Raw genomic sequence first — 288,358 nt, 5'->3', positions numbered from 1 at the left:
CACTGCAGACAAACATGTCTCCCAGCACACAGCTGACTGTCAACTCTCTGAGATTGGATATGATTCATTTAGATTATATCTGTAAGGTGAAGTTTATCTCGGTGTTTATTTGTTCCTGAGGAAGTCAGCTCGGCTCAGATTAAACTTTAATAACTGAACAATTTCAATGAACCTTAACGCCTCCCTGGAGCATATATGGAACTGAATCAGTCACTTTTCTTTATTTCCTGATGTTCATATGTGACATACATGTTTTAACCATTAATTTGGAATTAAACTGACATTTAATATATTTTAAGGAGGAAAGAGAAATTTCACCAGAGGATGTTGATGCTGTTCATGGAGACTGAAGACAGAATGATTTATCTGTCTTAATATTTCTGCTGCTCTTTCCTCAGGTGCAAAAATATTTTAACTGTTGGTTTTAATTCAAAATCAATGGTTAAAATGTTAAAATACCAACAAACTTGTGGCGTTAGTGTTGATATTCTGTGAGTTACTTAAAGAGATCACACAGGTACAGGACATATTTTATGTTCAGGTTTATGCATGTTTGTGGTGTGATGTGCATGTAGTGGGCTGTTATGTTGCAAACTGTGTGGATGTGTTTGGGAACAGAAAGATTATTTTACTGCATAAAACAGCGCTGATCAGCTGTTTCTGCCGCTGATACACTCGGCCGGTGAACCACCTGACTCACACAGGCTCTCCTCCTCCACAGTCCTCGTTTATGAAGAGCTTTACAAACACAACATCACGGCTAACAGCTGGATTCTCCCGTTTCAGTGCCAAACAGCCACTTCCTGCTACAGACAGTAAAGTGGACAGTTTGGTGCTAAACATGTTTTTAAAACTTTAAGCTCTTATTTGTTAAAGCCAGCTTCACAGACAGATCTGTGTCAGTGTTTTAGAGCAGGGCTCAGTGGTGTAAACCAGCCTTTATATGTGTTTCATCTCCATTTTTACATTAAACTGAACCAAAACACTGAAATCTGGGACTCTCCACTTTTTGGTTTTAGAAGTGAAGAAGCTGAATGTTCAGATTAAACATCTTCAAGACACTTAAAGCAGTGCACTCGCTTTACTTTCTAAGCGGCCTTTCTTAGATCACCTGATATAACCTGAGTAAATTATGTCGAGTGTCAGCGGGGTTTGAAAACTCTGCAGCATGACCCGGGTGTTGCTGGTGGCATCATGAGCTTAGACCCCTCAGTCAGCTCAGTCTAAAGTCATCGTCAGCACTAACAGGCACAAATAGGCTCTAACGTGACAAACTGACCCGACATTTAAAGAGTGCCCACTACAGTCTCAGCTAAAACATATTAAAATGTGCAACGCCAAGGACTGTACACTGGACTCCATTTCAGTGCAAAATAATAAAACAAAGTAAATCCATCCAATCTCCTCTGCCTGTCCTTATCATCAATAAAAACAATTAATAAAACAGAAAATCATAGAAACAGTCATCTTTGTTATTGCATCATCACACATCAGTTCCCAGTAACTAGTCAGAATGAGACGTTGTTTTCATCTTTCTCACACTCATCTCACTCCCCGGTCACAACAGGTGGTGACTTTAACAGGTGTTACAACCTGGCTCAAAGCTGCAAAAGAGGGCGGAGACTGAAAACAGAGACTGGTTTCATTTTGAAGTTCTTAATAACCTCGGCTAAAGATGAAAACAGACAGCGTGACAGGGTCTGACAACGAGTGGTGGCGTCGTCCTAGCCGACCTCGGCAGTTATTCACACGCCATGACCAAAAACTCCTGCAGTGTCACAGCAGATAGAGGAGGAGTCACAGAGGAGCGTAACAGCTGTGACAGATGCAACAGGAGGACGAGCTCCACCAGTAAACACACTGTGAAGACAGGAAAGCAGTCACGAGTGATGTTGGTCCTGTTTTTATCTCCACTAAAACCTCTCTAACGTCACATGTAACAGAACACAGACACGTCTGATTATCAGGGACCACGACCCACATCTTTGCCTCACTATGTTTATAAGAAGAGACTGAAAATAATGATTCTCCCAACACATCACCAACACTTTTATGGCAAACAGATAATAGTGAGTGACAAGAGGTGAACTGTTTCATATGCAGTTATCAGGGTAAATACATTTAAACCAAAGACACTGGAAGAGTAAAGGAAAGGAACTGAAGGTGACAATTCAAGAAGCTCAACAGAAGTCAAATGTAACAGGATCAAGATTCCCTGTTAAAAACAGATATGTATAGTATAATAGTAGACTATACTAATAATAGTGTATAGTATAGTAGTATACTATATGAAGTCTACACCGCCACGTCCTTAAAATTCAGCGAAATTAAGGACGCATTTGAGGGCCGCATTTCGAGCAGCGACCTTCGTCCCGTCGCTGTGATGTAATCGGCCTTAAAATGCGTCCTTTAAGGCTGCAGACCCTGAATTGGGATACAGCCAGAGTCTGGTCTCTGTTTTCACAGAGGATGTGGTTCTGTTGGCTTCATCAGGTGATGGCCTGCAGCTCACAGTGGAGCTGTTCTCAGCAGAGTGTGAAGCCGTGTGAATGAGGATCAGCATCTGAGGCCATGGTCCTCAGCTGGGAAAGGGTGGAGTGCCCACTCTGGGTCAGAGACGTTCCTGCCCCAGGTGGAGGAGTCTGAGTATCTCAGGGTCGTGTAAAGAAGGGGGAGGGCAGCAGGAATCAACAGACAGACCGTTGCTGCGGTAACAGTGAGGTGGACACTGTACCGGTCTGTCGTGGTGAAGAGAGAGAGCTGAGCCTGACAGCGAAGCTCTCAATTTACCGGTCGATCTACATCCCTGCCCTCACCTATGGTCACGAGCTGTGGGCAGTGACTGGAAGAACCAGATCGTGGTTACAAGTGGGGCAAATACATTTTCTCTGAAGGGTAGCTGGTGTCTCCCTTGGAGACGGGGTGAGGAGAATCCCCTTCACAAAAACTAATCAAGTGAACAAGACTCTCCAGGAGGTCAACATTTAAATATCCAAGTCTACCATAAAGAGAAAACTGCATGAAGGTAAACACAGATGGTGCATTACAATTCACTGCATGTGTTTTACATGAAGAATGGAGGATATACCGTCCACTTTCACTCTGTCTTTAGCAGCAAGTGGCTCTTTGTTGTTTGGCTAGCTGCACTGAAACAGGAGAATCCAGCTGTTAGCCGTAATGTTGGTGTTTGTAAAGCACTTTATAACCAAGGACTGTGTTTTTAATTTAAAGATTAAACTATTAACCGACACTGATCAATGATGTAATGATCACATCTGGACTCACTGAGCCTTTCTGCAGTTCCTCACAGCTGGAATCAGTCTCAGTCGTCCCTCCTTTGAAGCTTTGTACTTCTGCAGGTCTAACTCATCCAGAACCTCCTCTGACATCTGCAGCATGAAGGCCAGAGCTGAGCAGTGGATCTCAGAGAGTTCCTTTGATTTGTTCTCTGACTTCAGGAACTCTTGGATCTCCTGATGTACTGAGAGGTCGTTCATCTCCATCAGACAGTGGAAGATGTTGATGCTTCTGTCAGGAGAGGATTTAAACTTCTTGTTATTCTTCAGGTTCTTGATGACTCTCTGGATGGTTTCTGGACTGTTCTCTGTCTGACCCAGCAGACCTCCTAAGAGTCTCTGGTTGGACTCCAGACAGAGGCCATGAAGGAAGCGGACAAACAGGTCCAGGTGGCCATTTTTACTCTGGAGGGAGTTCTCCATGGCTCGTTTAAGGAAATCATCCAGAGATGACTCTTTGTATTTTTTTCCCAGGAAGTCCTTCAGCACCTCTGACTTCCTGTTGGTGAAACAGTGGAACATGTAGACTGCAGCCAGAAACTCCTGGATGCTCAGATGAACAAAGCAGTAGACTGGTTTCTGGAAGATCACACACTCTCTTTTGAAGATCTCTGTACAAACTCCTGAGTACACCGAGGCCTCTGTCACATCCAGACCACACTGCTCCAGGTCTTCTTGGTAGAACATGATGTTTCCTTTCTCCAGGTGTTCAAACGCCAGCCTCCCCAGCTTCAGAAGAACTTCCCTGTCAGCCTCCGTCAGCTCCTGTGGACTCGTCTCATGTCCCTCGTGGTACTTGTTCTTCTTCCTCTTTGTCTGAACCAGCAGGAAGTGTGAGTACATGTCAGTCAGGGTCTTGGGCAGCTCTCCTCTCTGCTCTGTAGTCAACATGTGCTCCAGAACTGTAGCAGTGATCCAGCAGAAGACTGGGATTCTACACATGATGTGGAGGCTCCTGGATGTCTTCATGTGGGAGATGATTCTGCTGGACAGCTCTTCATCACTGAATCTCCTCCTGAAGTACTCCTCCTTCTGGGCGTCAGTGAAGCCTCGTACTTCTGTTAGCCTGTCAACACATGTAGGAGGGATCTGATTGGCCGCTGCAGGTCGGGAAGTTATCCAGACGAGAGCCGAGGGAAGCAGATTCCCCTGGATGAGGTTTGTCAGCAGCTGGCTGACTGATGACTTCTGTGTGACATCAGACAGCAGCTTCCTGTTGGTGAAATCCAATGAAAGTCTGCTTTCATCCAGGCCGTCAAAGATGAACAAAAGCTGAGAGACAGCCAGCTTCTCTGCTGTGACCTTCTGTAATGTTGGATGGAAAACATGGAGCAGCTCCAGAAGACTGTACTGCTCATCTCTGATCAGGTTCAGCTCCCTGAATGAAAGCAGAACCACCACACTGACATGTTGGTTCTCCAAGCCCTCTGCCCAGTCCAGAGTGAACTTCTGCACTGAGAAGGTTTTTCCAACACCAGCCACGCCGTTGGTCAGAACCACTCTGATGGGTCTCTGTTGGTCAGGTAAGGCTTTAAAGATGTCCTGGCACCTGATTGGAGTGTCATGGAGGGCGTCCATCTTGGAAGCTGTCTCCAGCTGCCTCACCTCATGTTGGCTATGAACCTCTTCACTCTGTCCCTCTGTGATGTAGAGCTCAGTGTAGATCCTGTTGAGGAGGGTTCTACTTCCTGTTTCATCACTTCCTTCAGTCACACGTTCACATCTCCTCCTCAGACTGATCTTATGTTCATCTAAAACCTCCTGCAGACCAACATCTGCTGAAAGAAAAACAGAAAGAAAACTCTTCAATGTCTGAACAACAACAAGAAGTCCAGTTTTCAGAAATGAGTCCATCAGCAGACAGATGTTCAGTCTTACTTTGTACACAGCTGCTCTGACTGGCTGTCTGCAGTCCAGCTCTGCTTCTGGATCTTTCTCCACACTGGGGACAGGACCAGTCTCCTGATGAAGCAGACTGGTCCCAGTATGAGGAGATGCACTGTCTGCAGAACCAGTGTCCACAGCTGGTAGAGACTGGATCCTTCAGGACGTCCTGACACAAAGCACAGCAGGACAGCTGCTCCTCCTCACAGACACCACTCCTCTTCCTCTTCCTCCCTCTGTGAACACATTTCTTTATCACTAAAATCATTGACTGTCAGTGACAAACATCCAGATTTGATGACACTGTGCAGAAGCTCTGATGGTCACAGAGAAAAGTCAAAGTGGAGAAACTTGTGTTTGAGTTCAGAATCCAAGTTTCCTTTGCTGTTCCTGCCTGTCTTATTAAACACAGAGTGATCAGCCTACAAACTCCACAGTAAAAGCCTTCATCACAGAGCCAATCAGGCAGAAGCTTCTGCACCATCAGGACACAAACAGAGAGGAGCTTCTATCCTCAGACCATCCAAGTCCTAAATCAGAACATGCTCCCCTCATAGCATCACCATCAGGGTTTAAACAGGACCTTACATCATGTTCTTGTCTCACTGTCATATTTCAGATCATACCTGATTCATTATGACGTCACACGCTGCTACACTGATCCTGCTGCTTCATTACTGCTGATATTACTCTGCTCACTCTGTTCAGTTACTCTGTTTACATCACTTTGCTCATTTGCTTTGTTCTGCTTGCACTGCTCTGTCAGTACATGCTATGCTAATGTGGCACAAAGCACTTTAACATTACATCTGCACAATGTTTCATTATTTCATTTAATGATTGTTTCTAATGTTTTGTCCAGTCACAGGAGCAGCTCAGCACATTTCACTGTGTTGTACGTGTATGACGATGCCTGTGACAAATAAACAGCCTCGGACTCTTCAATCTTCTGCATTTCTTTGGAGATCAGCTCAGTGGCCTGTTGAGACCATCTTTCTATTTCTGATGACTCAGTTCAGATTATTATCCTGATACTTTCTTTTAAAATGTGATGAAATCATTTATCTGATGTTCTGACACAAATACACCAAAACGATCCCAAACAGCACAAACCACCACGTTACACACAGTGTAATAAAAATACAGGCAACTACAAATAAAAACACTTTAAAATATAAACTAAAATTACAAAGTGGTCACAGAATTTCAAACACCTGTAAATGAGTCAGCAGCTCTCTTACATGGTCAGCTGAGCTCCATGATTGAAGAACATTGTTGCTGCAGGTTCATGACTGAAGACTGGAGGTGTGTTTTTGGACCAGTCACTCCTCACAGACACACAGCTGGATGCTGGAGACTGTGACCTCTGACCTCTGCAAACACAACCACATTGCATTCATTTCACATCAATTAGTACACCACAAAAGGCATGCAAGAAACACAGTATGAAGGCAAACTTCTGGCTTCAATAACATTCAACAGGTCAGGTGGAAACTTTTCTCAGATTTGATTCATGTTTTTATAGAACGATCCAGCTAAAAAAAATATACCATTAGGTCAGGGGTCAGCAACCTTCAGGACCCAAAGAGCCATTTGGAGCCAGTTTCCACGCAAAAGAAAACACTGGGAGCCACAAATACTTTTTGACATCTAGAATGAAGATAACACTGTATATACTGTTTTTTACCTTTATGCTTTGTGTGAACAACTAAGGTGTGTTGCTTATGAAATCCATGAAGTGCTACAGAGAAAATTACATGTTATTTATGTAATGAACACATTTGAACTCTTAAAGAAATATAACCAAAGGAAAGACACCCAGCTGAACTAAAATGATGTAGCAAACAAAAACTGCTGTGAGCCGCCACCCTTATATCTCCTTTGGGCTTTTGGAGCCTTGACCTGACTTTTAAAAAATAATTGGAAAAAAAGCTCTATGCTGCTGAAAGATGAAAAATAGATATTTGCAAAATTCTGCCTAAATATGTATTTTACCTGGTTAATGTGTGTGGCGGGGCGTGGTCAGCAGCGGCGAGGCGGACGCACCTGAGCGGCACCCGCAATCACGCCTCGCCGCCTTAACGTCTGTGCTGTTGTGTTGGTGTGTGTCGGGCTGTGAGCTGCAAAGCTACAGCCGGCTGTGTGCGTACAGCAACAGTGTGTGAAAAGTGGTCAATAAAGAGAAGCTGAAAAGCGTGTTCATGCAAACATCGTCGGGTCTGCCGTGATATGTTTACAACGGGACTTCTGCTCCTGAACCTCTGCGCACAGCGTCTGCAGGTCGGGGCTGTACGAAGTCACTTTCATCTTTACAGGACTGTAAGCTGTCGTCTGTGAGGCGTGAGCGGTGTTTGTTTTTAACATAGTTCACGGTGGAGAACAGCTGCTGACATAATGTGGATCCGAAGATCCATAATTGGCCTACCTGGGGCTGAAAGTCTCGATAAATGCACGGCGTCTCGGCGGGTACACCGGCTTCCACGAGTGTGACGCTTATTTGAACGATCAAAAAATAATAAAATATAATTTTCTTTTTATATTTCAATATCACAATAATCTTCCAATTTAGAACTACAAGTTAAAAAAGAACATAAATAAAATACACTTCAGCTAAATACTTCTAATTTATTTTCCCAAACCACGAGGAGCCGCACTGTAAGGACTAAAGAGCCGCAGGTTGCCGACCCCTGCATTAGTGTTAGTCAATGTTGCAACTGAACTGAAAAACAAAAGATTTTGGTCCAAAGAAACAAAGTCACTATTAATACAACACAACCCCCCCAAAAAGAGCCATGTAGACCCCGGGCTCTATGGGTCTTGTGCTCGGAGCTTGTTCCTGTGCTGCCATGATTAGTGCCTCTGTGCTGTCTTTCAGTCCAGCTTTGTTCAGCCACTGGTAGGATTTCTGGATGTCAGCCACTTCCTCTGCCTGCTGGTGGTGCAAACTGTGTTGTTCTGAGTTTCATTGGACGTCTTTGTCCAAAGCACCAGACAAAGGGCAAAGTAGATGCATTTGCATCAGCAGGAAAATACACCCCAAACTAGCATCATCATTATACAACTTTAACAACTGCCACTAAATGATACTTCATACACAGACCAGTGTTAGGTTAAGTTATGATGTCACTGGCAGAACATTTATAGAAACAACCTTTGAACTCTGAGTCAGCAGCTCTCTTACATGGTCAGCTGAGCTCCATGATTGAAGAACATTGTTGGTGCAGGTTCATTACTGAAGTTTGGAGGAAGTATTCCTTTGGACGAGTCACTCCTCACAGACACACAGCTGGATACTGGAGACTGTGACCTCTGACCTCTGCAAACACAAACATCAATAACTGATCAGTTCTCTCTGACAGCCATATGATCAGCTGATCCCTCTGTGATATTGTGTCTGCCTCATAACGCTGACAGGTCAGCCAATCATCAGCCAGTTTTTCTGTCTCTGAATGAACTCAGTTTGTTCTCAGCTCTTCTCTCTGATTCTGCTGCACTGACTTCACTTAAACTTACAGAGTTCAGATCTTAGCAAGAAAACAAGTCAATAAAAATCAAACTCAGATCAAACAGTTTGAACCAATCACAGATCAATGATTCTGTCATGGTTATGTTGAAATGACTAATAAAGTTAGTAGTGTTCTTACATTATTGCTGCAGGTCCATGACTGTAAGGTGGAGGTGTTTGTGTAACCCCGTCACTCCTCACAGACACACAGCTGGATGCTGCTCCGTCCTCTTCCTCCATCTTCTTGATGTCAGGGTGGAGTTAGTCTGAGAGGTAAACACACACACTCAGAGGTGCTGTTGTACTGGAAGCATCACACTGACGGCTTTCTAATGTTGGAGCTTTGGCCCTAAAGTCCAAACCAGTTATTTTAGAGGCTCAAAGTCTTTAAAAAACACCAAAACCATCACATTATTTAATAAGTACATGATCAGGTGGATGAAGGAACTCAGTGTGTTTGGGATCATCATCATGGTGAGGAGCCCACATGTTACGGCTCCTTTGGAGAGAAGCTGAGGATCACTGCAGGAAGTGAGCTCATGAAACCAAACTGCTGTTTGTGAGCAGCATGACTCTGTTATTGGACCTGCTCTGTGTTCTACATGTGATCAATACTTCAAATATCTGTAAACATCTCATCTTATATTTGTTGCACTTGGTCACATCTGTCTTTAAAAATAGATTTTTAATGTCACTGAGAGTTCTTTTCTACCTTTATTGATTTATTTTGGAATAAATTAAATATAAAGGTGCCAAAAACTGCCTGCAGCTTCTGCTCTGTGACAGGAAACTACTGTCAGGCTCAAAATGACTTCAGATTATTCATCACAGAGTGTTTATGGATCACAGGACACGTTACAGTTTTACAGCCTCACGGACATAAAACTCTTAAAGTTTGTTTCTGAAGGGATTTTCAGATCAGACCTGATGTTTCTGCCTACAGCCTGTTTACCGATATAATCAATATCAGATATCAGAGCAACAGAAACCTCGGTGATCAGGACGCCGGGACTGAGAACAGGAAGTGGCTCAAACGTCGCACTTTCATAAAGTCAGCCTGAACTCCACTCACAGAGTTTCTGTCGCCATTTTAGTTTTAAAAGACGTCGTGATAAGGGCGGGTCTTACTGTGAACCTGCGCGCTCATTGGCTAATAACTTGAGATTGACAAGTCGTTATCCAATGAGCGCGCGGCTTCTCCCAACATAAAGTAGTTTCCTTTGAAAAACCAAAGTCTGATTATTTTTGCCTCCACTGACGGAGCCTGTTGTTCCCGCCACAGAGACACAGTAATGTCAGAGCGGTGTTAACACTCACCTGCCTCAGCACAGCTCTCACTCTCCTCCTGCTCTCTCAGCTAAACTCACTTCCTCTCTACTTACAGGAAACCAGCGCTCAGAGGAGCCGACCGGCCTCACGTTTCACCCACAGACACGAACAGCGTGGAATTATTTTATGTCATAAGAAGAAACATATTCATGTTAACACTCACCTGCCTCAGCTCCACCTTCCTCCTGCTGCTCTGAACGGAGAATCAACACTTTCACTTTCACTGCTCCTCCCTAAACACAGAGGATGCTGGGACTTGTAGTTTTTACCTTGTGTGATATTTATGGCTGTGACACTAAATCACAGCATGAAAACTTCCTGCAAACATGTCACAGGCGATAAAAGTTTCACATTAAAGGTGAAGTTATTTTTCTGTCTCATGTTCAATAAACAGTGAGCTGGGAAAACTGAAGAACAGACTTCAGACGTTCCCTGCAGAGTTTCTGCTGCTCGGTCGTCTGCATGTTGCTGAGACTGAGCTGATGATGAAGCTGTGATGGGTTTATGGCACGTTTGGTTCTGGAGAAGAGTTTTACTGCCGGTGCAGGTGAAATGATCAGAGGTTACAGCCTCTGGTTAAAGTGGAGGCAGCGATCAGGACGGCTGAGCAGCAGAGGTCTCGAGGGTCCTAAAGTGTAAAAGCATCAGTGTTAGTAACACAAAGATGACAGAATGGGATCATCCACACAACACTAACATCTAAATCCACGGCAGGAACTCTTCCAGTGTCCTGAAAAATCTGTGTGCACGATGCTGAGATTAAAATCTGTCTGCTCATCTTAATGCAATATTGTGAAGTTACAATTCTTTTCTGTAAAAAGAATTTTCATTTTTGTATATAAATAAATGTTGATGTTGTGCTTTGGGATCGTGTGCTTCAATTTTACTTATAATGTGCCAAATGACTGCAACAGGCGGCTTAAGGCGATGCCATCCAGAGTAAGGATCGTGTTAGCCACAGTGTTTCTAAGATTTTTACGCCCCGTTACAATAACCTCAGTTTTATCTGAACTTAGAAGCAGAAAATTAAAGCTCATTATGTGTCTAAGACATCCCGGCAGTTTAACCAATAAAAGCGGGTATCATATGCATAGCAGTGAAAATGTATGCTATGTCTTCTAAAGCACGTATAATGTAAACAGAACTGGTCTTTGCACAGAAGCCTGTGGAGCTTCATAATTAACCTCAGTGTGTGAAGAGGACTCTCCATTTAATAATAGCTGTAATAAAATGTTCTGGCCAACGGTGTTAAACGCTGCACTTGGGTCTAGCAGGGAAGATTTCAACTTTTCAATATGAATGAAGGCTGAAAACTGATTAGATTAATGTCTGATGATCTTTTCTGTGCTTCTTCAAGTTTGTAACACCGAACATATTAAAGGATGATATAAGGTTCACAGGAAGAGTTTAATTAGACACATTTACTATTTTTCTTTATACTCTTTCTTTCTTGACATGTTTAATATGCTTACTATCAGAGGAGAAAATGAACCTTGTGTAGTTTAAAAACTTTTTATTTAATCAAACTGTAATGTTGTTGAACTCTGACGGACGTGTCTTTTAATCTTGTCAACAAATCCTTAATCACCTAAATCTGCCATTTATCATCTTGTAAAATGTTCCCTCTGCTTCTGTTGCACATCTCCCCCGACACTCTCTGCTTCACCAGCCCTGTGCAGCTGGTCCAATCGCTGCGTCCTTAAACTGGTGTGTTTAAATCTCTTTACCTCTGTTGTGAACTTCACACAAAGTTTGTGGTAACAAAATCAAACTGAGGAGGATCTGGTTTGAAAAACACACACTCGCGAGACAAAATAAAAACAGACTGCTCAAAGCAAAAGCAGAGCCCTCACAGCTGGTAGCACAAAACACAGTGACAACGTGCGTATCAGATACCCTCAGTGCCAAAAGCATAAATGTGAAAACATGGGATCACCAAGAATATCCTAAAAATGGCATTGAGGGGGTGTTACAGTGAAATAAAATGAAACATTTTCATCTGAAAATGTTTCATTTTAGTAAAAACAATTCTCTGTAGTTTGATACTGTCGTTACAGACAAAGCGGATGTTTAAAGCCTTTGGACGCACATTTGAAATGCACTCATTCTCCTTATCAGCTGGAAACATTAAAGCCGTAAAATGACACACCCGCGTGTAACAAACCATCTGTTGGGGGTTGTGGATTTGACACCTCAGCATTGTGAAAGTGGGGAAACATGTTTCTGGCTGAGCATAAGATTTCTGCTTACAACTTAGAATCTCAGCTCTAAATGTAATTCAGATGTTTTTTTAAGTAGGGCTAATGTATTATTTGACTTCTAAGGCACACACACACACGCACACGCACACGCACACGCACACACACACACACACACACACACACGAACAACAACAACACAGAGGGTTGTTTTACTACACATCATAAAAACGCAATCATTCATCTTCCAACTGTATCTTTCTGTTCTGGATTTAGAATCATTGGTTGTTTACTGATCTGTACTTTGGGAGTCACACTGTTGTGATACTGGGGAGAAAAGGGTAAGGTTTGATAGACTAAACCATTACACACAAAAGTTGAAAAACCTAAAGAGTGTGTGAGACTGCCAGCTGTGTCGTTCAGCAATAAACTCATCTATAAATGTGTTAGTAAAGAGTGACGTGTACTTCTGTCCCATTAAGCAACGGTTTAACAAATTTCACTGCAAACTATAAAAGTCATCTGGATTTAAATAGAACATAGTAGTGCAGGAAACATTAGTATAAGGTGTCTATGGAACAAATCTCCTTCAGCGTTCAAAATGACCAAAGTGAGGCCTACAGGCGTTTCTCTCAGTTGGTTGTGTTCAGGGAAAAAGCAGCTAAATACACTGAGACTGCTCCACATTGTTAGTGAGTTAACTCTGGATATCTGTAGGTTTGTCAAACTTGGAGTGAACAAAAGCAGAAAACAGTAAAAGATGCAGACAGTGAAAGTCTGGTTTATTTCATGAACACAATGAAACATTGTCGGCAAAGTAGCATACATGATAAATAGATACACATAACACGGACAGTGAGAAGTAAAACTCGTCGTCTTACCACATGTTATATTCTGTAAACTTAAAATAAACCACAGAAATTAGTGTTTTAAAGTCATTATTAAAAACATGAGTCAACATTACTGAAGTGACACTTTAACGATGCTTCACATCACCGTGTTTATGATGATAAAACATGTTCTCTCGTTAGTAGATGTCTGCGCTGACACTTGTCATGAAAATGTCCAGAGCCAGGGTTCCTCTTCAATTATCACTGATCATTAATAGGGTCACAAAAGATTTGTCACATTATCCCCATAAACAAAATGCTTTTATAGAAATCATTGTGACACAAATATTTAGATTCTTGTTTCACAATGTGCATGAACTCAAAATCTTTAGAGGTTCATATTTATAAAGTATCACAAAGAATACATTTATACCGTTGTATGAGCCACACTTCTTGTAAAAAACTGATTGGAAATGCGTTCGAGAAAAGCTCCTGCTGTGACCTTCCTTCTGTGAGGGCACACACACACACACACACACACACACACACACACACACACACACACGTGTCTATATACACACATACACAAAGCTGTGTAAAGCAACTATTGGCGACTGTCAAGCCTTTGAGTCGCCGAGCAGCTGAATAGGCGAATAATGTTGACGCGCCCGCTGTTTAAAACGTAAGTCAAAGTTCCAGGTTAAAACTCCTTTATTTGTTATCAAATCCTTAAAATCCGTAGAAAAACAGTGATCAAAACATTCCAAGCTTGAGCGGTCAGCAAAAGTCGACTTCCCCCATCACCCACTCATTCACAAAAATTCCCTCAGGACGTGAACAGATGATATAGCAATCACTATTACCGACACCACGTGACCCAAAGCTACGCCTTATCCACAACAGCAACTATAAATAACGAATCTAAACGTATATACATAAAATACAGAAATGAATGAGGTGGAATGAATACTACAAATGTACATAAGGTGCAGCTGCAGTCTGGCAGTGGGAGCAGTGTGACAGGTCAAGTGTTAAGAAGGGAGATGGCGAGGGGAAAGAAACTGTTCCTGTGTCGGGTGGTCCTGGTCTGCAGGCTTCTGTACCGTCTGCCAGAGGGCAGCAGATCAAAAAGTCTGTGTGCAGGGTGTGAGGGGTCTGTGATGATTTTCCCTGCCCGTTTCCTGGTTCTTGAGCGGCACCCCCCTGCCCTCCTGGATGGCAGGGGGGATTCGATTCTGAGAACTCACGGCAGTGTGCCTCCCCGAGATGTCATCCAATTTGCGCCCAGAGATGTTATTCTGAGCGAGCCCTTCCGAGATGTATCCAGTCTGCAGTCAGAGATCTTATTCTGAGTATCCACAGCAGCCGTAGCCTCTCCAAGATCTTATCCGTGCTGACTCAATGAGCCCATTTTGAGAAACTCACGCCTCTCCCATCGTTCCAATCCCAGCGGGCAGCCTTGTGGGGGTTTGAACAGCCGGTTCCGCTTTCTCAAGCCAGCTCCGATCAGCCAGAACCCTGTTACCATGGTTCCAAATAGGTAGATATCTTCAGCACGCAGACTCACCCGAGCCCAAACTTCTCGTTGAGAAATTGCATTTAGGGACCAGTTTTCAACAGGACAATGACCCCAAACACACCTCCAGGCTGTGTACTAGAAGAAGTATACTAGATGGCGTCGCGCACAGACGCAGCGGCTCTATGCTCTCCACTTGGGTGCCTTTCTTTTTTGTTTCTCCACTTTTTCTTCTTCTTTTGTTTTCCTTATTGTGAAGCCAAATTTTCCTACAACCATCTGGAATTATGCAAGATCGGATATAACAGCCAGATCCCCATTACCAGTGATTATCAGAGGGTGCACAACATCCCCCCGGAGATAGCGAGAACATCGGGTGCTCCGTGGATTGTTATCGGCTCTGCCAAGAAACGCAGGCGGCAGAAGGAACGCAAACAAAAGCGGGGATGCCTGTCGGGCCTGCTGGCCAGGCTAAAGAAGCAGCCTTTCAAACCACCGCTCCCGAGCATCTTTCTGACCAGCGCACGGTCGGTCGTCAACAAAATAGATGAACTGAACCTACTTCTCGCCGCACAGCCAATCGTCCGTGACTGCTGTGTCCTGGTCGTCACGGAGACATGGCTCACTCCGCGAGGCTCCTGCCTACGACAGCCGTAACGCTCCGACAATCCATCAAGCGGTGGTAGCTTAGCAAAGTCGTACTGAAACATCTGACAGATTTTCGAGCGCCGTGCACATAAAATCGTTTCGAGGTCAGTAAACACAACCAGAGTTCATACATAAGGCACACGGGGTTATAAGGGGCTCTGTCGACTTTCAGAAAAATCAAAGGATTGATTTTAAGTGCGCCGTATTTTCCAAACAACACGGTAATAACGACGGCCCGCTAGCATGCTCTACCAAAAATAGTGCTTTGTTGTGTATCTGACGGACGAAAGCTAAACCAGTTCCACACCACTGAAGCTGCAGCATTTTTACAAACCAGTTCTGGTTCATCCGTTTCATTTAGCGATCCACTTTCGCTCTTCTCATTCTGCGTCATCATCCAATTCCACCTGTGATCTTGTGTCACCATTGCTCTCTGAGCTTTGTGTTGCTTCTTCTGTCACCTGACAAATAGGACATACATGACAATAAGAATAAAATGTGGAGCTGCTTCAGTGTGTCTGTCACTTTGTGCAGATCTTGACTGATCAGTAATGTTTGTAGGCTGAGTGCATTTTTAAAACAAGTTGTGCAAACTGCACTGCAAGGTGGAATATTTGCAAAATCATAACTATGACCTATGAATACGTCAGTGCCATTAAGATGAAATTCTTGTGTCACCAACATTTTAACGTTAGGCATATAATTCTAACAGCCTCTGTAAACTAATATCCTGGCTGCTCGAGGCTGCTGTTTTCTCTGACAGCTTCACTTAGATTAGAATTAGAAACGCTGCTCTGAGACTGAGAGAACTAACAGTGCTGCATGTTGTGCTGTTAGTTTCCAAAACACGTTATTCATGGTTACATACAGTTTTAGACTGATGTGGGCCAAAGCCTAGCATAGCCTGCAACGTTATTGTGACGGACACATTTTATGTGTCAGACCCAGGACCCTGAGCAGTTATGGACTAATATTATAATGTATGTATTTTGTATTGCTGTCCCTCGTTCTCCCTGCTTGTAGACGTGTGTGTGTGTGTGTGTGTGTGTGTGTGTGTGTGTGTGTGTGTGTGTGTGTGGCCCTGGCAGGTGATTGGCCACACCTGCAGTTGATCAGGCCTGTCGGAGGAGCTATTTGAGAGTGTGGTGGAGCTCTCTCCGACGCTGGATCATTGCGTGGCTTCACGTCAGTCTCTCGACCAGTTCCTAGTTTGAGTCTGCTGCATTATTGTGTGTCTGACGGCTTCCTCTCTCTTATGTCCCCAGGAGTTACGGGGAGACGAGAGGACAGCGAGCACGGGGTGCTCATCACGGAGAAGCGGAGACAGGAGCACTAGCACTGGGAAGAGGACACGTCACGGGAGTCGGGAGAGCACGGGATTTATTGTCATGTCTGTCCATCGCTGTAAATAAACGCACTGCTTGTACATAGAGCACCGCGCCTGTGTCCTCCTTCCCTACACCCCCACGGTCTGCCAGCCAGACCGTGACATTATGAGTGAACTTGGCTTTAAGTGACTTACAGGTTTCTCTGAAAAATACTTTCTTATATCCAGGTTCTTCCTCTTTGCTGCCGTCCTCCTCTCCTCCTGGGAGCGCAGGCTTGCCGCTGCTAAAACTCAACGGAGCTCCCTGAAAGGTTCAGCCAATCACATTGGCCATATTTGTCACATGAGGTAGGACTCCAGTACAGGATGTAATTTAACTCTTTCGGCACCGCTGGGTGAATGAGACGTTGACAGATTTTTTTTTCTTCTTTCTATCAGGTTTGCTTTTCTTTACTCGAAGAGAACAAATTATTGGTGAGGACAATTCAATAATCGCTGGATATTGGTGGGGACATGTCCCCTCCGTCCATGCCAAATCGACGCCCTTGCCCGAATCGATTCAATCCATGATTCGATTTGATTCGATTTGGGGAAATTTTGCCTCAGACAGTCAGCAATATTATAATTTAGATCATACCCCCCCCCCCCCCCCCCCCACACACACACACACAGCCTTATGGGTACAGTAGTCTCCCGCTACACCTCCTTTTAGCTAAAGACATACTTCACAATGACTCACTCAGCTCACAAGAACAGGAATGCAGAGCATTATCAAACGTTAAAATGATACACATCTCTCACTTGTTCACTTACATTTAAACGAAACACATAATTGTAAACATCTCTAACAGCCTAAGCCAGCTTTGAATAGGGCCTGAATGGATAACTTCAGAGAATTACACATCCAATCTTACACGAGGTCTCACCGCTCGACCAGATCTGGTAACAGTCCCTGTTGGTGTGAGGTGGCTCCTATTTCTCCTTAGAAAACCTGTCTGTCTCTACCACATAAGATCTGGGAGCACTGGCAGGTCCAACTACTGCTCCAGTGGTTCCTTCAGTAGTAATCTACACCTTCTGTCCTGACTCTATGTCTGCGGTTGTAGTGTTTTGCCTGCTCACGCCTCCCCTCCTCATCCTTCTCGCGAAAAGCCTGTAGGTCGGGCCACTTTGGCACCAGCTTCGCAGCAGCTTGTGGCAGAGAGGTACGCAGGTGTCTCCCCATGAGCAACTGTGCCGGTGAGAGCCCATGTTCCAGTGGGGTGGCCCTGCACGCAGGGCCGGCCCGTGGCATAGGCCGTATAGGCAAATGCTAAGGGCGCCGTCCATCAGGGGGCGCCACGCCAGTGCCATAAATGTTGAAAAAAAAAAAAAAAAGTTGGTACTATTATTTCTAAATACAAAAAATAATCCCACGTTAATTAAAATGCAAAGTAAAGCTTATTTAATAGAAACATTATTTGTTACAACATTACGCTAGAAACATTATTTGTTACAACATTATGCCCCCCCTCCCCGCACGGTGCGCCCCCTCCCTTCCCGTATCATGGTTCCTTTTGGACGTCACCACATCAAAAAATCAACACAAGATGTCAAAAAGGCCAAAACTGTCAGGTGCCCAGGGAAGAAAAAAGAGAGAAGAAGAGGAGGAGAAACGAGAAAAAGACAGAGGTAGGTAACGTTAGCCTACATGAAATTATTTGTCTGAATGTGAAAGTAACCTAAATTTTTAGGATTAAGCTAATGTTACATGATTCGCTAATTGCTAATCAATAAATAGCTAGTTAACTGTTTTAACGTCAGTTAATATTGTGGAGGGGGCTAAATTGTTATGGAAAATAATAATGTAACGTTAGGTAATTACAGTACTCCCACCATTCCTCATTTGTATTCATCTTTTAAGCAGGTGTTTTTTGTTTACATTGTTATTGCCTTCTGGTTAGCTAATGTTTACCCTGCAGGTAATAGTCACTTTTCCACCCCTGTATATATTATAGTTGTAAGCCTAGTTGTTAAAGTGCACATCATTAATGTTAATTAAGCAATATCACATGAGAGGGAATGCTGTTTTTTAATATGAGCACTGCTGTGATTCAGTCAAAGATAATCATAACATAACATTCTCATATGATTTTATACTTTTACTTTGCATTCTGCCATTCAGCATTTCACTGTAATGATGACAATAAATTGAATCTAATCTAATTTGCATAAGAGTTAACATCATACATATATCTCTTTGGTTTTTCATTTATATTATATCATTTCATTTTATTCCTGGAATCATATGTTTTTATTATTAGACTTTAATACTCAGTGGTGTCACATACTCCTCTCTTCAGATGCACTGTTGAAGTTTCTAAATCCCACCCCTGGGCCATCTACCACATCTACCGCTGCTGCCTCCACTTCAGCAGCACAACCCACCAGTGATGCAGCATCAGCAGCACAACCCAGCCATGATGCAGCAGCATCAAGCGGTCTTCCTGTTGCCTTATTTATATTGTATTTTTAATTTATTTTATCCAACTTGTTGACACGTTTTATTGTGTTTATGTATGTAAAATTTATTGTATTTCATATATTCATTTTTTATTTTTTGTATTCATTTATTTATTCATATCTTTTTTTATCTTGTTAATTATTCTGATTGTGAATTTGCTTTCTTTAAGTAAAAAAAAAAAAAGGTCAAAGACAAAGCTATTCGGTTTCTTGTGAGTACATACACTACACTGCCGATGTAGGGGGGCGCCACCTAAAATCTTGCCTAGGGCGCCAGATTGGTTAGGGCCGGGCCTGCCTGCACGCTAGCAGTGCTCTGCTGTAGTCACAGTCCTCTCAAGTCTTTAATGGTACGATCAGCGCGTTCTGCCTCCCCGTTGGCTTGGGGGTACCTGGGGCTGCTCGTTTCATGTGTGAACTGGTACTCTTTAGCAAAGTGCTTGAACTGTTCTGATGAAACTTGCGGCCTGTTGTCCGATACCACAGTCTCGGCAACTGCATGTCTTGCAAAGGCCTCTTTTATAGCATTAATAGTGACCTCTGCTGTTGTGTCTCTCAGTTCAGCAAGTACCAACGACCAGATTTGGTGTGTGGTAGTAACAGGCAAATGAACTTTTGTTTTTTTAATGATTTGAATATATATGAATGCTTGTGCATAAATACACAAACAATACACATATGCTTTCATGCTTTCAATTGTGTAATTTACGTGATCTAGGTCAGCGGTCTCCAACCTTTTTTGCACCACCGACCGGTTTATGCCCGACAATATTTTCACGGACCGGCCTTTAAGGTGTCACGGATAAATACAACAAAATAAAACTAGTACCGGTACCGAAAAAAGAAGATTTATTCATAACACACGTGAAAAGACCCAGGAAAACCGAGTTAATGATAAAAACGATAACAAAATAACGCTGAAAAGCGATAAAAACCCTGAAAACCAGACATTTCACACCTGAGCCTCAACTCTCGCGGCCCGGTACCAAACGACTCACGGACCGGTACCAGTCCGAGGCCCGGGGGTTGGGGACCGCTGTTCTAGGTAGCTCTGTTTTTGAAGTTCAGTTCAAGCTAGAAATGTGCTTTGGAGTTTGTACGTGTTTTGTCTCTAGGGGCCACCACATATACAGTGGGGCAAAAAAGTATTTAGTCAGCCACCGATTGTGCAAGTTCCCCCACACTCCGCCATGGCCAAGACCAAAGAGCTTTCGAAGGACACCAGGAAAAGTATTGTAGACCTGCACCAGACTGGGAAGAGTGAATCTACAATAGGCAAGCAGCTTGGTGTGAAGAAATCAACTGTGGGAGCAATCATCAGAAAATGGAAGACATACAAGACCACTGATAATCTCCCTCGATCTGGGGCTCCACGCAAGATCTCATCCCGTGGGGTCAAAATGATCATGAGAACGGTGAGCAAAGATCCCAGAACCACACGGGGGGACCTGGTGAATGACCTGCAGAGAGCTGGGACCAAAGTAACAAAGGTCACCATCAGTAACACACTACAACGGCAGGGAATCAAATCCCGCAGTGCCAGACGTGTTCCGCTGCTGAAGCCAGTGCATGTCCAGGCCCGTCTGAAGTTTGCCACAGAGCACATGGATGATACAGCAGAGGATTGGGAGAATGTCATGTGGTCAGATGAAACCAAAGTAGAACTTTTTGGTATAAACTCAACTCGTCGTGTTTGGAGGAAGAAGAATACTGAGTCTCATCCCAAGAACACCATACCTACTGTGAAGCATGGGGGTGGAAACATCATGCTATGGGGCTGTTTTTCTGCCAAGGGGACAGGACGACTGATCCGTGTTAACGACAGAATGAATGGGGCCATGTATCGTGAGATTTTGAGCCAAAACCTCCTTCCATCAGTGAGAACTTTGAAGATGAAACGAGGCTGGGTCTTCCAACATGACAATGATCCAAAACACACCGCCCGGGCAACAAAGGAGTGGCTCCGTAAGAAGCATTTGAAAGTCCTGGAGTGGCCTAGCCAGTCTCCAGACCTCAACCCCATAGAAAATCTGTGGCGGGAGTTGAAAGTCCGTGTTGCTCGGCGACAGCCCCAAAACATCACTGCTCTCGAGAAGATCTGCATGGAGGAATGGGCCAAAATACCAGCTACTGTGTGTGCAAACCTGGTAAAGACCTATAGTAAACGTTTGACCTCTGTTATTGCCAACAAAGGTTATGTTACAAAGTATTGAGTTGTATTTTTGTTATTGACCAAATACTTATTTTCCACCCTGATTTACCAATAAATTCTTTATAAATCCTACCATGTGGATTCATGGATTTTTTTTCACATTCTGTCTCTCACAGTTGAAGTGTACCTCTGGTGCAGATTACTGACCTCTGTCATCATTTTAGGTGGGGGAACTTGCACAATCGGTGGCTGACTAAATACTTTTTTGCCCCACTGTATTTCTATTTACATTCAGGTGACAGCAATCCATGGATGGTTTCGACATGCAAGAGGATATTTTCCCCGGTGCCCAGCGGGAGAAGACACTGCTTGCGATGTCGATGAGGTCCTGTGGCCAGACCCCAACAGACGGCGGGATCCATGAGCCCACGTATGCACAATTGTCATGATTTTTTGTGTGTACAGTATAGTGTTTTTTCTATTACTGTATTATGTTTGTGTTTTGCTTTATCTGAATTGATGGTGCTGCAGTGGACAATATTGAGTAGGCCTATTTGCTTTTTTTGGTTGTTTGTGTCTCCTGAAAATGTGCCTTCAGAATAAACAATGACAATGAAAGACTGCAGTGTTTTATATGAAGTAGACTAGTGTGTCCCCCTGATCTGATCTGCATGTGATGCAAGTATGTGTCATTTTGTCAACAGAGTTACATCTTGACAGAGGAATGTTAGGTTTTGACAGCAGAGTTTCAGTTTGGCACAGATGTGAATGGTATATTTTGATGTGTCATGTTTACTTGTGTTTAGAGTTTTGGCACAATGAGCGACGTTTTGCAAAATGTGTTCAAGCAACGGGCAAAAACTGTAACATGTTTTTCACCAAAGATTTCAGCAATTATAAAAATTCAACTCAAGCTATTCAGCTATTAGCATTCACACTGCATTTTCTACAGGAAGTACATTTTATATACCAGTTTCAGTTCAAAGTGCATTAAAAATAATAAATAATTATTAAAAATAATACCATCAATATGTTACTGCACTACACTTACTGGACTTGTGGAAGTATTTTGAGAACCATAAGAGATTCTTACAAATGTTTGAAAGAAAAAAAATCTTTAACATAGCTGGAGACTCGTGTAGAAATATGAATGAGTTTATAAAGTTTCTGTCATGGTGTGCTGTGACAGGCAGGTAGTAGGACCCAAACACAGGACTCTTACGTGGAATGAAACTTGAATCGGCAGCTTTTATTGCTGGAAACTCAGGTGGACTCAAGAAACTACAAACTAAGAAACAAGAACTAGGAAAACAAATCAGGAACTATGAACAAGAATCAAGTAAAGAACACGGAGGAGAAAAAACACCCAGCCCACTGAAAACTAAAGAAACCCCCAAAAACATGAAGAACAATCATTAAGGAACATATTTACATATTTAGAGTTACTGCAACACCAACACTGGGTCACAGCTTCAGTGTCAGTCGGTGACTTTTGGTCTGCAACAGCAGCAGAACAGACTTCTCAGTCTTTTGAAGAAGCCCTTTTTCTTCTTCTTGATCTGACGGTCTTCGGACTTCATGCTGGCTTCAGGTTCTGGAAAAGGTTCCTCAAAGGGAACATCAGGAACCGGCCCAATTTCAGAACAAGATCCGTTGATCATATGATCTTCACCTTCAACACAGGATTTGGACTCGCCATAGGGTTCCTCACAGGGAGCGTCGGGCTCTGCAACACTTTCTGACAGAGCTCCTTCGATCGTAAGGTCTCGAGTACTCAGACTGGATGCCCTTTCAGAAAGAAGTTCCTCACAGGGAACGTCGGGCTCTGCAACACTTTCTGACAGAGCTTCTTCGGCTGGTGGAACATTTGCCACTGAAAGGCCGTCAGAGGAGCGCTCACCATTTGTGCTCTTCACATCAGGACTTGAAGGGGGCTCAAAGATTTCACATATCCGGATCCTTGCTACATCAGCAATGGTCTTCAGCAACAGGGGTGCAAAGTTTGCAACTTGGATAGACAGAATTTCTTCAGGAAATTTCTGTCTAATCTCCGTCAGGATGCTGTCGACCAGATCGTCTCGGATAGAGCGGGTGAAGACGGCCTGTGTTTCCATCGCCGTGAGGCTCTTGGAGACACGATCTAAAGTGGCCTTGGTGACACTGGTGGAGAGGATACTTAGACTCTGGGAGGCCATGTTTAGGAGGGGACGAGGAGGAAGCTCCCAGAAGCCCTGGAGAACGCGGGGAACTACCTCGACCACTACCTCCTGCGCGGTGAGCAGTTTGCTGTTAGGCTGTTCCTGCTGCTTCTTTTTCAGGATTTCAACGTAATCCTTCACCGCGCTGAGGAATTTAGGTGCTCTGTAGAAAAACATGATAAGAGTTATCTGTTAAACATATTCAAAGCATCATTTAAATATTGAAACACTGTAGCTGGACTGTTAACCCTGTAACCACCTTTGTAGCATACATGAGTTTCTGAGACCTCGATCTCATCAACATGATCAATACTTGCTATAATTTCTAAATGTTGTGGACAAAACTCTTTTTTAGTCTAAAGTTAACATTGTCGTTAACAAAAAGTTGCCAAAAACACCCAGTGTATCAAATGTGATACAAAAAATAAATACACAATAAAAGTAAATCATACACAACATGACATAGCAAAGAACTCATGTGTGGCTTTTGTTTAAAGGGTTGATAAACATCTCAGTTCCAAAGAATCTGAATTTTCTGGCTGTTTTTTGATGGGTTGGGTCTTACAGGGTTAATAACTGTATGTTACATGTGACTCACTGAAATTTAGGAGGTACGGCCTCTGGGAACTGAAGAAGCAACCTGGCTTCAAATTCAACGTCCCTCATTTTATTGCTGACGTTCACCGCCCACACCTGAAACAGAAAACACATTTACAGTGCGCTTATGTGTAAAGGTTATGTGCACGTAATGAAAAAAAAGTCTTGTGGGTTTTCTCGTCTTACCAGCCTTAGAAGAGGTTTGGCTTCCTCTTCGTCAAAATCCTCTAACTCAAACTCCCACAGCCTTCAAAAGAAAGCAAAGCAGAGGTTTTCTCTCAGCACTTACACGTCATCACAAACAGACTTTCAGGTGTGACAGTAACTCACTGCTCTCTGAGCGTCTCCCTGCTCTTCTCCACCAAAAGATCTCTCAGATCTTCAGCAGTGAGGTTCGGTGGAATTAGATCTTCCTGCTGAAGTCTGAGAAACTCCGTCATTATCGCAACCTAAAAGTAAAGGAGACATTTAATCACCACCACTCTCAGGTCCTCAGAAATGACCTGATATTTTCTGTCAGCTTTGGTTTGCATGAATCTGGGTCTAACCTGAGCCTTGTAGCCCGGAAGATACCAGCAGATCTTTACAGCTGTTTCATAAATCGGTGTGTTGAACAACACCTGTCAAAGAAATAGCAATTTAGTCATTGTTACTTAAAATGATTCTCAGTTTGTCAACTTTTAAAACGACATCAAATTCTTCAAATTACTGAAATGCAGTAAAAGCAAAAGCGTCACATACCCTGATAGGCTTATAGATTCCTTGACTCTTTTCCATTTAAACGTGTTCAAATCAAAGTCAGGAAGAAAAACGTCAACTGCTCTCCAACGATGGCGTACGGGGGATCTGGACCTGAAAATGCTCTCAGCTCGGTGGTCTCGCACAGATGAGCTCTTTTGACAGTCTGATGTTTATTTATGAATGCAGAATTTCTTGAGCAGTCACCATGGAAACTTGATGCAGCTTCATGTTGTTAAATTAAAAGTAAACACTGTGTATTTTGCACTACACTCCACTAAACTTATCATATAAGTAAATAAAGTGTGGGTTAGGTCCCTCCTGTGGAAAGAGCCACACAAACCGATGGATCAGAAAAGACAAAGTCAGCTACAGCATGCCTTTTCATATTATGTGCCTGCTTATCTCCATTTCTTTACAGTAGATGGGAACTTTTGCAGTAAAGCAATGGCTTACAAACAGTGGACTGTGGACTAATGCAGACATCTGAAGCCTGACAGCAGCTGGTATATACACAGCTTTGGACAAACTGGCCCTTTAAACAGCCCAGAGGAAGAAGAGACCTCTGCGTTATCAGTGCAGCCTAAAGCACAATAATAATAATACTATTAATATGATTTTTAGAGCAATAATGCCCCAAATACTGAAGTCATTAATTACACATCCGTCATGCTTCACAGGAGGTCAGGAGTGACCGATGAACGTGATGCTACATTAGAGTCTGTCCTATGAGTTCAGCAGGAGGAGGTGAACCCACAGCTGGGACCAGTTCTCTAGTGGGTCCAGTATCATACTTGTGTTCATCCTGGTCTGAACCTGGTCAGAAGAACTGACTTCACTTTTGAAAATTCAATACTTATAAAAGGTAACCCCAAACAGTCTACAACGGCTGTTTTCTGTCCACCGAAGCAAATTTGATTGACGAGGTTTTTGTACCTTCACTTCTCCAAAAAGCAAATAAAGAGATTAAACAAAGATTTACTGAACGACCGTCAGAATTCCCAGAGCTAACGTAGATCGCTTTATGCTCTTGAGTCAGGAGGGATAAGAAAAGTGACTGCAAACATTGTGGAACGATTCATAGCGTTTGATTGCTTGTGTGAATGTATTAAACAGGAAACCAGGAGCTGCAGAAACCCAGTAATGCTGAAGACGCATGCGTGTGCGTTTATTACAGGTTTTTCTGAATGCTTAAACCCTAACTGTGATTCTTACAGCACAATTCCTAAAACTATTGATACTTATAGCAAAACCACTCACTGAGTGTGCAAAACTAAAAGCACAAACACTGCTTTGCACTCAGTTTGCCATTTTGTAACACACACTTTGCAAACCTGTAGCTACAATCCACTGCACAGCACTCTTTTTGCAGAACTGTAAACACAACTCACTGCTTTGCACTCAATTTCCAAATGATCAACGCACTCCTAGCAAAACTATACACATTTATGGCCATTATTTACACTATTTTGTCAACTGTCTGGCACACTGCCACATGTGAAAGCTTTTTTAGATAATTAGTTCACTTTGCAATCAGCCTAAGCACTATGATACAGGTAAGCTCTGTGTGTGGAGTACAATGGAGGGAGCAGGAAGAGTGAGAGGAGGCCGAGGAAGAGGACGTGGAGGTGAAGAAGTAGGATGAAGAGGACGACAAGGACAAGGAGGAGCAAGAGGAGGACGAGGAGGGGGGAGAGGACGGGTAAGAAGAGTAAGAAATAGAATTGCTGATGACATCAGAGCTACAATAGTGGACCATGTCATCAACCGTGGAGTGACCCTGAGGGAAGCTGACCAACGGTTTTTTTGGTTTTTCTCAAACTTAAGTAACTGAAACCTTTCATTGAACTACAGCAGAAACAGATTGGAAATGCCAAGTTATTCTAACACTAGTGGACTTGTTAAACAAAACATTTGTTTCACTTCTTTCTCAACATGCAGCACCATTAAGAACAGTGGACCAGCATAGTTGGTCTGCATGAGCACACTTACTGCAACAGTTGTACATGCTGAAACTGGTTGCTGGCAGCTGATGTGAAGAAATGTCTGGACACATCAAAAGTTTTCTTTTTCATTTTCTTCCTCCCTTGGATAACATACACATGGCAAATAAAAACATGTAACTAGGGTGACGTGAAGTGTGTATCATCAGATTTAACTAAAATATAATGAGGCTGTCCATCTGTGAAGTAATTGTTCCTTCAAAAACCACTGTGACAACAGATTTTATTTCATTCATTTGATGGTTTTCTATTCTGTATACTGGAACTTTTTAATAGCCCCCCTGTCCACACATCCTTGACATGAGACTTTCTGCAGAGTTGCACATGATGAATGCACACAAAACTTAAAGTGTTGCTGTCATATTTTTTTGGATGTGGTTTGTTGTCATAATCAAGAACGTGTCTTATTTTTTATTTGTGTTGTTGCTGATCGGCCATTGGACTGCTGAGCCTGCAGTGAACAGCCAGTCACTGACTCTTGATGCTAGAGCAAGGACAACTGAGCTCTCTCTCTCTCTCTCTCTCTCTCTCTCTCTCTCTCTCTCTCTCTCTCTCTTTTAAATAAATAATACGTTCGAGCTGTTTATGTTTTTGACTTGTTATGGACTCTGACTGGCAATGGGAGGGCTGGCGGACTCATATTATGGAGGTGGAGGGTAGACACATTTTGTGTGCAAGAGACCACATACTACAGTGGTGATTGACACAGACTTCAATGGACATTTAGGTGAAGGGAACAGAGGTTATGAGGTGTTGGGTAGGTGTGGTGTTTAGGAGAGAAATCTAGAAAGACAGATGTGGGGCAGATTTTCCAAGTGGAAATGGCCGTGGTGCACACATACTTCAAGAACAGGGAGGAACTTGTAGAAATATATGAAAGTGGAGGAAGCTGCACACAGGGCAACTAAATATTATGCAGAAGGTGAAATCAAAAAGACAGGAGACAAGGAGGTGTCAGGGAGAATGCAGCTATGCAGCATCAAATGGTAGTTTGAAGGATGAGTTTGGACATCAAGAAGAGGAAGTGAGTGAAGGCAGAGACATGCAGGAGTATAAACAGGCTCTGGGTAGTAGGGAAGACTTACCAGATGGCTGGGATAGTACAGCTTTATTGAGATAAACTGCCAAGAAGGGGTTTGACGTCTTCTCTGCACAGAAGTGATTTTGAAAGTATTTGAAGGAAGAGATTTACAAAGAAAAAGAAGTGTAGTTAGCGAAATGAAGAAAATAGACCAAGAAACTGGGAGGCTAGGCATGTAGCAGAAAGAGGTGACAAAGGAAAAGGCTCAGTGCCACGTATGTGAAGCTGGACCCCAAGGAAATGAGGGAATGAGACTTGCTAGGCAGAGAGTGAGTTTGAATGGATGTTCAAACCCAAAAAAAAAGATATATTCACATAACATAGATTGAAAGAAGCTGCAGGTGGCACAGCAGCTTTAATGTCTTCCAGACAGGAAGTTTTGGAAAGAAATATCATCATTTCCCAGATTTTACTATCTTAGTGTTCTGTAACAAAATCACTGTTGTGCGCATGGTGTTAGAGATGATGATGATTACAAACAAACTTAATGTGCTAGTCGTGCTTTTCTTGAGGGATTTGTCCTTCCACCAGTTTTCATGTCATTGGAATCATTTGTATTCACTGATTCTGGCACTTATTTCATCAAACCAAACTCCAAGTAAATACTTTCGGGTTTTTGGTTTTGTCAAACGAACTAATGTAAAGAATGCCTGGCTGTGCACTACACCACGCAGTGGGAATTTGTCTTCTCCAGTTAAATTCAGGATTAACTTGCTTTATAACACAGACCTCAAAAGTAACCGTTATAACCCCAAACACAAGAAAATGTGATCTACAGCACAGTGAGAACTGGCAACGCTTATCTGGAGGGGTCAGAGTGAATGAACTGGACACCTGTAGAAGCAGGATTTGATTTCCACTGATTTCCTTTCCGATCCGATACCAAGTAAAATTCAGGGTGGTATCGACGATACTGATCTGATACGATACTCTGTACAAAAACTTATTTTTTTTACTCTATCTTTTATTTTATCTCAAATTATAGCGTCGTAATGATCACAGGACATCAGATTACTTGTTCTTATCACTTAATGATGCAGAATTATCATATAGAAATGAAAAACCTGAAGTTGTGGCTATTTGTTGCCTGCCTGCAGCATTAAAGGACTCCGTGAGAGACGTCTGTCTCGCCCTGGCAGCACCTCTCCCTCTCCTCCTCTTCAGTTCACTCAACATACGCTCGTCATATTCTGTGATATGATTCACTCTGAGGTGTTTGACCAGGTCAGCGGTGTTACCACAACACCTCACATTCTTGCCACATGTATGGCAAACCACGTCTCAGCTGTTCGTGGAGGTAAAATACGTCTGCACATGACTCTGTTTACGCTCAGCCATTGTTGTGAGTGTGCACGCCAAGGGGCCGGACACAATGACGGGTATCGGAGGAATCGATATTTCAGTATTGATCCGCACATCACTAGTTGAGATACGTTTTAAACTGGTCCAAAAAACAAATGCATATTTTCCCGAACCACTGTTCCTTGACTAAGGTGGATAACGTGATGAGGTCAAGGAAGGGTGTGACGGAGATTTGATTGAAAAACTTTGTCGTCCGTTAAAGTTTCACGTTGGCTTTTTCATCTTGAAAGCCCTCTCTGCTCGTGTCCAACCCGCGTGAACAATTATAGATGTGAGAAATGTAAACAAACCGTCGGCAGAACGCTGATCAGGTTATTTTAAGCGCAAGAAAACAAAAACGTTGCGCTCACCGTCGGCGTCACGGACGAGGCCTGGGGGTCCGGGCCCGTCCACAAAGGTCATTGTAACACAAATCATACGATTGCTAATGAAAATGCTATAAAGCTACATCGCAGATAAGTCTCTGGAGTAACAATCAAGGCCATGTTAGTTATTTGATGAATAGTATCTGTGCCACTCATGGCGCATGACTGAGGAGGACGTTGACCTCTGCAAGTCAGGAAAGTCTGCTGCTCATTGTATAAATATGAGATTTTTCTCAAAAACCAGCCAGCCATCATCTCGGGAGGCTGACTCCAAAGTACCATCTCACTTCAAACTTGCAAAACAAGTCGAGTCGATGCGAGCGCACTGCTTGTTTCTAGTTAGTCTTTAAGGATGACAGCATTAGTCTGCTCCTTTGTATGAAATAAAGTGAGTCGAGTCCATGTGGTCTGGCACCCACCCACATTTCTCTGCTAGTGATCCATGAGGACTCCACCTTGTTGCCAGTTCTCTTGTGTGGAAGCTTCAGGAAATGACAGCTTCACTCTGACGTGTGTGAGCTGTGTGAGGTCTGTGGTTAGAAGTTTACAGTGTTTGCTCTTTGTGTCGTCTGTAATATGCTCTATGGCTTTAAAAAAATGGCCACATGTTTCTGTAGCTGAATTTGTCCATCTCTGACCTTCTGAGACTGGATTTTCAAACAGGGACGTTCTGACTTTTCTTCACCTTGTACTTCATTCTGCAAATGTTTTATACTCTATTAGAGTTATTACATTATTCTGTTATGCTATAAAATCAACCCCCATATAAGATCGTACTTAAGAAATACATTTAAAAAACCTTCCTGTGCAAATAACCCAAGTTATCTAGAAGAAATAAAAACTGCACCGCAAACCAAACTCAGGTGTTCGACCTGTTGAGCTCGGGAAACTAACTGGTGTTTCATTTTAGTGAGTGCTTTGTTAGATTCCTTCATTTGAACCAAATGAAGTTGATTAAAGTTGATGCACTGATGTGTTTGAAGTGTTTTGTTAGTTGCGATGGATCTCCTGCTGTCTTTTTTCCTCATTATTAAAAGAGGATTTCTTTGAATTTCAAACATCCATTTCCTGTTTATCTGGTCCCGGGTCACAGGTGCAGCAGTCTAAGCAGAGAATCCCAGACCTCCCTAAACAACCACTTCCTCCAGCATATCCAGGACAATACTGAGGCATTCCCAGGCCTGCTGAGAGATATAACCTCTCTAGTGTGTCCTGGGTCTGCCCTGGAGACTCCTCCTCATGGGACAGGCCCCAAACACCTCACCCAGGATATTTTTAATGAAAACATCACAAATAAGTCGTCAGGTCTGATGGTCACATTTGTGAGATTCAACCACCATAAAGCAGAGATCACACAGGACACACTGTGTAACCCTCAGCTCAGGTGTGTTCAGGACATTTGCTTGGAAGAAGCCGTCTGTGGATAAATCCTGCTCTCCACCTCAGCTGTCAGGTTTATCCAGAGAACGGCCGTCCTGACTTCCAGCAGCCCCACAGTCCTCGTTTCTAATAAACTGGCATCACTGAAATGAACTGTCTGCCTCGCTGTTCAATAATCTGCTCTTTGCCAATTTCCCAGCAGAAGCTTCCACTCATATCAGCATTTTTCTGTGATTCTCACATGAACTAAACATAAAAAGCTGAAGCCAACCTCAGAGTTCCCCGTAGTGAGGAAGAGTTTCCTCTGAGCCACAGCTGAGTTTGATGCGTCCACAAAGGAAGACTGACGGGAGGACAGACTCTGGGAGAAAGGCAGATATTAAAAGATATGAATACAAAGTACGCTGCAACAAACAGGACAGCAGATTATGAAGAGCGGTTAGACCTTCATGTGTCAGTCATTGAAATGTGATCAAAGTTACCTGTTTGACATCCTGATAGAAGAAAATCAGCTTCTTGGATCCGTTTGCAGCAAAGAATTCATGGATCAGACTGAACTGGAAGAATCAGACATTAATGACTCAAAGGTTCAACTCTGAGGAAGGATCACGTCTCTGAACTTACTCTGTCATCAGAGACGATGGCGTCTTCCACCGCCGCCTCCTCCAGGCTGCCGGCGTCTGCCAGCCTGCTCATCAGGTATTTATGTCGGGCATCCAGAGCTGCCCGCCGTTCCTCCTTCACGGCTCTCGCCTGTTTGGCTACTTCTCTCCTCGCCTCATTGGACAGCAGCATCGTCCTTTTACCAGACACCTGCATAAAATCCTCAGCAGGCTGGGTAAGCTTGCGTGAGCTCTCTGTGGAGGCTGTTGCAGCTGAGATGGCTCACCCGAGCGGTGCAAACTTAGTTACCTTCAAGGCTCCAGAGTCAGCTGAGGTCAGCAGCTCAGCCTCTGGGGAGGCTACAATCCCTGGAACAGCCAGGTCTCTACAACCAGAAACAGTCTTTGCATGTGCAGCTTCAGAACCAGACTTGAAGTTCCAGTTAGTGTCCGATGTCCCAGAAACACTCAGGTGCTCACTGAGCAAGCTCTTGAGGCCAACACTCAGAAAATCAAACAGTCTTTGAGCCTTTGTGGGAACATTTATCGTCTCTGCTGGAAAGGTGGAAACATCTGGGAGATGCAGCCTTAACACACTGGGCTTCACAAGTCCTTGGAGGCAGCTCACTAAACTCAGGGATGCAGACAAAATCAGCACTTGCAGGAACACAATGTGCCCTCTCACAATGAGCTTGGAAGCATAAATTGAGTTTTCCTCACTGACTGTTTCAGACAGGATTGTGGGAGCAACACAAAAAGCAGCTTCAGCTGGAAACACACAGTTTAGTGTCTTTGCTGCTCGCTTTAAGTCACAATAAACAGGAAACTCATTGTGTCTCATGTCAGAATCCCTCATATACAGGACAGGAAGAGGCGGAGCTTATTTCCTGCAGGGAGCGGTTAGCAGTCTGTGTCTTTCTCATTTCTGACTCCTAAAGAGCTGAAAAACACAGGCTGTTATTGGCTGGCTGACACTGGGATTAATGTCCTTGAAGCCAGCAGTCTTTAATGTCCAGCTTCAGAACGGGCAGGTGAAAAACAGTCCTTTATGTCCTCTGATGTTCAATAAACTGTCCTGATTACTGAGGGAGCAGAGAAAGTGTCTCCATCACTCACCACAGCTGGATGCTCTGAAATCCTGGAATCCAGCTGTGGAGAGGAGCGCCGGCGGCGTGGACGCAGTTTAGTAATCAGGGAACGGGAGACAGGAGGGAAACACAGCTGGGACCAATTACACACACGAGACAGGAAACAGTAACACGGGACTGTCAAAGTAAAACAGGAAATATAACACAGAGTCCAAAGTAAGGAGACGTGGGACACAGTGAAGACACAGAAACAGAAACCAGAACTATAATCACAAAACAAACTCAGAAACATAAAGAGTGAATCAGCTGATTCAGTGTTTGTGACAAAAACATGGATCCTGGTTAATAACTTTTATTTGTTTGTTTCTGTATTATTTTGTGTATCGTTCTTACGAGCTGTTGTTTTTTCAGTGAAATATTATTTCATTGTTTTAAGCGTTTTGTTGACTTTGAAGTGCTTAAGTTGATATTTTTGAACATTTAATTTGTTCGATTATTGTCGAGTCGATAAAACTGTCAAACGCACAGCTGCTTCCAGCACGGCCGGAGGAGAGGTGGCCGAGCAGACGCACAACACACACAGCTCACAGGTTTGCATTTCTAGATATTGCAGATGTTGCAGAAATTGAGAGTAAAGAACTCAGAGATCCAGCGCTGTCTCCTGCCCCTTATTTATACACCACAACACAACGACAGGCGTAACTCACACAAACGGGTAACATGAGGCTCAGATGCTTTGGACGTGTTCACATATACTGGACACAGAATGATGAAGATGGAGCTGCAGGAAGGAGGAAAAGAGGAAAAACACAGAAAAGATTCACAGATGTGGTGAAAAAGGACACGACAGCTTCTGTTTGTTAGTTTGGTTTTTCTTTATTTGGTAAAGATTCAGAAATAAAGAGAAGATCACATGTTTGAATATTATATTAACGTTCTGTAATTACAACAAGTTGTAAAATCTTTCCAGAGTGAGACAGAGACTGTGCAGAGACTGTAGAAGGACAGAGCAGCAGCAGAGCAGTCCAGATACACTGATGATCCTCTGTCAGATCCAGAGGGACACACAGGGCTGATGCTGGACTCTACATTGTGTCTGACAGTGGAGCTGTTCTCAGAGCAGTTCACTCTGCAGCACTGACAGTCATCTGCACTTCATTCCTCTGTCAGTCACTGCTGGATGAAGCTCTCCTCTCCACCTCCCAGTAACATGGCCCAGTCAGAGCGTCTCTACACACAAGCTGCTGCTGCTTCAACCTCTCTGGATCATCAGGACACAGCTGCTCCTCTCTCAGCACACACACCGTCCTGTTTACCATCATCCCCTCCTGCAGAGAGAAGGAGGAAGAGCAGAGGAGATAAACGAGTGTTTCCAGAGACTCTTCATCAGCTGTCAGTCAGTGATGCAGCACATCCAGTATAAAGAGCAGCAGGGACGTCAGTGCTGGGACTGTACTAGGACTCATTGTTGCTTCACTTTTTCTAATCTTTGGATTTTTATTGAAGTTGCTGAAAATGTTTTTCCCTCCTAGTTTGAGTTTGGACTTTCATTCATTAGAAGAACCTTGGTGTGTCCACTCTGAGCTCTGTAGGAACCCCAACAACAAGCCCAACAATCCAGATGGACGGTTCCAGCTGTTAACTGGAGGAATTCCATCCAAACATCTGCTCTCACTAAATTCTTCCTCACCTACAGACTGTGTTCTTCACTGCTTTAAACTTGGAAATCAATGCAGTCATTGGTCTGCGTGCTGCTTTGTTCAGAGAGCTGATTGGCTGTTGACAGTGTTTGATCAGAGCGTGTCAGCCGTTACTATGGTGACCATAAAGGTGAGAAACAGGAAGTGTTTGTGTCCAATCCTGAAGCCTGTCACCGTTCTCCTTTCACAGCTTCACTGAGAAGCTGCAGCTTTACAGGAAACACTGGATCTTTGTTTCATACTGACTGTGTTTAGTACAATACTGCTGACAGCACCACCCACTCACTCCATCACTCTACTTACACCAGAGTCTCCAGTCTGTAGTCTGGACTCTGCTGAAGATCAGACAGCTGCTTCACATCTGGATCCTGCAGGTTGTTGAAGTACAGGTACAGCTCTCTCAGATGGGAGGGGTTGGACTTCAGTGCTGCTGCCAGATAATCACAGCTGATCTTTGACAAACCACAGCTCACCAATCTGTATAAAGAATGAAAGATGTAAGTTTATTAGACAAAGTGCTTGAAATCATTCAGTGTTTCATCATCTGTTCAGAGCTGAAGAAGGTTCAGAATGTAGAAGTTTAGAAAATGGAAACTCCAAACAGCTGAAGCCAACAGGAAGCAGCTTCAAACAGGAAACTGTGCAGAGTTTCAGACTATATGTCCTGATGCAGCCAGTTGGATTTTGGAGATTTGAATCTCTGTTCTGTGACTAAGTCCTTGAATCATTTCTTCCAGTTGGTCCAACAAGACAGACTAAGTATTGGACATGTGTTGTGGCTCCATCAGGGGAGCTTCTAAATGTGATGTGATGGCCCCTCTGGGTCTGTCAGGTCACAGCACTGAAGAGAGCTCAAACTGGGCACACAGTTGTTCCAGTCTGGACCAAAGACTCTATACTGGGACTGAGGGACTGCTTTGACTGCACCCACTGGGACTTTTTAAAGGCTCATGTTCTCACTTAGATCATCGATTTCTACTGACATTTCTTTCTGGGAAAAATGGGGATTACTTTGGAAACAGGAAGTATTTTCCCCAATAAGCAGCCCTGGATTAGTAAATCACTCCAACATGTTCTCAGGCAGAAGAAGCTGTCTTGTTATGAGGGAGAGAAGAAAAAGATTGAGGCACAGAAACCTGTTGAAAGAGAGATAAAGCAGCTAAAATCAGGTGTAAAAGTAAAGCAGAGGATGAGCTGAATAAAGGACACTCAAGGCTGGCTTGGAAAGGAATGAAGTCCATGGTGGGGATGCAGGACAAGGAGCAAAGATGAATGTGATGCTGAATCAGCAGAAGACTTGGACTCATTTGATTCCAGCTTTGATATCATTGATTTCAATGAAGAGCTTTGTGATTGTAGCAAAGGGCTGGTAGCTCTGAGAGTCCCACTGATGAGGTGTTTGTGTGGAATTCTCTTAGTGGGACCAAAGAGAGAAAAAGCCCTGGTCCTGATGCTGTGGGAGGGAAATGATTGAAGTGTGCTGTGAGGAACTGACTGGGAGATTTTCACACATTTTCCAGTCCTCCTTGGAACAACAGGAAGTTCCCAGCATATGGAAACAAAGGTTAAGTGTCCTATGGCACTCAGTGATGATGGTGCTGTGGCCCCACCACCTCCACCTCTTTGTAAAGGAACTAACTGTAATCTGAAGCTTCAAATGGAACTAAGACTTCCTCCACTAGGTGGCAGTGTCTGATGAGAAAGTGTTAGTGGAGCTGGCCTGGAGTCAGAAACAGGAAGATGCAGGATTTGGGCTGAAATGGGGAAAAGTGGTTAGCACTAGTGCCTTAGAGCAAGAAGGTTGTAGGTTGAAGCTTGTTGGTCAGCTGGGCCTTCCTGTGGAGGTTGGATGTTCTCCCACAGTCCAATGAAATGCTGCTTAGGTTCATTGGTGCTTCTACATTGGCTGTAGGTGTGGATGTGAGGGAGTGCTTCTCTGTCTCTCTCTGTTGGCCCTGTGATGGACTGCTCACCTGTGCAGGTGGACCACGCCTCTTGCCCTATGACAGCTAGGGCACAGGCTGCAGCCCTGTGAGCATAAGCTGAATAAACAGTTAGCAAAAATGATCCATAGATGGCCTGAAATCCCCCAGTTAGCAGTTTGGTAGATAGCTATGACATGCTAATCCCATCCAGCAGCTGTATTCTACCTGTAAGCTGATCCCTGCTGAGCCAAAGCACTTTTTCATATACAAATTACAACCTTTAATAGAAACCTATTGGTCAGCATCTTATTAGCCTGCTGTTAGCTTCATTCCACAGAAAACTGAGAGAAACTAACAGAGTTGATAAAGAATAAAGAGAAATGTGCTGATTTAAAGCCTTTGAAGTGCTTCAGATGATCTCTGTCCACTTCTGTCCACTCATTCATTCATGTAAGCTTTCTAATGCAGCTTTGATCTTCACAGTCTGCTTGATGAAACTCATTCTAACCCTGAATGTCAGAGTGTTCCTCCTTCTCTTTCCCATCATTCATGCTGGCAGTGGAGGAGATTTGGATGTTGGACTGTGTTTTGGATGATGTGTGTATGTTTGTGTTGGGCTGCTGTCTGTAAAGCAAACGCACATTTTGCTTTGGATTTCAGTGTCACACAGACTTTAAGGTGCAATGAAGAGTTTGAGAGTTTCACAGTGAATTTTCCAGTGGAGGATTTTTCTTCTTCTTTGAAGGTTTGAAATGTGAACATTGTTCTGCTGCAGTCAATGGACTAAACCAGAGAAGAAGAAAACAGACTTTACCATGAAGATCCTCAGTGTGGATCAGTACAATATCAGCCTGATGTCTGCAGTTTAGTGTCAGCACAACTTTTACATCTTATTCATCTCAGCACAACTAAAACATGCTGACTGACCTCAGAGTTTCAAGTTTACATCCTGGACTCTCCAGGAAACCACACAGATGCTTCACTCCTGGATCCTGCAGCTTGTTGTTGAAGCTCAGGTCCAGCTGTCTCAGATGGGAGGGGTTGGACTTCAGTGCTGCTGCCAGATAATCACAGCTGATCTTTGACAAACCACAGCCCATCAATCTGTATAAAGAATGAAAGATGTAAGTTTATTAGACAAAGTGCTTGAAATCATTCAGTGTTTCATCATCTGTTCAGAGCTGAAGAAGGTTCAGAATGTAGAAGTTTAGAAAATGGAAACTCCAAACAGCTGAAGCCAACAGGAAGCAGCTTCAAACAGGAAACTGTGCAGAGTTTCAGACTATATGTCCTGATGCAGCCAGTTGGATTTTGGAGATTTGAATCTCTGTTCTGTGACTAAGTCCTTGAATCATTTCTTCCAGTTGGTCCAACAAGACAGACTAAGTATTGGACATGTGTTGTGGCTCCATCAGGGGAGCTTCTAAATGTGATGTGATGGCCCCTCTGGGTCTGTCAGGTCACAGCACTGAAGAGAGCTCAAACTGGGCACACAGCTGTTCCAGTCTGGACCAAAGACTCTATACTGGGACTGAGGGACTGCTTTGACTGCACCCACTGGGACTTTTGAAAGGCTCATGTTCTCACTTAGATCATCGATTTCTACTGACATTTCTTTCTGGGAAAAATGGGGATTACTTTGGAAACAGGAAGTATTTTCCCCAATAAGCAGCCCTGGATTAGTAAATCACTCCAACATGTTCTCAGGCAGAAGAAGCTGTCTTGTTATGAGGGAGAGAAGAAAAAGATTGAGGCACAGAAACCTGTTGAAAGAGAGATAAAGCAGCTAAAATCAGGTGTAAAAGTAAAGCAGAGGATGAGCTGAATAAAGGACACTCAAGGCTGGCTTGGAAAGGAATGAAGTCCATGGTGGGGATGCAGAACAAGGAGCAAAGATGAATGTGATGCTGAATCAGCAGAAGACTTGGACTCATTTGATTCCAGCTTTGATATCATTGATTTCAATGAAGAGCTTTGTGATTGTAGCAAAGGGCTGGTAGCTCTGAGAGTCCCACTGATGAGGTGTTTGTGTGGAATTCTCTTAGTGGGACCAAAGAGAGAAAAAGCCCTGGTCCTGATGCTGTGGGAGGGAAATGATTGAAGTGTGCTGTGAGGAACTGACTGGGAGATTTTCACACATTTTCCAGTCCTCCTTGGAACAACAGGAAGTTCCCAGCATATGGAAACAAAGGTTAAGTGTCCTATGGCACTCAGTGATGATGGTGCTGTGGCCCCACCACCTCCACCTCTTTGTAAAGGAACTAACTGTAATCTGAAGCTTCAAATGGAACTAAGACTTCCTCCACTAGGTGGCAGTGTCTGATGAGAAAGTGTTAGTGGAGCTGGCCTGGAGTCAGAAACAGGAAGATGCAGGATTTGGGCTGAAATGGGCAAAAGTGGTTAGCACTAGTGCCTTAGAGCAAGAAGGTTGTAGGTTGAAGCTTGTTGGTCAGCTGGGCCTTTCTGTGGAGGTTGGATGTTCTCCCACAGTCCAATGAAATGCTGCTTAGGTTCATTGGTGCTTCTACATTGGCTGTAGGTGTGGATGTGAGGGAGTGCTTCTCTGTTGCTCTCTGTTGGCCCTGTGATGGACTGCTCACCTGTGCAGGTGGACCACGCCTCTTGCCCTATGACAGCTAGGGCACAGGCTGCAGCCCTGTGAGCCTAAGCTGAATAAACAGTTAGCAAAAATGATCCATAGATGGCCTGAAATCCCCCAGTTAGCAGTTTGGTAGATAGCTATGACATGCTAATCCCATCCAGCAGCTGTATTCTACCTGTAAGCTGATCCCTGCTGAGCCAAAGCACTTTTTCATATACAAATTACAACCTTTAATAGAAACCTATTGGTCAGCATCTTATTAGCCTGCTGTTAGCTTCATTCCACAGAAAACTGAGAGAAACTAACAGAGTTGATAAAGAATAAAGAGAAATGTGCTGATTTAAAGCCTTTGAAGTGCTTCAGATGATCTCTGTCCACTTCTGTCCACTCATTCATTCATGTAAGCTTTCTAATGCAGCTTTGATCTTCACAGTCTGCTTGATGAAACTCATTCTAAGCCTGAATGTCAGAGTGTTCCTCCTTCTCTTTCCCATCATTCATGCTGGCAGTGGAGGAGATTTGGATGTTGGACTGTGTTTTGGATGATGTGTGTATGTTTGTGTTGGACTGCTGTCTGTAAAGCAAACGCACATTTTGCTTTGGATTTCAGTGTCACACAGACTTTAAGGTGCAATGAAGAGTTTGAGAGTTTCACAGTGAATTTTCCAGTGGAGGATTTTTCTTCTTCTTTGAAGGTTTGAAATGTGAACATTGTTCTGCTGCAGTCAATGGACTAAACCAGAGAAGAAGAAAACAGACTTTACCATGAAGATCCTCAGTGTGGATCAGTATAATATCAGCCTGATGTCTGCAGTTTAGTGTCAGCACAACTTTCACATCATATTCATCTCAGCACAACTAAAACATGCTGACTGACCCCAGAGTTTCAAGTTTACATCCTGGACTCTCCAGGAAACCACACAGATGCTTCACTCCTGGATCCTTCAGATTGTTTCCCCACAGCTCCAGCTCTCTCAGATGGGAGGGGTTGGACTTCAGTGCTGCTGCCAGATAATCACAGCTGATCTTTGACAAACCACAGTTCACCAATCTGTATAAAGAATGAAAGATGTAAGTTTATTAGACAAAGTGCTTGAAATCATTCAGTGTTTCATCATCTGTTCAGAGCTGAAGAAGGTTCAGAATGTAGAAGTTTAGAAAATGGAAACTCCAAACAGCTGAAGCCAACAGGAAGCAGCTTCAAACAGGAAACTGTGCAGAGTTTCAGACTATATGTCCTGATGCAGCCAGTTGGATTTTGGAGATTTGAATCTCTGTTCTGTGACTAAGTCCTTGAATCATTTCTTCCAGTTGGTCCAACAAGACAGACTAAGTATTGGACATGTGTTGTGGCTCCATCAGGGGAGCTTCTAAATGTGATGTGATGGCCCCTCTGGGTCTGTCAGGTCACAGCACTGAAGAGAGCTCAAACTGGGCACACAGCTGTTCCAGTCTGGACCAAAGACTCTATACTGGGACTGAGGGACTGCTTTGACTGCACCCACTGGGACTTTTTAAAGGCTCATGTTCTCACTTAGATCATCGATTTCTACTGACATTTCTTTCTGGGAAAAATGGGGATTACTTTGGAAACAGGAAGTATTTTCCCCAATAAGCAGCCCTGGATTAGTAAATCACTCCAACATGTTCTCAGGCAGAAGAAGCTGTCTTGTTATGAGGGAGAGAAGAAAAAGATTGAGGCACAGAAACCTGTTGAAAGAGAGATAAAGCAGCTAAAATCAGGTGTAAAAGTAAAGCAGAGGATGAGCTGAATAAAGGACACTCAAGGCTGGCTTGGAAAGGAATGAAGTCCATGGTGGGGATGCAGAACAAGGAGCAAAGATGAATGTGATGCTGAATCAGCAGAAGACTTGGACTCATTTGATTCCAGCTTTGATATCATTGATTTCAATGAAGAGCTTTGTGATAGTAGCAAAGGGCTGGTAGCTCTGAGAGTCCCACTGATGAGGTGTTTGTGTGGAAATCTCTTAGTGGGACCAAAGAGAGAAAAAGCCCTGGTCCTGATGCTGTGGGAGGGAAATGATTGAAGTGTGCTGTGAGGAACTGACTGGGAGGTTTTCACACATTTTCCAGTCCTCCTTGGAACAACAGGAAGTTCCCAGCATATGGAAACAAAGGTTAAGTGTCCTATGGCACTCAGTGATGATGGTGCTGTGGCCCCACCACCTCCACCTCTTTGTAAAGGAACTAACTGTAATCTGAAGCTTCAAATGGAACTAAGACTTCCTCCACTAGGTGGCAGTGTCTGATGAGAAAGTGTTAGTGGAGCTGGCCTGGAGTCAGAAACAGGAAGATGCAGGATTTGGGCTGAAATGGGGAAAAGTGGTTAGCACTAGTGCCTTAGAGCAAGAAGGTTGTAGGTTGAAGCTTGTTGGTCAGCTGGGCCTTCCTGTGGAGGTTGGATGTTCTCCCACAGTCCAATGAAATGCTGCTTAGGTTCATTGGTGCTTCTACATTGGCTGTAGGTGTGGATGTGAGGGAGTGCTTCTCTGTCGCTCTCTGTTGGCCCTGTGATGGACTGCTCACCTGTGCAGGTGGACCACGCCTCTTGCCCTATGACAGCTAGGGCACAGGCTGCAGCCCTGTGAGCCTAAGCTGAATAAACAGTTAGCAAAAATGATCCATAGATGGCCTGAAATCCCCCAGTTAGCAGTTTGGTAGATAGCTATGACATGCTAATCCCATCCAGCAGCTGTATTCTACCTGTAAGCTGATCCCTGCTGAGCCAAAGCACTTTTTCATATACAAATTACAACCTTTAATAGAAACCTATTGGTCAGCATCTTATTAGCCTGCTGTTAGCTTCATTCCACAGAAAACTGAGAGAAACTAACAGAGTTGATAAAGAATAAAGAGAAATGTGCTGATTTAAAGCCTTTGAAGTGCTTCAGATGATCTCTGTCCACTTCTGTCCACTCATTCATTCATGTAAGCTTTCTAATGCAGCTTTGATCTTCACAGTCTGCTTGATGAAACTCATTCTAACCCTGAATGTCAGAGTGTTCCTCCTTCTCTTTCCCATCATTCATGCTGGCAGTGGAGGAGATTTGGATGTTGGACTGTGTTTTGGATGATGTGTGTATGTTTGTGTTGGACTGCTGTCTGTAAAGCAAACGCACATTTTGCTTTGGATTTCAGTGTCACACAGACTTTAAGGTGCAATGAAGAGTTTGAGAGTTTCACAGTGAATTTTCCAGTGGAGGATTTTTCTTCTTCTGTGAAGGTTTGAAATGTGAACATTGTTCTGCTGCAGTCAATGGACTAAACCAGAGAAGAAGAAAACAGACTTTACCATGAAGATCCTCAGTGTGGATCAGTATAATATCAGCCTGATGTCTGCAGGTTAGTGTCAGCACAACTTTCACATCATATTCATCTCAGCACAACTAAAACATGTTGACTGACCTCAGAGTTTCAAGTTTACATCCTGGACTCTCCAGGAAACCACACAGATGCTTCACTCCTGGATCCTGCAGCTTGTTGTTGGAGCTCAGGTCCAGCTCTCTCAGATGGGAGGGGTTGGACTTCAGTGCTGCTGCCAGATAATCACAGCTGATCTCTGACAAACCACAGTCCTTCAATCTGTATAAAGAATGAAAGATGTAAGTTTATTAGACAAAGAGCTTGAAATCATTCAGTGTTTCATCATCTGTTCAGAGCTGAAGAAGCTTCAGAATGTAGAAGTTTAGAAAATGGAAACTCCAAACAGCTGAAGCCAACAGGAAGCAGCTTCAAACAAACACAACAAGAGAAAAAACTCTGAATGTTTCACATTAAAGTCGTACATTTCTCATAAAAACAGGACAAAGACTTGAAAAAGTCGTGTTTTTCCTTCCAGGAACCACATGGCTTCACTTTTAAAGGTGAAGTGTGACAGAAATGGACATATTTGAAGTCCAACACCTTTTTCCAGTCACATTATTAAAGCAGACAAACTACAAGCTCATTTTCATTCCAACAAGTCATCTTCTGACCTGGACTAACAACACTGGTCTCTATGTGCAGCTGGCTGTGAGACCAGTGCTCAGGGAGCGTCTACAAAGTGCAACACTGAAAGAACATCACACACTCATTTGCTTCCAGCACTTTCACACAAACATCTACTGTCATTATTGTCACCAAACTCTGTGGATCCTTTATTGCAAATTCAAATGGGATCAAATGGTCAGACAAAAGAGGGTTATGAGGAAATATGATGAAATGTTGTGTATTAGCAGCAAGTTATTGAATCATTTTCCTCAGAAACCAAACAAAATGATTGACAAACATGTTTTTACAAACTCAGTGTTGGACTTGGATCAGCAGGATAAGCTGATGTTTAAAGGCATTTGAGTCTCGCTGTATGAGAGTCCAGTTATTACTCAATATTTATGGATGATGTTCTTTCAGTGTTGCACTTTGTAGACGCTCCCTGAGCCTCACAGCCAGCTGCACATGGACCAGCTGACATTACCCAGCATTAGAGGCAGCTGTAAAAAATTCATGTTCCCATTTAAATGGTTTTAATTCAAATAAAACGATGTTGATTCATTCAATCCTGAATCGATGTTTAATATAAATGTATTTTGCCAGAATCTCAGGTTAAAGCTCACAAACTATTTCAACAAGCAGCAAACAGCTAAAACAGTAAATGAGAGCAGCTAAACACACAAAGATGGAAACACAGAGCGTGGATCGTTCACTCGACGGCACGTACACGGACACGCCGTCGGGGCTGAAAGTGGACAGCTCACAGATCCTGAAGCTGCAGGTTTCATCTGTCTCCAACCAAAACTGAGTGAAGCAGCAGCAAAAGAAGATCCAAACTCTGCTTCACGTTTGATCAATATGCTCATGAATTCTCTCTGACTTTGGCTGTTCCTGCCTGCACAGCTCTCTCTCTCTCAGTGTACTCCAAGAACAGCTTCAAACATCTGTTTCTGCATCATTCACTGTTTATTAGCCACCAGTCTGCTGTTGTGTTCAGTGCTGTCGGCCTCTGACAGTAAAGCCTCATTTCTGCTGTTCCATGGAAACTTTTTAAAATGATGACAGATTACAAACTCTCAGCTGTGTCTGTAATCAAACCTCTGTAAATTTGCTTCACTTCAGCAGCATCAGCTCATGTTCACATGTTGCTTCATGGTTTGCTTCAGTTTTTGATCGACTGCAGAATATTTTGAAGGTTATCTGCTATAAAAAGCCAGAAGAGGAAAATCTGCTTCATGTGTTTCTGTTTGATCCTCAGTGACTTTGACACAAAGGCCTCTGCTGTGATGATCACACCTCTGATCAAGTCTCACAGTGTCACAACTGATAAATGATCAGAGTTAGAATATTTCTGACTGTCTGCTGTGTGCCGTGACCTTTGACCTGCTAAAGACAGTCAGCTGTGGATTATTCATTGCTGTGTCTGATACTTAGAACTGTGAGGAAGAAGCTACACAGTTAATCAGGGTCCCCTCTCTCTGAATCAGGAAAGGTGGGCAGGCCGCGTGTGGGCCGCGGGCCATACGTTGAGTATCACTGTTTGAAATGTGAACATTGTTCTGCTGCAGTCAATGGACTAAACCAGAGAAGAAGAAAACAGACTTTACCATGAAGATCCTCAGTGTGGATCAGTATAATATCAGCCTGATGTCTGCAGTTTAGTGTCAGCACAACTTTCACATCATATTCATCTCAGCACAACTAAAACATGCTGACTGACCTCAGAGTTTCAAGTTTACATCCTGGACTCTCCAGGAAACCACACAGATGCTTCACTCCTGGATCCTGCAGGTTGTTGTTGGAGCTCAGGTCCAGCTCTCTCAGATGGGAGGGGTTGGACTTCAGTGCTGCTGCCAGATAATCACAGCTGATCTCTGACAAACCACAGCCCATCAATCTGTATAAAGAATGAAAGATGTAAGTTTATTAGACAAAGTGCTTGAAATCATTCAGTGTTTCATCATCTGTTCAGAGCTGAAGAAGGTTCAGAATGTAGAAGTTTAGAAAATGGAAACTCCAAACAGCTGAAGCCAACAGGAAGCAGCTTCAAACAAACACAACAAGAGAAAAAACTCTGAATGTTTCACATTAAAGTCGTACATTTCTCATAAAAACAGGACAAAGACTTGAAAAAGTCGTGTTTTTCCTTCCAGGAACCACATGGCTTCACTTTTAAAGGTGAAGTGTGACAGAAATGGACATATTTGAAGTCCAACACCTTTTTCCAGTCACATTATTAAAGCAGACAAACTACAAGCTCATTTTCATTCCAACAAGTCATCTTCTGACCTGGACTAGCAACACTGGTCTCTATGTGCAGCTGGCTGTGAGACCAGTGCTCAGGGAGCGTCTACAAAGTGCAACACTGAAAGAACATCACACACTCATTTGCTTCCAGCACTTTCACACAAACATCTACTGTCATTATTGTCACCAAACTCTGTGGATCCTTTATTGCAAATTCAAATGGGATCAAATGGTCAGACAAAAGAGGGTTATGAGGAAATATGATGAAATGTTGTGTATTAGCAGCAACTTATTGAATCATTTTCCTCAGAAACCAAACAAAATGATTGACAAACATGTTTTTACAAACTCAGTGTTGGACTTGGATCAGCAGGATAAGCTGATGTTTAAAGGCATTTGAGTCTCGCTGTATGAGAGTCCAGTTATTACTCAATATTTATGGATGATGTTCTTTCAGTGTTGCACTTTGTAGACGCTCCCTGAGCCTCACAGCCAGCTGCACATGGACCAGCTGACATTACCCAGCATTAGAGGCGGCTGTAAAAAATTCATGTTCCCATTTAAATGGTTTTAATTTGAATAAAACGATGTTGATTCATTCAATCCTGAATCGATGTTTAATATAAATGTATTTTGCCAGAATCTCAGGTTAAAGCTCACAAACTATTTCAACAAGCAGCAAACAGCTAAAACAGTAAATGAGAGCAGCTAAACACACAAAGATGGAAACACAGAGCGTGGATCGTTCACTCGACGGCACGTACACGGACACGCCGTCGGGGCTGAAAGTGGACAGCTCACAGATCCTGAAGCTGCAGGTTTCATCTGTCTCCAACCAAAACTGAGTGAAGCAGCAGCAAAAGAAGATCCAAACTCTGCTTCACGTTTGATCAATATGCTCATGAATTCTCTCTGACTTTGGCTGTTCCTGCCTGCACAGCTCTCTCTCTCTCAGTGTACTCCAAGAACAGCTTCAAACATCTGTTTCTGCATCATTCACTGTTTATTAGCCACCAGTCTGCTGTTGTGTTCAGTGCTGTCGGCCTCTGACAGTAAAGCCTCATTTCTGCTGTTCCATGGAAACTTTTTAAAATGATGACAGATTACAAACTCTCAGCTGTGTCTGTAATCAAACCTCTGTAACTTTGCTTCACTTCAGCAGCATCAGCTCATGTTCACATGTTGCTTCATGGTTTGCTTCAGTTTTTGATCGACTGCAGAATATTTTGAAGGTTATCTGCTATAAAAAGCCAGAAGAGGAAAATCTGCTTCATGTGTTTCTGTTTGATCCTCAGTGACTTTGACACAAAGGCCTCTGCTGTGATGATCACACCTCTGATCAAGTCTCAGTGTCACAACTGATAAATGATCAGAGTTAGAATATTTCTGACTGTCTGCTGTGTGCCGTGACCTTTGACCTGCTAAAGACAGTCAGCTGTGGATTATTCATTGTTGTGTCTGATACTTAGAACTGTGAGGAAGAAGCTACACAGTTAATCAGGGTCCCCTCTCTCTGAATCAGGAAAGGTGGGCAGGCCGCGTGTGGGCCGCGGGCCATACGTTGAGTATCACTGTTTGAAATGTGAACATTGTTCTGCTGCAGTCAATGGACTAAACCAGAGAAGAAGAAAACAGACTTTACCATGAAGATCCTCAGTGTGGATCAGTATAATATCAGCCTGATGTCTGCAGTTTAGTGTCAGCACAACTTTCACATCATATTCATCTCAGCACAACTAAAACATGCTGACTGACCTCAGAGTTTCAAGTTTACATCCTGGACTCTCCAGGAAACCACACAGATGCTTCACTCCTGGATCCTGAAGGTTGTTGTTGATGCTCAGGTCCAGCACTCTCAGATGGGAGGGGTTGGACTTCAGTGCTGCTGCCAGATAATCACAGCTGATCTCTGACAAACCACAGCCCACCAATCTGTATAAAGAATGAAAGATGTAAGTTTATTAGACAAAGTGCTTGAAATCATTCAGTGTTTCATCATCTGTTCAGAGCTGAAGAAGCTTCAGAATGTAGAAGTTTAGAAAATGGAAACTCCAAACAGCTGAAGCCAACAGGAAGCAGCTTCAAACAAACACAACAAGAGAAAAAACTCTGAATGTTTCACATTAAAGTCGTACATTTCTCATAAAAACAGGACAAAGACTTGAAAAAGTCGTGTTTTTCCTTCCAGGAACCACATGGCTTCACTTTTAAAGGTGAAGTGTGACAGAAATGGACATATTTGAAGTCCAACACCTTTTTCCAGTCACATTATTAAAGCAGACAAACTACAAGCTCATTTTCATTCCAACAAGTCATCTTCTGACCTGGACTAACAACACTGGTCTCTATGTGCAGCTGGCTGTGAGACCAGTGCTCAGGGAGCGTCTACAAAGTGCAACACTGAAAGAACATCACACACTCATTTGCTTCCAGCACTTTCACACAAACATCTACTGTCATTATTGTCACCAAACTCTGTGGATCCTTTATTGCAAATTCAAATGGGATCAAATGGTCAGACAAAAGAGGGTTATGAGGAAATATGATGAAATGTTGTGTATTAGCAGCAACTTATTGAATCATTTTCCTCAGAAACCAAACAAAATGATTGACAAACATGTTTTTACAAACTCAGTGTTGGACTTGGATCAGCAGGATAAGCTGATGTTTAAAGGCATTTGAGTCTCGCTGTATGAGAGTCCAGTTCTTACTCAATATTTATGGATGATGTTCTTTCAGTGTTGCACTTTGTTTGGCACAAAATGAAATTATTTGGCCTCTCAGATGCTTTTAGAGATTCCCAAATGACTGATGATGACATCTCTGGGGTCTGATTGATAGAAAAAAAATGTCTTTGAGACCTTTTGTAACTGACAAACTCTTCATCTGCTAACAACACTGAGTTGAATCTCCATGGCTGATAGTTGGAGCAGGCATCAGGAATACACATTGAAAAAACAAGAGGAGAAATCACCAGAGTCTTATAATCACATTCTGTAACTAAAGGGAGACGTTTTTCTATACAAATATATGTTTTATGGACATTAGAAAAAAAGAGTATTGACGTGAAGCAGGATTATGAAATCTCCATACATCAGCCAGCCCATAATGATCAAGAAAGCTCTGAATGACGCATGCTGACTTTGGACTAAGTGTACTTTTGTGTGAACTGTGGTCCATAGCAGATAATGAGCAGTTTAGGTCTCCCTCAAAGATGATATTGTGTGATGACATATTGGGGAGCCGCGCAAAGACATTAGTGAAAAATCTGTGATCGTCCCAATTAGAGGCGTAGATATTTGCTAAGATCAAAGGAAAACCATAAACTATATTTTCTGCACTTAAAATCCTGTAATTTTCTCATAAATCGACAGTGCGCCTTATGGATGAATTCTGGTTGTGCTTACTGACCTCGAACCGATTTTATGTGCTACACGGCGCTCAGAAACCTTTCAACAGATGTTTTGGTACGACTTTGCTCAGCTACGAGGCCGCACCGCTTGATGGATTGTTGGAGCATTACAGCTACGAGGAGCCTCGCGGAGTGATACGTACTCTGCTTCAACATAATATTACTGTATTGAGTGTGTATAAGGACCATAAATGGCACCTGTAAGAGACACGGTTACAAAGAGGGTTTCAAACTCCAGGCTGTCAGTCACGCAGTAGAACCTGGGAACAGAGCAGCTGCTTGTTATTATGCTCAGCGTCTGTTTACATTTTGACTGCACGATTGTGAGCTTTTTGTTATGCACAAAAACAACATTGTTTTCTTTTATTTATGGAGCATTATTATTTAATAAATGCTGATCATTTATTTCTGAGTAATTGTTTCATGTACATCTACGCTGTATGTTAATAAATGTGCCTGTGTGAGATTTGGGACACAGCTTTGACTAAGAACTCTCTTTTTGTTCGAACTTTCTGGCTTCAAAAATATCGAGATATATATCGTATATCGCCATCCAGCTAAAGAATATCGAGATATGAACTTTGGGTCATATCGCCCAGTCGTAATATTGCAATAGGTTGTCCATTAAACTCAAGCGGGGCTTGGGCCCTGGCACGGCGTAGCCACACAATCCTGGTAGTAGTGACGCTCGGCTATGACGGCGTGCGGGTTACCAGCTGGCTTTCTCAGGATAGGGCTCCTGTGTGAGCGGTCGACAATAACGTCTTTATCCATACCCAGCACTTCACGTAGTAGCACGGATACGGCCGTGGAGGAGCTCGAGTCCAGGCCCTCTGGGATCCCTATGATGTGGATGTTAGCTCTTCGCTTCCTGCCTTCATCACATTTATCCTTCAGGTCAGACAGCTCCTCCTTCATACTCTCTACTGTAGACTGCAGGGTGGTCACCTCATCGCTCCACATTGACAGCCCATCCTCAGCTTCTTTCACTGTAACCTTTACTCCATCAACTTTGCCGCACGTCGCCGCCATGCTGTTAGCGATCTCATTTCTCAGTCCTTGCACGTCAGCCCTTATATTGTCAAAATCTTCTTTCAATGCATTTCTGACTTCTTCTTTTAACAGCGTACTAATGTCCTCTTTAATGGATTGAAGAAGCTCCAGTTTTAGAGCAGTAGGATCCACATCACGCGCGTCTGTTGAGTCTGCTCTTCAGCCGCCGTAGAGCTGGATGCTGCCCTTTGGCCATCATCGATACTCTCGCCCGAGATCGCACCGGGGCTAAAATATTCACCTGCTCAGCTGTTTTTGATCAGTTTGAGCCTGTGTGGTTTGATCAGGTGGAGGAACGATGTGATGCTATAAAGACATCATCTTGTCCAAATGAAGTTGTTCCAACACGTGTTTAAAAAGATTTTAAAGGTTGTTGGTTCCGACATCTTAGCGATTTTTAACAGCAGTCTTAGTTCAGGTGTTGTACAGCCTGTTTTAAACATGCTGTTGTACAGCCTGTACTAAAAACCTGATCTGGATCCTCTGTCCGCTCAAACTTCAGGCCTATTTCAAAGCTTCCCTTCCTGTCGAAGATTTTGTAAAAGATTATATTTGTTCAGCTGCAATCTGTTGTAAAGGTTTCAGTCTGGTTTTAAAGCTCTTCACAGCACTGAAACTGCACTTTGAAAAGTTCTTAATGATCTTTTATCAGCCACTGATCAGGAGACTCCGCTGTGCTTTTGGATCTGACCGCTGCCTTGACCACAGCATCTTGACCTCACCATTGGAGCATGGTGGCATCAAGGGCGCTCTATTAGACTGGTTCAGCTCTTTTATTAAATCGCATTATTACATTTGGGGCTTATATTTGACGGCAATTTGAAAAACAGCTGAGCTCAGTTGTACAGCGGTCTTTCTTCAAACTGAGGCTTTTATCTAAGGTGAGATCATTTCTATCTTTTAAAAACCTTGAACGGGCGATCCACGTTTTCATGACGTCCCAGCTGGATTATTGTAACTCCTTATATGTTGGAGTTAGTGGGACCTGCCTGGCAAGACTGCAGCTGGTCCAGAAAGCTGCAGCTCGTCTTCTGACACAAGCTCAAAGACATTTATCGTCCCAACAACCACATATACGCTGGTCCCTCGCTGTAACACAGTTCACCTTTGGCGGCCTCGCTGTTTCGCTGATCTTTTTTGTGCAATTTTGCATGTTTTTGTTTTGTACAGCGCATTGTGTTCTGCGTCCTGATTGGCTGTAGACCATTGTCAGCCAATCTCGTGCCGTGTCTCCTGTACAGTACAGAATGTGTTCAAATTTACAGCAGTGTGACTCTGCAGTGCTGCACTGTATGTTTGTACGTTTTGTCCCAACAAACAACAATGATGACGAGACGTTTTGAAAGCTTTATCTGGAAAACACAAACACATAAGCAGGAAACAAAGAGCGTGATATGAAACGATAGACGTTTTCATATGGTCATCATATATACATCGTTCTATCGAACAGCCCCAGCTCCTGCTGTCAGTCTCTGTAAATCTGCTCTGAAAACACATTTGTATTCACTGGCTTTTAATACAGCATGAGAGTTATTTGATATTTGATGTGTGATATTAATATTAGGAGTTATTTTAATCGTTATCTTGGATTCTTGTACAGCACTGTGGTCAACGCTGCTGCTGTAATTAATGTGCTATAAACACATAAACAATCTGCAGTTAAACATCCAAAACTAAAGATGTGATCGCTGCCTTTAGAAAATGTGCTGATGCACAAGATATCAGCTCCATTAAGGTGGAATGTGGCCGTGTTAGAAACATGTTGGAAGAAGTTTGAAGCTGAAACTGTGAAGCTGAGAGTGAAAGAGCTCCAGCGTCTGTCACAGGAAACTTTCTTATTTCCACACTGATGAAAGCATCAAGCTTTGATTTCCTGCTGCTTTTATTGAGTCACACTGTGAAACTGAGCCACAGCTGAACCAGCATCCCTGTACAGCAGACACTTACAGCGCTTGGCTGCTTCCATTGGACCCTCTGCACAGAGCTTCAGTTTCCTCTTCTGGTCCCAAAGTGCAGAACAACAAGGTTTCAAACAGCTTCGTTCCAGCAGCATCAGCCACAGACATGCAGAGAGAATCCTTTGGTTGTGTTGTGCGTTTGCATATCTGCTGTCTGTGTTGCTTTGTGAGGATGGATCATCTCCTGCAGCTCCAGATAAACAAGCTGGACCTGAACCTGGTAGCTTCACTTAGAAGACACTTGTGACGGGAACGTGTGAGAAGTTTTGTGCAGACAAGTTTGGATTTAGAGTGTGGGACGAGCTCTCCACAGTCTTTGTGGAGATCCACATTCTGCATACTGCCTGTGAGAAGCTGCAGACATTTGTCCTCCAAATCCACTGAGCAGCTGCTTGTGGTGGTATTAGCTTCATGTGTGCGTGTTAGCATGAAGCCTCGGTCACACTCTGCTGTGGACACGGTCACGGACAGCTGGACGCCTGATGGACGAGTCGTCCGTCCTGTTAAACTTCTTTGAGCATGAGAATAGCATAAGAAGCTCAGTGGACACTGTTCAGTGTTTTAACTCTCGCTTTCTGATGGGTTTAGATTTTATTATTGTCATTTGTATTAGGAAATATTTAACCATATATTCTTAGAGGTGTATAATCAATTGTGTAGTGATAGGATGTGTGATCTTTAGCAGGCTGCAGGGGCTTGGTGTGTATTCCACACTAGAATGCACACCCACATCCTGGGAGCACGAGAGAGGTCGTACCTTCTCTTATTGTTTTATGGCAGGATTAACGTAGCTACGTCTGTTCTAGTCTAAGTGCTTTTTGTTTAGATGAACTGCTGGACTTCCTCACCATGTTATCTAGGGTGAACCATCTAGGGTGAAGGGGGGTCTACCCTCTTCCTGACCAAGGATGTTATATGACCCTTTGATCAGCAGTACCACACACACACACACACACACACACACACACACAATTCTTTGTTCACATGTATACCTATGTGAGATGCTATATGTTAATGACCCTATGCATATTCATGTAACCACAATAAAAGGAGTGCTATGGGGAGCCTGGCTGAGAGTCTGATGGTGGTCAAGTGGTGGAACGACGCTTGGCTCCAGCCAGGTCTCCCTCATGCATGAGTAAACCAGAGAACTTTGGTGCCTTGTGTCTTGCTTTTTGCTGCGTAGCAGATTGTCCTTAACGTTCCAGTGGATAGGTTCAAACTACAAACCTATCATTAATTGGTCCTTCGAGAGCCGGATCCCTGGAGTCGACATTCACCGAGGGGAAAAGAGACACGCCGACAGACTGACGTCAGCCAGGACTTATAGAGGTCCTGCAGCAAAGTCCCGAGGCGTGAGAATTCGTCATCGAGCCGGTGGATTAGCCGTCTGTTTTTTCTCCTCGATGGATGACGATTGACGGGATTTGGGACTGATGCTACTCGCAATAAGCAACACCAAGTAGGTATGTGAAAAATCTAAGCCACTGTGTGAGGCTGAGTTGTAAAGTCTTTATCACTGTGTGCGATAAAGCGTGTAGTCACTGTGTGCGACTATTCTTTGCCGCTGTGTGCAGCAAAGCGCGCATCCACTGTGTGAGGTTGCGTTGAAAGTCTTTATCACTGTGTGCGATAAAGCGCGTGATCACTGCTATGTAAGTCTTTGCCACTGTGTGCGACAAAGCACGCAGTCACTGTGTGAGACTGCGTTGAGACAATAGGCCTTTTTGTTGTTTGTGTGTGAGGATATTTTTTGTTGTTGTTGTTGTTGTGTGAGTGTGTGCGGAGCAGAACACGTGGTCTGTGACGTCGGCAGCTGTTGTTGTTATTATGGGTTCCCAAGCAACCAAGAGTGTGTCAGAGGGTGACGAGAAGTTTATGGTGAAATTCGCTCCCGGTAGCGCAAAGTATTTAGGACATTGGCGCAAGAAATATGATTTTGAAGGTAAATTGGTTGTAGGACAATGTCAAATGTTAGTAGACCAGTTGACAGTGAAAGCAGCTTGTGCGACAGGGAAATTGAAACAGGAGAGAGAGTTACAAGTGGCGTCCGCTAAATTGTGGTTAGAACAGGCGCAGAAGAGACAGGAGGCAGTGACTATATATACTGACAGTCAGTATGCATATGCTACACTTCATTTCTTTGCCGCTCAGTGGTCAAGACGAGGCATGACAACATCAACAGGTAAACCTGTGGAGCATGCGACATTGTTGCAGGCCCTGTTGAAAGCAGTCTTACTGCCTAGTAAAGTTGCGGTTTGTAAATGTGCAGCACACACACGTGGCACTGACCCCATTGTACTAGGCAACGCCTTTGCAGATAAAATTGCAAAGGAAGCGGCCCTTGGAACACATGGGGTTCATGTTCTGGCGTCACAGGAGCAAACTACGCCCATCACACATGATGTGTTAGCAGACATGCAGTCACACTCACCTCCAGCTGAGAAGCAGCTGTGGCTCACTAAAGGAGCAAGCCTGCGAGGTGATGTCTACTATCTTTGTGATAAACCTATATTGCCTAAGAACCTATATAGGACTGCTGCAAGTTTGAGCCACGGGCTCTGCCATGTCTCGACAGCTGGGATGGTGGCAGCAGTCGAACGGCAGTTTTTCACACTGGGATTCAATGCTTATTCAAAACATTTTTGTAAAGCATGTTTAATATGTTGTAAACATAATGCTCAGGGAAACCTCAGACCTAGGAGAGGAAAGTTTCCCAGACCCAGCTACCCATTTGAAGTAATCCATATGGATTTCATTGAGTTGTCTAACTGTAACACCTACAGGTACTGCCTGGTGATTGTGTGCCCGTTCTCAAAGTGGGTAGAAGTTGTCCCCACTAAGAAAGCAGATGCTATTTCAGTGGCTAAAGTGATATGCAAAAATGTGATCCCAGAGCATGGGATCCCCCAGACTATTTACAGTGACAATGGTCCTCATTTTGTGAATGAAGTAATTGAGAAAATGTCACAACATCTGGGGATAACGCTGAAAAACCATTGCTCATATCACCCACAAAGTGCAGGGCTGGTTGAAAGGACTAATGGCACAGTAAAGCTGAGACTCAGGAAAACAATGGAGGAAACAGGCAGAACATGGGTAGACTGCATTGAGCTAGTGAAAATGTATATGAGAATCACGCCAACTGATAATGGCCTAACGCCTTTTGAAATAATATATGGCAGGCCATTTAGAGTTCCAGTGTTTTGTAATGATAATGATAAAGCAGAAGAAGAAAACACACTAGCAGACTGGATGATTAAAATGCTGAAAAGCAAAGAAGTCATGAGTGCAAATAATCTGCCAGATGATTCTGTTTCTGTACAGGAAGAACGTCTGAAGCCAGGGGACTGGGTACTGATAAAGGTCATAAAGAGGAAGTGCTGGTCGAAGCCACGGTGAGACGGACCATACCAGGCTCTGCTGACAACACCAACTGCTGTGAAGATTGCAGAACGACCCACCTGGATACACCAAAGCCACTGCAAAAAGGTGACACACATCCAGGCCAGCTCGGAGTAAGTGGCAGGAAGACCGGGTACAAAGGGGGGGAAAGCCTCTAGGGCCCTTCGTCTCAATCCGGTGAAGAAACCAACTGAGCCACAGGTACTCATCAGAATGGCTGGTAAAGTGTTGTCTACCCTGCTGGGTGTAATGGCTTTGATGTCATCATGGTCAGCTGTGGAGACCCTGTATGTCCAAGGAAACCACACCCAATACCCTCATGGCTATTCTACAAACTTTTGGTGGCAGTTTATGAATACAACTGCTCACTTGAACAATAGGACGGACTGCTATGTGTGTGCTCATATGCCGTTATCCGCATATACATCTGGACTGTGGCCGTACAGCATACCAGAGGACAGGAGTTGGTGTCTGTTGGGCTTAGCAACTCATCCTGGCAACAGAGTCCTCTGGTCCCAGGCCAACTATAGTACACCTCTGAACATCACCTGGAGTAAGTCGCCACTTATAGATGTGAATTGTTCTGAGCAAACTGACTTATTGGCCTGGCCTCAAGTGTCAGACCCACTGCCAGACATAATATTGCTGAACAAACTGAATACAGCTCAACTGCCGTTGTGTGTGATGAACAATGGATCACTGTCAGTGGGGGAGCTGCCGCTTCGTTTATGTGGATACATATACACCTACTGCCCTCCAGAGAATGAGAGCAGGTGTATGAAATGCTTGACCAGTGCAAAGTGAGCTGAGAACTTGACATTAAGGAGGACTGAATGCAAGTCCAACCGGGCTTACAGGATACCAGTAAAAGCAAAGAGTCAGAAGTGGACAGGATGTGCAAGGATGGTGCCGAGCAGTAAAGGAACAAGAGTTTTGGCTGATTGGTATTTCTTGTGTGGACATAAAGCCTATCTATCACTCCCTGAGGGATGGGGAGGATTGTGTGCCATGGTGAAGTTATCGGATCATGTCTTCTTCATGGACAGAGTTGAACATCACCCTAGCAACCGACGGAAGCGTGAGGTGCATATAGCCTCACCTAACTCTTTTGGAGTGACAGTAGACACTGGAGTGCCACGAGAATTCCGCATTTGGAGTGGAGGAGCTAAATTCTTCCAAAGTTTGATCCCAAACATCGGAGTTGCAGAGGTGCGGGATCATGTGGAGATCAACCGATATGCCTTACTGCGACACATTAATCTCACTAAGACTCTGGGAACAGCCTTAGCGGAGGAGCAAAAGGCCATCAGAACGATGGTACTGCAGAACAGGCTGACCCTAGACTTGATAACAGCATCACAAGGAGGAGTGTGTAAGCTGATTGGAGAGACATGTTGTACGTTTATTCCGGATGGATATACGACTGGAGGAGACATCTATGAGGCACTGCAGAACTTAACTGCTCTGCAGAAATATGTGGCGGACCACACATCAGGAGGAGACACGTCACAAGGCTGGATAGCCTGGTTGACATCTGGACCATGGTGGAATATGTTTCTAAAGTTTTTGACTCCCATTCTTACATTATTGGCTTTGCTTTGCTTGTTTACAGGTTGCATCTTGCCATGTGTAAGATCGATGGTGAATAAAATGATTGCTAACACCTTTACCAATTTCATACTGTTGCAGCAGAGTGACATGGATGCTAAGGCTAATATGTGTGTATGAAATGAAGCCTGCACTGAAAATGTTGACAAGTGGTGTAGAGCTGAAGATATATATACGCCGTATAGCCTTAAAAAATGACAATACAGGGTGGTGATGATGGGTTTAGATTTTATTATTGTCATTTGTATTAGGAAATATTTAACCATATATTCTTAGAGGTGTATAATCAATTGTGTAGTGATAGGATGTGTGATCTTTAGCAGGCTGCAGGGGCTTGGTGTGTATTCCACACTAGAATGCACACCCACATCCTGGGAGCACGAGAGAGGTCGTACCTTCTCTTATTGTTTTATGGCAGGATTAACGTAGCTACGTCTGTTCTAGTCTAAGTGCTTTTTGTTTAGATGAACTGCTGGACTTCCTCACCATGTTATCTAGGGTGAACCATCTAGGGTGAAGGGGGGTCTACCCTCTTCCTGACCAAAGATGTTATATGACCCTTTGATCAGCAGTAACACACACACACACACACACACACACACACACACACACACACACACACACACACACACACACAGTATTCTTTGTTCACATGTATACCTATGTGAGATGCTATATGTTAATGACCCTATGCATATTCATGTAACCACAATAAAAGGAGTGCTATGGGGAGCCTGGCTGAGAGTCTGATGGTGGTCAAGTGGTGGAACGACGCTTGGCTCCAGCCAGGTCTCCCTCATGCATGAGTAAACCAGAGAACTTTGGTGCCTTGTGTCTTGCTTTTTGCTGCGTAGCAGATTGTCCTTAACGTTCCAGTGGATAGGTTCAAACTACAAACCTATCACTTTCACTTCAGCTTCACCAACAACAGCACAAGCAGAGCAGCCCACTGCCTGCATGGCTGGGACAGCGCCCCCTGGTGACTGTAAACCACTACAACATGTAGACGGCCGTCTGCAGGCTGGATGTAGCACCACCGCAGAGACGTGCTGCAGCTCTGTTTAGTTACCCAGCTGACAGCAGAGGCTGTAGTTTACTGTTACCAACATGGAAAACTGAAGCTTCACCAGCTGGAGCTACAGAGCTGGAGAACAAAGGAGACTGAGAGGCCAGAATGATGTGGGAGGAAACATCAAGAGCCTGTTTGAAAGGAGACACATGTGGATGCTGTGCCAGTCTGTGGTCTGTCAGAAGTCAGCTGAGTCACACTGCAAGAAGCTGCAGAATCTCAGAGGAGGAGATTTGGAAGTGTTTGTGGGACAAACTGGACTCAAAGAAAGAAGATGTTTGTGAAGTCTTTGGTGGAGGTGAGCAGTGTGAAGCAGAACACATGCAGATGAATCAGGAGGTCAGCATCAGTGTCTCCTTGTGGTGGACGGTAAAAGAATCAGAGCCAACGCTCCCGTCCACCCTCGGCATGAAGCAGTGCTGTTTCTGAAACAGGAGGACAAGTCCAGAGAAGACAGAGGAAGCAAAGATGAGGGTGGGACAGGACAGCAGGACTTCCTTCACACCTGCAGCTCCATCACACTGCTGTAGCTCCTCTTCATCACACATGTACCTGCAACCTGTCTTCGAGTCCAGGAGTCACCTCCACACAGTGTAGAAGCCTCCTGTGCAGACCATAGAGTCCAGCCTCTGTCAGGGAAGTCGGCACTAAAGCCTGAAAGACTTCAATCTGTCTCTGCTCCACCCGAGAAAGACCAGCACCGTACTTGTTGTGCATTCAAGGAGGGAACATCAGCACTGCATCGTGGGAACAACACCGCAGGAACAAAGACACAGCACGGCCGATGAAGGACGAGGACAAAGGAAAGGTGAGTGAGAAGACCCCGGTGGTGTGGACGGACCTGCAGGGGCTCCAAGACTGAGGAGCAGAGACGTCCATGTACCAGCTGAGGATGCTGCAGTGATCCAGGGAGCTCGGTCCAATCTGAGGCCGTGTGAACTACGTGGACCACAGTTTCTTCACAGACTTCAGCCACGTGAACATCTGGAGATCCAACAGTGTACGAGCTGTGAGCCATCAGCTGTTTCTCTCATCAGCTGCTGTAATGAGAGCTGCTGGAATCATCTCGAGCAGCAGGAAATCACTGATGTTGTTTCTAACCAAAGATATGGGACTGAGCTCCGCTGAGTTCCTTCTACTTTCATCCAGATAGAAACTGCTACAGTCTGCTGATTATTGCTTTGCCTCCATCACACGAGCTCTTTATCCTGTTCTTCACTCTCATTGGTTCTTTGTCTGCTTGTTTTTACAACAGTAGTCTTCTGATTGGTCAAAGGAGACAATCAGCTGTGACTAAATGTAGCTCCTACAGCAGTGATGGGAATAACTACTGAAGCTAATCCAGTATCAAAGCTCAGGAATCAGCAGCTCCCACCTCGTTTTCTTTCAACAACTATTTTTAGCTGCTGTGTTTTTGTGTTTCTGCAGACCTCAGACATCCTGCTGCTCTGGACAACTTTTTCATTCTTTTTTATCATTATTTTGCTTTTCTTTTATTATTATGTTATATGTATTAATATGTGAAACACTTATTCTTTGTGTTTTTGCTTTGCTCCTGTCAAACTGCTTTAATAAAATCTGCTGCAGTCTAAACTGTGGACGTTCCCTTTTTAACCCTTTGTGAAACAATAAAGGTTTAAATCTGAGTATTCATCTATGTTAGTGTTTAATGGGTCTAATAGGTTGCTTTGGCCTTTCCCAGTAATATCTTCCCTTGCAGTCTGTGGTCCAGGCTTCTAAAACCATCCCAGGTTAACAAGAACTACAATCTAGAGGAGAGCTGCCATAACAGGTGTGACTGATGAGATCTGACCTGCAAGGTTACTCAGGTTTGTTTGTATCAGGACAAGCAGGGAAGCCGCCTGGACGTCAAAGTAGTTAGAGCTGGGCGAGTGTCCTCACCCACATCGGCTTCACAACTCTGCATCATCTACTGAGTAAGACTCAGAGGATCAGAGATTAGAAGGTCTACAAAGAGCTGAACCAGACTTCCTGTATAAAGGTTTTAGTTCCACAGATCAACAGTGTCAGCACAACTAAAACGTGGAGACTGACCTCAGAGTTTCAATTTGATGTTGTGGATTCTCCAGAAGAACACACAGCTGCTTCACTCCTGAATCCTGAAGCTTGTGGTCTCTCAGGTCCACCTCTCTGGGATACGAAGGGTTGAGCTTCAGCACTGCTTCCAGATAATCACAGCTGATCTCTGACAAATCACAGCTCACCAATCTGTATAGAGAATGAAAGATGTAAGTTTATTAGACAAAGAGCTTGAAATCATTCAGTGTTTCATCATCTGTTCAGAGCTGAAGAAGGTTCAGAATGTAGAAGTTTAGAAAATGGAAACTCCAAACAGCTGAAGCCAACAGGAAGCAGCTTCAAACAAACACAACAAGAGAAAAAACTCTGAATGTTTCACATTAAAGTCGTACATTTCTAACAAGAGTGTTTTAAAGACAGAGTCACTGATGATCATCTTCTGCCCAGTAAAACTTTGGTTTTCCACATGTGAGTGTTAATGATGCACAAAGACTGTGAGTGCAAAGAGGGAGCGAGGAGGATGACAGAGAGATGGTACAGGAGCATCAAGAACCCGGCGAGGAAATGAGCAGAAGGACTTTGGAGCCTGTTGGATTGAAGCTTTCACAGAGACGTGTTTGACTGGACACCACCAGGACAGACTTTTAATCCCAGGATTTGGATGAGCTTTCTGTCTTTATGGTCACAAATGATGCTGTAACTCTGTGAATGTCCTGGAACTGTCAGCAGTGTGGTTACGTCCTTTTGACCTGAGTTTCCACAGCTCTTATAACAGCAGTGTACATTCAGACTGAGACACGCTTCAGTCTGTATGGACCTGTTTCTGTAGCTGCCACCATCATTCTACGGTCGTGTCCAAATTCATGGGCTGCATCCTCCCGAGGACCCGGCCTTTGCGGTCTACGTGGGCTGGGTCCTCAGAAGGTCGGGTAGGCTGGAAATAAACGGCTGGGGAAATTGGACGGTCTAGCCTTCTGATTAGCGTCACCGCTGTCTCGGTGGAGTTTAATAAACTCAGCCGTCTGCTCCTTGCTATCTAAAATATAACAGGACACTGGCGTAAATTCTCGACCGTCTCATACTTCTGTTTAATCAGTTTTCTGTTTGACGTTTAGTCAGCTCTGTAAAGACCAAGGAGGAACCCACCTGGGGGATTAATAAAGTTTTATTTTATCTAATCTAATCTAATAACTTTAATCTCAGCCAAACCGATTTACTCACGAACAAACAAAACACTGAAAAAAGCCAAACAATAACATTTTGAGGTTGTCTAAGTGACTTATATATCACGTTTAACCTGAGTAGCGAAAGTCCGCGGTGATCTGAAAATGATGTGCCGGGAGTTGTGCCGTTCTCGGCGGCTTCAGTGACCCTCGAGCTCCCGGCGAGCTATCGAGCTGGTGGGTAGCAGACGTCTCCGAAAACGTCGAAGCACTTTTGCAAATATGCGGTATCTTGATAAACCGAGCAGATATTTGATGTTTACACAGCTACTTTCTCGCCTGAAAATATGTTAAAAGTTTATTTTGTGACCGAAAAAGATTAGTATGAGTAATTTTAAAACTTAGTAGCGGCCGCCATTGTTGGAAACTGGAGTTTGGCTGGGCCGCGCTATGAATTCTGGGATATGGTAGGCCACGAAGGACACACCCGACCCATCCTTCAAATTCGGGGAAAAGGAGGACGCATTTGTTGGCTGCATTCGGAGGAGTCTACGAATTTGGACAGCCTTCGACGCGTCGCTGTGACGTATTAGGTCTACAAATGCGGCCTCAGGAGGATGCAGCCCATGAATTTGGACACGACCTACATGTTTGTACATCAGCTTATCAAATACTGTCTGCTGTCTTCATTTATTACTCTTCACCTGCTTCACTGTCACTGTGTGGGCGGAGCTGTCTGAGCCCTGCCCACACAGACACAGCTCCTCTCTGGAGCAAAACTTCTGCTTCATCTCCGCCTCTTTTCTTCATCCTCCACCTCTCTTTTCTCTTCTTCGGTGTTCTGCAGCCACAGAGCCTCACAGCCATTAGCACGCCCATACCTGAGCAGCTAGCATTACCCAGCATGCCGTGCAGCAGTGTCAGTTTGTAAATGTGCAAGAATTCCTGCTCCAAACTGTTTCACAGAGTGCTGTGTGCCGTGACCTTTGACCTGCTAAAGACAGTCAGCTGTGGATTATTCATTGTTGTGTCTGATACTTAGAACTGTGAGGAAGAAGCTACACAGTTAATCAGGGTCCCCTCTCTCTGAATCAGGAAAGGTGGGCAGGCCGCGTGTGGGCCGCGGGCCATACGTTGAGTATCACTGTTTGAAATGTGAACATTGTTCTGCTGCAGTCAATGGACTAAACCAGAGAAGAAGAAAACAGACTTTACCATGAAGATCCTCAGTGTGGATCAGTATAATATCAGCCTGATGTCTGCAGTTTAGTGTCAGCACAACTTTCACATCATATTCATCTCAGCACAACTAAAACATGCTGACTGACCTCAGAGTTTCAAATCGACATCGTGGATTCTCCCGAAAATCACACAGATGCTTCACTCCTGAACCCTTCAGGTTGCTGTAGGTTCCACTCAGGTCCACCTCTGTGGGATACGAGGGGTTGGACTTCAGTGCTGCTGCCAGATAATCAAGGCCAATATCTGACAAATCACAGCTCTTCAATCTGTATAAAGAATGAAAGATGTAAGTTTATTAGACAAAGTGCTTGAAATCATTCAGTGTTTCATCATCTGTTCAGAGCTGAAGAAGGTTCAGAATGTAGAAGTTTAGAAAATGGAAACTCCAAACAGCTGAAGCCAACAGGAAGCAGCTTCAAACAAACACAACAAGAGAAAAAACTCTGAATGTTTCACATTAAAGTCGTACATTTCTCATAAAAACAGGACAAAGACTTGAAAAAGTCGTGTTTTTCCTTCCAGGAACCACATGGCTTCACTTTTAAAGGTGAAGTGTGACAGAAATGGACATATTTGAAGTCCAACACCTTTTTCCAGTCACATTATTAAAGCAGACAAACTACAAGCTCATTTTCATTCCAACAAGTCATCTTCTGACCTGGACTAACAACACTGGTCTCTATGTGCAGCTGGCTGTGAGACCAGTGCTCAGGGAGCGTCTACAAAGTGCAACACTGAAAGAACATCACACACTCATTTGCTTCCAGCACTTTCACACAAACATCTACTGTCATTATTGTCACCAAACTCTGTGGATCCTTTATTGCAAATTCAAATGGGATCAAATGGTCAGACAAAAGAGGGTTATGAGGAAATATGATGAAATGTTGTGTATTAGCAGCAACTTATTGAATCATTTTCCTCAGAAACCAAACAAAATGATTGACAAACATGTTTTTACAAACTCAGTGTTGGACTTGGATCAGCAGGATAAGCTGATGTTTAAAGGCATTTGAGTCTCGCTGTATGAGAGTCCAGTTATTACTCAATATTTATGGATGATGTTCTTTCAGTGTTGCACTTTGTAGACGCTCCCTGAGCCTCACAGCCAGCTGCACATGGACCAGCTGACATTACCCAGCATTAGAGGCGGCTGTAAAAAATTCATGTTCCCATTTAAATGGTTTTAATTTGAATAAAACGATGTTGATTCATTCAATCCTGAATCGATGTTTAATATAAATGTATTTTGCCAGAATCTCAGGTTAAAGCTCACAAACTATTTCAACAAGCAGCAAACAGCTAAAACAGTAAATGAGAGCAGCTAAACACACAAAGATGGAAACACAGAGCGTGGATCGTTCACTCCACGGCACGTACACGGACACGCCGTCGGGGCTGAAAGTGGACAGCTCACAGATCCTGAAGCTGCAGGTTTCATCTGTCTCCAACCAAAACTGAGTAAAGCAGCAGCAAAAGAAGATCCAAACTCTGCTTCACGTTTGATCAATATGCTCATGAATTCTCTCTGACTTTGGCTGTTCCTGCCTGCACAGCTCTCTCTCTCTCAGTGTACTCCAAGAACAGCTTCAAACATCTGTTTCTGCATCATTCACTGTTTATTAGCCACCAGTCTGCTGTTGTGTTCAGTGCTGTCGGCCTCTGACAGTAAAGCCTCATTTCTGCTGTTCCATGGAAACTTTTTAAAATGATGACAGATTACAAACTCTCAGCTGTGTCTGTAATCAAACCTCTGTAACTTTGCTTCACTTCAGCAGCATCAGCTCATGTTCACATGTTGCTTCATGGTTTGCTTCAGTTTTTGATCGACTGCAGAATATTTTGAAGGTTATCTGCTATAAAAAGCCAGAAGAGGAAAATCTGCTTCATGTGTTTCTGTTTGATCCTCAGTGACTTTGACACAAAGGCCTCTGCTGTGATGATCACACCTCTGATCAAGTCTCACAGTGTCACAACTGATAAATGATCAGAGTTAGAATATTTCTGACTGTCTGCTGTGTGCCGTGACCTTTGACCTGCTAAAGACAGTCAGCTGTGGATTATTCATTGTTGTGTCTGATACTTAGAACTGTGAGGAAGAAGCTACACAGTTAATCAGGGTCCCCTCTCTCTGAATCAGGAAAGGTGGGCAGGCCGCGTGTGGGCCGCGGGCCATACGTTGAGTATCACTGTTTGAAATGTGAACATTGTTCTGCTGCAGTCAATGGACTAAACCAGAGAAGAAGAAAACAGACTTTACCATGAAGATCCTCAGTGTGGATCAGTATAATATCAGCCTGATGTCTGCAGTTTAGTGTCAGCACAACTTTCACATCATATTCATCTCAGCACAACTAAAACATGCTGACTGACCTCAGAGTTTCAAGTTTACATCCTGGACTCTCCAGGAAACCACACAGATGCTTCACTCCTGGATCCTGCAGCTTGTAGTTGTTGGTCGAAAACCAGTCATTACTCAGGTCCAGCTCTCTCAGATGGGAGGGGTTGGACTTCAGTGCTGCTGCCAGATAATCACAGCTGATCTCTGACAAACCACAGCTCTTCAATCTGTATAAAGAATGAAAGATGTAAGTTTATTAGACAAAGTGCTTGAAATCATTCAGTGTTTCATCATCTGTTCAGAGCTGAAGAAGGTTCAGAATGTAGAAGTTTAGAAAATGGAAACTCCAAACAGCTGAAGCCAACAGGAAGCAGCTTCAAACAAACACAACAAGAGAAAAAACTCTGAATGTTTCACATTAAAGTCGTACATTTCTCATAAAAACAGGACAAAGACTTGAAAAAGTCGTGTTTTTCCTTCCAGGAACCACATGGCTTCACTTTTAAAGGTGAAGTGTGACAGAAATGGACATATTTGAAGTCCAAGACTTTTTTCCAGTCACATTATTAAAGCAGACAAACTACAAGCTCATTTTCATTCCAACAAGTCATCTTCTGACCTGGACTAACAACACTGGTCTCTATGTGCAGCTGGCTGTGAGACCAGTGCTCAGGGAGCGTCTACAAAGTGCAACACTGAAAGAACATCACACACTCATTTGCTTCCAGCACTTTCACACAAACATCTACTGTCATTATTGTCACCAAACTCTGTGGATCCTTTATTGCAAATTCAAATGGGATCAAATGGTCAGACAAAAGAGGGTTATGAGGAAATATGATGAAATGTTGTGTATTAGCAGCAACTTATTGAATCTTTTTCCTCAGAAACCAAACAAAATGATTGACAAACATGTTTTTACAAACTCAGTGTTGGACTTGGATCAGCAGGATAAGCTGATGTTTAAAGGCATTTGAGTCTCGCTGTATGAGAGTCCAGTTCTTACTCAATATTAATCAAAGCTCTGTAACTTTGCTTCACTTCAGCAGCATCAGCTCATGTTCACATGTTGATTCATGGTTTTCATGGTTGATTCACCTCATTTTTTAAAAAATGACCTCTGACAGGAAAGTCTCATTTCTGCTGCTCAACACTGAAGAAATGTAAACTTTCAAAACGATGACAAATTGGAAAACACAGAGCTGTGTCTCTTTTTTTTTGTGTGTCCCGTTTGGATCTTTAGCCATCAGAATTGTTGTCTTAATGCCAAGAAAGATGCCAAGCGGATTTATTTTACCAAGTGGATCATCATGGCCTTTCCATATTGGTCCATTTGATTGACCTTTATTATAATTATGAATTTATTTTATTTTCGGTTGCTACAAACGGGACAGACATGACTGGGGGACAGGACAGGGAGAGAGAATGAAAGAAAGAGAGGGAGAGAAAGAAAACCAAAGGGGAGAAGAGACGGTGAGAAAGGGGGGAAGAAAAAAAGAAAAACAAACAAAACACCTGGATCACCTGTATGGAGAAAAAAAAAACAGAAGAGAAAGCAAGCAACATAATAAAAACAGCACCATCACAATAAACTAGCTAGTAGTAGATAACAGTAGATACTAAATAATAAACGATATTGTGCAGCACGCAAGATAGACAGCGCACAATGTGCTTAGAGGCAGCAGCCATAAAGGTGTAGTCCGCGTCTGTGAACACCCGTGTGTACACCTGTGTGCACACCTGTGTGGATCAGCATGCTTGTATTCCAAAGGTTTCTCCATGTAACGATCTGCTAGGGAGTGTGGGGAGCCATAGCCCCGTCCACCAGGGTATGAAGCAGGTATGGAGGAGATCCAGGCCCCAGATATCCAGAGGCCCCAGAGTACAAGGACCCGAGGAGGACCACCAAAAGGGGGGGAATCGCCAATCGGCCACCAGGAGTGAGCCGGTACATACATGAGCGCCCAGCCCCAGACGACAAGGACCACCAACACACCAACGTCTGAGGGCATCAGCCACCGGCAGGGAGTGTGGTGAGGGGAGATAGGCCTCCGTACTTTGGAGGGCCTGAGATGTACCCAGAGAGGTGGAGTCTAAGACCCAACCTGACACATAGACACAGACGAACAGGCGCACGCGGACACCAACGTGCATTCCCACCCCATATGCACAACCAAATACTCGGCACTCACCCAACGTGTAGACAGACACAAATAGAAACTGCACAGACCGTCGCACTCCCCAAACATACTCTATATCCCAAGTCCAGGTACCCCCGCCCTCAGAGGGGCAAGCCGCACCTAAACCCAGGAGATGTAACCCTTCTCTCTGGGGCGGAGGCAAGCGGACCACCTCTTTGATTAGAGCTGTGTCTCTAGTCAAAGCAGAGATGGAACGATGCCACTTTTTATGTCCGATATCGATATGAATCCAATATAGTCGATTTTATAATCAAACGTTTTTTTAATATCTTGCTGCATTTTGTATAAGTTCATACTCAAGTTTAAAAAATCTAAACACTAAAGCTGTTCAGTTATACCTGTCTGCAAAAACACACTGCAGCCAAAACATTAGACAATACTGATCTTTGTATTTTGATGCGGACGTCAAAAACTCTTTGGTTGTGAATAAAAGAAGTGCAACATCAGCAGAAAATAATGTTTCTATTGAACAACTAACACAAACAGGTTGTAGAATGGAGCCTTTTATACTCACAGCTGAACAGAAACAACATCCAGAGTGGAAAACAGTGCAAACAACTGCAAACAGGCTTCATGACACTCATGTTTGATCAGGATGGATGTCAGTGTGAGCTGTTTCTATCACATTTAACCTCACAATCAATTTTGTCTCATTTCTATACAAAACTTAACACAAGTATGAAAAAAGTGTTTTTGATTGTTTTGTTTTTTGAACCATGAAACTGTTTAACAACACAGTTTGTTTCAAAGTCAAACTTGAGTCTGTCCATCGTTCGGTCAGACTGAGCAATGACAGCACACAGACGTAGACAACAGCTCTCTCAAACACCAAACTCAGGTCCTGTTGATGCTGATATACAGTGACACAGTTACATGGGTGATTCATCCTTTTAACTTTATCTTTAAACAGCTGCAGCTTTCACTGACAGCGCATGTGGTACTTTAACCTTTGGACTGTTTTCATCAGTTAATTATGGAGTTACTACAAAGAGTGAAACTATAGGATGATCTGTCTGCTGTCACTGGGTGGTGCTGAGGTCTGAATCTGAGGACGGCTCCTGTAGTCACAACAAGAACACAATCATCACAAACTGAAATATAAATATGATGGAGTAGAGCTTGAATTAGCTCCAGAATTTAAATATCTTGGGGTCATTCTAGACCCAACATTATCCTTCAAGAGTCACATAAATAAAGTGTCCCAGGTACTTAAATTTAATAATCGAAATTTTAATCATATATGTAATAATTTAAATATGAATGTTGCAAAAACTTATTTTTACTCAATGATCATCTCTCATATGGACTATTGTTTGACGTCCTGGTCACTTGCTTGTCCAACAACACTTAAAACTATTGAAAACATTTATAAAAGACGTTTAAAACTACTTGACAAAAAACCGACTTCCCACCACCACTGTCATGTGTTAAAAAACATAAATTACTGAACTTCAATAACTAGGTGAAACTTAAAAGAGTGAGTTTAATATATAAAGTCTTACACTCCCTTGCTCCACCACCATTAAAGCAGTTCATTAGGCATAAAGAAAGCTCAGACAGGACCACTCGAGCTACAATCCGAGGAGACTTGTTTATACCCCACAGACGGACAGCATTTGGGCAGAACGTCCTCTCTGTCCAGGGAGGCCATCTGTGGAACAGTCTTCCTCAACCCATTAGAGAATGCTCTACACTCAGTTTGTTTAAGGCAAAGGTGAAAAACTGGTTATGGACAAATCAAGTGTGCGATCATGTATGAATTGTACAGTTTTAATGTTTTATTTGGGAACAGAATGGTGTGTGTGTGTAAGTTTGGTGACGGAGTTTTTATTATGAATGAATGATGAATTTTTATGAATTATTATGTCTATTTTTTATGCTTAAGGACAACAGATGGAAATTAGTCCTTGGCTATAATCTGGTATGTTTACATTCATGTAATTTTTTTTTTTTTACATTTCTGTTCATTAACATGCACTGTCCTAAATAAATTAATAAATTAATAAATAAATAAATAAATAAATAAATAAATTTTATCTCTCAAATCTGAAATAAAGCTGATCCTTCTGTCCTCCCACACTCGGGAGTGTTCTTCTCTTCTCTTACATTTTTTCAGTCCTACAGTTCTGCTGACAGCTGACATATGAGCTGTTTATTTAAAAAAAGCCTTATATACGAACAGATATTCCTATATCATGTTCACCTTTGAGTTGTTGGAGCTTTATAAATGGACATCTGCAAAGATGTGATGATGGAGCAGGTTTCAGTGCTGCTGCATCCTGGTCACAACATACGGAGGTGGTATCAGCACTGGTATCAGCACTGGTATCAGCACTGGTATTGAAGAAGAAATATTAATGCTTCAAACTATTTGTCTTAAAGGATGGAAGCTGTACAGAGTTCTGCACATGTGTCTTTGTGAACATACCTCATTAACAATATTTCAGACAGTTTTTTAACCTGAATATTTGCAACAAACTCAGTATAAAAAATACAGTCAGTGCTAAAAAATTAATCAGTCGAAAAATTAAAATTTTAACTTAAGCTGCCAAGAGGAAATCGTTGGTTTCAGTAAATATCGGGCTTTGCTATTTGATCGGTTTTTACAGATTAATGAGGAGTTACTGAAGTGCCAGGTTTTTAAAGTAGGTGTTACTGTCTCTACACATGTGGAGACTGAAAACATGGTGCTGTTTAATAAGATATTTAATATTCAGCTCTGCACAGGAGCTGCAGCAGGGTGCAGCCTGTTGCCTTTACAGTATAATACTTGTAATAAAAGTACAGTAACGGTAATTAGTGACTGAGCAGCCCGGGGCGTTTCTCTTGATTTCTTTAGTCAGGGTAAATTCATTCACCTGCACGGGTTAGCTAAACAAACCCTGACGGCCGAGTGCTCATCTTAGCTAGCTAGGTCTCAGGACCGAGCTAAGGACGGTAGTTACGGAGTAGCTTACAAACACGTTTAACTTACCGAAAAAGTGCAGCGGGGCCTCGGGTCCTTCTGTCGGGTAGTCCAGTTTACTGAAGAACACCTCAGGCTGTCAGGTTAAAACACTCGACCGTGTCTTCGTAGCGTAAACGCTGGCCGTCCTCTCAGAGTCTACGCTCTATCTGCTATTCCCAAACAGAGATACGCAAGTTTCTCCGTGACTGCAGCTGCCAGTCAATTCAATTCAATTCAATTCAATTTTATTTATATAGCGCCAAATCACAACAAAAGTCGCCTCAAGGCGCTTCATAGATACAGAGAAAAACCCAACAATCATATGACCCCCCTATGAGCAAGCACTTTGGCGACAGTGGGAAGGAAAAACTCCCTTTTAACAGGAAGAAACCTCCGGCAGAACCAGGCTCAGGGAGGGGCGGGGCCATCTGCTGCGACCGGTTGGGGTGAGAGAACGAAGACAGGATAAAAGACATGCTGTGGAAGAGAGACGGAGGTTAATAACAGATATGATTCAATGCAGAGAGGTCTGTTAACACATAGTGAGTGAGAAAGGTGACTGGAAAGGAAAAACTCAATGCATCATGGGAATCCCCCGGCAGCCTACATCTATTGCAGCATAACTAAGGGAGGATTCAGGGTCACCTGGTCCAGCCCTAACTATATGCTTTAGCAAAAAGGAAAGTTTGAAGCCTAATCTTAAAAGTAGAGATAGTGTCTGTCTCCCGAATCCAAACTGGAAGCTGGTTCCACAGAAGAGGGGCCTGAAAACTGAAGGCTCTCCCTCCCATTCTACTTTTAAATACTCTAGGAACAACAAGTAGGCCTGCAGAGCGAGAGCGAAGTGCTCTAATAGGGTGATATGGTACTACAAGGTCATTAAGATAAGATGGGGCCTGATTATTTAAGACCTTGTATGTGAGGAGCAGGATTTTGAATTCAATTCTGGATTTAACAGGAAGCCAATGAAGGGAAGCCAAAACAGGAGAAATCTGCCCTCTCTTTCTAGTCCCTGTCAGGACTCTTGCTGCAGCATTTTGGATTAGCTGAAGGCTTTTCAGCGAGTTTTTTGGACATCCTGATAATAATGAATTACAGTCGTCCAGCCTGGAAGTAATAAATGCATGAACTAGTTTTTCAGCATCACTCTGAGTCAAAGCTGCTATGATGACGTTACACCCCATTTTAACATCACCGCTGTCGGAATTAGAATCAAACTTGGACATAAATCAGCGTGATGAGAACTATACCTCCAAAGGTCGGGTAGGCCAGAAGTAAACGGCTATGAAATGGGACGGTCTAGCCTTCAGATTAGCATCACCGCTGTCTCGATGGAGTTTAATAAACTCAGCTGTCTGCTCCTTGCTATCTAAAATATAACAGGACACTGGAGTAAACTCTCGACCATCTCACACTTCTGCTTAATCAGTTTTCTGTTTGACGTTTATTCAGCTGTGTGAAAACCACCCGGGGGATTAATAAAGTGGCTTGCAAAAGTATTCGGTCCCCTTGAACTTTTCCCCATTTTGTCACATTACAGCCACAAACACGAATCATTTTTTATTGGACTTCCAGGTGAAAGACCAACACAAAGTGGTGCACACGTGAGAAGTGGAACGAAAATCATACATGATTCCAAACATTTTGTACAAATAAATAACTGCAAAGTGGGGTGTGTGTAATTATTCAGCCCCTGAGTCAATACTTTGTAGAACCAGCTTTTGCTGCAGTTCCAGCTGCCAGTCTTTTAGGGTCTGTCTCTACCAGCTTTGCACATCTACAGACTGAAATCTTTGCCCATTCTTCTTTGCAAAACAGCTCCAGCTCAGTCAGATTAGATGGGCAGCGTTTGTGAACAGCAGTTTTCAGATCTTGCCACAGACTCCTGATTGGATTTAGATCTGGACTTTGACTGGGCCGTTCTAACACATGGATATGTTTTGTTTTAAACCACTCCATTGTTGCCCTGGCTTTATGTTTAGGGTCGTTGTCCTGCTGGAAGGTGAAGCTCCGCCCCAGTCTCAAGTCTTTTGCAGACTCCAAGAGGGTTTCTTCCAAGATTGCCCTGTATTTGGCTCCATCCATCTTCCCATCAACTCTGACCAGCTTCCCTGTCCCTGCTGAAGAGAAGCACCCCCAGAGCATGATGCTGCCACCACCATATTTGACAGTGGGGATGGTGTGTTCAGAGTGATGTGCACTGTTAGTTTTCCACACAGAGCATTTTGAACAAAAAGTTCCATTTTGGTCTCATCTGACCAGAGCAGCTTCTTCCACATGTTTGCTGTGTCCCCTACATGGCTTGTGGCAAACTACAAACGGGACTTCTTATGGTTTTCTGTTAACAATGGCTTTCTTCTTGCCACTCTTCCATAAAGGCCAACTTTGTGCAGTGCACGACTAATAGTTGTCCTATGGACAGATTCCCCCACCTGAGCTGTAGATCTCTGCAGCTCATCCAGAGTCACCATGGGCCTCTTGGCTGCATTTCTGATCAGCGCTCTCCTTGTTCGGCCTGTGAGTTTAGGTGGACAGCCTTGTCTTGGTAGGTTTACAGTTGTTCCATACTTCTTCCATTTCTGAATGATGGCTTGAACAGTAGTGATGTGACGTTCTGTATCGAGGCTTCGAAGCGTGTGTCGAGTAATGGAGGGGGCGTTTCCGCGAAGCGCGTATCGAGGCTTGCTTCATTTATGGGAGGAGCTGAAAATGATGACGTCCGAAGCCTCGCTGTCCGGCTGTACCACGTGACTGGTTCAGCAAGCGGTTCAAACTTTGCCGCGAGCTATGACAGCGATATAAACCCCTCAGACCCCATTCAAAATGTGGGCGTTTGATGGAGAGTTGCGGTTAGTGAGAGTTAGAGACAGTTTGGAAAAAAAAGAAATCGCCTACGACCTGCCACAGTGGAGAAACTGTTGTTTTTAAATAAAAACCAATGATGTGTCCCCTAAACACTAATCACTAGGGGTGCAACGATATTCGTATCGATATTGAACCGTTCGATACAGTGCTTTCGGTTCGGTACGCATATGTATCGAACAATACAAAATTTGTAATTTATTTTATCAACTTTCCTTCTGACGATGCTGTCTGTGTTGAGCGCTCAGTGAATCTGCGTTCGACTACTCCGCCTAGGCTGTACTGTCCAGCGCAGATCCACTGAGCGCTCAACACAGACAGCATCGTCAGAAGGAAGAGCGCAGGGCAAGCTAGCGAGACAGAAGTTAAGCACTCCTTGCAACTTGGACCTCGCCCACCCTCATTCAGATCTGGCATTTGGAATTATTTTGGTTTTCATGTGACGTATGACCCTGAAGGTAAGCGAGTCATGGACTAAAGTAAAACAGTATGTTGGATGTGCCATGCAATGCTCAATTACATGGGTGGGAGCTAGTGTGTTAGCGCAGTTAGCTCGTTAACGTGTTGGCCGTCTAGCCCCATGCACGGGGCGATCGGCGGTAGCTCGTTAACGGAGATTTGCCGTGTTGTGGCGTTAAGGTCATTTCAACAAGATTAACCTGAAAGCACTAGTGGGAACACAACGAATATGACTGCACATTTACACCGACATTATCCTAGTGCAAAGACAAAGATGAGTGATTCCTCAATCAGATACAGGGCTCGCAATATCGCTAGCCCCGGGACGTCGGGCTAGCGATTTTTTTCAGTCGGGCTACCAAAATCTATCTCTGCCCTGCCCGTCGGGCTATTGTAGGAAGGTAAAATATATGTCAATGCTTTTGCATTCTTTCGGAAATGTAGCTGGGTAATTATGTCATTGGCATCGGTGAGCCACTGTCAATATGTGACATATTGAAATCGCGTTTGAATTTGCGCTTGTTTTTTTGCTTTCACTTTGCAATCGTGCGAACTGTGTATAGAGAGCGACAGCACTGATCTATGAGTGATGATAATTTGTGCACCAATTCCTCTGACATTGTCTTATTAATCGTTAGCTTACTATGCAAACATGACAAGTGAAATCTCCCGCAGCAAGCTTAAACATGTGAGAAGTTGATCGCGCAGAGAATCGCTGAGCGTTATGTGTGTGTGTGTAAAAGCAGCAGAATATATATTTTAGTTCTGCTGAGCCAAATAAGACAGGTCAGGGTGAAGAAGTGACAGCCAAAGAAAAGCTTACCACAAAACGGAGAAGTTATGACAAATCAGACTATAAGGTAAAAAGAAAGTGCAGCTTTATGGTTTCATGGACAAAAGAATTTCTGTGGCTGCAATATGACGAGCTAAATAACCAGGGCTGCACATAAGTGGTTCGCATTCGCTGTCAAAATAAAAAACACGCACAAGGGTTAGGGTTAAATTTAAAAACTGTACTTTTGAGTTAAAATATATATTTATAATTTTAATAAATGACAAATTAAAAAGGCATGAACATTTTTTTTGTATCGAAAAAATATCGAACCGTGACACCAAAGTATCGAACCGAACCGAACCGTGAATTTTGTGTATCGTTGCACCCCTACTAATCACTGTCCTTGCCTCAATGTTACAAAAGCACAACCACTGTCCACACCTCACCTCACAGTATATGATCATTTCCATTTTAGGCATTTCCAAATAATCATTTTCCATACTGCCAGCATAAATATACACAGTATACTGCCATCACTACAATATAGATGTTTTACACACTCCTTTTGTTGTTGACATTCACAGGCTGTGTGCAAAATGCCACACTCTTCAAATTCATGCCAACTAATATTTTTACGTCCAGTAGGTGTCCTGCTAGAGCAAATGAAGCTTCAAGAAGCTTCGCGTTGGGGTGAACCAATTGGATGAAAAGCTTCAGTGCTTCATGAGGCTTCATCTGCCCATCACTATTGAACAGTGCTCCGTGGGATGTTCAAGGCTTGGGAAATCTTTTTGTAGCCTAAGCCTGCTTTAAATTTCTCAATAACTTTATCCCTGACCTGTCTGCTGTGTTCTTTGGACTTCATAGTGTTGTTGCTCTCAATATTCTCTTAGACAACCTCTGAGGCCGTCGCAGAGCAGCTGTATTTGTACTGACATTAGATTACACACAGGTGCACTCTATTTAGTCATTAGCACTCATCAGGCAACGTCTATGGGCAACTGACTGCACTCAGACCAAAGGGGGCTGAATAATTACACACACCCCACTTTGCAGTTATTTATTTGTAAAAAATGTTTGGAGTCATGTATGATTTTCATTCCACTTCTCATGTGTACACCAGTTTGTGTTGGTCTTTCACGTGGAATTCCAATAAAATTGATTCATGTTTGTGGCTGTAACGTGACAAAGTGTGGGAAAGTTCAAGGGGACCGAATACTTTTGCCACTGTAAAGGTTTATTTTGTCTAATCTAATCTAATAACTTTAATCTCAGCCAAACTGATTTACTCAGGAACAAATAAAACACTGAAAAAAGTCAAACAATAACATTTTTAGGTTGTCTAAGTCACTTATATATTACGTTTAACCTGAGTAGCGAAAGACCGCGGTGATCTGAACATGATGTGCCGGGAGTTTGCTGTTCTCGGCGGCTCTAGTGACCCTCGAGCTCTCGGCTAGCTATCGAGCTGGTGGGTAACAGACGTCTCAGAAACGTCGGAGCACTTTTGCAAATATGCGATATCTTGATAAACTGAGCAGATATTTAAAGTTTACACAGCTACATTCTCACCTGAAAATATGTTAAAAGTTTATTTTGTGACCCAGAAAGAGTAATAAGAGTAATATTAAAAACTTAGTAGCGACCGCCATTGCCGGAAAGTGGAATTGGATGGGCCACGCTATGAATTCTGGGATATGGTGGGCCACGAAGGACACACCCGACCCATCCTTTAATTTTGGGGAAAAAGAGGACGCATTGGTCGGCTGCATTCAGAGGAGTCTATGAATTTGGACAGCCTTCATCGTGTCGCTGTGACGTAATCGGTCTACAAATGCGTCCTCAGGAGGATGCAGCCCATGAATTTTGACACCCCCTATGTTTACTACTGCATAGACACATTGAATTTCCAACACAAGGAAACTACACTTTGGACAATGTTTTCACCACCAAGAAAGGAGATTACAAAGCCCCCCACATCATGACCACATCACTGTTATGCTAATGCCAGCATACAGGCCCCTGGTCAAAGTCACTAAACCAGTTCGTAAGCAGGTACGTGTGTGGCCAGAAGGACCTGCAATACTGCTTTTCCACCACAGACTGGGAGATCCTTAAACAGGCCGCCACACATGACAACACCACAGACCTGCAGGAATATACAGAAACTGTCATTGGCTACATCTCAAAAGGCATCGATGAGGTCATAGAGACCACTGTCCGGGCCAATCAGAAACCATGGCTCACAGGTGAGGTCTACAGGCTCCTGAGGGTGAGAAATGCAGCCTTGAAAGCTGGGGATGAGGTGAGCCTAACAACATCAAGGGCAAACCTGTCACGTGCATCAGAGAGGTGGAAATGCAGTGCTCCAGGAGGATTTTGCAAAGCTTCAGTGACAGCAGAGATACTCAGAGGCTGTGGCAAGGGATACAGACCATCACAGACTACAAGCCCACTCCTCAGACCGCTGTCGGGTCCACCACATTACCGTAAGAGCTAAGTGAAATTTTCTCTTGCTTTGAGACACAGAACGACACCCCAGCACAGAAGACTCCACCCCCCAACGATCGGGTGGTGACACTATCAACATGCTTGTCAGGACCTGCTGCCATCAGGGAGGAGACTGAAGAGCCTCCGGGCCAGAACAGCTTCATCCAGGTTGTCAGGATGCTGAATTCACTCCCTGCTCTCACACACCAACTCCAGACCTGCATTCATCTTTTTCCTCTGAACCCCCCAAACATACAAACCCTGAGCCACCACCATTGCCCTTTCACTGACTGCCCTACTCCACCATTTGACTCTTAGAACTGAAGACGCTTCTCTCATAAGAGGTGAAACATCTTCAAGGAAACTTAAAGAAGTCCAGACGCTTTTCTTTCCAAGCTCCTTAGACTACGGTGACCTGGATGTCTGAGAACCTCCACAGACTGATTTTACAAGAACAACTTGTGTCAAAAATCCCTGGCAGTGCCTCTCTGTCACATACACAAATCACTACAGTTACAAATTTAATAACTTAAAAAACCTCAGAAAAACAGAACTGAGCAAAACAAACAAACAAACAAACAAACAAACAAACCAGAGACCTGGGGCCTGGGGCCTGTTCTTCGTACGTCGCTTACTACATCCAAGATCAAATGACACATCCAAGACCAAACCATCGCGCTAACCGTGAGCTCGCTAATCCGGTTCCCCGAACACACCTGCTGTTGACGATTAGTACAGCTGGACGCAGTAATGTGACATCACTGGGTGTCGTAAAAGGGGCTACGCATCGATAGTAGAAACATTGATCGGCAACCCGCTGATTGGTCGGCGAAAATGTCGAAGGAGCGCGCTCGGCTCGGTATTTTCCGGCAGCAGAGCAAGAACTCATGAGTGAGGGATTTCAGGAGTTTCAGAGTTTAATGAAAACGCAAGGGAACACTGCAAAGGCTGCAAAAGCAAGGAGAGAGGGCTGGCAGGAAGTTGCTGACAAATCAAACTCGTAGGTAATTTAATAATAATAATAATAATGGATTGGGTTTATATAGCGCTTTTCAAGGCACCCAAAGCGCTTTACAATACCACTATTCATTCACTCCCACATTCACACACTGGTGGAGGCAGCTACGGTTGTAGCCAGGCTGCCATATCGCGCCATCGGCCCCTCTGGCCAACACCAGTAGGCGGTAGGGTAGATCTATCATATGACACTATATTGTCCAATATCATATGGCATTATATTATATTATAATATGTTATATTATATCCCCTTTCACATTAGAGCCACAACAGGACCCACAAGAACATGGGAACAAGTAAAAGTGGAATACAGGAGTATTCTACAGAATGGTAATATTTATCTCTTAGATTGCTTTTCGTCTCTTGGCAAGGTAATACTGGCCTGTAATACTCTGTTAGTTTGTTCATAACAGCAACCAAGAAAAGGGCAGAGGAAAAAAAGACAGGTGGTGGTCCTGCACCCCCTCGTCAACAAGTTGGTTAAGTAAATAATACCCTCACGGGAAAATCGATATCTCTCTATGAGCACACTGTCGCGCTGAGCTAAAGGATCCTGTCTATCCCGCAATATACGCTGAATTCTGAGGACTCTCCTTATCAATCTTGCACCTTCCGCAATGGGTGGCTCGCGTATACGGACAGGACATGGCTGTGACAGGCTTCCCAAATCCACCTTCGCTTTTATAGCCGTGGTCTCTCATCTTGATTACACGAAGTAATTTACAATTACTACTCTGAAATATGAATTACATCTGTAATAATCACATACATGTAATAGAATGTTAATAGTACATTTCCCTTTTTTAGGAAATGACCTGTGTGAAATCAATAAATGGATCAGGTGCTGCATTATCTTTAGTTACATTGATGTTATTTATTTATGGTGAAACAGTGGTGGAATATCGCTGTTGCTTTCGTATGAATGACGCGGGCATACCTGCGTGGCCGCGATCTAATCCTGTTTACATAAAGTAAACCTGCTCCCTAGCAGGTTTACGCTTAAGGCTCTGTTGCTATGACAGCAAGTCCCGGATGGGCTTCGGGGAACCGAACGATCCAGGATCACGCGAAATCGTCAACAATCTCATCCAGCTAACTCACTTAGCGCGGTACGAAGAACAGATGTTATTTATTTATGTTTCACCATAAATAAATAACATCAATGTAACTAAAGACAATGCAGCACCTGATCCATTTATTGATTTCACACAGGTCATTTCCTAAAAAAGGGAAATGTACTATTAACATTCTATTACATGTATGTGATTATTACAGATGTAATTCATATTTCAGAGTAGTAATTGTAAATTACTTCGTGTAATCAAGATGAGAGACCACGGCTATAAAAGCGAAGGTGGATTTGGGAAGTCTGTCGCAGCCATGTCCTGTCCGTATACGCGAGCCACCCATTGCGGAAGGTGCAAGATTGATAAGGAGAGTCCTCAGAATTCAGCGTATATTGCGGGACAGACAGGATCCTTTAGCTCAGCGCGACAGTGTGCTCATAGAGAGATATCGATTTTCCCGTGAGGGTATTATTTACTTAACCAACTTGTTGACGAGGGGGTGCAGGACCACCACCTGTCTTTTGTTGCTCTGCCCTTTTCTTGGTTGCTGTTATAAACAAACAGATTATTCCAGGGTCTCTTTCCAAGAGACTAAAAGCAATATAAGTGATAAATATTACCATTCTGTAGAATATTCTTATATTTCACTTTTACCTGTTCCCATGTTCTAGTGGGTCCTGTCGTGGCTCTAATGTGAAAGAGGATAAAATATAACATATTATAATATAATGTAATATAATATTGGATAATATAGTGTAATATAATAAATCTACCCTACCGCCTACTGGTGTTGGCCAGAGGGGCCGATGGCGCGATATGGCAGCCTGGCTTCTGTCAGTCTGCCCCAGGGCAGCTGTGGCTACAACTGTAGCTGCCTCCACCAGTGTGTGAATGTGAGAGTGACTGAATAGTGGCATTGTAAAGCGCTTTGGGTGCCTTGAAAAGCGCTATATCAATCCACTCCATTATTATTGTTATTATTAAATTACTTACGAGTTTAATTTGTCAGCAACTTCCTGCCAGCCCTCGCTCCTTGCTTTTGCAGCCTTTGCAGTGTTCCCTTGCGTTCTGATTAAACTCTGAAACTCCTGAAATCCCTCACTCAAGAGTTCTTGCTCTGCTGCCGAAAAATACCGAGCCGAGCGCGCTCCTTCGACATTTTCGCCGACCAATCAGAGGGTTGCCGATCAATGTTTCTACTATCGATGTGTAGCCCCTTTTACGACACCCAGTGATCTCACATTACTTCATCCAGCTGTACTAATCATCAACAGCAGGTGTGTTCGGAGAACCGGATTAGCGAGCTCACGGTTAGCGCGATGATTTGGTCTTGGATGTGTCATTTGATCTTGGATGTAGTAAGCGAGGTACGAAGAACGGACCCCAGGTAAGAACATTGTTGAGGTTTAAATTTATAATCTTAAATACTTATATGCTGATTATATTGCTTTATAAGAAAGGCCCAAATCTGAGTACACTCTGTGCCGACAGGACTGACAGGAAATTACATGCTTTTGCAGGCGAAAAGTGAAACTAAGCAGAGTGTTTGGTCGAAACTTAAAGTGTGTGTGATGTCTATATAAATGACTAGGCTTGCTGTTTTGTGCTTCAGACCTGGGGTTGTGTGTTCAGGTCTCCATATCCGGATATGTAAAATAAAGATAATCTTTTAAAGTAAAAAGACCACTTTTGAGCCGTGTCTTTTTGGCCATAACGAATACCAAAAGAACTGGAATTTAATAACATTAAAACCAAACAATAAATGAGCAAAGTAGTGCATGATAAATATAGATGACAAATACAAAGTGCAATATAGAAACACTGGGTAAAAAGAAATGAACAATTAAAAAGGAGGATAAAAGATGTGAGCAGTAGTTAAACAGTAGAAATAAATATATAATAAACAAATAAAAATTGATAATAAATGAAAGCCAGGTCTGAAAGGTGAGTTTGGCTTTAAAAGCATGAAAACACACTGCTGTCTTCAGGAAGGCTGCTCCAGTAACTTTCTATGCTCGCTTCGAGGCTGCAGCTAAGGACTCCAACAATGCTACTGCTAGCGGCGCTAACGGCTGTAGACAGGAAGATACTGCCAGCACCGGAAACGTGCTCGTCATCTCCGAGCATGAAGTAAGGAGAGCCTTCAAGAGAGTGAACACCAGGAAAGCAGCAGGACCAGACGGCATCCCAGGTCGTATCCTAAGAGACTGCGCATACCAGCTAGCTCCTGTGTTCACTGAGATATTCAACATCTCTTTATCTCAGTCGGTGATCCCCACATGCTTCAAAGAGTCCATCATTGTTCCTGTCCCGAAGAAACCCCACCCTGCTTCTCTCAATGACTATCGCCCTGTAGCCCTCACCTCAGTAGTGATGAAGTGTTTTGAACGCCTGGTCAGAGACTTCATCATTTCTTCACCACCAGACACACTGGACCCACTACAGTTCGCTTACAGTCCAAATCGTTCCACAGACGATGCCATCTCTCATCTCCTCCACACATCACTTACTCACTTGGACACTGGAAGGGGGAATTATGTTAAAATGCTCTTCATAGGGGGCAGGGATAGCTCAGAAGGTAAAGTGGGCACCCCATGATCGGAAGGTCGGCGGTTCGAATCCACTTAACGGCTACCCTGAGGTACCCCTGAGCAAGGTACCGTCCCTACACACTGCTCCCCGGGCGCCTGCTTAGTGGGCTGCCCACTGCTTCACTGAGTGAATGGGTCAAATGCAGAGAAAAACAAGTAATTTCCCCATGGGGATCAATAAAGTATCCATTATTATTATTATTATTATAGACTACAGCTCTGCATTTAACACCATAATTCCCTCCACACTCACCACCAAGCTGGAGCATCTGGGACTCAGCTCAACTATGTGTCAGTGGATCTCCAACTTCCTAACTGGCAGACCACAGGCAGTAAGGATGGGCCGACATGTCTCAGCCTCCACCACTCTCAGCACTGGAGCCCCCCAGGGGTGTGTTCTGAGCCCCCTGCTGTACTCTCTGTACACATATGACTGTGTGGCCACTACCAGCTCCACCACCATCATCAAGTTTGCTGACGACACCGTCGTGGTGGGCCTGATCTCTGATAACAACGAGACGGCCTACCTGAAGGAGATTAGGAATCTGGAGAACTGGTGCCAGAGGAACAACCTCCTTCTAAACATCAGTAAGACAAAGGAGCTGATAGTGGACTTCAGCACTAAGCAGGAGAGGAACTACCAGACCCCCGTCATCAACGAGTGCCCAGTGGAGAGAGTGGACAACTTCAAATACCTCGGAGTTCACATCACGCAGGACCTGTCATGGTCCTGTCACATCAACACCGTGGTGAAAAAGGCCCGACAGCGTCTCTACCACCTCAGACGCTTGAGAGACTTCCTTTTTTTTTTTTTTTTGTCCCGTTTGGATCTTTAGCCATCAGAATTGTTGTCTTAAGGCCAAGAAAGATGCCAAGCGGATTTATTTTACCAAGTGGATCATCATGGCCTTGCCATATTGGTCCATTTGATTGACCTTTATTATAATTATGAATTTATTTTATTTTCAGTTGCTACAAACGGGACAGACATGACTGTGGGATAGGACAGGGGGAAAGAATGAAAGAAAGAGAGGGAGAGAAAAAAAGAAAACCAAAGGGGAGAAGAGACGGTGAGAAGGGGGGGAAGAGAGAAAAAAACAAACAAACAAAAAAAACAAAACTCCTGGGTCACCTGTATGGAGAAAAAAAAACAGAGGAGAAAGCAAACAACAAAGAGCAACATAATAAGAAAAAAAAAGCACCATCACAATAAACTAGCTAGCAGTAGATATCGATAGTTACTAAATAATAAACGATATTGTGCAGCACGCAAGATAGACAGCGCACAGTGTGCTTTGAGGCAGCAGCCAAGAAAGCTGTAGTCCGCGTCTATGAATACCCATGTGTACACCTGTGTGCATACCTGTGTGGATCAGCATGCTTGCATTCCAAAGGTTTCTCCATGTAATGATCTGCTAGGGAGTGTGGGGAGCCACAGCCCTGTCCTCTATGGTATCAAGCAGGTATGGAGGAGATCAAAACTCCAGACATCCAGAGGCCCCCAGAACACAAGAGACCAAGGAAGACCCACAGAGGGGCAGCCGTGCCACTGTCCCAGTAAGAGCTAAGGAGAGTCCCAGATGAGGGCTCATTCAGCAGCCGCGGAGCAGAAGCCAGGGGGAGTTGCAGTGACGCGCCCGTGAGCTCCGCCGGCAGCCAGCTGTGCCTGAGTGACCGAGCCCCAGGCCGAGAGGCCGGGGGCACCCCACCTCCGAAGTGGCCCGAGCGAGCCGCCAAGGAGTGAGCCGGTGTGTACCCGGACGCCGCTTGAGAGACTTCCAACTGCCCTCCAAGGTGCTCAGGAACTTTTACTCGTGCACCATAGAGAGCATCCTGACGGGAAACATCTTAACCTGGTTCGGGAACAGCACCATGCAGGACAGACGAGCTCTACACAGGGTTGTGCGATCAGCTGAGCGCACCATCCGCTCCGAGCTCCCTGACCTGCACTCAATCTACAGCAGGCAGTGCTGGACCAAGGCCAGGAAGATCGTGAAGGACCTCAGCCATCCCAACAACAGACTGTTCTCTCTGTTGAGGTCAGGAAAGCGATTCCGCTCCCTGAAGACCAACACAGAGAGACTGAGGAGGAGCTTCTTCCCGCAGGCGATACGGTCTCTCAATCACACCACCACACAGTACTGACCCACACATATAGTTCTTACACACACACTGGACTTTCTGGACATTGTTTTCACTTCATCACTTAAATCACTTTAAGCATATTTGCACTGCACAAGACATAATGTGGATTGCACAACACTGGACATTGTATTCTTCATTTCAAGCTAATACTTGTACAGCTGCTGTTATTGTGTATATATTTATTTATATTTCTTCATACATTCTTATATAGTTCTATATTGTGTATTTTGTTGTACAGTTATTTTATTTTCAACTTTAATTTATGTATTTTATCTTATTCTTTCCCAGTTAAATTTACCCTTCATTCTAATTTGTGTTGTACAGTTATTTCATTTTTAACCTTAATTTATATTTTATTCCTTCCTAGTTAAATTTACCCTTTTTAATTTTTCATATTTATTTCCTATCTTATTCATAGCCTTTTCCTTTTTTGTTTTCTTTAGGTCACGAGCAGTTGTCCAAGCATTTCACTACATATCGTACTGTGTATGACTGTGTACGTGACAAATAAAATTTGAATTTGAATTTGAATTTGAATTTGAATTTGAAAGTCATCTACATGTGGGTTTAGTTCTGACTTTAGGGACAAGTAAAAAAATAAAATAAAATAAAAACATCTGTCCAGACAACCTGACAGTCAAAAATATAAACTCAGGAACTTAAAAGGAAAATTGTGCTGACTTTGAACGTCCGCATCAAGATAAACTTACAGATTTAAGAGTCAAAAAGTGTCAAAAAGTCTGTATCCTTACCTGAGAGTTTCAAGTTTACAGTCAGGACTCTTTAGTCCAACACACAGCAAATCCAATCCTGAATCCTGCAGGTAGTTCGAGCTCAGGTCCAGCTCTCTCAGATGATTGGATGGGGAGCTGAGAATTTCAGACAAAGCTTCAAAGCTTCTTTTTGAGAGTGCACAACGACGCAGCCTGAGGAAGAATAACAATGGAGACATATTCTTTTATTCATCTAGCATTATTAGTGTGAATGCTTGAAAAAAAAAACATACATTGACATAGAGCCACCATTCAAACTTTAAAACGAAGACAAGACATTCAACTATTCAACTTGTATTTATCTTTTCAATATCTATTATACTTTTTCTTCAGTTCCAGTTTAAGTTTCATGATGTTTTTTCACCCGTTTCAGAGTTTATAATGGGTGTGTATGGGACGGAATGTTGGGGCTAGAGTGAGGCAGCTCAACTGCTAGAGTGAGAGGAGCAAAAAAATTAATCTTAAAATCTTTTTTAAAACTGCTGCTGTGTCCGCAGCGTTTGCTCTACAGGTATGATTTTACCCTCAAAACGTAGCCATGGCTGTCCTCTTTCATCCAATGTGTTTACTATTGTCCTAGGTGTTATGGTTCTTTCATAAATGTCACCAATGCACAGCCTCCTCCCTCCAACTCTTCCATAGACTCTAATGTTAAAATGGCTCAGAAGGTTCGTTTGAAAATCAGAAGAGCATGGTGTCTTTCCACTGTCACCACGTCCATATAATAAGCTCCACAGGCATGAAAACTGAGAATTAGGTAGACTAGACATTGCTGTCGCTCACGGTGAAAGAATTTTGTCAGTACAACATGTACTTTTCATTTGGGAACGATTTGTTTCGGCCTGACTTTTCTGTTCATTTTAAGCAGCAAAAGTGAGGTGCATGTCTGTGTACGTGTGTATGGAGCCATTGGGTGCGGTCACTATAGCAACCAGGCTCACACCTGCCTGCTTAACGAGCTCTGCCTGCCACTCTGCCAAGATTCATCTTAAACACTTCTCTTTCAACTGCTGCTGTGTCCACAGTGTTACAGCCATCATTTTACCCTCAAAACGTCGCCATCGTTGTTCTCTTTCCAACATCTTGTCTTTCAAAGCTCAGACATTTAAACTTTTTAAACTGTGTGGATCCAAGTGGAGGGATCACATTTTAGTCATTCAGTGATTCAAAGAATATGACCTTTTAATATTCTTTCAGATGTTTTCTGACTCTAAATGTTCTTTTCTCATTTCTTAGGTTTTTCTAATTTACAATTAAAACATTTTCAGCTTTTTTCCAACTTCTTCTTCTGTGTAACCTTCAGCTTTTAGCAGTTCAGCACTTTTGTTTTCAGGTTAAATTCGGGTTTTTTTTTTTTATCTCATTCAAGATTTTTAACTTAAATTCAGTAATTATTTCATTTCAGTGCATACATTCAGATTCAAGCATTCACACTGCAGTTTCTTCAGAAAATGCACTTTCTAGTTAAACATATTTGTTCATAGATTCACTTACAGCACTTTCTTGGATGCTTTGACCACTGGCAGCAGCTTCAACAATGCCTTCTCTGAACGGGAGTATTTCTCCAGGTCGAACTCATCTAGATCTGATGACAGTAAGATGAAGACCAGAGCCGACCACTGAGCAGGAGACAGTTGATCTGTGGAGAGACGTCCTGATCTCAGGGACTGTTGGATCTCCTCCACTAGAGAACGATCATCCAGTTCATTCAGACAGTGGAACAGGTTGATGCTTTTCTCTGCAGACAGTTTCCCACTGAGCTTCTTCTTGATGTAGTGAACTGTTTCCTGATTGGTCTGTGAGCTACATCCTGTCTGTGTCAGCATGCATAGGCGATCCTGATTGGTCTGCAGTGAAAGACCCAGGAGGAAGCGGAGGAACAAGTCCAGGTGTCCATTTGGACTCTCTAAGGCTTTGTCCACAGCACTCTGGTAGAAGTCTTTTACAGTAAGTGTTTTCTGGAAGATTTTAAAGAGAGGAGATTGTTTCTTAAGCAGGTTGACTCCAGAGTTGATGAAGGTCAGATAGACATGAAGAGCAGCAAAGAACTCCTGAATGCTCAGATGGACGAAACAGTAAACAACGTTGTTGAACATGTGGCACTCATCAGCTTTAAAGATCTGTGTGAACACTCCTGAGTACACTGCGGCTGCTCTGATATCGATGCCACACTTTGTCAGGTCTGATTCATAGAAGATCAGGTTTCCTTTCTGCAGCTGATCAAAGGCCAGTTTTCCCAGAGACTCAATGATCTTCCTGCACGACTCTGTCTCAGCTCCTCCATCATACTTGATGTCCTTCGTTTGTAGGTGAAATAGCACAAGGCGTAGGTAGAGCTCTGTGAGAGTCTTAGGCAGATCTTTGCTCTCTTTGTTCTTCATGACAAACTCCAGAACTGTAGCAGTGATCCAGCAGAAGACTGGGATGTGGCACATGATGTGGAGGCTTCGTGATGTCTTGATGTGGGAGATGATGCTGCTGGCCTGCTCCTCATTTCTGAATCTCTTCCTGAAGTACTCCTCCTTCTGTGGGTCAGTGAACCCTCTGACTTCTGTCACCATGTCAACAATGTCACGAAGGATCTTACTGGCTGCTGCGGGTCGTGTGGTTATCCAGAGGCGAGCAGAGGGAAGCAGTTCCCCCCTAATGAGGTTTATCAGCAGCACATCCACTGAGGTGGACTTTCTAGGGTCAGTCAGGATTGTAGTTTTGTGGAAGTCCAGAGGAGGTCGACACTCATCCAGACCATCAAAGATGAACACAACCTGGAAGTCTTCAAAGCTGCAGATTCCTGCTTCTTTGGTTTCAGTAAAGAAGTGATGAACAAGTTCCACCAAGCTGAACTTTTCCTCTTTCAGCAGATTCAGCTTTCTGAAAGTGAATGGAAACATGAACTGGATGTCCTGGTTGGCTTTGTCTTCAGCCCAGTCCAGAGTGAACTTCTGTGTTAGGACTGTTTTCCCAATGCCAGCCACTCCCATTGTCAGCACTGTTCTGATTGGTTTATCTCTTCCAGGTGGGAGTTTAAAGATGTCTTCTTGTCTGATGGTTGTTTCTGGTCTGTCTGGTTTCCTGGATGCTGTTTCAATCTGTCTGACCTCATGTTCATCATTGACCTCTGCAGTCCCTCCCCCTGTGATGTAGAGCTCTGTGTAGATCTGACTCAGGAGGGTCGGGTTTTCTGTTGTAGAAATCCCCTCGAGCACACACTGGAACTTCTTTTTCAATTTTGACTTGAGTTTGAGCTGACACTCAGTGAGAATCTCTGCATGAATAAACAGCAAATGACACAAATGAGAAAACTGCATTCTGGTTACTGTGGTTATGTGTTCAGTTCACTGGACTCTTGGTGTCATGATCCGAGTGAGTCTGAGTAACTTTCCACAGCATCAGCTCTCCTCGCCTGGGTGGAGCCCTCCTCACTCCTCCCTGCTCCTCACCTGTTGCCAATTACTCCGGCAGTATCTATGAGCAGCACTCACAATGAACCTTCTCCAGATTGTGTGCTTACCACAGTCAGTTCTCTGCCTCACATTTTGTCTTGTGCTCCTCAGCTTGTTTCGCGTAACCCTCTTTTCCTGTTCCCTAGTCGGCACCTGGATACATCTTCCAACTCTCGCCATAAGTCACGCCTCAGGATTCTGGCCTGCCACTGCTGGGAAAACTCACTCTTGCAAACTGCCATCCTCACCTGCCTGCCTCCCTGTGCACCCACATCTCACTCTGTACCCAGATTTAATTCATCTCCTCCTCCAGCTGATCTCCACCTGCAGCCATGTAACACCTCTTAGTTTTTAAATCTTGGACTCATTCACTACACTGTGGACCACTCTGATTATTATCTCCTTTGTTCCAGTGATCCTGGATAGTTTCTATTCGCCCGATTCTGCCCCTGTTGTTCCTTTGACCTGCCTCAGCTTATGTTCTGGCCTCAGCTCTGCACTTCTCATAATACCTCGCTTGCTGTTGAATTTAGCCGTGATTCAGCTTTCTCCGTCAAGAAATCTAGTAAAATACATTTCTGTTAAAAGTTACTCAGCCTCCGTTTTTTGGTTCTGTGCTTGACTCCATTCCTTTTCATGAGCCATTGAGCCCTGACACTTGGGTTATAACTGAGGGCAGGTTTTATAGAGACACATTTGATTTAATTGTGTTTATTTATACAGCACCAAATCAATACTAGCAACATTTCACATATTACATAAACAACACTATGGAGCCAGTGATGAATAAATATGTAGAATAAATGAAAGAATTTCAAGTATAAAAGTTTTTTTTTAATTCCTCCAAATAACAACAACAGTCACCCCAATGTGCTTTATATTGTAAGATAAAGAACCTACAATAATACAACAGAAAAAAAACCCAACTATCTTTTTGGGTCCTGAAAACTGAAGGCTCTGCCTCCCATTCTACTTTTAAATACTCTGTGAACAACAAGTAGGCCTGCAGAGCGAGAGCGAAGTGCTCTAACAGGGTCATATGGTACTACAAGGTCATTAAGATAAGATGGGGCCTGATTATTTAAGACCTTGTATGTGAGGAGCAGGATTTTGAATTCTGGATTTAACAGGAAGCCAATGAAGGGAAGCCGATACAGGAGAAATATGCTCTCTCTTTCTAGTCCCTGTCAGGACTCTTGCTGCAGCATTTTGGATTAGCTGAAGGCTTTTCAGCGAGTTTTTTGGACATCCTGATAATAATGAATTACAGTCGTCCAGCCTGGAAGTAATAAATGCATGAACTAGTTTTTCAGAGTCTCTCTGAGACAGGATATTTCTAAATTTAGAGATGTTGCACAAATGGAAGAAAGCAGTCTTACATGTTTGTTTAATATGTGCGTTGAAGGACATGTCCTGGTCAAAAATGACTCCAAGGTTCCTCACAGTGTTACTGGAGGCCAAGGTAATGCCATCCAGAGTAATAATCTGCTTAGATACCATATTTCTAAGATTTTCAGGGCCGAGTACAATAACCTCAGTTTTATCTGTATTAAGAAGCAGAAAGTTAGCGGCCATCCAGGTCTTTGTGTCTTTAAGACGTTTCTGCAGTTTAACTCATTGGTGTGTGTTATCTGGCTTCATGGACAGATGGAGCTGGGTATCATCTGCATAGCAGTGTAAATGTATGCTATGTCTTCTAATGATGCTGCCTAAGGGAAGCTTGGTAACGGGAGCGTTGCCAGCAGAAGGCTGAAGTGGAATCTCCAAGAAAGCTGCAGAAGAAAAAACATGAGCTGAAATGGTGGATTTCAGTCAAATAAGGAGAACTGTGGCTTTCCTCCAACCTTTGACCAATCACCTTAGTGTCCTGTTTATCAACCATAATAAAAAGCATTTACTGTCTGGGCATTTTTTTGTTTGGGTCTCCAAACAGCAGAAAGAAATGGCAGCCATTTTTTTAAACTTTACCTTCAACTGGTAAATAGATTTAAGAGAAAGCACTTTGATCATATTTGTGACGTGTCCCAAACTGTTGTTGTCGCCTCATTTATGTTGATAAAACAGCTCTAAAACCAATCTGACAATATAAATCTGTAAAATGGGCAGAAAACCTGCTGCTGGTCCCATTTTAATCAAACCAACCCAAAGAGCAGATATTCATGTGTACACAGGAGGTTATTTGTGCAGATGCATAAAACACAAACTGTTGGCTTTCTGCAGTCTCTCACTCCTGAAAGTGTTGGCAAGTGTTTTGGATTTATTATTTATATAGATTTTAATGGCACCTGTGTAATGTTAACTAATGTTTTTATTGTTTATGTATTTTTTGTTTAGTCATTCCCTGACTTACCTGTGGGTTCTGGGATGGTTTTATTTAAATTCTCCAACAGATCATTCCTATTTATCCTCCCCAAAAGATTTTTAGTGACTTCAAAAGTGTTGATAGAGTAGGTATCAAACATCAGATCCACTATGTCCGTCCTCTCTGCATTCTCCAGTTTACTCACTGGGATTGCTGGTAAACCTTCTACAGACCCGTTCTTCAGATGCCACTTAAATTTTTCAAAGTCATCACGTCCCAAATCCTCCAAAGTCCCCAGAAGGATTTCTTTAGGTGTCGTCATCTTTTACCCTGTAAGGACCCGATAAACAAAGACTGTAACAACAGCTGGAGAGGTAATTGTCTGATTTATCAGAATTTAACTTGATTCTAACAGCAGTTCATCACAATAAATTTCTAAGGCTCAGAATGCAACAAAATTGCACATGAAGAAGCACATAGAGAAGTATCCAAGTAACACTTTGCTACAATAGAAAACAAACTATTATAAATAAAGAAAATATATAAACTAAATATATACACTACCCGTCAAACGTTTTAGAACAGCCCAATTTTTCCAGTGTTTTTGTCACGGTTTGCGAGCCGTGTGTAAATTATCAAAGGACCCTTTATGCAGGCAGCTCAGATGCAAGTGAGTTTATTCATCACATGGTGATACAAACAGAAATGGCGAAGGTGAGCATGGAAACTAAGCAAAAACCTAAAAACTAATAGTACACGAATATGAAGAAGTACACGAAGGGAAGACGAAAACACGGAACACAAGGGGTGGGAGCAAAGCACCACAACACATCACTATCCGGTTGTTCAGTCTGACGTCACTAGCCGTGTCTGGGTCTAAACTCCGCTGCAGGTCCATATATCAAACGATCACTATGGCATTACTGAGAGTTGAAAAACTGTCTAAAGTCTTTCATCTTTAATAAAATGATCAGCGTTCTGCTCTACCAGGTGTAACAATTGAGTTTAACATCCAGGCATCCATGAAAACGGAATTTATGATTGAATTGATTCAGGACCTTGTGATACGTCAGTATCGATACTGATTTTGTATGTATTTTGAAGGATTTGAACCAAAGGCAAAAAATACCATGAGCAAAAAATGGCAGTCATGATTATAAAATAGGGAGGTTTCTTTTTTTTTTAACATAGATTAAACTCTTTAAATAAAACAACAAGTTTATGAGCTTTCTTGTTATTCACAAGTTTCAGCGATTTAGCCCAGAGTCTAAAGTCATTCAGCCATCTGTTTATACATGGTTTAGCTTTAAAGTATCTGCATTTGTGAAGAAAAATTTTTCCCATTAACAAAATCGTCCTAATCAACAGGTCAAAATCTGCATTCTCAGCAAGTATTCCAAATTTTATTACTGTCACCGTCAAATGTGGTAACTGAATTCTCCTGGACTGTAGCCAGCTCCACATGTCAGTCCAGAAGGAGTGCACTGATTCACAGTAGAAAAACAAGTGATCCAGACTTTCAATATCATTTTCACAAAATGTGCAGGCGTTCACATCTAAGTTAAATTTCCGTCTTAAGAATTCATTGGTTGGATAAACCTCATTAATGATTTTAAAGTGAACCTCTTTTACTTTAGGGGAAAGAGGAAGTGAAATATACTTTTTTCTTATCGCCTTAACCTCCATGGTCTCAAATTCTTTAAGGATATAATTTCTTTTAACCGGATTAGGGCAAATGTCGTTGATCAAAATATTCCTGATCACCTTGTTTGTAAACCTGCTGTCACCAAATTCAACTCCAGCTATGCAGAGCTGCCTCAGTCCAGGAGAAATTTTAGAGTGCACAATATCTTCTTTTATCCTTGATCTCAAAGGGACTGGGATGGCTTTCACTAGGGATTTATATCTGTTAGCAGTACATCTTACATCAAATTTCTCACAAAACGTCTCATGTTTTAATAAGACCCCATTATCATCCATAAAATGAGCTACAGCCCAAATCCCTTAAGATCTTCCAGTAGAGAAGGACCTGCTGATGGAAAGCTGAGAGTTTAACAGGTAACGAACTGCAATCAAAGTCACAACGTAACAAAAAGTCTATTCCACCCATTTTGCCAAAAATCACATTGGGAATAATGTTCCAAAAGGAATTTTTGTTCCTAATGAAAGATCTTAACCATTTCAGTTTTAGTACACCATTCATAACATCAAAGTCAATGGCATTAGCCCCACCCTCTTCATAATTCTTAATCATATCATTTTTCTTTATATAATGACATTTGTTCCTCCATATGAACCTAAAATTAAGATTATTTATAGATTTAATTAGTTTTGGAGATATGGGCAGAGAAAAGGCTGGATAGATTAGTCTGGACAGACTGTCCATTTTGGTTAGCAAGATTCTCCCAAACAGAGTTATGTCCCTTTGCAGCCACCTGTTTAAAATTGACTTACACTTTTCTATATTGGCACAGATATTCTTATTTTCTGTTGATGTCTTATCCTTGCAAATTACAATGCCCAGATACTTCACCTCTTTTTTGATCTGTATATTATCTATTGCTTGCAGGGGACACTCATGCAGAGCTAGAATTTCTTATTCATTAATATTCAGCTGCAGGCCAGAAGCTTTGGAGAAGTGGTTGATCACCTGTAAGGCTAAAGGAATCTGGTCCTCGTTTTTTAGAAACAGGGTGGTATCATCTGCGAGCTGACTGATTATTATCTGTTCACCCATCACAGTTAACCCCTCAATGTGACTGTTTTTAATCAAAATAGATAACTCAGCAACCATGATGAACAGAAGTGGTGAGCTGCTACATCCCTGCCTTATCCCTCTATTAACCTCAAACCTTGAACATGTACCATGTTCTAGCAAAACAGAGCTGTTAATGTCATTATATAGCATCTCTATAACATTGATAAATTCCTGTCCAAAACCAAAAGACTGCAGAGTTTTTAATATGAACGTATGTTCAACTGAGTCAAATGCTTTGTAAAAATCCAAGAACAGGATGTATCCTCTCTCTTGTGTCACGATGAGTTGTGTAGCTGTCAGTGGCTGGACCCACGTGCAGGACTCGGAGACAAAACATTAACTTAAACGACAGCTTTATTTGCTGGTGAGTCACCCTTGGCGATACATAAACAACAACTTAAACTAACTAGACTGGAGATGATGAAGGTAGACGACAATGAATACACACAGAACAAACGTGGAGGACGCAACAACTGGCAGGGAAAAACACAGGGCTTAAATACATACTGAGGTGATTAGGGAATGTGAAACAGGAGGAGAACACAGCTGGGACTCATCAGACATGACAAGACAAGGGGCGGCAAAACTCAACACATTGACATAGTACACAGACTTTCAAAGTAAAACAGGAAACTGAACAGACGTGGACTAAACTAGTGGATACAGTGACAGAACAAGAGACACACTGACAGAGATGACTGTATACTAACAGAAGTAACACAGAACCACGACCTAAGAAGGAGAACACAAGAAATGCCAAGGACCTAGGGAGTTAGGAATACTAGCGACAAAAATCAAACCCAAGAGAATCAAAACACATCATGAAATCAAAGATAACTAATACAAACAGAAAAACACTGAGTCCACAGACTCAGGACCATGACATCTTGGATTATTTCACTGTACTCAAGGAGGTCCAAAACCAGCCCAATATTGTTATGAATTAGTCTTCCTTTCAAAAAACCTGATTTTGTTTCACTGATAATGTTTGAGATGCCTTTCTTTAGCCTCTCAGCTACAGCTCCAGACAGGATCTTATAGTCAGTGTTTAAGGTGATGGGTCTTAAATTGTCTAAAATTCTTTTATCCTTACCCGATTTAGGGATCAGGGTTATCAGCGCTTGTTTCATGCTCGGCATCAGTTCTTTTTTTCTCTATCGATTCCTTTAATGCATCAAACAATAAAGTTCTTAGGTCCTTCCAGAAGAATTGATAAAAATTTGTAGTGAGTCCATCTGTCCCTGGGGACTTGTTTAATGCCATTTTCATGACCACCAAATCCAGTTCCTCAATTTGGCGGCCGCTACTAAGTTTTAAAATTACTCATACTAATCTTTCTGGGTCACAAAATAAACTTTTAACATATTTTCAGGCGAGAAAGTAGCTGTGTAAACATCAAATATCTGCTCGGTTTATCAAGATACCGCATATTTGCAAACGTGCTTCGACGTTTTCGGAGACGTCTGCTACCCACCAGCACTATAGCCAGCCAGGAGCTCGAGGGTCACTGAAGCCACCGAGAACGGCACAACTCCCGGCACATCATTTTCAGATCACCGCGGACTTTCGCTACTCAGGTTAAACGTGATATACAAGTCCAGGGCCGTGCAGAGACGTTTAAAGGGGCGGGTGCTCAAAGTTAAAAAGGGGCACATTGAACCAGGCTGAATAACAACAACACACATTCATCAACAATCTAATATGGGATCGCATCATACTATATCACTGTTGTGAGGTGGCGACAAGGCAAAGCAAACGTAGTCGATGTTTTACCTGATGGGTACAATGTTGCTGTTGAGGTGTTTCTGCTGCTCCTGCTGCTGATAGTGCTGGAGGGCAGGGCTGTGTTGATCTGAGACTGTAGACATTAAAAAGTCCACAGGAGAGATGGTAGCTGATTAAACAAGTGTCATGAGATAATAACAAAATGCAAAGATTGGTGACAGCGCTTGGAACCATAAGGCAACGAAAAACTGTGACATAAACTCGGCTCTGCCTGTGAATCACTCTTTGCTTCTCTTCTTCCTTCCATCCCATCATTTCATATATCACTCTCCACTTGCTGTCTATCTGAGAACAAGGCACAACTTGCTATTGCAATAAACTATAATCTAATTATCCACACCTAACAACTCCAGCACTTAATCTATAATAAAATGATGACAGAAAAATGTTATAGCCCTGCCTTTAGTAGCCTCACACAGCTCCTACTGTTTCCTCCTCATGTCCTTACCAGCCATGTCTGGAAAATGTTATATCATGAGTAATATTTTTTTTTAAACTCCATATACATAAAACACACACATGCACGCACAGTGATATTTTAGACCTTCTTCAGAATACTGTATATACTATGGGCATAATGGTGCTGATCCAGAATCCTTACATTATTATTTATTACTAGAGCTACAATAATAAAGCAATGAGGAGGGGGAAGTAATAAATATGAAATAATGTATTTATGATGATTCCATTTGTTTCACTATCCACTCTGTGCAGGGCAAAGCTTATTACATTTTTAAACTGTAGAGATACAATAACTTTACTGCTGTAAAATCCAAATTTTGTCTTATTTAAAATATAAATCTAATATAATCTGCTTCTTAATGTATGTTCTTTAAAATACAGCGTGTGTTTTTTTAATATATTATAATTATAATAATTATTATGTGGACATGTATATTAGATCGTTTTTTAGTGAAATATAATCCCTCCAGAAAGGCAGGAAATGCTCTGTAACTTACTTTAAAACTAAATATGTTCCCTAAAACGGTGACAGAGCTACAGACCTATGACAGCCTTACCCAGTGAGCCAGCAGCTATGACCAGCACTACATGTGCAGTTAATAAAAGGACAGGTAATGTTTGTCACGCTGTTGCACACACAGCACGCTCGTTTGTTTCAGTTCGTCAAATTGCCACAAGACAACTTACCAACGTGTACGTAATAAGCTAATACTCCTGTGTGCTACACACTACAGTGTACGCTGTACACCTACTTACTGGGTTTGTCGCATCAGTCTGTGTCTCTGAGTTAACTTGTGTTTCTCCTACAGCTCCGGACCGCTAAAAATGCGCGTGCTCTTTGTGAGCTCGTTCCCGGCTCGTAACCAGCGCGTTCTGCCGTCGAGGGCGATCATTGGTTAAATGTGATCATGTGACTGATGCAAGCCAGATCCTTTTATTTAGCAAAACTGTGATTAATAGTTAAATATTATTGTTGAGGGGCACAGACAGGACTCCGCACGCACACACACATAAAAATAAATTTAAAAAAAAAAAGTTTTTTAAAAGTTGCCTCAACAAAAGGGCACTTTGGGCACCCATCAGGAAAGAGGCGGGTGCTCAAGCCCCTCTAGCCCCCCCCCCCCCCCCCCCCCCCCTGCACGTGCCTGTATAGACAACCTAAAAGTGTTATTGTTTGGCTTTTTTCAGTGTTTTGTTTGTTCGTGAGTAAATCGGTTTGGCTGAGATTAAAGTTATTAGATTAGATTAGATAAAATAAAACTTTATTAATCCCCCGGGTGGGTTCCTCCTTGGTTTTTACACAGCTGAATAAACATCAAACAGAAAACTGATTAAACAGAAGTATGAGACAGTCGAGAATTTACTCCAGTGTCCTGTTATATTGCAGATAGCAAGGAACAGACAGCCGAGTTTATTAAACTCCACCGAGACAGCGGTGACGCTAATCAGAAGGCTAGACCGTCCAATTTCCCCAGCTGTTTACTTCCAGCATATCCAACCTTCTGAGGACCCAGCCCACGTACGCCGCGAAGGCCGGGTCCTCGGGAGGATGCAGCCGATGAATTTGGACACTGTCACTACCCGATCGGGGGTGTGCCAAATGGCGGAGTGAGTAGACGCTCTCTACCGAGTTCTGCACAGAAAGTTCGTGAACAACGGTAAAACCTCAACTTTATGCTGCTAACACTAACAATTCACTAAATAAGAGAAGATGCAGCAATCATAGGGCAAGAAGCAGCAGAATGCTTAATCAGAAAGGAGCGAAAAGGGGACTGGAAAGTTCCAAGTCTAAGATAGCGCCTGAGAATGCTAACGAGGAGAGTGCTACGCCCAGCAACGTGCTAATGGATAGCTTCCATAACTACGCAGCTACTACGGTGGCACTCACGTTAGCCGAAGAAGAAGTGGATGAGTTCCCACCTCTCCCTGTTACACCTCTCAAATCGCCAGCTCCGAAGAAGGTGATGTACGAACGCAGCAACTCTGACCCAGTTGATGTAAATGAGACAATTTCTCGTCTGTCGGCACTAATAAACACCAGGTCTGATAACATTGAGAGCATGGTGAGAGAGAACTCGAACATGGTGAAAGAGAATACGCTCCAGATTGAGGGTCTCAAAAAGACGATTGATTTTGTGTGCGCGGAAATGAAAGATATGAAGGGGAAAGTTTGCGACTTGGAAAAAAAAGTAACTAAAGAGGAAGGTCGAGTGGACAACTGCCAACAGAGAATCTCTGAGTTGGAAAGATATTCCAGGAGGTGGAATCTCAGACTACATGGAGTCAGGGAGGCTGAGAAAGAAGACGCAAGGGGAAAGGTGACTGTGATATGCCAGTCTGTTCTGCCAGAACAAAATCATAGGCTGCCTGACGTCATCGACACCGTACACCGACTCGGAGCCAAGCGACAAGGTAGCACCAGACCTAGAGGCATCATCGTGCAGTTCACCTCCCGAATCTACAGAGATGCTGTATGGAAAGCAGCCAAAACATCCTCCTACCTGCAGGACAATCATTTGAGGTTCGCTGAAGATCTGTCCAGGGAGGACAGAGAACGTCGTGACAAACTGTGGCCGATGATAGACAAAGCCCGTAAGGAGGGTAAGCCGGCTTATTTCGTGGGAGGCCGAGGATTCATCAGTGGATCAGAAGTTTTCCCTCCTTCATAGAGACGCTTATTCAGTCTCCGAAATGACATTTCTGTAAGCTTGTTTACATGGTGAACTTGATATTTTCACCCTCAGGTTAAAGCTTTATTTTGTGTTGAAGAGTGTGTTTATCTATAAAATGCTATATTTAAACCATAGCAGATAGTTAAATACTGTATTTTTATAAGCTTAGTCACTCAGGGTTTTTACTGTTCTACTACCTAAATTGTGCAGCACCCGGTCCCCTTATCCTATAGATCTATTCTTAGTTGTAGAAGTTTAGAACTTACTTTTTCTCTTTCTTTTTTCTAATAACTTTGTCTTTTTCATTTGTTTCTCTTAATACCAGGGGTTTAAGACAAACATGTAAACGCAAAGCTTTGTTTTTATTTGCCAAACAATTTAAAACAGATTTTTGCTTTTTCCAAGAGAGTCATTCCACACCTGCTGATACAAATTTTTGGAAATCACAATGGGGTAATGAAGTCTGGTTGTCCCATGGCTCTGAGCGTTCTGCTGGAGTTGCCACGCTTAAAAATTCTTTTTCTGGAGATGTGTTACACTCTGACTGTGACACCTTAGGACACTACCTCTGCTCACTAATCAGACACAATAACAGTACTTTCAGTGCAGTAAATATATATGGTTACAATAATAAAACTGAAAATGATAAATTACTTGACTCCTTAGAAGAAAGAATTAATTGCTGGCTCTCCAAATACCCAAATTCAGTCCTCTTAATTGGTGGAGACTTTAACATTGCTTTAGACAATACGGTTGATAGGTGGCCTCCAGGGCAGCAGTCTTCATACAGTGCAAACTTAAAAAATTTCATGGGAAAATTTAATCTTGTGGATATTTGGAGAGAAAAATTTCCAGATGATAGACTCTTTACTTGGAGCAATAAGACAGGATCCAGGCAATCACGTATTGACTTTTGGCTTGTTTCTGACTGTATTGATAAAGATAATATTACCATTAATATACTTGCCACTCCCCTCACTGATCATAGAGCAATTTACATTAACGTCCGAATGTTTACACTGGATAATATACCTCATAAATTCTCTTATTGGAAGTTAAATAATTCTTTACTAAAAGATAAAATGGTTAACATGCAGATTAATAAATTAATTGTTTATTATTGGAACAAAGCTAACAGAGAGAAGTCCTTTTGTACCAATTGGGAACTTTTTAAATTTGAAGCATGCAAATTCTTGAGAAGATATGGGAGTCAAATTGCTAAATTAAGGAAAGCTGAAGAACAAGAAGTAATAAGCAGAATTGCCTCTTATTACCAGAAGTCTCCAGAAGAAATCTCAGAGGAAGATAAATTAAGTTTACTAGAACTTCAAAATAAACTGGACGGTTTATATCGACGCAAGGCTGAGGGTGCTTTCATAAGATCCAGGAAGAGGTGGCTGGAGGAGGGCGAACAAAATTCTGCTTACTTTTTCAGACTTGAAAAATACAGATCAAAAACAAACTCTATTCATCAACTAAATATTAATGGCATTGTCTCTGACAATCCTGGAGAAATTTCACATTTCTGTGCCGAATTCTATACTAAACTATACAACTCAAAATATAATGAGGCTGTCTCAACAGGATTTTTCAATAATATTAAAAACCTAAAATCTATTGTTGTGGAAGATAGAAGTTATTGTGACAGCCCTCTGACTGTGGAGGAAGTTTGTAATTCCATTTCTGCACTTAAGGCCAATAAATCTCCCGGCACAGATGGTTTGACTGCAGAGTTTTATAAATCATTTTCTAATCTCCTGGCTCCATTTTTACTGCAGGTTTTTACAGAAAGTATAGAGAATAACATCCTCCCTCCTTCTCTAACTCAAGGTCTCATAACACTTATTCCAAAACCAAACAAAGACTTACTCTTTATTGATAATTGGAGACCCATCTCCCTGCTCAATAATGACTATAAGGTTATGGCTTTAATACTTGCTAACAGAATTAAAGAGGTCTTGGAAACAATTATTGATGAGACACAATCGGGCTTTATGAGAAACAGACACATTTCTAATAACATTAGACTGGTTTTGGATTTACTTGATTACTCTGATTTGGTATCTGACAATAGCTTCATTCTCTTCCTGGATTTTTATAAGGCTTTTGATACAATTGAACATCAATTTATTTTCCACTCTTTGGAAAAATTTGGCTTTGGCAAGTTTTTCTGTAAAGCTGTCAAAACCTTATACACAAATGGCAATAGTTCTATTAAAATGATTAACGGCTCCACCCCGAGATTTGACCTGAAACGTGGTATTCGCCAAGGATGTCCTATTTCACCATATTTATTTTTACTTTGTACACAAATTCTTGCAACTAATATTTCAAACAGTGTTGTACAAGGAATCACCATAGCTGATAAGGAGCTCGTCATCAGCCAGTTAGCCGATGACACCACACTCTTCTTGAAGAATGCAAACCAAATCCCTCCAGCTCTTACTAAATTAGTGATTTCTCTGAGGCCTCTGGTTTATGCCTAAATCTAAAAAAGTGTGAGTTACTAGCAATTAAAGACTGCCCTGCAAATACTATCTGTAATATCTCTGTTAGACAAGAAGTCACATACTTGGGACTGTTACAGTTTTTTCTGAATGCTTAAACCCTAACTGTGATTCCTGTAGCACAATTCCTAAAACTATGCAGACATATAGCAATACCACTCACTGAGTTTGCAAAACTAAAAGCACAAAAACTGCTTTGCACTCAGTTTGCAATTTCGTAACACACACTTTGCAAAACTGTAGGCAGAATTCACTGCACAACACTCAATTACCAAATTTCCAACACACTCCTAGCAAAAGTATACACATGTATGGCTATCATTAACACTAATTTGCCAACTGTCTGGCACACTTTCACATGTGAAGACTTTCTTAGATAATTAGTTCACTTTGCAATCAGCCTAAGCACTATAATACAGGTAAGCTGTGTGTGCGGAGTACAATGGAGGGAGCAGAAAGAGTGAGAAGTAGAGGAGGCCGAGGAAGAGGACGTGGAGGTGAAGAAGTAGGATGAAGAGGACGACAAGGACAAGGAGGAGCAAGAGGTAGACGAGGAGGGGGCAGAGGAAGCATGTTCACTGCAGACCAAGTAACCCATATAGTCATTATGGCGATTGCAAATAATCCTATACTTGGAAATAACCACTTGTGTTTGTTTTGATGTGTGTGAATAAACACCAGTACTTGAAGTTTGGATCCCTCTATGCTTATGGATCTATGACAGAAGTATGAGCTCAAACTGACATAGCCTACCTTGTGCACAGAGAAAGCAAAAGCCAGATGTGTTTTGTATTCATACCATCAGTGTGCAGTTGGCGCATTGTGTGCTTAGTAGATGATGGCTTGTGTGTACTGTTTGATACGGAAACACCATTTTTACGAAGGTGTGTAGAGTTAATCTAGCTGTGTTTGCTTTTGCAAGAGAACTACAATGTTTTGATGATTGGGTGACAGGTTTTCTTATTTGTGTGAAGAGTTTTGCAAAATTAGCCAATAGTTGCAAAAAAAGGGCTTAAGCAATCAGAAAAAACTGTAATATCCATCCATCCATCTTCATCCGCTTTATCCGAGGCCGGGTCGCGGGGGCAGCAGCCTAAGCAAAGAGGCCCAGACCTCCCTCTCCCCAGCCACCTCCTCCAGCTTATCCGGTGGAACACCAAGGCGTTCCCAGGCCAGCCGAGAGATATAACCTCTCCAGCGTGTCCTGGGTCTGCCCCGGGGCCTCCTCCCGGTGGGACATGCCTGAAACACCTCACCCAGGGGGCATCCTTGTCAGATGCCCGAACCACCTCAGCTGGCTCCTTTCGATGTGGAGCAGCAGCTGCTCTACTCTGAGCCCCTCCCAGATGGCCGAACTTCTCACCCTATCTCTAAGGGAGAGGCCAGCCACCCTTCGGAGGAAGCTCATTTCTGCCGCTTGTATCCGCGATCTCGTTCTTTCGGTCACTACCCACAGCTCGTGGCCATAGGTGAGGGTAGGGACGTAGATCGACCGTAGATCGACCGGTAAATTGAGAGCTTCGCTTTTACACTCAGCTCCCTCTTCACCACGACTGACCGGCGTCCAGCGTCCGCATTACTGCAGCTGCAGCCCCAATCCCAATCTGTTAATATCCAAAGACCAAAAATCAAGATTCTCTTCAAACTTCACTCCAATACAGAAAACCCTAAAAAAGTTCAACCAGTGGCTGCAAAGGGACTTGTCTTTGAAAGGTACAGTGTTAATTACTAAAGCAGAAGGGATATCCCGATTAACATATGCTGCTGTCTCCTTACATCTGGATAAGAAAATTAGTAAAGATGTTGACCGTATGCTCTTTAATTTTATATGGAAAAACCGTACGCATTATATTAGAAAAACTGTTGTGATGAATAAGTACGAATCAGGTGGGCTTAACGTTTTAGACTTTTCTACTTTAAATAACACTTTCAAAATTAATTGGGCCAAACATTTTCTTAAAAACCCTACCTCTATCTGGAACTTTATACCACATTATATTTTCTCTTGTTTTGGTGGCTTTAATTTTGTTTTAAATTGTAATTACAATGTTGAGAAACTCCCTGTAAAGCTTTCATCCTTCCATAAGCAGGTCCTCTTAGCGTGGACCCTCATTTATAAACACAACTTCTCACCTCACAAATACCTTATCTGGAACAACAGAGATATTTTATATAAAAATAAATCACTTTTCCTGGAAACTTGGGTCCAAAATGGGATCCTATTGGTGGCTCAGCTGGTTAATAAAGAGGGACAACTACTTACTTACAACGACTTTATTGCACTATATAATTTTCCAATCAGTGTTCAGGAATTCTCAATGGTGCTTGGTGCCATACCCTCAGGGACTTTAATATTATATAAAAACACTGACAGCTCAATATCTACCTCAGTCACTCTCCCTCAGGGGTGTCAAACTCAAATACACAGTGGGCCAAAATTCAAAACTGGAACAAGGTCGCGGGCTAACATTAATATTTACTGGAAAAAAAAATCTTCCTCCAGATTTAAGAATGAATCTCTTCTTATGGACTCAAACAAGTTTTTCTGAAAAACTGAATATAGAACAAGCAAAGCTTAATACTAAACAATATATATATTAGCTGTATAATACCAGTAGGCCAGCTCTAATAATAATTTGGTATGGCTTCGCGGGCCAAATGTAATTAGGCTGCGGGCCAGAGTTTGACACCTATGCTCTCCCTGATCCAGCTGAGTCACCAATAGGAAAAATCTGCTTTTCACAGGAACTTGGTAACAGCAATAAGAGAATACGTAGTTTATTCCAAGAAGATATCGTCTCTCTCCCATATGTAATATCTTATTGGAACCGATATGTTCCAGATATCAAGTGGAAGACAGTCTGGATGGTCCCCCATAAATATTTGATTGTAAATAAGGTGAAAGAAGTCTCATTTAAAATTCTACATAAATGTTATCCAGCCAGTCACTACATGGTAAAATTTAAAAGGGACATTAATACTAATTGTACTTTCTGTGGGGATCATCCAGAAACTGTGACACATCTTTTTTGGTACTGTTCTTTTACACAGAGATTCTGGAAGGAATTTAGCAGGTTTGTTATTGTCCATATTTTAAGGGAGTTTTCTTTACGATGGGAAAATGTTTTATTCTGTTTCTTTAAGTTCCCCAAGAAGTATGATAAATGTTTTTTTATGATAAATTTGTTAATACTTTTAGCTAAATTTTTTATCCATAAATGTAAGTTTACTAACAAAACACCATATTTCTGTCATTATTTTAAGGATGTGGAAATGTACATACAATCAATATCAGACTCCACCAACAAAAAGGCTCCCAAAACAATATATGTATGTGAATTTTTGCGTGTATTCTTATAATTGTTACCTTTTTCTTTTACCCTTGGCTTTTTGTGTTAATGTTCTGTTGTTTTGTATACTTCATCTGTTCGTATGTTGTATACTCATTGTTTGTTAAATAAAGTTTAAAAAAAAAAAAGACACGACCAGAGTTTCTGTCGCCATCATCCATGGTGGCGCAAGATGGCGTGTTGAGCAGTCGTACAAATTAGGAGCTCGTTGAACTTGTCCCAGAATTTACTTTGTGTTCGTTATTGTTTCCACTCGAAAGTAGTAAAATGACTGCCCCAAGTATAGTTAAACCTGCTAAATTCAAACTCGACCTCAAAAAACAAGAAACAACATCGCCATGTGATGGAAGGGAAGACAGCAGAGAAGGAACGGATCATGACTACGTAGCAATGGACGTAGCAGTGATGAGCAAAAGGGAACGGGGCAATGATTCGGTTCCATCTACACCTTGTAAGAAGCCTGCAGAAAAGAAAGTTAAGTCAGCAGAGATAAGTGAAAGTGACGAAGTCTCCAATGCTACTATATTGAAAGCGATTCTAAACCTTGAAAAAAGAGTGGACGAGCAGCTAGCTGACCTGAGTGTGCAATGCAAGCAAGCTAGTACGATGCTAGCCAGCCTAGCCAAAGCGGTTCAGTTCAACTCGGAGGAGGTGAAAGAATGTAAACAAAAGGTTAAAGAGTTGGAGAGACGAAACGAGCAGTTGACCAAAGATAACTACGATCTCAAGGAGAGAGTGAGAGAGCAAGAAAGGTACAAAATGAGGTGGTGCCTCCGGATTAAAGGATTAGAAGAGAAAAGAGATGAAGATGTCAGATCGCTGGTTATTGGAATTCTTGGCAAGATCGCACCTGATATGATATCAAAGCTTGAAGAATCTGTGGATGTGGTGCATAGAGTTGGGAAGAAGATTGAGAACAAGGTCCGACATATCATCATTCTGTTTGCTCTGAGACACGCTAAAGAGGAGATTTGGCGTCGCACCAAAGATTCGGCTGTCTGTAAGAACGGGGGTTTCCACTTCGCTGAGGTACTGCCGCGGGAGGACTGGGAAGAGAGGAGGCGGCTGTGGCCGCAAATTGAACAAGCCAGACGGGCTGGGAAACGGGCCTTTTTCCGGGGTCCTCATGGATACATCGAAGGACGGAGGATCATTGACGTTGAATGAAAGACTTGATGTAAGACTGTATACAGTGGAATATTATTAATGGGACAAAAGAGTTCTACTTAAAGTTAAAGATTATTAGTCACTGAGTTGGTGACAAGTGTTACAATTTAAACTTATATTTATATATTTTTCTTTTCTTTTTTAAAAAAAGTTATTTTCTTAGCATATTCTTATTATGGTTCACTCAAAAATTTCTTTTGGTTCATTAAACGTTCGGGGTTTGAAGGAAATTGGTAAGAGAAAGGCACTTTTTTTATTTTGCAAGGTGCAAAAATGTCATTGTCTGTTTTTACAAGAAACTCACTCTGTGGATGCCGATGCTACCTTTTGGGCTAATCAGTGGGGAGACAAGATTCTTTTCAGTCATGGATCTAACAGATCTGGAGGTGTGGCGATTTGTTTTAATAAGTTCCCAGGGGAGATTATAACATATAAAGCTGATAGTGAGGGTCATTGGTTAACTGCAGTCTTGAAGAGCGAAGGTATATTTCTAATTGTTACAAATCTTTATGGACATAATAATGAGGGTCAAAATAAAAGTCTATTGGAAAATCTAACAAATGTTATTTCAGAGTTTAAAGTTATGTACCCCACAGATTACATCCTAGTAGGAGGAGACTGGAACATGACACCAGATGAATGGATGGACAGATGGCCTCCTCGCTTAGGAAGGAGGCAACAGAATAACATTATTGAGAACTTTTCTAGTGATAATAATTTTACAGACATTTGGAGAAGTTTGAATCCTGGAGTTAAGAATTATTCTTGGTTTAAACCTAATGGAGAAAGCAGGTCAAGACTTGATTATTGGTTAGTGAGCGATGACATTTTGAGGTGTACTTCACAATCTAAAATCTCCAATGCACCCCTTTCTGATCACTGTTTCATTGATCTTGTCTTAGAACCAACAAGGATGAGACGTAGTAGCAGAGGATATTGGAAATTTAATGCCAGCCTTTTAAATAAGGACAAGTATTGTGATAAAATTAGACATATAATTACAGATATAAAAAATGATGACTCAGTAGTGGGTAATATACAGAAATGGGAATTTGTTAAATTCAAAATCAGAGAATTCACTATAAAATTCTGCAAAGAACTGAACAGGGAAAAACGGGAATATGAAAGTAATTTACTTCGTGAAATAACTCAGTGCTGTAGTAAAGAAAAACTAAACGTGCAAGAGAAGAATAAATTGATGGAGTTACAAACTAAATTGGACGATCTTTACCTAGAGAAAGCCCACGGTGCCTTTATAAGATCGAGAGCCAAGTGGATTGAGGCAGGTGAAAAGAATAGTGATTGGATTTCCGGCTCTTTTTAGAGAACCGGCTCTTTCGGCTCAGATCACTAAAAAGAGCCGGCTCTTTCGGCTCCGAACCGGCTCTTCAGGTTGTTTTATTGCTTTAAGTAATTTATTATTAACAACAATATAAAATCATGCACACAATGAACTACTAATGTAAAAAATGTCTTTTTTATTTATAAATGTTTATCATATAAATATTCTTGTATTTATTCACAGCACACAAAATGTAAAAAAAAAAAAATTATAAGTACAAAAACCAACTATTTACAATTCAACTTTTTTCCTTTTAAATTTTCAGCTTTTTTCCTTTTAAACCAATTCAAAACGAAAGAACACAAAACACTACAAACCACAACACAATAAAATATCAATTAAAATATGCAAAACAAAAAGAAAACATGAACAACCAGATCTTTAATTGACGGAAAGGTTGGCATTCAGGAATATCAAGTGCCTTAGCTTTGAGGAGCTGATCCGGTTTCTTCTGTCATTCATTATCTGTCCTGTTTTGGAGAAGATTCTCTCTGAGGTATGGAACGCCAGGACTGCCATAATGAATTAATTAAATACACCATTAAATAATTAATTAAATGTGGCAATAATTAATTAAAATTGGAATTAATTAATTAAATAAATAGTTATGACACATGTAATTAATTAATTATTGACACATTTAATTAATTATTTATGTATTTCACATTTTAATTAATTATTGACACATTTCATTAATTATTGACACATTTAATTAATTATTTAATGATATATTTATTTATTTCATTTTGGCAGTCCTGGCACCTGGCTCTCATCATGAAATAATTTTATCTGTCAGCCTCACCCATCAAACTCAGGGGGCGGGGTTAACGCTGATCGAGTCAAAACCATTGCTTTGGCCTGGTGGCCATTGTTTCTAGCACACAACAACCGGCATGTTGAAACTAACAGAACTGAACTTTGAAAAACCCTGTTTGTGTGTCACCAAATACCGTTTTAATATTTTTTTAGCCGAGAATGTAGCGGTTTAATCTTCATGTGTCTGGTCGGTTTGTCAAGATACAGCCTCTTTGCAAAAGTGTTTCGATGATTTCGGAGATGTCTGCCCAGTCTCACGGCAAAGCGTGGGATAGACCCGCTCGCCTCGCAAGCAATCCCACCGACAAAGCGCAGGCCCCGGTACACAGCTGTAGTAACCCCCGCTGACTTCTTTTACTGAGGTTATATTTATCGGTGTTTTATTTCCTGATGTTCTTATGTGTCCTACGTGTTTCAGTCGCCAATTCTGAATTATAACTAACATTAAAAACATGTTTAAGGAGGAGAGAGAGCAAATAAATCTGTTTAACATCTGATCTTTGGGTTTTTGTTCAGTAATCAGCGTGACCTGTGTATAAACACATAAAAGAGATAACGTTGGTGTTTCCGTCATGTAGTAACTGCTGGCTTTAACTGTACAAAGGTTGTTCGACACTATGAAACACATACAGACTTCATGATGTTCGGCTAATATTTTTATTGTGAATATTAATCATGCTGACCTCGCTCTGTACACCACGCAGCGAGGTCAGCATATCCACGATATCCTCAGCTCCATGAGTTAACACAAAGTTTCCCAGCTGACTATCTAACTGCCAACTATTCCAGAGACGTGAAAATATACAGCATAAAGAAAAGTGTAAGAGACTCAGCAGCAGATTAGAATAACAGTTATACATTTAATAAATCACCAAATGAATCCAAGAAACGAGCAAACCTGTTCCGACAATTTGAATTTGTATTCCCTCAGCTGCAGACTCGCTGCTGTTTAAATGTTTGAAAAGGAAGATTAGATATAAACAAACGTCAAACATAGACTCAGTCTGCCTTCACATTTGATATGAGGCCAGCACGTATAGTGGCCTCAGCAGGCTATTACTGAAATACACGTGCTATATCATAAACTATGATATAAACAGGGAGGTCCTATTAACATGTTTAGTTTTAAAGGACACCTTCCTGCCTTTAGTCTCATTCATGAGCAGTATTAGTTTTCTTCTAACATCCAGAAGTCTGCACAATGTGTTTCATAGTTTGTAACAAGCCTTTGACAGGTAAACATAACATGACCGAAAAAGAAAAAAGAAAAAAAAAAAAAAAAAAAAAAGAGAGAGAGTGTTGACATAAGAAGAGAAAATTCTCTCAATTATGGAGACAGACAAATGGTTCATTTATGTTTGATGTGTGTTTATTCCTCCCTAAATATCGTCGGTGAAGTTTGCCATGCACGTCAGATTTTCCTGCGCATTTTTATACCTCTGCCAACAGAGAGAGAAAAAAAATCACATTCTAACAGACAGCTGGTGCTTAGAATACAGTTGAATAACTATTAAAAAACAGATGATATTTAGATGATAGTTCAGTCTAACACATGTGCCAGTGGTTCATTAAACGTCTGTGAAACTATGCAGTTATGAAACGTAACTTTAACCTCAGCCAAACCGATTTGCTCAGTTGTAAATAAAACAGCGAAGTAAACGTGACCCGACAGACAGAACCTGAGTGAATGAAGTCCAGCGTTTAACCACTGAGAGCTAAAACTCAGCTGAGGTTTGAAAGCTGTGTGCCGGTGATTGGACATCAGCCGCTGATAAAGCTGTTCGCCTATAAAGTGCTGTGGCATGAATAAGGCACGGCGGGACCACGGAGCGACGTTCAGAGCCAACTTTATTTGATTCACGTCACACCACACCACCACCAACCCCTGAGTCCGTGTTTTAACACGGCGGGCGTGATTGCGGATGCCGTGCAGGTGCGTCCGCACGGCCCCGCAGACCACGCCCCACCACATACCCCCATCGCCCGATTGAGGCCGGGGAGCAATCTGGCCGAACCTACTCCCCCCCCGAACTGGGGCGAGACTCGGCCCCTACACATCGGCGCCCCAGCCCCTGACCAAGCGACGGGGACGCGTCCGTTCTGGTGGCCGCCCGCGCATCCAGCGGCAACGGCGAAGCTGGTCCGGAGGTCGGCCGCGTAGCAAGCGGACACGGCCCCACAGGCATGGCCGTGCGCTCCTGCACACAGGCGGCTGGGCAGACGTCAGGCGCGCAGAATCGACTGGTGGCAGCGAGGCTGGACTAGCCAGCCCGCCGATCCCCGGCCTAGCGGGGCTGTCCCGCTCCTCTGCCTCCAACTCCGGCTGCACAGGCTGCCCTGGAGCAGGGACCTCCGTCTCCCCGCACAGCTGCTCCGCCACCGCCTCCGCCACTCCCGTTTGGAGCGGCTCCCCGCACTGCGCCTCCGCCCCCAGCAGGCACAGCCCCTCGCCCACCTCTGGGTGGAGCGACTCCTCTGCCTCCGGCAGGTGTAGACCCTCGCCCGCCTCGTCCTCGGCCTCCGATTGGAGCGGCTCCTCCACCGCTCCCGGCAGGAGCAGCCCTTCACCCGGCTGCTCCTCCTCCTCCGGCAGGCTCGGACCCCCGCGTGGCTCGTCCACCACCTCCGGCTGCCGAGGTGACCCACACGGCTCCTCCACCGCTTCACTGTCCTCGGGACACACTTGTGGGGGTGGCGCCCAGGCCCAGAGCAGCGCTGCCAGCTCTGCCATCTTCCCCAGGTGGCGTTCGCTCTCCTTCCGCAGCTCTTCCTGTTGGCGACGCACCTCCGCCGCCTGCTTCCGCTGGGTGGCCGCTATTTCGGCCACCCTCTCGGCCAGCTCTTTCCTTTCCTGGCTCTGGTAGGTACCCGCCATGCCGCCTCCTGGGTTTCGGCACCAATGTGGCATGAATAAGGCACGGCGGGACCACGGAGCGACGTTCAGAGCCAACTTTATTTGATTCACGTCACACCACACCACCACCAACCCCTGAGTCCCCGTGTTTTAACACGGCGGGCGTGATTGCGGATGCCGTGCAGGTGCGTCCGCACGGCCCCGCAGACCACGCCCCACCACAAGTGCTCTGTAAGGAAACGAGCTCCAGCAGCTCTGCGCTCGGGGAAAACACTATATTTACTTATCTTGTGCAGAAAAATGCGCTGACATTGCGTTATATCGAGCACCGGCTGCCCAGTTAAACTGTGACTATCACCAGGTAACTAGGCGTGTTTCTTGAATTAGCAGCAGGTGTTAAACAGCTGACAGATGAGGAGGAGGATGCATGCAGGTAAACTGAGGGTCTGTTGAGCTGATCGCTGGTTTCGTGAGAAAAATGTCAGCTCGTTCTTTATGTTACAGAAGCACAGAGACACAAGACCAGGCGGAAAGAGACGATCGTTCGGTGAAAATGAGAATCTGCGAATGCAACATGTGGAACACGGAGAGTGGAATATGTAAACAAACCGGTTAACGTAACCCCCTGGGTGCACTCTGCATGCTAACTGTTAGCAGAGCTAGTGAAATCTCTGAAAACATCTGAGCACTTTTGCAAACATGTTCTATGTTGACAACCTGACCAGACATACGTCGCGACATTCGCGGCTAAAACACTGTTAAAAGTGTAGCTGGTGACAGAAAAACGGGGTATTTTAAAACTACACCACCACCATTGCTGCCTGTGATTTGATCTGCATTCTGGGATAACTGGCTGCCCCAAGTCTACACAAGCAATCGATTTTCTAGGATCGACCTGTTTTGACTTACTTTGCACGGCAACCAATCAAATGTTAGAGAAGCTGCATGGGCAGCGTCAACCCCGCCCCCTGAGTTTGATGGGTGAGGCTGACAGATAAAATTATTTCATGACGAGAGCCAGGCGTCAGGACTGCCAAAATGAAATAAATAAATATATCATTAAATAATTAATTAAATGTGTCAATAATTAATGAAATGTGTCAATAATTAATTAAAATGTGAAATACATAAATAATTAATTAAATGTGTCAATAATTAATTAATTACATGTGTCATAACTATTTATTTAATTAATTAATTCCAATTTTAATTAATTATTGCCACATTTAATTAATTATTTAATGGTCTATTTAATTAATTCATTATGGCAGTCCTGGCGTTCCATATGAGGGGACTGATGTTGCTACAATGCAAAGTCTCCGTGTCATCACCTGGGTAAGACGTGGATAAGTATAAGCCTTTGTCTCCCACCAGCTCAGTGGATCTGCACTTCTCTGGCAAAGGGGCTCATCAATGTAGGATCTCACTTCCAGTATTACATCTGCTGAGGGATTCCTTCTGGTAGTGTCTCTATTTGCTCGTTCTTCAAAGAACCTCCAAACAGCAGATGCTTGTTGCTCCTTTTGTTCATCCTCTTCTGCCTCTTCTCCCTCTTGGTTCCCTGGCAGTGGAGTTGGTTGGCTGGATCTTGCTGCTGCAGTTATTCTCTGAAGAGCTTCATCCACCGCTCTGTTGTCATTAAAGACCAGCTTCTTGAATCTTGGATCAAGAATGGTGGTTTCAGAGAGAACAGCATTATATTCCATTCTGTGGAATTTTCTGTCCATGGATGCACAGAGAGCATCCACCAACTCTTTCACTTTTCCAGTAGTTACTCTGGTTTGGTGTTCAGCTGTCACTCTCTGCAGACCCTTGCACAGGATTAACATTTTGGAGGCTGTGACATGGCTGAAAAAGAGTACATAACAAGTTTCAAAATTATACTTTTTTAAAATTCAGCAGTATATTATTATTTATGATCATGTCTAATCTACTTTTCATACCAGCAATGCAACTAACTACGACTACTACTACTAATAATAATAATGCAATAACATTTGCACACTCACCTGTCTGCACTGATCTCCACGGTGACCTGCTCAAATGGCTCCAAAACAGTGCATGCCTGCTGTAGTACCTCCCATTCCTCATGGCTCAGAGGGTCAACCGGTAGTGATGTGCGGATCGATCCTGAAATATCGATTCCTCCGATACCAATCATTTATGTTCTAGAATCGATTCTCACATTAAAATATCGATATTTTAGTAATTTAGGGTAAATTTGTAGTTTATCATTAACAGGAACACAGTGAAAAGAAACTATAACATTCGGATTGTGTACATTCAAAGGAACTACTTCCTCTTCCGCCTTTCACAGTTATGTGCGAAATACAGCTGTATAAATGTCTCGCAGCCCCTTGGCGCGCGCACTCACAACAATGGCTGAGCGTAATTGTGCGGATGTATTTGACCTCCATAAACACCTGAGACGTGGTTTGCGATACATGTGGCAAAAAAGTGAGGTGTTGTGGCCATACCTGCCAACCTTGAGACATCAGAATTAGGGAGACATTCAAAAGGGCTGTTGGGGAGGGGGGGGTGATGAATACATTTTACAGTGTTTATTTATCAGATAAAATATGTTAAATGTCACCGTTATTATTGGCCGGCCCAGAAACAGCGGGGGTGTCCAAATTCAGAGGCTGCTTCCACCTGAGGACTCGGCTTTCGCGGTCTAAAGAAAGCCGGGTAGTACGTCACGAGCTCCCTCGGTGGAGTGAAACTCTGCCGTCTGCTCCTTGCTATCTAAAATATAACTGGGCGCTGGCGTAAACTCTCGACCGTCTCACACTTTGTTTAATTAGTTTTCTGTTTGACGTTTATTCAGCTGTGTGAAAACCCCGGAGGAACCATCCTGAGGGATTAATAAAGTTAAATTTAATTTAATCTAATCGAATAACTTTAATCTCAGCCAAACCGATTTACTCACGAACAAATAAAACACTGAAAAAGCCAAACAACACTTTTAAGTTATCAAAGTGACTTATACATGTTTAACCTGAGTAATGAAAGACTGCGGGGGTTTGAAGACGATTTGTCGATCGGCTCAGATATTTGAAGTTTACACAGCTACATTCTCACCTGAAAATATGTTAAAAGTTTTTTGCGACCCAGAAAGAGTAATAAGAGCAATATTAAAACTAAGTAGCTGCTGTCATTGTTGGAGACTGGAATTGGCTGGGCCGCGCTATGAATTCTGCGATATGGTTTTTCAATTTTGTTGTCCGGGTGGAAAATCGGGAGAAATTCGGGAGAATGGTGGCTCCGGGAGATTTTTGGGAGGGGCACTGAAATTCGGTATTCTCCCGGAAAAATCGAGAGGGTTGGCATGTATGGTTGTGGCAACATCACTGACCTTGTCAAACACCTCAGAGTCAACCCGTTCTCACTCCCAAAGCGTAACATTTTACGCTAGGTGACAAATCGTCACCATATTACGTTTTCGGCTACCCACCACGTTCCTAAATGACGACCTCGGAAAAAAGAGGACATATGAGAACCGTCTGGACTGAATCTACACATGTTCGCTCTTTTTATTCAAATCGCTTAGAAACACGCTATTTAACATCATTAAAGTCCTAGTTAAGGTCAGGAATAAGGTTATGGTCAGGGCTAGGGATAAGGTTAGGTTTAGGGCTGGAATACAGGGCTGGAACATCTATTACCGCGGAAGCGTCATTGCACTGGATCCCAGCCATAACCCGCCGCGTACCATAAGAACGCCGAAGGTCTCCTTTCGCGTTCCTCAGGAACGCCGCGGGACGTGACAAAACGTCGACATGTTACGCCTCGGGAGTGAGAACGCTCTGTCAGAGTAAATCATATCACAGACTATGACGAGCGTATATTGAGGTGAACTGAAGAGGAGGAGAGTGTGACCAGGAGATATTTTATTTTGTCTTCTTACGATCACAGTTATAATCAGAAGTATCAATCATTAATCATTTACCATTGTTGAACCAGTTGACAGAATAATCTTTGAACCACATCTATGTTAACATTAATCTACACAGATTATCAGTACTTTAATCAGTCTATTGTTGTTCTGTACTATTCATGTTATTTGCTTAAAGCTGTTTCACAGTTCTGTAACCACTCAGAAGCCTGTGGGTCCTGCTGGACCCTGCCTTAGTTCTATGTTCAGTTCTGCACGTACACAGGCCTTTAAAGTACATGCACGCTCTTATATAACACATGCATGTGTACACACACACTTAGTAAGAATAGGAGGGTCGTCTGAGGACAGTTTTCTGATAGATATACTTTCACAAAAGGCACGAATGTAATACACACTTGTTTTTCTCTAAAACTAACAGTTGATGTCCATATTAGGTAAACTCTCTGAACAGGCCCAAACTGTTATCATTTCCAGTAAGGTCTGACTGTGTTACGTCATCATGGGTTATATAAGGATGGGGAGCTGTCCACTCTTTGGAGATCTGTGGCTGTACGCTTGTCTTCCCATGCTTCTGTCTTAGAAGTGTGTAATAAAATCACTATTTTTGTCACCTACACGGACTTGGCTGTTTTTCCTTCTTACCCAAACTGAACCAGACGTAACAAGAGGGACAGGTGCTGCTAGGGCGAGACAGACGTCTCTCACGGAGTCCTTCAGTGCTGCAGGGAGGCAATGTTTTCAAATAGCACAACTTCAATTTTTTTTTATTTCTATATGATGAACTCTGCATTATTAAGTGATAAGAACAAGTAATCTGATGTCCTGTAATCATTATGACGCTATAATGTGAGATACAATAAATAAAAGTTTTTGTACAAAGTATCGGTATCGGATCAGTATCGTCGATACCACCCTGAATATTACTTGGTATCGGATCGGAAAGGAAATCAGTGGTATCGCACATCACTATCAACCGGTGCATTGATAACTGCCAGGGTAGAGATGACAGCATCCTTGGACTCCAGAATCCGTTTTAGCATATGAAAGGTTGAGTTCCACCTTGTGATACATTCTTGTTTGAGCTTTAGCTCAGGCATGCCCATCTGTTGTTGGGTAGATTTGAGCTTGTGTGTGGCTGTTGTGCTCCTGTGGAAAAATTCCACTATTGCCTTCACTTTGTCCACAGCTGGCTTCATCACCTTCAAAGCATCTCTCACAACAAGGTTAATTGTGTGCGCAAGACATGGGTGGTGGGTCCATTTCAGGATTTTAATTGCTTTTGTTATGTTAGCTGCATTGTCAGTAACACAGCAAACCACTTTCTTTTCCACATCCCACTCTTTTGCCACTTTGAGCAGCTCTTCTGCTAAGTTCTCAGAAGTGTGTCTGTCACTGAACTCAAAACAATCCAGAAGACAGGATACCATTTTATAATTTTCAATAAAGTGACACGTAACTGACAAGAAGGATGTGGTGGTTTGGGATGTCCAGCTGTCAGTTGTTAGACACACTGCTGTGGCTTTTTTAACCCTCTCTTGCAGTGATGCACGTTCTCTTTCATATATGCCTGGGATGATTTTTTGGGAGAGAGCCTTCCTGCTTGCCTATTCATATTGTTTGTGGAGCCAGCTCTATATGAAATTCTTTTCTTGCAGACTCTACACTCTGCCTTTGTACTGTCAATAAAATTGAAGTGGTTCCAGATTTTGCTTGTTTTCTTGGTTGCTTCACTCATTTTCTTTACTGTACCTTTCTAAATTGACGACGTTGTCTCTTGTTGTTGCTCTCTTTCTCTCTCTCCCTCCTGCTCTGTTCGTGTTCTACTGCTGCTGTGAGTGTAACTACCGCCCCTCCCCCCTCTGCCCAGCGCTGAGCAGAGGCGGGAGGGGCACAAACGCACAGCTGTGTTTGCTTCCCTCCCCCCTCTGCTCAGCGCAAACACAAGGCTCAGGTGTGGCATTAAGCGAAAAAGGTTAGTGAGAGGGCAAGAGAAAGAAAAAAAAAACCCCACGGCTCCCAATAAGGAGCCGGCTCCCGTCGTTCACTTCAAAGAGCCGGCTCTAAGAGCCATTTCGTTCGCGAACGACCCATCACTAGAAAAGAACTCATCATATTTTAGTAAGCTGGAAAAGTGTAGACAGCAGAGAAATCTAATCTCAAGCTTGTTGATAAATGGGACTGAATGTAAAGATTTCAGAAAGATTGAAAAGGAAGTCTTCACTTTTTATTCCAAATTGTACTCCTCAGAATATTCAGCAGCTGATTCTGATAGTTTCTTTGATAAGATTCATAATCTCATCCCATGTATTGACAAGCCTTTCAAAGATCTGTGGGATTCAGAGTTTAAAATTGAGGAACTGGATTTGGTGGTCATGAAAATGGCATTAAACAAGTCCCCAGGGACAGATGGACTTACTACTAATTTTTGGACAGGAGAATTCAGTTACCACATTTGACAGTGACAGTAATAAAATTTGGAATACTTGCTGAGAATGCAGATTTTGACCTGTTGATTAGGACGATTTTGTTAATGGGAAAATTTTTTCTTCACAAATGCAGATACTTTAAAGCTAAACCATGTATAAACAGATGGCTGAATGACTTTAGACTCTGGGCTAAATCGCTGAAACTTGTGAATAACAAGAAAGCCCATAAACTTGTTGTTTTATTTAAAGAGTTTAATCTATGTTAAAAAAAAACTCCCTATTTTATAATCACGACTGCCCTTTTTTTGCACGTTATTTTTTGCCTTTGGTTCAAGTCCTTCAATGACTGCTTTGTGCTTATTGTTGTTGTTGTTGGGTTTTTTTTGGTCGTTTTGTTTGTTTGTTTGTTTTGCTATAATGCTCAACAGGGGCGGAGCGTGGGGGTGGCTTACTGGGCTTAAGCCCGGGTTGTTTTGTCAGAAGCCCGGGGTCTTTTGGAGTGTAATTTTTCATAGTTAGATGCCTGGCTGACAACTGTATAAAACAAAAAGTACACACAATATTCGAAGCACATAGTGCACACTGTGGGAATTTACGACTGTGCGTGAATCCCCCCTGATATTGGTATGATCCGAGCTCAGGCACTAAGCAACTGAGCGAGGGGGCGGGGCAGCTGCTGCCAGCAGTGAGTGCGCTGTTGGAGAAACGCAGCCAGCCATACTAAGTAGAGCTGAAGTTTGACCAGGTACCAAAGAAAATCATTCGTACCGTACAAATAATGTAAATATGACGGTGCATCACGAAAGATTGATATCAAACTGATCACTTGACCAATATTACGTTACTTGCTCTTCGAGTGAATCAACAAATGGCGAAATGAAAAGCCGAACAAATGCTATTTTTTTAGAGAGTCTTAGCTTACGTGTGTTTATTTCATATTTTCAGTTCTTACCCTCCCCGACTAAATCGGTTTCAGTTATGTACTGAAATATAAGAATGGACATTAGAGGGTTCTTTCAAAGAAAAAACTCAGGTAAATGTTATTTTATATATTATGTTTTGTATGTTGGTCATTTCTATGCAAAACAAGAGGGATTTCAGTACACAGCAGGATATTCACATTTGTAACCAGATATTTACATACACTTTAGGGAGAAAACATAAAACATTTTTACTGTACAACATCAATTTAGAGTAAACTTTTGTTTTAGATAAATATTGAAATATCTTTTGAATTAGTTAAATGTCAGAATAAAGAGAGACAGAGCTGTCTATTTATTATCACTTTCATCATATTAAGGAGTACATATACACTAAGTTTATTGTTAATTAATAAGAAAACTGCAGACGATTCCATTCTGAGCTGAAGAAGCTTCTGATAGGTTAGTAGAGTCCATGTGAGTAAGTTTGTGGCACAGCTGTGGATGCATATAAGGCAAAACACAGAGCCTGTTTCTTTGACATGGGAACATCAAGAGATGTCGACCAAAACACCAGGAAAAGAACTGTGGAGCTTCATAAGTGTGGCTCAATTTGAATACAATTTGGTGCCATTTGCTATTAAGAAATACAGATAGTTTCTCTCTTTACTCTTAAAGTTAACAAATATGTTTTTATATTTATCAATCTAAAAAAATAAACATTTTGTCTGATTTGATGTTACAATTAAAAAAGTGTTTTTATCTGAAGAGTAAATATCTGGTTTCAACTGTATATTTGATGATTGTCAGCACAAAGAGGGAGAGAGAGGAGAACGAGGACAGAACAGATGAACAAGAGCAGGTGAGACACACATGTTAGTCACATGGTCGTTTACCAAAAGTATCAGCGTATCATAGGTCCTCATGTATCTCGTACCTAGTGTTTCTTTTTAGGTTTGCTATTTTTCAAATTCTGTATTTATTAAGTTCTGCAGGCTTGTTTGTACAACAAGGCTAAATAATTATATAAACTTTTCTCAATCTAAATAGTGGACTTTGGTAGAATTAAAAAACAAGTGTAGTGCAGGTCTATGATGATTTTTAGTGCTATCATCTAGTTCTGATTCTGGTTCTGTCTTGGTTAAGTCCTCAGTAGTCCTGATTTTGAACTGTTGTAGTCCTGTTTTAATTCTGGATCAGTTCTGGGTCTGGTTGAATTGGGGTTTAGTCCTCGTGTCTTGATACAGCCCTGACCTTGTTCTGCCTTGCTGCTTAATTAAAAAACTAGTTTAAGGTGTCCTGCACATGTGATATAGATTTTTCCCTATATGAAGTCATTCTTTTTTGAACAGAGCCTATTAATCTTTCAGTCATTTCTACCCCCCCCCCCCAAAAAAAAAAAAAAAATCCCACATGCATACTACTCTTTGGGCTAAGCCCCGGGTGTTTCAAATATCTGGCTCCGCCTCTGATGCTCAACCAAGGATGTAACATAATCGGATTAATGATGGTGCCTTGTATGTTATACTGTTGTTTGTAAATAAAGTTTAATTAAAAAAAAAAGTTTCTGTCGCCATTTTAGTTTTAAAACCCGTCGTGATAAGGGCGGGTCTTACTGTGAACCTGCGCGCTCATTGGCTAATAACTTGAGATTGACAAGTCGTTATCCAATGAGCGCGCGGCTTCTCCCAACATAAAGTAGTTTCCTTTGAAAAACCAAAGTCTGATTATTTTTGCCTCCACTGACGGAGCCTGTTGTTCCCGCCACAGAGACACAGTAATGTCAGAGCGGTGTTAACACTCACCTGCCTCAGCACAGCTCTCACTCTCCTCCTGCTCTCTCAGCTGAACTCACTTCCTCTCTACTTACAGGAAACCAGCGCTCAGAGGAGCCGACCGGCCTCACGTTTCACCCACAGACACGAACAGCGTGGAATTATTTTATGTCATAAGAAGAAACATATTCATGTTAACACTCACCTGCCTCAGCTCCGCCTTCCTCCTCCTGCTGCTCTGAACTAGTGATGGGTCGTTCGCGAACGAAATGGCTCTTAGAGCCGGATCTTAGACGTGAACAACGCAGCCGCCTCCTTATCACGAGCCGTCACATTTTTTTTTTTCTTTCTCTCAGCCTCTCTCTCTTGCACTTTTTTTCTGCTTCACAGGAACAGAGGCAGAGAGAGAGAAAGAGGCAGGGCCAACAACGTCACATTAGAAAGGTATAGTAATCATCCACAACTATTTTCAGTTGGAGATGATAAAGGATGCAGAAAGTTTATTCATGCAGGTCCATATGACAGAGAATATGCATGTTCTTTTTGTTTTCATATAATTTATATTTAATTGTGTTGTGGTTTGCAGTGTTTTGTGTTGTTTCACTTTAAATTTGTAAAAGGAAAAAGCTGAAAATTTAAACAGTTAAAAGTTGAAATGTGAATAGTTGATTTTTGTATTATATGATTTATTTATTACATTTTATGTGGAGTGAATAAATAAAAGTATATTTACGGTGGCCCCTAGAGACAAAGCACATACAAACTTCAAATCACGTACAAACTCTGAAGCACATAAAAACTCAGAAGCACATAAAAACTCAAAACACGTACAAAAGACAACAGAAGTGCTCCAGGATGCTGGGCGCAGAGTTGAGCTTTTGTTACCTAGTGGCTACACAAGCCAGCAAGTACCAACGACCGGATTTGGTGTGTGGTAGTAACAGGTGAATGAAAAATTTTTTTTAATTATTTGAATATATATGAGTGCCTGTGTATAAATACACAAACAATACACACATGCTTTCAATTGTGTAATTTAAGTGATCTAGTAGCTCTGCTTTGGAAGTTCAGTTCATGCTAGAAATGTGTTTTGGAGTTTGTACGTGTTTTGTCTCAAGGGGCCACCGCATATATTTATGCTCTTCCCAGGGCAGAGGAAGCATGTTCACTGCAGACCAAGTAACCCATATAGTCATTATGGCGATTGCAAATAATCCTATACTTGGAAATGAACACTTGTGTTTGTTTTGATGTGTTTGAATAAACACCAGTACTTGAAGTTTGGATCCCTCTATGCTTATGGATCTATGACAGAAGTATGAGCTCAAACTGACATAGCCTACCTTGTGCACAGAGAAAGCAAAAGCCAGATGTGTTTTGTATTCATACCATCAGTGTGCAGTTGGCGCATTGTGTGCTTAGTAGATGATGGCTTGTGTGTACTGTTTGATACGGAAACACCATTTTTACGAAGGTGTGTAGAGTTAATCTAGCTGTGTTTGCTTTTGCAAGAGAACTACAATGTTTTGATGATTGGGTGACAGGTTTTCTTATTTGTGTGAAGAGTTTTGCAAAATTAGCCAATAGTTACAAAAAATGTGCTTAAGCAATCAGAAAAAACTGTAATAAACATCTTTGCCATTTAGTGGGTGTGGGTCCTAATCAGCCAGGGTTTCGGGTGAGCTCATTGTGAAACCTGGCCCCACCTTATCATGTGATTTCCTGAGGTCAGATGGCCCAGGATGTAAATGGTCTGAGATCCCTTCCCAGACGCCTTAACGTCCAATGAAAAAAAACACATCAGTAGTAATATACCTATAGCTTCCCCCCCCACCCCGAGGGCATTTGCCCCCCACCCCCACACCCCTCTCCCCCACACCCCCCACCCCGAGGGCATTTCCCCCCCTCCCCTATCCCCCGCCGCGTCCATGTGCGTGTGCACGTGCGCGAGAACGGACTTTTTGCACGTGCGTGTGTGTCCAGGGGTCATATGAGTTCACATGTGTTTAATAGTGTATTATTTAATGAAACCATTATGTGTTTTAATTAAACTCTTTTTAAAGGATTGTATAGGTCTCAGAGTTCTGTTATTTAGACATAGGTGATTTAATTTAACTACTTTATGGGTATTTTAACTAGTTAGGAGCCTTTTGCATTTTCTTCAGTGCTATTTAGGAGCAAATAACAGGTTTCCCTTTAGAAATAAACAGTGATACTTCTAAAAACCGTGTATTCCCACACAGCATTTAATTTAGCTAGTTTAGGAAGATTTCACTTTTCTAATAGTTTCACAGGCTAGTAGTTTTTTTTTAAATAGAGCACCACAAACAACATGTATCCCTTTAGAAATAAACTGTGATACTTCTAAAAGTACATATTCACACTAGAGCTGTATCAACCTCAATGGGGCTTTAATGCAACTAGTCTTATAATTATCTACTAGTCTGCAACAGTTAGACTCGCTGATTACACATAGATGATTTAACTACTTTAGGGGCATTTCACTTTTCTAAAAGTTTCACAGACCAATAGTTTTAAATAGAGCACCGCAAACAACATGTATTTCTTTTAGAAATAACCTGTGATACTTCTAAAAAACACATATTCTCACACTCTGCAACAGTTAGACAGAGGGGGTGCAGCAGCTGCCTAGCTGATCCCATCAGTCTGTAAAAGAAGTCATGAAGCAAACAAAAGATGCTCCTTATCAAGAGTATCCCAACCCAAAGGTGTATATTCACAAACAGTTAATGGCTTTAATGCAACTAGTCTTATCATGTCAGAGGCCGGCAGAAACTATGTCCAACAGAGTCTCCAAAGGCTTTCCACCTTTCTTCCTTACATCGTGCTCTTTTATCTCTACATCTCAGAGGTCAACTGAAAGTAGCCCCACCTATATAAAAACACCCCATCAGACACACAGTATTTTCCTCAGCACTTCACAACTGCAGCGAGGTATATCGTTTAAACTTTTTATTTTTTCACCTGAATGTGCGTTGGAGCCGACTTTGCTACCCGCACAGAACGTTTCTGACAGTCGGGCGCTGCTTATACAATAGAGAAAAGCAACAATACAGAGTGTTGCTCTGCTCCAAGACATCCCAGGGCCTTTCACAAGGTAAGCATGTCTGTTATACCCAGAGCATAAATGTCTGTATGTCAGCGCTGATTATTCAAACCCTGTTTAAAATGTGACACATATGTTGTCTGAAAACATTTCCTCTAAATTTGCAAAGTTACTGATTTAAAAATATATATATTTTCGAATTTTTAGTTGCATGACAAACATATGATAGACTTTTGAGCATATTTATATAGCTAAATTCACAATGGTATAACCGTGCTAAATAAAAGAGGCCCAAGCACCAATGCACTCTAATGCAAACCTCTAAACTGTATGTTGATAAGTACATGAAGCGTACCTCTACCTCTACAGCTGAAAACAGTTTGTATCCGCACTCTGAGGGTCTGCTGAATTGTTTTTAATACGGCACTTTTTGACGAACAGCAGATGATGAAATCCTCTTTATTGTAGAAACTGGCCCTAAGCTATTGTTGCTCATACTTACTGAGGTCCCTAGCTACTTCCTTACTATGTCTGTAAACTTTTTTGAAAAGGAAGCTGTTGTAGATTTAAAGAAACATCTTAATTGAAGCAAAGGCAAAAAAAAAACTGGAATGAATTTTATGTGACTGTTCATATTAAAGCCAACAACAAGTGAAAATCCAAAAACGGCTTCAATCCTTTGTATTACAGTTTTTGCCCACTGCTTGAACACATTTTGCAAAACCCCGCTCGCTGTGCCAAAACTGTACACACAAGTACACATGACACAACACTGGGAAATATACCATTCACATCTGTGCCAAATTGGAACTCTACTCCCAAAACCTAAACTCTGCTGTCAAAACCTAACATTCCTTTGTCAAAATGTAACTCTGTTGACAAAATGACACATACCTGCACCATATGCAAACACTCACAGATCAGGGGGAACACACTAGTCTGCTGTACATAAAACACTGCAGTCCTTGATTCCCATTGTTTATTCAGAAGGCACATTTACAGGAGACACATTTCCAAACAACCATAAACGCAAATAGACCTACTCAATACTGTACATTGCAGTACCATGAATACAGGTACAGCAAATAAAACAACAACAACACAATAGTACTGCAATAGAAAAAACACTATACTGTAAACACAAAAAACCATGACAATTGTGCATAAGTGGGCTCATGGATCCCGCCGTCTGTTGGGGTCTGGCCACAGGACCTCATCAACATCGCAAGCAATGTCCTCTCCCGCTAGGCACCGGGGTAAATATCCTCTTGCTCTCCCTCCATCCATGCTTGCAAAGTTCTTGGAATGGCTACGCTGAGGGCTTTTTGTAGTTGGCTAATTGGTGTTCGGTTTTGCAAGTAGGTGCCTTCAGGTGTGTATTTGAGTGGTTGCAATTACCCGATGTGTTTTGTATTTTGGATACATGTGTTTTCCGAATGGCACCCTGAGATTTCATTTTGTGAGCGAAGTGTCTTATGTATGAAATAGAGTGTAGCATGCAGGACCATGTGTGTTGCATGAGGGAGTAGGTGTGTTGCATAATTGGTACTGGGGTGCAAAGCAGCGCTTTTGTTTAAGGTAGGGGTACATGTGTTTGAGGTATGGTAACAACAGCTTCACGTTGTGTTACTTTAGTCTAAGCATGGGTTTATAGTGTTCAAGCAACGGGCAAAAACTGTAATGATCAATGGTAATTGAAGAGGAACCCTGGCTCGGGACATTTTCATGACAAGTGTCAGCGCAGACATCTACTAACGAGAGAACATGTTTTATCATCATAAACACGGTGATGTGAAGCATCGTTAAAGTGTCACTTCAGTAATGTTGACTCATGTTTTAATAATGACTTTAAAACACTCATTTCTGTGGTTTATTTTAAGTTTACAGAATATAACATGTGGTAAGACGACGAGTTTTACTTCTCACTGTCCGTGTTATGTGTATCTATTTATCATGTATGCTACTTTGCCGAAAATGTTTCATTGTGTTCATGAAATAAACCAGACTTTCACTGTCTGCATCTTTTACTGTTTTCTGCTTTTATTCACTCCAAGTTTGACAAACCTACAGATATCCAGAGTTAACTCGCTAACAATGTGGAGCAGTCTCAGTGTATTTAGCTGCTTTTTCCCTGAACACAACCAACTGAGAGAAACGCCTGTAGGCCTCACTTTGGTCATTTTGAACGCTGAAGGAGATTTGTTCCATAGACACCTTATACTAGTGTTTCCTGCACTACTATGTTCTATTTAAATCCAGATGACTTTTATAGTTTGCAGTGAAATTTGTTAAACCGTTGCTTAATGGGACAGAAGTACAAGTCACTCTTTACTAACACATTTATAGATGAGTTTATTGCTGAACGACACAGCTAGCAGTCTCACACACTCTTTAGGTTTTTCAAGTTTTGTGTGTAATGGTTTAGTCTATCAAACCTTACCCTTTTCTCCCCAGTATCACAACAGTGTGACTCCCAAAGTACAGATCAGTAAACAACCAATGATTCTAAATCCAGAACAGAAAGATACAGTTGGAAGATGAATGATTGCGTTTTTATGATGTGTAGTAAAATGACCCCCTCTTCTTCTTCTCTGTGTTGTTGTTGTTCTTGTGTGTGCGTGTGTGTGTGCGTGTGTGTGTGTGTGTGTGTGTGTGTGTGAGAGTGTGAATGTGAGTGTGAGTGTGTGTGTGTGTGTGTGTGTGTGTGTGTGTGTGTGTGTGTGTGTGTGTGGTGTGCCCTCACAGAAGGAAGGTCACAGCAGGAGCTTTTCTCGAACGCATTTCCAATCAGTTTTTTACAAGAAGTGTGGCTCATACAACGGTATAAATGTATTCTTTGCGATACTTTATAAATATGAACCTCTAAAGATTTTGAGTTCATGCACATTGTGAAACAAGAATCTAAATATTTGTGTCACAATGATTTCTATAAAAGCATTTTGTTTATGGGGATAATGTGACAAATCTTTTGTGACCCTATTAATGATCAGTGATAATTGAAGAGGAACCCTGGCTCTGGACATTTTCATGACAAGTGTCAGCGCAGACATCTACTAACGAGAGAACATGTTTTATCATCATAAACACGGTGATGTGAAGCATCGTTAAAGTGTCACTTCAGTAATGTTGACTCATGTTTTTAATAATGACTTTAAAACACTAATTTCTGTGGTTTTCTGTGTGTGTGTGTGTGTGTGTGTGTGTGTGTGTGTGTGTGTGTGTGTGTGTGTGTGCCTTAGAAGTCAAATAATACATTAGCCCTACTTAAAAAAACATCTGAATTTCATTTAGAACTGAGATTCTAAGTTGTAAGCAGAAATCTTATGCTCAGCCAGAAACATGTTTCCCCACTTTCACAATGCTGAGGTGTCAAATCCACAACCCCAACAAATGGTTTGTTACACGCGGGTGTGAAGGGCAAGCTTTACTTACACAGCCTCACACACAGTAGATTTTTAAAGTTTTTGGTTACAGGGGTTTAGCCACAGATGCAACATCCACTTTTGATAAAGATCACTCCACCTGTTTATTTCTTAAGAAATTAAGCATCTTTATTAAGCTTTTATTTATAAATGTCTACACAATAATAGACACCGTGTGCTCTGAGACATTATAGACTTCTACTTCCATCGGTTTGCATTTTAAACTCCCAGCCTTTCAGTTTGTTATGAACGACTTATATTTCTAACATTTTGTGATATAAAAGTGAACCATGCGACTTTTTTTATTTGGAATGACTTAAGACACGAGTTATTTAAACAATTCTAAATAACAGTGTGATGGCCATAGTACTTTATGTGGGCCAAATGTGTTAAGGATAATGTTTATCAATGTAAAATTGCAAAGAACTTGTGGATAGAATATACCATTTTGTAAACAGATACCTCAGAAGCTGTACTGGTAGATCTATGTATGTAAGGTAAAACTATCCACAGTACTTCCACTTCACCTGTGAGTGTACAAACACTGGAGGGACATATATTGTCCATATCAGTGTCACTGTGGAAGGTAAATGCATTTTGGTTTCTTTATCTGACACAGTTATTCAGCACTGTGTTAGCATTGTATTGACCTGCTTATGTGTTTTTTATTCTTGTAATTTGTTCATTTCTTTTCTTCTTATTTTCACTGACAGCAGTTTAAATACTCTCACTGACTCATTTATCAGGTACATCTTTGAACCGAGTTGGACCACCTTCAGCCATCAAACATGTCTTCATTTTTTGTGGCACAACAAGGCGCTAAAAACATTCCTCAAAGATTCTCAAGACATATTGAAATTACATCATCACACAGTTGCTGCAGATTCGTCAGCTGCTCTTACTTGAAGCAAACTTTCTGTTCCACCACATCCCAAAGGTGCTCTGCTGGATTGAGATCTGGTGACTGCGCAGGCCGTACATGATTTGAGCGCCGTGACATGGTGTGGTATCCTGCTGGAAGCAGCCATCAGACGATGGGTATTTTTTGGGCATAAAGACATGAATGTGGTCAGCAACAACCTTCAGGCAGGCTGTGGTGTTTAAATGATGCTCAGTGGTTACTACAGGGTCCAAAGTTTGCAAAGAAAATCCTTCACAGAGCATTACACCACCAGCAGTCTGAACTGTTAGAAATCAACTCATCGGGCAAGGCATCGTTTTTTTAGTCTTCTGTTGTCCAGACTTGCAAACTGTAGCCTCAGCTTGCTGTTGTTAGAGGACAGCAGTGATATCCAGTGTGGTCCGCTCTGCCTCAAGGTTTGATGTGTAAACAGCATTTTTACCCAGAGAATCACAGCTCACTGGATATTTTCTATTTTTCAGACCATTGTCTGTGAACAGAGATGATTGTGTGGGAAAATCCCAGCAGATCAGCAGTTTGTGAAGCACTGGGACCAGTAACATGTGCCATGTTGCTCTGTTTGAGCATTGATTTGCTGACATTTTATTATTTTATTAACCTTTATTTAACCAGGAAGATGAAGCTGACATGTGATTGACAAATGAAATGAACACTGAAATATTTGTGTTACACCCTGAACAAGTATACCTCATAAAGTGGCCAGTGAATGTATATAAGCAGTTGGACCAATTTCAGTTCATAGTAATATTCAGAAAAGATGCAAAAGAAGAAGAAGAAGACAAAAGAAAAGAGCACAGTGACAATATTTAAAGCTCTGTGGTTATAAAACTGGGGTTTCATTACTTCACTCAGAGTTTCAGTAGACGTAAACTGTGTTTGATTTGTGTTTTGATTTCCAGGAAATGAAAGTAAATGATTTTACTGACAAATGCATCTTTTCAATGATTTAGACACAAACGAGGCCCACACTTCAGCAGACAAATCTTTTTCCGTTTATCTGCCCGGTGTTGTGATCATCTTTATAACTGGAGTTATCGTGGGATTTATCTACTGGAGGAAAAGTAATGGGTGAGACTATTTTTGCTGTAGTAATTCAAAGATGATATAGATGTAGAGAAAGTAAAAGGAAACATCGCATTTCAATAAATGAGAATTCGGTGTATGTTAAACATCATGTCTAGAATGAACACTTTTTATCCTTCCAAAAATAATTATCATTATTAAGAGAGAAGATAATATAAATGTAGATGTTCTTACTTGATTTTTCTCTGTTTGAATGTGAATAGTGTTACACTAATGCTGACATCCTTTCTTATCAACGTGGCTGCTTAAGGTCAGGAACATCTGGAGTGTCTGTACCTGAAAATCCCAACGGTTTGGTGAGCAATTTATTGCTACGATCTACAGCAGCTAGTTAAAAGTTTGCAGAAATGTAGTTTTTTACCATCAGGGCCTTATGAGCCTATACTGGTGTTTTTAAAAGTTATGTTTGACTTTATGACTTTCTGTGTCGTTTCTGGGATGCTTAGAACTCATATTGCACTGCTGGAAATAGTTTATTTTGATGATTAATTTTGCATTATAATATTTATTTTTGTTTTTCCTGCATTATATAAAAATTGGTGTATTTCAGAAATAAAACTATGAAGACACTCAAAATAAATTTCCTGTGGTGGGAAACTATTTTGTGCAACTATTTTGTATTTACAGTTTTGAGAGATACGCCTCTTAAATTTCTCTAACTAGAAATATATGTTAAAAAACAAAAACGATTTTCAATTTTTTGGTAGTTTATTGCATTTTTTTGCAATTTATGTAATTACTGTGCACTTAATGCAGACATATTATTAGAATTTGGGCTATAATGGTTGTATTGATGTATATCAACTTGAAATGCTCCCAAAAATGGCACTACAGCATGTAAAAATATAATATGAGCTCTGGCAGACTTGGTAAAACATGTACATTTATGTTTTAGGATGTTACTTATATAGATAATTACAGATTAGTGTTATAATACTATTAGTGCCAACTTCAGTGTCCTTTATTTTGTGAAGAAGCTCTTACAGAAATGAGCAGAAATATTAAATAATCCAGGCAACAGATGGAGAGATTTAAAGATCAATAGAGTGTGTGGGTAGACCGGGTTGAACTTGATTAATACCTAAAATATTTCACTTTTCTAAAGGATGACGATGAGCCAGATCAGCCCTATACAAACCTTCAGCAGCCATCGAGTGATTCCTACCAGACTATCATCTCAGTGAACCATCAACACGACAACAAGACACGCTCAGCAAGAAGCACAGGAACTGTGGGAGTGGATAATAAAGCTCTATGAAACATTTTAAAGTATATAAAACTTTAGGTGACATACTAATATAATAATATTCATATATTATAATAAACGTCCATCTTTTCACACTGGATAGTTGTTTCCCAGTAATGGAGACCATTCAGTCATAATACTCCAACTCAGGCTCTCAGATTTAATACAATACAAACACAATAAACTGTGGCAAACATGACTCTTTGTATCAGACTAGTTTTGTTTTTGAACAAACATCTCATCATAATTTGAACACAATGTCCATCCAGATAAACAGAGAGATCAGTCTGGCTTAAACAATGTTGGTGGTTTACCTTCTACTGTCCTTCCACTTTTATGCACTTCTATTTTAGACATAGTAAAAGTTTCAGTGTAGACACAAGAGGTGAAATAAGGAGGGTGCAAGTCTTCCTGCTTTCACTATAGTCTACCTCACACTGTCAGCCACAGTTACTTCCTCACCAGCATGACTGCACGGAAACTCTGCTTTCTCCTGCTTCTGCTTGTGGTTTTTAGCAGTGAAGGTAAATATATATAATTAAAAAAGAAAAGCTGTAAAGCCAGGTGTTTAAGAAGAAAGCTTTAGTTAGGTTAGTGAAATAATATATGTGATTGATTTTCCCACAACAACAAATATATAGAAACTATAATCCCGATTTTGTTTCATTTTAACTGGAACAATTTATAGAGACTCTTGTGAAGACAATTGGAAAGAAACCCGATTCCACTCAAATATGCAGCAAAACAACTCTGAATATTACTGTGATGATACTGTGTGAGATCAGCACAGAGAGGAGCCGAGGAGAACAGCGTCGTCTGCTCTATCGTTACGACCGAGGCTTTATTCATGGCTGTGACTCCAGGTTCACACTGATCAAAGAAAATGAGACTGTGTTTCTCCACCTGCTCAACTTAACATCTGAAGACAGTGGGAACTACACCTGTGAGTGTGGATTTCGTGGTGGATTGTATGTTCTCCATCTCAGTGTGACTGTGAGAGGTAAAAACATTTTCTATTTATACCCACACCGCAGATTCAAGGTGGATGTTTGGAACTGCGTTAACACTTTCTTTTCTGTCATACATGGTTTGAGGTCGTCATTCCCGCCTGCAGCGGATTAATGAAAGGTTTCAGTCAGGAGATGAACATCTGGAATGTTTTTAAGCTCTTCTTCTGGCTAATTTGTTTAAAATTTCATTATAAAACTGCTCCAATCACAACTTTGGTGTTATTTCATCAGTGAAATGTTTGAATGATGCAATTGTAACTCTAATGTAATGAAAAGATAAACATGTTTTCCACTTTAATATAACAGGCTAATGCAAATTTCGTGACTTTTCATGTTTTCAAAATGAAGTTTTTTTGTGTGTGTGGCAACATTCAACAGACGATGGAGATTCTTCTGGCATGAAGTTCATGGCTACAGTTCCCATCATTTCTGCTGCTGCTTCACTCATCAGTGTGGCTGTGATAACCTGTGGTTACAGCCTGAGGAGAAATCCTCGCAGGTGAAAACTTTTACTGACGCACTTAAACTCATGAAATGACCCTTTGAAATCACTTGAGCACATTACTGCATACAGCAGCCACTGTGGTGTTCAAAGTATCTCATAGGTTCTTTTCAAACACCACACATTAGTTGTAGACATAGCTGGTCTTGTTTTTGAGGTATTTTTCACCCCATGACCTCTGATGTTTTTATCCTAACAGAGAAAACAGATCAGGTCTAACTAACTTAACAGGATCTGAAACTCGCCAGATGTTTGTGAGTTTTCCATAGTTCTGTTTTACACTTAATTGTGCCGAGGCTGCAGTGCATTATGTCTGTGTTTTAAGCTGCACTTTAATTAAATGTAAATGACAGTGTAAAATGTTGTTTAGGACAAAGAGGACCGCTACATGAGCCTTCATCGGCAAAACATCGATGTCTACCAAACTATCTCCTCCGGTCGCCTTCATCATGATGCTGAGGCCACTGCATGTCACAGTCATGTACAATAATAATCAGAGATGGAGTTTTTATCCTGACTACGTGATCTATAAAACTATGATGCTAGACATGCTATCTATAAAAGACACTGACATTTTAACTTGCCAGCATCATGTGTACTGTTAGTTTGTTTTGCACTGAAAAAAGAGAAAAATATTAACGTCCAGTAAAACTTGTAATTATGTTGTGAATGAATTGCCTTAATTCATGGCTTTTAACACCATTTAATTTCTGTTTTTTATCTGGTTTGAACGTTGAAAATCCTGCCACTTGGCTCTGTGGCCTCTGCCACCATTATGGTTTTTGCTATACTGGTCCACTTGATAGTCATATTTGATGATGATTTTACTTTATTTTGAGTCATTAGAATCAGAACGGGGGTCAGGAAAGAAGAAAAAAGATAAGCTGGGGAGAAAGTTAACAGAAGAAGAGGGAAAAATAGAGAAGAAGAGAAATAGATGGAGAGGAAGAGAGAAAACATACTGAAAATCTATTTCATCATCTGCTGAAAAACACAAGGAAAAACCAACACAGTGGGGAACCCACAGCAACAACCAATAATATGCAGTAAGTAGGCTAGTAAGTAGTAGTAAATAATAGATATTAAATGTTACTGAGCAGTAAATGGGCCCAGAGGGCCGAGACCTGAGGGCACCCCACCCGCAGCACAGGCCCAACAGAGCCAGGGGGCCGGGCCCCACCGAGCAGCCGCCCAGAGTGAGCCACTAAACACAGAGAACCACTAATGCACTGTGGGTGGGGGCACCAGCTACTGGCAGGAAGTGTGGTGGGGGGAAATAATACGTGACTATTTTTATGTGGAGTGGAATTAAACTGCCATAGAATATGCTTGTGGTGGATTTGACTCAACACAAGCGTATTGTCAAAGTGTTCTTTGGCATGCATCGAGACAGTTTCTCAGATACTGAAGTGACTTGAGCAGAGCCAGTTAAAGCCTACTGTGCTTGAGTGGGCAGCTCAAGTTTCCACGTGGAAGGTTTAGTGAGACAAAGACAGGAAGTTAAAGCTGCTGACTAATAATCTGCAGGTTCCTGATTTGAGTCTCTGTTAAGAGGATGGTGTCTCTGAGATAATTGCTTTTGTGCATCGATAAATAAACAGGGAAATAAATGAATAGAAAAAAGCATCCGAGCGGATGTGCACCGATGGTGTGCCCACTGGTCTTAAAGTGCCTTTGCGCCCCTTACCATTTATGGAGGTCCCATTTGGGCACATTGGCATGGACCTATAGTGTACATGGATATTGCTTTGTATTAGTTCTGGTATATTATACAACACAATAACATGATGCAGTGCTGCTGTGCACCATTTCTGCAAAGAGTGTGGTGCAAGCAAGGAAGATAAGATAACTCTTGCACAGTCATACCTAGTACAATAATACAACAAAATTGGAAACTGTCCCACCATAACACAATCATTTAGATACAATATTGGACTTTGTTTACATGTAACTGCACAAATAGAATTTAGAAATGTAATTATTGACAAGAGTGAACAACCACTTATAATGTAATCTACAGCTGTGAGCAAACAGCTAGATAGAGAATCAGAAGTGTTGTGTTTTCTACAAAGTTTGCTGTTTCAGTGAGAGTCATATGTCATATCATTTCAAACAGTGGCGATCCAGAAATGTTGTACAAACGAGTAAGACTAACTATAGACTTTAGCCAAAGTTGTTAAGTTAGCTAAAGAGTTGGGATTGTGTGTAAGGCATAAATAAACCTAAAATGCAATGTTTTGGACGTTCTTTGGCACATTTCCCTACTGTAGGGGTCTCTGCAAGCATACGGGGCTCTGAGAGGGAACAAGATGACAACGAGGAATTCTACTGGAAACAGTCGATCATGTCTGTCAAAGCTGAATTCAGGGCAAACTAGGCTAAATTAGTGTTTTTAGCTAACAGCTACAGTAAGCATAAAAGTGACTGTTGGGCTATTATTTGTTAACAGGGGTGATTTTAGCCCATTTTTGGGGTGCTTTGGTTCATTTTTGGGGTGCTTTGGTTCATTTTTGGGGTGCTTCAGCACTTACTTACTTTTTTTTGACAATATTTCCTGTTTGTGTGACACACTACTAAAAATATAAAAGGCAGAACTTGGTTGAGAGGTAACATTTTAACAACAAAAGTATCCATAATATTTTTTAATATTTTGTAATAATTTATTTGTAATAATTTATTCTGTTTCAGGAGTGTTTTTATGCATCTGTATTATATTATACAAACACACTAAAAGTGAATCTCTGTCCAAAATATGCACTCAGTTTACTTCTTACTCACTGTGAGCATCATTCATTATTCTCCTCCAGTAATTAAGGTTAGGATATGTATTTTTTTTATTCCAATCCATTCTTCTTTGGCAGCATTTAAATAACCTTGATCAGAATTGATGGTTTTGTTACAGACTTTTCAAAAAAGTGTTTTGCTTTTCTTTCACAAATGTGGGATTAAATTGTTAAAAAGTACAAAACAGTGATGTCATGTTTTGTGACGAGGACCCAGGCACAGAGAGACTTGATGGATTTAATAATCTTTTGATTTAATAAAGAAATTTGCAGACTTGCACAGAGATGGTAAAATTATGACTGATAAAGGAGGCGAAGACAACAGACGATGAGGACAGGGAGGATGCAGGGACCGACAGAGACGGGGAAGAAGTCTCATTGTGACGAGTAAAGTGTATCTTGGCTGGCTGGGCAGCTCTCTGGGTGCTCAGCCCCCCGAAGCTCTGATCCTAGAATCCTCCCTGAATTGTGTTAATACAGTATGTCAACATGAAAGCATAACTGTACAGGGTGGGCCAGTTATATGGATACACCGTAATAACATAGGAATGGTTGGTGATGTTAAAGTCCTGTTTGTGGCACATTAGTATATGTGAGGGGGCAAACTCCTCAAGTTCGGTGGTGACCATGGTGGCCATGTAGAAGTCGGCCATCTGATACCAAATGATACCAAACACGGCAAAGTAAATAATTTTTAAAGGTAAATGTAGAGGAAACATCAAAAGTTGTCACGGCTGGGGCAGCAGTCGTGTGGTGGAGTGAATGAGGACCAAGATGCAGACGGCGGTGGAGATGCGAGTGGAGATTTATTTACAGTGAAAATAACAAAGGTGAGGGAAGAAGCGAACATCAACCTAAACTGGGAAGAACTAACAGACAAAGCAGAAAACATGAGGGCAGCAGGGAAACACAGAGATGACACGAAGAAGACAGAGAGACGTGGAGAAACACCGATGGACACGGAGACTTTTCACCTGTTCCTTTTGTTTGAAGTGGCCGAACTTGGCCACAGTAGGACGTGGTCTCCCGGTCGCAGCCCGCATGGGGCCGATGCGATGCACTCTATCAAAGGCGATGTTCTTCACCGTGTCCTCCAGCAGCTTCAGGTGGGTTTTGATGAAGTTTTTGCACTCTGAGCCTTCTTCATCACAAGATCCTGGAAGCACTGATCAATGTAATCTTGGAGAGCCTCTAAACTCTCCCCGTTGTTCTCCAGGGTGTTGGAGATGATTTAGACAAATATTGTTAGTTAGAAGACTATTGATAAGTGTATTTGGTAATACTGAAGCTTAAAGGAATTTGTTCAATTCTAAACTACCATTTGCTTTAATTTTCCGCCAAAATCTCCGGCGTCTGACGTCAGTTACAACATGAGTCGCTTACCTCTGTCACTCTGAAGTCACATTGAGTTTTCCTCACTGACTGTTTCAGACAGGATTGTGGGAGCAACACAAAAAGCAGCTTTATTTATTTATTTATTTATTGTCATTGTCAAGAACAATGAAATTGCGTTTGGGGCTTCCATACAACCCAAAAAAAAGAAGAAAATAATAAATACCCCTTAAAACCCAAGTGTACATATTTAACCCAGTGTGATTCCAATGCAATAAGACAATCCTTAGCAATAATGTTCGTAGAAATTCAGACAAAGACCTGAGAAACATGACAAAATACAACAATGCAACCCATTCAATATTATTGTACTGTGAGATATGATATCAGATATGATAGTTATCTATTTAAGAAAGAGGGGGGGGGGGGGGGCAGGAGGGGGAAGAGAATAAAGATATGATGCACCAATGCAGACCAGTTCATTGCTATTAAGAAGTTGGATATGGTTATTGTCCGTGAGAGGGGGGCAGAGAGTTCAGGAGCCTCACAGCCTGTGGATACAGGCTGTTGGCCAGTCTGGATGTTCTGGCCTGTATAGACCTGTACCTTCTCCCTGAGGGCAGCAGATGGAAAAGGTGGAAACACACAGTTTAGTGTCTTTGCTGCTCGCTTTAAGTCACAATAAACAGGAAACTCATTGTGTCTCATGTCAGAATCAAATCACTCATATACAGGACAGGAAGAGGCGGAGCTTATTTCCTGCAGGGAGAGGTTAGCAGTCTGTGTCTTTCTCATTTCTGACTCCTAAAGAGCTGAAAAACACAGGCTGTTATTGGCTGGCTGACACTGGGATTAATGTCCTTGAAGCCAGCAGTCTTTAATGTCCAGGTTCAGAACGGGCAGGTGAAAAACAGTCCTTTATGTCCTCTGATGTTCAATAAACTGTCCTGATTACTGAGGGAGCAGAGAAAGTGTCTCCATCACTCACCACAGCTGGATGCTCTGAAATCCTGGAATCCAGCTGTGGAGAGGAGCGCCGGCGGCGTGGACGCAGTTTAGTAATCAGGGAACGGGAGACAGGAGGGAAACACAGCTGGGACCAATTACACACACGAGACAGGAAACAGTAACACAGGACTGTCAAAATAAAACAGGAAATATAACACAGAGTCCAAAGTAAGGAGACGTGGGACACAGTGAAGACACAGAAACAGAAACCAGAACTATAATCACAAAACAAACTCAGAAACATAAAGAGTGAATCAGCTGATTCAGTGTTTGTGACAAAAACATGGATCCTGGTTAATAACTTTTATTTGTTTGTTTCTGTATTATTTTGTGTAACGTTCTTATGAGCTGTTGTTTTTTCAGTGAAATATTATTTCATTGTTTTAAGCTTTTTGTTGACTTTGAAGTGCTTAAGTTGATATTTTTGAACATTTAATTTGTTCGATTATTGTCGAGTCGATAAAACTGTCAAACGCACAGCTGCTTCCAGCACGGCCGGAGGAGAGGTGGCCGAGCAGACGCACAACACACACAGCTCACAGGTTTGCATTTCTAGATATTGCAGATGTTGCAGAAATTGAGAGTAAAGAACTCAGAGATCCAGCGCTGTCTCCTGCCCCTTATTTATACACCACAACACAACGACAGGCGTAACTCACACAAACGGGTAACATGAGGCTCAGATGCTTTGGACGTGTTCACATATACTGGACACAGAATGATGAAGATGGAGCTGCAGGAAGGAGGAAAAGAGGAAAAACACAGAAAAGATTCACAGATGTGGTGAAAAAGGACACGACAGCTTCTGTTTGTTAGTTTGGTTTTTCTTTATTTGGTAAAGATTCAGAAATAAAGAGAAGATCACATGTTTGAATATTATATTAACGTTCTGTAATTACAACAAGTTGTAAAATCTTTCCAGAGTGAGACAGAGACTGTGCAGAGACTGTAGAAGGACAGAGCAGCAGCAGAGCAGTCCAGATACACTGATGATCCTCTGTCAGATCCAGAGGGACACACAGGGGTGATGCTGGACTCTACATTGTGTCTGACAGTGGAGCTGTTCTCAGAGCAGTTCACTCTGCAGCACTGACAGTCATCTGCACTTCATTCCTCTGTCAGTCACTGCTGGATGAAGCTCTCCTCTCCACCTCCCAGTAACATGGCCCAGTCAGAGCGTCTCTACACACAAGCTGCTGCTGCTTCAACCTCTCTGGATCATCAGGACACAGCTGCTCCTCTCTCAGCACACACACCGTCCTGTTTACCATCATCACCTCCACCTGCAGAGAGAAGGAGGAAGAGCAGAGGAGATAAACGAGTGTTTCCAGAGACTCTTCATCAGCTGTCAGTCAGTGATGCAGCACATCCAGTATAAAGAGCAGCAGGGACGTCAGTGCTGGGACTGTACTAGGACTCATTGTTGCTTCACTTTTTCTAATCTTTGGATTTTTATTGAAGTTGCTGAAAATGTTTTTCCCTCCTAGTTTGAGTTTGGACTTTCATTCATTAGAAGAACCTTGGTGTGTCCACTCTGAGCTCTGTAGGAACCCCAACAACAAGCCCAACAATCCAGATGGACGGTTCCAGCTGTTAACTGGAGGAATTCCATCCAAACATCTGCTCTCACTAAATTCTTCCTCACCTACAGACTGTGTTCTTCACTGCTTTAAACTTGGAAATCAATGCAGTCATTGGTCTGCGTGCTGCTTTGTTTCAGAGAGCTGATTGGCTGTTGACAGTGTTTGATCAGAGCGTGTCAGCCGTTACTATGGTGACCATAAAGGTGAGAAACAGGAAGTGTTTGTGTCCAATCCTGAAGCCTGTCACCGTTCTCCTTTCACAGCTTCACTGAGAAGCTGCAGCTTTACAGGAAACACTGGATCTTTGTTTCATACTGACTGTGTTTAGTACAATACTGCTGACAGCACCACCCACTCACTCCATCACTCTACTTACTCCAGAGTCTCCAGTCTGTAGTCTGGACTCTGCTGAAGATCAGACAGCTGCTTCACTCCTGGATCCTTCAGGTTGTTGTAGTACAGGTCCAGCACTCTCAGATGGGAGGGGTTGGACTTCAGTGCTGCTGCCAGATAATCACAGCTGATCTCTGACAAACCACAGTCCTTCAATCTGTATAAAGAATGAAAGATGTAAGTTTATTAGACAAAGTGCTTGAAATCATTCAGTGTTTCATCATCTGTTCAGAGCTGAAGAAGGTTCAGAATGTAGAAGTTTAGAAAATGGAAACTCCAAACAGCTGAAGCCAACAGGAAGCAGCTTCAAACAGGAAACTGTGCAGAGTTTCAGACTATATGTCCTGATGCAGCCAGTTGGATTTTGGAGATTTGAATCTCTGTTCTGTGACTAAGTCCTTGAATCATTTCTTCCAGTTGGTCCAACAAGACAGACTAAGTATTGGACATGTGTTGTGGCTCCATCAGGGGAGCTTCTAAATGTGATGTGATGGCCTCTCTGGGTCTGTCAGGTCACAGCACTGAAGAGAGCTCAAACTGGGCACACAGTTGTTCCAGTCTGGACCAAAGACTCTATACTGGGACTGAGGGACTGCTTTGACTGCACCCACTGGGACTTTTTAAAGGCTCATGTTCTCACTTAGATCATCGATTTCTACTGACATTTCTTTCTGGGAAAAATGGGGATTACTTTGGAAACAGGAAGTATTTTCCCCAATAAGCAGCCCTGGATTAGTAAATCACTCCAACATGTTCTCAGGCAGAAGAAGCTGTCTTGTTATGAGGGAGAGAAGAAAAAGATTGAGGCACAGAAACCTGTTGAAAGAGAGATAAAGCAGCTAAAATCAGGTGTAAAAGTAAAGCAGAGGATGAGCTGAATAAAGGACACTCAAGGCTGGCTTGGAAAGGAATGAAGTCCATGGTGGGGATGCAGAACAAGGAGCAAAGATGAATGTGATGCTGAATCAGCAGAAGACTTGGACTCATTTGATTCCAGCTTTGATATCATTGATTTCAATGAAGAGCTTTGTGATTGTAGCAAAGGGCTGGTAGCTCTGAGAGTCCCACTGATGAGGTGTTTGTGTGGAAATCTCTTAGTGGGACCAAAGAGAGAAAAAGCCCTGGTCCTGATGCTGTGGGAGGGAAATGATTGAAGTGTGCTGTGAGGAAGTGACTGGGAGATTTTCACACATTTTCCAGTCCTCCTTGGAACAACAGGAAGTTCCCAGCATATGGAAACAAAGGTTAAGTGTCCTATGGCACTCAGTGATGATGGTGCTGTGGCCCCACCACCTCCACCTCTTTGTAAAGGAACTAACTGTAATCTGAAGCTTCAAATGGAACTAAGACTTCCTCCACTAGGTGGCAGTGTCTGATGAGAAAGTGTTAGTGGAGCTGGCCTGGAGTCAGAAACAGGAAGATGCAGGATTTGGGCTGAAATGGGCAAAAGTGGTTAGCACTAGTGCCTTAGAGCAAGAAGGTTGTAGGTTGAAGCTTGTTGGTCAGCTGGGCCTTTCTGTGGAGGTTGGATGTTCTCCCACAGTCCAATGAAATGCTGCTTAGGTTCATTGGTGCTTCTACATTGGCTGTAGGTGTGGATGTGAGGGAGTGCTTCTCTGTCGCTCTCTGTTGGCCCTGTGATGGACTGCTCACCTGTGCAGGTGGACCACGCCTCTTGCCCTATGACAGCTAGGGCACAGGCTGCAGCCCTGTGAGCCTAAGCTGAATAAACAGTTAGCAAAAATGATCCATATATGGCCTGAAATCCCCCAGTTAGCAGTTTGGTAGATAGCTATGACATGCTAATCCCATCCAGCAGCTGTATTCTACCTGTAAGCTGATCCCTGCTGAGCCAAAGCACTTTTTCATATACAAATTACAACCTTTAATAGAAACCTATTGGTCAGCATCTTATTAGCCTGCTGTTAGCTTCATTCCACAGAAAACTGAGAGAAACTAACAGAGTTGATAAAGAATAAAGAGAAATGTGCTGATTTAAAGCCTTTGAAGTGCTTCAGATGATCTCTGTCCACTTCTGTCCACTCATTCATTCATGTAAGCTTTCTAATGCAGCTTTGATCTTCACAGTCTGCTTGATGAAACTCATTCTAACCCTGAATGTCAGAGTGTTGCTCCTTCTCTTTCCCATCATTCATGCTGGCAGTGGAGGAGATTTGGATGTTGGACTGTGTTTTGGATGATGTGTGTATGTTTGTGTTGGACTGCTGTCTGTAAAGCAAACGCACATTTTGCTTTGGATTTCAGTGTCACACAGACTTTAAGGTGCAATGAAGAGTTTGAGAGTTTCACAGTGAATTTTCCAGTGGAGGATTTTTCTTCTTCTTTGAAGGTTTGAAATGTGAACATTGTTCTGCTGCAGTCAATGGACTAAACCAGAGAAGAAGAAAACAGACTTTACCATGAAGATCCTCAGTGTGGATCAGTATAATATCAGCCTGATGTCTGCAGTTTAGTGTCAGCACAACTTTCACATCATATTCATCTCAGCACAACTAAAACATGCTGACTGACCTCAGAGTTTCAAGTTTACATCTTGGACTCTCCAGGAAACCACACAGATGCTTCACTCCTGGATCCTGCAGGTTGTAGTTGGAGCTCAGCTCCAGCACTCTCAGATGGGAGGGGTTGGACTTCAGTGCTGCTGCCAGATAATCACAGCTGATCTCTGACAAACCACAGAGACTCAATCTGTATAAAGAATGAAAGATGTAAGTTTATTAGACAAAGTGCTTGAAATCATTCAGTGTTTCATCATCTGTTCAGAGCTGAAGAAGGTTCAGAATGTAGAAGTTTAGAAAATGGAAACTCCAAACAGCTGAAGCCAACAGGAAGCAGCTTCAAACAGGAAACTGTGCAGAGTTTCAGACTATATGTCCTGATGCAGCCAGTTGGATTTTGGAGATTTGAATCTCTGTTCTGTGACTAAGTCCTTGAATCATTTCTTCCAGTTGGTCCAACAAGACAGACTAAGTATTGGACATGTGTTGTGGCTCCATCAGGGGAGCTTCTAAATGTGATGTGATGGCCCCTCTGGGTCTGTCAGGTCACAGCACTGAAGAGAGCTCAAACTGGGCACACAGTTGTTCCAGTCTGGACCAAAGACTCTATACTGGGACTGAGGGACTGCTTTGACTGCACCCACTGGGACTTTTTAAAGGCTCATGTTCTCACTTAGATCATCGATTTCTACTGACATTTCTTTCTGGGAAAAATGGGGATTACTTTGGAAACAGGAAGTATTTTCCCCAATAAGCAGCCCTGGATTAGTAAATCACTCCAACATGTTCTCAGGCAGAAGAAGCTGTCTTGTTATGAGGGAGAGAAGAAAAAGATTGAGGCACAGAAACCTGTTGAAAGAGAGATAAAGCAGCTAAAATCAGGTGTAAAAGTAAAGCAGAGGATGAGCTGAATAAAGGACACTCAAGGCTGGCTTGGAAAGGAATGAAGTCCATGGTGGGGATGCAGAACAAGGAGCAAAGATGAATGTGATGCTGAATCAGCAGAAGACTTGGACTCATTTGATTCCAGCTTTGATATCATTGATTTCAATGAAGAGCTTTGTGATTGTAGCAAAGGGCTGGTAGCTCTGAGAGTCCCACTGATGAGGTGTTTGTGTGGAAATCTCTTAGTGGGACCAAAGAGAGAAAAAGCCCTGGTCCTGATGCTGTGGGAGGGAAATGATTGAAGTGTGCTGTGAGGAAGTGACTGGGAGATTTTCACACATTTTCCAGTCCTCCTTGGAACAACAGGAAGTTCCCAGCATATGGAAACAAAGGTTAAGTGTCCTATGGCACTCAGTGATGATGGTGCTGTGGCCCCACCACCTCCACCTCTTTGTAAAGGAACTAACTGTAATCTGAAGCTTCAAATGGAACTAAGACTTCCTCCACTAGGTGGCAGTGTCTGATGAGAAAGTGTTAGTGGAGCTGGCCTGGAGTCAGAAACAGGAAGATGCAGGATTTGGGCTGAAATGGGCAAAAGTGGTTAGCACTAGTGCCTTAGAGCAAGAAGGTTGTAGGTTGAAGCTTGTTGGTCAGCTGGGCCTTTCTGTGGAGGTTGGATGTTCTCCCACAGTCCAATGAAATGCTGCTTAGGTTCATTGGTGCTTCTACATTGGCTGTAGGTGTGGATGTGAGGGAGTGCTTCTCTGTCGCTCTCTGTTGGCCCTGTGATGGACTGCTCACCTGTGCAGGTGGACCACGCCTCTTGCCCTATGACAGCTAGGGCACAGGCTGCAGCCCTGTGAGCCTAAGCTGAATAAACAGTTAGCAAAAATGATCCATAGATGGCCTGAAATCCCCCAGTTAGCAGTTTGGTAGATAGCTATGACATGCTAATCCCATCCAGCAGCTGTATTCTACCTGTAAGCTGATCCCTGCTGAGCCAAAGCACTTTTTCATATACAAATTACAACCTTTAATAGAAACCTATTGGTCAGCATCTTATTAGCCTGCTGTTAGCTTCATTCCACAGAAAACTGAGAGAAACTAACAGAGTTGATAAAGAATAAAGAGAAATGTGCTGATTTAAAGCCTTTGAAGTGCTTCAGATGATCTCTGTCCACTTCTGTCCACTCATTCATTCATGTAAGCTTTCTAATGCAGCTTTGATCTTCACAGTCTGCTTGATGAAACTCATTCTAACCCTGAATGTCAGAGTGTTCCTCCTTCTCTTTCCCATCATTCATGCTGGCAGTGGAGGAGATTTGGATGTTGGACTGTGTTTTGGATGATGTGTGTATGTTTGTGTTGGACTGCTGTCTGTAAAGCAAACGCACATTTTGCTTTGGATTTCAGTGTCACACAGACTTTAAGGTGCAATGAAGAGTTTGAGAGTTTCACAGTGAATTTTCCACTGGAGGATTTTTCTTCTTCTTTGAAGGTTTGAAATGTGAACATTGTTCTGCTGCAGTCAATGGACTAAACCAGAGAAGAAGAAAACAGACTTTACCATGAAGATCCTCAGTGTGGATCAGTATAATATCAGCCTGATGTCTGCAGGTTAGTGTCAGCACAACTTTCACATCATATTCATCTCAGCACAACTAAAACATGCTGACTGACCTCAGAGTTTCAAGTTTACATCTTGGACTCTCCAGGAAACCACACAGATGCTTCACTCCTGGATCCTGCAGCTTGTTCTTATTCAAAGACAAGGAGTCATTACTCAGGTCCAGCTGTCTCAGATGGGAGGGGTTGGACTTCAGTGCTGCTGCCAGATAATCACAGCTGATCTCTGACAAACCACAGCTCCTCAATCTGTATAAAGAATGAAAGATGTAAGTTTATTAGACAAAGAGCTTGAAATCATTCAGTGTTTCATCATCTGTTCAGAGCTGAAGAAGGTTCAGAATGTAGAAGTTTAGAAAATGGAAACTCCAAACAGCTGAAGCCAACAGGAAGCAGCTTCAAACAAACACAACAAGAGAAAAAACTCTGAATGTTTCACATTAAAGTCGTACATTTCTCATAAAAACAGGACAAAGACTTGAAAAAGTCGTGTTTTTCCTTCCAGGAACCACATGGCTTCACTTTTAAAGGTGAAGTGTGACAGAAATGGACATATTTGAAGTCCAACACCTTTTTCCAGTCACATTATTAAAGCAGACAAACTACAAGCTCATTTTCATTCCAACAAGTCATCTTCTGACCTGGACTAACAACACTGGTCTCTATGTGCAGCTGGCTGTGAGACCAGTGCTCAGGGAGCGTCTACAAAGTGCAACACTGAAAGAACATCACACACTCATTTGCTTCCAGCACTTTCACACAAACATCTACTGTCATTATTGTCACCAAACTCTGTGGATCCTTTATTGCAAATTCAAATGGGATCAAATGGTCAGACAAAAGAGGCTTATGAGGAAATATGATGAAATGTTGTGTATTAGCAGCAAGTTATTGAATCTTTTTCCTCAGAAACCAAACAAAATGATTGACAAACATGTTTTTACAAACTCAGTGTTGGACTTGGATCAGCAGGATAAGCTGATGTTTAAAGGCATTTGAGTCTCGCTGTATGAGAGTCCAGTTATTACTCAATATTTATGGATGATGTTCTTTCAGTGTTGCACTTTGTAGACGCTCCCTGAGCCTCACAGCCAGCTGCACATGGACCAGCTGACATTACCCAGCATTAGAGGCGGCTGTAAAAAATTCATGTTCCCATTTAAATGGTTTTAATTTGAATAAAACGATGTTGATTCATTCAATCCTGAATCGATGTTTAATATAAATGTATTTTGCCAGAATCTCAGGTTAAAGCTCACAAACTATTTCAACAAGCAGCAAACAGCTAAAACAGTAAATGAGAGCAGCTAAACACACAAAGATGGAAACACAGAGCGTGGATCGTTCACTCGACGGCACGTACACGGACACGCCGTCGGGGCTGAAAGTGGACAGCTCACAGATCCTGAAGCTGCAGGTTTCATCTGTCTCCAACCAAAACTGAGTGAAGCAGCAGCAAAAGAAGATCCAAACTCTGCTTCACGTTTGATAAATATGCTCATGAATTCTCTCTGACTTTGGCTGTTCCTGCCTGCACAGCTCTCTCTCTCTCAGTGTACTCCAAGAACAGCTTCAAACATCTGTTTCTGCATCATTCACTGTTTATTAGCCACCAGTCTGCTGTTGTGTTCAGTGCTGTCGGCCTCTGACAGTAAAGCCTCATTTCTGCTGTTCCATGGAAACTTTTTAAAATGATGACAGATTACAAACTCTCAGCTGTGTCTGTAATCAAACCTCTGTAACTTTGCTTCACTTCAGCAGCATCAGCTCATGTTCACATGTTGCTTCATGGTTTGCTTCAGTTTTTGATCGACTGCAGAATATTTTGAAGGTTATCTGCTATAAAAAGCCAGAAGAGGAAAATCTGCTTCATGTGTTTCTGTTTGATCCTCAGTGACTTTGACACAAAGGCCTCTGCTGTGATGATCACACCTCTGATCAAGTCTCACAGTGTCACAACTGATAAATGATCAGAGTTAGAATATTTCTGACTGTCTGCTGTGTGCCGTGACCTTTGACCTGCTAAAGACAGTCAGCTGTGGATTATTCATTGTTGTGTCTGATACTTAGAACTGTGAGGAAGAAGCTACACAGTTAATCAGGGTCCCCTCTCTCTGAATCAGGAAAGGTGGGCAGGCCGCGTGTGGGCCGCGGGCCATACGTTGAGTATCACTGTTTGAAATGTGAACATTGTTCTGCTGCAGTCAATGGACTAAACCAGAGAAGAAGAAAACAGACTTTACCATGAAGATCCTCAGTGTGGATCAGTATAATATCAGCCTGATGTCTGCAGTTTAGTGTCAGCACAACTTTCACATCATATTCATCTCAGCACAACTAAAACATGCTGACTGACCTCAGAGTTTCAAGTTTACATCCTGGACTCTCCAGGAAACCACACAGATGCTTCACTCCTGGATCCTGCACGTTGTTCTTAGTTGAAGAAGAGGAGTCATTACTCAGGTCCAGCTGTCTCAGATGGGAGGGGTTGGACTTCAGTGCTGCTGCCAGATAATCACAGCTGATCTCTGACAAACCACAGTTCATCAATCTGTATAAAGAATGAAAGATGTAAGTTTATTAGACAAAGTGCTTGAAATCATTCAGTGTTTCATCATCTGTTCAGAGCTGAAGAAGGTTCAGAATGTAGAAGTTTAGAAAATGGAAACTCCAAACAGCTGAAGCCAACAGGAAGCAGCTTCAAACAAACACAACAAGAGAAAAAACTCTGAATGTTTCACATTAAAGTCGTACATTTCTCATAAAAACAGGACAAAGACTTGAAAAAGTCGTGTTTTTCCTTCCAGGAACCACATGGCTTCACTTTTAAAGGTGAAGTGTGACAGAAATGGACATATTTGAAGTCCAACACCTTTTTCCAGTCACATTATTAAAGCAGACAAACTACAAGCTCATTTTCATTCCAACAAGTCATCTTCTGACCTGGACTAACAACACTGGTCTCTATGTGCAGCTGGCTGTGAGACCAGTGCTCAGGGAGCGTCTACAAAGTGCAACACTGAAAGAACATCACACACTCATTTGCTTCCAGCACTTTCACACAAACATCTACTGTCATTATTGTCACCAAACTCTGTGGATCCTTTATTGCAAATTCAAATGGGATCAAATGGTCAGACAAAAGAGGGTTATGAGGAAATATGATGAAATGTTGTGTATTAGCAGCAACTTATTGAATCATTTTCCTCAGAAACCAAACAAAATGATTGACAAACATGTTTTTACAAACTCAGTGTTGGACTTGGATCAGCAGGATAAGCTGATGTTTAAAGGCATTTGAGTCTCGCTGTATGAGAGTCCAGTTCTTACTCAATATTTATGGATGATGTTCTTTCAGTGTTGCACTTTGTTTGGCACAAAATGAAATTATTTGGCCTCTCAGATGCTTTTAGAGATTCCCAAATGACTGATGATGACATCTCTGGGGTCTGATTGATAGAAAAAAAAATCTCTTTGAGACCTTTTGTAACTGACAAACTCTTCATCTGCTAACAACACTGAGTTGAATCTCCATGGCTGATAGTTGGAGCAGGCATCAGGAATACACATTGAAAAAACAAGAGGAGAAATCACCAGAGTCTTATAATCACATTCTGTAACTAAAGGGAGACGTTTTTCTATACAAATATATGTTTTATGGACATTAGAAAAAAAGAGTATTGATGTGAAGCAGGATTATGAAATCTCCATACATCAGCCAGCCCATAATTATCAAGAAAGCTCTGAATGACGCATGCTGAGTTTGGACTAAGTGTACTTTTGTGTGAACTGTGGTCCATAGCAGATAATGAGCAGTTTAGGTCTCCCTCAAAGATGATATTGTGTGATGACATATTGGGGAGCCGCGCAAAGACATTAGTGAAAAATCTGTGATCGTCCCAATTAGAGGCGTAGATATTTGCTAAGATCAAAGGAAAACCATAAACTATATTTTCTGCACTTAAAATCCTGTAATTTTCTCATAAATCGACAGTGCGCCTTATGGATGAATTCTGGTTGTGCTTACTGACCTCGAACCGATTTTATGTGCTACACGGCGCTCAGAAACCTTTCAAAAGATGTTTTGGTACGACTTTGCTCAGCTACGAGGCCGCACCGCTTGATGGATTGTTGGAGCATTACAGCTACGAGGAGCCTCGCGGAGTGATACGTACTCTGCTTCAACGTAATATTACTGTATTGAGTGTGTATAAGGACCATAAATGGCACCTGTAAGAGACACGGTTACAAAGAGGGTTTCAAACTCCAGGCTGTCAGTCACGCAGTAGAACCTGGGAACAGAGCAGCTGCTTGTTATTATGCTCAGCGTCTGTTTACATTTTGACTGCACGATTGTGAGCTTTTTGTTATGCACAAAAACAACATTGTTTTCTTTTATTTATGGAGCATTATTATTTAATAAATGCTGATCATTTATTCCTGAGTAATTGTTTCATGTACATCTACGCTGTATGTTAATAAATGTGCCTGTGTGAGATTTGGGACACAGCTTTGACTAAGAACTCTCTTTTTGTTCGAACTTTCTGGCTTCAAAAATATCGAGATATATATCGTATATCGCCATCCAGCTAAAGAATATCGAGATATGAACTTTGGGTCATATCGCCCAGTCGTAATATTGCAATAGGTTGTCCGTTAAACTCAAGCGGGGCTTGGGCCCTGGCACGGCGTAGCCACACAATCCTGGTAGTAGTGACGCTCGGCTATGACGGCGTGCGGGTTACCAGCTGGCTTTCTCAGGATAGGGCTCCTGTGTGAGCGGTCGACAATAACGTCTTTATCCATACCCAGCACTTCACGTAGTAGCACGGATACGGCCGTGGAGGAGCTCGAGTCCAGGCCCTCTGGGATCCCTATGATGTGGATGTTAGCTCTCCGCTTCCTGCCTTCATCACATTTATCCTTCAGGTCAGACAGCTCCTCCTTCATACTCTCTACTGTAGACTGCAGGGTGGTCACCTCATCGCTCCACATTGACAGCCCATCCTCAGCTTCTTTCACTCTAACCTTTACTCCATCAACTTCGCCGCACGTCGCCGCCATGCTGTTAGCGATCTCATTTCTCAGTCCTTGCACGTCAGCCCTTATATTGTCAAAATCTTCTTTCAATGCATTTCTGACTTCTTCTTTTAACAGCGTGCTAATGTCCTCTTTAATGGATTGAAGAAGCTCCAATTTTAGAGCAGTAGGATCCACATCACGCGCGTCTGTTGAGTCTGCTCTTCAGCGGCCGTAGAGCTGGACGCTGCCCTTTGGCCATCATCGATACTCTCGCCCGAGATCGCACCGGGGCTAAAATATTCACCTGCTCAGCTGTTTTTGATCAGTTTGAGCCTGTGTGGTTTGATCAGGTGGAGGAACGATGTGATGCTATAAAGACATCATCTTGTCCAAATGAAGTTGTTCCAACACGTGTTTAAAAAGATTTTAAAGGTTGTCGGTTCCGACATCTTAGCGATTTTTAACAGCAGTCTTAGTTCAGGTGTTGTACAGCCTGTTTTAAACATGCTGTTGTACAGCCTGTACTAAAAACCTGATCTGGATCCTCTGTCCGCTCAAATTTCAGGCCTATTTCAAAGCTTCCCTTCCTGCCGAAGATTTTGTAAAAGATTATATTTGTTCAGCTGCAATCTGTTGTAAAGGTTTCAGTCTGGTTTTAAAGCTCTTCACAGCACTGAAACTGCACTTTGGAAAGTTCTTAATGATCTTTTATCAGCCACTGATCAGGAGACTCCGCTGTGCTTTTGGATCTGACCGCTGCCTTGACCACAGCATCTTGACCTCACCATTGGAGCATGGCGGCATCAAGGGCGCTCTATTAGACTGGTTCAGCTCTTTTATTAAATCGCATTATTACATTTGGGGCTTATATTTGACGGCAATTTGAAAAACAGCTGAGCTCAGTTGTACAGCGGTCTTTCTTCAAACTGAGGCTTTTATCTAAGGTGAGATCATTTATATCTTTTAAAAACCTTGAACGGGCGATCCACGTTTTCATGACGTCCCAGCTGGATTATTGTAACTCCTTATATGTTGGAGTTAGTGGGACCTGCCTGGCAAGACTGCAGCTGGTCCAGAAAGCTGCAGCTCGTCTTCTGACACAAGCTCAAAGACATTTATCGTCCCAACAACCACATATACGCTGGTCCCTCGCTGTAACACAGTTCACCTTTGGCGGCCTCGCTGTTTCGCTGATCTTTTTTGTGCAATTTTGCATGTTTTTGTTTTTTACAGCGCATTGTGTTCTGCGTCCTGATTGGCTGTAGACCATTGTCAGCCAATCTCGTGCCGTGTCTCCTGTACAGTACAGAATGTGTTCAAATTTACAGCAGTGTGACTCTGCAGTGCTGCACTGTATGTTTGTACGTTTTGTCCCAACAAACAACAATGATGACGAGACGTTTTGCACCTGTGGTAGCAGCCAAAGGCAGAGGAAGATGCTGACCATCATAGTTTCAACAAGGAGGCAAAAAGGTTGTAACTGTCCACAACAAGAACATCGTAAGGATGGAGTCAGCTTTGGCTTTGTGGCTCAGTGACCGCAGGAAAAAGAACATCGTGCTGGACACCAACATTATCTGCAGAAAAACTCAAAAGCTTTATGAAACTTTACCTGACAGCGAGGAGCCCAGGCCATGGACGAGTGCTCCTCACACAGAAGCTCATTTAATGCCAGCAAAGGCTGATTTGACACGTTTCAGAAACACTTTGCTTTCACTCTTTAATAATGAACTTATTTTTCTATGAAGGTTTGAACTTTGTTTAAACAAGAGAGAAAAGTGTGAAAATGTTCATGCCTGTCTGAGAAAAGTGTAGAAAGTGTGCAGTGAGGGTTTAACTGCCTTAAAACTTCTATAATACTTGTAAAACATAAAGCTGCTACTTCATTCTGAGACTTATTTTTAGAACGTAACTCGATAAACGAGCGACCGCAGTAATGTATTGTGTTTATTTTGAAAACTCTCAACAGGATCTTCAGATTTATTTTGAAAGGTTTATCTGGAAAACACAAACACATAAGCAGGAAACAAAGAGCGTGATATGAAACGATAGACGTTTTCATATGGTCATCATATATACATCGTTCTATCGAACAGCCCCAGCTCCTGCTGTCAGTCTCTGTAAATCTGCTCTGAAAACACATTTGTATTCACTGGCTTTTAATACAGCATGAGAGTTATTTGATATTTGATGTGTGATATTAATATTAGGAGTTATTTTAATCGTTATTTTGGATTCTTGTACAGCACTGTGGTCAACGCTGCTGCTGTAATTAATGTGCTATAAACACATAAACAATCTGCAGTTAAACATCCAAAACTAAAGATGTGATCGCTGCCTTTAGAAAATGTGCTGATGCACAAGATATCAGCTCCATTAAGGTGGAATGTGGCCGTGTTAGAAACATGTTGGAAGAAGTTTGAAGCTGAAACTGTGAAGCTGAGAGTGAAAGAGCTCCAGCGTCTGTCACAGGAAACTTTCTTATTTCCACACTGATGAAAGCATCAAGCTTTGATTTCCTGCTGCTTTTATTGAGTCACACTGTGAAACTGAGCCACAGCTGAACCAGCATCCCTGTACAGCAGACACTTACAGCGCTTGGCTGCTTCCATTGGACCCTCTGCACAGAGCTTCAGTTTCCTCTTCTGGTCCCAAAGTGCAGAACAACAAGGTTTCAAACAGCTTCGTTCCAGCAGCATCAGCCACAGACATGCAGAGAGAATCCTTTGGTTGTGTTGTGTGTTTGCATATCTGCTGTGTTGCTTTGTGAGGATGGATCATCTCCTGCAGCTCCAGATAAACAAGCTGCACCTGAACCTGGTAGCTTCACTTAGAAGACACTTGTGACGGGAACGTGTGAGAAGTTTTGTGCAGACAAGTTTGGATTTAGAGTGTGGGACGAGCTCTCCACAGTCTTTGTGGAGATCCACATTCTGCATACTGCCTGTGAGAAGCTGCAGACATTTGTCCTCCAAATCCACTGAGCAGCTGCTCGTGGTGGTATTAGCTTCATGTGTGCGTGTTAGCATGAAGCCTCGGTCACACTCTGCTGTGGACACGGTCACGGACAGCTGGACGCCTGATGGACGAGTCGTCCTTCCTGTTAAACTTCTTTGAGCATGAGAATAGCATGAGAAGCTCAGTGGACACTGTTCAGGGTTTTAACTATCGCTTTCACTTCAGCTTCACCAACAACAGCACAAGCAGAGCAGCCCACTGCCTGCATGGCTGGGACAGCGCCCCCTGGTGACTGTAAACCACTACAACATGTAGACGGCCGTCTGCAGGCTGGATGTAGCACCACCGCAGAGACGTGCTGCAGCTCTGTTTAGTTACCCAGCTGACAGCAGAGGCTGTAGTTTACTGTTACCAACATGGAAAACTGAAGCTTCACCAGCTGGAGCTACAGAGCTGGAGAACAAAGGAGACTGAGAGGCCAGAATGATGTGGGAGGAAACATCAAGAGCCTGTTTGAAAGGAGACACATGTGGATGCTGTGCCAGTCTGTGGTCTGTCAGAAGTCAGCTGAGTCACACTGCAAGAAGCTGCAGAATCTCAGAGGAGGAGATTTGGAAGTGTTTGTGGGACAAACTGGACTCAAAGAAAGAAGATGTTTGTGAAGTCTTTGGTGGAGGTGAGCAGTGTGAAGCAGAACACATGCAGATGAATCAGGAGGTCAGCATCAGTGTCTCCTTGTGGTGGACGGTAAAAGAATCAGAGCCAACGCTCCCGTCCACCCTCGGCATGAAGCAGTGCTGTTTCTGAAACAGGAGGACAAGTCCAGAGAAGACAGAGGAAGCAAAGATGAGGGTGGGACAGGACAGCAGGACTTCCTTCACACCTGCAGCTCCATCACACTGCTGTAGCTCCTCTTCATCACACATGTACCTGCAGCCTGTCTTCAAGTCCAGGAGTCACCTCCACACAGTGTAGAAGCCTCCTGTACAGACCATGGAGTCCAGCCTCTGTCAGGGAAGTCGGCACTAAAGTCTGAAAGACTTCAATCTGTCTCTGCTCCACCCGAGAAAGACCAGCACCGTACTTGTTGTGCATTCAAGGAGGGAACATCAGCGCTGCATCGTGGGAACAACACCGCAGGAACAAAGACACAGCACGGCCGATGAAGGACGAGGACAAAGGAAAGGTGAGTGAGAAGACCCCGGTGGTGTGGACGGACCTGCAGGGGCTCCAAGACTGAGGAACAGAGACGTCCATGTACCAGCTGAGGATGCTGCAGTGATCCAGGGAGCTCGGTCCAATCTGAGGCCGTGTGAACTACGTGGACCACAGTTTCTTCACAGACTTCAGCCACGTGAACATCTGGAGATCCAACAGTGTACGAGCTGTGAGCCATCAGCTGTTTCTCTCATCAGCTGCTGTAATGAGAGCTGCTGGAATCATCTCGAGCAGCAGGAAATCACTGATGTTGTTTCTAACCAAAGATATGGGACTGAGCTCCGCTGAGCTCCTTCTACTTTCATCCAGATAAAAACTGCTACAGTCTGCTGATTATTGCTTTGCCTCCATCACACGAGCTCTTTATCCTGTTCTTCACTCTCATTGGTTCTTTGTCTGCTTGTTTTTACAACAGTAGTCTTCTGATTGGTCAAAGACAATCAGCTGTGACTAAATGTAGCTCCTACAGCAGTGATGGGAATAACTACTGAAGCTAATCCAGTATCAAAGCTCAGGAATCAGCAGCTCCCACCTCGTTTTCTTTCAACAACTATTTTTAGCTGCTGTGTTTTTGTGTTTCTGCAGACCTCAGACATCCTGCTGCTCTGGACAACTTTTTCATTCTTTTTTATCATTATTTTGCTTTTCTTTTATTATTATGTTATATGTATTAATATGTGAAACACTTATTCTTTGTGTTTTTGCTTTGCTCCTGTCAAACTGCTTTAATAAAATCTGCTGCAGTCTAAACTGTGGACGTTCCCTTTTTAACCCTTTGTGAAACAATAAAGGTTTAAATCTGAGTATTCATCTATGTTAGTGTTTAATGGGTCTAATAGGTTGCTTTGGCCTTTCCCAGTAATATCTTCCCTTGCAGTCTGTGGTCCAGGCTTCTAAAACCATCCCAGGTTAACAAGAACTACAATCTAGAGGAGAGCTGCCATAACAGGTGTGACTGATGAGATCTGACCTGCAATGTTACTCAGGTTTGTTTGTATCAGGACAAGCAGGGAAGCCGCCTGGACGTCAAAGTAGTTAGAGCTGGGCGAGTGTCCTCACCCACATCGGCTTCACAACTCTGCATCATCTACTGAGTAAGACTCAGAGCATCAGAGATTAGAAGGTCTACAAAGAGCTGAACCAGACTTCCTGTAGAAAGGTTTTAGTTCCACAGATCGACAGTGTCAGCACAACTAAAACGTGGAGACTGACCTCAGAGTTTCAATTTGATGTTGTGGATTCTCCAGAAGAACACACAGCTGCTTCACTCCTGAATCCTCCAGCTTGTGGTAGCTCAGGTCCACCTCTCTGGGATACGAAGGGTTGAGCTTCAGCACTGCTTCCAGATAATCACAGCTGATCTCTGACAAATCACAGCGCTCCAATCTGTATAGAGAATGAAAGATGTAAGTTTATTAGACAAAGTGCTTGAAATCATTCAGTGTTTCATCATCTGTTCAGAGCTGAAGAAGGTTCAGAATGTAGAAGTTTAGAAAATGGAAACTCCAAACAGCTGAAGCCAACAGGAAGCAGCTTCAAACAAACACAACAAGAGAAAAAACTCTGAATGTTTCACATTAAAGTCGTACATTTCTAACAAGAGTATTTTAAAGACAGCGTCACTGATGATCATCTTCTGCCCAGTAAAACTTTGGTTTTCCACATGTGAGTGTTAATGATGCACAAAGACTGTGAGTGCAAAGAGGGAGCGAGGAGGATGACAGAGAGATGGTACAGGAGCATCAAGAACCCGGCGAGGAAATGAGCAGAAGGACTTTGGAGCCTGTTGGATTGAAGCTTTCACAGAGACGTGTTTGACTGGACACCACCAGGACAGACTTTTAATCCCAGGATTTGGATGAGCTTTCTGTCTTTATGGTCACAAATGATGCTGTAACTCTGTGAATGTCCTGGAACTGTCAGCAGTGTGGTTACGTCCTTTTGACCTGAGTTTCCACAGCTCTTATAACAGCAGTGTACATTCAGACTGAGACACGCTTCAGTCTGTATGGACCTGTTTCTGTAGCTGCCACCATCATTCTACGGTCGTGTCCAAATTCATGGGCTGCATCCTCCCGAGGACCCGGCCTTTGCGGTCTACGTGGGCTGGGTCCTCAGAAGGTCGGGTAGGCTGGAAATAAACGGCTGGGGAAATTGGACGGTCTAGCCTTCTGATTAGCGTCACCGCTGTCTCGGTGGAGTTTAATAAACTCAGCCGTCTGCTCCTTGCTATCTAAAATATAACAGGACACTGGCGTAAATTCTCGACTGTCTCATACTTCTGTTTAATCAGTTTTCTGTTTGACGTTTAGTCAGCTCTGTAAAGACCAAGGAGGAACCCACCTGGGGGATTAATAAAGTTTTATTTTATCTAATCTAATAACTTTAATCTCAGCCAAACCGATTTACTCACGAACAAACAAAACACTGAAAAAAGCCAAACAATAACATTTTGAGGTTGTCTAAGTGACTTATATATCACGTTTAACCTGAGTAGCGAAAGTCCGCGGTGATCTGAAAATGATGTGCCGGGAGTTGTGCCGTTCTCGGCGGCTTCAGTGACCCTCGAGCTCCCGGCGAGCTATCGAGCTGGTGGGTAGCAGACGTCTCCGAAAACGTCGAAGCACTTTTGCAAATATGCGGTATCTTGATAAACCGAGCAGATATTTGATGTTTACACAGCTACTTTCTCGCCTGAAAATATGTTAAAAGTTTATTTTGTGACCGAAAAAGATTAGTATGAGTAATTTTAAAACTTAGTAGCGGCCGCCATTGTTGGAAACTGGAGTTTGGCTGGGCCGCGCTATGAATTCTGGGATATGGTAGGCCACGAAGGACACACCCGACCCATCCTTCAAATTCGGGGAAAAGGAGGACGCATTTGTTGGCTGCATTCGGAGGAGTCTACGAATTTGGACAGCCTTCGACGTGTCGCTGTGACGTAATCGGTCTACAAATGCGGCCTCAGGAGGATGCAGCCCATGAATTTGGACACGACCTACATGTTTGTACATCAGCTTAACAAATACTGTCTGCTGTCTTCATTTATTACTCTTCACCTGCTTCACTGTCACTGTGTGGGCGGAGCTGCCTGAGCCCCGCCCACACAGACACAGCTCCTCTCTGGAGCAAAACTTCTGCTTCATCTCCGCCTCTTTTCTTCATCCTCCACCTCTCTTTTCTCTTCTTCGGTGTTCTGCAGCCACAGAGCCTCACAGCCATTAGCACGCCCATACCTGAGCAGCTAGCATTACCCAGCATGCCGTGCAGCAGTGTCAGTTTGTAAATGTGCAAGAATTCCTGCTCCAAACTGTTTCACAGAGTGCTGTGTGCCGTGACCTTTGACCTGCTAAAGACAGTCAGCTGTGGATTATTCATTGTTGTGTCTGATACTTAGAACTGTGAGGAAGAAGCTACACAGTTAATCAGGGTCCCCTCTCTCTGAATCAGGAAAGGTGGGCAGGCCGCGTGTGGGCCGCGGGCCATACGTTGAGTATCACTGTTTGAAATGTGAACATTGTTCTGCTGCAGTCAATGGACTAAACCAGAGAAGAAGAAAACAGACTTTACCATGAAGATCCTCAGTGTGGATCAGTATAATATCAGCCTGATGTCTGCAGTTTAGTGTCAGCACAACTTTCACATCATATTCATCTCAGCACAACTAAAACATGCTGACTGACCTCAGAGTTTCAAATCGACATCGTGGATTCTCCAGGAAACCACACAGATGCTTCACTCCTGAACCCTTCAGGTTGCTGTAGGTTCCACTCAGGTCCACCTCTGTGGGATACGAGGGGTTGGACTTCAGTGCTGCTGCCAGATAATCAAGGCCAATATCTGACAAATCACAGCTCTTCAATCTGTATAAAGAATGAAAGATGTAAGTTTATTAGACAAAGAGCTTGAAATCATTCAGTGTTTCATCATCTGTTCAGAGCTGAAGAAGGTTCAGAATGTAGAAGTTTAGAAAATGGAAACTCCAAACAGCTGAAGCCAACAGGAAGCAGCTTCAAACAAACACAACAAGAGAAAAAACTCTGAATGTTTCACATTAAAGTCGTACATTTCTCATAAAAACAGGACAAAGACTTGAAAAAGTCGTGTTTTTCCTTCCAGGAACCACATGGCTTCACTTTTAAAGGTGAAGTGTGACAGAAATGGACATATTGAAATCAATGATATCAAAGCTGGAATCAAATGAGTCCAAGTCTTCTGCTGATTCAGCATCACATTCATCTTTGCTCCTTGTTCTGCATCCCCACCATAAATATAAAGAGGCAAAACTCACATTTTCCAAAATCCTCTTTAAGCTTCGACAATAAAGGAAGATAGTTTTATACAAGTCTTTGTGGTTTTCTTGTCACCCAGATGCCCGAGTACTTAAACTTGTTATAGCTGGGTTTAAAAGGGGCTAAAATACACAAAACTCCCCAGTTGTCGTACAGATAGACTTTGCCTCGCTCTTCCCAAAATTCACTTTATATCCAGAAATTGTTCCAAATTCCTTAAGTATGCATTAAGGTGACCTTGAGGCTCTTAAAGGCGCCTATAAATAAAACGTATTATTATTATTATTGTAAGTCTATCCAAAAGTTTGCGGAGGCTGTTCGATGGGTTGGAAATAAATAAAATCATGTCGTCGGCATAAAGAGAGACTTCATGTTCGATACCCCCTCGATGTTTTCCCTCAACACCAACACATTGTCTCAGAGCAACAGCTAGCGGTTCAATGGCAAAAAGGAGACAGAGGGCATCCCTGTCCTGGGGGGCAGATTATTGTTAGTCCGGACGGCTGTTAGAGGGGAGCAATACAATACTTTCATCCAAGATACAAAATTAAAGCCACATTTTTTAAGCGTATAAAAAAAAATCCCATCTCACCCGATCCAACGCCTTTTCTGCATCAAGCCAAATTACAGTTTCCAATGTATCACCTTTAACATGGGTATAAATGATATTTAATAGAGCTCTAATGTTCAAAAAAGAGTGCCTAATAAAGCCCGTCTGGTGAAATAATGGAGGACAAATACTTGTGTAAGCGACGGGCCAACACTTGAGCCAGGATCTTGGTGTCTGTGTTGAACAAAGATATTAAACGACATGAACGACAATCTAAATGGTCTTTTTCCTGTTTTACAATTAAACACATCACTGCTTGATGCATTGTTGGAGGCAACGACTGTGAGAGGAAGGATTCTTCAAAAGTTGATTTTAACAGTGAATTCAGTCGGTCAGAAAACTTTATGAAAAAATCAGATGGATACCCGTCGGGGCAGCAGATTTTCCAGACTGCATGCTCCGTACGGCCGTTTCAATTTCAACATTAGAGACAGGTTCCTCCAGACTAGCGATCGCATCTTCTCCCAAGGAGGGAATATCAAACACCTTATTGAAATCATTGTGGATCTCAAGGATAGTTTGGTTGTCTGTAGACCTTATTCCCTGGTCATTGTAGATCTCAAGGATAGTTGGTTAGCTGTTCTTAGTCGTAGCTGGTGAGCTGATAACTCGCCTGTTTTTTCTCCATGTTCATAAGCGTAGCTGCAACTTTGACTAAGCTTGTTTTGTAGATATGAGATTGTATTCAGTTTGTCATTGTAACCGCTGTGTATATAATACAGGCTCAGGAGAGTGGCTGTACACAGCATGTAGTTTAGTCATTTCATCAGCTAACTGAGAGAGGCGCTCGGTCCCTATTTTATTCCAACCGCCCCCAACATGTCCGGCTGGATAACCACTGCTCATCTACCATCACAATGAACACCGGTGTACCACAAGGCTGTGTGATGAGCCCTTTCCTCTACTCCCTCTTCACCCACGACTGCAGACCTGCTGATGGTTCCAACACCATCATTAAGTTTGCAGATGACACCATGGTGATTGGCCTCATCAGTGACAACGATGAGGCCGCCTACAGGGAGGAGGTGGATCGTCTGGCTGAGTGGTGCGACAGAAACAACCTGCTGCTTAACACTGAGAAGACCAAGGAGCTCATCGTGGACTACAGGAGGAATGCTGACCCACATCCACCCATCCACATTAAGGGGACAGCTGTGGAGCGTGTGAGCAGCTTCAAGTTCCTGGGAGTCCACATCTCCGAGGATCTCATCTGGACGACCAACTGCTCCAAGCTGGTCAAGAAGGCTCACCAGCGCCTCTTCTTCTTGAGGACTCTGAGGAAGAACCACCTGTCCTCAGACATCCTGGTGAACTTCTATCGTTGCACCATCGAGAGCATCCTGACCAACTGTATAACAGTCTGGTACGGGAACTGCTCTGCCTCGGACCGGAAGGCGTTGCAGAGGGTCGTGAAAACTGCCCAGCGCATCGCCGGAGCGCCACTTCCTGCCATAAAGGACATCTACAGGAAGCGGTGTCTGAAAAGGGCTGGGAAAATCATCAAAGACCCCAGTCACCCATCACATGGACTCTTCACCCTCCTCCCCTCCGGGAGGCGCTACAGGAGCCTCCGAACTAAGACCACCAGGTACCGGAACAGCTTCTTCCCCACAGCTGTCAGACTCCTGAACTCTGCCTCCTGACATCTGACCCACGTTAAACTCATGGACTGAACATACACACACCCACAATGGACAACTGTACCCTCAAACACACAATAATAACATGGACTGAATCACCACTCACAACCACCAGCACTTTATATAGCCTCTGTAGAAACTATCTACATATCTCACTTATCTTAACTGCACTAGCTCTGTGTAAATAATCATTCTGTACATTCGATAATCTTTAATCCTACAACTGTTTACAACTTGCATAGTTCCCATTTCTGTATAGCTGTATATCCCAGATTCTGTAAAGTTATTTATTTCATATTCTGTATAGTTTTTCATATTTATATCCTGTTCATATCCTGTACATAGCTTGTACTCACTACAGCCTGTACATACTTATAGTTATAGAATATTCACAACATACTTCATACCGTGTACATTATAACATACCATAATAGACCCATTTCTGTAATATACTCACATATCTATATTATTGCTAATATATATTGTAATATATCTATGTCACTAAAGCACTTCTGGATGGATGCAAACTGCATTTCGTTGCCCTGTACCGGTGCATGTGCAATGACAATAAAGTTGAATTCTATTCTATTCTATTCTATTCTATTCTGTTTGGCACAAAATGAAATTATTTGGCCTCTCAGATGCTTTTAGAGATTCCCAAATGACTGATGATGACATCTCTGGGGTCTGATTGATAGAAAAAAAATCTCTTTGAGACCTTTTGTAACTGACAAACTCTTCATCTGCTAACAACACTGAGTTGAATCTCCATGGCTGATAGTTGGAGCAGGCATCAGGAATACACATTGAAAAAACAAGAGGAGAAATCACCAGAGTCTTATAATCACATTCTGTAACTAAAGGGAGACGTTTTTCTATACAAATATATGTTTTATGGACATTAGAAAAAAAAGAGTATTGACGTGAAGCAGGATTATGAAATCTCCATACATCAGCCAGCCCATAATTATCAAGAAAGCTCTGAATGACGCATGCTGACTTTGGACTAAGTGTACTTTTGTGTGAACTGTGGTCCATAGCAGATAATGAGCAGTTTAGGTCTCCCTCAAAGATGATATTGTGTGATGACATATTGGGGAGCCGCGCAAAGACATTAGTGAAAAATCTGTGATCGTCCCAATTAGAGGCGTAGATATTTGCTAAGATCAAAGGAAAACCATAAACTATATTTTCTGCACTTAAAATCCTGTAATTTTCTCATAAATCGACAGTGCGCCTTATGGATGAATTCTGGTTGTGCTTACTGACCTCGAACCGATTTTATGTGCTACACGGCGCTCAGAAACCTTTCAAAAGATGTTTTGGTACGACTTTGCTCAGCTATGAGGCCGCACCGCTTGATGGATTGTTGGAGCATTACAGCTACGAGGAGCCTCGCGGAGTGATACGTACTCTGCTTCAACGTAATATTACTGTATTGAGTGTGTATAAGGACCATAAATGGCACCTGTAAGAGACACGGTTACAAAGAGGGTTTCAAACTCCAGGCTGTCAGTCACGCAGTAGAACCTGGGAACAGAGCAGCTGCTTGTTATTATGCTCAGCGTCTGTTTACATTTTGACTGCACGATTGTGAGCTTTTTGTTATGCACAAACACAACATTGTTTTCTTTTATTTATGGAGCATTATTATTTAATAAATGCTGATCATTTATTTCTGAGTAATTGTTTCATGTACATCTACGCTGTATGTTAATAAATGTGCCTGTGTGAGATTGGGACACAGCTTTGACTAAGAACTCTCTTTTTGTTCGTACTTTCTGGCTTTAAAAATATCGAGATATATATCGTATATCGCCACCCAGCTAAAGAATATCGAGATATGAATTTAGGGTCATATCGCCCAGTCGTAATATTGCAATAGGTTGTCCGTTAAACTCAAGCGGGGCTTGGGCCCTGGCACGGCGTAGCCACACAATCCTGGTAGTAGTGACGCTCGGCTATGACGGCGTGCGGGTCACCAGCTGGCTTTCTCAGGATAGGGCTCCTGTGTGAGCGGTCGACAATAACGTCTTTATCCATACCCAGCACTTCACGTAGTAGCACGGATACGGCCGTGGAGGAGCTCGAGTCCAGGCCCTTTGGGATCCCTATGATGTGGATGTTAGCTCTCCGCTTCCTGCCTTCATCACATTTATCCTTCAGGTCAGACAGCTCCTCCTTCATACTCTCTACTGTAGACTGCAGGGTGGTCACCTCATCGCTCCACATTGACAGCCCATCCTCAGCTTCTTTCACTGTAACCTTTACTCCATCAACTTCGCCGCACGTCGTGTGAGTGTAAACCACTACAACATGTAGACGGCCGTCTGCAGGCTGGATGTAGCACCACCGCAGAGACGTGCTGCAGCTCTGTTTAGTTACCCAGCTGACAGCAGAGGCTGTAGTTTACTGTTACCAACATGGAAAACTGAAGCTTCATCAGATGGAGCTACAGAGCTGGAGAACAAAGGAGACTGAGAGGCCAGAATGATGTGGGAGGAAACATCAAGAGCCTGTTTGAAAGGAGACACATGTGGATGCTGTGCCAGTCTGTGGTCTGTCAGAAGTCAGCTGAGTCACACTGCAAGAAGCTGCAGAATCTCAGAGGAGGAGATTTGGAAGTGTTTGTGGGACAAACTGGACTCAAAGAAAGAAGATGTTTGTGAAGTCTTTGGTGGAGGTGAGCAGTGTGAAGCAGAACACATGCAGATGAATCAGGAGGGAACAAACTGAGTGGGCGGAGCTGTCTGAGCCCCGCCCACACAAACACAGCTCTCTGAATCAGTAAAGGTGGGCAGGCCGCGTGTGGGCCGCGGGCCATACGTTGAGTATCACTGTTTGAAATGTGAACATTGTTCTGCTGCAGTCAATGGACTAAACCAGAGAAGAAGAAAACAGACTTTACCATGAAGATCCTCAGTGTGGATCAGTATAATATCAGCCTGATGTCTGCAGTTTAGTGTCAGCACAACTTTCACATCATATTCATCTCAGCACAATTAAAACATGCTGACTGACCTCAGAGTTTCAAGTTTACATCCTGGACTCTCCAGGAAACCACACAGATGCTTCACTCCTGGATCCTGCAGGTTGTAGTTGTCGCTCAGCACCAGCACTCTCAGATGGGAGGGGTTGGACTTCAGTGCTGCTGCCAGATAATCACAGCTGATCTCTGACAAACCACAGTTCATCAATCTGTATAAAGAATGAAAGATGTAAGTTTATTAGACAAAGTGCTTGAAATCATTCAGTGTTTCATCATCTGTTCAGAGCTGAAGAAGGTTCAGAATGTAGAAGTTTAGAAAATGGAAACTCCAAACAGCTGAAGCCAACAGGAAGCAGCTTCAAACAAACACAACAAGAGAAAAAACTCTGAATGTTTCACATTAAAGTCGAACATTTCTCATAAAAACAGGACAAAGACTTGAAAAAGTCGTGTTTTTCCTTCCAGGAACCACATGGCTTCACTTTTAAAGGTGAAGTGTGACAGAAATGGACATATTTGAAGTCCAACACCTTTTTCCAGTCACATTATTAAAGCAGACAAACTACAAGCTCATTTTCATTCCAACAAGTCATCTTCTGACCTGGACTAACAACACTGGTCTCTATGTGCAGCTGGCTGTGAGACCAGTGCTCAGGGAGCGTCTACAAAGTGCAACACTGAAAGAACATCACACACTCATTTGCTTCCAGCACTTTCACACAAACATCTACTGTCATTATTGTCACCAAACTCTGTGGATCCTTTATTGCAAATTCAAATGGGATCAAATGGTCAGACAAAAGAGGGTTATGAGGAAATATGATGAAATGTTGTGTATTAGCAGCAAGTTATTGAATCTTTTTCCTCAGAAACCAAACAAAATGATTGACAAACATGTTTTTACAAACTCAGTGTTGGACTTGGATCAGCAGGATAAGCTGATGTTTAAAGGCATTTGAGTCTCGCTGTATGAGAGTCCAGTTCTTACTCAATATTTATGGATGATGTTCTTTCAGTGTTGCACTTTGTAGACGCTCCCTGAGCCTCACAGCCAGCTGCACATGGACCAGCTGACATTACCCAGCATTAGAGGCGGCTGTAAAAAATTCATGTTCCCATTTAAATGGTTTTAATTTGAATAAAACGATGTTGATTCATTCAATCCTGAATCGATGTTTCATATAAATGTATTTTGCCAGAATCTCAGGTTAAAGCTCACAAACTATTTCAACAAGCAGCAAACAGCTAAAACAGTAAATGAGAGCAGCTAAACACACAAAGATGGAAACACAGAGCGTGGATCGTTCACTCGACGGCACGTACACGGACACGCCGTCGGGGCTGAAAGTGGACAGCTCACAGATCCTGAAGCTGCAGGTTTCATCTGTCTCCAACCAAAACTGAGTGAAGCAGCAGCAAAAGAAGATCCAAACTCTGCTTCACGTTTGATAAATATGCTCATGAATTCTCTCTGACTTTGGCTGTTCCTGCCTGCACAGCTCTCTCTCTCTCAGTGTACTCCAAGAACAGCTTCAAACATCTGTTTCTGCATCATTCACTGTTTATTAGCCACCAGTCTGCTGTTGTGTTCAGTGCTGTCGGCCTCTGACAGTAAAGCCTCATTTCTGCTGTTCCATGGAAACTTTTTAAAATGATGACAGATTACAAACTCTCAGCTGTGTCTGTAATCAAACCTCTGTAACTTTGCTTCACTTCAGCAGCATCAGCTCATGTTCACATGTTGCTTCATGGTTTGCTTCAGTTTTTGATCGACTGCAGAATATTTTGAAGGTTATCTGCTATAAAAAGCCAGAAGAGGAAAATCTGCTTCATGTGTTTCTGTTTGATCCTCAGTGACTTTGACACAAAGGCCTCTGCTGTGATGATCACACCTCTGATCAAGTCTCACAGTGTCACAACTGATAAATGATCAGAGTTAGAATATTTCTGACTGTCTGCTGTGTGCCGTGACCTTTGACCCTCTAAAGACAGTCAGCTGTGGATTATTCATTGTTGTGTCTGATACTTAGAACTGTGAGGAAGAAGCTACACAGTTAATCAGGGTCCCCTCTCTCTGAATCAGGAAAGGTGGGCAGGCCGCGTGTGGGCCGCGGGCCATACGTTGAGTATCACTGTTTGAAATGTGAACATTGTTCTGCTGCAGTCAATGGACTAAACCAGAGAAGAAGAAAACAGACTTTACCATGAAGATCCTCAGTGTGGATCAGTATAATATCAGCCTGATGTCTGCAGTTTAGTGTCAGCACAACTTTCACATCATATTCATCTCAGCACAACTAAAACATGCTGACTGACCTCAGAGTTTCAAGTTTACATCCTGGACTCTCCAGGAAACCACACAGATGCTTCACTCCTGGATCCTGCAGCTTGTTGTTGGAGCTCAGGTCCAGCTGTCTCAGATGGGAGGGGTTGGACTTCAGTGCTGCTGCCAGATAATCACAGCTGATCTCTGACAAACCACAGTTCCACAATCTGTATAAAGAATGAAAGATGTAAGTTTATTAGACAAAGAGCTTGAAATCATTCAGTGTTTCATCATCTGTTCAGAGCTGAAGAAGGTTCAGAATGTAGAAGTTTAGAAAATGGAAACTCCAAACAGCTGAAGCCAACAGGAAGCAGCTTCAAACAAACACAACAAGAGAAAAAACTCTGAATGTTTCACATTAAAGTCGTACATTTCTCATAAAAACAGGACAAAGACTTGAAAAAGTCGTGTTTTTCCTTCCAGGAACCACATGGCTTCACTTTTAAAGGTGAAGTGTGACAGAAATGGACATATTTGAAGTCCAACACCTTTTTCCAGTCACATTATTAAAGCAGACAAACTACAAGCTCATTTTCATTCCAACAAGTCATCTTCTGACCTGGACTAACAACACTGGTCTCTATGTGCAGCTGGCTGTGAGACCAGTGCTCAGGGAGCGTCTACAAAGTGCAACACTGAAAGAACATCACACACTCATTTGCTTCCAGCACTTTCACACAAACATCTACTGTCATTATTGTCACCAAACTCTGTGGATCCTTTATTGCAAATTCAAATGGGATCAAATGGTCAGACAAAAGAGGGTTATGAGGAAATATGATGAAATGTTGTGTATTAGCAGCAAGTTATTGAATCTTTTTCCTCAGAAACCAAACAAAATGATTGACAAACATGTTTTTACAAACTCAGTGTTGGACTTGGATCAGCAGGATAAGCTGATGTTTAAAGGCATTTGAGTCTCGCTGTATGAGAGTCCAGTTCTTACTCAATATTTATGGATGATGTTCTTTCAGTGTTGCACTTTGTTTGGCACAAAATGAAATTATTTGGCCTCTCAGATGCTTTTAGAGATTCCCAAATGACTGATGATGACATCTCTGGGGTCTGATTGATAGAAAAAAAAATGTCTTTGAGACCTTTTGTAACTGACAAACTCTTCATCTGCTAACAACACTGAGTTGAATCTCCATGGCTGATAGTTGGAGCAGGCATCAGGAATACACATTGAAAAAACAAGAGGAGAAATCACCAGAGTCTTATAATCACATTCTGTAACTAAAGGGAGACGTTTTTCTATACAAATATATGTTTTATGGACATTAGAAAAAAAAGAGTATTGATGTGAAGCAGGATTATGAAATCTCCATACATCAGCCAGCCCATAATTATCAAGAAAGCTCTGAATGACGCATGCTGAGTTTGGACTAAGTGTACTTTTGTGTGAACTGTGGTCCATAGCAGATAATGAGCAGTTTAGGTCTCCCTCAAAGATGATATTGTGTGATGACATATTGGGGAGCCGCGCAAAGACATTAGTGAAAAATCTGTGATCGTCCCAATTAGAGGCGTAGATATTTGCTAAGATCAAAGGAAAACCATAAACTATATTTTCTGCACTTAAAATCCTGTAATTTTCTCATAAATCGACAGTGCGGCTTATGGATGAATTCTGGTTGTGCTTACTGACCTCGAACCGATTTTATGTGCTACACGGCGCTCAGAAACCTTTCAAAAGATGTTTTGGTACGACTTTACTAAGCTACGAGGCTGCACCGCTTGATGGATTGTTGGAGCATTACAGCTACGAGGAGCCTCGCGGAGTGATACGTACTCTGCTTCAACGTAATATTACTGTATTGAGTGTGTATAAGGACCATAAATGGCACCTGTAAGAGACACGGTTACAAAGAGGGTTTCAAACTCCAGGCTGTCAGTCACGCAGTAGAACCTGGGAACAGAGCAGCTGCTTGTTATTATGCTCAGCGTCTGTTTACATTTTGACTGCACGATTGTGAGCTTTTTGTTATGCACAAACACAACATTGTTTTCTTTTATTTATGGAGCATTATTATTTAATAAATGCTGATCATTTATTCCTGAGTAATTGTTTCATGTACATCTACGCTGTATGTTAATAAATGTGCCTGTGTGAGATTTGGGACACAGCTTTGACTAAGAACTCTCTTTTTGTTCGTACTTTCTGGCTTTAAAAATATCGAGATATATATCGTATATCGCCATCCAGCTAAAGAATATCGAGATATGAACTTTGGGTCATATCGCCCAGTCGTAATATTGCAATAGGTTGTCCGTTAAACTCAAGCGGGGCTTGGGCCCTGGCACGGCGTAGCCACACAATCCTGGTAGTAGTGACGCTCGGCTATGACGGCGTGCGGGTCACCAGCTGGCTTTCTCAGGATAGGGCTCCTGTGTGAGCGGTCGACAATAACGTCTTTATCCATACCCAGCACTTCACGTAGTAGCACGGATACGGCCGTGGAGGAGCTCGAGTCCAGGCCCTCTGGGATCCCTATGATGTGGATGTTAGCTCTCCGCTTCCTGCCTTCATCACATTTATCCTTCAGGTCAGACAGCTCCTCCTTCATACTCTCTACTGTAGACTGCAGGGTGGTCACCTCATCGCTCCACATTGACAGCCCATTCTCAGCTTCTTTCACTCTAACCTTTACTCCATCAACTTCGCCGCACGTCGCCGCCATGCTGTTAGCGATCTCATTTCTCAGTCCTTGCACGTCAGCCCTTATATTGTCAAAATCTTCTTTCAATGCATTTCTGACTTCTTCTTTTAACAGCGTACTAATGTCCTCTTTAATGGATTGAAGAAGCTCCAGTTTTAGAGCAGTAGGATCCACATCACGCGCGTCTGTTGAGTCTGCTCTTCAGCGGCCGTAGAGCTGGACGCTGCCCTTTGGCCATCATCGATACTCTCGCCCGAGATCGCACCGGGGCTAAAATATTCACCTGCTCAGCTGTTTTTGATCAGTTTGAGCCTGTGTGGTTTGATCAGTTGGAGGAACGATGTGATGCTATAAAGACATCATCTTGTCCAAATGATGTTGTTCCAACACGTGTTTAAAAAGATTTTAAAGGTTGTCGGTTCCGACATCTTAGCGATTTTTAACAGCAGTCTTAGTTCAGGTGTTGTACAGCCTGTTTTAAACATGCTGTTGTACAGCCTGTACTAAAAACCTGATCTGGATCCTCTGTCCGCTCAAATTTCAGGCCTATTTCAAAGCTTCCCTTCCTGCCGAAGATTTTGTAAAAGATTATATTTGTTCAGCTGCAATCTGTTGTAAAGGTTTCAGTCTGGTTTTAAAGCTCTTCACAGCACTGAAACTGCACTTTGGAAAGTTCTTAATGATCTTTTATCAGCCACTGATCAGGAGACTCAGCTGTGCTTTTGGATCTGACCGCTGCCTTGACCACAGCATCTTGACCTCACCATTGGAGCATGGCGGCATCAAGGGCGCTCTATTAGACTGGTTCAGCTCTTTTATTAAATCGCATTATTACATTTGGGGCTTATATTTGACGGCAATTTGAAAAACAGCTGAGCTCAGTTGTACAGCGGTCTTTCTTCAAACTGAGGCTTTTATCTAAGGTGAGATCATTTCTATCTTTTAAAAACCTTGAACGGGCGATCCACGTTTTCATGACGTCCCAGCTGGATTATTGTAACTCCTTATATGTTGGAGTTAGTGGGACCTGCCTGGCAAGACTGCAGCTGGTCCAGAAAGCTGCAGCTCGTCTTCTGACACAAGCTCAAAGACATTTATCGTCCCAACAACCACATATACGCTGGTCCCTCGCTGTAACACAGTTCACCTTTGGCGGCCTCGCTGTTTCGCTGATCTTTTTTGTGCAATTTTGCATGTTTTTGTTTTTTACAGCGCATTGTGTTCTGCGTCCTGATTGGCTGTAGACCATTGTCAGCCAATCTCGTGCCGTGTCTCCTGTACAGTACAGAATGTGTTCAAATTTACAGCAGTGTGACTCTGCAGTGCTGCACTGTATGTTTGTACGTTTTGTCCCAACAAACAACAATGATGACGAGACGTTTTGCACCTGTGGTAGCAGCCAAAGGCAGAGGAAGATGCTGACCATCATAGTTTCAACAAGGAGGCAAAAAGGTTGTAACTGTCCACAACAAGAACATCGTAAGGATGGAGTCAGCTTTGGCTTTGTGGCTCAGTGACCGCAGGAAAAAGAACATCGTGCTGGACACCAACATTATCTGCAGAAAAACTCAAAAGCTTTATGAAACTTTACCTGACAGCGAGGAGCCCAGGCCATGGACGAGTGCTCCTCACACAGAAGCTCATTTAATGCCAGCAAAGGCTGATTTGACACATTTCAGAAACACTTTGCTTTCACTCTTTAATAATGAACTTATTTTTCTATGAAGGTTTGAACTTTGTTTAAACAAGAGAGAAAAGTGTGAAAATGTTCATGCCTGTCTGAGAAAAGTGTAGAAAGTGTGCAGTGAGGGTTTAACTGCCTTAAAACTTCTATAATACTTGTAAAACATAAAGCTGCTACTTCATTCTGAGACTTATTTTTAGAACGTAACTCGATAAACGAGCGACCGCAGTAATGTATTGTGTTTATTTTGAAAAGTCTCAACAGGATCTTCAGATTTATTTTGAAAGCTTTATCTGGAAAACACAAACACATAAGCAGGAAACAAAGAGCGTGATATGAAACGATAGACGTTTTCATATGGTCATCATATATACATCGTTCTATCGAACAGCCCCAGCTCCTGCTGTCAGTCTCTGTAAATCTGCTCTGAAAACACATTTGTATTCACTGGCTTTTAATACAGCATGAGAGTTATTTGATATTTGATGTGTGATATTAATATTAGGAGTTATTTTAATCGTTATTTTGGATTCTTGTACAGCACTGTGGTCAACGCTGCTGCTGTAATTAATGTGCTATAAACACATAAACAATCTGCAGTTAAACATCCAAAACTAAAGATGTGATCGCTGCCTTTAGAAAATGTGCTGATGCACAAGATATCAGCTCCATTAAGGTGGAATGTGGCCGTGTTAGAAACATGTTGGAAGAAGTTTGAAGCTGAAACTGTGAAGCTGAGAGTGAAAGAGCTCCAGCGTCTGTCACAGGAAACTTTCTTATTTCCACACTGATGAAAGCATCAAGCTTTGATTTCCTGCTGCTTTTATTGAGTCACACTGTGAAACTGAGCCACAGCTGAACCAGCATCCCTGTACAGCAGACACTTACAGCGCTTGGCTGCTTCCATTGGACCCTCTGCACAGAGCTTCAGTTTCCTCTTCTGGTCCCAAAGTGCAGAACAACAAGGTTTCAAACAGCTTCGTTCCAGCAGCATCAGCCACAGACATGCAGAGAGAATCCTTTGGTTGTGTTGTGTGTTTGCATATCTGCTGTGTTGCTTTGTGAGGATGGATCATCTACTGCAGCTCCAGATAAACAAGCTGGACCTGAACCTGGTAGCTTCACTTAGAAGACACTTGTGACGGGAACGTGTGAGAAGTTTTGTGCAGACAAGTGTGGATTTAGAGTGTGGGACGAGCTCTCCACAGTCTTTGTGGAGATCCACATTCTGCATACTGCCTGTGAGAAGCTGCAGACATTTGTCCTCCAAATCCACTGAGCAGCTGCTCGTGGTGGTATTAGCTTTAAGTGTGCGTGTTAGCATGAAGCCTCGGTCACACTCTGCTGTGGACACGGTCACGGACAGCTGGACGCCTGATGGACGAGTCGTCCTTCCTGTTAAACTTCTTTGAGCATGAGAAGAGCATGAGAAGCTCAGTGGACACTGTTCAGGGTTTTAACTCTCGCTTTCACTTCAGCTTCACCAACAACAGCACAAGCAGAGCAGCCCACTGCCTGCATGGCTGGGACAGCGCCCCCTGGTGACTGTAAACCACTACAACATGTAGACGGCCGTCTGCAGGCTGGATGTAGCACCACCGCAGAGACGTGCTGCAGCTCTGTTTAGTTACCCAGCTGACAGCAGAGGCTGTAGTTTACTGTTACCAACATGGAAAACTGAAGCTTCACCAGCTGGAGCTACAGAGCTGGAGAACAAAGGAGACTGAGAGGCCAGAATGATGTGGGAGGAAACATCAAGAGCCTGTTTGAAAGGAGACACATGTGGATGCTGTGCCAGTCTGTGGTCTGTCAGAAGTCAGCTGAGTCACACTGCAAGAAGCTGCAGAATCTCAGAGGAGGAGATTTGGAAGTGTTTGTGGGACAAACTGGACTCAAAGAAAGAAGATGTTTGTGAAGTCTTTGGTGGAGGTGAGCAGTGTGAAGCAGAACACATGCAGATGAATCAGGAGGTCAGCATCAGTGTCTCCTTGTGGTGGACGGTAAAAGAATCAGAGCCAACGCTCCCGTCCACCCTCGGCATGAAGCAGTGCTGTTTCTGAAACAGGAGGACAAGTCCAGAGAAGACAGAGGAAGCAAAGATGAGGGTGGGACAGGACAGCAGGACTTCCTTCACACCTGCAGCTCCATCACACTGCTGTAGCTCCTCTTCATCACACATGTACCTGCAGCCTGTCTTCAAGTCCAGGAGTCACCTCCACACAGTGTAGAAGCCTCCTGTGCAGACCATGGAGTCCAGCCTCTGTCAGGGAAGTCGGCACTAAAGCCTGAAAGACTTCAATCTGTCTCTGCTCCACCCGAGAAAGACCAGCACCGTACTTGTTGTGCATTCAAGGAGGGAACATCAGCGCTGCATCGTGGGAACAACACCGCAGGAACAAAGACACAGCACGGCCGATGAAGGACGAGGACAAAGGAAAGGTGAGTGAGAAGACCCCGGTGGTGTGGACGGACCTGCAGGGGCTCCAAGACTGAGGAGCAGAGACGTCCATGTACCAGCTGAGGATGCTGCAGTGATCCAGGGAGCTCGGTCCAATCTGAGGCCGTGTGAACTACGTGGACCACAGTTTCTTCACAGACTTCAGCCACGTGAACATCTGGAGATCCAACAGTGCACGAGCTGTGAGCCATCAGCTGTTTCTCTCATCAGCTGCTGTAATGAGAGCTGCTGGAATCATCTCGAGCAGCAGGAAATCACTGATGTTGTTTCTAACCAAAGATATGGGACTGAGCTCCGCTGAGCTCCTTCTACTTTCATCCAGATAGAAACTGCTACAGTCTGCTGATTATTGCTTTGCCTCCATCACACGAGCTCTTTATCCTGTTCTTCACTCTCATTGGTTCTTTGTCTGCTTGTTTTTACAACAGTAGTCTTCTGATTGGTCAAAGGAGACAATCAGCTGTGACTAAATGTAGCTCCTACAGCAGTGATGGGAATAACTACTGAAGCTAATCCAGTATCAAAGCTCAGGAATCAGCAGCTCCCACCTCGTTTTCTTTCAACAACTATTTTTAGCTGCTGTGTTTTTGTGTTTCTGCAGACCTCAGACATCCTGCTGCTCTGGACAACTTTTTCATTCTTTTTTATCATTCTTTTGCTTTTCTTTTATTATTATGTTATATGTATTAATATGTGAAACACTTATTCTTTGTGTTTTTGCTTTGCTCCTGTCAAACTGCTTTAATAAAATCTGCTGCAGTCTAAACTGTGGACGTTCCCTTTTTAACCCTTTGTGAAACAATAAAGGTTTAAATCTGAGTATTCATCTATGTTAGTGTTTAATGGGTCTAATAGGACGCTTTTAGGGGGTGGGTTTTTATAATCGATTTATCGATAAAAATCGATTCTGGCTTGGATAACGTAAAATCGATTAATTAAAATCCTGAATCTATTTTTTAATATAAATTTATTTTGCTTGAAATTCCAGAATTTCTGGTGAAATCTCACAAAATCTCAACAACAGCTAAGACAGTAAATGAGAGCAGGAACACGGATTCTGCACAAAGACTTAAACACACAGCGCGACCCGCGAATCAGAATCAGTGAGATGTCGCTTTTCTCACCCGATGACACGGACACAGTCGGGGTTGAAAGCCGACAGCTCGCTGATTCTGATGTTTCAGCGGCTCCGAGCTTTGTGTTTAACCTGTTTGAACCTGCTTAGCTATACCATACCGTCACTGCCATTATATTATGCTGCTATTCATACTGTCATTATATTAATGCTGCTATCCTGCATATATCTTACTTACTATTGTTTGAATACTTGCGATTGTTTTATTGTACTTTTTATATTTTACATTTATATTTATTTTTGAATCTTGCACCAAGGGAGTGGCACTCCAATTTCGTTGTACTCTGTACAATGACAATAAAGGCTATTCTATTCTATTCTATTACGTCCTTTTTACGCTGATTCTAAAGCTGTTAGTTTTATCTCTCTCCAAACAATATTGACTGAACCAGCAGCAAAAGAAGATCCAAACTACGCTTCACATAAACATCGTCATGAACTCACTCTGACTTTTGCTGTTTTGCTTCCACCAGGATAAAAATCACACTTCATGCACAGCTCTCTCTCTCTCTGTACTTCAAGAACAGTTTCCCATCTAAAAATCTGTTTTCTGCATTATTCGCTTGCTTGTTACGCACAAGTCTACCGTTGTTTACAGCGCTGTCGGCCGCTGTTTTTTTTCCTTTTACTTACTTTCGAAAAGAAAGCCTCATTTCTGCCGTTCAATACTGAACAAATTTAAACTTTTTAAAATTATGCAAAACTGCAAAACGCTGTGTTTGTAATAAAAACGGTGTAACTTTGCTCTGCTTCACTTCAGCAGCATCAGGTAATGTTTATGTGTTTTTGATCTACTGCAGAATATTTTTATAAAATCCCAGAAAAATCAGCTTCATGTTTTTCTGTGTTTTATCTTCAGCTACTTTGACACAAAGGCCTCTGCTGTGATGCTCACACCTTTGATAAAGTCTCGAAAGTGCCAGCTTCCCTTTTATAGATACAAAAATATGTAAATATACTGATCTGAATTATAATATTTCTGACTGTCTGAGGCAACATTTCCCACATTCCAATCGAATTGAATCGAATCGATTCTAGAAATCAGTGACGATACCCAGCCCTACTTTGAATTGTGTTACACAAAAATAAGCAAAGTTTCTCGTTGTTCAGGCAGAATCGAGCGTTGAAGAATGAATTCACACGTCAATAAACATTTTCATCAGCACAAGCAGGACAATGAAAGCAGGAAATACCCCAAACTGCCATTTCTCATTCTACAACTTCAACAACTGCACATGAATTATACTTCATACACAGACCCACAGTCTCTGATTGCTCTGAAATCTCACTGACAGCCAATAGAAATAAAGAAAAGTCCAGACTGACAGTCTCTGTGGGGTTAGGCAGTGAACTGCTCACGCTGCGTTAAAGTGCATCACAAACTATTGGAATTGGATCCAACTTTGTGAAGCAGATTTCTTCTCAGCTGCTGTTTTGAACATTTCCTCATGAACTGTATTAAACTCTGTAAATGAACTGAGAACTATTTCTACATTTGAAACTATGGATTCATTTTCCCGTTCACTTCTGTACGTTAGTGTATAAATGAATGTTAGACTGGGCTCCATGGAAACACTTGGACTGGTCTCAGCTGCCTTCTTTCTGTAGTCCTTTCTCTTCTCCAGCTTCTGTTTGAAATCCTCTCACAGAGCCTGAAACCTGCTTTGCTGTCATGTGTGGGCCTGTGTTCCTCTGCTTTAACACAAACCTCACCACAGCAGCTGTGTGGGTCGTCTCTGTAGCAGCCCGACAGCTTCTGATACATGAACATCATCACAGCTCCTAACTTCACCTTTATTAGCTTTGACATTCATGTCTTTCTTTTCTCTGTCTGTTTCCACACAAGCTCAAAGTCTCTGCAGCCTGTTTTTATCTGCTATCATCAGATCTCCAACAGCCTCATTCACATCCCTCACACACTCTACAGCCTCACCAGTACTGACTTCATCTTCACTGACTGATGGAGCACAACATGAACCTGTGGAGGCTGAAAAGCTGTCCTGTCAAACATCTCCCCGTCACCACTGCACTTCTGTCAGCCTTTAAATGAACCCTGCTCAAGTCTGTCACTTCTATTTGGAGCCAAGAGGAAAACTGTTGTTCAGTCGTTTGGAAAGACACAACATTTCTGAAAGCACTCAAAGACACATTTGTCTTCAGACACATCCTGAACATTTAGGAACTAAAGAAAGTTTCAAACATCAATCAAAGATCTGAAATATAGAAAAACAACAACAGCTGCAGTCAGTGAACTCACCTCAGAGTCTCCAGTCGACAGTTTGGACTCTCCAGTCCAGCACACAGAAGCTTCACTGCTGAATCCTGCAGCTCGTTGTTACTCATCTCCAGCTCTGTCAGATGGGAGGGGATGGACTTCAGAGCCGAGGCCACAACTTCACAGTGAGTCTCTGAGAGTCCACAGTCAGCCAGTCTGAGATTACAGAAAATATAAAATGTGTTATTATAAAAGCAGAAAGTCTGCATTATAAACACAGACTGAATGTATATGAAGACAAAACAGAGTGAGGTCATAATCTGATGAACATCTGCTCTTCACATCTGTGCTTCAGCTCCTCTTACTGTGTTTGACATGACACAACGATTGAGTCTCTCTCAGACCTGCAGACTTTTAATGAGAATCTTTGTTTGGCTTTAATCTGCAGATGAAGGAGGAAGATGGTGTCACATTTAGGCTTCCATAATGTCCACAGTCTGTCACTGAGATCTGATCCAGAGTCAGAGTGAAGACACACATGTGGACTGTTTCCTGTCTTGAATCCAGAACATTTTGAATGAGTTCAGCTCAGTGAAGAGTTCAGCTGGAAAGATGATCTCTGTTTGCTACCTGCTGCTGTCAGGTACGACTGTTCACGTCCACACTCAGGAAAAATCTGCTGACTGTCACCAAACGGAGCAGAAATCTCATCACTGGACAATAATGATGAATGAACTCAGAGCTGCTGATATCACATCTGATTTCAGGGGAACTAAACTAAAAAGGAACAAATAGAAACAACCATCATGACTCTGTTTGACCTTCAGATCAGAAACTATGGTTCAGAACAGCAGCAGGATTTCAGGCACTGTCACATCCTCAACATCCATATTCCAAATGCTCTTCCTGACAGGACACTCTTTGTTCCCACTCAGGGAGTTTCCATGTGTACAAATCATTTCTGAATCTCAGTAGACTGGGAGGTTTTTCCATCTCATGAATCTCTTTCCTAACATCAAACTAGATAAATCAAACAAAGGAACTGGAGTCTGTCTAATTTCTGACCCCAGTAAAGTTTGTACTGGGATACCCCGACATACTCTCTCTCCATCTGCTCCCACAGCCTCATATTCACAGCTGGCCCTTCTCTCAGCATCCACACTCAGGGTGGGGGCGGGGTCAACACCAGTCAAAACCATTGCTTTGGCCTTATGGCCATTTTATTAGTGTTCGTTTCTGAGTAACAAGCAGGACTACGCACAGGTGTTTGGACATGTGTGGACCCGACCTACACTTAAACTTCTTAAATCCTCTGTTTCTGTGTCACCAGCTACACTTTTAATATTAATGTATTCACTCCGACATTTTTGGAGAGCGGTCAGAGCTCGTACACTGCAGACAGACATGTCTCCCAGCACACAGCTGACTGTCAACTCTCTGAGATTGGATATGATTCATTTAGATTATATCTGTAAGGTGAAGTTTATCTCGGTGTTTATTTGTTCCTGAGGAAGTCAGCTCGGCTCAGATTAAAGTTTAATAACTGAACAATTTTAATGAACCTTAACGCCTCCCTGGAGCATATATGGAACTGAATCAGTCACTTTTCTTTATTTCCTGATGTTCATATGTGACATACATGTTTTAACCATTAATCTGGAATTAAACTGACATTTAATATATTTTAAGGAGGAAAGAGAAATTTCACCAGAGGATGTTGATGCTGTTCATGGAGACTGAAGACAGAATGATTTATCTGTCTTAATATTTCTGCTGCTCTTTCCTCTGGTGTAAAAATATTTTAACTGTTGGTTTTAATTCAAAATCAATGGTTAAAATGTTAAAATACCAACAAACTTGTGGCGTTAGTGTTGATATTCTGTGAGTTACTTAAAGAGATCACACAGGTACAGGACATATTTTATGTTCAGGTTTATGCATGTTTGCGGTGAGATGTGCATGTAGTGGGCTGTTATGTTGCAAACTGTGTGGATGTGTTTGGGAACAGAAAGATTATTTTACTGCATAAAACGGCGCTGATCAGCTGTTTCTGCCGCTGATACACTCGGCCGGTGAACCACCTGACTCACACAGGCTCTCCTCCTCCACAGTCCTCGTTTATGAAGAGCTTTACAAACACAACATCACGGCTAACAGCTGGATTCTCCCGTTTCAGTGCCAAACAGCCACTTCCTGCTACAGACAGTAAAGTGGACAGTTCGGCGCTAAACATGTGTTTAAAACTTTAAGCTCTTATTTGTTAAAGCCAGCTTCACAGACAGATCTGTGTCAGTGTTTTAGAGCAGGGCTCAGTGGTGTAAACGAGCCTTTATATGTGTTTCATCTCCATTTTTACATTAAACTGAACCAAAACACTGAAACCTTCACCTGATATGTCTGTGTAGGTTCTCATCATACAGTCATGGTAATCTAAGGAGCCTGGAAAGAAAAGTGACTTCTTTAAGTTTCTTGAAGACGTTTCATCTCTTGAAATCTCTGCTGATAATCACCCACACCCTTTTTCACAGCTTGGCTGATGTGATGAGCCACATGATCAATAGTTGGTCAATGACCTCTTAAGGGACACTCCCACTAGGATTAAAATCTGGGACTCTCCACTTTCTGGTTTTAGAAGTGAAGAAGCTGAATGTTCGGATTAAACATCTTCAAGAAACTTAAAGCAGTGCACTCGCTTTTCTTTCTAAGCGGCCTTTCTTAGATCACCTGATATAACCTGAGTAAATTATGTCGGGTTTGAAAACTCTGCAGCATGACCCGGGTGTTGCTGGTGGCATCATGAGCTTAGACCCCTCAGTCAGCTCGGTCTGAAGTCATCGTCAGCACTAACAGGCACAAATAGGCTCTAACGTGACAAACTGACCCGACATTTAAAGAGTGCCCACTACAGTCTCAGCTAAAACATATTAAAATGTGCAACGCCAAGGACTGTACACTGGACTCCATTTCAGTGCAAAAGAATAAAACAAAGTAAATCCATCCAATCTCCTCTGCCTGTCCTTATCATCAATAAAAACAATTAAGAAAACAGAAAATCATAGAAACAGTCATCTTTGTTATTGCATCATCACACATCAGTTCCCAGTAACTAGTCAGAATGAGACGTTGTTTTCATCTTTCTCACACTCATCTCACTCCCCGGTCACAACAGGTGGTGACTTTAACAGGTGTTACAACCTGGCTCAAAGCTGCAAAAGAGGGCGGAGACTGAAAACAGAGACTGGTTTCATTTTGAAGTACTTAATAACCTCGGCTAAAGATGAAAACAGACAGCGTGACAGGGTCTGACAACGAGTGGTGGCGTCGTCCTAGCCGACCTCGGCAGTTATTCACACGCCATGACCAAAAACTCCTGCAGTGTGACAGCAGACAGAGGAGGAGTCACAGAGGAGCGTAACAGCTGTGACAGATGCAACAGGAGGACGAGCTCCACCAGTAAACACACTGAAGACAGGAAAGCAGTCACGAGTGATGTTGGTCCTGTTTTTATCTCCACTAAAACCTCTCTAACGTCACATGTAACAGAACACAGACACGTCTGATTATCAGGGACCACGACCCACATCTTTGCCTCACTATGTTTATAAGAAGAGACTGAAAATAATGATTCTCCCAACACATCACCAACACTTTTATGGCAAACAGATAATAGTGAGTGACAAGAGGTGAACTGTTTCATATGCAGTTATCAGGGTAAATACATTTAAACCAAAGACACTGGAAGAGTAAAGGAAAGGAACTGAAGGTGACAATTCAAGAAGCTCAACAGAAGTCAAATGTAACAGGATCAAGATTCCCTGTTAAAATATACTATGTTAATAATAGTGTATAGTACAATAGTATACTATACACTGTTATTAGTATAGTAGTATACTTGTCACACAGTGGAAATTTGTGTTTTTATGTTTTATCAATCTGTGTATTGGTACATAGTGTTGATTTTATTTGCATGATTTTATTGTGATATTTATATTGCATGGTTTTATCCTCATACTTATATTATGTGTGTTAATGTTGTTGTACCATATTCCTTTAATCCACTGAGGACTAAACAGATGGGGGCGTTCCCCAAGGTGGCCTATCAGCTGCCAGATTGACCTGTTAAAGGGGATGGTGAGCGCAGAGACAAGAGGAGCGACGCACGAAAGGTGAGCAGGAGAAAAAGGAACGCGTGTAAGCCCGCACGTGTGTTGAAGGAACTGCTGCCTGACTGTGGGGCGCCGCGAGTCGTTCGGCGATCCAGTCCCAACTGCAGGAACAGCAACAGTGGGTGGCGATGGCCCTCAATTCACAACAGGGCAGGGATGCCCCTCTGCCTGCATCTGACGGTGCTACGAGGGAGGCCGTGTGCAGGTGTGGAGTGGGGCGAGACTGTGCGGCGACGCGCTGTCAGGAGACAGGTCTGCGACAGGAGCCCCCTCCTTGTTCTTCTGGCCGGCGTGGTTTCCATCCCGGAAGAGAAATTCCTCTCCTGTTTCAGATAAGGCACATTCGCCCGCGTGTGGCTGTACTGTGGGATTATGGGACTGTGGGAGGGTAATTTTAGCATATGGAAAACATTTTTTTAGCTTTGTTTTAATAGTGTATAGTTATTTCTGCCGGCAGGGTTTTTAGCGCATTGAGAACACTCTTTTTATTGTATACGGGGGATTTTAACTTGTATTTGTGATTCTGGCTGTGTTTTTTATGGAAATAAATGGTGTGTGTTCAAAGCCAGCTTAGTTTCTGTGCCCTGAGCGCTGACCCGCTTGCTCCCCTTCCTCTTGTATGTGAACGGACTTGGAGGTGAAGATTTAGGTCCACCAGTCTTAGCGGCTACATAATTTTGGCGTTTGTCGACAGGATACAAGTTTGGGAGCAGTGTTCAGTACCTGGGGTACAGATATAGATGATAGAATGCTAAGTGTTTAAATCAGCTACCCTTGTTGAGGGTTGTGAGCAAGGGGTGTACAGAAAAGACGTTTTATTGCCACGTGAGTATTCATGAGTAGTGTTCATCCACAAGGAATATCAGAGGAGCTGAGCTGAGAGGAGTCAGTGTTCTGATAATCCCATACATTAGCTATGCTATGTGGTCACAAAATGGAAGAACAGCAGGTTACCTGGATGTGGCAATTGGACTGTATAACTCACCTATGCTGTAACTTTTCTAGGATGCATTCAAAGGAACTCGTTGGTAGCAGATTATTGCTGATGTTTCATGTGTTATGTGTAAAGAAGGGACTACCAGAGACACAGTAGCCAGCAAGGCCAAGTGTTGTTCAGCCACCCTCCTGGACAGAACACCTGAATGTTGTGACAGGGACTGTCACAGTTAAAATATGGGGGGATGTCACACAGTGGAAATTTGTATTTATCTTGTATATTGTTTTTATTCTGATTTTTAGTGTTTATTTATGAGTGACGTTTTATTTGCATTGTTTTATTCTGTTTCTATTGCATGGGCTTTAGTGTTTTATGTGACACAGTTTTTAATCCACTGTGGACTGGCTACACATGGGACAAATTAGCTGATAGGGACCACCTGCTGAGGCATGGGTGTGTCAGCTGTGTAAAGACCTTTTAAAAGCAGGCTAGCTGAGCACTGAAGGAGAGAAGCCCAAGACTGGAAGGCTAATGCTAGATGGCCAGCGTGACACGGCGACCCAGTCCTGACCTCATGGAACGGCAACAGTAGGAGACAACGCGTGTGATTGGCAGCAGGTTTACTATCTGTTATTTTACAGGACACTGATGCAAGGGGAGCTGTGGCGGTGGTCGCATGATGGATTCGGGTGCAGAACGCAAGCTGGGCTGGGATATGATGGGCCAGTGGAAGGACAAGATGGGAGGCTCTTGCTTGTCTGCCGAAGACGGGGCTGGCGTGGACTCTGCTCTAAAGCCGGAATTCCTGGCCTGCTGATGGACCCATAATGAACATGTGGCATAATTATAGCAGGGGTTTGTTAGTGAATATAGAAAATGGTAGTTTTACGGGTTCTAGGATTGTTTTATTTAGTTTTACTAAATTGACAACCTTGTATCACGTACATTTTAAGGGTGTTTTTATTTGTGCTCCCTGGCCCAGTAATAAACTGTTCCTGATCAGACCTGCTTCATCTCTGTGCCCTCGGTGTCTGACTCGCTTGTATTTTAAAGAAGCTTTCTTTTTAGAGGACATTCTGGCGCGACTGCTTTAGTGTCCCCATGTTTTACATACTATGCTAATAATAGTGTACAGTATAATCCTAAATCTGCAAATGTTGAAAACTTCTATACAATCTCAATATTATGGAGGATCAGAAGAGTCAAAACACATCAAAATACATTTCATGCTTCATTAATAAATTGTGCAATAAAACATGAGTACATTTATTTCATTTTAAAAAACATTTTTGAATTCCAATTTTTAAAATGATTTTAAAATCTTTTAAAAAATAAAATCAAAGATTTACTTTGTACATTTAAAATGGTGATTCCACTCCTCATTTGAAAATCCATTTCTTCACTGCATTTCCCTTTCCTGTTAGCTCAGGATTACCATATTAGGTATTAGCTGACCTCTGACCTTATATTCCACTTGTGTGGTGTCAGAGTCTCGTCTCTGTTTTCACAGAGGATGTGGTTCTGTTGGCTTCATCAGGTGATGGCCTCCAGCTCACAGTGGAGCTGTTCTCAGCAGAGTGTGAAGCCGTGTGAATGAGGATCAGCATCTGAGGCCATGGTCCTCAGCTGGGAAAGGGTGGAGTGCCCACTCTGGCTCAGAGACGTTCCTGCCCCAGGTGGAGGAGTCTGAGTATCTCAGGGTTGAGTGAAGAAGGGGGAGGGGAGCAGGAATCAACAGACAGACTGTTGCTGCGGTAACAGTGAGGTGGACGCTGTACTGGTCTGTCGTGGTGAAGAGAGAGAGAGCTGAGCGTGACAGCGAAGCTCTCAATTTACCGGTCGATCTACGTCCCTGCCCTCACCTATGGTCACGAGCTGTGGGCAGTGACGGGAAGAACCAGATCATGGTTACCAGTGGGGCAAATACATTTTCTCTGAAGGGTAGCTGGTGTCTCCCTTGGAGACGGGGTGAGGAGAATCCCCTTCACAAAAACTAATCAAGTGAACAAGACTCTCCAGGAGGTAAACATTTAAATATCCAAGTCCACCATAAAGAGAAAACTGCATGAAGGTAAACACAGATGGTGCATTACAATTCATTGCATGTGTTTTACATGAAGAATGGAGGATATACCGTCCACTTTCACTCTGTCTTTAGCAGCAAGTGGCTCTTTGTTGTTTGGCTAGCTGCACTGAAACAGGAGAATCCAGCTGTTAGCCGTAATGTTGGTGTTTGTAAAGCACTTTATAACCAAGGACTGTGTTTTTAATTTAAAGATTAAACTATTAACCGACACTGATCAATGATGTAATGATCACATCTGGACTCACCGAGCCTTTCTGCAGTTCCTCACAGCTGGAATCAGTCTCAGTCGTCCCTCCTTTGAAGCTTTGTACTTCTGCAGGTCAAACTCATCCAGAACCTCCTCTGACATCTGCAGCATGAAGGCCAGAGCTGAGCAGTGGATCATAGAGAGGTCCTTTGACCTTTGCTTTGACTTCAGGAACTCTTGGACCTCCTGATGTACTGAGAGGTCGTTCATCTCCATCAGACAGTGGAAGATGTTGATGCTTCTGTCAGGAGAGGATTTAAACTTCTTGTTATTCTTCAGGTTCTTGATGACTCTCTGGATGGTTTCTGGACTGTTCTCTGTCTGACCCAGCAGACCTCCTAAGAGTCTCTGGTTGGACTCCAGACAGAGGCCATGAAGGAAGCGGACAAACAGGTCCAGGTGGCCATTTTTACTCTGGAGGGATTTCTCCATGGCTCGTTTAAGGAAATCATCCAGAGATGACTCTTTGTATTTTTTTCCCAGGAAGTCCTTCAGCACCTCTGACTTCCTGTTGGTGAAACAGTGGAACATGTAGACTGCAGCCAGAAACTCCTGGATGCTCAGATGAACAAAGCAGTAGACTGGTTTCTGGAAGATCACACACTCTCTTTTGAAGATCTCTGTACAAACTCCTGAGTACACCGAGGCCTCTGTCACATCCAGACAACACTGCTCCAGGTCTTCTTGGTAGAACATGATGTTTCCTTTCTCCAGATGTTCAAACGCCAGCCTCCCCAGCTTCAGAAGAACTTCCCTGTCAGCCTCCGTCAGCTCCTGTGGACTCGTCTCATGTCCCTCGTGGTACTTGTTCTTCTTCCTCTTTGTCTGAACCAGCAGGAAGTGTGAGTACATGTCAGTCAGGGTCTTGGGCAGCTCTCCTCTCTGCTCTGTAGTCAACATGTGCTCCAGAACTGTAGCAGTGATCCAGCAGAAGACTGGGATTCTACACATGATGTGGAGGCTCCTGGATGTCTTCATGTGGGAGATGATTCTGCTGGACAGCTCTTCATCACTGAATCTCCTCCTGAAGTACTCCTCCTTCTGGGCGTCAGTGAAGCCTCGTACTTCTGTTAGCCTGTCAACACATGTAGGAGGGATCTGATTGGCTGCTGCAGGTCGGGAAGTTATCCAGACGAGAGCCGAGGGAAGCAGATTCCCCTGGATGAGGTTTGTCAGCAGCTGGCTGACTGATGACTTCTGTGTGACATCAGACAGCAGCTTCCTGTTGGTGAAATCCAATGAAAGTCTGCTTTCATCCAGGCCGTCAAAGATGAACAAAAGCTGAGAGACAGCCAGCTTCTCTGCTGTGACCTTCTGTAATGTTGGATGGAAAACATGGAGCAGCTCCAGAAGACTGTACTGCTCCTCTCTGATCAGGTTCAGCTCCCTGAATGAAAGCAGAACCACCACACTGACATGTTGGTTCTCCAAGCCCTCTGCCCAGTCCAGAGTGAACTTCTGCACTGAGAAGGTTTTTCCAACACCAGCCACGCCGTTGGTCAGAACCACTCTGATGGGTCTCTGTTGGTCAGGTAAGGCTTTAAAGATGTCCTGGCACCTGATTGGAGCGTCATGGAGGGCGTCCATCTTGGAAGCTGTCTCCAGCTGCCTCACCTCATGTTGGCTATGAACCTCTTCACTCTGTCCCTCTGTGATGTAGAGCTCAGTGTAGATCCTGTTGAGGAGGGTTCTACTTCCTGTTTCATCACTTCCTTCAGTCACACGTTCACATCTCCTCCTCAGACTGATCTTATGTTCATCTAAAACCTCCTGCAGACCAACATCTGCTGAAAGAAAGAAAAACAGACAGAAAACTCTTCAATGTCTGAACAACAACAAGAAGTCCAGTTTTCAGAAATGAGTCCATCAGCAGACAGATGTTCAGTCTTACTTTGTACACAGCTGCTCTGACTGGCTGTCTGCAGTCCAGCTCTGCTTCTGGATCTTTCTCCACACTGGGGACAGGACCAGTCTCCTGATGAAGCAGACTGGTCCCAGTATGAGGAGATGCACTGTCTGCAGAACCAGTGTCCACAGCTGGTAGAGACTGGATCCTTCAGGACGTCCTGACACAAAGCACAGCAGGACAGCTGCTCCTCCTCACAGACACCACTCCTCTTCCTCTTCCTCCCTCTGTGAACACATTTCTTTATCACTAAAATCATTGACTGTCAGTGACAAACATCCAGATTTGATGACACTGTGCAGAAGCTCTGATGGTCACAGAGAAAAGTCAAAGTGGAGAAACTTGTGTTTGAGTTCAGAATCCAAGTTTCCTTTGCTGTTCCTGCCTGTCTTATTAAACACAGAGTGATCAGCCTACAAACTCCACAGTAAAAGCCTTCATCACAGAGCCAATCAGGCAGAAGCTTCTGCACCATCAGGACACAAACAGAGAGGAGCTTCTATCCTCAGACCATCCAAGTCCTAAATCAGAACATGCTCCCCTCATAGCATCACCATCAGGGTTTAAACAGGACCTTACATCATGTTCTTGTCTCACTGTCATATTTCAGATCATACCTGATTCATTATGACGTCACACGCTGCTACACTGATCCTGCTGCTTCATTACTGCTGATATTACTCTGCTCACTCTGTTCAGTTACTCTGTTTACATCACTTTGCTCATTTGCTTTGTTCTGCTTGCACTGCTCTGTCAGTACATGCTGTGCTAATGTGGCACAAAGCACTTTAACATTACATCTGCACAATGTTTCATTATTTCATTTAATGATTGTTTCTAATGTTTTGTCCAGTCACAGGAGCAGCTCAGCACATTTCACTGTGTTGTACGTGTATGACGATGCCTGTGACAAATAAACAGCCTCGGACTCTTCAGTCTTCTGCATTTCTTTGGAGATCAGCTCAGTGGCCTGTTGAGACCATCTTTCTATTTCTGATGACTCAGTTCAGATTATTATCCTGATACTTTCTTTTAAAATGTGATGAAATCATTTATCTGATGTTCTGACACAAATACACCAAAACAATCCCAAACAGCACAAACCACCACGTTACACACAGTGTAATAAAAATACAGGCAACTACAAATAAAAACACTTTAAAATATAAACTAAAATTACAAAGTGGTCACAGAATTTCAAACACCCGTAAATGAGTCAGCAGCTCTCTTACATGGTCAGCTGAGCTCCATGATTGAAGAACATTGTTGCTGCAGGTTCATCACTGAACTCTGGAGGTCTGTTTTTGGACCAGTCACTCCTCACAGACACACAGCTGGATGCTGGAGACTGTGACCTCTGACCTCTGCAAACACAAACACATCACATGAATTACTGATTAATCTCTGTTTAAAATCTTTTAAGCAGCTGCAAACACACAAACTGGATGATGTGATGGTTTCTGTCAGTAATAGTTGTCTCAGATTAGAGTACAGACGGCTGCAGAGACGTTCACAGCAACAGAGAAGAAATCATTACCTTGGATTGCATTACTACTAGAGATGGACCGATCCGATATTACGTATCGGTATCGGTCCGATACTGACCTAAATTACTGGATCGGATATCGGAGAAAAATAAAAAAATGTAATCCGATCCATTAAATATCACGAAAGCACCTCACAAAACTTGCAACACGCCGTAACTCACCTCAGAACTTTAGCAGTCGGAGCAGTATGCATCACGTGATAGAGCAGCTGTGGCATGCCGGACCTGTCGGTGGTCTGGATAGCATGTGGAGCTTCGCTAGCAACCTGGCATTTCATCTCCGACAAAGTTATCCCCGAGAGAAGTAAAGCAAGTGTGTAAGTCCATCTCTGAATGTTTGTAAAGCATTCCCACGTTAAGCTTAACAAGCGACTGCCTCTCTCTCTCTCTCTCTCCTGCTGCTACTTCAATCATGAAACTGCTTAAATGATCAGCTGATCGGCTTTTCTGTTGCGAGTCCGTCTCTCTTGTTTGTTTTTGGCCCACTTTGCACCAGAAAGAGGAAACCAGCGGCTGAACAACAGCAGAACGTTTAAGCTTGATAAGCTGTTGTTAGAATTTATTTAATATTACTTTCTACACCAGGATCTTTTTCTACGTAGCTGACGGCTGGTAACTGTGCAGGGGCGGATCTAGCAAAGTTTAGCCAGGGGGGCCGATAGGGCATGAACAGGGAAAAGGGGCCACAAAGACATACTTTTCTTTCTTATTCTCATTTAAAATGTCGAGCTTTTAATAAATAATTATCTGACACCCAAAGTTTTAATTTGATGTAAAATGAATAGAAGTCAATTACTGTATATAGTGACTATTAAGTCTAATATACCCTAGTAAGCTATAGTACTTTTTACTTTGGGAAGGTACCATCTGTGCAGTCTGCAATTTTGTTGAAGAAAGATGTTGAATCTATTTAATATTTCTTGAAAAATAATTGATTTCTGTGCATTTTTTTTCACACTGCATCAAATTAAGGTTGATTACGTTGATTAAGCATCATGAGGTGGCGCGTGAGGGGTGGTTCCCTATTTTTTATTTATTTATTTTTGTTGTTGCTGGGAGTTGGAACCCTATTAGTTAGGTTGCTTAATATTTACGCTAAGTACTCTTTAAAATACCAGAATAGGGAGGATGGTGTAGGTTTAAGTTTATTAGATTGATCAGTATTGCTGAACTATGAAATATTTTTTTTGTATACAGGTATAACAGAATAGCTTTAGTGTAGTTGTTGTTTTAAACTTGAGTATGAACTTGCAGACTTGCAAAATGCAGCAAGATATTTTAAAAAACAGTTTTGTTGATTAAAAAACACTATATCGGATTCATATCGGTATCGGCAGATATCCAAATTTATGATATCGGTATCGGTATCGGACATAAAAAAGTGGTATCGTGCCATCTCTAATTACTACTACGATTGATACTAGCATTATCGTACCCGGACCACCATTAGGAATCATTTATGATGTCACTGGTAGAACATTTATAGAAACAACCTTTGAACTCTGAGTCAGCAGCTCTCTTACATGGTCAGCTGAGCTCCATGATTGAAGAACATTGTTGCTGCAGGTTCATCACTGAAGTGTGGAGGTGTGTTTCTGGACCAGTCACTCCTCACAGACACACAGCTGGATGCTGGAGACTGTGACCTCTGACCTCTGCAAATACAACCACATTGCATTCATTTCACATCAATTAGTACACCACAAAAGGCATGCAAGAAACACAGTATGAAGGCAAACTTCTGGCTTCAATAACATTCAACAGGTCAGGTGGAAACTTTTCTCAGATTTGATTCATGTTTTTATAGAACGATCCAGCTAAAAAAAAATATACCATTAGGTCAGAGGTCAGCAACCTTCAGGACCCAAAGAGCCATTTGGAGCCAGTTTCCACGCAAAAGAAAACACTGGGAGCCACAAATACTTTTTGACATCTAGAATGAAGATAACACTGTATATACTGTTTTTTACCTTTATGCTTTGTGTGAACAACTAAGGTGTGTTGCTTATGAAATCCATGAAGTGCTACAGAGAAAATTACATGTTATTTATGTAATGAACACATTTGAACTCTTACAGAAATATAACCAAAGGAAAGACACCCAGCTGAACTAAAATGATGTAGCAAACAAAAGCTGCTGTGAGCCGCCACCCTTATATCTCCTTTGGGCTTTTGGAGCCTTGACCTGACTTTTAAAAAACAATTGGAAAAAAAGCTCTATGCTGCTGAAAGATGAAAAATAGATATTTGCAAAATTCTGCCTAAATATGTATTTTACCTGGTTAATGTGTGTGGCGGGGCGTGGTCTGCAGCGCCGCTGCAGGGGAGGCGGACACACCTGAGCGGCACCCGCAATCACGCCTCGCCGCCTTAACGTCTGTGCTGTTGTGTTGGTGTGTGTCGGGCTGTGAGCTGCAAAGCTACAGCCGGCTGTGTGCGTACAGCAACCGTGTGTGAAAAGTGGTCAATAAAGAGAAGCTGAAAAGCGTGTTCATGCAAACATCGTCGGGTCTGCCGTGATATGTTTACAACGGGACTTCTGCTCCTGAACCTCTGCGCACAGCGTCTGCAGGTCGGGGCTGTACGAAGTCACTTTCATCTTTACAGGACTGTAAGCTGTCGTCTGTGAGGCGTGAGCGGTGTTTGTTTTTAACGTAGTTCACGGTGGAGAACAGCTGCTGACATAATGTGGATCCGAAGAGCCATAATTGGCCTTCCTGGGGCTGAAAGTCTCGATAAATGCACGGCGTTTCGGCGGGTACACCGGCTTCCACGAGTGTGACGCTTATTTGAACGATCAAAAAATAATAAAATATAATTTTCTTTTTATATTTCAATATCACAATAATCTTCCAATTTAGAACTACAAGTTAAAAAAGAACATAAATAAAATACACTTCAGCTAAATACTTCTAATTTATTTTCCCAAACCACGAGGAGCCGCACTGTAAGGACTAAAGAGCCGCAGGTTGCCGACCCCTGCATTAGTGTTAGTCAATGTTGCAACTGAACTGAAAAACAAAAGATTTTGGTCCAAAGAAACAAAGTCACTATTAATACAACACAACCCCCCCAAAAAGAGCCATGTAGACCCCGGGCTCTATGGGTCTTGTGCTCGGAGCTTGTTCCTGTGCTGCCATGATTAGTGCCTCTGTGCTGTCTTTCAGTCCAGCTTTGTTCAGCCACTGGTAGGATTTCTGGATGTCAGCCACTTCCTCTGCCTGCTGGTGGTGCAAACTGTGTTGTTCTGAGTTTCATTGGACGTCTTTGTCCAAAGCACCAGACAAAGGGCAAAGTAGATGCATTTGCATCAGCAGGAAAATACACCCCAAACTAGCATCATCATTATACAACTTTAACAACTGCCACTAAATGATACTTCATACACAGACCAGTGTTAGGTTAAGTTATGATGTCACTGGCAGAACATTTATAGAAACAACCTTTGAACTCTGAGTCAGCAGCTCTCTTACATGGTCAGCTGAGCTCCATGATTGAAGAACATTGTTGCTGCAGGTTCATGACTGAAGTGTGGAGGAAATATTCCTTTGGACCAGTCACTCCTCTCAGACACACAGCTGGATACTGGAGACTGTGACCTCTGACCTCTGCAAACACAAACATCAATAACTGATCAGTTCTCTCTGACAGCCATATGATCAGCTGATCCCTCTGTGATATTGTGTCTGCCTCATAACGCTGACAGGTCAGCCAATCATCAGCCAGTTTTTCTGTCTCTGAATGAACTCAGTTTGTTCTCAGCTCTTCTCTCTGATTCTGCTGCACTGACTTCACTTAAACTTACCGAGTTCAGATCTTAGCAAGAAAACAAGTCAATAAAAATCAAACTCAGATCAAACAGTTTGAACCAATCACAGATCAATGATTCTGTCATGGTTATGTTGAAATGACTAATAAAGTTAGTAGTGTTCTTACATTATTGCTGCAGGTCCATGACTGTAAGGTGGAGGTGTTTGTGTAACCCCGTCACTCCTCACAGACACACAGCTGGATGCTGCAGATGCTGCTCCGTCCTCTTCCTCCATCTTCTTGATGTCAGGGTGGAGTTAGTCTGAGAGGTAAACACACACACTCAGAGGTGCTGTTGTACTGGAAGCATCACACTGACGGCTTTCTAATGTTGGAGCTTTGGCCCTAAAGTCCAAACCAGTTATTTTAGAGGCTCAAAACACCAAAACCATCACATTATTTAATAAGTACATGATCAGGTGGATGAAGGAACTCAGTGTGTTTGGGATCATCATCATGGTGAGGAGCCCACATGTTACGGCTCCTTTGGAGAGAAGCTGAGGATCACTGCAGGAAGTGAGCTCATGAAACCAAACTGCTGTTTGTGAGCAGCATGACTCTGTTATTGGACCTGCTCTGTGTTCTACATATGATCAATACTTCAAATATCTGTAAACATCTCATCTTATATTTGTTGCACTTGGTCACATCTGTGTTTAAAAGTAGATTTTTAATGTCACTGAGAGTTCTTTTCTACCTTTATTGATTTATTTTGGAATAAATTAAATATAAAGGTGCCAAAAACTGCCTGCAGCTTCTGCTCTGTGACAGGAAACTACTGTCAGGCTCAAAATGACTTCAGATTATTCATCACAGAGTGTTTATGGATCACAGGACACGTTACAGTTTTACAGCCTCACGGACATAAAACTCTTAAAGTTTGTTTCTGAAGGGATTTTCAGATCAGACCTGATGTTTCTGCCTACAGCCTGTTTACCGATATAATCAATATCAGACATCAGAGCAACAGAAACCTCGGTGATCAGGACGCCGGGACTGAGAACAGGAAGTGGCTCAAACGTCGCACTTTCATAAAGTCAGCCTGAACTCCACTCACAGAGTTTCTGTCGCCATTTTAGTTTTAAAACCCGTCGTGATAAGGGCGGGTCTTACTGTGAACCTGCGCGCTCATTGGCTAATAACTTGAGATTGATAAGTCGTTATCCAATGAGCGCGCGGCTTCTCCCAACATAAAGTAGTTTCCTTTGAAAAACCAAAGTCTGATTATTTTTGCCTCCACTGACGGAGCCTGTTGTTCCCGCCACAGAGACACAGTAATGTCAGAGCGGTGTTAACACTCAGCTGCCTCAGCACAGCTCTCACTCTCCTCCTGCTCTCTCAGCTAAACTCACTTCCTCTCTACTTACAGGAAACCAGCGCTCAGAGGAGCCGACCGGCCTCACGTTTCACCCACAGACACGAACAGCGTGGAATTATTTTATGTCATAAGAAGAAACATATTCATGTTAACACTCACCTGCCTCAGCTCCACCTTCCTCCTCCTGCTGCTCTGAACGGAGGATCAACACTTTCACTTTCAAGGTTCAAGGTTCAAGGTTCTTTATTTGCCACATACATAGTTATATAAGTATAACACACAGTGAAATGTAGCCTGACACGCTCCTCGACATGTGCAAAAATTGGGGGGGTAGAGGAAGAACATGTGTGTGTATATATATATATACATATATATATATATATATATAAAAAAAAAAAAACCACCCAGCACGCCAACACTTGAAGGATAAACCGCCCCTGCGGTTTATATATATATATATATATATATATATATATATATATATATACACACATTGGGTGAACGTGCAGTAGTAGCAGCAAGCAGGTGAATTCTGTACATTAATATGAATAGACATCTGACTATTTTACAGGATAGGCAATATAAACATATTTAAAATTAAAGGAATTTGAAATGTACATTGTTTCACTGCTCCTCCCTAAACACAGAGGATGCTGGGACTTGTAGTTTTTACCTTGTGTGATATTTATGGCTGTGACACTAAATCACAGCATGAAAACTTCCTGCAAACATGTCACAGGCGATAAAAGTTTCACATTAAAGGTGAAGTTATTTTTCTGTCTCATGTTCAATAAACAGTGAGCTGGGAAAACTGAAGAACAGACTTCAGACGTTCCCTGCAAAGTTTCTGCTGCTCGGTCGTCTGCATGTTGCTGAGACTGAGCTGATGATGAAGCTGTGACGGGTTTATGGCACGTTTGGTTCTGGAGAAGAGTTTTACTGCCGGTGCAGGTGAAATGATCAGAGGTTACAGCCTCTGGTTAAAGTGGAGGCAGCGATCAGGACGGCTGAGCAGCAGAGGTCTCGAGGGTCCTAAAGTGTAAAAGCATCAGTGTTAGTAACACAAAGATCACAGAATGGGATCATCCACACAACACTAACATCTAAATCCACGGCAGGAACTCTTCCAGTGTCCTGAAAAATCTGTGTGCACGATGCTGAGATTAAAATCTGTCTGCTCATCTTAATGCAATATTGTGAAGTTACAATTCTTTTCTGTAAAAAGAATTTTCATTTTTGTATATAAATAAATGTTGATGTTGTGCTTTGGGATCGTGTGCTTCAATTTGACTTATAATGTGCCAAATGACTGCAACAGGCGGCTTAAGGCGATGCCATCCAGAGTAAGGATCTTGTTAGCCACAGTGTTTCTAAGATTTTTACGCCCCGTTACAATAACCTCAGTTTTATCTGAACTTAGAAGCAGAAAATTAAAGCTCATTATGTGTCTAAGACGGCAGTTTAACCAATAAAAGCGGGTATCATATGCATAGCAGTGAAAATGTATGCTATGTCTTCTAAAGCACGTATAATGTAAACAGAACTGGTCTTTGCACAGAAGCCTGTGGAGCTTCATAATTAACCTCAGTCAATGGCGTGTCCAGCGGGGTGGCCTGGGGGGGCACAGGCCACCCCCCCAACCAGACTGGCCACCCCAGGTGCCACCCCAAAGGCAAAATAATAAAATTCAATCAAATATCAAATGTCCGATTATGTTTTCACGGTGACGCTCAGATATCCGAGTGTAAGTGAATGCAGCATCGGCTTCTGCGCTATGTGCATCACGTTAGCAAAGGTAGGAGAGCCAAGCGCGAAAGATGGCACTGCAGGAAACAATTTTTCGGTGAAAGAAAATAAGGACAGAATAAATGTCCCGGTAAGTAATATTAAGTTTGTTGAGTTTAGTAAACTTCGGTGAAATTAGAATACCAAGGAAAAAATAACACTTAAAGAATTATTGCAGCTGTCGAATATTTCAGACAGTATGCTACTGAGGGCAGCTAACATAAGAGTTATGAGTTTAGGGTTGCCAACTCCCTGAAAAATAAATAAGGGACACCTCGTGGCCAGGGCCGGGCGACCCAGTTGTCTTCACCCTTCCCAGTGTGGTGAATTTTCTAGCTCTTTTTTTGTGTGTGAAATTATTTTTTTAACCATTTGACTTGAATTTGATTTAAGTAGATGTTTATTCTTTGTGATATGAACACATGTGAAACAAATGATCATTTAGCCATTTATTTTTAGCTCAAAATGACAACATTAACACGATAAAACAGGTCTCTTTCTTAAACAGAAGCCTGTCATGCTTAACTTTTGAGAATATAAGTAAATCTTTCTTTAAAAGAACTCTGTCCTGCTTAACTTAAAATAATAGAAAACAATAGAAAGAAAAATATTCTTGTAACTGTGCACATTTAGTGCATTTAGTACAATTGGCTTCAGCTGAGGTATTATTTCAGCTTTTCTGATGCTAATCAGCTGCTCCCGTTTGAAAACCCGCTTGTTCCCATGATTACGCATCTTAACTCATCATCATTATTCATCTATGTATTACTTTTATGTATTAGTCATCTATTTGTTGTAATCATCTATCCTTGCAGTTGTTTATTACACAAAATAAGTTATATTATCACACTTCTGGCCACATAGCGCTGATATTCACTGCACATGCCCATATTAACTTTTTCCAGCCAGGTGTTTTCCTGAGGTCCTCAGTGTGTGAAGAGGACTCTCCATTTAATAATAGCTGTAATAAAATGTTCTGGCCAACGGTGTTAAACGCTGCACTTGGGTCTAGCAGGGAAGATTTCAACTTTTCAATATGAATGAAGGCTGAAAACTGATTAGATTAATGTCTGATGATCTTTTCTGTGCTTCTTCAAGTTTGTAACACCGAACATATTAAAGGATGATATAAGGTTCACAGGAAGAGTTTAATTAGACACACATTTACTATTTTTCTTTATACTCTTTCTTTCTTGACATGTTTAATATGCTTACTATCAGAGGAGAAAATGAACCTTGTGTAGTTTAAAAACTTTTTATTTAATCAAACTGTAATGTTGTTGAACTCTGACGGACGTGTCTTTTAATCTTGTCAACAAATCCTTAATCACCTAAATGTGCCATTTATCATCTTGTAAAATGTTCCCTCTGCTTCTGTTGCACATCTCCCCCGACACTCTCTGCTTCACCAGCCCTGTGCAGCTGGTCCAATCGCTGCGTCCTTAAACTGGTGTGTTTAAATCTCTTTACCTCTGTTGTGAACTTCACACAAAGTTTGTGGTAACAAAATCAAACTGAGGAGGATCTGGTTTGAAAAACACACACTCGCGAGACAAAATAAAAACAGACTGCTCAAAGCAAAAGCAGGACTAAAAATAGACTAAACCATTACACACAAAAGTTGAAAAACCTAAAGAGTGTGTGAGACTGCTAGCTGTGTCGTTCAGCAATAAACTCATCTATAAATGTGTTAGTAAAGAGTGACTTGTACTTCTGTCCCATTAAGCAACGGTTTAACAAATTTCACTGCAAACTATAAAAGGAATCTGGATTTAAATAGAACATAGTAGTGCAGGAAACACTAGTATAAGGTGTCTATGGAACAAATCTCCTTCAGCGTTCAAAATGACCAAAGTGAGGCCTACAGGCGTTTCTCTCAGTTGGTTGTGTTCAGGGAAAAAGCAGCTAAATACACTGAGACTGCTCCACATTGTTAGTGAGTTAACTCTGGATATCTGTAGGTTTGTCAAACTTGGAGTGAACAAAAGCAGAAAACAGTAAAAGATGCAGACAGTGAAAGTCTGGTTTATTTCATGAACACAATGAAACATTTTACAGTCCACAGAGCAAAGTAGCATACATGATAAATAGATACACATGACACGGACAGTGAGAAGTAAAACTCGTCGTCTTACCACATGTTATATTCTGTAAACTTAAAATAAACCACAGAAATGAGTGTTTTAAAGTCATTATTAAAAACATGAGTCAACATTACTGAAGTGACACTTTAACGATGCTTCACATCACCGTGTTTATGATGATAAAACATGTTCTCTCGTTAGTAGATGTCTGCGCTGACACTTGTCATGAAAATGTCCCGAGCCAGGGTTCCTCTTCAATTATCACTGATCATTAATAGGGTCACAAAAGATTTGTCACATTATCCCCATAAACAAAATGCTTTTATAGAAATCATTGTGACACAAATATTTAGATTCTTGTTTCACAATGTGCACGAACTCAAAATCTTTAGAGTTTCATATTTATAAAGTATCACAAAGAATACATTTATACCGTTGTATGAGCCACACTTCTTGTAAAAAACTGATTGGAAATGCGTTCGAGAAAAGCTCCTGCTGTGACCTTCCTTCTGTGAGGGCACACCACACACACACACACGCACACGCACACACACACACACACACACACACACACACACACACACACACACACACACACGTGTGTCTATATACACACATACACAAAGCTGTGTAAAGCAACTATTGGCGACTGTCAAGCCTTTGAGTCGCCGAGCAGCTGAATAGGCGAATAATGTTGACGCGCCCGCTGTTTAAAACGTAAGTCAAAGTTCCAGGTTAAAACTCCTTTATTTGTTATCAAATCCTTAAAATCGGTAGAAAAACAGTGATCAAAACATTCCAAGCTTGAGCGGTCAGCAAAAGTCGACTTCCCCATCACCCACTCATTCACAAAAATTCCCTCAGGACGTGAACAGATGATATAGCAATCACTATTACCGACACCACGTGACCCAAAGCTACGCCTTATCCACAACAGCAACTATAAATAACGAATCTAAACGTATATACATAAAATACAGAAATGAATGAGGTGGAATGAATACTACAAATGTACATAAGGTGCAGCTGCAGTCTGGCAGTGGGAGCAGTGTGACAGGTCAACTGTTAAGAAGGGAGATGGCGAGGGGAAAGAAACTGTTCCTGTGTTGGGTGGTCCTGGTCTGCAGGCTTCTGTACCGTCTGCCAGAGGGCAGCAGATCAAAAAGTCTGTGTGCAGGGTGTGAGGGGTCTGTGATGATTTTCCCTGCCCGTTTCCTGGTTCTTGAGCGGCAGGGGGGTGCCGATGATCCTATCTGCTGCCCGTACAGTCCGCTGCAGTCTGCTCTTGAACTTGAAGCTTTTGTTACCATACCTCAAATACATGTACCCATACCTTAAACAAAAGCACTGCTTTGCACCCTAGTTGCAATTATGCAACACACATGGTCCTGCATACTACACTCTATTTCACACATAAGACACTTCGTTCACAAAATGAAATTTCAGGGTGCCACCCTGGAAAACATCCAAAATACAAAGCACATCGGGTAATTCCAACCACTCAATACACACCTGAAGGCACGTACTTGAAAAACTGAACACCAATTAGCCAACTACAAAAAGCCCTCAGTTTAGCCAATTAAAGAACTTTGCAAGCATGGATGGAGGGAGAGCAAGAGGAGGAGGTCGTCGAAGAGGCCACGCACAGACCCATATTTCTGATGATATAAGAGCAACTTTGGTGGACCATGTCATCAACCATGGCCTGACTATGAGAATTCTCTAGAATGACTCGAAGACCTTCTGGGGCAGGACGCCAACGCCTGTTCACACAACAGCAGGAACTTGCCGTTGTGGACCTAGTGAGGGCAGACAATGCCATCCGTCTCCACCAGCTACGAAAGCAAATACAGGGAGTGCAGAATTATTAGGCAAGTTGTATTTTTGAGGAATAATGTTATTATTGAACAACAACCATGTTCTCAATGAACCCAAAAAACTCATTAATATCAAAGCTGAATGTTTTTGGAAGTAGTTTCTAGTTTGTTTTTAGTTTTAGCTATTTTAGGGGGATATCTGTGTGTGCAGGTGACTATTACTGTGCATAATTATTAGGCAACTTAACAAAAAACAAATATATACCCATTTCAATTATTGATTTTTACCAGTGAAACCAATATAACATCTCCACATTCACAAATATACATTTCTGACATTCAAAAACAAATCAGCGACCAATATAGCCACCTTTCTTTGCAAGGACACTCAAAAGCCTGCCATCCATAGATTCTGTCAGTGTTTTGATCTGTTCACCATCAACATTGCGTGCAGCAGCAACCACAGCCTCCCAGACACTGTTCAGAGAGGTGTACTGTTTTCCCTCCTTGTAAATCTCACATTTGATGATGGACCACAGGTTCTCAATGGGGTTCAGATCAGGTGAACAAGGAGGCCATGTCATTAGTTTTTCTTCTTTTATACCCTTTCTTGCCAGCCACGCTGTGGAGTACTTGGACGCGTGTGATGGAGCATTGTCCTGCATGAAAATCATGTTTTTCTTGAAGGATGCAGACTTCTTCCTGTACCACTGCTTGAAGAAGGTGTCTTCCAGAAACTGGCAGTAGGACTGGGAGTTGAGCTTGACTCCATCCTCAACCCGAAAAGGCCCCACAAGCTCATCTTTGATGATACCAGCCCAAACCAGTACTCCACCTCCACCTTGCTGGCGTCTGAGTCGGATTGGAGCTCTCTGCCCTTTACCAATCCAGCCACGGGCCCATCCATCTGGCCCATCAAGACTCACTCTCATTTCATCAGTCCATAAAACCTTAGAAAAACCAGTCTTGAGATATTTCTTGGCCCAGTCTTGACGTTTCAGCTTGTGTGTCTTGTTCAGTGGTGGTCGTCTTTCAGCCTTTCTTACCTTGGCCATGTCTCTGAGTATTGCACACCTTGTGCTTTTGGGCACTCCAGTGATGTTGCAGCTCTGAAATATGGCCAAACTGGTGGCAAGTGGCATCTTGGCAGCTGCACGCTTGACTTTTCTCAGTTCATGGGCAGTTATTTGGCGCCTTGGTTTTTCCACACGCTTCTTGCGACCCTGTTGACTATTTTGAATGAAACGCTTGATTGTTCGATGATCACGCTTCAGAAGCTTTGCAATTTTGAGACTGCTGCATCCCTCTGCAAGATATCTCACTATTTTTGACTTTTCTGAGCCTGTCAAGTCCTTCTTTTGAGCCATTTTGCCAAAGGAAAGGACGTTGCCTAATAATTATGCACACCTGATATAGGGTGTTGATGTCATTAGACCACACCCCTTCTCATTACAGAGATGCACATCACCTAATATGCTTAATTGGTAGTAGGCTTTCGAGCCTATACAGCTTGGAGTAAGACAACATGCATGAAGAGGATGATGTGGACAAAATACTCATTTGCCTAATAATTCTGCACTCCCTGTATGTGTGTGCGTGTCCAGGGTTCAGCTGAGACAGTGTCCTTCGCCCTGCCAGGCTAAGTAAACAGTCTTCCAGCCAACCCAGGTGGCCTTGCATGGAATGGGAAGGAACAGACTCAACACAGTCGTTATCAGGGTGTTGTTCAGCTCCGACCTTGAGCCCACGTCTGGGGCTGAAGGGGTATCCGCATAAGTGATGGTGCTTTTTACTTTAGTGCGAACAGCTCATATGAATTTCAAAGCAGTTCTACAGTCCAACACTGGTCTCTCAATCTCCCGTTGGAGAGCCGCGAGCTTCGCCATACTTGCGTTCTGTGATGTTGTCATTCTTGTGCTCAAGGAGCCGATTCTGAGAACTCACGGCAGTGTGCCTCCCCGAGATGTCATCCAATTTGTGCCCAGAGATGTTATTCCGAGCGAGCCTTTCCGAGATGTATCCAGTCTGCAGTCAGAGATCTTATTCTGAGTATCCACAGCAGCCGTAGTCTCTCCAAGATCTTATCCGTGCTGACTCAATGAGCCCATTTTGAGAAACTCACGCCTCTCCCATCGTTCCAATCCCAGCGGGCAGCCTTGTGGGGGTTTGAACAGCCGGTTCCGCTTTCTCAAGCCAGCTCCGATCAGCCAGAACCCTGTTACCATGGTTCCGAATAGGTAGATATCTTCAGCACGCAGACTCACCCGAGCCCAAACTTCTCGTTGAGAAATTGCATTTAGGGACCAGTTTTCAACAGGACAATGACACCAAACACACCTCCAGGCTGTGTACTAGAAGAAGTATACTAGATGGCGGCGCGCACAGACGCAGCGGCTCTATGCTCTCCACTTGGGTGCCTTTCTTTTTTGTTTCTCCACTTTTTCTTCTTCTTTTGTTTTCCTTATTGTGAAGCCAAATTTTCCTACAACCATCTGGAATTATGCAAGATCGGATATAACAGCCAGATCCCCATTACCAGTGATTATCAGAGGGTGCACAACATCCCCCCGGAGATAGCGAGAACATCGGGTGCTCCGTGGATTGTTATCGGCTCTGCCAAGTAACGCAGGCGGCGGAAGGAACGCAAACAAAATCGGGGATGCCTGTCGGGCCTGCTGGCCAGGCTAAAGAAGCAGCCTTTCAAACCACCGCTCCCGAGCATCTTTCTGACCAGCGCACGGTCGGTCGTCAACAAAATAGACGAACTGAACCTACTTCTCGCCGCACAGCCAATCGTCCGTGACTGCTGTGTCCTGGTCGTCACGGAGACATGGCTCACTCTGCGAGGCTCCTGCCTACGACAGCCGTAACGCTCCGACAATCCATCAAGCGGTGGTAGCTTAGCAAAGTCGTACTGAAACATCTGACAGATTTTCGAGTGCCGTGCACATAAAATCGTTTCGAGGTCAGTAAACACAACCAGAGTTCATACATAAGGCACACGGGGTTATAAGGGGCTCTGTCGACTTTCAGAAAAATCAAAGGATTGATTTTAAGTGCGCCGTATTTTCCAAACAACACGGTAATAACGACGGCCCGCTAGCATGCTCTACCAAAAATAGTGCTTTGTTGTGTATCTGACGGACGAAAGCTAAACCAGTTCCACACCACTGAAGCTGCAGCATTTTTACAAACCAGTTCTGGTTCATCCGTTTCATTTAGCGATCCACTTTCGCTCTTCTCATTCTGCGTCATCATCCAATTCCACCTGTGATCTTGTGTCACCATTGCTCTCTGAGCTTTGTGTTGCTTCTTCTGTCACCTGACAAATAGGACATACATGACAATAAGAATAAAATGTGGAGCTGCTTCAGTGTGTCTGTCACTTTGTGCAGATCTTGACTGATCAGTAATGTTTGTAGGCTGAGTGCATTTTTAAAACAAGTTGTGCAAACTGCACTGCAAGGTGGAATATTTGCAAAATCATAACTATGACCTATGAATACGTCAGTGCCATTAAGATGAAATTCTTGTGTCACCAACATTTTAACGTTAGGCATATAATTCTAACAGCCTCTGTAAACTAATATCCTGGCTGCTCGAGGCTGCTGTTTTCTCTGACAGCTTCACTTAGATTAGAATTAGAAACGCTGCTCTGAGACTGAGAGAACTAACAGTGCTGCATGTTGTGCTGTTAGTTTCCAAAACACGTTATTCATGGTTACATACAGTTTTAGACTGATGTGGGCCAAAGCCTAGCATAGCCTGCAACGTTATTGTGACGGACACATTTTATGTGTCAGACCCAGGACCCTGAGCAGTTATGGACTAATATTATAATGTATGTATTTTGTATTGCTGTCCCTCGTTCTCCCTGCTTGTAGATATGTGTGTGTGTGTGTGTGTGTGTGTGTGTGTGTGTGTGTGTGTGTGTGTGTGTGTGTGTGGCCCTGGCAGGTGATTGGCCACACCTGCAGCTGATCAGGCCTGTCGGAGGAGCTATTTGAGAGTGTGGTGGAGCTCTCTCCGACGCTGGATCATTGCGTGGCTTCACGTCAGTCTCTCGACCAGTTCCTAGTTTGAGTCTGCTGCATTATTGTGTGTCTGACGGCTTCCTCTCTCTTATGTCCCCAGGAGTTACGGGGAGACGAGAGGACAGCGAGCACGGGGTGCTCATCACGGAGAAGCGGAGACAGGAGCACTAGCACTGGGAAGAGGACACATCACGGGAGTCGGGAGAGCACGGGATTTATTGTCATGTCTGTCCATCGCTGTAAATAAACGCACTGCTTGTACATAGAGCACCGCGCCTGTGTCCTCCTTCCCTACACCCCCACGGTCTGCCAGCCAGACCGTGACATTATGAGTGAACTTGGCTTTAAGTGACTTACAGGTTTCTCTGAAAAATACTTTCTTATATCCAGGTTCTTCCTCTTTGCTGCCGTCCTCCTCTCCTCCTGGGAGCGCAGGCTTGCCGCTGCTAAAACTCAACGGAGCTCCCTGAAAGGTTCAGCCAATCACATTGGCCATATTTGTCACATGAGGTAGGACTCTATGGAACGCCAGGACTGCCATAATGAATTAATTAAATACACCATTAAATAATTAATTAAATGTGGCAATAATTAATTAAAATTGGAATTAATTAATTAAATAAATAGTTATGATATATGTAATTAATTAATTATTGACACATTTAATTAATTATTTATGTATTTCACGTTTTAATTAATTATTGACACATTTAATTAATTAATTATTGACATATTTAATTAATTATTTATGTATTTCACATTTTAATTAATTATTGACACATTTAATTAATTATTGACACATTTAATTAATTATTGACACATTTAATTAATTATTTAATGATATATTTATTTATTTCATTTTGGCAGTCCTGACGCCTGGCTCTCATCATGAAATAATTTTATCTGTCAGCCTCACCCATCAAACTCAGGGGGCGGGGTTAACGCTGATCGAGTCAAAACCATTGCTTTGGCCTGGTGGCCATTGTTTCTAGCACACAACAGAAAGCTAACAGAACTGAGCTTTGAAAAACCCTGTTTGTGTGTTACCAAATACCGTTTTAATATTTTTTTAGCCGAGAATGTAGTGGTTTAATCTTCATGTGTCTGGTCGGTTTGTCAAGATACAGCCTCTTTGCAAAAGTGTTTCGATGATTTCGGAGATGTCGTCCCAGTCTCACGGCAAAGCGTGGGATAGACCCGCTCGCCACGCAAGCAATCCCACCGACAAAGCGCAGGCCCCGGTACACAGCTGTAGTAACCCCCGCTGACTTCTTTTACTGAGGTTATATTTATCGATGTTTTATTTCCTGATGTTCTTATGTGTCCTACGTGTTTCAGTCGCCAATTCTGAATTATAACTAACATTAAAAACATGTTTAAGGAGGAGAGAGAGCAAATAAATCTGTTTAACATCTGATCTTTGGGTTTTTGTTCAGTAATCAGCGTGACCTGTGTATAAACACATAAAAGAGATAACGTTGGTGTTTCCGTCATGTAGTAACTGCTGGCTTTAACTGTACAAAGGTTGTTCGACACTATGAAACACATACAGACTTCATGATGTTCGGCTAATATTTTTATTGTGAATATTAATCATGCTGACCTCGCTCTGTACACCACGCAGCGAGGTCAGCATATCCACGATATCCTCAGCTCCATGAGTTAACACAAAGTTTCCCAGCTGACTATCTAACTGCCAACTATTCCAGAGACGTGAAAATATACAGCATAAAGAAAAGTGTAAGAGACTCAGCAGCAGATTAGAATAACAGTTATACATTTAATAAATCACCAAATGAATCCAAGAAACGAGCAAACCTGTTCCGACAATTTGAATTTGTATTCCCTCAGCTGCAGACTCGCTGCTGTTTAAATGTTTGAAAAGGAAGATTAGATATAAAAAACGTCAAACATAGACTCAGTCTGCCTTCACATTTGATATGAGGCCAGCACGTATAGTGGCCTCAGCAGGCTATTACTGAAATACACGTGCTATATCTTAAACTATGATATAAACAGGGAGGTCCTATTAACATGTTTAGTTTTAAAGGACACCTTCCTGCCTTTAGTCTCATTCATGAGCAGTATTCGTTTTCTTCTAACATCCAGAAGTCTGCACAATGTGTTTCATAGTTTGTAACAAGCCTTTGACAGGTAAACATAACATGACCGAAAAAGCAAAAAAAAAAAAAAAAAAAAAAAAAAAGAGAGAGAGAGAGAGAGAGAGAGAGAGTGTTGACATAAGAAGAGAAAATGCTCTCAATTATGGAGACAGGCAAATGGTTCATTTATGTTTGATGTGTGTTTATTCCTCCCTAAATATCGTCGGTGAAGTTCGCCATGCACGTCAGATTTTCCTGCGCATTTTTATACCTCTGCCAACAGAGAGAGAAAAAAATCACATTCTAACAGACAGCTGGTGCTTAGAATACAGTTGAATAACTATTAAAAAACAGATGATATTTAGATGATAGTTCAGTCTAACACATGTGCCAGTGAACCATTAAACGTCTGTGAAACTATGCAGTTATGAAACGTAACTTTAACCTCAGCCAAACCGATTTGCTCAGTTGTAAATAAAACAGCGAAGTAAACGTGACCCGACAGACAGAACCTGAGTGAATGAAGTCCAGCGTTTAACCACTGAGAGCTAAAACTCAGCTGAGGTTTCAAAGCTGTGTGCCGGTGATTGGACATCAGCCGCTGATAAAGCTGGCTCGCCTATAAAGTGCTCTGTAAGGAAACAAGCTCCAGCAGCTCTGCGCTCGGGGAAAATACTATATTTACTTATCTTGTGCAGAAAAATGCGCTGACATTGCGTTATATCGAGCACCGGCTGCCCAGTTAAACTGTGACTATCACCAGGTAACGTAGGCGTGTTTCTTGAATTAGCAGCAGGTGTTAAACAGCTGACAGATGAGGAGGAGGATGCATGCAGGTAAACTGAGGGTCTGCTGAGCTGATCGCTGGTTTCGTGAGAAAAATGTCAGCTCGTTCTTTATGTTACAGAAGCACAGAGACACAAGACCAGGCGGAAAGAGACGATCGTTCGGTGAAAATGAGAATCTGCGAATGCAACATGTGGAACACGGAGAGTGGAATATGTAAACAAACCGGTTAACGTAACCCCCTCGGTGCACTCTGCATGCTAACTGTTAGCAGAGCTAGTGAAATCTCTGAAAACATCTGAGCACTTTTGCAAGCATGTTCTATGTTGACAACCTGACCAGACATACGTCGCGACATTCGCGGCTAAAACACTGTTAAAAGTGTAGCTGGTGACAGAAAAACGGGGTATTTTAAAACTACACCACCACCATTGCTGCCTGTGATTTGATCTGCATTCTGGGATAACTGGCTGCCCCAAGTCTACACAAGCAATCGATTATCTAGGATCGACCTGTTTTGACTTACTTTGCACGGCAACCAATCAAATGTTAGAGAAGCTGCATGGGCAGCGTTAACCCCGCCCCCTGAGTTTGATGGGTGAGGCTGACAGATAAAATTATTTCATGACGAGAGCCAGGCGTCAGGACTGCCAAAATGAAATAAATAAATATATCATTAAATAATTAATTAAATGTGTCAATAATTAATTAAATGTGTCAATAATTAATTAAAATGTGAAATACATAAATAATTAATTAAATGTGTCAATAATTAATTAATTAAATGTGTCAATAATTAATTAAAATGTGAAATACATAAATAATTAATTAAATGTGTCAATAATTAATTAATTACATGTGTCATAACTATTTATTTAATTAATTAATTCCAATTTTAATTAATTATTGCCACATTTAATTAATTATTTAATGGTGTATTTAATTAATTCATTATGGCAGTCCTGGCGTTCCATAGGACTCCAGTACAGGACGTAATTTAACTCTTTCGGCACCGCTGGGTGAATGAGACGTTGACAGATCTTTTTTTTTCTTCTTTCTATCAGGTTTGCTTTTCTTTACTCGAAGAGATCAAATTATTGGTGAGGACAATTCAATAATCGCTGGATATTGGTGGGGACATGTCCCCTCCGTCCATGCCAAATCGACGCCCTTGCCCGAATCGATTCAATCCATGATTCGATTCGATTCGATTTGGGGAAATTTTGCCTCAGACAGTCAGCAATATTATAATTTAGATCATACCCCCCCCACACACACACACACACACACAGCCTTATGGGTACAGTAGTCTCCCGCTACACCTCCTTTTAGCTAAAGACATACTTCATAATGACTCACTCAGCTCACAAGAACAGGAATGCAGAGCATTATCAAACGTTAAAATGATACACATCTCTCACTTGTTCACTTACATTTAAACGAAACACATAATTGTAAACATCTCTAACAGCCTAAGCCAGCTTTGAATAGGGCCTGAATGGATAACTTCAGAGAATTACACATCCAATCTTACACGAGGTCTCACCGCTCGACCAGATCTGGTAACAGTCCCTGTTGGTGTGAGGTGGCTCCTATTTCTCCTTAGAAAACCTGTCTGTCTCTACCACATAAGATCTGGGAGCACTGGCAGGTCCAACTACTGCTCCAGTGGTTCCTTCAGTAGTAATCCACACCTTCTGTCCTGTCTCTATGTCTGCGGTTGTAGTGTTTTGCCTGCTCACGCCTCCCCTCCTCATCCTTCTCGCGAAAAGCCTGTAGGTCGGGCCACTTTGGCACCAGCTTCGCAGCAGCTTGTGGCAGAGAGGTACGCAGGTGTCTCCCCATGAGCAACTGTGCCGGTGAGAGCCCATGTTCCAGTGGGGTGGCCCTGCACGCTAGCAGTGCTCTGCTGTAGTCACAGTCCTCTCAAGTCTTTAATGGTACGATCAGCGCGTTCTGCCTCCCCGTTGGCTTGGGGGTACCTGGGGCTGCTCGTTTCATGTGTGAACTGGTACTCTTTAGCAAAGTGCTTGAACTGTTCTGATGAAACTTGCGGCCTGTTGTCCGATACCACAGTCTCGGCAACTGCATGTCTTGCAAAGGCCTCTTTTATAGCATTAATAGTGACCTCTGCTGTTGTGTCTCTCAGTTCACCAAGTACCAACGACCAGATTTGGTGTGTGGTAGTAACAGGCAAATGAACTTTTGTTTTTTAATGATTTGAATATATATGAATGCTTGTGCATAAATACACAAACAATACACATATGCTTTCATGCTTTCAATTGTGTCATTTACGTGATCTAGGTCAGCGGTCTCCAACCTTTTTTGCACCACCGACCGGTTTATGCCCGACAATATTTTCACGGACCGGCCTTTAAGGTGTCGCGGATAAATACAACAAAATAAAACTAGTACCGGTACCGAAAAAGAAGATTTATTCATAACACACGTGAAAAGACCCAGGAAAACAGAGTTAATGATAAAAACGATAACAAAATAACGCTGAAAAGCGATAAAAACCCTGAAAACCAGACATTTCACACCTGAGCCTCAACTCTCGCGGCCCGGTACCAAACGACTCACGGACCGGTACCAGTCCGAGGCCCGGGGGTTGGGGACCGCTGTTCTAGGTAGCTCTGTTTTGGAAGTTCAGTTCAAGCTAGAAATGTGCTTTGGAGTTTGTACGTGTTTTGTCTCTAGGGGCCACCACATATATTTCTATTTACATTCAGGTGACAGCAATCCATGGATGGTTTCGACATGCAAGAGGATATTTTCCCCGGTGCCCAGCGGGAGAAGACACTGCTTGCGATGTCGATGAGGTCCTGTGGCCAGACCCCAACAGACGGCGGGATCCATGAGCCCACGTATGCACAATTGTCATGATTTTTTGTGTGTACAGTATAGTGTTTTTTCTATTACTGTATTATGTTTGTGTTTTGCTTTATCTGAATTGATGGTGCTGCAGTGGACAATATTGAGTAGGCCTATTTGCTTTTTTTGGTTGTTTGTGTCTCCTGAAAATGTGCCTTCAGAATAAACAATGACAATGAAAGACTGCAGTGTTTTATATGAAGTAGACTAGTGTGTCCCCCTGATCTGATCTGCATGTGATGCAAGTATGTGTCATTTTGTCAACAGAGTTACATCTTGACAGAGGAATGTTAGGTTTTGACAGCAGAGTTTCAGTTTGGCACAGATGTGAATGGTATATTTTGATGTGTCATGTTTACTTGTGTTTAGAGTTTTGGCACAATGAGCGACGTTTTGCAAAATGTGTTCAAGCAACGGGCAAAAACTGTAACATGTTTTTCACCAAAGATTTCAGCAATTATAAAAATTCAACTCAAGCTATTCAGCTATTAGCATTCACACTGCATTTTCTACAGGAAGTACATTTTATATACCAGTTTCAGTTCAAAGTGCATTAAAAATAATAAATAATTATTAAAAATAATACCATCAATATGTTACTGCACTACACTTACTGGACTTGTGGAAGTATTTTGAGAACCATAAGAGATTCTTACAAATGTTTGAAAGAAAAAAAATCTTTAACATAGCTGGAGACTCGTGTAGAAATATGAATGAGTTTATAAAGTTTCTGTCATGGTGTGCTGTGACAGGCAGGTAGTAGGACCCAAACACAGGACTCTTACGTGGAATGAAACTTGAATCGGCAGCTTTTATTGCTGGAAACTCAGGTGGACTCAAGAAACTACAAACTAAGAAACAAGAACTAGGAAAACAAATCAGGAACTATGAACAAGAATCAAGTAAAGAACACGGAGGAGAAAAAACACCCAGCCCACTGAAAACTAAAGAAACCCCCAAAAACATGAAGAACAATCATTAAGGAACATATTTACATATTTAGAGTTACTGCAACACCAACACTGGGTCACAGCTTCAGTGTCAGTCGGTGACTTTTGGTCTGCAACAGCAGCAGAACAGACTTCTCAGTCTTTTGAAGAAGCCCTTTTTCTTCTTCTTGATCTGACGGTCTTCGGACTTCATGCTGGCTTCAGGTTCTGGAAAAGGTTCCTCAAAGGGAACATCAGGAACCGGCCCAATTTCAGAACAAGATCCGTTGATCATATGATCTTCACCTTCAACACAGGATTTGGACTCGCCATAGGGTTCCTCACAGGGAGCGTCGGGCTCTGCAACACTTTCTGACAGAGCTCCTTCGATCGTAAGGTCTCGAGTACTCAGACTGGATGCCCTTTCAGAAAGAAGTTCCTCACAGGGAACGTCGGGCTCTGCAACACTTTCTGACAGAGCTCCTTCGATCGTAAGGTCTCGAGTACTCAGACTGGATGCCCTTTCAGAAAGAAGTTCCTCACAGGGAACGTCGGGCTCTGCAACACTTTCTGACAGAGCTTCTTCGGCTGGTGGAACATTTGCCACTGAAAGGCCGTCAGAGGAGCGCTCACCATTTGTGCTCTTCACATCAGGACTTGAAGGGGGCTCAAAGATTTCACATATCCGGATCCTTGCTACATCAGCAATGGTCTTCAGCAACAGGGGTGCAAAGTTTGCAACTTGGATAGACAGAATTTCTTCAGGAAATTTCTGTCTAATCTCCGTCAGGATGCTGTCAACCAGATCGTCTCGGATAGAGCGGGTGAAGACGGCCTGTGTTTCCATCGCCGTGAGGCTCTTGGCGACACGATCTAAAGTGGCCTTGGTGACACTGGTGGAGAGGATACTTAGACTCTGGGAGGCCATGTTTAGGAGGGGACGAGGAGGAAGCTCCCAGAAGCCCTGGAGAACGCGGGGAACTACCTCGACCACTACCTCCTGCGCGGTGAGCAGTTTGCTGTTAGGCTGTTCCTGCTGCTTCTTTTTCAGGATTTCAACGTAATCCTTCACCGCGCTGAGGAGTTTAGGTGCTCTGTAGAAAAACATGATAAGAGTTATCTGTTAAACATATTCAAAGCATCATTTAAATATTGAAACACTGTAGCTGGACTGTTAACCCTGTAACCACCTTTGTATCATACATGAGTTTCTGAGACCTCGATCTCATCAACATGATCAATACTTGCTATAATTTCTAAATGTTGTGGACAAAACTCTTTTTTAGTCTAAAGTTAACATTGTCGTTAACACAAAGTTGCCAAAAACACCCAGTGTATCAAATGTGATACAAAAAATAAATACACAATAAAAGTAAATCATACACAACATGACATAGCAAAGAACTCATGTGTGGCTTTTGTTTAAAGGGTTGATAAACATCTCAGTTCCAAAGAATCAGAATTTTCTGGCTGTTTTTTGATGGGTTGGGTCTTACAGGGTTAATAACTGTATGTTACATGTGACTCACTGAAATTTAGGAGGTACAGCCTCTGGGAACTGAAGAAGCAACCTGGCTTCAAATTCAACGTCCCTCATTTTATTGCTGACGTTCACCGCCCACACCTGAAACAGAAAACACATTTACAGTGCGCTTATGTGTAAAGGTTATGTGCACGTAATGAAAAAAAAGTCTTGTGGGTTTTCTCGTCTTACCAGCCTTAGAAGAGGTTTGGCTTCCTCTTCGTCAAAATCCTCTAACTCAAACTCCCACAGCCTTCAAAAGAAAGCAAAGCAGAGGTTTTCTCTCAGCACTTACACGTCATCACAAACAGACTTTCAGGCGTGACAGTAACTCACTGCTCTCTGAGCGTCTCCCTGCTCTTCTCCACCAAAAGATCTCTCAGATCTTCAGCAGTGAGGTTCGGTGGAATTAGATCTTCCTGCTGAAGTCTGAGAAACTCCGTCATTACCGCAACCTAAAAGTAAAGGAGACATTTAATCACCACCACTCTCAGGTCCTCAGAAATGACCTGATATTTTCTGTCAGCTTTGGTTTGCATGAATCTGGGTCTAACCTGAGCCTTGTAGCCCGGAAGATACCAGCAGATCTTTACAGCTGTTTCATAAATCGGTGTGTTGAACAACACCTGTCAAAGAAATAGCAATTTAGTCATTGTTACTTAAAATGATTCTCAGTTTGTCAACTTTTAAAACGACATCAAATTCTTCAAATTACTGAAATGCAGTAAAAGCAAAAGCGTCACATACCCTGATAGGCTTATAGATTCCTTGACTCTTTTCCATTTAAACGTGTTCAAATCAAAGTCAGGAAGAAACTTGATGCAGCTTCATGTTGTTAAATTAAAAGTAAACACTGTGTATTTTGCACTCCACTCCACTAAACTTATCATATAAGTAAATAAAGTGTGGGTTAGGTCCCTCCTGTGGAAAGAGCCACACAAACCGATGGATCAGAAAAGACAAAGTCAGCTACAGCATGCCTTTTCATATTATGTGCCTGCTTATCTCCATTTCTTTACAGTAGATGGGAACTTTTGCAGTAAAGCAATGGCTTACAAACAGTGGACTGTGGACTAATGCAGACATCTGAAGCCTGACAGCAGCTGGTATATACACAGCTTTGGACAAACTGGCCCTTTAAACAGCCCAGAGGAAGAAGAGACCTCTGCGTTATCAGTGCAGCCTAAAGCACAATAATAATAATACTATTAATATGATTTTTAGAGCAATAATGCCCCAAATACTGAAGTCATTAATTACACATCCGTCATGCTTCACAGGAGGTCAGGAGTGACCGATGAACGTGATGCTACATTAGAGTCTGTCCTATGAGTTCAGCAGGAGGAGGTGAACCCACAGCTGGGACCAGTTCTCTAGTGGGTCCAGTATCATACTTGTGTTCATCCTGGTCTGAACCTGGTCAGAAGAACTGACTTCACTTTTGAAAATTCAATACTTATAAAAGGTAACCCCAAACAGTCTACAACGGCTGTTTTCTGTCCACCGAAGCAAATTTGATTGACGAGGTTTTTGTACCTTCACTTCTCCAAAAAGCAAATAAAGAGATTAAACAAAGATTTACTGAACGACCGTCAGAATTCCCAGAGCTAACGTAGATCGCTTTATGCTCTTGAGTCAGGAGGGATAAGAAAAGTGACTGCAAACATTGTGGAACGATTCATAGCGTTTGATTGCTTGTGTGAATGTATTAAACAGGAAACCAGGAGCTGCAGAAACCCAGTAATGCTGAAGACGCATGCGTGTGCGTTTATTACAGGTTTTTCTGAATGCTTAAACCCTAACTGTGATTCTTACAGCACAATTCCTAAAACTATTGACACTTATAGCAAAACCACTCACTGAGTGTGCAAAACTAAAAGCACAAACACTGCTTTGCACTCAGTTTGCCATTTTGTAACACACACTTTGCAAACCTGTAGCTACAATCCACTGCACAGCACTCTTTTTGCAGAACTGTAAACACAACTCACTGCTTTGCACTCAATTTCCAAATGATCAACGCACTCCTAGCAAAACTATACACATTTATGGCCATTATTTACACTATTTTGTCAACTGTCTGGCACACTGCCACATGTGAAAGCTTTTTTAGATAATTAGTTCACTTTGCAATCAGCCTAAGCACTATGATACAGGTAAGCTCTGTGTGTGGAGTACAATGGAGGGAGCAGGAAGAGTGAGAGGAGGCCGAGGAAGAGGACGTGGAGGTGAAGAAGTAGGATGAAGAGGACGACAAGGACAAGGAGGAGCAAGAGGAGGACGAGGAGGGGGGAGAGGACGGGTAAGAAGAGTAAGAAATAGAATTGCTGATGACATCAGAGCTACAATAGTGGACCATGTCATCAACCGTGGAGTGACCCTGAGGGAAGCTGACCAACGGGTCCAGCCTAACTCGAGCTGCTACACTGTAGCAGGCATCATGAGGACATTTTGAAATGAGAATCGGTGAGTACAGTCACTTTGCACAAAGACTTGTAGCACTGGATGGCTCTATAACAGAAGTATGAGCTCAATCTGACATGGCCTACCTTGTGCACAGAGAAAGCAAAAGCCAGATGTGTTTTTCATTCATACCATCAGTGTGTAGTTGGTGCATTGTGTGCTTAGTAGATGATGGCTTGTGTTAACTGTTGGACACAAAAATACCATTTTTACAAAGGTGTGGAGAGTTAATCAGTTAAGTTAAGGCTTATTCGCTTTTACAAGGAAACTACAATGTTTTGCTGATTGGGTGAAGAGTTTTCTTACTTGTGTGTAGAATTTTGCAAAAATTGCCAATAGTTACAAAAAATGTGCTCAAGCCATCAGAAAAAACTGTAAGTGCTTCACATGTTAACTGTGTTGTGTTTCATACATGACTTCTGTTGTTTTGTTTCTTAGAGTTCTCATTTCTACACTGTGAAGCCTGCATCAGCATTAAAGGATTTCTTCAGCCTGCTCGAGCTGCGGGTCCTTGCTTGGCAATAATAATCTTATGGTCGCTGATAACGCCCGATCGCTGTGTGTGCAGTTTCTTTCTCACAGCTCATCACTGGAGTGAATACTCACTCACTACTTAAGTGCATGGACGGGTGTTTATGTGTATCATAGATTTCAGTTATAAACCTCGTTTATAATGAAGCAGCTTCTCTGGTTGAATCCTGTCATCCTCCTGAGATATCAGATTTCTCCAGAGAGCCGCTGTCTTACAGCCTCCGACTACCTACGTGGTCTCCGTTGGGGGGGCAGAAGAGGCCCCAGCCCTCCATGCACCGGTCCTGAGGCTCAGAGAGAGAAACTCTTGTCTAAATTAGAGGCATTTTCACTATGTCCTTCGCTACAAGTGAAAAACCTGGGTGTTATTTTTGACTCTGAGCTTGGTTTTATCCCACATGTTAAACATGTAACCAAAATTGGATTTTATCATCTAAAGAATATAGCCAGAGTCCGCCCTATTCTCTCTCGGGCCAACACGGAGATGCTGATGCATGCTTTTATTACCAGTCGCATTGATTACTGTAATGCCCAGCTCTCTGGTCTTCCTAAGAAGAATATTTATTTTTTTTAGAGGTTTGCATTAGAGTGCATTGGTGCTTGGGCATCTTTTATTTAGCACGGTTATACCATTGTGAATGTAGCTATATAAATAAATATGCTCAAGAGTCTATCACAGTGGCGTCGTTAGGCCTATTTTAGGGGTGCTGAAGCCTCCCTAAAATATTCTTAAGCCCCCCTAAATAATTTGGTGGGGGTTTTTTTTAGTTTTTTTTTTTTTTTTTAACTTATTCGATTTTTTTTTTACAGAACTTGCAGACAAATTCAATATAAAGATGCAGGAATATGAGTTTAAAGAAATAATAATATAAACCTGTCGCTATTCACACAAATATGATCATAACTCGGTTGGTCCCTTTCGCTTTACATTGTTAAGGTAGCGTCAGTGCTTCGTTATCCAATCCCTTCCAGTTGTTCACAGGGGACATCCACATGACTGAAAATCCAGTCCTCGTTTTCACTGCTACTTTACACTCCGCTCGTATACACCTGCAGAAACACTAGCGTGCATGTGGCAAACGGCAAGAAATCATGGATATACGCAAGTTTTTCAAGAAAGTAAGTCTTCATCACTGGCTGGTAGTAACAATTAGTTAGCTCCAGCTAACAGCAGAGAATCCCATGTAAATAATGAACCAGGTGTTCCCCATTTTGTAAATAAAAACCTGGCTAGCGCACTAAGTTAAATTGTTAGCATAATGTTAATTTCTGTCACTCGTTTTAGCTCTGAAAAATCCAGCTGAGCTCATTCAGGTATGGTTATCATCAGTGGAAATAATAATAATCACTCCATCCCCATTAACCTGTAGGAGTCAGGGCAGAGGAGCACAGAGAGGCAGAGGGGAGAGACGTCTGCTGGAGAGGTGAGTCAAAGGATGGAGTCATTTGTGATGGAGACAGTCTGATTAGAATTTTATGGGACTCAATATGGATATGAAATATGAAACATTTCAGTCACGGTACAACATATAAGACCTGTTTAACTTGAGCTTTTATTTAGGAGAGTCAAGGTTAGAAAGTGGAGAGAGCAAAGAGAGAGATATGTATATAAGTCAAATTAGCCTGACTCACATATTTTTGAGGGTTCTATTTTAATATTACTTCAATTCAAGTAATTTAGTAATATTTTTCAGGGCTTTAAATTGCAACCATTTTAGTCACATGCGTGCTCAAAATATAATGTTTGTAACTTCAAAATATTTGGGAGCAACAAATTACTGTGGAGCGGGAGCAGAAGTCATGATATTAGCAATTTACATTACAATTCAGTATGTTTTAATGTATCTTGAAGGGTGAGGCAGAAGGAGTGGCTGAGGGAGAAAAAGGTCAACAGGCAAGTTCAAGTCAGAGAGAGCAAGGAGAGACAGAGGAGCTGCAGCAAATAGATCGAGAGGCAGAGGAAGATCAAGTTATTACAGAGAGAGGAGAGCAAACAGGCCAAGAGAGGGAAAATGATGAAGCAGCTGCAGCAACTCATTCTACTACAGGGTTTGATTTAGGTGACAAAGACACAGGGCCCAGACAGGTGAAGCTGAAGAGCTATCCACATGATACTTTTGGTACACAGAAGCGGGCATTTAACCACAGCTGGTTTGAAAAGCACAACTGGTTAGAATATTCAGTCAACCAGAGTGCAGCTTTCTGCTTCCCATGTAGAGTGTTTGGCAAAAACATCAAACATGATAGTTTGGTCAGTAACGGTTGCAAGAACTGGAAGAAAGCTTTAGTCATCTTTGGCAAGCATGAGATGGCACAAACACATAAGGACAGTGTTGTTACATGGAAAAGCTACCAGGGAACTAGCAAACAGGGAAACGTTGCACAGATGATAGCAACTGCAAATGTGAGTGAGATAGTCGAAAGAAGAGAGTATCTCAGACGAATTGTTGCAGTCACCTCTATGTTAGGGAGACAGGGACTCCCTTTTCGTGGCCATGATGAAGGTGAAGACAGCCCAAACAGAGGGAATTTTCTTGCGTGCATGGAGCTTTTGAAGGAGTTTGATCCTTTTCTTCAAAAACATAATCCCCCATCAAATGCACAGTATATCTCACCAACATCCCAGAATGACATGATTGACTGTTGTGCCCAGGAAGTTACTAGTGTCATTGTATCTGAAATGACAAAGTCTAAAGTCTATTCCATCATGGTGGATGAGGCAAGGGATAAAAAGGCAGAGCAGTTAGCTGTTTGTGTCAGGTACGTGTCAGAGGGGGCAGTGAAGGAGCGTTTCCTTGCACTTGCAGAGATAAAATCATTTGATGCCCAGTCCATTGCAAATGAGATTCAGCAGCAGATCCAAAACTATGGTCTTGCAGAGCTTAAGTGTGTAGCACAAACATATGATGGTGCAGCCGTTATGAGTGGCTCCACTGAGGTGTACAAGCACATTTTAGAAGGCTCCATCCTGAGGCTATCTATGTGCATTGTTATGCTCATCAACTCAACCTGGTTTTGTGCAATACTTGCAAGGCTGTCCCAGAGGCTGTGGAGCTTTTCAGCTTGTTGGAGTGTGTGTATTCTTTCTTCAGCACCTCCCTAGTCAATCATCATAAGTTCATGGAGACTCAGGCAAAGCTTGGATTGACAAAAACTGAGCTTGTGCAACTTTCAAACACTCGCTGGGCATGTCAGTTGCGATCAATCAGTGCAGTTCTTGAGACATTGCCTGCCATTTTGGAGTGCCTATCTGCAATTGGATCCCCCATAGCTGTTGGTCTCAGAGCAAAGCTCTACAAGTTCTCAGCAGTCTATGCACTACTGATGTTTCAGTCGATTCTGTCTGTAACCGAAGGACTCCACAAATTCCTGCAGAAAGAGACTTTAGACCTGGCAGAAGCTTTTATCTGCAAACAAGCTGTGTGTGACACACTTAAGGGCAAACACTCAGATGCATTTGCTACAGAGCTGTATGAGAAAACCAAGGCCCTGTGTAACACCCACAGTATCCCTGAACCAGGTGCCAAGACAAGGCACAAACAGAGGAAAATGGAGGATTTTGTCCTGGAGGCAACTGTGGGTTCACGCACTGAATTGAACAACTCAGACACATTGAAAAGAGAGTTACTTTTCCCTTGTGTGGATCGGATGGTTGGCGAGCTTGATCAAAGATTTTGCAGTGTAGATGCAGGGCTGCTAAAAGGCGTCCAGGCATGCAGTCCTAAATCTGAGAACTTCTTGAGTGAACCACACTTGAATGAACTTGCAAAGCACTACAGACTTGACCTGAAAAAAGAGGAGGTTCTGGTGGCCAGAAACTTTCTTACCCGGAAAACAGAGGCTGGATGTCCACCCAAAAATATGTTGTCTGTGTACAACCTCCTTGATTCAGACATGTTTCCCTCTCTGAAGGCAACCATCCAAGTTGCCCTAACAGTGCCTGTCAGCAGCTGCTCGTGCGAACGGTCCTTTAGTGCACTGCGTCGGCTGCACTCCTGGCTGCGTCAAACAATGGGTCAGAAAAGACTTCACAGTCTTGCAGTCATGTCTATTGAAAAAGACACGCTTTAGCATCTGAGTCACAACAGAGTGATTGACCGATTTGCCACTCTTAAAAACAGACGTCATTCTTTGATGCTTCCACCCACCAAGTAACTGGTGATTGCAGCCAGAAAAATGTACTTTTTTATTTTCAGTTTTTTTCTTGTTATTGATGCGGCAAACACATTTCCTCTGTTTTTTTGTTGTACTGTATTATAAAGCAGACTGAAATAAAACAATAGATCTATTGGTGGCCTAGGATGTTTAATCTGTCCAAAAAAGTAGGAAAACAATTTCTCAGTCTTTGTTTTCTGTTTGTGAAATTTTGTGCTCATTCACTACGTTCGTTCATGTCGTGTGCATCTCTTGGGGGCTAAGCCCCCCCTGTCCTTAAAACCTAGTGACGCCCCTGGTCTATCATATGTTTGTCATGCAACTAAAAATTTGAAAATATATTTTTAAATCAGTAACTTTGCAAATTTAGAGGATTTGTTTTCAGACAACATATGTGTCACATTTTAAACAGGGTTTGAATAATCAGCGCTGACATACAGACATTTATGCTCTGGGTATAACAGACATGCTTACCTTGTGAAAGGCCCTGGGATGTCTTGGAGCAGAGAAACGCGCTGTATTGTTGCTTTTCTCTATTGTATAAGCAACGCCCGTAGGTCAGAAACGCTCTGTGCGGGTAGCAAAGTCGGCTCCAACGCACATCCAGGCATCCGTGTGAAAGAACGGTGTCGCTGCAGCTCTCAGGATAGTCAGGCTTTTATTTATATTTGCATTCTGGTGTGTTAAAACTAGCAGCCTCTGTGTCCCGCTTGGATCATCATTCCGAAAATTCAGATATTTAAATAAAATGGTGAATTGGCTCGTGATGAGGAGCCACTTAGAGCCGTAAAATGAGGTTTGATTAAATTAAACTCATGTGAATTCTACCTCTCTGCTGCTGTGTTCCAAACAAACGATGTTATCTACATGTCCAAACTGTGTGCTAAGTACCTCACACCGCTGTGTCTGGGATCCGAAAAAATAAAAAGTTAAAACGCTATACCTTGCGGTAGTTGTGAAGTGCTGAGGAAAAATACAGGGTTTCTGATTAGGGTGTTTTTATACAGGTGGACTTGGTTTCAGTTGGGCTCTGAGATGTAGAGATAAAAGAGCAGGATGTAAAGAAGAAAGGTGGAAAGCCTATGGAGGTTCAGTTGGTCTGTAGAAAGTGTAATTGACAGATAAAAGAGCAGTTTGTAATGAAAAAAGGTGGAAACTATAGAGGTACAGTTAGTCAGTAGGAGGTGTAATTGTCTGCCTGCAGAGATAAAGGTGTGGGGTGTAAGAAAAGGTGCAAAACCTTTGGAGGTTCAGGTGGACATGGTTTCAGTTGACCTCTGACATGATAAGATAAGATAAAGGAACTGTTTGTAATGAAAAAGGTGGAAAAACTATGGAACTACAGTTGGGATGTGTGAGTGCTGGGATGCTCTTGATAAAGGGAGCCTCTTTTATTGTTTTATGACTTCTTTTGCTGACTGTTGGGGGCCTAACTGTAACCCACTCTGTCTAACTGTTGCAGAGTGTGACTAGTTAAGAATCTGTAGTTTTTAGAAGTAACACCAGAAAAGTTTATTTCTAAAGGAATACCTGTTGTTGTTTGTGGTGCTCTATTTAAAACTATTAGCCTCTGTGTCTTTTCGGAGCGCTAAAGAAAAAGTCAAATGCTCCTAAAGTAGATAAATCATCTATGTGTAATCAACAAGTCTTACTGTTGCAGTGTGTTTGTGACTAGTAGATAATTATAGGGCTAGTTGCATTAAAGGAACATTGGGGGTTGATACAGTGCTAGTGTGGCTAGGTGTGAATATGTGCTTTTAGAAGTCTCACAGTTTGATTTCTAAAGGGATACATGTTGTTTGTGCTATTCTGTTTAAAAACTATTAGCCTGTGAAACTATTAGAAAAGTGAAATCAAAAAAAGTGTAGGTATTACTACTAATGGGAACTGAAGCAGTTGTAGGAATTGAAATTGATACTCAGCCCTAATCACATTGTCTCCTGTTATTTTTCTTGCAAAGCAGGCGAAACAGGATTTAATGATAACATGCAGCAAAACTGAATCCTAAATCATCAAAGCAGCCGTAACAATAACACAAACAACATGTTTAATCAGTAAAAAATATTGCGAAATAAAGAAATCACAGGATAAAATGATTAATTAGGTAAGTTTTTCTTTATTTAAAATGTTTTCTTTAAAATATTTTGTATTAATCACGTTACAATCGAACAAAAAAAGGGAAAAACTAACATTTTAAAGGTGTTATTCAGTTTTTCCTCCTGCAAATCTTTAGATCTTTTTTAGAAAAGCAAAGTCTTGATGAACCTGCATGAGTGCTCACTGTGTATGTTAACAATGATCAGATGAGTTTCTTTTTTGTTCATTTAAACCTGTTTTATATTTAGTTTTTTCTAATTTGACTCGATTCACAGAAGATGAAGCATTTGAACTGAAGTTAAAACTAGAATTTCTTAGAGAGACTCCGCCTGAAAGAGTGAAACCCGCATGTGAGATTTTGTGGCCTCTGTGTGACTGTTGGTGGGTCAAAAAGGTTTCAGCTGCACAGCCAGACATTATTGAGCGAGCCACCGGTTGAGAGGCACACTTCTCGCAGCTCCTTCCTTTCGTCAGACTTTAAAAGAAACATTTATAGGGTTTAGAGATATTAATATTGATACCACCTCTGGAGAGGTTACGGTGTTGTGCCAAAAAGTGATTTCCAATGTTTCTGTGTATTTTTTATGTGTAATATCTTTACGTACGTTGGTAAATAGACTTCGGTTGTCAGGTTAAGGCTGTGTGCAGGCAAGAGTGGAAGTAGAAGGACCCAAAGTGCAGACACTCGGAGGCGGAAAGTAACTCAAAACTCAGCTTTTATTGCTGGATGGCAAAAAGTGGCAAAACGTAACAAAAATCCAAATAACGTTACATGACCAGGCACCCAGAACACACAGCATAAATAAAAGCAGATCACGACACCGACACAAAGAAACACAGGGCTTAAATACACAGAGGGAGCAATCAGGGAATGGGTAACAGGAGGGAAACACAGCTGGGGCAAATCAGGCCTAACGAGACAAGAGGAAGCAAAACCAGACACATTAACATCAGACATGGACTTTCAAAGTAAAACAGGAAACATAACACAGACTCAGGCAGGCTCTATAACAAAGGGAACAGAGACGTGGGACCAGGGCAGACACAGACACTGGCTGTATCCCAATTCAGGATCTGCAGCCTTAAAGTACGCAGCCTCAACGATCCTCAAGGGCCGCGTGCTCAAAGACCGCTAAGGCCGGAAGTGCGAGGCTTGTGAAATGGGACGGTCTAGCCTCCGTTGCGCTGCCCAGGTTGCCTAGCAACCATGATACCAACAGCTGGAAACGTGTCTTACAGCTTTGTTTGACAGAAATGAAGGAGAAAATCTTTTGTTCATTTGTTTGTTTGTTTCTACATGAGCTTTGATCATTCTCTGTAAGATTAAGCTCAGCTATTGAACGGCGTATATTTGAAAGTAAAGGCTTTAAAACCAAGTTAGTACAAACGTCACTAATGTCACATAACTTTGCCGACATGTGGCCAACAGTAATGTTTTAATGTTCTTCGTTATTAAACATTTGCACATAAATAAGTGACATAATATTCAGTACTTACTTAAAGTTTACTCTTCGGGCGCCCCTCATCCGCCGTTTTATTTCGGCAAAATTATCCACACCCACTGCCGCGCTATGCATTCTGGGATATGTTGGGCCACGAAGTCTACACTGCCACGTCCTTAAAATTCAGGGAAATGAAGGACGCATTTGGGGGCCGCATTTCGAGCAGCCTTCGAATTGGGACAGCCTTCGTCGCGTCGCTCTGATGTAATCGGCCTTAAAATGCGGCCCTTAAGGCTGCAGACCCTGAATTGGGATACAGCCACTGACTGGACGTGGGGAGACAGCAGATAGGGGAGACAGCAACTATGGAACACAGACAGAAAACCAGAACACTAAAACTCTAACCAAACCCCACCCAGACAACCTAAACTAAGAATAATCCTAAAACCCATAAAGCAAAGCTAGAATATAATGAAATAACAAAATCAAAGAACCAAAAACACAAAACACTGGGTCAACGACCCAGGGACCCTAACATCGCTGAACAGGGTTTACAAAGGGGTTTTATATAGAATTAAAAAGAAATCTGTGTTTCAAGTGTCTTTACAACTCTGTGTTATTGTACTTACATTATAACCAATCCGCTCCTTTATCCCCACTTAAAATATTTTTACTGAACTATTGTAATATTTGCTGCCATTGCTGCTGTCCTCTTGGCCAACTTACTCTTACAAAAGACATGTTTAATGTTAATGAGATTTTTTTAACTACATAAATAAAGGTTATATAAAAGTCGCTGCCAAAAACTGATCGCAGCTTCTACCTTGTTACACGAATGTTGTTTGTGGCTCAAGATGACTTTATGTCATCCATGAGGGAAGCATTTGACATATGTTTCACATATTATAGCCCAACAAGTTACTTATAGCAGTTTAAATACGAGCAATCACTTTTTGGCAAATACCGGAAATCAGTTTTTGGCAGACAATCACTTTTTGGCACAACACCGGTGTCTAGCAGGTTTTATATTTTAGAAAGTTTAAAGCTCAGCTTAATAGAAGTCGTGTGGTCGTGAGTTTTGCATAAACAAATTTGTGCAAACCTCAATGAAGTGAAGCAACATTATAAAGAAGAGTGAGCCTAAATGACTCCCCAATGATGTGAGAGACTGATAGTCATACAGAAAACAATGACTTTGAGCTGTTGCTGCTAAACGTGCTTCTACAAGCAACTGAATCTTGGAGTGTACTTTGGTTTGTCTGCTCATAAATTGGTGGTTCATGATGATAAATGAACTTCTGAACTGGTTTAACATCAGTGCAGTGGCTGGTCCATTCCTTGATGTATATGTCAACGTTCAAAATGAGCCATTTAAATCAGCTGTGTTGGATCAAGGACACATCTAAACCCTGCAGGACAGCGGCCCCGAGGCCTGGAGTTCCCACCCTCAGTGCAGTGGAAATAGTCTCGTGCCAGTCTTGGTGCTGCCTTTGAGTCTATATTGCCGAACACTGTGTGCACACATTTCTTTCCTTCCTAAACAAACACACATTTGTAAAGGAAAATTTAAATTGAACTCACAGTTGGCGGTTAATCGTTATATAGTTTAGATGTACACCGAGAGACGCATTTAGTGGGACTTTTACACCGCCACAGATTTTCTTCTTCTTTTTTGTTACATTATTGACATATACTAGATATTTTAACCTAAGCAGCAACAATCATGTCTCTGGTACAGGCACTTTCCACCATGCAGGTTAAGCTAAAATGTGACTTGAAACAAATTCTGGGTTTCCGTTCCATAAAGGTTCATTTCATCTGGTAAGTTAGCCCCTGAGGTAACAGTCTATGTGAACATAACATACTCACTGACTCACACTCAACTTGATTGATAGTGATTTCCTGAATTAGGCAAAGCGCACAGAGGAAATTCATTTGCATATGTTTGTTTTCACAATCACTGAAATCCAAGTTAGGCATGTTTCCCTTTGTTGTTGTTGTTCTTGACACGAGTGCTTCAGTTATTTTCTCATCAGTATGTTAGGACAGAAAGGATTCTGTTGTGGATTTATGATCATCTCACGTGTGTCCATCTTTCAAACTCTTAGATTGTGTAGACATTAATGCAGCTGTCAGACTGTAGGCCAGTTTCTTTGCACTGTAAGCATTGATTGGATGCTACTGTAGCAATCAGTGCTTACACAAAACGTCCCTGCGTAAACCCTCAGACACACAACAAACAGATCAATAGTATCTGAAATTCAGAGTACGGATCTTTTTACACATTTCTCACAGAAAATCACCTAAATCGCTTTCGTGTGAGATGCATATCATGTTTGCCTCATAAAGACTTGCCCTGTATGTATTCATTTCTTTTGACTTTCACGTGGAATTGTCACCTAATATAACAGGTCCATCAGTAAATGGTGTCTATCTTCAGTTTCTGTCTCCTAGACTTTGTCCCTGTCAGGTTACAGCTGAATAGATAGTCATATCATGCAGAGACTGCATCGTACTATAATGCTCGTATGATCGCGTTTGTCATAAGTGGACTGGTCTTGTTGAAACTTTGCATAAACCTTGCCCAGTAAACTGTGAGTGCTAACATTTCTATGGCATATGCAAATACTTTAGACAAATCCCACAGTTGTCTATATTTGTATATTTGACAGTTTAATGAAGCATTTAGAAATCAAAGGTCAGATTAAAATGCTGTATCACAATAGAATGTGATATCACACAATACAATATTTTTAATATCACACACAGCATGAAAGCTTGCTAGTGTATATTATAAAATATTACAGTATGTTGGTATAACTTTATCCCCTCCTAGTTTTTAAGATACAAATTTTGGCCCACACTGATTTGTGATCATATTCCTCTGTCCACTAAATGAAGATGGAGGCTCTGCTCTTTATTTCTGTGTTTCTCTGGAGAATCCTGGTAACATGATGGCTTTCTGTCTCTAAACACACACGAGCTTAACTCCGAATGAACATGATCAGAGTTCATTGAACCAACTCTGATCAGTCTTTTCTAAGGGTTTCAAGCCTTTCTTGTTCGAGCCTCTCTTTGTTGTTGCTACAGTTATGTGTAATTATTAATAGTATTGCAGATGTTAGCCTCTGCCTGCAGTGTTGATGTGGGTAAAGGCTTTAACCATGGATTAGCGGCAGGTCCCAGCTTGTAAATTGTGGAGCATTAATGCCCACTCCAGCTCCTATAACCAAATATAAACAGTTGGGATGAGAGTTAGCTCAAGCCACTACAACAGCCAGCAAGAATGATCTGTTCATGCTAGCATTAACAGTGCCTATACACATAGCGACACACGGGGGAGGGGCCTAACTAATAACCAAGATGACTACAGGCTTGGAGGTGCTAAAAGTCAGATATACCAGGAGCAGTTTGGGCTTTAGAACAAATTTTGTGTAATTATAACAATATGTAATTTAGGAGCTGGTTACATATGATGCTGCTGATTTTTTAAATCTAATTTTTACGTTGCATTAATTTCTTTTTGTCAGACAGGGAATCAAACAAGTTCTGTTTTCTCGAATGAATCCCACTGTTATTTGTTTGTCCTACCAACAGGGATGTTTACATGGTATTCATGACTGCTGCACCTGATGACTTTCACAGCTTGAGGACTGCAAACATTTCCCAACAAGACATGAGTGGTGGGGTGATCGTTGGTATTCCTGATCAGGTGAGGATCTGTTCCCATCAAACCACCAAAACCAGTTTTTCAGGATGTTTACAGGATGAAGAATCCCCAGTTATTCTTTGTGGTTGGAATGTGCCTACATATGGCTGTGTGGGATTCTGGCTTACTTTAGGGTCAGAGCAGTTGGTATGTGGAGCAAATACTGACACAGTCAGAGTGGGCAAACCAGCAATAGGCTTGTTGTCATACCTGGAAGTCTGAAAGCTCCCGATGCTGGATGGTCTTTCTAGTTTTTAATGACAGGTCGTCTAACAAAGCTTCCATGAGGTGCTATAATGGAGACTGTCCTTTTCAAGGAGTTTCTCATGTCTTATCCTACTTTTTTCTTTTTTTTAATTACCGGAGTGAGAATTTGAAATCCTCTATATTGACATGATTACATTTCTTCTATTAAATGAGAAGTACATTTTGAACACAGTATAGTGAACACAATATCCAAGAAGCTAAATCTGGTGAAATGGTTTCTTTAGCTGTCAGCTTGAAAGGCTGATTGGGGTATTTTTGTCACCTTGCATGCGGGTGGCATGGACACCCGACTTTTGTGTGCATTTATCAAAAAGCTTGGATGATTTTGAAGATCAGTGGCATTCAACTCATGATCAGCGTTCAAGTTTTCTTAAAATCTTGTAACATGATAACTGGAAAGAAGACAGCTAGGATTTTCAAACTGATCCATAGATGGATCTACTATGAAGCTGAGGGACAGCACTGCTTAAAAGATCCTTTTTAAATGACTCCAGCTGTCTGATTTAATGAGACCACGTGTGCTCAAGTTTCCTGCTCTGACTCGGCCTCAGAATGTCTAGAGGCAGAAATCAAGCACACTCAAAGGAAATAAGCGTATCAGTGGGCATGTGCTCAGCACGCAGAGTGGGAGTGACTAAAGGTGCCACTGCAGAGCATCGCAGTTGTTTCGTGTGATTAAGTTGTGTGTTTATGAACCTGTGAGTGTTAGTCCTTTTGGCAGGATGACTCGCATGAAGCTGTTATAATTGTTTGTGCATGTTAAAGTTATGCCTCAGTTCTTTGATACCATGTTGGTAGGATTATTTGGCACTAAGTTAATAGCAGTGGCTGTAATCTCCCGCAGTCATTACATCCAGCGGTATTACAAATAAAGGACTTTTCTATTGTTTAGTTTAACTGTGGCTAGCTTGCCATGTCCGTGCCTTATGATTGGCAATTTGTATGACGTGCTATTTAGGCAATATATGAGCTATAGTGACCCCTTGTGGATATTGTGAGATATTGCTGTGTTGAGTACATTATGTTTTCAATTGTTTTCTAGTTATTTGTGACTCTACTAATGATAAAATTGCCTGTTTCTGTTTCCAGAAAACCATTGCTCATAGTCCCACATACTATACAATGATAAGTTCAAGTATGGCTGTACCTAATTTGGATTAAGCCTGGCAAGCACTTTGATGTAAACATTTCTTCTGTGGAACTTAAAGACAGTTAACCCAACTCCTGGACTGCTGCAGTCTTCCTGACAGAAAGCTTAGGCCAGGCTTGTATGCCCAGTATATATATTCTATAACGTGTGTAACTACTTCGTTTAGTTGTTTTTGTTTGGATTTAGTTTAGTTGTTTTTCTTTTCAGTGTATTTCAGTGTCACTAATTTGTGTAGTGCTCACTCACATTTTCAACTGGAAAAGACCTGCAATAGAAACGTATTTAGGAGCAAACAAGTGAATGAAAAGTTTGACATCATTAAGCCCAAACAGCACCTAGTTTTCAACAAAAACACATAACATAAGAGCAGCAGTGACGATGCAGCTGACACACATGAACCCATTTAAACTGGTCCCAGTATTTTTAGCCTAACTTGAGTCTTGAACCATTGGGGCAAATGAAAAATTCCAGCAGTTCTTGAAAGCAGCAACTCTGTGCTTTTTTGTGATGTTAGGGACATTATGGTAACTCGAGGCAGAACACCATCCAAATCTTGGTAAATAACACATGAAAGAACAAAACAAACAAACATGGTAAAAAGAAGCCAAACGTGTGATAACATTGTTCCATCACGCTCACTCACTATTCTCTCAACCTTTGCCTTCACGGGGCTGCTGCAACAATGTACCTGGGATTACCGTAATGATGCAAATATTAATGAAAAGTGCAGAGTTGCTGCTCTCAGGAATCATTGGACTTCTTTTAATTGAGGAAATGGATCAGGAGTTACGGTAGTTACAGATGTTTAATACAACCCTAGAAAAGAGCTTTCTGTAGTGCTGTGCGATACGGAAAGATTTTTTATGTATCCGATACAAGTAAATACAGGGCTGATATGATCTATACTTTTTAATGTGGATGATGCATCATCAAAATGCCAAATTGTTTACATTTTCATGACCTTTACGTTGTTTTTTAGGGGGCTTCATCCTAATGATTATTAATGAGTTAAAACCGAGGACAGAAATAATAAAAGGATTTAGTTTGTAGCCCATAGTTTAAAAACAGTAATCACACATTATCCCTTTCTTTAACAGCAACACAAAAGGATCATTATATTCCATTAAATCTGAGCCATATTATATTCAGTATATTTATTTTAATTTCAGTAAATGTTTTTATTTAAATGACATGTTTCAGTGAGATAAATGTGTTATTTCAAGGTCGTTGCATCATTTTTACTTTTCGAGTTGGCTAAAATAAGAATTAGCCAGTTGCACTTTAAAGTAATATAACCAACATATCGCCACAGTTATCTACCTGGATATTCTTCAGAGCATGCTTTCTTGCATGTGACAACAAGAGACCTCTCGGTTGTCTGGTGGAGCATTTAGCGCCTCGCTACATGTTTCCAAATCGGCATTTCTTCTCAGTGAAAGCTGTCCTAGAGAAGTAAAGCAAGTTTGTAAGTTTCTCTCTCAATGTTTGTAACGCATTCCCACGTTAAGCTTAACAACCGATATATGGAGCGACTGCCGCGCCTCCTCTCCCCCTCCCTCTCCTGCTGCTACTTCAATCATGAAACTAATCAATGATCAGCTGATCGCAAGTTCCGTCTCTCTTGTTTGTTTCCCACTTTGCGCCAGAAAGAGGAAACCAGCAGATAAACCACAGCAGCACGTTTAAGCTTGATAAGCTGTTGTTAGAATTTATTTAATATTACTTTAATGCCTAATGCTATAAGTAGCTGACAGCTGGTAACTGTGCAGGGGCGGGTCTAGCACGGTTTTGCCAGGGGGCCAGCTGGGGCATTAACAGGGAAAAGGGGGGCACAAAGAAATACTTTTCTTTCTTATTCTCGTTTAAAATGTCTCGCTTTTAATAAATAATTATCTGAATCTTATAACCAAAGTTTTTATCTAACGTAAAATGTATAGAAATCTAATATTGTATATAGTAACTATTAAGTCTAATATATACCCTAGTAAGTTATAGTACTTTTTCCTTTGGGAAGATACCATCTGTGCAGTCTGCAGTTCTGTTGAAGAAAGATGTTGAATCTATTTAATTGTTGTTGAAAAATAATTGATTTCTGTGCATTTTTTTTAAATACATGCATTAAATTAAAGTCGATTATGTCGATTAAGCACCACGAGGCAGAGGGTGGGCGATGGTTCCCTTTAGTTTTTTTTTTTTGCTGGGAGTTTGCAACCCTATTAGTTAGGTTGTTTAATATTTCTGCTAAGTACTCTTTAAAATACCAGAATAGGGAGTGATAGGTTTTGTATTGTTGATTGTCATTTATGCTTAGAAATATTTACTTATATATGCTTAGAAGTATATAATCATTTGTAGATTGAAAGAATGTCTCATTCTAGGAGGTCTGTAACAACTCTGTGTAGCATGAAGAGGGGGGTGAGTTCACTCCCCTACAGAGGAGAGGTCGTATCTTCTTTTGCTGATTTATGGTATAGCAAACACACGTATATCTGTTTAAGTATAAGAGCCTTTTGTTAGATGGACCCAGACTTCTGGCACCAGCTTTGGGGAGTCTTCACAGGGTCACATCTTGACCTCACACAAGTCACACACACACACACACACACACACACAGGCAAGGTACTCTTTGTGTGTATGTAGACGTCATATGTTAATGAACCTATGCATATTCATGTAACCTCAATAAAAGAACAGTGGTACGGGAGGACGGACGAGAGTGATTGGGGTCAAGCGAAGGAATGGCGCTTTGTCCGGTCATTTCTCCCGTGCACGAGAAACATGAAGTCTTTGCCTACTTGTGTCTTGCTTTGCAGTGTAATTATATTGTCTTCAACGTTCCAGCGGATGGGTTCAAGCTACAAACCTATCAACAGAGATGCACATCACCTAATATGCTTAATTGGTAGTAGGCTTTTGAGCCTATACAGCTTGGAAGACAGCATGCATGAAGAGGATGATGTGGACAAAATACTCATTTGCCTAATAATTCTGCACTCCCTGTATGTGTGTGCGTGTCCAGGGTTCAGCTGAGACAGTGTCCTTCGCCCTGCCAGGCTAAGTAAACAGTCTTCCAGCCAACCCAGGTGGCCTTGCATGGAATAGGAAGGAACAGACTCAACACAGTCGTTATCAGGGTGTTTTTGTTCGGCTCCAGCCTTGAGCCCACAGCTGGCGCCGAGAGGGTCTCCGCATAAGTGATGGTGCTTTTTACTTTAGTGCGAACAGCTCATATGAATTTCAAAGCAGTTCTACAGTCCAACACTGGTCTCTCAATCTCCCGTTGGAGAGCCGCGAGCTTCGCCATACTTGCGTTCTGTGATGTTGTCATTCTTGTGCTCAAGGAGCCGATTCTGAGAACTCACGGCAGTGTGCTTCCCCGAGATGTCATCCAATTTGCGCCCAGAGATGTTATTCTGAGCGAGCCCTTCCGAGATGTATCCAGTCTGCAGTCAGAGATCTTATTCTGAGTATTCACAGCAGCCGTAGCCTCTCCAAGATCTTATCCGTGCTGACTCAATGAGCCCATTTTGAGAAACTCACGCCTCTCCCATCGTTCCAATCCCAGCGGGCAGCCTTGTGGGGGTTTGAACAGCCGGTTCCGCTTTCTCAAGCCAGCTCCGATCAGCCAGAACCCTGTTACCATGGTTCCGAATAGGTAGATATCTTCAGCACGCAGACTCACCCGAGCCCAAACTTCTCGTTGAGAAATTGCATTTAGGGACCAGTTTTCAACAGGACAATGACCCCAAACACACCTCCAGGCTGTGTACTAGAAGAAGTATACTAGATGGCGGCGCGCACAGACGCAGCGGCTCTATGCTCTCCACTTGGGTGCCTTTCTTTTTTGTTTCTCCACTTTTTCTTCTTCTTTTGTTTTCCTTATTGTGAAGCCAAATTTTCCTACAACCATCTGGAATTATGCAAGATCGGATATATAAAGCCAGATCCCCATTACCAGTGATTATCAGAGGGTGCACAACATCCCCCCGGAGATAGCGAGAACATCGGGTGCTCCGTGGATTGTTATCGGCTCTGCCAAGAAACGCAGGCGGCGGAAGGAACGCAAACAAAAGCGGGGATGCCTGTCGGGCCTGCTGGCCAGGCTAAAGAAGCAGCCTTTCAAACCACCGCTCCCGAGCATCTTTCTGACCAGCGCACGGTCGGTCGTCAACAAAATAGACGAACTGAACCTACTTCTCGCCGCACAGCCAATCGTCCGTGACTGCTGTGTCCTGGTCGTCACGGAGACATGGCTCACTCCGCGAGGCTCCTGCCTACGACAGCCGTAACGCTCCGACAATCCATCAAGCGGTGGTAGCTTAGCAAAGTCGTACTGAAACATCTGACAGATTTTCGAGCGCCGTGCACATAAAATCGTTTCGAGGTCAGTAAACACAACCAGAGTTCATACATAAGGCACACGGGGTTATAAGGGGCTCTGTCGACTTTCAGAAAAATCAAAGGATTGATTTTAAGTGCGCCGTATTTTCCAAACAACACGGTAATAACGACGGCCCGCTAGCATGCTCTACCAAAAATAGTGCTTTGTTGTGTATCTGACGGACGAAAGCTAAACCAGTTCCACACCACTGAAGCTGCAGCATTTTTACAAACCAGTTCTGGTTCATCCGTTTCATTTAGCGATCCACTTTCGCTCTTCTCATTCTGCGTCATCATCCAATTCCACCTGTGATCTTGTGTCACCATTGCTCTCTGAGCTTTGTGTTGCTTCTTCTGTCACCTGACAAATAGGACATACATGACAATAAGAATAAAATGTGGAGCTGCTTCAGTGTGTCTGTCACTTTGTGCAGATCTTGACTGATCAGTAATGTTTGTAGGCTGAGTGCATTTTTAAAACAAGTTGTGCAAACTGCACTACAAGGTGGAATATTTGCAAAATCATAACTATGACCTATGAATACGTCAGTGCCATTAAGATGAAATTCTTGTGTCACCAACATTTTAACGTTAGGCATATAATTCTAACAGCCTCTGTAAACTAATATCCTGGCTGCTCGAGGCTGCTGTTTTCTCTGACAGCTTCACTTAGATTAGAATTAGAAACACTGCTCTGAGACTGAGAGAACTAACAGTGCTGCATGTTGTGCTGTTAGTTTCCAAAACATGTTATTCATGGTTACATACAGTTTTAGACTGATGTGGGCCAAAGCCTAGCATAGCCTGCAACGTTATTGTGACGGACACATTTTATGTGTCAGACCCAGGACCCTGAGCAGTTATGGACTAATATTATAATGTATGTATTTTGTATTGCTGTCCCTCGTTCTCCCTGCTTGTAGACGCGTGTGTGTGTGTGTGTGTGTGTGTGTGTGTGTGTGTGTGTGTGTGTGTGTGTGTGGCCCTGGCAGGTGATTGGCCACACCTGCAGCTGATCAGGCCTGTCGGAGGAGCTATTTGAGAGTGTGGTGGAGCTCTCTCCGACGCTGGATCATTGCGTGGCTTCACGTCAGTCTCTCGACCAGTTCCTAGTTTGAGTCTGCTGCATTATTGTGTGTCTGACGGCTTCCTCTCTCTTATGTCCCCAGGAGTTACGGGGAGACGAGAGGACAGCGAGCACGGGGTGCTCATCACGGAGAAGCGGAGACAGGAGCACTAGCACTGGGAAGAGGACACGTCACGGGAGTCGGGAGAGCACGGGATTTATTGTCATGTCTGTCCATCGCTGTAAATAAACGCACTGCTTGTACATAGAGCACCGCGCCTGTGTCCTCCTTCCCTACACCCCCACGGTCTGCCAGCCAGACCGTGACATTATGAGTGAACTTGGCTTTAAGTGACTTACAGGTTTCTCTGAAAAATACTTTCTTATATCCAGGTTCTTCCTCTTTGCTGCCGTCCTCCTCTCCTCCTGGCAGCGCAGGCTTGCCGCTGCTAAAACTCAACGGAGCTCCCTGAAAGGTTCAGCCAATCACATTGGCCATATTTGTCACATGAGGTAGGACTCCAGTACAGGACGTAATTTAACTCTTTCGGCACCGCTGGGTGAATGAGACGTTGACAGATCTTTTTTTTTCTTCTTTCTATCAGGTTTGCTTTTCTTTACTCGAAGAGATCAAATTATTGGTGAGGACAATTCAATAATCGCTGGATATTGGTGGGGACATGTCCCCTCCGTCCATGCCAAATCGACACCCTTGCCCGAATCGATTCAATCCATGATTCGATTCGATTCGATTTGGGGAAATTTTGCCTCAGACAGTCAGCAATATTATAATTTAGATCATACCCCCCCCCCCCCCCCACACACACACCCTTATGGGTACAGTAGTCTCCTGCTACACCTCCTTTTAGCTAAAGACATACTTCACAATGACTCACTCAGCTCACAAGAACAGGAATGCAGAGCATTATCAAACGTTAAAATGATACACATCTCTCACTTGTTCACTTACATTTAAACGAAACACATAATTGTAAACATCTCTAACAGCCTAAGCCAGCTTTGAATAGGGCCTGAATGGATAACTTCAGAGAATTACACATCCAATCTTACACGAGGTCTCACCGCTCGACCAGATCTGGTAACAGTCCCTGTTGGTGTGAGGTGGCTCCTATTTCTCCTTAGAAAACCTGTCTGTCTCTACCACATAAGATCTGGGAGCACTGGCAGGTCCAACTACTGCTCCAGTGGTTCCTTCAGTAGTAATCCACACCTTCTGTCCTGACTCTATGTCTGCGGTTGTAGTGTTTTGCCTGCTCACGCCTCCCCTCCTCATCCTTCTCGCGAAAAGCCTGTAGGTCGGGCCACTTTGGCACCAGCTTCGCAGCAGCTTGTGGCAGAGAGGTACGCAGGTGTCTCCCCATGAGCAACTGTGCCGGTGAGAGCCCATGTTCCAGTGGGGTGGCCCTGCACGCTAGCAGTGCTCTGCTGTAGTCACAGTCCTCTCAAGTCTTTAATGGTACGATCAGCGCGTTCTGCCTCCCCGTTGGCTTGGGGGTACCTGGGGCTGCTCGTTTCATGTGTGAACTGGTACTCTTTAGCAAAGTGCTTGAACTGTTCTGATGAAACTTGCGGCCTGTTGTCCGATACCACAGTCTCGGCAACTGCATGTCTTGCAAAGGCCTCTTTTATAGCATTAATAGTGACCTCTGCTGTTGTGTCTCTCAGTTCACCAAGTACCACGACCAGATTTGGTGTGTGGTAGTAACAGGCAAATGAACTTTTTTTTTTTAATGATTTGAATATATATGAATGCTTGTGCATAAATACACAAACAATACACATATGCTTTCATGCTTTCAATTGTGTAATTTACGTGATCTAGGTCAGCGGTCTCCAACCTTTTTTGCACCACCGACCGGTTTATGCCCGACAATATTTTCACGGACCGGCCTTTAAGGTGTCGCGGATAAATACAACAAAATAAAACTAGTACCGGTACCGAAAAAGAAGATTTATTCATAACACACGTGAAAAGACCCAGGAAAACCGAGTTAATGATAAAAACGATAACAAAATAACGCTGAAAAGCGATAAAAACCCTGAAAACCAGACATTTCACACCTGAGCCTCAACTCTCGCGGCCCGGTACCAAACGACTCACGGACCGGTACCAGTCCGAGGCCCGGGGGTTGGGGACCGCTGTTCTAGGTAGCTCTGTTTTGGAAGTTCAGTTCAAGCTAGAAATGTGCTTTGGAGTTTGTACGTGTTTTGTCTCTAGGGGCCACCACATATATTTCTATTTACATTCAGGTGACAGCAATCCATGGATGGTTTCGACATGCAAGAGGATATTTTCCCCGGTGCCCAGCGGGAGAAGACACTGCTTGCGATGTCGATGAGGTCCTGTGGCCAGACCCCAACAGACGGCGGGATCCATGAGCCCACGTATGCACAATTGTCATGATTTTTTGTGTGTACAGTATAGTGTTTTTTCTATTACTGTATTATGTTTGTGTTTTGCTTTATCTGAATTGATGGTGCTGCAGTGGACAATATTGAGTAGGCCTATTTGCTTTTTTTGGTTGTTTGTGTCTCCTGAAAATGTGCCTTCAGAATAAACAATGACAATGAAAGACTGCAGTGTTTTATATGAAGTAGACTAGTGTGTCCCCCTGATCTGATCTGCATGTGATGCAAGTATGTGTCATTTTGTCAACAGAGTTACATCTTGACAGAGGAATGTTAGGTTTTGACAGCAGAGTTTCAGTTTGGCACAGATGTGAATGGTATATTTTGATGTGTCATGTTTACTTGTGTTTAGAGTTTTGGCACAATGAGCGACGTTTTGCAAAATGTGTTCAAGCAACGGGCAAAAACTGTAACATGTTTTTCACCAAAGATTTCAGCAATTATAAAAATTCAACTCAAGCTATTCAGCTATTAGCATTCACACTGCATTTTCTACAGGAAGTACATTTTATATACCAGTTTCAGTTCAAAGTGCATTAAAAATAATAAATAATTATTAAAAATAATACCATCAATATGTTACTGCACTACACTTACTGGACTTGTGGAAGTATTTTGAGAACCATAAGAGATTCTTACAAATGTTTGAAAGAAAAAAAATCTTTAACATAGCTGGAGACTCGTGTAGAAATATGAATGAGTTTATAAAGTTTCTGTCATGGTGTGCTGTGACAGGCAGGTAGTAGGACCCAAACACAGGACTCTTACGTGGAATGAAACTTGAATCGGCAGCTTTTATTGCTGGAAACTCAGGTGGACTCAAGAAACTACAAACTAAGAAACAAGAACTAGGAAAACAAATCAGTAACTATGAACAAGAATCAAGTAAAGAACACGGAGGAGAAAAAACACCCAGCCCACTGAAAACTAAAGAAACCCCCAAAAACATGAAGAACAATCATTAAGGAACATATTTACATATTTAGAGTTACTGCAACACCAACACTGGGTCACAGCTTCAGTGTCAGTCGGTGACTTTTGGTCTGCAACAGCAGCAGAACAGACTTCTCAGTCTTTTGAAGAAGCCCTTTTTCTTCTTCTTGCTCTGACGGTCTTCGGACTTCATGCTGGCTTCAGGTTCTGGAAAAGGTTCCTCAAAGGGAACATCAGGAACCGGCCCAATTTCAGAACAAGATCCGTTGATCATATGATCTTCACCTTCAACACAGGATTTGGACTCGCCATAGGGTTCCTCACAGGGAGCGTCGGGCTCTGCAACACTTTCTGACAGAGCTCCTTCGATCGTAAGGTCTCGAGTACTCAGACTGGATGCCCTTTCAGAAAGAAGTTCCTCACAGGGAACGTCGGGCTCTGCAACACTTTCTGACAGAGCTTCTTCGGCTGGTGGAACATTTGCCACTGAAAGGCCGTCAGAGGAGCGCTCACCATTTGTGCTCTTCACATCAGGACTTGAAGGGGGCTCAAAGATTTCACATATCCGGATCCTTGCTACATCAGCAATGGTCTTCAGCAACAGGGGTGCAAAGTTTGCAACTTGGATAGACAGAATTTCTTCAGGAAATTTCTGTCTAATCTCCGTCAGGATGCTGTCGACCAGATCGTCTCGGATAGAGCGGGTGAAGACGGCCTGTGTTTCCATCGCCGTGAGGCTCTTGGAGACACGATCTAAAGTGGCCTTGGTGACACTGGTGGAGAGGATACTTAGACTCTGGGAGGCCATGTTTAGGAGGGGACGAGGAGGAAGCTCCCAGAAGCCCTGGAGAACGCGGGGAACTACCTCGACCACTACCTCCTGCGCGGTGAGCAGTTTGCTGTTAGGCTGTTCCTGCTGCTTCTTTTTCAGGATTTCAACGTAATCCTTCACCGCGCTGAGGAGTTTAGGTGCTCTGTAGAAAAACATGATAAGAGTTATCTGTTAAACATATTCAAAGCATCATTTAAATATTGAAACACTGTAGCTGGACTGTTAACCCTGTAACCACCTTTGTATCATACATGAGTTTCTGAGACCTCGATCTCATCAACATGATCAATACTTGCTATAATTTCTAAATGTTGTGGACAAAACTCTTTTTTAGTCTAAAGTTAACATTGTCGTTAACACAAAGTTGCCAAAAACACCCAGTGTATCAAATGTGATACAAAAAATAAATACACAATAAAAGTAAATCATACACAACATGACATAGCAAAGAACTCATGTGTGGCTTTTGTTTAAAGGGTTGATAAACATCTCAGTTCCAAAGAATCTGAATTTTCTGGCTGTTTTTTGATGGGTTGGGTCTTACAGGGTTAATAACTGTATGTTACATGTGACTCACTGAAATTTAGGAGGTACGGCCTCTGGGAACTGAAGAAGCAACCTGGCTTCAAATTCAACGTCCCTCATTTTATTGCTGACGTTCACCGCCCACACCTGAAACAGAAAACACATTTACAGTGCGCTTATGTGTAAAGGTTATGTGCACGTAATGAAAAAAAAGTCTTGTGGGTTTTCTCGTCTTACCAGCCTTAGAAGAGGTTTGGCTTCCTCTTCGTCAAAATCCTCTAACTCAAACTCCCACAGCCTTCAAAAGAAAGCAAAGCAGAGGTTTTCTCTCAGCACTTACACGTCATCACAAACAGACTTTCAGGTGTGACAGTAACTCACTGCTCTCTGAGCGTCTCCCTGCTCTTCTCCACCAAAAGATCTCTCAGATCTTCAGCAGTGAGGTTCGGTGGAATTAGATCTTCCTGCTGAAGTCTGAGAAACTCCGTCATTATCGCAACCTAAAAGTAAAGGAGACATTTAATCACCACCACTCTCAGGTCCTCAGAAATGACCTGATATTTTCTGTCAGCTTTGGTTTGCATGAATCTGGGTCTAACCTGAGCCTTGTAGCCCGGAAGATACCAGCAGATCTTTACAGCTGTTTCATAAATCGGTGTGTTGAACAACACCTGTCAAAGAAATAGCAATTTAGTCATTGTTACTTAAAATGATTCTCAGTTTGTCAACTTTTAAAACGACATCAAATTCTTCAAATTACTGAAATGCAGTAAAAGCAAAAGCGTCACATACCCTGATAGGCTTATAGATTCCTTGACTCTTTTCCATTTAAACGTGTTCAAATCAAAGTCAGGAAGAAAAACGTCAACTGCTCTCCAACGATGGCGTACGGGGGATCTGGACCTGAAAATGCTCTCAGCTCGGTGGTCTCGCACAGATGAGCTCTTTTGACAGTCTGATGTTTATTTATGAATGCAGAATTTCTTGAGCAGTCACCATGGAAACTTGATGCAGCTTCATGTTGTTAAATTAAAAGTAAACACTGTGTATTTTGCACTACACTCCACTAAACTTATCATATAAGTAAATAAAGTGTGGGTTAGGTCCCTCCTGTGGAAAGAGCCACACAAACCGATGGATCAGAAAAGACAAAGTCAGCTCCAGCATGCCTTTTCATATTATGTGCCTGCTTATCTCCATTTCTTTACAGTAGATGGGAACTTTTGCAGTAAAGCAATGGCTTACAAACAGTGGACTGTGGACTAATGCAGACATCTGAAGCCTGACAGCAGCTGGTATATACACAGCTTTGGACAAACTGGCCCTTTAAACAGCCCAGAGGAAGAAGAGACCTCTGCGTTATCAGTGCAGCCTAAAGCACAATAATAATAATACTATTAATATGATTTTTAGAGCAATAATGCCCCAAATAATGAAGTCATTAATTACACATTCGTCATGCTTCACAGGAGGTCAGGAGTGACCGATGAACGTGATGCTACATTAGAGTCTGTCCTATGAGTTCAGCAGGAGGAGGTGAACCCACAGCTGGGACCAGTTCTCTAGTGGGTCCAGTATCATACTTGTGTTCATCCTGGTCTGAACCTGGTCAGAAGAACTGACTTCACTTTTGAAAATTCAGTACTTATAAAAGGTAACCCCAAACAGTCTACAACGGCTGTTTTCTGTCCACCGAAGCAAATTTGATTGACGAGGTTTTTGTACCTTCACTTCTCCAAAAAGCAAATAAAGAGATTAAACAAAGATTTACTGAACGACCGTCAGAATTCCCAGAGCTAACGTAGATCGCTTTATGCTCTTGAGTCAGGAGGGATAAGAAAAGTGACTGCAAACATTGTGGAACGATTCATAGCGTTTGATTGCTTGTGTGAATGTATTAAACAGGAAACCAGGAGCTGCAGAAACCCAGTAATGCTGAAGACGCATGCGTGTGCGTTTATTACAGGTTTTTCTGAATGCTTAAACCCTAACTGTGATTCTTACAGCACAATTCCTAAAACTATTGATACTTATAGCAAAACCACTCACTGAGTGTGCAAAACTAAAAGCACAAACACTGCTTTGCACTCAGTTTGCCATTTTGTAACACACACTTTGCAAACCTGTAGCTACAATCCACTGCACAGCACTCTTTTTGCAGAACTGTAAACACAACTCACTGCTTTGCACTCAATTTCCAAATGATCAACGCACTCCTAGCAAAACTATACACATTTATGGCCATTATTTACACTATTTTGTCAACTGTCTGGCACACTGCCACATGTGAAAGCTTTTTTAGATAATTAGTTCACTTTGCAATCAGCCTAAGCACTATGATACAGGTAAGCTCTGTGTGTGGAGTACAATGGAGGGAGCAGGAAGAGTGAGAGGAGGCCGAGGAAGAGGACGTGGAGGTGAAGAAGTAGGATGAAGAGGACGACAAGGACAAGGAGGAGCAAGAGGAGGACGAGGAGGGGGGAGAGGACGGGTAAGAAGAGTAAGAAATAGAATTGCTGATGACATCAGAGCTACAATAGTGGACCATGTCATCAACCGTGGAGTGACCCTGAGGGAAGCTGACCAACGTTTTTTTGGTTTTTCTCAAACTTAAGTAACTGAAACCTTTCATTGAACTACAGCAGAAACAGATTGGAAATGCCAAGTTATTCTAACACTAGTGCAACAGTTGTACATGCTGAAACTGGTTGCTGGCAGCTGATGTGAAGAAATGTCTGGACACATCAAAAGTTTTCTTTTTCATTTTCTTCCTCCCTTGGATAACATACACATGGCAAATAAAAACATGTAACTAGGGTGACGTGAAGTGTGTATCATCAGATTTAACTCAAATATAATGAGGCTGTCCATCTGTGAAGTAATTGTTCCTTCAAAAACCACTGTGACAACAGATTTTATTTCATTCATTTGATGGTTTTCTATTCTGTATACTGGAACTTTTTAATAGCCCCCCTGTCCACACATCCTTGACATGAGACTTTCTGCAGAGTTGCACATGATGAATGCACACAAAACTTAAAGTGTTGCTGTCATATTTTTTTGGATGTGGTTTGTTGTCATAATCAAGAACGTGTCTTATTTTTTTATTTGTTTTGTTGCTGATCGGCCATTGGACTGCTGAGCCTGCAGTGAACAGCCAGTCACTGACTCTTGATGCTAGAGCAAGGACAACTGAGCTCTCTCTCTCTCTCTCTCTCTCTCTCTCTCTCTCTCTCTCTCTCTCTCTCTCTCTCTCTCTCTCTCTTTTTTAAATAAATAATACGTTCGAGCTGTTTATGTTTTTGACTTGTTATGGACTCTGACTGGCAATGGGAGGGCTGGCGGACTCATATTATGGAGGTGGAGGGTAGACACATTTTGTGTGCAAGAGACCACATACTACAGTGGTGATTGACACAGACTTCAATGGACATTTAGGTGAAGGGAACAGAGGTTATGAGGTGTTGGGTAGGTGTGGTGTTTAGGAGAGAAATCTAGAAAGACAGATGTGGGGCAGATTTTCCAAGTGGAAATGGCCGTGGTGCACACATACTTCAAGAACAGGGAGGAACTTGTAGAAATATATGAAAGTGGAGGAAGCTGCACACAGGGCAACTAAATATTATGCAGAAGGTGAAATCAAAAAGACAGGAGACAAGGAGGTGTCAGGGAGAATGCAGCTATGCAGCATCAAATGGTAGTTTGAAGGATGAGTTTGGACATCAAGAAGAGGAAGTGAGTGAAGGCAGAGACATGCAGGAGTATAAACAGGCTCTGGGTAGTAGGGAAGACTTACCAGATGGCTGGGATAGTACAGCTTTATTGAGATAAACTGCCAAGAAGGGGTTTGACGTCTTCTCTGCACAGAAGAAAGGGAAAAAAGAAAAGTGATTTTGAAAGTATTTGAAGGAAGAGATTTACAAAGAAAAAGAAGTGTAGTTAGCGAAATGAAGAAAATAGACCAAGAAACTGGGAGGCTAGGCATGTAGCAGAAAGAGGTGACAAAGGAAAAGGCTCAGTGCCACGTATGTGAAGCTGGACCCCAAGGAAATGAGGGAATGAGACTTGCTAGGCAGAGAGTGAGTTTGAATGGATGTTCAAACCCAAAAAAAAAAGATATATTCACATAACATAGATTGAAAGAAGCTGCAGGTGGCACAGCAGCTTTAATAAGATAAGATAAGATAACCTTTATTAGTCCCACACGTGGGAAATTTGTTTTGTCACAGCAGGAAGTGGATAGTGCAAAAGTTATGACGCAAAAATTAGAATACAATAAGAATAAATACAGTACACAGCTGTACAGAATAGAATAAAATAATATACTATATACAGTAGAATAAAATAGAATAAAATAAAAAAATGTCTTCCAGACAGGAAGTTTTGGAAAGAAATATCATCATTTCCCAGATTTTACTATCTTAGTGTTCTGTAACAAAATCACTGTTGTGCGCATGGTGTTAGAGATGATGATGATTACAAAAAAACTTAAGCACATTTTTTGTAACTATTGGCTAATTTTGCAAAACTCTTCACACAAATAAGAAAACCTGTCACCCAATAATCAAAACATTGTAGTTCTCTTGCAAAAGCGAACACAGCTAGATTAACTCTTCACACCTTCGTAAAAATGGTGTTTCCGTATCAAACAGTGCACACAAGCCATCATCTACTAAGCACACAATGCGCCAACTGCACACTGATGGTATGAATACAAAACACATCTGGCTTTTGCTTTCTCTGTGCACAAGGTAGGCTATGTCAGTTTGAGCTCATACTTCTGTCATAGATCCATAAGCATGGAGGGATCCAAACTTCAAGTACTGGTGTTTATTCAAACACATCAAAACAAACACAAGTGTTTATTTCCAAGTATAAGATTATTTGCAATCGCCATAATGACTATATGGGTTACTTGGTCTGTAGTGAACATGCTTCCTCTGCCCCCAGCATCTGGTCATCTAGCAATTCTGTAAAGTAACAATTTCAGTATTTTTACATCAATGGTATTGGTGTGTTTCTCATTGGCATACGGCAGTGCTACAAATCTTTGTGCGAAGTGACTGTACTCACTGATTCTCATTTCAAGATGTCCTTATGGTACTTGCTACAGTGTAGCGGCTCGAGTTAGGCTGGACCCGTTGGCCAGCTACCCTCAGGGTCACTCCACGGTTGATTACATGGTCCACTATTGTAGCTCTGATGTCATCAGCAATTCTATTTCTTACTCTTCCTACCCTTCCTCTCCCCCCTCCTCATCTTCCTCTCCCCCCTCCTCATCTTCCTCTCCCCCCTCCTCGTCTTCCTCTTGCTCCTCCTTGTCCTTGTCATCCTCTTCATCCTACTTCTTCACCTCCACGTCCTCTTCCTCGGCTTCCTCTACTTCTCACTCTTTCTGCTCCCTCCATTGTACTCCGCACACACAGCTTACCTTTATTATAGTGCTTAGGCTGATTGCAAAGTGAACTAATTATCTAAAAAAGTTTTCACATGTGAAAGTGTGCCAGACAGTTGGCAAGTTAGTGTTAATGATAGCCATACATGTGTATACTTTTGCTAGGAGTGTGTTGGAAATTTGGTAATTGAGTGTTGTGCAGTGAATTGTGCCTACAGTTTTGCAAAGTGTGTGTTACAAAATTGCAAACTGAGTGCAAAGCAGTTTTTGTGCTTTTAGTTTTGCAAACTCAGTGAGTGGTTTTGCTATAAGTCTGAATAGTTTTAGAGATTGTGCTACAGGAATCACAGTTAGGGTTTAAGCATTCAGAAAAAACTTAATGTGCTAGTCGTGCTTTTCTTGAGGGATTTGTCCTTCGACCAGTTTTCATGTCATTGGAATCATTTGCATTCACTGATTCTGGCACTTATTTCATCAAACCAAACTCCAAGTAAATACTTTCGGCTTTTTGGTTTTGTCAAACGAACTAATGTAAAGAATGCCTGGCTGTGCACTACACCACGCAGTGGGAATTTGTCTTCTCCAGTTAAATTCAGGATTAACTTGCTTTATAACACAGACCTCAAAAGTAACCGTTATAACCCCAAACACAAGAAAATGTGATCTACAGCACAGTGAGAACTGCCAACGCTTATCTGGAGGGGTCAGAGTGAATGAACTGGACACCTGTAGAAGCAGGATTTGATTTCCACTGATTTCCTTTCTGATCTGATACCAAGTAAAATTCAGGGTGGTATCGACGATACTGATCTGATACGATACTCTGAACAAAAACTTATTTTTTTTACTCTATCTTTTATTTTATCTCAAATTATAGCGTCGTAATGATCACAGGACATCAGATTACTTGTTCTTATCACTTAATGATGCAGAATTATCATATAGAAATGAAAAACCTGAAGTTGTGGCTATTTGTTGCCTGCCTGCAGCATTAAAGGACTCCGTGAGAGACGTCTGTCTCGCCCTGGCAGCACCTCTCCCTCTCCTCCTCTTCAGTTCGCCTCAACATACGCTCGTCATATTCTGTGATGTGATTCACTCTGAGGTGTTTGACCAGGTCAGCGGTGTTACCACAACACCTCACATTCTTGCCACATGTATGGCAAACCACGTCTCAGCTGTTCGTGGAGGTAAAATACGTCTGCACATGACTCTGTTTACGCTCAGCCATTGTTGTGAGTGTGCACGCCAAGGGGCCGGACACAATGACGGGTATCGGAGGAATCGATATTTCAGTATCGATCCGCACATCACTAGTTGAGATACGTTTTAAACTGGTCCAAAAAACAAATGCATATTTTCCCGAACCACTGTTCCTTGACTAAGGTGGATAACGTGATGAGGTCAAGGAAGGGTGTGACGGAGATTTGATTGAAAAACTTTGTCGTCCGTTAAAGTTTCACGTTGGCTTTTTCATCTTGAAAGCCCTCTCTGCTCGTGTCCAACCCGGGTGAACAATCACAGATGTGAGAAATGTAAACAAACCGTCCGCAGAACGCTGATCAGGTTATTTTAAGCGCAAGAAAACAAAAACGTTGCGCTCACCGTCGGCGTCACGGACGAGGCCTGGGGGTCCGGGCCCGTCCACAAAGGTCATTGTAACACAAATCATACGATTGCTAATGAAAATGCTATAAAACTACATCGCAGATAAGTCTCTGGAGTAACAATCAAGGCCATGCTAGTTATTTGATGAATAGTATCTGTGCCACTCATGGCGCATGACTGAGGAGGACGTTGACCTCTGCAAGTCAGGAAAGTCTGCTGCTCATTGTATAAATATGAGATGTTTTCAAAAACCAGCCATCATCTCGGGAGGCTGACTCCAAAGTACCATCTCACTTCAAACTTGCAAAACAAGTCGAGTCGATGCGAGCGCACTGCTTGTTTCTAGTTAGTCTTTAAGGATGACAGCATTAGTCTGCTCCTTTGTATGAAATAAAGTGAGTCGAGTCCATGTGGTCTGGCACCCACCCACATTTCTCTGCTAGTGATCCATGAGGACTCCACCTTGTTGCCAGTTCTCTTGTGTGGAAGCTTCAGGAAATGACAGCTTCACTCTGACGTGTGTGAGCTGTGTGAGGTCTGTGGTTAGAAGTTTACAGTGTTTGCTCTTTGTGTCGTCTGTAATATGCTCTATGGCTTTAAAAAAATGGCCACATGTTTCTGTAGCTGAATTTGTCCATCTCTGACCTTCTGAGACTGGATTTTCAAACAGGGACGTTCTGACTTTTCTTCACCTTGTACTTCATTCTGCAAATGTTTTATACTCTATTAGAGTTATTACATTATTCTGTTATGCTATAAAATCAACCCCCATATAAGATCGTACTTAAGAAATACATTTAAAAACCCTTCCTGTGCAAATAACCCAAGTTATCTAGAAGAAATAAAAACTGCACCGCAAACCAAACTCAGGTGTTCGACCTGTTGAGCTCGGGAAACTAACTGGTGTTTCATTTTAGTGAGTGCTTTGTTAGATTCCTTCATTTGAACCAAATGAAGTTGATTAAAGTTGATGCATTGATGTGTTTGAAGTGTTTTGTTAGTTGCGATGGATCTCCTGCTGTCTTTTTTCCTCATTATTAAAAGAGGATTTCTTTGAATTTCAAACATCCATTTCCTGTTTATCTGGTCCCGGGTCACAGGTGCAGCAGTCTAAGCAGAGAATCCCAGACCTCCCTAAACAACCACTTCCTCCAGCATATCCAGGACAATACTGAGGCATTCCCAGGCCTGCTGAGAGATATAACCTCTCTAGTGTGTCCTGGGTCTGCCCTGGAGACTCCTCCTCATGGGACAGGCCCCAAACACCTCACCCAGGATATTTTTAATGAAAACATCACAAATAAGTCGTCAGGTCTGATGGTCACATTTGTGAGATTCAACCACCATAAAGCAGAGATCACACAGGACACACTGTGTAACCCTCAGCTCAGGTGTGTTCAGGACATTTGCTTGGAAGAAGCCGTCTGTGGATAAATCCTGCTCTCCACCTCAGCTGTCAGGTTTATCCAGAGAACGGCCGTCCTGACTTCCAGCAGCCCCACAGTCCTCGTTTCTAATAAACTGGCATCACTGAAATGAACTGTCTGCCTCGCTGTTCAATAATCTGCTCTTTGCCAATTTCCCAGCAGAACCTTCCACTCATATCAGCATTTTTCTGTGATTCTCACATGAACTAAACAGAAAAAGCTGAAGCCAACCTCAGAGTTCCCCGTAGTGAGGAAGAGTTTCCTCTGAGCCACAGCTGAGTTTGATGCGTCCACAAAGGAAGACTGACGGGAGGACAGACTCTGGGAGAAAGGCAGATATTAAAAGATATGAATACAAAGTACGCTGCAACAAACAGGACAGCAGATTATGAAGAGCGGTTAGACCTTCATGTGTCAGTCATTGAAATGTGATCAAAGTTACCTGTTTGACATCCTGATAGAAGAAAATCAGCTTCTTGGATCCGTTTGCAGCAAAGAATTCATGGATCAGACTGAACTGGAAGAATCAGACATTAATGACTCAAAGGTTCAACTCTGAGGAAGGATCACGTCTCTGAACTTACTCTGTCATCAGAGACGATGGCGTCTTCCACCGCCGCCTCCTCCAGGCTGCCGGCGTCGGCCAGCCTGCTCATCAGGTATTTATGTCGGGCATCCAGAGCTGCCCGCCGTTCCTCCTTCACGGCTCTCGCCTGTTTGGCTACTTCTCTCCTCGCCTCATTGGACAGCAGCATCGTCCTTTTACCAGACACCTGCATAAAATCCTCAGCAGGCTGGGTAAGCTTGCGTGAGCTCTCTGTGGAGGCTGTTGCAGCTGAGATGGCTCACCCGAGCGGTGCAAACTTAGTTACCTTCAAGGCTCCAGAGTCAGCTGAGGTCAGCAGCTCAGCCTCTGGGGAGGTTACAATCCCTGGAACAGCCAGGTCTCTACAACCAGAAACAGTCTTTGCATGTGCAGCTTCAGAACCAGACTTGAAGTTCCAGTTAGTGTCCGATGTCCCAGAAACACTCAGGTGCTCACTGAGCAATCTCTTGAGGCCAACACTCAGAAAATCAAACCGTCTTTGAGCCTTTGTGGGAACATTTATCGTCTCTGCTGGAAAGGTGGAAACATCTGGGAGATGCAGCCTTAACACACTGAGCTTCACAAGTCCTTGGAGGCAGCTCACTAAACTCAGGGATGCAGACAAAATCAGCACTTGCAGGAACACAATGTGCCCTCTCACAATGAGCTTGGAAGCATAAACTGAGTTTTCCTCACTGACTGTTTCAGACAGGATTGTGGGAGCAACACAAAAAGCAGCTTCAGCTGGAAACACACAGTTTAGTGTCTTTGCTGCTCGCTTTAAGTCACAATAAACAGGAAACTCATTGTGTCTCATGTCAGAATCAAATCACTCATATACAGGAAAGGAAGAGGCGGAGCTTATTTCCTGCAGGGAGAGGTTAGCAGTCTGTGTCTTTCTCATTTCTGACTCCTAAAGAGCTGAAAAACACAGGCTGTTATTGGCTGGCTGACACTGGGATTAATGTCCTTGAAGCCAGCAGTCTTTAATGTCCAGGTTCAGAACGGGCAGGTGAAAAACAGTCCTTTATGTCCTCTGATGTTCAATAAACTGTCCTGATTACTGAGGGAGCAGAGAAAGTGTCTCCATCACTCACCACAGCTGGATGCTCTGAAATCCTGGAATCCAGCTGTGGAGAGGAGCGCCGGCGGCGTGGACGCAGTTTAGTAATCAGGGAACGGGAGACAGGAGGGAAACACAGCTGGCACCAATTACACACACGAGACAGGAAACAGTAACACAGGACTGTCAAAGTAAAACAGGAAATATAACACAGAGTCCAAAGTAAGGAGACGTGGGACACAGTGAAGACACAGAAACAGAAACCAGAACTATAATCACAAAACAAACTCAGAAACATAAAGAGTGAATCAGCTGATTCAGTGTTTGTGACAAAAACATGGATCCTGGTTAATAACTTTTATTTGTTTGTTTCTGTATTATTTTGTGTATCGTTCTTATGAGCTGTTGTTTTTTCAGTGAAATATTATTTCATTGTTTTAAGCTTTTTGTTGACTTTGAAGTGCTTAAGTTGATATTTTTGAACATTTAATTTGTTCGATTATTGTCGAGTCGATAAAACTGTCAAACGCACAGCTGCTTCCAGCACGGCCGGAGGAGAGGTGGCCGAGCAGACGCACAACACACACAGCTCACAGGTTTGCATTTCTATATATTGCAGATGTTGCAGAAATTGAGAGTAAAGAACTCAGAGATCCAGCGCTGTCTCCTGCCCCTTATTTATACACCACAACACAACGACAGGCGTAACTCACACAAACGGGTAACATGAGGCTCAGATGCTTTGGACGTGTTCACATATACTGGACACAGAATGATGAAGATGGAGCTGCAGGAAGGAGGAAAAGAGGAAAAACACAGAAAAGATTCACAGATGTGGTGAAAAAGGACACGACAGCTTCTGTTTGTTAGTTTGGTTTTTCTTTATTTGGTAAAGATTCAGAAATAAAGAGAAGATCACATGTTGGAATATTATATTAACGTTCTGTAATTACAACAAGTTGTAAAATCTTTCCAGAGTGAGACAGAGACTGTGCAGAGACTGTAGAAGGACAGAGCAGCAGCAGAGCAGTCCAGATACACTGATGATCCTCTGTCAGATCCAGAGGGACACACAGGGCTGATGCTGGACTCTACATTGTGTCTGACAGTGGAGCTGTTCTCAGAGCAGTTCACTCTGCAGCACTGACAGTCATCTGCACTTCATTCCTCTGTCAGTCACTGCTGGATGAAGCTCTCCTCTCCACCTCCCAGTAACATGGCCCAGTCAGAGCGTCTCTACACACAAGCTGCTGCTGCTTCAACCTCTCTGGATCATCAGGACACAGCTGCTCCTCTCTCAGCACACACACCGTCCTGTTTACCATCATCAGCTCCACCTGCAGAGAGAAGGAGGAAGAGCAGAGGAGATAAACGAGTGTTTCCAGAGACTCTTCATCAGCTGTCAGTCAGTGATGCAGCACATCCAGTATAAAGAGCAGCAGGGACGTCAGTGCTGGGACTGTACTAGGACTCATTGTTGCTTCACTTTTTCTAATCTTTGGATTTTTATTGAAGTTGCTGAAAATGTTTTTCCCTCCTAGTTTGAGTTTGGACTTTCATTCATTAGAAGAACCTTGGTGTGTCCACTCTGAGCTCTGTAGGAACCCCAACAACAAGCCCAACAATCCAGATGGACGGTTCCAGCTGTTAACTGGAGGAATTCCATCCAAACATCTGCTCTCACTAAATTCTTCCTCACCTACAGACTGTGTTCTTCACTGCTTTAAACTTGGAAATCAATGCAGTCATTGGTCTGCGTGCTGCTTTGTTCAGAGAGCTGATTGGCTGTTGACAGTGTTTGATCAGAGCGTGTCAGACGTTACTATGGTGACCATAAAGGTGAGAAACAGGAAGTGTTTGTGTCCAATCCTGAAGCCTGTCACCGTTCTCCTCTCACAGCTTCACTGAGAAGCTGCAGCTTTACAGGAAACACTGGATCTTTGTTTCATACTGACTGTGTTTAGTACAATACTGCTGACAGCACCACCCACTCACTCCATCACTCTACTGACCACAGAGTCTCCAGTCTGTAGTCTGGACTCTGCTGAAGATCAGACAGCTGCTTCACATCTGGATCCTTCAGGTTGTTTACATACAGCTCCAGCTCTCTCAGATGGGAGGGGTTGGACTTCAGTGCTGCTGCCAGATAATCACAGCTGATCTCTGACAAACCACAGAGAGTCAATCTGTATAAAGAATGAAAGATGTAAGTTTATTAGACAAAGTGCTTGAAATCATTCAGTGTTTCATCATCTGTTCAGAGCTGAAGAAGGTTCAGAATGTAGAAGTTTAGAAAATGGAAACTCCAAACAGCTGAAGCCAACAGGAAGCAGCTTCAAACAGGAAACTGTGCAGAGTTTCAGACTATATGTCCTGATGCAGCCAGTTGGATTTTGGAGATTTGAATCTCTGTTCTGTGACTAAGTCCTTGAATCATTTCTTCCAGTTGGTCCAACAAGACAGACTAAGTATTGGACATGTGTTGTGGCTCCATCAGGGGAGCTTCTAAATGTGATGTGATGGCCCCTCTGGCTCTGTCAGGTCACAGCACTGAAGAGAGCTCAAACTGGGCACACAGTTGTTCCAGTCTGGACCAAAGACTCTATACTGGGACTGAGGGACTGCTTTGACTGCACCCACTGGGACTTTTTAAAGGCTCATGTTCTCACTTAGATCATCGATTTCTACTGACATTTCTTTCTGGGAAAAATGGGGATTACTTTGGAAACAGGAAGTATTTTCCCCAATAAGCAGCCCTGGATTAGTAAATCACTCCAACATGTTCTCAGGCAGAAGAAGCTGTCTTGTTATGAGGGAGAGAAGAAAAAGATTGAGGCACAGAAACCTGTTGAAAGAGAGATAAAGCAGCTAAAATCAGGTGTAAAAGTAAAGCAGAGGATGAGCTGAATAAAGGACACTCAAGGCTGGCTTGGAAAGGAATGAAGTCCATGGTGGGGATGCAGAACAAGGAGCAAAGATGAATGTGATGCTGAATCAGCAGAAGACTTGGACTCATTTGATTCCAGCTTTGATATCATTGATTTCAATGAAGAGCTTTGTGATTGTAGCAAAGGGCTGGTAGCTCTGAGAGTCCCACTGATGAGGTGTTTGTGTGGAAATCTCTTAGTGGGACCAAAGAGAGAAAATGCCCTGGTCCTGATGCTGTGGGAGGGAAATGATTGAAGTGTGCTGTGAGGAACTGACTGGGAGATTTTCACACATTTTCCAGTCCTCCTTGGAACAACAGGAAGTTCCCAGCATATGGAAACAAAGGTTAAGTGTCCTATGGCACTCAGTGATGATGGTGCTGTGGCCCCACCACCTCCACCTCTTTGTAAAGGAACTAACTGTAATCTGAAGCTTCAAATGGAACTAAGACTTCCTCCACTAGGTGGCAGTGTCTGATGAGAAAGTGTTAGTGGAGCTGGCCTGGAGTCAGAAACAGGAAGATGCAGGATTTGGGCTGAAATGGGCAAAAGTGGTTAGCACTAGTGCCTTAGAGCAAGAAGGTTGTAGGTTGAAGCTTGTTGGTCAGCTGGGCCTTTCTGTGGAGGTTGGATGTTCTCCCACAGTCCAATGAAATGCTGCTTAGGTTCATTGGTGCTTCTACATTGGCTGTAGGTGTGGATGTGAGGGAGTGCTTCTCTGTCGCTCTCTGTTGGCCCTGTGATGGACTGCTCACCTGTGCAGGTGGACCACGCCTCTTGCCCTATGACAGCTAGGGCACAGGCTGCAGCCCTGTGAGCCTAAGCTGAATAAACAGTTAGCAAAAATGATCCATAGATGGCCTGAAATCCCCCAGTTAGCAGTTTGGTAGATAGCTATGACATGCTAATCCCATCCAGCAGCTGTATTCTACCTGTAAGCTGATCCCTGCTGAGCCAAAGCACTTTTTCATATACAAATTACAACCTTTAATAGAAACCTATTGGTCAGCATCTTATTAGCCTGCTGTTAGCTTCATTCCACAGAAAACTGAGAGAAACTAACAGAGTTGATAAAGAATAAAGAGAAATGTGCTGATTTAAAGCCTTTGAAGTGCTTCAGATGATCTCTGTCCACTTCTGTCCACTCATTCATTCATGTAAGCTTTCTAATGCAGCTTTGATCTTCACAGTCTGCTTGATGAAACTCATTCTAACCCTGAATGTCAGAGTGTTCCTCCTTCTCTTTCCCATCATTCATGCTGGCAGTGGAGGAGATTTGGATGTTGGACTGTGTTTTGGATGATGTGTGTATGTTTGTGTTGGACTGCTGTCTGTAAAGCAAACGCACATTTTGCTTTGGATTTCAGTGTCAGACAGACTTTAAAGTGCAATGAAGAGTTTGAGAGTTTCACAGTGAATTTTCCAGTGGAGGATTTTTCTTCTTCTTTGAAGGTTTGAAATGTGAACATTGTTCTGCTGCAGTCAATGGACTAAACCAGAGAAGAAGAAAACAGACTTTACCATGAAGATCCTCAGTGTGGATCAGTATAATATCAGCCTGATGTCTGCAGTTTAGTGTCAGCACAACTTTCACATCATATTCATCTCAGCACAACTAAAACATGCTGACTGACCCCAGAGTTTCAAGTTTACATCCTGGACTCTCCAGGAAACCACACAGATGCTTCACTCCTGGATCCTGCAGCTTGTCGTTGTCGCTCAGGTCCAGCTCTCTCAGATGGGAGGGGTTGGACTTCAGTGCTGCTGCCAGATAATCACAGCTGATCTTTGACAAACCACAGCTCTTCAATCTGTATAAAGAATGAAAGATGTAAGTTTATTAGACAAAGTGCTTGAAATCATTCAGTGTTTCATCATCTGTTCAGAGCTGAAGAAGGTTCAGAATGTAGAAGTTTAGAAAATGGAAACTCCAAACAGCTGAAGCCAACAGGAAGCAGCTTCAAACAAACACAACAAGAGAAAAAACTCTGAATGTTTCACATTAAAGTCGTACATTTCTCATAAAAACAGGACAAAGACTTGAAAAAGTCGTGTTTTTCCTTCCAGGAACCACATGGCTTCACTTTTAAAGGTGAAGTGTGACAGAAATGGACATATTTGAAGTCCAACACCTTTTTCCAGTCACATTATTAAAGCAGACAAACTACAAGCTCATTTTCATTCCAACAAGTCATCTTCTGACCTGGACTAACAACACTGGTCTCTATGTGCAGCTGGCTGTGAGACCAGTGCTCAGGGAGCGTCTACAAAGTGCAACACTGAAAGAACATCACACACTCATTTGCTTCCAGCACTTTCACACAAACATCTACTGTCATTATTGTCACCAAACTCTGTGGATCCTTTATTGCAAATTCAAATGGGATCAAATGGTCAGACAAAAGAGGGTTATGAGGAAATATGATGAAATGTTGTGTATTAGCAGCAACTTATTGAATCATTTTCCTCAGAAACCAAACAAAATGATTGACAAACATGTTTTTACAAACTCAGTGTTGGACTTGGATCAGCAGGATAAGCTGATGTTTAAAGGCATTTGAGTCTCGCTGTATGAGAGTCCAGTTCTTACTCAATATTTATGGATGATGTTCTTTCAGTGTTGCACTTTGTAGACGCTCCCTGAGCCTCACAGCCAGCTGCACATGGACCAGCTGACATTACCCAGCATTAGAGGCGGCTGTAAAAAATTCATGTTCCCATTTAAATGGTTTTAATTTGAATAAAACGATGTTGATTCATTCAATCCTGAATCGATGTTTAATATAAATGTATTTTGCCAGAATCTCAGGTTAAAGCTCACAAACTATTTCAATAAGCAGCAAACAGCTAAAACAGTAAATGAGAGCAGCTAAACACACAAAGATGGAAACACAGAGCGTGGATCGTTCACTCGACGGCACGTACACGGACACGCCGTCGGGGCTGAAAGTGGACAGCTCACAGATCCTGAAGCTGCAGGTTTCATCTGTCTCCAACCAAAACTGAGTGAAGCAGCAGCAAAAGAAGATCCAAACTCTGCTTCACGTTTGATCAATATGCTCATGAATTCTCTCTGACTTTGGCTGTTCCTGCCTGCACAGCTCTCTCTCTCTCAGTGTACTCCAAGAACAGCTTCAAACATCTGTTTCTGCATCATTCACTGTTTATTAGCCACCAGTCTGCTGTTGTGTTCAGTGCTGTCGGCCTCTGACAGTAAAGCCTCATTTCTGCTGTTCCATGGAAACTTTTTAAAATGATGACAGATTACAAACTCTCAGCTGTGTCTGGAATCAAACCTCTGTAACTTTGCTTCACTTCAGCAGCATCAGCTCATGTTCACATGTTGCTTCATGGTTTGCTTCAGTTTTTGATCGACTGCAGAATATTTTGAAGGTTATCTGCTATAAAAAGCCAGAAGAGGAAAATCTGCTTCATGTGTTTCTGTTTGATCCTCAGTGACTTTGACACAAAGGCCTCTGCTGTGATGATCACACCTCTGATCAAGTCTCACAGTGTCACAACTGATAAATGATCAGAGTTAGAATATTTCTGACTGTCTGCTGTGTGCCGTGACCTTTGACCTGCTAAAGACAGTCAGCTGTGGATTATTCATTGTTGTGTCTGATACTTAGAACTGTGAGGAAGAAGCTACACAGTTAATCAGGGTCCCCTCTCTCTGAATCAGGAAAGGTGGGCAGGCCGCGTGTGGGCCGCGGGCCATACGTTGAGTATCACTGTTTGAAATGTGAACATTGTTCTGCTGCAGTCAATGGACTAAACCAGAGAAGAAGAAAACAGACTTTACCATGAAGATCCTCAGTGTGGATCAGTATAATATCAGCCTGATGTCTGCAGTTTAGTGTCAGCACAACTTTCACATCATATTCATCTCAGCACAACTAAAACATGCTGACCTCAGAGTTTCAAGTTTACATCCTGGACTCTCCAGGAAACCACACAGATGCTTCACTCCTGGATCCTGCAGGTTGTTCTTACTCAGGTCCAGCTGTCTCAGATGGGAGGGGTTGGACTTCAGTGCTGCTGCCAGATAATCACAGCTGATCTCTGACAAACCACAGCTCCACAATCTGTATAAAGAATGAAAGATGTAAGTTTATTAGACAAAGTGCTTGAAATCATTCAGTGTTTCATCATCTGTTCAGAGCTGAAGAAGGTTCAGAATGTAGAAGTTTAGAAAATGGAAACTCCAAACAGCTGAAGCCAACAGGAAGCAGCTTCAAACAAACAGAACAAGAGAAAAAACTCTGAATGTTTCACATTAAAGTCGTACATTTCTCATAAAAACAGGACAAAGACTTGAAAAAGTCGTGTTTTTCCTTCCAGGAACCACATGGCTTCACTTTTAAAGGTGAAGTGTGACAGAAATGGACATATTTGAAGTCCAACACCTTTTTCCAGTCACATTATTAAAGCAGACAAACTACAAGCTCATTTTCATTGCAACAAGTCATCTTCTGACCTGGACTAACAACACTGGTCTCTATGTGCAGCTGGCTGTGAGACCAGTGCTCAGGGAGCGTCTACAAAGTGCAACACTGAAAGAACATCACACACTCATTTGCTTCCAGCACTTTCACACAAACATCTACTGTCATTATTGTCACCAAACTCTGTGGATCCTTTATTGCAAATTCAAATGGGATCAAATGGTCAGACAAAAGAGGGTTATGAGGAAATATGATGAAATGTTGTGTATTAGCAGCAAGTTATTGAATCTTTTTCCTCAGAAACCAAACAAAATGATTGACAAACATGTTTTTACAAACTCAGTGTTGGACTTGGATCAGCAGGATAAGCTGATGTTTAAAGGCATTTGAGTCTCGCTGTATGAGAGTCCAGTTCTTACTCAATATTTATGGATGATGTTCTTTCAGTGTTGCACTTTGTTTGGCACAAAATGAAATTATTTGGCCTCTCAGATGCTTTTAGAGATTCCCAAATGACTGATGATGACATCTCTGGGGTCTGATTGATAGAAAAAAAATCTCTTTGAGACCTTTTGTAACTGACAAACTCTTCATCTGGTAACAACACTGAGTTGAATCTCCATGGCTGATAGTTGGAGCAGGCATCAGGAATACACATTGAAAAAACAAGAGGAGAAATCACCAGAGTCTTATAATCACATTCTGTAACTAAAGGGAGACGTTTTTCTATACAAATATATGTTTTATGGACATTAGAAAAAAAAGAGTATTGACGTGAAGCAGGATTATGAAATCTCCATACATCAGCCAGCCCATAATGATCAAGAAAGCTCTGAATGACGCATGCTGAGTTTGGACTAAGTGTACTTTTGTGTGAACTGTGGTCCATAGCAGATAATGAGCAGTTTAGGTCTCCCTCAAAGATGATATTGTGTGATGACATATTGGGGAGCCGCGCAAAGACATTAGTGAAAAATCTGTGATCGTCCCAATTAGAGGCGTAGATATTTGCTAAGATCAAAGGAAAACCATAAACTATATTTTCTGCACTTAAAATCCTGTAATTTTCTCATAAATCGACAGTGCGCCTTATGGATGAATTCTGGTTGTGCTTACTGACCTCGAACCGATTTTATGTGCTACACGGCGCTCAGAAACCTTTCAAAAGATGTTTTGGTACGACTTTGCTCAGCTACGAGGCCGCACCGCTTGATGGATTGTTGGAGCATTACAGCTACGAGGAGCCTCGCGGAGTGATACGTACTCTGCTTCAACGTAATATTACTGTATTGAGTGTGTATAAGGACCATAAATGGCACCTGTAAGAGACACGGTTACAAAGAGGGTTTCAAACTCCAGGCTGTCAGTCACGCAGTAGAACCTGGGAACAGAGCAGCTGCTTGTTATTATGCTCAGCGTCTGTTTACATTTTGACTGCACGATTGTGAGCTTTTTGTTATGCACAAAAACAACATTGTTTTCTTTTATTTATGGAGCATTATTATTTAATAAATGCTGATCATTTATTCCTGAGTAATTGTTTCATGTACATCTACGCTGTATGTTAATAAATGTGCCTGTGTGAGATTTGGGACACAGCTTTGACTAAGAACTCTCTTTTTGTTCGAACTTTCTGGCTTTAAAAATATCGAGATATATATCGTATATCGCCATCCAGCTAAAGAATATCGAGATATGAACTTTGGGTCATATCGCCCAGTCGTAATATTGCAATAGGTTGTCCATTAAACTCAAGCGGGGCTTGGGCCCTGGCACGGCGTAGCCACACAATCCTGGTAGTAGTGACGCTCGGCTATGACGGCGTGCGGGTTACCAGCTGGCTTTCTCAGGATAGGGCTCCTGTGTGAGCGGTCGACAATAACGTCTTTATCCATACCCAGCACTTCACGTAGTAGCACGGATACGGCCGTGGAGGAGCTCGAGTCCAGGCCCTCTGGGATCCCTATGATGTGGATGTTAGCTCTTCGCTTCCTGCCTTCATCACATTTATCCTTCAGGTCAGACAGCTCCTCCTTCATACTCTCTACTGTAGACTGCAGGGTGGTCACCTCATCGCTCCACATTGACAGCCCATCCTCAGCTTCTTTCACTCTAACCTTTACTCCATCAACTTCGCCGCACGTCGCCGCCATGCTGTTAGCGATCTCATTTCTCAGTCCTTGCACGTCAGCCCTTATATTGTCAAAATCTTCTTTCAATGCATTTCTGACTTCTTCTTTTAACAGCGTACTAATGTCCTCTTTAATGGATTGAAGAAGCTCCAGTTTTAGAGCAGTAGGATCCACATCACGCGCGTCTGTTGAGTCTGCTCTTCAGCGGCCGTAGAGCTGGACGCTGCCCTTTGGCCATCATCGATACTCTCGCCCGAGATCGCACCGGGGCTAAAATATTCACCTGCTCAGCTGTTTTTGATCAGTTTGAGCCTGTGTGGTTTGATCAGGTGGAGGAACGATGTGATGCTATAAAGACATCATCTTGTCCAAATGATGTTGTTCCAACACGTGTTTAAAAAGATTTTAAAGGTTGTTGGTTCCGACATCTTAGCGATTTTTAACAGCAGTCTTAGTTCAGGTGTTGTACAGCCTGTTTTAAACATGCTGTTGTACAGCCTGTACTAAAAACCTGATCTGGATCCTCTGTCCGCTCAAATTTCAGGCCTATTTCAAAGCTTCCCTTCCTGTCGAAGATTTTGTAAAAGATTATATTTGTTCAGCTGCAATCTGTTGTAAAGGTTTCAGTCTAGTTTTAAAGCTCTTCACAGCACTGAAACTGCACTTTGGAAAGTTCTTAATGATCTTTTATCAGCCACTGATCAGGAGACTCAGCTGTGCTTTTGGATCTGACTGCTGCCTTGACCACAGCATCTTGACCTCACCATTGGAGCATGGTGGCATCAAGGGCGCTCTATTAGACTGGTTCAGCTCTTTTATTAAATCGCATTATTACATTTGGGGCTTATATTTGACGGCAATTTGAAAAACAGCTGAGCTCAGTTGTACAGCGGTCTTTCTTCAAACTGAGGCTTTTATCTAAGGTGAGATCATTTCTATCTTTTAAAAACCTTGAACGGGCGATCCACGTTTTCATGACGTCCCAGCTGGATTATTGTAACTCCTTATATGTTGGAGTTAGTGGGACCTGCCTGGCAAGACTGCAGCTGGTCCAGAAAGCTGCAGCTCGTCTTCTGACACAAGCTCAAAGACATTTATCGTCCCAACAACCACATATACGCTGGTCCCTCGCTGTAACACAGTTCACCTTTGGCGGCCTCGCTGTTTCGCTGATCTTTTTTGTGCAATTTTGCATGTTTTTGTTTTTTACAGCGCGTTGTGTTCTGCGTCCTGATTGGCTGTAGACCATTGTCAGCCAATCTCGTGCCGTGTCTCCTGTACAGTACAGAATGTGTTCAAATTTACAGCAGTGTGACTCTGCAGTGCTGCACTGTATGTTTGTACGTTTTGTCCCAACAAACAACAATGATGACGAGACGTTTTGCACCTGTGGTAGCAGCCAAAGGCAGAGGAAGATGCTGACCATCATAGTTTCAACAAGGAGGCAAAAAGGTTGTAACTGTCCACAACAAGAACATCGTAAGGATGGAGTCAGCTTTGGCTTTGTGGCTCAGTGACCGCAGGAAAAAGAACATCGTGCTGGACACCAACATTATCTGCAGAAAAACTCAAAAGCTTTATGAAACTTTACCTGACAGCGAGGAGCCCAGGCCATGGACGAGTGCTCCTCACACAGAAGCTCATTTAATGCCAGCAAAGGCTGATTTGACACGTTTCAGAAACACTTTGCTTTCACTCTTTAATAATGAACTTATTTTTCTATGAAGGTTTGAACTTTGTTTAAACAAGAGAGAAAAGTGTGAAAATGTTCATGCCTGTCTGAGAAAAGTGTAGAAAGTGTGCAGTGAGGGTTTAACTGCCTTAAAACTTCTATAATACTTGTAAAACATAAAGCTGCTACTTCATTCTGAGACTTATTTTTAGAACGTAACTCGATAAACGAGCGACCGCAGTACTGTATTGTGTTTATTTTGAAATATCTCAACAGGATCTTCAGATTTATTTTGAAAGCTTTATCTGGAAAACACAAACACATAAGCAGGAAACAAAGAGCGTGATATGAAACGATAGATGTTTTCATATGGTCATCATATATACATCGTTCTATCGAACAGCCCCAGCTCCTGCTGTCAGTCTCTGTAAATCTGCTCTGAAAACACATTTGTATTCACTGGCTTTTAATACAGCATGAGAGTTATTTGATATTTGATGTGTGATATTAATATTAGGAGTTATTTTAATCATTATTTTGGATTCTTGTACAGCACTGTGGTCAACGCTGCTGCTGTAATTAATGTGCTATAAACACATAAACAATCTGCAGTTAAACATCCAAAACTAAAGATGTGATCGCTGCCTTTAGAAAATGTGCTGATGCACAAGATATCAGCTCCATTAAGGTGGAATGTGGCCGTGTTAGAAACATGTTGGAAGAAGTTTGAAGCTGAAACTGTGAAGCTGAGAGTGAAAGAGCTCCAGCGTCTGTCACAGGAAACTTTCTTATTTCCACACTGATGAAAGCATCAAGCTTTGATTTCCTGCTGCTTTTATTGAGTCACACTGTGAAACTGAGCCACAGCTGAACCAGCATCCCTGTACAGCAGACACTTACAGCGCTTGGCTGCTTCCATTGGACCCTCTGCACAGAGCTTCAGTTTCCTCTTCTGGTCCCAAAGTGCAGAACAACAAGGTTTCAAACAGCTTCGTTCCAGCAGCATCAGCCACAGACATGCAGAGAGAATCCTTTGGTTGTGTTGTGTGTTTGCATATCTGCTGTGTTGCTTTGTGAGGATGGATCATCTCCTGCAGCTCCAGATAAACAAGCTGGACCTGAACCTGGTAGCTTCACTTAGAAGACACTTGTGACGGGAACGTGTGAGAAGTTTTGTGCAGACAAGTGTGGATTTAGAGTGTGGGACGAGCTCTCCACAGTCTTTGTGGAGATCCACATTCTGCATACTGCCTGTGAGAAGCTGCAGACATTTGTCCTCCAAATCCACTGAGCAGCTGCTCGTGGTGGTATTAGCTTCATGTGTGCGTGTTAGCATGAAGCCTCGGTCACACTCTGCTGTGGACACGGTCACGGACAGCTGGACGCCTGATGGACGAGTCGTCCTTCCTGTTAAACTTCTTTGAGCATGAGAATAGCATAAGAAGCTCAGTGGACACTGTTCAGGGTTTTAACTCTCGCTTTCACTTCAGCTTCACCAACAACAGCACAAGCAGAGCAGCCCACTGCCTGCATGGCTGGGACAGCGCCCCCTGGTGACTGTAAACCACTACAACATGTAGACGGCCGTCTGCAGGCTGGATGTAGCACCACCGCAGAGACGTGCTGCAGCTCTGTTTAGTTACCCAGCTGACAGCAGAGGCTGTAGTTTACTGTTACCAACATGGAAAACTGAAGCTTCACCAGCTGGAGCTACAGAGCTGGAGAACAAAGGAGACTGAGAGGCCAGAATGATGTGGGAGGAAACATCAAGAGCCTGTTTGAAAGGAGACACATGTGGATGCTGTGCCAGTCTGTGGTCTGTCAGAAGTCAGCTGAGTCACACTGCAAGAAGCTGCAGAATCTCAGAGGAGGAGATTTGGAAGTGTTTGTGGGACAAACTGGACTCAAAGAAAGAAGATGTTTGTGAAGTCTTTGGTGGAGGTGAGCAGTGTGAAGCAGAACACATGCAGATGAATCAGGAGGTCAGCATCAGTGTCTCCTTGTGGTGGACGGTAAAAGAATCAGAGCCAACGCTCCCGTCCACCCTCGGCATGAAGCAGTGCTGTTTCTGAAACAGGAGGACAAGTCCAGAGAAGACAGAGGAAGCAAAGATGAGGGTGGGACAGGACAGCAGGACTTCCTTCACACCTGCAGCTCCATCACACTGCTGTAGGTCCTCTTCATCACACATGTACCTGCAGCCTGTCTTCGAGTCCAGGAGTCACCTCCACACAGTGTAGAAGCCTCCTGTGCAGACCATGGAGTCCAGCCTCTGTCAGGGAAGTCGGCACTAAAGCCTGAAAGACTTCAATCTGTCTCTGCTCCACCCGAGAAAGACCAGCACCGTACTTGTTGTGCATTCAAGGAGGGAACATCAGCACAAGTGGTTGGTTTTTATAATCGATTTATCGATTAAAATCGATTCTGGCTTGGATAACGTGAAATCGATTTTTTAATGTATTTTGCCAGAATCTCAGGTTAAAGCTCACAAACTATTTCAACAAGCAGCAAACAGATAAAACAGTAAATGAGAGCAGCTAAACACACAAAGATGGAAACACAGAGCGTGGATCGTTCACTCGACGGCACGTACACGGACACGCCGTCGGGGCTGAAAGTGGACAGCTCACAGATCCTGAAGCTGCAGGTTTCATCTGTCTCCAACCAAAACTGAGTGAAGCAGCAGCAAAAGAAGATCCAAACTCTGCTTCACGTTTGATCAATATGCTCATGAATTCTCTCTGACTTTGGCTGTTCCTGCCTGCACAGCTCTCTCTCTCTCAGTGTACTCCAAGAACAGCTTCAAACATCTGTTTCTGCATCATTCACTGTTTATTAGCCACCAGTCTGCTGTTGTGTTCAGTGCTGTCGGCCTCTGACAGTAAAGCCTCATTTCTGCTGTTCCATGGAAACTTTTTAAAATGATGACAGATTACAAACTCTCAGCTGTGTCTGTAATCAAACCTCTGTAACTTTGCTTCACTTCAGCAGCATCAGCTCATGTTCACATGTTGCTTCATGGTTTGCTTCAGTTTTTGATCGACTGCAGAATATTTTGAAGGTTATCTGCTATAAAAAGCCAGAAGAGGAAAATCTGCTTCATGTGTTTCTGTTTGATCCTCAGTGACTTTGACACAAAGGCCTCTGCTGTGATGATCACACCTCTGATCAAGTCTCACAGTGTCACAACTGATAAATGATCAGAGTTAGAATATTTCTGACTGTCTGCTGTGTGCCGTGACCTTTGACCTGCTAAAGACAGTCAGCTGTGGATTATTCATTGTTGTGTCTGATACTTAGAACTGTGAGGAAGAAGCTACACAGTTAATCAGGGTCCCCTCTCTCTTAATCAGGAAAGGTGGGCAGGCCGCGTGTGGGCCGCGGGCCATACGTTGAGCATCACTGTTTGAAATGTGAACATTGTTCTGCTGCAGTCAATGGACTAAACCAGAGAAGAAGAAAACAGACTTTACCATGAAGATCCTCAGTGTGGATCAGTATAATATCAGCCTGATGTCTGCAGTTTAGTGTCAGCACAACTTTCACATCATATTCATCTCAGCACAACTAAAACATGCTGACTGACCTCAGAGTTTCAAGTTTACATCCTGGACTCTCCAGGAAACCACACAGATGCTTCACTCCTGGATCCTGCAGGTTGTTGTTGATGCTCAGGTCCAGCTCTCTCAGATGGGAGGGGTTGGACTTCAGTGCTGCTGCCAGATAATCACAGCTGATCTCTGACAAACCACAGTTCATCAATCTGTATAAAGAATGAAAGATGTAAGTTTATTAGACAAAGTGCTTGAAATCATTCAGTGTTTCATCATCTGTTCAGAGCTGAAGAAGCTTCAGAATGTAGAAGTTTAGAAAATGGAAACTCCAAACAGCTGAAGCCAACAGGAAGCAGCTTCAAACAAACACAACAAGAGAAAAAACTCTGAATGTTTCACATTAAAGTCGTACATTTCTCATAAAAACAGGAAAAAGACTTGAAAAAGTCGTGTTTTTCCTTCCAGGAACCACATGGCTTCACTTTTAAAGGTGAAGTGTGACAGAAATGGACATATTTGAAGTCCAACACCTTTTTCCAGTCACATTATTAAAGCAGACAAACTACAAGCTCATTTTCATTCCAACAAGTCATCTTCTGACCTGGACTAACAACACTGGTCTCTATGTGCAGCTGGCTGTGAGACCAGTGCTCAGGGAGCGTCTACAAAGTGCAACACTGAAAGAACATCACACACTCATTTGCTTCCAGCACTTTCACACAAACATCTGCTGTCATTATTGTCACCAAACTCTGTGGATCCTTTATTGCAAATTCAAATGGGATCAAATGGTCAGACAAAAGAGGGTTATGAGGAAATATGATGAAATGTTGTGTATTAGCAGCAAGTTATTGAATCTTTTTCCTCAGAAACCAAACAAAATGATTGACAAACATGTTTTTACAAACTCAGTGTTGGACTTGGATCAGCAGGATAAGCTGATGTTTAAAGGCATTTGAGTCTCGCTGTATGAGAGTCCAGTTCTTACTCAATATTTATGGATGATGTTCTTTCAGTGTTGCACTTTGTAGACGCTCCCTGAGCCTCACAGCCAGCTGCACATGGACCAGCTGACATTACCCAGCATTAGAGGCGGCTGTAAAAAATTCATGTTCCCATTTAAATGGTTTTAATTTGAATAAAACGATGTTGATTCATTCAATCCTGAATCGATGTTTAATATAAATGTATTTTGCCAGAATCTCAGGTTAAAGCTCACAAACTATTTCAACAAGCAGCAAACAGATAAAACAGTAAATGAGAGCAGCTAAACACACAAAGATGGAAACACAGAGCGTGGATCGTTCACTCGACGGCACGTACACGGACACGCCGTCGGGGCTGAAAGTGGACAGCTCACAGATCCTGAAGCTGCAGGTTTCATCTGTCTCCAACCAAAACTGAGTGAAGCAGCAGCAAAAGAAGATCCAAACTCTGCTTCACGTTTGATCAATATGCTCATGAATTCTCTCTGACTTTGGCTGTTCCTGCCTGCACAGCTCTCTCTCTCTCAGTGTACTCCAAGAACAGCTTCAAACATCTGTTTCTGCATCATTCACTGTTTATTAGCCACCAGTCTGCTGTTGTGTTCAGTGCTGTCGGCCTCTGACAGTAAAGCCTCATTTCTGCTGTTCCATGGAAACTTTTTAAAATGATGACAGATTACAAACTCTCAGCTGTGTCTGTAATCAAACCTCTGTAACTTTGCTTCACTTCAGCAGCATCAGCTCATGTTCACATGTTGCTTCATGGTTTGCTTCAGTTTTTGATCGACTGCAGAATATTTTGAAGGTTATCTGCTATAAAAAGCCAGAAGAGGAAAATCTGCTTCATGTGTTTCTGTTTGATCCTCAGTGACTTTGACACAAAGGCCTCTGCTGTGATGATCACACCTCTGATCAAGTCTCACAGTGTCACAACTGATAAATGATCAGAGTTAGAATATTTCTGACTGTCTGCTGTGTGCCGTGACCTTTGACCTGCTAAAGACAGTCAGCTGTGGATTATTCATTGTTGTGTCTGATACTTAGAACTGTGAGGAAGAAGCTACACAGTTAATCAGGGTCCCCTCTCTCTGAATCAGGAAAGGTGGGCAGGCCGCGTGTGGGCTGCGGGCCATACGTTGAGCATCACTGTTTGAAATGTGAACATTGTTCTGCTGCAGTCAATGGACTAAACCAGAGAAGAAGAAAACAGACTTTACCATGAAGATCCTCAGTGTGGATCAGTATAATATCAGCCTGATGTCTGCAGTTTAGTGTCAGCACAACTTTCACATCATATTCATCTCAGCACAACTAAAACATGCTGACTGACCTCAGAGTTTCAAGTTTACATCCTGGACTCTCCAGGAAACCACACAGATGCTTCACTCCTGAATCCTGCAGCTTGTTGTTGTTGATCGAAAACAAGGAGTAGTCATTACTCAGGTTCAGCTCTCTCAGATGGGAGGGGTTGGACTTCAGTGCTGCTGCCAGATAATCACAGCTGATCTCTGACAAACCACAGCTCTTCAATCTGTATAAAGAATGAAAGATGTAAGTTTATTAGACAAAGTGCTTGAAATCATTCAGTGTTTCATCATCTGTTCAGAGCTGAAGAAGGTTCAGAATGTAGAAGTTTAGAAAATGGAAACTCCAAACAGCTGAAGCCAACAGGAAGCAGCTTCAAACAAACACAACAAGAGAAAAAACTCTGAATGTTTCACATTAAAGTCGTACATTTCTCATAAAAACAGGACAAAGACTTGAAAAAGTCGTGTTTTTCCTTCCAGGAACCACATGGCTTCACTTTTAAAGGTAAAGTGTGACAGAAATGGACATATTTGAAGTCCAACACCTTTTTCCAGTCACATTATTAAAGCAGACAAACTACAAGCTCATTTTCATTCCAACAAGTCATCTTCTGACCTGGACTAACAACACTGGTCTCTATGTGCAGCTGGCTGTGAGACCAGTGCTCAGGGAGCGTCTACAAAGTGCAACACTGAAAGAACATCACACACTCATTTGCTTCCAGCACTTTCACACAAACATCTACTGTCATTATTCATGTTCCTGCTCCTGCCGTCCCATTTCAAAAGCCTCGCGCTTCCGTCCTTTGCGGTCTTTGAGTACGCGGCCCTTGAGGACCGTTAAGGCTTCAGACCCTGAATTGTGATACAGCCAGTGAGTACTTTCATAGGCTGCATCCTCCTGAGGACCCGGCCTGCCCTGTCACACCTGGAGAAGAGAGACACGTATGTGAGAATGCTGTTTGTAGATTACAGCTCAGCATTCAATACCATCGTTCCCTCGAAGCTGGACAGGAAACTGCAGGATCTAGGACTGAGCAGCTCTGAGATGTAACCCTTCTCTCTGGGGCGGAGGCAAGCGGACCATCTCTTTGATTAGAGCTGTGTCTCTAATCAAAGCAGAGATGGAACGATGCCACGTTTTATGTCCGATATCGATATGAATCCAATATAGTCGATTTTATAATCAAACGTTTTTTTAATCTCTTGCTGCATTTTGTATAAATTCATACTCAAGTTTAAACAATCTAAACACTAAAGCTGTTCTGTTATACCTGTCTGCAAAAACACACTGCAGCCAAAACATTAGACAATATTGATCTTTGTATTTAAACTTTTATCAGAACTTTAAATCTAAAGTATTTAAAGTAATATTCAAAAGTCATTTAAATCAGTCTGATGCAGACTTCAAAAACTCTGGTTGTGAATAAAAGAAGTGCAACATCAGCACCAAATAATGTTTCTATTGAACAACTAACACAAACAGGTTGTAGAATGGAGCCTTTTATACTCACAGCTGAACAGAAACAACATCCAGAGTGGAAAACAGTGCAAATAACTGCAAACAGGCTTCATGACACTCATGTTTGATCAGATTCACTCCCTGCTCTCACACACCAACTCCAGACCTGCATTCATCTTTTCCCTCTGAACCCCCCAAACCCTGAGCCACCACCATTGCCCTTTCACTGACTGCCCCACTCCACCATTTGACTCTTAGAACTGAAGACGCTTCTCTCATAAGAGGTGAAACATCTTCAAGGAAGTCCAGACGCTTTTCTTTCCAAGCTCCTTAGACTACGATGACCTGGATGTCTGAGAACCTTCACAGACTGATTTTACAAGAACAACTTGTGTCAAAAATCCCTGGCAGTGCCTCTCTGTCACACACACAAATCACTACAGTTACAAATTTAATAACTTAAAAAGTAAAAAGACCACTTTTGAGCCGTGTCTTTTTGGCCATAACGAATACCAAAAGAACCGAAATTTAATAACATTAAAACCAAACAATAAATGAGCAAAGTAGTGCATGATAAATATAGACAAATACAAAGTGCAATATAGAAACACTGGGTAAAAAGAAAGGAACAATTAAAAAGGAGGATAACAGATGTGAGCAGTAGTTAAACAGTAGAAATAAATATATAATAAACAAACAAAAATAGATAATAAATGAAAGCCAGGTCAGAAAGGTGAGTTTGGCTTTAAAAGCATGAAAACACACTGCTGTCTTCAGGAAGGCTGCTCCAGTAACAGAAAGTCATCTACATGTGGGTTTAGTTCTGACTTTAGGGACAAGTAAAAAAAATAAAATAAAATAAAAACATCTGTCCAGACAACCTGACAGTCAAAAATATAAACTCAGGAACTTAAAAGGAAAATTGTGCTGACTTTGAACGTCCGCATCAAGATAAACTTACAGATTTAAGAGTCAAAAAGTGTCAAAACGTCTGTATCCTTACCTGAGAGTTTCAAGTTTACAGTCAGGACTCTTTAGTCCAACACACAGCAAATCCAATCCTGAACCCTGCAGGTAGTTCGAGCTCAGGTCCAGCTCTCTCAGATGATTGGATGGGGAGCTGAGAATTTCAGACAAAGCTTCAAAGCTTCTTTTTGAGAGTTCACAATCTCTCAGCCTGAGGAAGAATAACAATGGAGACATATTATTTTATTCATCTAGCATTATTAAACATATTTGTTCATAGATTCACTTACAGCACTTTCTTGGATGCTTTGACCACTGGCAGCAGCTTCAACAATGCCTCCTCTGAACGGGAGTATTTCTTCAGGTCGAACTCATCTAGATCTGATGACAGTAAGATGAAGACCAGAGCCGACCACTGAGCAGGAGACAGTTGATCTGTGGAGAGACGTCCTGATCTCAGGGACTGTTGGATCTCCTCCACTAGAGAACGATCATCCAGTTCATTCAGACAGTGGAACAGGTTGATGCTTTTCTCTGCAGACAGTTTCCCACTGAGCTTCTTCTTGATGTACTGGACTGTTTCCTGATTGGTCTGTGAGCTACTTCCTGTCTCTGTCAGCATGCATAGAAGATCCTGATTGGTCTGCAGTGAAAGACCCAGGAGGAAGCGGAGGAACAAGTCCAGGTGTCCATTTGGACTCTCTAAGGCTTTGTCCACAGCACTCTGGTAGAAGTCTTTTACAGTAAGTGTTTTCTGGAAGATTTTAAAGCGAGGAGATTGTTTCTTAAGCAGGTTGACTCCAGAGTTGATGAAGGTCAGATAGACATGAAGAGCAGCAAAGAACTCCTGAATGCTCAGATGGACGAAACAGTAAACGACACCGGTGAACATGTGACACTCATCAGCTTTAAAGATCTGTGTGAACACTCCTGAGTACACTGAGGCTGCTCTGATATCGATGCCACACTCTGTCAGGTCTGATTTATAGAAGATCAGGTTTCCTTTCTGCAGCTGATCAAAGGCCAGTTTTCCCAGAGACTCAATGATCTTCCTGCATGAATCTGTCTCAGCTCCTCCATCATACTTGATGTCCTTCGTTTTTAGGTGAAATAGCACAAGGCGTAGGTAGAGCTCTGTGAGAGTCTTAGGCAGATCTTTGCTCTCTTTGTTCTTCATGACAAACTCCAGAACTGTAGCAGTGATCCAGCAGAAGACTGGGATGTGGCACATGATGTGGAGGCTTCGTGATGTCTTGATGTGGGAGATGATGCTGCTGGCCTGCTCCGAATCTCCGAATCTCTTCCTGAAGTACTCCTCCTTCTGTGGGTCAGTGAACCCTCTGACTTCTGTCACCATGTCAACAATGTCACAAAGGATCTTATTGGCTGCTGCAGGTCGTGTGGTTATCCAGAGGCGAGCAGAGGGAAGCAGTTTCCCCCTGATGAGGTTTATCAGCAGCACATCCACTGAGGTGGACTTTCTAGGGTCAGTCAGGATTGCAGTTTTGTGGAAGTCCAGAGGAGGTCGACACTCATCCAGACCATCAAAGATGAACACAACCTGGAAGTCTTCAAAGCTGCAGATTCCTGCTTTTTTGGTTTCAGTAAAGATGTGATGAACAAGTTCCACCAAGCTGAACTTTTCCTCTTTCAGCAGATTCAGCTCTCTGAAAGTGAATGGAAACATGAACTGGATGTCCTGGTTGGCTTTGTCTTCAGCCCAGTCCAGAGTGAACTTCTGTGTTAGGACTGTTTTCCCAATGCCAGCCACTCCCATTGTCAGCACTGTTCTGATTGGTTTATCTCTTCCAGGTGGGAGTTTAAAGATGTCTTCTTGTCTGATGGTTGTTTCTGGTCTGTCTGGTTTCCTGGATGCTGTTTCAATCTGTCTGACCTCATGTTCATCATTAACCTCTGCAGTCCCTCCCCCTGTGATGTAGAGCTCTGTGTAGATCTGACTCAGGAGGGTCGGGTTTTCTGTTGTAGAAATCCCCTCGAGCACACACTGGAACTTCTGCTTCAGGTCTGACTTGAGTTTGAGCTGACACTCAGTGAGAATCTCTGCATGAATAAACAGCAAATGACACAAATGAGAAAACTGCATTCTGGTTACTGTGGTTATGTGTTCAGTTCACTGGACTCTTGGTGTCATGATCCGAGTGAGTCTGAGTAACTTTCCACAGCATCAGCTCTCCTCCCCTGGGTGGAGCCCTCCTCACTCCTCCGTGCTCCTCACCTGTTGCCAATTACTCCGGCAGTATTTATGAGCAGCACTCACAATGAACCTTCTCCAGATTGTGTGCTTAGCACAGTCAGTTCTCTGCCTCACATTTTGTCTTGTGCTCCTCAGCTTGTTTCGCGTAACCCTCTTTTCCTGTTCCCTAGTCGGCACCTGGATACATCTTCCAACTCTCGCCATAAGTCACGCCTCAGGATTCTGGCCTGCCACTGCTGGGAAAACTCACTCTTGCAAACTGCCATCCTCACCTGCCTGCCTCCCTGTGCACCCACATCTCACTCTGTACCCAGATTTAATTCATCTCCTCCTCCAGCTGATCTCCACCTGCAGCCACGTAACACCTCTTAGTTTTTAAATCTTGGACTCATTCACTACACTGTGGACCACTCTGATTATTATCTCCTTTGTTCCAGTGATCCTGGATAGTTTCTATTCGCCCGATTCTGCCCCTGTTGTTCCTTTGACCTGCCTCAGCTTATGTTCTGGCCTCAGCTCTGCACTTCTCATAATACCTCGCTTGCTGTTGAATTTAGCCGTGATTCAGCTTTCTCCGTCAAGAAATCTAGTAAAATACATTTCTGTTAAAAGTCACTCAGCCTCCGTTTTTTGGTTCTGTGCTTGACTCCATTCCTTTTCATGAGCCATTGAGCCCTGACACTTGGGTTATAACTAGACTTGTAGTCAAGACCGCCTAATCCGAGACCAAGACAAGACCAAGACCAGAGGGTATCGAGACCAAGACAAGACCAAGACCAAGTTGAGACGAGACCAAGACCGAGACGAGACGAGACCAAGACCAAGACCGAGACAAAAAAAGTCTTTAAACTGCAGCCAGATGCTATTCTATATACATATGCAGGACACCTTAAACTAGTTTTTTAATTAAGCAACAAGGCAGAACAAAGTCGGGCCTGTATCAAGACACAGGGACTAAACCCCAATTCAACCAGACCCAGAACTGATCTGGAATTAAAACAGGACTACAACAGTAACCAAGACAGAACCAGAATCAGAACTAGATGATAGTAGCACTAAAAAATCATCATAGACCTGCACTACACTTATTTTTTAATTCTACCAAAGTACAATATTTAGATTGAGAAAAGTTTATATAATTATGTAGCCTTGTTGTGCAAACGTAATAAATATAGAATTTGAAAAGTAACAAATGGTATCTAAAAAGAAACACTAGGTACTAGATACATGTTCTGATGAGTTTTGGCAAACAACCATTTGACTAACATGTGTGTCTCACCTGCTCTTGTTCATCTCTGTTCTGTCCTCATTCTCTCTCTCCCTCTCTGCTCCTCTCTCTCTCCCTCTTTGTGCTGACAATCAAGCCAAACACCAACATCATCAACTATACAGTTGAAACCACATATTTATGTACTCTTCAGATAAAAACACAAACACTTTTTAATTGTAACATCAAATCAGACTAAATGTTTATTTTTTTAGATTGATAAATATAAAAAACATATTTGTTAACTTTAAGAGTAAAGAGAGAAACTATCTGTATTTCTTAATAGCAAATGGCACCAAATTGTATTCAGATTGAGCCACACTTATGGAGCTCCACAGTTCTTTTCCTGGTGTTTTGGTTGATATCTCTTGATTTTCCCATGTCAAAGAAACAGGCTCTGTGTTTTGCCTTATATGCATCCACAGCTGTGCCACCAGTTTACTCACATGGACTCTACTAACCTATCAGAAGCTTCTTCAGCTCAGAATCGAATCGTCTGGAGTTTCTTATTAATTAACAATAAACTTAGTGTACATGTACTCCTAAATTTGATGAAAGTGATTAAAATAGACAGCTCCCTCTTTTTATTCTGACATTTAACTAATTCAAAAGATATTTCAACATTTATTTATCTAAAACAAAAGTTTACTCTAAATTGATGTTTAACAGTAAAAAAAAGTTTTTATGTTTTCTCCATAAAGTGTATGTAAATATCTGGTTTCAAATAACCTCCTGTGTACACATGAATATCTGCTCTTTGGGTTGGTTTGATTAAAATGGGACCAGCAGCAGGTTTAAGGTTGTACATTAAGATTGTGTACATCAGTACACAATTGAAACCGATTTAGAGAGTTTGTTTAGCCGTGGAGGGTAACAACTGAAAATATGAAATGTAAATCTCTAAAGAAACAGCATTGTTGCTGTTCGGCTTTTCATTTCGCCATTTGTTGATTCACTCGAAGAGCAAGTAACGCAACCAAGTGATCAGTTTGATATCAATCTTTTGTGATACACCGTCATATTTACATTATTAGTTCAGTACGAATGATTTGCTTTGGTACCTGGTCAAACTTAAGCTGTCCTCTGTCTGCAGCAAACTCGCAGCCAGCAGCTTCTCCCCCCTGGCTCACATGGGTGCTGTGCTCAGTCGCCCAGTGCCTGAGCTCGGATCATACCAAAATTAGGGGGAATTTACGACGGTGCGCTCTGTGCTTCGTGTGTTGTTTTTGTTTTATACAGTTGTCAGTCAGGCATCTAACTAAAAAATTACACTCCAAAAGACCCCATGCTTCTGAAAAAATGACCCGGGCTTAAGCCCAGTAAGCCACCCCCCCCCCGCTCCGCTGATGGTTGACTCCAAATCTCCCGAACACTATGTCGATTTGAGAACGCAAGACCGAAACAGCGAGACCGAGACCGAGACCAAGACAAAAGTCCGTCGAGACCAAGACCACGTAAAAGTGGTCTCGAGACATCCAACTCTAGTTATAACTGAGGGCAGGTTTTATAGAGACACATTTGATTTAATTGTGTTTATTTATACAGCACCAAATCAATACTAGAAACATTTCACATATTACATAAACAACACTATGGAGCCAGTAATGAATAAATATGTAGAATAAATGAAAGAATTTCAAGTATAAACGTTTTTTTTAATTCCTCCAAATAACAACAACAGTCACCCCAATGTGCTTTATATTGTAAGATAAAGAACCTACAATAATACAACAGAAAAAAACCCAACTATCTTTTTGGGTCCTGAAAACTGAAGGCTCTGCCTCCCATTCTACTTTTAAATACTCTGTGAACAACAAGTAGGCCTGCAGTGTGAGAGCGAAGTGCTCTAATAGGGTGATATGGTACTACAAGGTCATTAAGATAAGATGGGGCCTGATTATTTAAGACCTTGTATGTGAGGAGCAGGATTTTGAATTCTGGATTTAACAGGAAGCCAATGAAGGGAAGCCGATACAGGAGAAATCTGCTCTCTCTTTCTAGTCCCTGTCAGGACTCTTGCTGCAGCATTTTGGATTAACTGAAGGCTTTTCAGGGAATTTTTTGGACTTCCTGATAATAATGAATTGGAAGTAATAAATGCATGAACTAGTTTTTCAGAGTCTCTCTGAGACAGGATATTTCTAACTTTAGTTGCACAAATGGAAGAAAGCAGTCTTACATGTTTGTTTAATATGTGCGTTGAAGGACATGTCCTGGTCAAAAATGACTCCAAGGTTCGTCACAGCGTTACTGGAGGCCAAGGTAATGCCATCCAGAGTAATAATCTGCTTAGATACCATATTTCTAAGATTTTCAGGGCCGAGTACAATAACCTCAGTTTGATCTGAATTAAGAAGCAGAAAGTTAGCGGCCATCCAGGTCTTTATGTCTTTAAGACGTTCCTGCAGTTTAATTGGTGTGTGTTATCTGACTTCATGGACAGATGGAGCTGGGTGTCATCAGCATAGCAGTGTAAATGTATGCTATGTCTTCTAATGATGCTGCCTAAGGGAAGCTTGGTAACTGGAGCGTTGCCAGCAGAAGGCTGAAGTGGAATCTCCAAGAAAGCTGCAGAAGAAAAAACATGAGCTGAAATGGTGGATTTTAGTCATATAAGGAGAACTGTGGCTTTCCTCCAACCTTTGACCAATCACCTTAGTGTCCTGTTTATCAACCATAATAAAAAGCATTTACTGTCTGGGCATTTTTTTGTTTGGGTCTCCAAACAGCAGAAAGAAATGGCAGCCATTTTTTTTAACTTTACCTTCAACTGGTAAATAGATTTAAGAAAAAGCACTTTGATCATATTTGTGACGTGTCCCAAACTGTTGTTGTCGCCTCATTTATGTTGATAAAACAGCTCTAAAACCAATCTGACAATATAAATCTGTAAAATGGGCAGAAAACCTGCTGCTGGTCCCATTTTAATCAAACCAACCCAAAGAGCAGATATTCATGTGTACACAGGAGGTTATTTGTGCAGATGCATAAAACACAAACTGTTGGCTTTCTGCAGTCTCTCACTCCTGAAAGTGTTGGCAAGTGTTTTGGATTTATTATTTATATGGATTTTAATGGCACCTGTGTAATGTTAACTAAGGTTTTTATTGTTTATGTATTTTTTGTTTAGTCATTCCCTGACTTACCTGTGGGTTCTGGGATGGTTTTATTTAAATTCTCCAACAGATCATTCTTGTTTATCCTCCCCAAAAGATTTTTAGTGACTTCAAAAGTGTTGATAGAGTAGGTATCAAACATCAGATCCACTATGTCCGTCCTCTCTGCATTCTCCAGTTCACTCTCTGGGATTGCTGGTAAACCTTCTACAGACCCGTTCTTCAGATGCCACTTAAATTCTTCAAAGTCATCACGTCCCAAATCCTTCAAAGTCCCCAGAAGGATTTCTTTAGGTGTCGTCATCTTTTACCCTGTAAGGATCCGATAAACAAAGACTGTAACAACAGCTGGAGAGGTAATTGTCTGATTTATCAGAATTTAACTTGATTCTAACAGCAGTTCATCACTACCACCAATAAATTTCTTAGGTTCAGAATGCAACAAAATTGCATATAAAGAAGCACATAGAGAAGTATCCAAGTAACACTTTGCTACAATATAAAACAAACAATTATAAATAAAGAAAATATATAAACTAAATATATACACTACCCGTCAAACGTTTTAGAACAGCCCAATTTTTCCAGTGTTTTCGTCACGGTTTGCGAGCCGTGTGTAAATTATCAAAGGACCCTTTATGCAGGCAGCTCAGATGCAAGTGAGTTTATTCATCACATGGTGATACAAACAGAAATGGCGAAGGTGAGCATGGAAACTAAGCAAAAACCTAAAAACTAATAGTACACGAAGGGAAGACGAAAACACAGAACACAAGGGGTGGGAGCAAAGCACCACAACACATCACTATATAGACAGTTACACAGAGGGAGACACAGAAGGCAACAACACAGGGCGGAACAAATGGACAGAGAAGACTAAACACAGAACAGAGTGCACAGAGAAACAAGGGGGACAGGGAATCAAAACCTAGGAAGCATAGAATAACTCACAAACTAAACTGACATAATACAAAAATCACAAAGAACTGAAACCACTAGCTCAGGAGACCCAGGACCCTGACAGATACGCAGACAAACCAGCAACTAACAGAGGCAAACACAAGGCTTAAATACACAGAGGGATAACGAGGGAATGAGACACAGAAGGAAGACACATCTGGGAGTGATTGACAAGACGAGACAGAGGAAACGCAAACTAAACACACTGACATGAGACACGGACCTTCACAACAAAGCAGGAAATACAAAGACTGAACTTAGAGGTACAACAAAACACAGAACCAAAACGTAAGAATAAACAAAGATACATCATGAAATCAAAGATTAACAATACAAAACAGAAAACACTGAGTCACAGACCCAGGATCGTGACAGTTTTATTGAAAATATCCTTTTTATTTCTCATTGCACTCTGAAATGAAAGCATAGTACAAATAAGCAGTTGGAGTTAAAAATAAATCATGAAACACATTTATAGACCAAAGTTTATTCTAAACGTCTGACTGAACACACCCGTGGCTTCTGTCTACAATAGAAATCAAATATTCTCCCATATCTGTGGCAGATGTTCCCGTAAACGTGGACCTTGTAATAATAATAATAATAATAACTTTATTTATAAAGCGCTTTCAAACAAAGTGCTGTACAACTAAAGAGATAAATAAAATAAAAGCGATACATAGCAATACAGGTAAAAGACACAATACAAGTTAAAAACAATAAAAATGTAAAAACTAAAAGCCATAGAATTAAGACATGTAGGATCGGGTGAACAAATGTGTCTTCAACTTGGTTTTAAAAACCTCCACAGAGCAGCCTGCTGAATATCTTGTGGGAGGTTGTTCCACAGAAACGGGGCATGAAAAGAAAAAGCTCTCCAATTGTCTTTTTTCTGGCTCTAAGAACTTTTAGAAGACCAGAGTCCTGAGATCGGAGAGCACGAGATGGAACATAAAGGTGTAAAAGGTCGGAGAGGTATGAAGGTGCCAATCCGTTTAAAGCCTTGTAGGTGAGCAGCAAGACCTTAAAATCTGCTCGAACCTGACAAGGTAGCCAGTGAAGAGATCTCAGAACAGGGGTAATGTGCTCAAATTTCCCAGTTCTTGTTAAAATGCGAGCAGCTGCATTTTGCACCAACGCCAGAATCTCAGGTTAAACCTCACAAAACTTTAACAACCACCAAACAGCTGAAACAGTAAATGAGAGCAGGAACACGGATTCTGCACAAAGACGTAAACACAAAGCTCGGAGCCGCCGACACATCAGAATCAGTGAGATGTCGCCTTTCTCACCCGATGGCACGGACACGGTCGGGGCTGAAAGCCGACAGCTCGCTGATTCTGATGTTTCGGCGGCTCCGAGCTTTGTGTTTACGTCCTTTTTACGCTGATTCTAAAGCTGTTAGTTTTATCTCTCTCCAAACAATATTGACTGAACCAGCAGCAAAAGAAGATCCAAACTACGCTTCACATAAACATCGTCATGAACTCACTCTGACTTTTGCTGTTTTGCTTCCACCAGGATAAAATCACACGTCATGCACAGCTCGCTCTCTCTCTCTCTCTCTCTCACACACACAGTTTCCTGTCTAAAAATCTGTTTTCTGCATTATTCGCTTGCTTGTTACGCACAAGTCTACCGTTGTTTACAGCGCTGTCGGCCGCTGTTTTTTTCCTTTTACTTACTTCCGAAAAGAAAACCTAATTTCTGCCGTTCAACAGGCTTCTGAACAAATTTAAACTTTTTAAAATTATACAAATTGCAAAACGCTGTGTCTGTCATAAAACCGCTGTAACTTCAGAGGTAATGTTCATATGTCGATTAATGGTTTTCTTTCGTTTTTGATCTACTGTAGAATATTTTTATAAAACCACCTTCATGTTTTTCTGTTTTATCTTCAGCTACTTTGACACAAAGGCCTCTGCTGTGATGCTCACACCTTTGATAAAGTCTTGCGAGTGTCAGCTTCCTTTTTATAGACACAAAAATATGTAAATGTACTGATCTGAATTATAATATTTCTGACTGTCTGAGGCAAAATTTCCCAGATTCAAATCGAATTGAATCGAATCGTGGATCGAATTGATTCAGGACCTTGTGAATCGGAATCAAATCGATTCTAGAATTCAGTGTCGATACCCTGCCCTATTTGCGACCATGTCAACATCCAGTCCAGGCTTTTTCAAGATTGGTACTACCACAGCTAATTTAAAACATTCAGGAAAGACTCAATGAAGTATTTAAAAGAAACAGGTTGTAGGGTCCTAATGCTGACCACAGTTCCTTTATAGCCCAGGCTGGTAGAGGATCCAAAGAACAGGTTGTACATCGAGCTGCTTTTACAACCTTACTTAATCCAGACAGGGAAATAGAGATGGACCGATGCGATATTACGTATCGGTCCATCTCTATTTCTATTAATTTACGTCAGTATCAATACTGATTTTGTATGTATTTTGAAGGATTTGAACCAAAGGCAAAAAATACCATGAGCAAAAAATGGCAGTCATGATTATAAAATAGGGAGGTTTCTTTTTTTTAAACATAGATTAAACTCGTTAAATAAAACAACAAGTTTATGAGCTTTCTTGTTATTCACAAGTTTCAGCGATTTAGCCCAGAGTCTAAAGTCATTCAGCCTTCTGTTTATACATGGTTTAGCTTTAAAGTATCTGCATTTGTGAAGAAAAATTTTTCCCATTAACAAAATCGTCCTAATCAACAGGTCAAAATCTGCATTCTCAGCAAGTATTCCAAATTTTATTACTGTCACCGTCAAATGTGGTAACTGAATTCTCCTGGACTGTAGCCAGCTCCACATGTCAGTCCAGAAGGAGTGCACTGATTCACAGTAGAAAAACAAGTGATCCAGACTTTCAATATCATTTTCACAAAATGTGCAGGCGTTCACATCTAAGTTAAATTTCCGTCTTAAGAATTCATTGGTTGGATAAACCTCATTAATGATTTTAAAGTGAACCTCTTTTACTTTAGGGGAAAGAGGAAGTGAAATATACTTTTTTCTTATCGCCTTAACCTCCATGGTCTCAAATTCTTTAAGGATATAATTTCTTTTAACCAGATTAGGGCAAATGTCGTTGATCAAAATATTCCTGATCACTTTGTTTGTAAACCTGCTGTCACCAAATTCAGCTCCAGCTATGCAGAGCTGCCTCAGTCCAGGAGAAATTTTAGAGTGCACAATATCTTCTTTTATCATTGATCTCAAAGGGACTGGAATGGCTTTCACTAGGGATTTATATCTCTTAACAGTACATCTTACATCAAATTTCTCACAAAACGTATCATGTTTTAATAAGACCCCATTATCATCCGTAAAATGAGCTACAGCCCAAATCCCTTTAGATCTCCATTCATCCATGTACACAGATTTCCTACACAAACGGATATACCTGTTGTTCCATATAGGGGTATTGTGAGGAGTAAAGTTGTTTGTAGATTAATTTCCAGTAGAGAAGGACCTGCTGATGGAAAGCTGAGAGTTTAACAGGTAACGAACTGCAATCAAAGTCACAACGTAACAAAAAGTCTATTCCACCCATTTTGCCAAAAATCACACTGGGAATAATGTTCCAAAAGGAATTTTTGTTCCTAATGAAAGATCTTAACCATTTCAGTTTTAGTACACCATTCATAACATCAAAGTCAATGGCATTAGCCCCACCCTCTTCATAATTCTTAATCATATCATTTTTCTTTATATAATGACATTTGTTCCTCCATATGAACCTAAAATTAAGATTATTTATAGATTTAATTAGTTTTGGAGATATGGGCAGAGAAAAGGCTGGATAGATTAGTCTGGACAGACTGTCCATTTTGGTTAGCAAGATTCTCCCAAACAGAGTTATGTCCCTTTGCAGCCACCTGTTTAAAATTGACTTACACTTTTCTATATTGGTACAGATATTCTTATTTTCTGTTGATGTCTTATCCTTGCAAATTACAATGCCCAGATACTTAACCTCTTTTTTTGATCTGTATATTATCTATTGCTTGCAGGGGACACTCATGCAGAGCTAGAATTTCTTATTCATTAATATTCAGCTGTAGGCCAGAAGCTTTGGAGAAGTGGTTGATCACCTGTAAGGCTAAAGGAATCTGGTCCTCATTTTTTAGAAACAGGGTGGTATCATCTGCGAGCTGACTGATTATTATCTGTTCACCCATCACAGTTAACCCCTCAATGTGACTGTTTTTAATCAAAATAGATAACTCAGCAACCATGATGAACAGAAGTGGTGAGCTGCTACATCCCTGCCTTATCCCTCTATTAACCTCAAACCTTGAACATGTACCATGTTCTAGCAAAACAGAGCTGTTAATGTCATTATATAGCATCTCTATAACATTAATAAATTCCTGTCCAAAACCAAAAGACTGCAGAGTTTTTAATATGAACGTATGTTCAACTGAGTCAGATGCTTTGTAAAAATCCAAGAACAGGATGTATCCTCTCTCTTGTGTCACGATGAGTTGTGTAGCTGTCAGTGGCTGGACCCACGTGCAGGACTCGGAGACAAAACATTAACTTAAACGACAGCTTTATTTGCTGGTGAGTCACCCTTGGCGATACATAAACAACAACTTAAACTAACTAGACTGGAGATGCTGAAGGTAGACGACAACGAATACACACACAACAAACGTGGAGGACGCAACAACTGGCAGAGAAAAACACAGGGCTTAAATACATACTGAGGTGATTAGGGAATGTGAAACAGGAGGAGAACACAGCTGGGACTCATCAGACATGACAAGACAAGGGGCGGCAAAACTCAACACATTGACATAGTACACAGACGTGGACTAAACTAGGGGATACAGTGACAGAACAAGAGACACACTGACAGAGATGACTGTATACTAACAGAAGTAACACAGAACCACGACCTAAGAAGGAGAACACAAGAAATGCCAAGGACCTAGGGAGTTAGGAATACTAGTGACAAAAATCAAACCCAAGAGAATCAAAACACATCATGAAATCAAAGATAACTAATACAAACAGAAAAACACTGAGTCCACAGACTCAGGACCGTGACATCTTGGATTATTTCACTGTACTCAAGGAGGTCCAAAACCAGCCCAATATTGTTATGAATTAGTCTTCCTTTCAAAAAACCTGATTGCGTTTCACTGATAATGTTTGAGATGCCTTTCTTTAGCCTCTCAGCTACAGCTCCAGACAGGATCTTATAGTCAGTGTTTAAGGTGATGGGTCTTAAATTGTCTAAAATTCTTTTATCCTTACCCGATTTAGGGATCAGGGTTATCAGCGCTTGTTTCATGCTCGGCATCAGTTCTTTTTTTCTCTATCGATTCCTTTAATGCATCAAACAATAAAGTTCTTAGGTCCTTCCAGAAGAATTGATAAAAATTAGTAGTGAGTCCATCTGTCCCTGGGGACTTGTTTAATGCCATTTTCATGACCACCAAATCCAGTTCCTCAATTTGGCGGCCGCTACTAAGTTTTAAAATTACTCATACTAATCTTTCTGTGTCACAAAATAAACTTTTAACATATTTTCAGGCAAGAAAGTAGCTGTGTAAACATCAAATATCTGCTCGGTTTATCAAGATACCGCATATTTGCAAAAGTGCTTCGACGTTTTCGGAGACGTCTGCTACCCACCAGCACTATAGCCAGCCGGGAGCTCGAGGGTCACTGAAGCCACCGAGAACGGCACAACTCCCGGCACATCATTTTCAGATCACCGCGGACTTTCGCTACTCAGGTTAAACGTGATATATAAGTCCAGGGCCGTGCAGAGACGTTTAAAGGGGCGGGTGCTCAAAGTTAAAAAGGGGCACATTGAACCAGGCTGAATAACAACAACACACATTCATCAACAATCTAATATGGAAAGGGCAGGGCTGTGTTGATCTGAGACTGTAGACATTAAAAAGTCCACAGGAGAGATGGTAGCTGATTAAACAAGTGTCATGAGATAATAACAAAATGCAAAGATTGGTGACAGCGCTTGGAACCATAAGGCAACAAAAAACTGTGAGAAACAAATTAGGCTCTGCCTGTGAATCACTCTTTGCTTCTCTTCTTCCTTCCATCCCATCATTTCATACATCACTCTCCACTTGCTGTCTATCTGAGAACAAGGCACAACTTGCTATTGCAATAAACTATAATCTAATTATCCACACCTAACAACTCTTGCACTTAATCTATAATAAAATGATGACAGAAAAATGTTATAGCACTGCCTTTAGTAGCCTCACACAGCTCCTACTGTTTCCTCCTCATGTCCTTACCAGCCATGTCTGCACAATGTTATATCATGAGTAATATTTTTTTAAATCCAGCTAAATAAAACACACACATGCACACACAGTGACATTTTAGACCTTCTTCAGAATACTGTATATACTATGGGCATCATGGTGCTGATCCAGAATCCTTACATTATTATTCATTACTAGAGCTACAATAATAAAGCAATGAGGAGGGGGAAGTAATAAATATGAAATAATGTATTTATGATGATTGCATTTGTTTCACTATCCACTCTGTGCAGGGCAAAGCTTATTACATTTTTAAACTGTAGAGATACAATCATTTTACTGCTGTAAAATCCAAATTTTGTCTTATTTAAAATATAAATCTAATATAATCTGCTTCTTAATGTATGTTCTTTAAAATACAGCGTGTGTTTTTTAATATATTATAATTATAATAATTATTATGTGGACATGCATATTAGATCGTTTTTTAGTGAAATATAATCCCCTCAGAAAGGCAGGAAATGCTCTGTAACTTACTTTAAAACTAAATATGTTCACTAAAACGGTGACAGAGCTACAGACCCATGACAGCCTTACCCAGTGAGCCAGCAGCTATGACCAGCACTACTTGTGCAGTTAATAAAAGGACAGGTAATGTTTGTCGCGCTGTTGCACACGGAGCACGCTCGTTTGTTTCAGTTCGTCAGTTGCAACAAGACAACTTACCAACGTGTACGTAATAAGCTAATACTCCTGGGTGCTACACACTACAGTGTACGCTGTACAGCTACTTACTGGGTTTGTCGCATCAGTCTGTGTCTCTGAGTTAACTTGTGTTTCTCCTACAGCTCCGGACCGCAAAAGATGCGCGTGCTCTTTGTGAGCTCGTTCCCGGCTCGTAACCAGCGCGTTCTGCCGTCGAGGGCGATCATTGGTTAAATGTGATCATGTGACTGATGCAAGCCAGATCCTTTTATTTAGCAAAACTATGATTAATAGTTAAATATTATTGTTGAGGGGCACAGACAGGACTCCGCACGCACACACACATAAAATAAATAAATAAATAAATAAATAAATAAAAAAAATTTAAAAGTTGCCTCAACAAAAGGGCACTTTGGGCACTCATCAGGAAAGGGGCGGGTGCTCAAGCCCCTCTAGCCCCCCCTCTGCACGTCCCTGCTCTTGAGTGAGCAGTGATGATTGAGCAGTCCGTTTTATTTTGCAGATTCAAGCTGCTCTTCAAAATTTTCACCACCAGATGTCACCGGAGAGGACTGTGTTGAAAAGCTTCGAGTAATGAACAGTTTTTCAATACAAGCTTCAGTGCTTCGGAAAGCTTCATTTGCCCCTCACTACTTCCAGCATATCCAACCTTCTGAGGACCCAGCCCACGTACACCGCGAAGGCCGGGTCTTCGGGAGGATGCAGCCGATGAATTTGGACGTTTAGTTTTAAAGACGTCGTGATAAGGGCGGGTCTTACTGTGAACCTGCGCGCTCATTGGCTAATAACTTGAGATTGACAAGTCGTTATCCAATGAGCGCGCGGCTTCTCCCAACATAAAGTAGTTTCCTTTGAAAAACCAAAGTCTGATTATTTTTGCCTCCACTGACGGAGCCTGTTGTTCCCGCCACAGAGACACAGTAATGTCAGAGCGGTGTTAACACTCACCTGCCTCAGCACAGCTCTCACTCTCCTCCTGCTCTCTCAGCTAAACTCACTTCCTCTCTACTTACAGGAAACCAGCGCTCAGAGGAGCCGACCGACCTCACGTTTCACCCACAGACACGAATAGCGTGGAATTATTTTATGTCATAAGAAGAAACATATTCATGTTAACACTCGCCTGCCTCAGCTCCACCTTCCTCCTCCTGCTGCTCTGAACGGAGGATCAACACTTTCACTTTCACTGCTCCTCCCTAAACACAGAGGATGCTGGGACTTGTAGTTTTTACCTTGTGTGATATGTCTGTGAAGGTTCTCAGTCATCCAGGTCATCGTAGTCAAAGGAGCTTGCAATGAAAAGCGTCTGGACTTCGCATGACAAGGTGGGGCCAGGTTTCACAATGAACTCACCCGAAACTCTGGCTGATTGGGTCCCACACCCAATTTCACACCTTGGCTCAGGTGATTAGAGGATCATCAGGGGGTCCTTTTGTCCCTCTGTGGGGGGATACTCCCACTAGGGTTATATCTGGGACTCTCCACCATTTGACCTTAGAACTGAAGAAGCTTCTCGGATGAGAGGTGAAACGTCTTCAAGCAACTTAAAGAAGTCCAGACGCTTTTCTTTGCAAGCTCCTTTGACTACCTTGTGTGATATTTATGGCTGTGACACTAAATCACAGCATGAAAACTTCCTGCAAACATGTCACAGGCGATAAAAGTTTCACATTAAAGGTGAAGTTATTTTTCTGTCTCATGTTCAATAAACAGTGAGCTGGGAAAACTGAAGAACAGACTTCAGACGTTCCCTGCAGAGTTTCTGCTGCTCGGTCGTCTGCATGTTGCTGAGACTGAGCTGATGATGAAGCTGTGACGGGTTTATGGCACGTTTGGTTCTGGAGAAGAGTTTTACTGCCGGTGCAGGTGAAATGATCAGAGGTTACAGCCTCTGGTTAAAGTGGAGGCAGCGATCAGGACGGCTGAGCAGCAGAGGTCTCGAGGGTCCTAAAGTGTAAAAGCATCAGTGTTAGTAACACAAAGATCACAGAATGGGATCATCCACACAACACTAACATCTAAATCCACGGCAGGAACTCTTCCAGTGTCCTGAAAAATCTGTGTGCACGATGCTGAGATTAAAATCTGTCTGCTCATCTTAATGCAATATTTACTAAAGTCTGGTAGAAGTTTTACTGATTTCCAGTCCACTTAGCAGACGTGTGGATAGGTGGTGGGTTGTAGAGCAGACTGAAAGCTTTAAGTTCATCCTCTGATTAAAAACTCAGACCCACAGATACAGGAAGTATAACGCTGGTGTAAGAAAGGAAACAGCAACACGGCAGCCATCTTTTTCCTCCCATGATGACCAGTGTCCCAGCAGAAGCTGGGGTTTGTTAGATCCTGTTCGATCCAGAGGAAACAGGCTAAAAGAGTCGATCAGGGGGGATCATGGTTTTATTATGTGCTCGTTATGATTGAAGCTCTGGTTGTGTGTTAGAGACAGAACCTGCAGATTCCTCCACTCTGCCTCCTCCTCTGCAGGAATCAGCCTCTTGGCTGGTTTTATTTACCAACGTGAATAAAATCATCAAACTAATCCAAGTTCATTGTGAAATGCCTGAAAATGGAGGAATAAATCTGTCAGTTACCGTATAAAGTTTGAGTTTGTCAGTGTTTTACACGGAGACGGTCGTCAGATGTTGAATGTTTAGCATGAAAGTTCCACATCTGGAGAAACCTTCAAGATTAAAGCCAGTGAAAAGTGAAGAGTTTCTGCAGCAGCCGCACTTCCTGCAAATCTGTTCTTTCAAAATAAAGTGAAGAGTCTAAAATTATATTCACGACAGGTTTAAAGGTGAAGGTGGTCACATGGTTTTAGTGGAATGCCTACGTGGGCGCGTCTGAGTGATTTTGATTCAGATTCGTGCAGCGTGGAGCAGTAAACACTTGTTTTTGTTCATCTGGACTCATGAAGGATTCCAGTTAGCACATTTCCAGCCAATGAAACGTAACTACAGATGAAGACAAACACATTTAAGCTGCCTGACTCTCGAGTGTGCACAGCAAAATCTCCAGTGTTAAATTAACACTGGAGAGTGTCTATATGGGTCCACACCTCTGAGTGTTAAATACAACACTGTTGAGTGTTAAATTAACACTTTTGACAGTGTTATATGTTTAAAAGTAACCTAGTCAGTTTTGAAGATTAACAAGATAAGAGATAAGATAAGATAAGATAGAACTTTATTAATCCCTCGGGTGGGTTCCTCTGGGAAATTCGATTTCCAAAAAAAGCACAGCAACGACCGAAGTTACAGTTACAGAATTGTTATATATATATAAATATATATACACACACACACACACACACACACACACACACACACACACACACACACACACACACACACACACATATATATAAATACAGAAACAAATATAAATAAAATATACAAAGGGGATAAATAGAATAAATAGGAATAAAAAATAAAAATACAAGTGAATTGCACATTTCAAGTCTTGAGTCTATTGCACTGTTGACTATTTACAAAAAGTATTGCACAAGGTATTGTACAGTGAGGTGAAGAGGCACTACAGCTTAGTTGTTCCCCCCTCCTTTGTCCTCCTGTTTCCTGTTTCCCCTCCCTCTCCCCTCCAGAGAGGAGTTAAACAGTCTGATGGCGTGTGGGACAAAGGAGTTTTTAAGTCTGTTAGTTCTTGTCTTTGGGAGAAGCAACCTGTCACTGAACAGACTCTTCTGGTTGTTAATGGCCGTGTGCAGAGGATGCCTGGCATTGTCCATAATGTCCATCAGTTTCTTTAATGTCCTTTTCTCTGCCACTGTCACCAGAGTGTCCAGCTTCATGCCGACCACAGAGCTAGCCCTCCTGATCAATTTCTCCAGCCTGGAGAAATGGCTAACACTGAGCAGTGCTGATTTTCTAACACTGGAAAATAACTCAAAATGTTAGAAATATTCTACACCCCCCCCCCCCCACTGTGAACATGAATTGAATATTCAGAAGACATTTGTTTAAATAGTTCTACAAATCGGAGCTGTTGGTGTGTCCTTGGATTGTGTGGTAATAATATTAGAGCCTGCAATCTTTCTTACTGAATCTCTACTATGAGTCATGTTACCTGAGATTAATTCTATGTTTACCTGTCAGCCTGGACGAATGTGCTGTGTGAAGGAAATTAAATTAAATCAGATCTGAACTGCATACAGTTAAGGAACCTGTTCATATTTGATTGAAATATGAACCAGTGATTTTTTTTGATTGCTGATTCCAAGAGAGTCTTTGTGGAAATCCTGTTTGGCTTTTTGTTATTTTAATTGTCTTTTTCTGTTTTCCAGAACAGTTCTCCACAGTCGCTGTCCACATGGGTCAGTGGGACCAAGAAGCACTCTGCTAATGTGGGACTCTGACCAGCAACATCCAGCAAGACCCAGACAGCGTTTTCTATCTCCCAGCTGGAGTTTTTGTTTGTCTGTGACTAGGGATGGGTATCGAAAACCGGTTCTTGTGGAGAACCGGTTCCCACTGTTTCAATTCCTTGGAACTGTTTGCCATTTTTGCAAACGATTCCCTTATCAATTCCAGTCGCCCCGAATGACGTCACCACATTGCGGAGCATCATTTACCTGGCAGGAAACACGGCGCCTAAGCGGCTCAAACGCTCAAAAGTTTGATTATACTTTACGAGAACGGATGACAACAGGGGAACTTGCAATACTTGCAAAGTGGATATTTCATTTAAGGGAGGAAACACTACGAATATGCAAAAGCATTTGCTCACAAAAGACGCGATGACCTTAAATGAATCTCGTGAATCTCAACCCAGCAGCAGCAGTAACGTTTGCACGTCCTCTCCCGTTAATGCGGCAGGTAAATAATCAACTAACAGTGCATATTATGTTAGCGCGATCTGCCTTATTACAAAACCTGCTATTACTGTGCATTTAGGTGACCATGATGAGAGAGACAGACAGAGTCTGGCTGGCTCAGGTGCTGGCAGTTGTTGCTGCAGTCTACCGGTGTCCTTTCAGGCCAGGATAGACGAAGCAGTGACTAAGTTTGTGGTAAAAGGTTTGCACCCATTTGCCACAGCAGATGCCCCTGATTTTCGGTAAGTGAATGTGTTTAATTGTAGGCAGGGTGTAATGGAGGAGGTCACTTTAAGAGGGATGGACTTGACCTCCTGACTATGAATGATGTAGATGATAAGGTGCTGACTCTATGAATCCACAATCTCAACAGGGTTGTCCGATAAGAACAGATGGCGTATCCACAAAATCCACTGCCACTCAGGTATCTGCCGTTCACTCATTTATTTAGCAAGAATCCGAAGCACACATCCATAATGTGAGTGAGGGGATTTAACAGGCTGTAAAATGCTATATGCCGTGTGGTGAGTGATGGTGTGGTTTCTGTTGGAAAGAACATAAAAGTCTTCCATAATTATGTGAACAGAGTGAATTAAATGTGTAATACAACAATACAAACAATACTGGATAGTGGAACATTCAACCAAAATAAGGGAGTGTCAACAAATGCTAATTTTACTATTTACATAAATCCTAACTAGGCACTTTACATCAGAGCTAACATGAGAAATTAGTGACGGTCCCTTAATGACCGCACGGCAGAGGCTGCTTCGCAGTAAACGGCAGTAACAATCGGTAAACAAAGTATGCGCCAAGGATTAAACAAGGGAGGATAATGGCCGCAGCAAAGAACAAACACGATAAAACACAGAAACTTACAGTCTCATGGACGCACACCGCTAACAGCATTAGAAGGAACGAAAATCCACACGGTGAGTAAACTCTGCTGACTCTTCCCACCTGCAGCTCCGACCGAACTCTCTGCGTCGACGTGTGCGTAGTGATGAGGTAGAATTGTGTCTTCTGATTGGCGAAGAGAATGGGTTGCCTCACCGCTCATTGGCTAAACGGCAGCAGTATGCTGATATCTTACTCCGCAGATGTGGCTCCGTTCATGAGTTCTGCGAACTGGCTGGCCTTTTGTACACAGGGACATTACTGGATATTCTTGTGTAATTGCTACAGATTCATTTATGTTATACTTTGTTATTGCTACAGAAGAATATTTATTTTATTATTTTACATTTACAATTTCTTTTCCTGGGGACCCTGTGACACCCCATTGAAGAGCCGTAGGCTGGATCTCTTAAGATCTCACTGCTGTGTTTGTAAGGCCATGTTACTCCTAAATTTATATCTTGTTCAAAGAGAAGCTATAAAACAAAGTTCTAAGCTAATCGACCTTAGTGTTCTCCTTTTTTAAAAAGAATAGATAAAGAATCGAATCGTTAAACAGAATCGAAAATGGAATCAAATCGTGAAAATCTTATCAATACCCATCCCTATCTGTGACTGGAGAGTCAGATTTTTGTTGAGCTTCACACTTGCAGAGGTAAGTCAGTTTGCAGAGATCCCTCCCACCCTGGCTTTTATGTCCTAGATTTCTTATCTGAAACAGTAATATTTCAGTGACTGCTGCTTATACCACACGTTAATACACGCTACTGATCCCTGATAGGAGAATCATCAATTTTGGCAACAAAGAAGCCTGGTGGATGTTTGTTTACAGTCTGATGATGGGACATCATGCTCTGCATCTTCAAAGTTTGCCTCCTCATTATTATTCATACCCAGTAATGTGAAGTATGCTCATATCTACTATAACTGAACCAACCTGGTGCTCTTCATTTATGGAGGCTGTTGAGTCTGAATGTTGTGTATCTCGTGTTCTCTGGGCTTTGTCCTCAGTCTTTTCGCAGGATCAGAAAACAAAACCAGGAGGCGCGTAAATGTTTCTTCTCCATGATGTTTCTTCAAATGTTTCTTCTGGATGATGATAAGACTGTGACACGGGATGCCACCTTTGGTCTTGTGATGAAGCAAAGGTCAGGAAGAAGTGGGATTAACTGGTACCCACATCTGAGAAGGATGTACAGGGGCACCTGCAGCCAAATCCAAGCTTCAGGTTAGTTGTAGTTGCAGAACGCTATAGACTGAGACAGCTGAGGCATCAAATGTTTGATTAAACGGATGAACAAGAGAAGTTTCTTCCCCATAATTATCACTTCTTTGTCACGGCGGGGTGCGCCGGTGTGTAATGGAAACAGGACCCAAAAGCAGATGAGGACGAGGAGTTGAAGGTTGAACAGAAAAAGTGATCCTTTATTAGATGACGGCAGAAGTAAACCAGGAAACCAAAGTAAACTGACAAGACACTAAGAAACAAAATACTAAACGGTACTGAGACCAAAAACTATAACTATGACTGAGGTGGAAATAAACAGGCTAAGACTATGACTAACGTGGAAATAACAGACGAAAACTAGACCTATGACTGAGGTGAGGTAAACAGACGACCCGACAATGACATGCAGAAAACAGAGGGCTTAAATACATACATGAGGTGATCAGGGGAAGTGGAGACACATGGGGGAAACAGCTGACTGACATAAACCTAAATGACAGGACCAGGAGGAGGAAAGCTAAATACAATGAACAAAGAACACATGACACTGTCAGAATAAAACGGGAAATACTAAAACTAGACATGACAACACAACTTAACAGACCTAATACGTGAAGAATAATACAAGAACCCAAAACATAGAAAACCAAGGGAACAATAATAAATAACAGCTTAAACTAAAGCTAGATAGGAAATGACACAAAACTAATCACATATCAAAATGAGACAAATACAAAAATGAACTCAGAGCGCTGGGTCAGAGACCCAGCCTGTGACATTCTTAAAATCTGTAGCAACTTCAAGTCTGTCAGCGTGCTGAGCATGCTCAGAATGTGACAATATATTTTTGTTCAATATTTAATTTCTTTCAGTTGCAATTGTTAAATGAAAAAAAAATAAAAAATATATTCTTATAATTTAGCAAACTAATTTATCAAAAAAAATATACATATATCTGTATTCGTTTTAATAAATTAATTTGACACCTGTATTGAAAATACCATATTGTATTCATACAGAATCAGTTTGGTATCATTGTTTGTCTGATTGTTGAAACTAAGAGCTGCTTTGATCTGTTAAGATCTAAAGTATCCAAAGTTGAGCTCTGATGTTTCTTCACCCCTGTGTGTGTGATATGTGATTCCTACATGCTGGCAGAGCAGAGCGGCAGTTTGTGCTCACAGATGGTGACGGTGTGGAGAGACGGTGGTGTTTCCTCAGAAGAACCAGCAGAGTCACTTGCTGACTGATGTTCGTCTGCACTGCACAGAGGAAATCAGCTGACCGAGGTTTGTCCAGTGACGTGTTATGAAATGTATATTTTGGTTTTATGCTTACAGTTATGATTTTCTTGACAGAGGCTCTGCAGAGGTTAGACAAAGCAGAGAAAACATGTGCTTTACATTTTACTGTGATTTATTGAGATATTTGTTGCCTGATGTTCAGCAGGAATGGAGAAATAGAATCAAAGGGAGATGTTTTTGCTGTTTTTGTAATGATGTAAGTAAATCTTCAATATTATTTATTTGCTTGGTTATATTAGGAGTGTTTCTGAGTGAGGGCGGAGGAGTCATCATCCAGGTAAAGTGACGTGGATCAGTGGATACACTTGTCTCCCCTTTAAAGGAGACGATCCAAGTCATCCTTAAATGTTAGTGCTTTCAAATACACAAACATTTTTAAAGGACAAAAATGAACATCCAACTTTGACTGTAACACAAAATAAATCTTTGCATGTGTGTTTTCAAACTCTCAGATGGGCAGCATATCAGTCTTGGACTGTGTAACCTGCCGGAGCAGCACTGAATGACCACCACACACGAGCATGTTCCTGCAACATTCAGCATCTGATCCTTCATCTGTGTGCTTCTGCTTTTGGTAAGTAGAGTTACCCAACTCCAGTAACTCTAAACACATGCCATCCATTTCTGACGGCCTGGTTACTTCCTGTCAGTTACTTTAGAAACCATGTGGTCACCTGACCTAACACTGTTTCTTCTTCTTCCCCTTAATGTTCAAGTGTCACGTGTCAAACAGCTGGAGAGGAAACTACACCAGTGTACTGGGATGTTTCAGCAACACGTGCCAGATGCTGTTCCTTCACGGTGACATCACCAGAGACAGCCCCACCCACCTCAGGACCTCGCCATTGATCATGATGATTATAATGATGACAGCGAGCGGAACTAAGACTGTAAAAATCCACGACCAGAATGTTTCTTTCTAATTATTAATGAATACTGAGAGCCTCTTTCTGTGTTTTGTCTGTTTTGGGGTTGTTTTTTTTACCTCATTTGTTACTAACAAAGTTCACAAACTCACACAGTTTACATTCTGTATGTTTCCATCTTTACCAGCCACACTCTAACTGCATTTAAGAAAATAATCCTTAGAAATCGTCGTTTTTCTCTTTTGTAATTGATGATAATTCAGTGAATATACTGCGCTGCTTCCTTTTATTGCATCACACATTGCTTTAAGTTTTTCAGTGTCCAGTTATTTTTTACTGCTGTTTGAATTCTCTGTATGTTTGACCCTGTAGACTGTTTGATGGACTGCTTGTCTTCCTGTTTGTTACCGCCGCCTGTTTTTTAATAAAGATTTGGATTTCTGACTTCAACACAGCCTCTGCGTGTCCTCCCTTTGTGTCCTCTTCCTCACTGAATGTGTTGCATGTGTCACAGATTCCTTTTATTAACAGCTTTCCCACAGTGAGTTGCATCAGCATTCATTCACAGCACATTTCAGAAGGATTCAGATTAATACAGTGATCTTACAGTCAGAATGATCCTGACAGAGTGCCACTGTAAATGATCTTTCATCAGGTCAATTTCAAAGTTCAGTATTTCAAAGCAGGAGTTATGAAGACTCATGCTGGTATTAGGACTAATAATATGTACTTACAAAGTCAAAGTTTTTTAATTATGCTAGAATACTGGAAGACAATCAACTTTTAGTGTTTTACGCATATTAATTATTCTGAAATAGAGACGGTGACCCTAACTGTACAGAAGCACTAAACAACTGACACTCTAACAGACATCATTGGCCTGAGCTGTCATGCACAGTGAGTCTGATCCTTTGCTGTGAGAGTCTGACAAGCATGTTTCTGGTCAGTTTGGAAGAAATAATATCACAATGTTGATCTTTTTTCCAATATTCCTTCTCTTTTACAACATAAACTGTGATCAAAGCTACTTATGTTCACAGCATGTAATAATGCTGACAGTCCAGGGCATTGTGGTCTGTTGAGCTAGGGTTAGGGTTAGCAATTCAGACATATGTAATCAATATTAAACGTCTCTGACGTGGGCCACTGTCCGCAGTGTTGGGAAATCCATACCAGGCTGGAACGAGTCAAGGTAGGTGAGCATCCACGAGAAGACACAGCAGATGCATCCCACTGACAGGACCAGGAGACTCCAGAAACCGAGCATCTTCTCTTCAGTGCCATCCTCTCCTGTCACCCTCTCTGCCCGCAGCTCTTTGAATATGGGGTAGATAAGGGCGCAGAGAAACCCTTATTACTAATTTGTATTATAATTCAGTTTTCATGAAATATTCATATTCAGTATCGGTCCTTTTATATTAATAACCACGTATCCACCCAGGCTCATGGTGGGGCAGGGCTCTGTCCTGGGATGCTTGAGTACAAGGTAATGTACACCTGACCAGGTATCCAGTCTGTCAGAATTGTTTTCAATATTTGGTTCAAAAACATGAGTGACAACAAAAATCCAACTAGGATTCTTGCATATGATGAATGAAGTCTGTCTTTGACTGTATTGTCCAGCTGATCCATCAAACCCCCAGCAGGTGAACCTTATTCATGACATAACACGGCAACAATGTAAAAAATGAAACAGCAACAGTCTAAATGTAAAGTGCATTCTAAACTCCTCTTCAATAAATCATATGCAAAGAGTCATTCAGGACTGTAAAACGTGAACTACAGAACCCAGAGTCTTCATCATTAAATCTCTGGTTGCTTCATTTTTCTATCCTATATCAGATACTTTAAGGTTAGGTTAGGTGAAGTTGCATTCTCATGGTGAGGCAAAGTGCTTTATGTGTGTGTGTGCGTGTCATGAACGGCTATAAAAGGCCTATAATTAAAGAACAAAGTGGGGTTTGAGTTCGAGTTGCGGCAGACTGTCACTACTTGTAAATGGAACGCAGCCTTCCTGTGGCGGACAGCTAATAACAGGAATCGGACGCGGTCCACCCAAGTCCACAGCAACCACCATAGCAACCGCCTAGCATGACCTTAAAAACATATTCGGTCTTCATAACTATCAAAAACATGAAATGATTTGCAAAGTGTGAAAGTGTTACAGCTGCAGAGAGCTATGGCGGTATCTTTGGAAGCTGTTTACATAGCTAATAATATACGATGTAACCATGGAGACAGTCAGTCACGTGAGCTAGCGGCGCATGTTTACTACAGTGAATAAGGTGATTGCGTGCACAGCGTCCACACGCTGCAGAGGGTAAAGACATTACTTCAATATTGTTTTATATTGATGTATATTTGCCTTCTGTTGACCATCACCTCAGGTTCACCATCACAGTTTCAGCAGACAGATGCACACTGTCTAAATATGAACACATTCAAAAACTCATGTCTCAGAAATAAGCACAGCT

The 288,358-nt window shown here is 42.4% G+C and overlaps 8 protein-coding genes, 1 long non-coding RNA gene and 2 pseudogenes across 9 annotated transcripts in view; 3 read left to right on the top strand and 8 right to left on the bottom strand.

The window, feature by feature from the left end:
* The window catches only part of LOC147302898 (protein NLRC3-like), a 15,101-nt gene extending 9,653 nt beyond the window's left edge, over positions 1–5,448 (bottom strand). Inside the window, exons 1-2 of the mRNA XM_086284429.1 lie at positions 5,175–5,448; positions 3,286–5,074 (exon numbers count right to left, since the gene is read on the bottom strand). Of these exons, the coding sequence (XP_086140555.1) occupies positions 3,286–5,074; positions 5,175–5,448 (2,063 nt within the window). The remainder of the gene's footprint in view (positions 1–3,285; positions 5,075–5,174) is intronic.
* LOC147302895 (NLR family CARD domain-containing protein 3-like) overlaps positions 1–89,750 on the bottom strand; it is a 164,953-nt gene extending 75,203 nt beyond the window's left edge. Inside the window, exons 1-8 of the mRNA XM_086284394.1 lie at positions 89,477–89,750; positions 85,178–86,948; positions 83,663–83,836; positions 62,102–62,281; positions 59,626–59,799; positions 44,539–44,715; positions 39,706–39,879; positions 37,154–37,330 (exon numbers count right to left, since the gene is read on the bottom strand). Coding sequence (XP_086140520.1) covers positions 37,154–37,330; positions 39,706–39,879; positions 44,539–44,715; positions 59,626–59,799; positions 62,102–62,281; positions 83,663–83,836; positions 85,178–86,948; positions 89,477–89,750 — 3,101 coding nt within the window. The remainder of the gene's footprint in view (positions 1–37,153; positions 37,331–39,705; positions 39,880–44,538; positions 44,716–59,625; positions 59,800–62,101; positions 62,282–83,662; positions 83,837–85,177; positions 86,949–89,476) is intronic.
* LOC147302897 (uncharacterized) lies at positions 22,218–26,466 on the bottom strand. Its single transcript, XM_086284476.1, has 6 exons — positions 24,724–26,466; positions 24,531–24,602; positions 24,313–24,431; positions 24,169–24,229; positions 23,984–24,078; positions 22,218–23,548 (listed from the first exon to the last, which is right to left on the bottom strand). The coding sequence occupies exons 1-6, from the start codon at positions 24,757–24,759 to the stop codon at positions 22,666–22,668; spliced, it is 1,266 nt and encodes a 421-aa protein (XP_086140602.1). The 5' UTR covers positions 24,760–26,466; the 3' UTR covers positions 22,218–22,665.
* Positions 55,032–56,649, top strand: LOC147302896 (uncharacterized; annotated as a pseudogene).
* Positions 89,751–108,337: 18,587 nt separating the features above from the next.
* On the bottom strand, positions 108,338–109,357 carry LOC147302894 (uncharacterized). The gene has a single exon (XM_086284497.1). The coding sequence runs from the start codon at positions 109,193–109,195 to the stop codon at positions 108,338–108,340; it is 858 nt and encodes a 285-aa protein (XP_086140623.1). The 5' UTR covers positions 109,196–109,357.
* Positions 109,358–151,932: 42,575 nt separating this feature from the next.
* On the bottom strand, positions 151,933–269,115 carry LOC147302889 (NACHT, LRR and PYD domains-containing protein 3-like). Its single transcript, XM_086284405.1, has 13 exons — positions 268,842–269,115; positions 262,504–264,274; positions 262,251–262,424; positions 259,809–260,009; positions 257,525–257,701; positions 249,601–249,774; positions 247,321–247,497; positions 244,820–244,945; positions 172,791–172,838; positions 162,587–162,763; positions 160,303–160,479; positions 154,423–154,602; positions 151,933–152,125 (listed from the first exon to the last, which is right to left on the bottom strand). Exons 1-13 carry the CDS (start codon positions 269,113–269,115, stop codon positions 151,933–151,935), a joined length of 3,849 nt encoding a protein of 1,282 aa, XP_086140531.1.
* LOC147302893 (protein NLRC3-like) lies at positions 180,179–181,839 on the bottom strand. The gene has a single exon (XM_086282132.1). The coding sequence runs from the start codon at positions 181,769–181,771 to the stop codon at positions 180,179–180,181; it is 1,593 nt and encodes a 530-aa protein (XP_086138258.1). The 5' UTR covers positions 181,772–181,839.
* LOC147302892 (uncharacterized) lies at positions 204,843–207,483 on the bottom strand. Its single transcript, XM_086284470.1, has 6 exons — positions 207,448–207,483; positions 207,255–207,326; positions 207,037–207,155; positions 206,893–206,953; positions 206,708–206,802; positions 204,843–206,272 (listed from the first exon to the last, which is right to left on the bottom strand). The coding sequence occupies exons 1-6, from the start codon at positions 207,481–207,483 to the stop codon at positions 205,291–205,293; spliced, it is 1,365 nt and encodes a 454-aa protein (XP_086140596.1). The 3' UTR covers positions 204,843–205,290.
* LOC147302891 (zinc finger MYM-type protein 1-like) lies at positions 210,434–214,138 on the top strand (annotated as a pseudogene).
* LOC147302890 (uncharacterized) lies at positions 231,290–233,746 on the bottom strand. The gene is made up of 6 exons (XM_086284480.1): positions 233,473–233,746; positions 233,280–233,351; positions 233,062–233,180; positions 232,918–232,978; positions 232,733–232,827; positions 231,290–232,297 (listed from the first exon to the last, which is right to left on the bottom strand). Exons 1-6 carry the CDS (start codon positions 233,506–233,508, stop codon positions 231,415–231,417), a joined length of 1,266 nt encoding a protein of 421 aa, XP_086140606.1. The 5' UTR covers positions 233,509–233,746; the 3' UTR covers positions 231,290–231,414.
* Positions 269,116–280,510: 11,395 nt separating the features above from the next.
* Positions 280,511–286,324, top strand: LOC147302888 (uncharacterized). Its single transcript, XR_015127335.1, has 6 exons — positions 280,511–281,590; positions 281,669–281,831; positions 281,963–282,013; positions 283,498–283,714; positions 284,878–285,592; positions 285,735–286,324. It is a non-coding gene; the product is annotated as an uncharacterized LOC147302888 (long non-coding RNA).
* Positions 286,325–288,358: the final 2,034 nt, after the last annotated feature.

The sequence above is a fragment of the Aulonocara sp. 'chitande type north' Nkhata Bay genome, linkage group LG23, assembly GCF_057382095.1.
Source record: "Aulonocara sp. 'chitande type north' Nkhata Bay isolate Kocher_YH1m ecotype deep benthic linkage group LG23, A_spYH_male_GT1.1, whole genome shotgun sequence".
Lineage (NCBI taxonomy): Eukaryota > Metazoa > Chordata > Actinopteri > Cichliformes > Cichlidae > Aulonocara > Aulonocara sp. 'chitande type north' Nkhata Bay.
The sequence above is the reverse complement of the archived record's forward strand: the minus strand, read 5'-3'. Positions and strand labels throughout refer to the sequence as shown.

Excerpts from the sequence above, each read along its gene's own strand:
- LOC147302889 (XM_086284405.1), bottom strand. The coding sequence starts at position 269,115 with ATGACGACACCTAAAGAAATCCTTCTGGGGACTTTGAAGGATTTGGGA. Across the intron at positions 264,275-268,841 it reads AACCATCCCAGAACCCACAG|AGATTCTCACTGAGTGTCAG; the intron begins GTAAGTCAGGGA and ends TTATTCATGCAG. Across the intron at positions 162,764-172,790 it reads TGTCGACTGGAGACTCTGAG|ATTGTGGAACTGTGGTTTGT; the intron begins GTGAGTTCACTG and ends TTCTTTATACAG.
- LOC147302897 (XM_086284476.1), bottom strand. The coding sequence starts at position 24,759 with ATGGAAAAGAGTCAAGGAATCTATAAGCCTATCAGG. Across the intron at positions 24,230-24,312 it reads AGGGAGACGCTCAGAGAGCA|GCTGTGGGAGTTTGAGTTAG; the intron begins GTGAGTTACTGT and ends TTTCTTTTGAAG. Across the intron at positions 23,549-23,983 it reads GCCGTACCTCCTAAATTTCA|AGCACCTAAATTCCTCAGCG; the intron begins GTGAGTCACATG and ends GTTTTTCTACAG.
- LOC147302893 (XM_086282132.1), bottom strand. The coding sequence starts at position 181,771 with ATGGACGCCCTCCATGACGCTCCAATCAGGTGCCAGGACATCTTTAAA.
- LOC147302892 (XM_086284470.1), bottom strand. The coding sequence starts at position 207,483 with ATGGAAAAGAGTCAAGGAATCTATAAGCCTATCAGG. Across the intron at positions 206,954-207,036 it reads AGGGAGACGCTCAGAGAGCA|GCTGTGGGAGTTTGAGTTAG; the intron begins GTGAGTTACTGT and ends TTTCTTTTGAAG. Across the intron at positions 206,803-206,892 it reads CCAAACCTCTTCTAAGGCTG|GTGTGGGCGGTGAACGTCAG; the intron begins GTAAGACGAGAA and ends TTTCTGTTTCAG.
- LOC147302890 (XM_086284480.1), bottom strand. The coding sequence starts at position 233,508 with ATGGAAAAGAGTCAAGGAATCTATAAGCCTATCAGG. Across the intron at positions 233,181-233,279 it reads TTCCGGGCTACAAGGCTCAG|GTTGCGATAATGACGGAGTT; the intron begins GTTAGACCCAGA and ends CTTTACTTTTAG. Across the intron at positions 232,298-232,732 it reads GCCGTACCTCCTAAATTTCA|AGCACCTAAACTCCTCAGCG; the intron begins GTGAGTCACATG and ends GTTTTTCTACAG.
- LOC147302894 (XM_086284497.1), bottom strand. The coding sequence starts at position 109,195 with ATGCCACATTGGTGCCGAAACCCAGGAGGCGGCATGGCGGGTACCTAC.